General features: G+C 37.2%; 6 protein-coding genes across 40 annotated transcripts in view; 1 reads left to right on the forward strand and 5 right to left on the reverse strand.

The window, feature by feature from the left end:
• The window catches only part of tnk2b (tyrosine kinase, non-receptor, 2b), a 119,822-nt gene extending 86,842 nt beyond the window's left edge, over nt 1-32,980 (reverse strand). For 2 of the 4 annotated variants that reach the window (XM_051863590.1, XM_051863599.1), the window contains exons 1-2: nt 32,732-32,980; nt 32,507-32,586 (exon numbers count right to left, since the gene is read on the reverse strand). The gene's annotated coding sequence lies outside the window, so the exon portion shown is untranslated. The remainder of the gene's footprint in view (nt 1-32,506; nt 32,587-32,731) is intronic. The other 2 variants (XM_051863580.1, XM_051863609.1) reach the window with 1 other exon arrangement.
• A 2,224-nt stretch (nt 32,981-35,204) lies between these two features.
• On the reverse strand, nt 35,205-51,933 carry tfr1a (transferrin receptor 1a). The gene is made up of 18 exons (XM_051883681.1): nt 51,790-51,933; nt 48,107-48,154; nt 47,546-47,780; nt 47,198-47,378; nt 46,866-47,088; nt 45,946-46,068; nt 44,438-44,533; nt 44,205-44,344; nt 41,782-41,951; nt 41,558-41,677; nt 41,338-41,423; nt 40,399-40,462; nt 40,251-40,318; nt 40,090-40,160; nt 39,556-39,640; nt 39,219-39,446; nt 38,651-38,803; nt 35,205-37,482 (listed from the first exon to the last, which is right to left on the reverse strand). The coding sequence occupies exons 2-18, from the start codon at nt 48,137-48,139 to the stop codon at nt 37,240-37,242; spliced, it is 2,319 nt and encodes a 772-aa protein (XP_051739641.1). The 5' UTR covers nt 48,140-48,154; nt 51,790-51,933; the 3' UTR covers nt 35,205-37,239.
• Nucleotides 51,934-61,674: 9,741 nt separating this feature from the next.
• dlg1b (discs large MAGUK scaffold protein 1b) lies at nt 61,675-183,423 on the reverse strand. 27 transcript variants are annotated; one of them, XM_051883699.1, is made up of 27 exons: nt 182,735-183,418; nt 182,266-182,397; nt 172,994-173,157; nt 163,951-164,022; nt 128,804-128,971; nt 122,621-122,737; nt 107,137-107,235; nt 106,512-106,565; nt 100,802-100,852; nt 97,270-97,394; nt 94,382-94,551; nt 91,551-91,687; nt 91,313-91,457; nt 79,560-79,686; nt 77,427-77,583; nt 77,151-77,253; nt 75,639-75,753; nt 74,760-74,936; nt 73,433-73,499; nt 71,236-71,332; nt 68,332-68,373; nt 66,157-66,207; nt 65,948-66,049; nt 64,864-65,036; nt 64,496-64,605; nt 64,190-64,281; nt 61,675-63,364 (listed from the first exon to the last, which is right to left on the reverse strand). In XM_051883699.1, the coding sequence occupies exons 1-27, from the start codon at nt 182,751-182,753 to the stop codon at nt 63,258-63,260; spliced, it is 2,973 nt and encodes a 990-aa protein (XP_051739659.1). In that variant the 5' UTR covers nt 182,754-183,418; the 3' UTR covers nt 61,675-63,257. The 27 variants fall into 27 exon arrangements, 24 of the variants coding, with proteins under 24 accessions (XP_051739659.1, XP_051739651.1, XP_051739666.1 ...); XM_051883691.1 differs by having other exon boundaries at nt 71,236-71,335; XM_051883706.1 differs by lacking the exon at nt 71,236-71,332 and adding an exon at nt 70,947-70,980 and having other exon boundaries at nt 182,735-183,416.
• Nucleotides 183,424-207,184: 23,761 nt separating this feature from the next.
• ptmab (prothymosin alpha b) lies at nt 207,185-212,133 on the reverse strand. 2 transcript variants are annotated; one of them, XR_007926045.1, is made up of 6 exons: nt 212,119-212,133; nt 210,349-211,638; nt 208,308-208,370; nt 208,124-208,205; nt 207,942-208,030; nt 207,185-207,835 (listed from the first exon to the last, which is right to left on the reverse strand). XR_007926045.1 is itself a non-coding variant. In XM_051869208.1 (5 exons), the coding sequence occupies exons 1-5, from the start codon at nt 210,391-210,393 to the stop codon at nt 207,791-207,793; spliced, it is 324 nt and encodes a 107-aa protein (XP_051725168.1). In that variant the 5' UTR covers nt 210,394-210,605; the 3' UTR covers nt 207,185-207,790. The 2 variants fall into 2 exon arrangements, 1 of the variants encoding a protein (XP_051725168.1); XM_051869208.1 differs by lacking the exon at nt 212,119-212,133 and having other exon boundaries at nt 210,349-210,605.
• An 18,757-nt stretch (nt 212,134-230,890) lies between these two features.
• On the reverse strand, nt 230,891-242,442 carry phb2a (prohibitin 2a). Its single transcript, XM_051868198.1, has 10 exons — nt 242,287-242,442; nt 241,401-241,530; nt 241,121-241,205; nt 238,655-238,734; nt 238,271-238,455; nt 237,333-237,462; nt 236,024-236,127; nt 235,333-235,410; nt 233,186-233,262; nt 230,891-231,521 (listed from the first exon to the last, which is right to left on the reverse strand). The coding sequence occupies exons 1-10, from the start codon at nt 242,305-242,307 to the stop codon at nt 231,503-231,505; spliced, it is 909 nt and encodes a 302-aa protein (XP_051724158.1). The 5' UTR covers nt 242,308-242,442; the 3' UTR covers nt 230,891-231,502.
• An 8,788-nt stretch (nt 242,443-251,230) lies between these two features.
• Nucleotides 251,231-288,358, forward strand: part of pex5lb (peroxisomal biogenesis factor 5-like b) — a 58,285-nt gene continuing 21,157 nt past the window's right edge. Inside the window, exons 1-7 of one of the 5 annotated variants that reach the window (XM_051876167.1) lie at nt 251,232-251,628; nt 271,369-271,461; nt 275,023-275,134; nt 275,633-275,845; nt 281,356-281,485; nt 282,049-282,139; nt 284,397-284,483. In XM_051876167.1, the coding sequence (XP_051732127.1) occupies nt 251,608-251,628; nt 271,369-271,461; nt 275,023-275,134; nt 275,633-275,845; nt 281,356-281,485; nt 282,049-282,139; nt 284,397-284,483 (747 nt within the window). In that variant the 5' untranslated portion in view covers nt 251,232-251,607. Of the gene's footprint in view, nt 251,629-271,368; nt 271,462-275,022; nt 275,135-275,632; nt 275,846-281,355; nt 281,486-282,048; nt 282,140-284,396; nt 284,484-288,358 lie in introns of all 5 variants that reach the window. The other 4 variants (XM_051876156.1, XM_051876192.1, XM_051876177.1 and 1 more) reach the window with 4 other exon arrangements.

Raw genomic sequence — 288,358 nt, forward strand, 5'->3', positions numbered from 1 at the left:
GCTTTTGGCGCCCTCTGCAGGCATTTGTTATAATACATAACATTTCAGGGGAATAGACTCTTGATGTGTTTAAATATATAGTAGCTTGTTTTGGTTAATTTAGGAAAAAAAAAAAAAAAAAAAAATCTACAGATGCAAAGAGACAGGGGTAGTAGACTTAAAACAAACACCATCTAAATGTGCATTTTGGAAGTTCTTTCCATTAGAGTAAAAAGACATGGAAGCAAAAAGACCAAAATCTCAAAATTGTCAACTACATACTTGAAAATAGTAGCGTAGAAAACATGCACATTGTGCCATAGTTTCCTTTGCTGTTGCCTGCTCTTGTGATAAACCCAGTAAATACTAAAGACCACCATGGTTTCTGTGAACTGATTATTTTTCCTGAAATCTCGAGTATAAAACAACTGTGTGCATGAGGGAATTAAAATAAATTGGTAAGAAAGTCAAGAGTTATGTTAATATATTTAATGTTTTTATTTATTTTTTTAAAATAAATAATTATTAGAAGTGTCCTTTTTTTCCACTTGAGCCCCTGCCTCCCAAAATGTCTGTGCACGTCCCTGCTAACATTGCTGCATATATTTAAAATATTTATAATGCACTCCCTGTCAACCATTATGAAAAAGCCTGAGCTGATAGTATCACTCCTGCAGACTGCTGATTGTACTCTGACGCCAATCTGTATGAATACACTTACACACCCAAATACAGCTCAGGCCTGCTGGGAATGAGCACAGCATTGAATGGCTCACGGCATTTAAAGTTCATTTGAATGTGCAGTAATTATCCCACTGAGACACCATTCAGCTGTGTTTACCATAAACTGAGAAATATGTTCTCCGGCACCTGTGGAGGAAAAAAAAAAAAAAAAAAAAAAAAAAAAAAAACATATCTATCGGGCCTCATCAGAATGTAAAGTTTTGCCAAACCAAACCTTTTGCCATATTTTGTAAAAAAATAAATTAGTTAAAATAAGTTAAAAAACAGAGCTCTTAACTTTTACAACTTTGTTGTATATTGCAACTTTTTTGGCTAATCAGGGTATGAGACAAAAGAGAGAGAAAATCATCCACACATGTTTTCTTAAAAAGTCAATTCAGGAACATTTGCTGATATTATTTGAACTCTTTCAAAGACTCTTGGACTGTTCCCAATAGGCATCTGGTCTTAGATTAGGACCAGACGGAAGCCACGTACATGCAGGTTTTAGTAGGTCATTTATAGATAGATTGACTACTTTGGATGAAAAGTAAGGAGGGAATTTGCCAGCGAGACTATTATCACTGAAAATGTGTGAGAACTAGACTGGGTTACACATACCTGCAGAAACTGAAAGTGTGCATTGTACTCCATTCTCAATATCACTCTTTATCTAGCTCTGACACAAAGACCCCAAGCAGTGTCTTTCAACAAAGAACTCACATCATTACCCTACACCACTCAGCATCCATTATTTTACCTCATGTGATGCACCGAACACACAGTGCTGAAAAATAAAAATAAAAATTATTTTTAAAATGATTTGTGAGGCTAGTTGACTAAACAATGGTGCTGCTAGTCAACAATGGAAATACTAGTCTTTTTTTTTTTTTTTGCACATTTATGTTTTGCTTTATAATTTTACAAAAGGCTACATTCAAAATACTGTCATGTTAAATGTTACATTTCGAACCAATACATTATTTTGAAAAGTGTAGGGTACAACAGGGCTAAAGGAACACCTTAAGAAGAAAAATGTGCTTTTCACTACGCCCATAACGTATGATTGCAGAAAAAACATATATGTTTATATTTAACATTGACGGAGCAACAGATTTTGTGTGAAAATAAATCATAAGTGGTTTATTTTGTTTAAAAATCTTATAAATATATGAGGTGGCAAGGGTGGGCCTTTTACCCCACACATAGGGCAAAAGGCACACAGTACTGATACAAATACATTAGCTAAAATAATGTTTTTTTATAATGTCTAAGTCAATACTTGTTCAAAAGAATCACTTTAGAAAAGCTTATACTATTTTCTGTGTATTTTGATAAATAAAAGAATTCATTTTTGTTCAATAAATATACTGTCATTAAAAAGTAAATATAAAAATATATTTTAAAAATACAGAAAGTAACAAAAACAATGCTTTCAAGATTTTGAAAGCATTGAAGGAGATTCCATAACAATTTAATATTAGGCCTGGGCAATAAAACGGTATCGATATTTATCGACAGTACGTCTTAATCGATAACGATAGAAAAAACATTTGATATAACTCTCGATATAGTTTCACTTAAACGCGTTAAAATGTAAACAGACATGAAGTTCGGCTGCATGAACAACTCTCAAGTGCACTCCGTCCCTGGATCACAAACAGACGTGCTATGAGTGACACACAAACATGTTGCTGTGGAGTTCAATTGCGCAATCTCCACGTGAGATCAGAACACACAAACACATGAAAATGAGTGCTGTACCTGCCGGCGACGAGGACATTGTGAATAAAAAAGGACATTTCAGCTCGTCAGTGTGGCAGTTGCATGGTTTCCTTATTTCTTACAGTTGATCTACTTCAAAGTTCATCCTGAGAGAACAGTTGTCATGTCGGTATTAACAGCTGCACAGTGTTTTCAACCACACAGCATCTTTATTTCTGTTACAAATATTCACATTATCACAGAAATACTGAAATAAAAGTTAATAATTCAGATATAAGCACTAATGTCTATGTTATCGATCAAAAGAACAAATCAGCTTCTGAAAGAAACTTAGCGCTGATGACGCATTTATCGATTACATTGTTTCACCACCAAGTGGCGACAAGTGACTGTTAAAAAAATGTATTTGACGTCTAATCTTCATTCAACAGATTCTTTCAAATACACTGATTCATCCAGTTATATTCATCAAGTAATTGAATCCTCCAAACAGATTTTTTAAAAATAATAATTCAAATAAATGTAAAATTTTAAAATAGAGTGCAGCAATATTTTGTCAGAACCTCTAGTAAATTATTTTGTTTAGTTGTCATTCAGAATTGTGATCTTAGTTTGACAAAACAAAGAAGTTTCTCAATTTATCCAGAATTGTGCAGCTCTAAGTATCTTTAACGCTTATTTATTTAATCTTCATATAAAATAAAGATTTGTTTACATTTTATTTTGCTTTGTTTTAAAATTAATTTGCCTTAATTAAAAATGCATTGGTTAAATTCAATCTTTTTTTTTACTGGACTTTTTTTTTTAAAAGGTTATTACTTTTTCTTTTTTTTTTTCAATAATTATCGATACCGAACAATATGAAACATTATATTGTGATAAACTGTTTTTAGTTGTATCGCCCAGCCCTATTTAATATAGATTTATGCCCAATCCCAATTCTACCCCTTACCTTTCCCCTTCCCTTTCCCCTACCCCTTCGTTTTGCGCGTTCACGTGAAGGGGTAGGAGTGTCTCGATTCTCTTTTGGGTGGAGTGGTAGGGGTAAGAGGAAGGGCCAGATAGCCCTTCAAACGAAGATTTTTTCGGGACCACACTTCGAACGAAGGGGTATGAGAAGTTTCCTTGCATACACCGAATACCGTGCTGCTAGAATGCGTGTAGGTCATGGTAGTGATATTTCCACTCACTTGTGTGTTACCTGGCTGCCAGTTTCTCCATAGCTTGCTAAAAGCACTATTTGAATGATGTGAACACAATAATACAGTTAAAAGAAATATCTGTCATCCTTCATAGCACAGTCACTATTTACATATTGTATCGTCTGTAAACTCTTGCGTTACCAAGGCACCAACTGATTCGTTTGTATTACATTGCAAAGAGCTCCGTTATCGCAGCACCACAGTAGAAAACGAAACCATATCCGTACCGGCCGGCTCGGCACGGAATGAAACTTGGCCCGATGGAAGAGTGGCTCTACCAGTCTTGTACATTCTGTATCATTCTGTATTGTCTTGAGAAACTGAAGGCTCATACGTTCAAAGACCAAAATACAGCGCAAAACGTAGGGAGTGAGTAATCTGTTAAATGTGCTCACGCCTGATTTCTGTTGATATGCGCACTTCATTGCTGTTCATACTGGTTAAATGTTACAGGGCACTAATCTAGGTATGATGACGTGTGTAATGGTGTAGTAGTGGTGTCCCATTTCTTAGGGGAATATTTTCACCCCTACACCTTGCCACTCTGTTTGAAGGGGCAAGGGGAAGGGCGAAGGGGTGGGCGAAGGGGTAGGTGAAGGAGTAAAAAAGTGAATTGGGATTGGGCCTTAGGGTGTACTCACACTAGGCACGGTTGCCTTGAACCGAGCCCGAGCGCGATTGTCCCCCCTCCCCACTCCCCCGCTGGCCTGCACTCACACTTGCACTTAACGTTCCGGGCCAGAGCACGCTTACGTCATATACGATGCAACTATTTGAATGGAAGAAAACAGGAAGAAAAGCACTTTCGCTAAGATATTGCCTAATAGATTTATCATTTATGCTGCGCAGCGATTTTTACTTGCACGTATCAGAGGATTATTACGAAGGCAGCTGACGTTAATGGAGGAATTTGCAGCTTTGCTCGCAAACTACAATTCCTGTTCATCAATAAGGTGAGAACCAGACCCGTTATAAACCCAAATACACTCGATTTAATTACATTAATTGAAAAGTGTACTATCCAAGTAGTAATAAAGATGTTTGCCGTCATAATGATGACAGTAGCGCACATTAGGGCTGAAACGATTAGTCGACATTATCGACAACAAAAAATTGTCAACAAATATTTTTGTTGTCGAATAGTCTTTTGATCTCATATGACCTATTTGAAGGGCCTGCAATAATGCGGTTTGACCAGTGGGGCGCTGTAGCGCAATACTGTAACGCAGCCCTCCCGGATCCAATTCAGTAGAAGAAGACAGTGCTTCGGGGTGCATAGTGCTAACGAAGTCGAACCCGTAAATTGTGGGGAAAAAATTCTGTCATGCAGGGCCACCATCTCTCATTAAAACTCACTGTTCTCATGCCACGTCCATTTTCTCATGCAGTGAAAGATATATAGCAGAGCAAAGAGGACACAGACAACGTGCTGACAGATGAGACAGATCAGGTTACTTTTGATATAAAACCGTCTCTGCTTTTAAATTCTGTCAATTTTACTACGGGATTCAAACAATACATGTGGTTTTGGCGCTCTTTAATGTGGCATTACAGATCGCTGTAACACCTCAGGTCAAACGGCACGTTAATCACCTATTATCTCTTCCTCTTTTCTGCTATTACAGCACGAAATAAACATGAATGAACTTCAAAAAGTATGTTGAAAGATACAGTACAACTTACTGAAATTAATCCATCTCTAATGTAATCACTTAATCAGAGTTTTAACCGCAGAAAGACATCAAAACAGCTTGCAAACTAATGTCACAAAATGTTGCATTTACCTCAGGAAAGCCATTCAGTGACCATAAACCCGATAGTTAGTAAAAAAGAAGAAAGAAAAAAAGAAATCTAGAGAGGGGTATTTTTCAAAATATATGCACAATATTACATTCATATTTTTACTCTTATTAAAAAGTTATTAAAATTCCCAGACTAAATAAAAACACAGTACCAGTCATTGTAACAGTTGGACTATTGATGACTTCTGAGGAGAAAAGAAAACCTGAAGTAGATTGGTCTATTCAGTTGGCTCGAAATTAATTAAAAATACACTTTCAAAAGCTGAAGTGATTTTTATCAGTTAAAGTATAACTCAATATTTTAACTAATTGCTAAAGTGGAATAATGAAACAAAGCATACTGATTAATCAGTGTAATAATCGACGATTAGTCGATTAATCGTTCCAATAATCAGTAGATTAATTGATTATTAAAATGGTTTGTTGCAGCCCTAGCGCACATTGTTCCATGCTCCGGCACGGTTAGCGCCCACACTGCATGCGAATCGCGCTCAAGCCCAACCGAACTGTGCTCTGGCCCACCTCTTCCAAGTGGGCCAGGGACAGCTAAACAAACCGCGCTCCATATATATATATATATATATATATATATATATATATATATATATATATATATATATATATATATATATTTCTGTCTCTGAGCTCTTCAGGCAGTTCCTTTGACCTCATGATTCTCATTTGCTCTGACATGCACTGTGAGCTGTAAGGTCTTATATAGACAGGTGTGTGGCTTTCCTAATCAAGTCCAATCAGTATAATCAAACACAGCTGGACTAAAATGAAGGTGTAGAACCATCTCAAGGATGATCAGAAGAAATGGACAGCACCTGAGTTAAATATATGAGTGTCACAGCAAAGAGTCTGAATACTTAGGACCATGTGATATTTCAGTTTTTCTTTTTTAATAAATCTGCAAAAATGTCAACAATTCTGTGTTTTTCTGTCAATATGGGGTGCTGTGTGTACATTGAGGAAAAAAAATTAACTTAAATGATTTTAGCAAATGGCTGCAATATAACAAAGAGTGAAAAATTTAAGGGGGTCTGAATACTTTCCGTACCCACTGTATATATATATTTGGAGCGTGTGTGTGTATGTGTGTAATATATATATATATATATATATATATGGTTACAAAAAAATTTCTGCTGCACTTAAGGTTCCTAAGAGCACAGTGGCCTCCATAATCCTTAAATGGAAGACGTTTGGGACGACCAGAACCCTTCCTAGAGCTGGCCGTCCGGCCAAACTGAGCTATCGGGGGAGAAGAGCCTTGGTGAGAGAGGCAAAGAAGAACCCAAAGATCACTGTGGCTGAGCTCCAGAGATGCAGTCGGGAGATGGGAGAAAGTTGTAGAAAGTCAACCATCACTGCAGCCCTCCACCAGTCAGGGCTTTATGGCAGAGTGGCCCGACGGAAGCCTCTCCTCAGTGCAAGACACATGAAAGCCCGCATGGAAGGACTCCAAGATGGTGAGAAATAAGATTCTCTGGTCTGATGAGACCAAGATAGAACTTTTTGGCCTTAATTCTTAGCGGTATGTGTGGAGAAAACCAGGCACTGCTTATCACCTGTCCAACACAGTCCCAACAGTGAAGCATGGTGGTGGCAGCATCATGCTGTGGGGGTGTTTTTCAGCTGCAGGGACAGGACGACTGGTTGCAATCGAGGGAAAGATGAATGCGGCCAAGTACAGGGATATCCTGGACGAAAACCTTCTCCAGAGTGCTCAGGACCTCAGACTGGGCCGAAGGTTTACCTTCCAACAAGACAATGACCCTAAGCACACAGCTAAAATAACGAAGGAGTGGCTTCACAACAACTCCGTGACTGTTCTTGAATGGCCCAGCCAGAGCCCTGACTTAAACCCAATTGAGCATCTCTGGAGAGACCTAAAAATGGATGTCCACCAACGTTTACCATCCAACCTGACAGAACTGGAGAGGATCTGCAAGGAGGAATGGCAGAGGATCCCCAAATCCAGGTGTGAAAAACTTGTTGCATCTTTCCCAAAAAGACTCATGGCTGTATTAGATCAAAAGGGTGCTTCTACTAAATACTGAGCAAAGGGTCTGAATACTTAGGACCATGTGATATTTTTAATAAATCTGCAAAAATGTCAACAATTCTGTGTTTTTCAGTCAATATGGGGTGCTGTGTGTACATTAATGAGGAAAAAAAAATGAACTTAAATGATTTTAGCAAATGGCTGCAATATAACAAAGAGTGAAAAATTTAAGGGGGTCTGAATACTTTACATACCCACTGTATGTATGATTACCATCATATGTTTTTAAAATAGGCTACTTAAATAAAATAGTAAAATAGTTCCAACAGATTTTCCTGTGGTACCGAAATTGGTACCGAGAACCATAAAATTTTAAATGGTATCGGTACCGACTACTGGAATTTTGTTACTGTGACAACACTAGCTCGGAGCAATCACACTTGTCAAACGAACCAGGCTATGAGGGTCAAATGCGCTCGGGCACGGTTGAAAGAGCCTAGTGCGAGTACACCCTTACAATAGTAAAGATAAATGATATTTTATTATATGATATGATTAATATATTTTTTAAAATGATGGTTTCAATATAAATATGGTGATTATCTCTAAGGTGGACACCCAACTTAATATATGATATTTACCATTTCAATCTAACCATGTCATGTCAACAAATGTAAAAGCCAGCCAGCCAGCTTTTTATTATCATTTTAATTATTGTGCCTTTAGCCCCAACAGCAGGTGCACTTTTCACCCCAAATACCACACTTTTACATATTCTCCCGTTACTGAAAAACTGTTGCTTTAATTACCTTGAACAAAACTGAAAATCATTAAATTACCTTGAACAAAACTGAAAATCATTAAAGACCTTTGTCTCAAAATATATTCAATTTTAGCAATTCTCATTTGCTACTTAAATTTACAACATTAAAAAAAAAAAAAAATAAATAAAAAAAATAAAAAAAACATCAAATATTAGATCAAATTAGCACAGAATCAACTTTGCACTGCTGCAAGGATCAGACAAATTTCCACATGCATTTTGAAAAGCGGATGTTTTGGAAAGTGCTACGGTACGTTTTTGTGCAAAGGCGCTTTTTACCCCGTGGTGCCTTTAACCTCGTTGTACCCAATACCTGTAGCAGAAAACCATTTCATTTCACCGACCTCAGATTGCATGCATTTTCTCTGTCACTTGCAGTGGGATCAGAGTAATATCCACTCTGAAGACGAGCAAGGTGAAGGAGTATTTTGAGTTCAGATATAAACACTGATGACTACGGTAAAGATCAAAATAGAGGAAAATCACCTTTTGACAGTAACTTGGCCCTTCAACTAATGGTTGTATCATTACATCATTACTCCACTAGGTGGCAACAAGTAACTTAAAATGTATTTGTCATTGAATCATTCATTCAAAGAGATTCGTTCAAAAAAGCTGATTCATCCAGTATTGAAACAAGAAGTATATGAGCGAGTCTTTGAATCAGTCATTAAAAACCAAAAACAATTAAAAATAATTCATTCAAATTAAACATTTTTAAATTGACTGCAGCAATTAATAATACAAAAAAAGTGATTCTCAATTTATCCATAATCGTGCAGCTCTAGCTTAAACTTCAATGAAACGAGTCATGGTGCACATTAGAGGTCTGCACAGGCTTTAAACTTAAGCTCGAACTCGACCCGTGCCTGAAATCGCTTGACCTGACCCGAACCCGAGCAGTACTGATAAAATTTAAGCCTGAACCTGACCTGAACCCGAAATCCATCACTGTAGAGATGTACCTGCATTATTGCTATCATAAGCCAAGACAGCTTTGTAAGACCTACACTGCACATTACCGCTGAGCTATTTATTGGTTAAAATGACAAGATCATATCGCACAATGTTTAAATAGACATCAAGTCGTAGCCTCAAAAAAAAAAAAAAAAAAAAAAAGACGCACAGACAGGGCAACACAGCTATTTGAGTCGCACTTCATTTAGTATAGTTTGCACTCAATCATGTATCATATCATTCGATGTTTAAATACACATATCAAATAATACAAAATGTGTATGATGTAGGTAGTGTTTTAGATGATAGTAGCCTGCTCGACAAAGCTGATTTCTGAGAGACACGAGAGAAAAGTGTATTTGATTTACGAATACGCCGTGCTCATTTCATTCATAGAGTTTACGCTCGTGTATCATATTATACAAGGTTTTAAACATTTAAATATATCAAATAGTAGAAAATTTGTATGATGTAGTACTTTAGTTGATAGTAGGCTACTCTTGATAAAGCTCTGATTTCTGAGAGACTGCAGCATGACTATTTGATTTGCGTTGTGCTCAGTTTACACTAGGGATGCACCGATACCAAACCCAATGGTCCTTTACTCGTACTCGTAAAAATACCCCGATACCAAAGACCGATACCTCACATGACGTAACTGACAGAATTTTCTGTGCACAGAGCCACCGGCGGCATCAGCAGAAACAATGCTAGCCTCAAGGGAGTGGAAATACTTCAAATTAATGATGACAACACACACATTGCAAACTGCATGCTTTCAATCACAATTCATTATCGATTAGTGAAGGCGGGATAGGCGGAATCGCGCTGAATGACAGACCAGAAGCGCTCCCTCTCAGGCGCTCTCTCTCTCTCTTTCTTGCGCGTGATCCCAGTTCTCTCAGACAGCGCGCGATCAGTTCTCCTTGCGCCTGAATGGTCAAATGCACACATAGTTGTCAAAATGTCCATCGTGTGGAGTATCTCACATAAATACAGTCGGTTATGGCTTAAGTGGACATAAACATTTCGGTGACAGGATGTGTGTCAGTATCCATGGATTCGGTCTTAAAGGGACCGTATCTAAAAAACAGGTTTATTTAATTTGTATCTCTATAGTATTTGTTGTATTGTTTGTAATTTGTTTGTAAATTTCTTTTTATATAACAACAAATATATATATTGATAATTATGCCCTTTGAAGGTTATTGGACAGTGTGAAATGTTTGTTCTTTAAGTTTGTGACAAGCACATAAAAATTATTACTTTTTTCATTAGAGTAATAATAAAGAAGCTGTCCTACATTCATTAGTCTCACTGTGTTGTGCTTGGAAAACTGCAACTTCACCAAAAAAAAAAAAAAAAGGAGAGAGAGAGAGAGAGAGAGAGAGAGAGAGAGAGAGAGAGAGAGAGAGAGAGAGAGAGAGAGAGAGAGAGAGAGAGAGAGAGAGAGAGAGAGAGAGAGAGAGAGAGAAATAAATGTATAGGCATCGGTATCGGCGAGTATCGGTACTCGTACTCGGTCCTTAAAAAAAAAATGGTATTGGTGCATCCCTAGTTTACACTCATTCACTTCACACACACACACTATTGCATTGTAATTTTAGAGGTTTGTGTTAAATTTTATGCTATACCCTGGCTCACCTGTCATGCACCCAACACGAGGAGTGACTGTGTCCGACAAATTTTTTTTCTCTATTATTCGAACCCGTAGCAGATCTCTAGCGCACATCCCTATTTGTAATATCTAACAATTTATTACACATGTGATTAAACTTCTTCCTCAAACTGACTTAGTTATCACATCTAGACTCCTTTGAAACAAATATAGCCATCTACGACCTGTGACAGAGGAATGTAGTATTTATAACACATGTATTAAAGGGAGGCACTCCAAGATATCACTGTGTAGGCTGTCATAATGTACGTGTATGTGTTTCAATGATGTCAGACATGACACAGCAGGCGGGCAGTGGAATGGTTGGGAGGGATAGTGGTCGATGGGCGGAGTCTGTGCCCAGTCACCAGTCAGTGGGAAGCTTAGGAATGCCACCAGGCGCCATGTCCTGAATCAGTCTGATTCACATGGCCACCAAACCTCCACCTACAGCAAGGAACAGGCAGTTTAGAGTCAGACACACCAGCCCATTCTACTCTCCTGTTCACAAAGAATACTTTTGTCCACACACAAACATACACAGTGGTACATTTCCTCTGCAGTCCTGGGTGTCTTCTTGTGGGGACTGACGGCAGATGACTGATTTTTTCAGCCGAAAGACAAACATTATGTAATTAGAGTTCAGGGAAAGGGCTGTGTTTGGGGAGTTGTGGGAGGAAACTGCTTTACCAAACTATCACTAATCATCTCATCACTGTAGGCGATTACTGTTGGTTCCAATTTGTGACAAAGCACAACTTCCAGACAAAATGACAACACACAGAGATCGCATGCCTGTGCACATTTCAAAGCACTGAGTGCCACTGACATCATGGCACCACGGTGAGGGCACAGTGCCATGGCGCTCTGTGACCTGCATTCACTGTGCCACAATAACAGCAGTCATTCACTGTACCATAGAGTTTTAAGCATTCTCTAACAGTAGATAGCCACATCACCTCACCTTTTCTGCATATTAACCTGAGTATTCATGCAAATAGCGCTTCTCAATTTTTTGCCATCCCTTTGAATCTAGAAACACTTTTCTCACCAAAATTTGTTCATCTGTCAGAATTGCGTAAAAAAATATATTTAGGTCAATGGCAACGGTTTGGATCTATCTTTGTACAAAAGCTTTCAAAATAGGAGTTTTAAACTAGATTATTAAAAGGTTTTTACTCTTCTTTATGGTGGGCACTCTTACATGTGATTGACCCATTTAATGAATCTCACATTCACTTTTTTGCTTCATGTCACACTGCCTGAACTGCCAAACTGTGCTGAACTGTAGTACAGATCCTGTACCGAAATTATATTATACCAGTGTACTGTGCTGGTACAGTATGCCGTATAACACGTGGACCTCTAAATTAACACTTTCTAAACCACAGCATTTAAATTTTGTGACTGAACAGAAAATCAGAACCAGACTGAACAAAGGATTATAGCAAGTCACTGTTGATTGAATTTGGTCCATGATGTCACAATTGACAAGCATGAACCGTATGAATCATATAAGGAAGTCAGCATGAACAACAGCTTCACTCATAAGTTAGACGCAGTGCTTGAAACTATTGATAGGCAGTGCAGACAAATTAAGAAGAAACAGAGCCACAGGCAGGGAGTTGGTTGACAGGGTGCTCATGTATCTGAAAAATGAACTTCAGGCTCTTAAATAAACACAGAGTGAATGCAAGATTCTGTAACTGTATAATGAACAATGGAGGGTAAAGCAACAGCCTGACTACTCTGAGACTGTGTGAGACAGCAAGAAATTCATCATCTTCTTTTGAATGATGATATTCAAACATTACACGCCTACTATGAATGCTGAATCATAGGGAGCTGTGCTGAGTAATTCTTTTCTTCATTACATCTGTGATGAGCTGCATAACGTCATCTTTACAAGGGAGGAGGACAACTCTTGGCTCCTCTTTCATATGTCAGTTGATGGAAAACTACTGTAACAGACTAATAAATCTATACTTGCGGCAACTTTGACCTTTTAGGTGCTATTATTATGTATATATATATATATATATATATATATATATATATATATATATATATATATATATATATATATATAAAAAAGCAATCACGGTTCTCTGTACTAATTTTGGTACCATAGCAAAAACTGTTGGAACTATTTTACTATTTATTTATTTATTTAATTTATTTAACTATTTTAAAAATAAATAAATAAATAAATATATATACATATATATTTTTTAAGTTAAATGAGTTTATTTATGATTATAATAATTATAAGTAAATAATACATTTAAACAGCATGTCATCAAAAAACTGTCTACACTACATTATGAAGCTACATTGGGTTTAAACTTTGTTGGTAATAATGAAAGGATTTGTGAGCACGCAGAACTCTAAAGCACGCGATGAATGAAAGCTCCAGTGTTTTGAGTGGTGTTCAGCAGATTCTGACTAATTTAAATATATCTGAATGGCCATTGCGTTCAAGCGCTCAACTGATATGTCTATGATTGGCTACAATGATCAACCCTTCAAAAACATGTTGTAAATAGAAACCTTTAATGCTCTTCACAGAGCGCTTACACAGATACACACAGAAGTGTTTGAAAGCAGCCATCTATCAGTGGGTACCGAATATACCTGGTACTTTGTACAACCGGTACTGCAGAAATGCTGGTATTGTCACATTTTTAATATTTCAGTGCCGACTTGGTTTATGAAAAGCATAAAATGGTATAATCTGTTAACATACTCCATGAGGCGGAGCAGGAGGATTTCAATGCAAATGCGTCATTGTTTAGTGTAATTGTCCAGTGTCTGCCACCCACTAACAAGTGAAGATGTAAATTGGTGTCATAAAGTGACTCACATTTTAAGAATGGTCTTAAAATCTAAGAGACAGAGCACAATGTTCTGCTGCAGAGTAACACCTACATTTTTTTTTTCTTCAATTTAAGGACTAAACTCTAGCTATGTAAAGATACATTTCAGACATTTCATTTCAGTCGTATTTTGGTCTGATGGTAAAAGAGGTTATGTTTGTCTGGCTTGCCTTTATGGTTTTGCTTGGCATTTTGTTAAAATATGAGATGATAACGCATTGAACTTGTAGTAGATTTATATGACATATTGGTGCTGCACACCTTGCACTTAACTGTACTTCTTACAGGGTTCTTGCAGGTTTCAGTATGTCAAATTTAAGACCTTTTTAAGACATTTTAAGACCATAAAGATTGAAATTTAAGACCTACATGACGCATTACCAAAAAAATATTCAAATCAAAGAAATTCTGAAAAAATCATTTTATTTCAATGAATTCAGTCATTGAAAAAACAATAATTTAATTTACAGATAAAGCAATCACATTAGTAACCTTCCACACCCAACAACGTGCCAAATGCCCAAAACCTTAGGCCCAAAATGAAAATAGGCTAAAACAAACTTGCCCTCAAATAAATATGAGATGAAATCTATTCTATTTACATTACAAAACAGCATATTAATAGCCTAATAGAGATTGAACAGGCTACTCCAACCCATGTAGCACACACACACACACACACACACACACACACACACACCAGATCATCCAGATCCATCCTCGGGATAATTAGAATATCTATCTAACAAGGATGATCTGATGTGTGTGTGTGTGTGTGTGTGTGTGTGTGTGTGTGTGTGTGTGTGTGTGTGTGTGAGAGAGTGAGAGTGAGAGTGAGAGTGAGTGAGTGAGTGAGTGAGTGAGTGAGTGAGTGAGTGAGAGAGAGAGAGAGAGAGAGAGAGAGAGAGAGAGAGAGAGAGAGAGAGATCGCTAATCTCACTGTTGCTATTAAATGAGTGGTGTTTAGTCACCGTGTGTAACGTTAGTATCCAAAGCACCTCGGCTTTCGACGTGTCAGTCGATCCAAAAGTACCCCGAAGGTCGTTCGACGGAGCTGCGATGATATTGCGCTGGAGACCGGAGGGACCAGGCATTGAGGAGGATGACGGCAGGGGTGAGGCACAAAACTGGCTAATTGGCCGAGTCCGCTGAAGGCATTTTGCGGCTAGCTTGTGTTTCTCTGCACTGGCATGTGACTCCAGTACCTTCACACCCTAATTGAATATTTTTTTGCAAATTTTGCAGCGAGCCTCATACCTGGAGCTGGGTACCGCTTGTAACCAACAGCGGAAATCGCTGTGACCTAGCAATGTCTCGTTGAAAGTACGCTTTTCCATTTTTCACACGTAGCCGAACTTTAACAAACTGAGGAGACGCAGACATATTTCGCAGGCATTTATTGCATTTATTACGGGATTTGTAGTTTTATCACCGCGTACGTACCAACACCAATATCCCCCAGAAAGAACTACAACACACCGAACCAACGTTCTGAGGGCAGCGTTCTGCTGGTTTTGTTACAATTGTAGCAAAGACTCCAGAGCTCTGCTTTGTAGGCTACGACTCGATACTTTTTTGCTACTGCGTAATAACTTTCAGAGGCCAGCGTTTCTGGAAATTAATGAGGGTAAAACCTTTTTTAGACCTGACTAAATGAAATTTGAGATCTCGGATGAAAATTTGGCCGTTTTTAAGACGTTTTAAGGCCTTAAATTTAAAGTTCAGAATTTTAGACTTTTTAAGACTTTAAGACCCCGTGGGAACCCTGTTCCTAGAATACACTCCACACTTGGCTCTTACCTGAGCAGGTAGACCAACTCATCTTTTTAAATAAAAATATGAAGGCTATATATGTTTAGGTTTTATCAGTCATGGTTAAAAATATACAGGATGTTTTTGCTTTGGGTTTAAGCAGTCATTGTCAAATTATCCCAGCTCTATTTTACTTACCTTTACAAGTCATTTGATCGAACCTGTCAAACTTGTTTTTTTTTTTTACTGAAAACTTTTTACATTAAAAAAAAAAAAAAAAAAAACTTCACTATTCGTTTTTGTTGTTGATGTTGCAAATGCACCATTGAAATATGATATGATAGCTAAAGTAACAGTGAATACAGTGTTTTGTTAAACATTAGTTGAATAAAGCAGCCAAAAAGCATATATCCTGTTTTCACATTTTATAATCAAAACAAGTTTAAAAGTGCATCAACAACAAGCACTTTTCTAAAGTGTTAAATAGGTGTTAAAAGTGTTAAAAATCAACAATTATTTGACTAATCACACGTGCATAATAATGAGCCTTTAATTGCCTATATTATATTATATTATATTATATATATATATATATATATATATATATATATATACACACACATTTTCCACAGCGCACGGGCAAAAGTAATGATTATGAATGTGTCGTGAAAAAACAGCAAGGAGACTGTCTAAACATTTTAATAATTTATTGATAATGTTTTCTGTGTTTTTAGCTGCAGAGATTAAGTCAACGATGCCGACTAGTATATGCCCTATATGCAAGTTTCATATGGATTACATAATCGGAGAATATTTGAGTTCCACGTGAATTGGTTAACAATCATTTGACATTTCAAGCTTTCTATCCATGGGTTTCATGTGACGTCACTGTGCTTTATCGCCGCCATTTTTATGTCCGGTCACAGCTCCGCAACCTGTTTCAGTCTTTGGTCGCAGCAGCTACAGCTACCAGAGGAAGATCAACAAAACACTCTCAGAAGATTCACAACAAGGTTACAATATGTCTGGGATATGTGGTGCTGTTAGCTGTTTTAACAGTCGTCAGAGAAACCCCGAACTACAATTTTATTCGATTCCTAAGCAGTTAGATCGGCGGAAGAAATGGATGGATTCATTCAGAAGGGACCACACCACTGGCAGCCAAACAGCAATGCACAACATTAATAACTGCTGGGACTGTCATTTTCATAACATTATAATGAGAACACTATTGTAATAAAACGTTGTGAATTCTCTGTGTTGCTGTTTCAGCGTGCTGTGGGAAGTGCGCGTCTGGAGTTAAACATTCTGATTAGCACATAACAGTTCAAGTTTCACTTGTGCATTCGCGTCATTTTGCGCAGATAAAACTCGTAATATTAAATTTATGTAGTATAAACATCTGATTAATCTCATAAAGGATGTTTCGTTGAGGTAAATAACCCACAGAGCTTTGTACTGATGATCATAACTTCAGCACGAGCGCTCAAACAGCAACGCAAAACATTAATAACTATTGGGACTGTCTTCTTATACATGACATTATAATCGTATATACCATTGTAATTTAACGTTGTGAATTCTTTGGGCTTAGTCGCAGTGTTTCGGAGTTACAGGAAGAACGCATCCACAACAGGAGCTACATTATTGACTACGTTACTTAGTTCAAGTTCATCTGTGTGTGATTTTGTGCAAATACTAGTTGTAATGTTATTTTTATTTTGTATAAATATCTGAATTATCTTATATAGGATGTGTTCCGTTGAGTTAATTAACCTTCAGTTTACGAGTTTTGATTCTCTTCAGCGTGCACAGCTCAAACAGCAATGATTAACAGTCAATGATTAACAGTCATTAAAAATGTTTACTACTACAATATTAAAACTGTTTCATATTTTTTTCAAAAACATTAATGCATTATTTTTAATAACTAGCAAATATATTGTTCTCGTATTATTTTCATCAACACATTGTTTGATTAAAATCATTTCCTTATTGTCCGTTCGGAGGCTATTTAATTTTATTTATCCATGGCACATGCATTTTGTTTCTTTATAGTCTAAATAATGTTGTCAAATGACTTGTTTGCATTTAGGTATTTTGCTATTTATTTATTTTTGTTAATAACATCATATTAACATATTTTTTGGTAACACTTTCTCCGGTGTATGGCGATGGACGATGTTTCTCGTGGCATACTGTAGAAATGTCTTTAAGAGACAAAACACAGTTGAAGGAAATAACATAAGGATCACAAACAATAACAGAGTTTTTTTCTCAAATCATCTCATTTTGATAACAACATTACTGTTTGAGCTACGCGCGCTGAATGAACACCCATAAACTGAAGCGCTTTGCTAGAAGGTTAATTAACTCAATGGAACACATCCTATATAGGCTAATTCATATATATTATACAAGATAAACATAATATTACAACTTATATTTGCACAAAATCATGCACGCATGAACTTGAACTAGTAACGTAGTCAGAATAGCTCCTGTTGTGGATGCGTTGTTCCTGTAACAACACGCCGAAACACAGCAACTAGAATTCACAACATTTTGACACAATAGTGTATACAATTAAAATGTTATTAATATGACAGCCACAATCGTAGATAATGTTTTGTGTTGCTGTTTGAGCACTCGCACTTAAGCTAAAGATGATCATCAGTACAATAAATCGCTGCTGTGTCAGTTGCCATCTCGGACACAAATATGGCGGCGGGCATAGCGAAGTGACGTCTTTGAAACCCATGGATAGATATACTTATGTCTTTTGTTATTTTTTTTTTTCTTACCGCGGTGATGAAGCAACAAATCCCACGGTTTGGCGGTTAACCGCAGTCTGTGGATATAAACACACTCGTCCAAATGCAACTTGTTGAAACTTTGAATAATTCCATCCTCATATAGTTTTTTTTCCTCATTAAAACCCAAAAGGTGTTCATCAGTGATTGTATATCAAGAGCAAGGACATGTTTGTGTGCATTTTGTTTTGTGCTTTTACCAGAATGAAGCTCTCGATCGTCTGTGTAAAGATTGCGCATTGTGCACGAGCGCCAAGATAACTGATAACAGCGGCAACGAGCAAAAACAACACATTCCAGCGAGAGATTGCCTCTTATTTAACACAGACCAACAAATTTATCGAATTGAGATGTTTCTTTCTTTTACATCCATGCGTGCCGCGAGATCGAGACACGTCCCACCTGCAAATTGCGCATATACAATAAGTAGCCTAGCTTACTTTAAGGAAACTATTAAAATATTCCACAGATTTAATAGTCTTGTTTTTTTTATGTCATATCTACGACTTTTCAAAAGATTGGAAAAATATTGAAAGATTACTTACGTTGATCAGAAGAGAGAAATGTGTCAAATTTGCCATCACTCCCTCAGCCGTTGTATTAGAAACACCCTCACAGCATTAACATTCGCAACATGAGTCAGGAGAAATTGTGCATCTCTTTAGTTTCATACAGATTACATTGCAGGAGAATATTTGTTTTAAATGTGAATTGTTTTATTTAAAAGACGTTTCAAGCTTTCTTTAGACGTATGTTTAATGTTTGTGTGATAATTAATCGCAGAGTTTAAGTTCATTTTTTAGACGTTTCAGAAAGATTCAAACACAGACGAAAGTGCATTGTTTTTTTTTTATTATTTTAGAAAAGCAGAAGGTTTTGTTTTTATTCTGAGTGTACACAAATAAAAGTAGACCATTTGTAGTATGTAATGTCTTGCATTAATCTGTATCGCCAAAAATGACGGAGAAGGCATATTTTAAGTTGTTTCAGCTGTCATGAGGAAAAATTACGTATGTAACGAGACACTGCGTTCGGAAACACATTGGGGAACACCATCACGTGAACCGGAGTCTGAAAGCAATTGTCAAATCCAACCAATCCTATTGGCCGGCGACAGCCTATGACATCATCATAGGGCAACCCGGAAGTATATAAGGAGCGCCTAGAGAACGAGTCAGTACCTTATCGTCTGAAGGGACTGTTCAGCAGGCAGCCCCGATGCATGGCTGGGAAACGCAGTGTCTCGTTCCCTGTTCTCAGGGAACCATGTTTACATACGTAACCTGAGATGTTCCCTTTCGAAAGGGAACTCTACACTGCGTTCAGAAACGCACTGGGGAACGATATACCCACGCCGCCATGCTGAGGGGAGTGCATGCCAAACGTCAGAACTAGCAGCTTCAACTGAAGTGCCAGAACCACTCCCCCTACGGGTCACACATAGGCTGTCAGTGACAGCGTTCCCTATGGCCAACAGCCCAAGCTATAAGCCTCAAAGAGGCCTTCCGCAGAAGGCCTACCAAGGCCGCTCAAAGGCTTCTGGAACCAGCTTGTTTTAGGAAAAGAGGGTACCTTTAAGGGAATGTGGCCAGGGGGCCCGAGGGAACCCTAGCCAGTCACTTGTCAGGGGAACATACTCGACCCTGATTGCCACCAGGGAGGCCTGACCTGGTCTACTTTACAGAAACCTAGTCTTGGCCAACAACCTGTCTGATCACAGAGTCTCCAATCACATTTCTTTAGAGAAGATATCCAGTAAGAGTGACTGCAAAAGAGGCAGAAACTAACTCAGACCAGAGCGTAGAGACGGGCATCCCGAAGAGCAAGACTCAGCTTAGCGCTTTTTTTACCCTTACTAATGAGGGGAGTAATGCTCTGCTTAAACCTAGGATCTACTCAGCGCATGATTATTTACACTGAGGAGGCTGTGCACTCCAAAGGAACCCAACAAGGGGAGTACATTTAACAGCCTGGGGGCTGATCCTCAATAGGGAAGCCTCAGAGAGGCCTTCAACCACTGACCAGCTTAGGGAGCTAAGTACTATGCAGGACACCCCTCAAACGAGGGAAGTACAGAGCTCGACCTAACAGATAAACCGTACCGTAGGCACAAAATCATGGAGGCCCAAGAGGGGGCCTGCCACATGACACAAATTCTACACGTGTAGAAATACATTACAGCAGCCTTGCTAAAGGCCAGCATGCACTCAATCTGCTTAGAGAACACCCAGAAATGGGAGGAGGAAGCTTAAAGGGAGGCTTGTGAAGGCCACACACCTGAACAGCTTGCTTGCTGATAAGCAAATCCAGCAGATTAGACTGAGGGTGCCCACATAACAGTCTACCTAACACAATCTGACGAACAGTGCACTCAGTAAAAACACTTTTTACTCTTTAAAGCAAGAGGAGTACAGCATATGCCAACACGCCCTGCAGGAGGCCCAAAAAAGGGCCTACAACTTCCAGACACGTGGCATCAGCTCACGGCAGTGTTCTAAGCTCTAAGGGAGCCAAGTAGAATAACCAAACTTCTCAAATGAGGTTAACTAGCTTAATTCAACCTGAGCCATCATACCACCAGGTCATGTACTCGGTAAAAACAGCTTTTTACTCTTAAAGCAAGAGGAGTACAAACCTACGCCATCATGCTCTGAAGGAGGCCCAAACGGGGCCTACAACTCAGAATGACACGTGGCGTCACTTCTAGTGGCAATTACTAAGCTCTCAGGGAGCCACATACAGAACCAAACTATTCAGTGAGGTTAACTATAAGCTCAGCCTGAGCTTAATATCAAACAACACATTCCAACAGGCAATGTACTCAGTAAAGCACTTAACACTCTTAAAGCAAGAGGAGTACAAAAAAACTCCGCCAACATGTTCCGAAAAGAGGCCCAGACTGGGCCTACTACTCCAGGACACACGGGCGTCAGCCAGTGGCAGTGTCAACACCCACAACAAGCCTGCGCCATCATGTTCTTAGAGGAGGCCCAAACCGGGGCCTGCGACTCCAGAAGACACGTGGCGTCAGCTAGTGGCATCTGTCTAAGCTGTAAGGGAGCCTAATCCGAGAACCAAACAGCAAAGTGAGGTTACCTAGCTTAACTCAACCTGAGCTTAAATCTACATATTCCAACAGGCAATTTACTCAGTAACAACACTGAAAACCCTGAAGTAGGGGAGTACAAAGAAAAGTGTATTGTGCTCTGAAGGAGGCCCAAAAATGGCCTACCACCTCAAACAGACACGGACATAGAACTTAGACACTGCCACAGGTTTAAGTGAGCGAAACTCTGACCAAAAACATCCACCAACAAGAGCTTGTGACACAACAAGCTACAGTGCTTAGAAGGAGGCTTATCTGACGAAAGCCTTCAACTCCAATAACGCAACAGAATTCTTGTGGCAGTGTTTAAACTCTAAGGGAGCTAACAAAGGAACCAAACTGACTAGTGAGGTTCCCAAAGCAAACTCAACCTGAGCTATGCATTCCAGCAGGCCATGTACTCAGTAAACACCTTTACTCTTAATGCAAGGGAAGTACAAATTAATCACCATGCTCTGAAAGAGGCCATAAACAAGCCTACTACTACTACTACTACTACTACTACTACTACTACTACTACTACTACTACTACTACTACTACTACTACTACTACTACTACTACTACTACTACTACAGAAACAGGTGCTAACCTGTGGCAGCAATAGAGTATAGCTCACATTGTGTAGGGCAAAAACTAGAACTTAAAGCATAAAAGTGATGCTTCATTTTTTCCATTCACGTCATCCTGAACACAAGGATGGATTTCTTATACCAACCAGAAGTTTACACACCTGTACTGAACCCTAGGGAACGGGAGCTAGATAAAGCTGACACCGTTACACTCAAACTTGAATGTTAATTCAAGGGGTTCAAGGGAAAGGCAAACACAATATGAATGAAAATTGGGGCCTACGCAACACTAGCATTCTCTTATCCACCTAAGATAATGGGCCTACCACCTGAGACAACGGCACCAGGGAGGCTAATGATAGCCTGCTACCTTAGCTGCTATCTATCTTGCACCTACACTAAAGGGGTAAAGGGCTTTTTGGCCTGACGACTCAGAAAGAGGAGGCCAGAACTAGGAAACTATACAACCTAACAAGGGAAGTAAAGATACAAGGGGGAATCCAAAGCAAACACCTAACCCTAGTTCTTAGCCTAGGCCAGCTAAGCTGTGGGCCCATAGGGCCACACATAAGCATAGATCTGCCTGGGGGCTAAAACTCAGCCTACAAACTCATGAGTGAAGAGGCTACTCTAAAACTCTAAAATAAGAGCTCAAAGGAGCAAAGCTCAACCCAAGCCAACAATGTCAGGCAGCCCAGGAGGCCAACGCTAAACATAGATCTATCTGAAGTAAAGAGTGCTAATCTCAAAACAACTCTAGCTATAACCAGAGGAGAAGCTACTCTACCAATGGTGGCTGTAAAGGTGGCCATTTTGTTAGCCAAACCAAAAACAATCGTTCAAGCCAACCTAATGGTTTTTAAACTTCAGAGCCCTTAAAAACCCCTTATTCTATTTTTCATCCCTACACGCCCAGGAAAAACCATACAGGAAAACTTAAGGTCAGATATACTATAATGTAAATATAGACCCAGCTTACCTTCCTGCGGCTCGAAGACCGAAGACTCCTATCGTGTAAGGGATGGAATCTAGGGTCCTATTAAGCCTAAAGGAGCCTTTTTACTATCAAGCCAGAAGGTGGGCCATCAGAATCTTATTCATCATGGGCCCTGTCCTCAGCCTGACTGTAAGAAAGCTTGAGCGTGTTACATTTTAAAATTCCATAACCAGGAGGTGGAAGAAGAGAGGAGAGGGTAGAAGTGAACTACCCTCGCAGAGAGGAAACCAATCACTGATGCTGCTGGCGTCTGTGGTTGATTACCTCCCTGAGATCCTACTTCTTCCTAGAGTCCCGCCTTCTCTGGGACTTACTCCGAGGAGGAGGAGGTACCCGAGAGGCAACACTGGACCTCTGACCCTGTCTCTGATCCTCGAAACGGGACGGGCCAGGACCTCCTGTCTGTCTGGGCCCAGGATCAGATCTGAGCGGTATGCAGTTCTTAAACACCGCCGAGCGCACCTTCGCCTCTCTGAACTTCCCTACAACCGCCTCGACAGAGGTACCGAAAAGTTCAGAGGGCGAAACCGGTGCATCGAGGAGAAAGCCCTTTTCTTTCTTCCCGATGTCAGCCAGGTTCAACCACAGGTGTTTCTCCGTGGCCACCATCGCTGCCATCGATCTTCCAACTGAAGCAGCGGTTTGCCTAGTGGCCCGAACAGCCAGATCCGTGGTGCGGCGCAGTTCTTCTGCCACCTCAGGGGACAGACCCTGCCCCTGATCCAGATCCCTCAGCAAGTCAGCTTGGTAGGCCTGTAACACCGCCATGGTGTGTAAGGCCGCACCAGCCCGACCCGCTGCTGCGTATGCCCTGCCATTCAAGCAAGAAGTTACTTTCAGGGGCTTAGAAGGCAGGACAGGAGCTTTCAGTGTCGGGGCCTGCCCAGTGATGAGATCAATAGGGGGCATCGACACATACCCATGCTGGCTCAATCCCTCCACATCAGTGAAATTCGCCCGCTGATGCAGATGAATACGAGCCGAATATGGGTTCTTCCATGCCTTCTCGATCTCCACATGAAGATCAGGAAGGAATGGAAGGCTCAGGGGGGCTGCTTTGTTATGGCCAGAAAGGAACCGCTCGTCAAGCCGTCTGCGTGCGGCCCCTCTCTTAATGCGTTCCCACAGCAGCTGCAGTCTGCCAGAAGCGCGTTCCATAACTTCAAGCAGCTCCGCATACGCAGGGCAGGGAGGCTTTGAAGTTTCAGCAGGCTCACCTGCTTCCTCTTCAACAGCCATCTCCTGCTCTCTTGGGCTTGCAGCCAGAAGAGCACTCACTGCTGGATCTGACGATGTCAAAGACAAGACATCATCAGCATCCAACAGCTCACCTTCGTCAGCTACAGAGGGTTGAGAGAGATTTACACCTCTCTCAAATTCCTCCGCAAGCTCCATCTGCGAGCCCCATGATTTCAGCCACCGCTCTGAGAAGAGGGCCAGACGAGAGCGGAGTGTTTTCATTGATAGACGCTCACAATTCGCACAGACAGCACCCTCAAGCACTGACCATGTGTGCTCTTCCCCCAGACAGAAAACGCACAGATTGTGTGCGTCACCTGGAGTCAAAAACCTGTGACAGGGATCAGCACACTTTCTGAAACGTTTGTCAGACATAGTAAATACTCTTACCGGATTCAATGTAATCGCCAAACAGACAAAACAGTCCCTGAAGACGAAAAGATACTGACTGGTTTTCTAGGCGCTCATTATATACTTCCGGGTCGCGCTATGATGACGTCATAGGCTGTCGCCGGCCAATAGGATTGGTAGGATTTGACAATCGCTTTCAGACACCGGTTCACATGATGGTGTTCCCCAATGCGTTTCCGAACGCAGTGTAGAGTTCCCTTTCAAAAGGGAACCATCAAAACGCGCCAGCGCATTCGTCAGCCAGAGGGTCAAAGAAAACGTAGCCTATTTAGTTTCATATTTATGTTTAAATATTAGACTATAGCCTAATATTAGTTTTTAAATTTAATTTATGTTGATTATGAAAAGTGAACAGCATGACTAAGATAGGCTAATAAGATGCGCAATATGTTGGGAGACATGTAGTGGGTCAGACATGATTTTGACCACTTCATTAAGTTTTTTTTTGTAGTAAGCCTTTCTTTAAAATGAATTTCATTTTGTATAAATTGTATCTTAATTTTAATCAATGTTTTATCAACCAATTGCCTGGATTTAATAAATAGGAAGAAAACCAAGAACTTCGCGTGTGAACGTCAATTATTTGATAAGATATTGTTGGTCTAACAATATATTTTAGTTGAACATTATCTGTAGAAATCACAAGTACTGGAACCTAGCAGTTAATTAATAATAATCAGACACACGCACAAAATAAATCCCCCATATGTTTGGACTGTCGCTGCCCCTTGCGCAAAGCTGTTTTTTTCTCCAGAAGCACTTGAACATAGGACAGAAGACAGTGAATTATGATAAACAATGATTATTGTGTTTATAGTTCATATCACACACACCATATGCACTCCTGTAACTTTCACCAGCAAAAATAAATATATAAATAAATAAAATACAAACAAAAAAAACAAAAAAACACAAATAATCGGATTTGGATTGACGTAGCCTTAGACAGCAACAGTTTATGAGACTGCTGTCCCTTTGTTTCATTAATATTAAAGCTGCTGTCCATAACTTTTTTGGTTAAAAATCTCCTTACCTTAGCCCGACTCACAACGGTAAGCTTGTAATAATGTTTTCTAAATCGGGTGGTACTGGTTGATTTCTGGTGGAAAATCGAGCATGCTGCCGTTCATCTTTGCTTCATTACATCACGACATGTGACGGCATCTCAAAACATGTCTCCATTATATTGTCATTTGCACTTTGCAATCACATCAAAAAAATAAACAAAACTCAGTGTATACTTGCCTCACAGACATGAGAAGTATATCTATCAGGGCTCCAGACTGCACCTAAAACGGTCGCATTTTCGACTAAAAATATTAATTTGTGAGTGATATTTTTGCTGAGACATGTCACATGTTATGACTGTAAAATTTGCATGTTATTTGCTTGTTCCGTGACCAGTAGCCTATCACATCATTTGGTGTGTGGACTTAATTAAATGAGATGCTGCGTGTGAGTCAAAATATGAACAGGTAAGGAAAAATTTCACACACCAAACAGACGCCAAAGAACTAGAGCTGATGAAAGCTGATGACTGTTGTCACCTCGCGTCACCTGCTTCGGTGCAAAAAAAAAAAAAAGCTGCATTTGAACACACCGTTCTGCTCCTGCGTAAAAGGAGAAACTGCCTATTTCTTCATATATATTTGTCTATATTCATCATTCAAAAGGGGAAACCGGCTCTACAGACTGCAGATACACACACAATGCAGCGCGTGCTTACCGTCTGAATATCAATCATGCTGATCACTTTCACTTTCCACTCAGCTCATGCTCATCAGATAAATTTAAGGTCATTAAAAGTCTTCAAGTGCCTTAAACAGTATAACAAGAGTATAAATTTTAAGGCATTTTACCCAGGTGAAAAAAAAAGTACATTTCAATGTACTTAAAGTGCTCTATTTTCACACACTAATTTTGTACTTACTATACTAAAAATTCTTCTTTAGTACTTCTTAAGATAATCTTAAGAACATCTAAGTGTGCTCAACTGTACTATTTTGAGACACCATGAAATATGAACTAAAATGTGCTTTTAATATACTATCTCTGTATTTAAAAAAATATATTTAGTTACCACTTGTACACTATGGGTTCAAATGTACTATAAGTAGTATCTAAATACATTTTTTAAATACAGAGATAGTATATTAAAAGCACATTTTAGTTCATATTTCATGGCATCTCAAAATAGTACAGTTGAGTACACTTAGATGTTCTTTAGATTATCTTAAGAAGTACTAAAGAAGAATTTTTAGTATATTAAGGACAAAATTAGTGCACGAAAATAGAGCACTTTAAGTACATTATAGAAATGTACTTTTTTTTTTTTTTTTCCCCTTCACCTGGGTATATTTTGTGGATGGAAAAACAAATTGCAATACTCCCTAATGTTATTATTATTAATTTCATTAATTAAATCTGAGCGTTGCATGTTTTAAAGTCAAAAGAAGGCGCTGTTGCGCGTTCTTCAGAGCAGCTCGCATTCAATGATTAGCGCACATTTGTCAACAATTATCACAAAGTTTACTTTATATTATTTATATTATATTGTGTTGTAAACGGTTGTAGCAACGTAATTTTTTTAATCCTCATCTGAACTTAAATGAGCAGCAAAAGTAAAGCACAGACATTTCAAAATAAGAGTCCCACTGTATTTCAAAGTAATCAAAGTCAAGCAGTATGTATATCAATTGCCCCTGTTTGTTATTTGGTTACACAAACCAAATTTAATATATTTATATATTTATTTCCATATATTTATATTTATTTTAATTTGATTCAAAGTAAACTGTTGTAGCTTCAGGACGGAAGGACTAAGAACATTATTTGACATTATTCAATATAAAGATTTTATAGCATCAGGGTTATTATAGTTAACTAAAACCATTAAAAACATTTTTTATTGCTTGAAATAAATGTTAATACTAAAATAAAAATCTATACAAACTAAACAGACATGTTTAAAATTATATATATATATATATATATATATATATATATATATATATATATATATAAAAATAAAAATCTAATCGGATTCAAAATATTAACAAAAACTATAATAGTATTAAGTGAAAATAGTGACATTCATTTCCCAGAAAAGTCACAAGATGAAAAAGCTGAAACTGTAAAGGGGAGATATATAAACAACAGGATGACTAAAAGTAAGTGATTTAAAATTTTAAGTTCATTGTTGTGTGGCTCTTAAAATTATTTGGCACCTGTTTTTTCCTTAATGAATTTTTTTTGTCTTTTTTTTTTGTCTGGAGCCCTGTCTGTAGAAAGCTTGAAATGTCAAGTGATTGTCAACCAATTCACGTGGAAAACAAATATTCCACGGATGAGAATTTATGAACCGCATTATCAGACGGTTTTCTAAGGCTGCATGGTATATTAAAACCATTTAAAAATCAAAATATAGCATAGTGCTATTGTGAAATCACAAAGCCTGTGATTCAGTTAAATAAATATATGCGCTGCGGGTTTCAGTGTAAAGCGCAACACTTTATTTACATGCATGCAGGTTACGTTTCTCAGAGCGGCTCCGTTCACAGATTTGTAACGTAACTCACTTATTATAAACCTATGGCAACACAGGAGAATACATGAATGAGTTTCTAAATATGCAAATAAATTAAAGTGGCTACAGCATTTCTATCGTAAAGAAGTATCTATATAGCCCTAGATAACATATTGCGATATATTGTGATTTATTATTATTAACTGCAAATGTCCACTAAGGAAAACCTTGTCCATATATATTTTATGCTTTATAAGTGCGAAGCTTATGATAAAATTATGCATAATACTCGTAATCGTGAGCAGAAATTAAAGGGTTAGTTCACCCAAAAATTTAAATTCTGTCATTAATTACTCACCCTCATGTCGTTCCAAAACTGTAAGACTTTTGATCATCTTCGGAACACAAATGAAGATATTTTTGATGAAGAGATCTGAGAGCTTTCGGTCCCTCCATAGACAGCCTACGCAACTGAAACATTGACGCTTCAAAAAGTTCATAAAGAGATCATAAAACTAATCCATATGAATTGAGCGGTTTAGTCCAAATTTTCTGAAGAGACTCGATCGTTTTATATGATGAACAGATCATAAACAAAAGCTCAAACCTCTTGCGGAAGCTCAAACATGCTGCGTAACAAGAATGTACCTCATTGGTTCTTGCACACATCAAGCAAACATGCTTGAGCTTCCGTTTACCACAACTTATGTGACTTTTTAAGGACCCGCGGGAACCCTGGTTATGGTGATGCTTGACTAGCCAGTCAACAGACTGAAAGTGTGTCTCCTGAACCTATTCACCTGATCATAGCAACTGGAGACTAATCTGAAAAAATAAGAAAAAGCATCCTGGTTACACTGCTAATGATACAAAGAGGTATTATACTGAATGCTTGGAGAGAAAAAAAAAAAATCACTTCCAACCACAATACATATGTGTTCCCATGGTCAGTCATTAAAAAAAAAAAATGACATGACAACCCATTCAAGTGTAAAACGAAAGAAATCAATGTGTTGCCTCATAGTGCAACTGGATATTCATCTCTATTTGGTGACAACACAACATTTTCTAAAGGCTAAACTCACCCCATAGTTTTGGTTAGTAATACATACCAAGGTTAACAAACTAATGGACAAATAATTACAAAGAGCAAATTGTCAGAGGTTAATAATGCAGTCAGCAAATGTTCTTCTTGTTATTAAACAAATACTGCACAAATTGCAATTAGAGGTTTTGTTCAACTAATTACACCTTTAAGACATAATTTCAACTTGGTTGTAATAAACATTTACAACATAAGATAATAATCTCTATGTGAATTAGTCTAAACTATGTAAAACAAGTAAACGCAACTTAGTGCTGCCCAGCTCTGACAATAACTGAATATCCCAACCAGCCCCCCAAAACACAAACTTTTGTAAAGTAACCTTTCAAATTAAAATGGAATGTGGGAGAAAATTGCCCTGATGTGAAATCTGGATATCTCTCATGTCCTGCCATTAACGGCCAGTAGCGCACAGCATCTGTCATGCCCAGCAGCAGTGTTCGGCACCCACGGTTGCGTATGAGCTATGATAGTGAAGATTACGTCAATGCAGGACTAGAAATGTTTTTGGCAGAGGTATTACTCTGCACAAGAGAACAACATTAATGAAAGCACTCTATTAACGCTCAAGCAGACGACTGACGTAAAGCGCACCACCATGAGTAAACATTGGGGGTTGAGAGCTGGAAGTGGGCACTGTTAAACATTAACACACCACAATTACATCATGGGCAAAGCCTCAAATTAAACATGATATATGAAACAGGTTATGAATAAGTCACCACCGCAGACGCAGAGGGAGAAAAACAGGCACACATCACAACGAGCTAATAAATCCAGTAGGGCATTGATCTGTTCTGGACTTTGTGCACAAGTCAATGAGCAGTTAATAGTCCGAACTGCTGTGAAATTGACTGGTCTAAATGCTTCACTTATAATAACACACTGAACACACGCATACAAAAATTGGCTGAAGGGCTCAATGTGGCTTTCAACAGAGCCAACAACTCATGCAAGCCGTTTATTCTGTGATCTCTCATCAGAAACTGTTACCAGTTTGGACTCGGCCTGCCATAGAGAAGACTGGCATGTGGCCGCATTTCTAAGTGGTGAAGGGATGCTGCTATTAACTTTGGGCACACAGCCAGTGGAGGTAAGCCAGGGATCACTGAGCCTGTCAAAATGAAAGCCGTCACCTGAGTCAGCAGTCTGCTGACTACACAAGCATGGTGTTGGTTATCAGCTTGCTTCCTGAATTTCTGTGAATTTCAATCTACTTTTAACCCTCTTGTCCTCTTCGGTCAAAAATGACCAAAAAATTTTACGTTTTGAAATTTAACATTTTTTTGCTTCATTGGAATAGGATGACACTTGGTGACTTTTGTCACATTAGCTAAAAAAATCATGGACATGATTCAGATATGTTAAAGGGTTGTAAAAAAAAAAAAAAAAAGTCACACTTGGCTCCAGGAAGGAAATGAATGGGAAATATGAAAACTCCGAATCTTTTGGTGGTACAAACTACAAATCAGTCACTATGCAGAAAAACAGTGCACAAATGAAGGGGTGACACTCTAAAACATCGAGAGTACAAGAGACACACCCATTTAAACACACACTCACTCACACACATGCAGAGACACACACACATGCTATTATACACACAAATGAACTGGTGTGGCTGTAACAATATGGTAAAATTGAGCCAAAACACTCAAATAAGAGGTTGAAATCAGATCAGACCCAGATTTATTAAGCTGTGATAAAGAATAAATATATTTATTTTTGTTACATTTTTATTGAATTTTGATTTTATGTGTAACAAAATGTCCTCTGTGTTCAGGTTTGACTGTAGTAAAAATAAATAATGCAAAAACTGACACTTCAAATCAACATTTAAAATAATAATAATAATAATAATAATAATAATAATAATAATAATAAAAGAATCTAAACTTTGACAAGTAGTCTTTGAGAAAGTCTAAGTATAAATCCAAATCCACAACTTAATAAAAATAAGTATTTGTCTAAAAACAACTATATTAGGAAAAAAAAAAAAAATGTGTATTATTTTCAATGGGGAAAAATAGCTAATAAAAATTGTATAAATATTGCATAGTATCATAAAATACCCTCAAAATTTTAAACAATCAAAAAAAATATTATTGAACAAAAATATATTACATTGGTTTTCCTGAAAAAGTTACATTTCAAGGCTTCTGTCATTTTTGACCATGAAGGAGCCAAGTGTGACCCCTAAACGAAGAGGACCAGAGGGTTAAAGGCTTATGTCCATGTGATTTTCTTTTTTAAATTATGATGCAGTCACTGTGAAACTGATTGATACTTTAACATCTGGTGCTACTCAGTGAGGTCAAGGGTACAACATAGTTTGTCAAAAGTATAAGACACAATAATAATGACACTGAGGGAACAGTGTAGTTCCAGAGAAATGTAGATGTCAAATCATACCATTGATCCCCAGCTATAATAGAACAAAATCTTCCTTGGGGCGAGAGGATCTGTGCCTGTCTTCAGTCAACTCTTTTCTCCACGAGCATAAAAGAAGAGCTGTGCGGCAGCGGGTTTTGCAGCCTGGCTTGCCTTTACATGTAGGTATACTTATCACAACTAGGCTGAGATACACGGCCTAGGGGCAGCGTTTATTGAACAAAAGTGCTTATCTCCTATGCACTGAGCACTAGTAGGAAAGACAGAACATTAGAGAGCCTTACACTACAAACACAAAAGCAAGAAACTACTGCATAACTGCATAGGCGGCCTCAAACCATTCATAACCTCGTAAACACACTGAAGGTCTGCAGCAGGCATCTTCCTCTCTCAGAAACACACACCCCTTACCTGCAGGCCTGGATGAGTCACGCTGTGCTGCCATAATACAAATAATGACACTTTTTATGCCAGTCATTACGCAACTTGCTCACACTTTTACATGCTGCTACAATGTAGGTTAAGAGCAACAATTGCAGTTATACGTGTGACCCTGAGCTCTAAAGCAGCCATACATTCTCCATCTGAATCAACCTTTTGTCCTGCATGACTGTAATTCAGCATTGATCACAAAGTAAGTCTTTCTTTGTTCACAGAAAAGAGTCAGTAACGCAAAAAACAATGCAGCTTTTAGATAAAAAGAGATGGGAATTTTTCTTAAACTCCACAAGAACTGTTAAGTTACATGATGAGTTTCATTGTTATGGTAAACCGAACACCTCTTGCCATTAGACGCGCTTTTTGTCAAATCTCAATCATATGAATGCACATAAATACTTACTCCTAGACTGAGGATGAATCTTTAAGTCAAATTCCCGCCACTCACTTTCCTCAGGTGAAATCTTGAGATCGGCGCGAGGACTGAGATATGAGGAAACGTTAAAACAATTTCCTCTTAATTTGTTTTATCCGGTAAAACCCAAGCTCTTGTGAAACTGACTTTTACAAAAGTGGTAGGAAAAATGTTTCGATAATCTGTGATATACACGCTGTCTTTGAGTCCTACCTGTCAGACTCGTGTTCACTCGATAACGCCAGGTGTCTGGTGACTGAACAAAACTTCACTCGAAGTTGGTCCTGTGTGTATACTCGAAGTTCAACGGAATTCCTACGTTTTATGAATTTATTTCAGTGTGTAACATATCGTGCTCTATAACCGCTGTCGCATTCTCACTCATTTCTGTCGCTAAACTGCAGCAGCGCTCGAGCTTGATTACTCAATCTCACTCGCGCTCGAGCTGTACATATGCATCTATTGACAACCCACTCTTAAAGGGACAGGACACTTTTATTATGACAGCACTCTACAAGGCAATGAACGACACTGAACTTAATTTTAAACTCTAGTTCAGTTTTACCGCTAAAAACTGGTAAGAATTGGAAAGTCTATTTATTACGGCATATTTGTAAATTGTTAGGGGAAGATGTATTGCTTTTTGAAAAGCACCTTCAAAAATAGAAGGTGCTTTAAAGACCATAATCACGAGGCTGCGTTAATAAGAAACAGTACTCATTTTATGGCTGTTAAGCTGTGTTAAATTGAAAAAACCTCGGTTTAATAAATTATAGCAGTCATAAGAGCTTCAAAGAGAATTCTTCAAAGTACTCTAGTTCTACCATGTGGTCATTTGAAGAATTGCAGACAGGTCCATAGTACACACAAACAGGCCTACTGAAGATTTTATAATACAATGAAAGATAAATTGTGTACACAAATTCAACAAATTTAGTCATTAATAGGTAACTATGCAGAAAGTAATGCAGGACAAATGAGTAGTACTACATTAACACTTGAGCTGCTACTACTATCATAGGCGTAATTTGCGGGTGGGGCATGTCCCCAGCACTTTTTGCCAGGTTCGATATTGTCCCCACCACTTTTTGAAATATCTTGCAGCACGGATGTATACTAATACAAAAGAAACATCTCTAGATGATTAGCAATTTATTCGTTTGTGTTAAATAATAGGCGATCTGTCGCTGGGATGTGTTGTTTTTGAAATCATGTTGAGTGCTTGTTGCCGCTGTTATCAGTGGCGCAACAGCGTGCTCTTGGCACTCGTGCACACTGTGCGCAGTCCTCACACGGACGAGCGCTTCAATCTATCGCTAACGCTGTTGCAGCCGGAGACTCTATTCTTTCCAGTGAAATCACAAAACAAAATACACATAAACATGTCCCTGCTCTTGATATACAATCACTGATGAACTTCTTTGGTTTTAATGAGAAAAAAAAAATAAAACATTACACGAGGGCAGATTAGAACCCAGAACCTCTGACATGCTGAACAAAAATTCTATCTCTCGTCCATCTGATCAGTCTAACAATAATTGTGGATCCACGTATTTATTGACTAATGTAAATGTTCCCAGGACTAACAAAAAATGTAAGGATGAAACTATCATATTAAACATGAGGTCTATGTCGATCAATTTTGTGCATTTACTATTGTAATGATACAATTACAACACCCCCCACAACATTATCGTGCATCTGAGACATAAAAAATCATCTTTTTTGTTCTGAATATAGTAATACAATGCATCACTAATTACTCAAGTGTTACCTAGTTATTCTGCAGGAACTACTAGTGATCTGGACCATTTATTTTAAAGTGAAAACATTTTTTGCTCTTGAAGATTACCTTTTTTTTTTACTTAGAAAATAGTCAGAAAATGCATCATAATTAATTAAAATGTTAATTTGTCACTCTGTAGGAACTACCAGTGATCTGGAGTCTGGACCATTATTTTAAAGCGAAAAAGATGTTTTTCACTTTAAAATAATGGTCCAGATTACTAGTAGCTCTTGAAGAGTGACTAGGTGCACTTGAGAAATTAGTGATGCATTTTACGACCATTTAATGCATTTGATGCATTTAAACACATTGAGTTTAAAAAAAATAAATAAAAATTGCTTGCATCTAAGAGTAATTAATTAGTAATTGTTTATAATTTGTCAGTTAGTTAAAGCTTCTTAGTGAGGCTAATCTCATTCAGTAATTACTGATTACCTAATAAGGAACTATCTCAGTCCTAAATTTGATTATTTATCTGATTAGTTAATCTTGTTTCCATATTAGTTAATAGTAGTAGCTGAAGTGTTGATGTACTTTGGTACTAGACATTTGTCCTGCATTACTCCCTGCATAGTTAGCTTAATGACAGACCATTATTCTAAAGAGTTACCCCTACGTCTTTTACTGGTTTCACTGCCTACTATTTGTAAATTTGGTTAAAATGTAGCCAATTTCTCTAATGGAAATTGCATTATCAGATTACTTTTATTATTGTATAACATTTATATAATATTTCTTTTATAAAATGACTAATTGAGCCATAGACATCTTGGTTAAAATGTAAAGTTAAACAAGTGATGAAAGAACTTAATTTTAGTGTCAATTTAGTCAGAAATTTTGAGCTGCTGTACTCCACAGTTAACTTAACACATGGATCCAAAAGAGTCTTCACAGTTTAAATGAGTTGTTCAGACTTTTTATTAATCACTTGCAGACTTATCATAAAACTGAGAATCAGTGCATGTGTGATGTTATAAACCAATTATGTCCACAACAATACTACTGACGTTACATAGCATTCTTCAGAAACTTTTTAAAAGATATGGACATACACACAATCATGAAACTGCAAGACATTGTTAGAATAATCTTTAATCTCCATTTTCTTCTCTTTCACATTGTTTTCTGTTCAAACAGGACGTATTTCAAAGTTACACATGAGTGTCTTTCTCAGAGCATAAACATTATTTTCCACTTGCAACTCGATTCATATTGATGTCTTCTGATGGCCATATGATATGATAAACAGATGACGCTGGTATCAAAAGGTAACCAATAAAAACAATTAGCTTAATAGTTTCAATTTAATACCAGTTTGATGTTGAATACAATTTGAGTGAAGTTAAATACACACAAAAAAAAAAAAAAGTATTTCAATCTTTAAAGCTTCATAATTCTACAAGGCACATACAAGTAAATGATACACCAGAAACAAAAGAAATATGAAAACCGAGTAAGAGAACAGAACAGAATCTTATAGAAGGCCATGGCAGGATCTTACAGAGAAGGTTTCTCTAGTTTTCAATCTCTACTGTGATCCTCACCCACTCCACATTTTATTAATCCAAGGCAGAAGAAGGTAACAGCACTTGATTATTCATGAGAAACTGACAATAGATTACATGACTCACAACAGATAACTAGTATGGTAAGAGTGTGTGAATATAGACGATTTGTACATCATCATGGGAAACACTGTTCCCGATAATTACATCCACACCACAGTGAAATATGAGGGGCACTGCCCTCGATATCAACACATCGGTAGGCAAAAACTACCATCATCTTCTTCGCATTATGGAAGGCACTGCTCCCGATAATTATTCTGGATCAGGTATAACATTGATTCAAAAGGAGGATGCCAGAGACTAATGGACAACAGTAATTTTCTGAAAATTGTTTATTATTATTATCATCATTATATTATTTAAATGCACTGTGGTAGTTTCTGGTCATAGCTTTTGAAAACAAGGTTATCTCCATAGCAGATGCTGCTTTCACATTTCGACAGTATAACTGTCATAATTATGGAAGGCACTGCTTCCGATAATTATACATTTGTTTAAAAAGGCGTTACAAAATGCTATTTATAGTGATCCCTGTCACTGATAAATATTTATAAAAAAAAAAACAAAAAAAAAACAACTAATAAATAGATATTTCAGAGCCACATAGGAAAGCCTCTTTCTACCATTTGACAGAACTGATCTGAAATGCCCCTGAAAAAGCGTATTCAACCGAAAAATTGGAAAAATACTGTGCTTTAGGAGGTGTGTCATCACTACAGGTAAGTCAAAAATAACAATGGCTAGTTGTCTAACTGTAGCCTGTATAAGAAAAACATCAACCTCAAAATCCAGACTGTTTAGGTTATTGTGAAAGTAGTTCCTAAAAGGTGTCTGAAAATGATGAAAGTAACAAACCAATAACATTCCAAATTTGTGTAATCTAAACTAGATCTTAAAGGAACAGTTCACCCAAGAATAACAATTCTGGGTTATTTACCATGATGTCATTCTAACCCCTTATGAATTTTGTTCTGTTCTTAACACATAGATACTGGATTGATTCAAAGGACGAATTATAGCACATGAGTGATATGAGCTATTTTTTTAATATTTTATGGTGCTCTTGTGTCCTGTATTGAAGTTTGAAATCGCCAGTAATTTTAATGGAAAAGAGCAACCAGTACGTTTTTCAAAATATCTTATGTTGTGTTTCACAGAAGAGGTTTAGAAGGACATAAGGGTGAGTAAAGGATGACAGAATTGTTATTCTTGGGTCAACTACGGTTTTAAATATTGAGGTAAACCTCTAATCATGAATTCACGTTAATAGAGCACCAATATCATTTTCTACTTTAATTTTCCTTTTTTGTCTTGAGTGATGGTTCAAAGTTATCAAATTGTTAAAGAGGTAAGCTGAATCTGCTTGTCTAAATTTCATTATCCATATCCCATACTTCCCCTGCCAATGCATTGGCACAGCCCTGGATGGTCCAGGTAGCAAGAGCAAACTGATTCTTGAATTGGTCGACGTCAGCAGATTCAAGACCTACTTTAATAGCTTCAAGGTGATTCACCAGAGCTGTCAGTGTGTGCGAGCCAGAGCCCAGCACAATGTGCCGGAACAGACTCTCCCGTGGAGAAACGTAGGGAGAGAGGAGACTTCCTTCCACCTTCCAACAGACACATCATGTTAACATCCACATTATAACATAAAAAAAACATGTCACAACTGCTGCTCTGCGATGTTTCTAAAATTGTATATCCCTAGTATGCAAGCTGAGAAATATTTAAAAGAGTTTTGAGGCTGGTACTTTGTTGCTTTTAGCTTTTGTTGTCAATTAGCTTTGAGGTACTCCATATGCTAGCGTAGAAGCTGACAAAATTAATGCTTAGCAATTATTCCCATTTAATCTGGATCTGAAATGTATCAAAATTAGAGTAGGGTATTCCTGCAATACCAGAGGCTGCAGTTTCAGCATTTCTATGACCCACAATTTATTTATTTTTTTTGTATGTATGTATGTATGTACTAACAGTTTATACTATTTCAGAGCACTTACTATTCAATTCTGTATTTGTATTATTTTCAGGAATGCTTTAGTTGTTTAGTTATTTAAATTTAATTGACATATTAGTCCTAACCAATCCCTAACACTAAACACAACCGTTGGTAAAACTCTTGAAATATTTAACCTAATTTGTTTTAATATATGAAGTGGAATAAACCTATGTTCTGGTTTATTCTATATTCTGGCTTCTCGTCTGGTGTGTGACTGACTTAAAGTGCAGTAAACAGTAAAACTGTTTGCACTACAAACTAGTGTGTTTACTAGTAAGTTAATAAATTAAAACAATATAAAAACAAATACTGGTTTACAATGTCAGTAACCATAAATTAACTTTTGCACGGCTAAAATAACTGGAGATGCCTGACACGAAAGCCTTGAACATTCAAATTTTAAATTAAAACATTAAAAATAAGGTGGAAGGATAATAAAAGTGTAATAATTTCTGTGGGTCTAGTCTTTGCATCTGTTTGTTTTAGGTTTAATTCAGGTCTCCTCTGATGGAGAAGAATCCAGTATTGTAAGAAAATTGCTAAATTAATTTAAAATTTATCTTTGTCTTCTGAGAAAGCGTAACAGAAATACTAATGACTTATATCTGCTAAACTATGTCCAACAAAATTATTGTGAGAATGACCCTTCTTCCATTACCACTATAAATAGCAGCAAAGCAGCAGCCTTTTGATACGTTCCATCCCAACCAACTTTTTTAATAGGAAATATGTCAACACAGGAAAGAATGAAATGGCTTGATGAGTGCCATGTTATTTACCCTCATAATGCGATTGTTGATGATGCGACACTGCTCCATGTCTTCAAGATCACTGTTCCGGATGGCAGAAACAAGTGCGCTTGCAGCACGATCGTACGACCCCTGAGCTGACAGAAGCCACTGCATCGTCACAGTGGAAGGAAGGCGGCCCGACTTAAAGTAAAATGTAAAAAAATGATATTAAGCTCCTTTGTGTACTTTACAGATATTTACGGAGCCCCTAAAAGCATGTGGTGAAGGAGAAAAAAAATGAGATGGAAGTAAAAAAACATGTCAATGCTTTTATTTCGCAAATGTTTGCCGTTACCCCGAGAAACTTTGCATTCGCTTGCAAAGAACACAAAATGTTTTGCACGTGAACACAAAGTTTCTTGGAGGAACGCAAAACTTTTGCGAGCAAATGCAAAAGCACTGACATATATATTTTCCTCCAAATCTCATATTTTTTCCTCCAATCTCATATTTTTTCCATCGCCATGTCCCTTTAGGGGCTCTGTAGATATTCAACAAAACACCAAGCCTAAGTTCTTTTGGAGTTACAAAATCACATGTAACCTCGTAGACTCACCATTTGCCGTGATTCAACTTTAGACCTGATCTGGGACACATAGTTGCGGATGACACTGGTATACTTTTCCACATTCAGCTTGAGCAAGTGGTCGTGTACCAGCCGAAGAGTAACCAGCCCAGCCACCTCGCCTGCTGTCTTGGCCAGTTTCAGAGTGTTGAAGGAAGTGTACCGTTCCAGATTTTGATCAGTATCCTCAAAAGTGCCAAACGGGTATGACTTTGAACTCTGAAACACATCAGGCAGATGTTTACTTCCTATCATCCATCATGAAACAACCTGTACCTTAATATATTTTACTTTATTTTGACATCTTCAGTTTAACCTGAATACTTACGGAAGTAAATCGAAAGGAAAGTGATGGGATACCCGAAAAGCTCTGGAATGGATAAACAGAGTGAGACAAACCCATAGGCTCCATTCTGCAAAGAAAGAAAAAGTTAGAAAGAGTTTAACAGTGTTGCTCTAGTCAATCAGAATCAGAAATTAATTGAAATAAAGCTGAAATAAAATAAAATGTAAAAATTAGATGAAAAGAAATTTAAATCAAAAGTAGAAATGTTGTCTTGGCAACTAACTGAAATAAATAGTCTAATCCTGGCTTAATATAAACCCTGTCTGTGAAACCAGGCCTAAATGTTTTAAAGGTGAAGTACTAAAATTACAAAACTAAAATAAAAATTAATTAAAGCTAATTAAATATAAATAAATAAACAAATAAAAATGACAAGAGCACATTACAAAATTGCTACAACTTAATTAAAATATAAAGACGAAAATATAAAGATAAAAGCTAATTTAAAATATTAATAAATACTATAAGTACACAAATGATAGTCAAATTGTCGAGAGCAGTCTGAGACAAACATACACAGACTTCTCCCAGCTGGATCCAGCAAACTGTTCATGCAAGGATTTGGTTGCATCAACTGGAGATGAGACCTGTATGCAGGAAAAAAAAAGTTATTTTTCTTTAGAAGACAGATAAAACGGAAGAATAATGGCAAAGATTCAGCATTTGTGATACATCACCTGTTTCATAGTGCTCTCTAGTAACCCATACAGCAATGGACTGGCAGTTGCTTTGAAAGAGTCAAAACCTAAAGAGAATGTCAGATGATCAGCTCCAACTCAAGACAAAGTCCGTCTTCAACTCTTCAAGAATTGACTCTTTACAAACCTGAAATAACTTCATCAAGGCTGATGTAAGAAAACGTTTTCAAATTCAAGGAGGTCAGGTAGCCCTATGGGAACAAAAAAAAACAAAATATATTAATTGTGTTACACTCTGAATTCAAAGGCTATGTTTGGAATTGCTTATTAACATACACAAGGACAGTCTGTTTCACAGTCACATTTTGACAGATTCAACAGTTGACAGTCACTGAAGATTTAGCGCAGAATTTAGGCAGTGAAATATAAAGAAAAATAGGCAGTGTATACTTTTCAGTAGGGATGCACCGAAATGAAAATTCTGGGCTGAGGCCGAAAATTCAAGATGCACTTGGCCGAAAAACAAAATCAAAAATAAATAATAAAATTAATAATCAATTAATTAATTAATTAATCTTAACTTATTTAATAATTAGCACTCAAACAGCTAAAACTGAGTTGTACAAACATTTAAATTGCATATAAGGCAATTTTTATACCAACTTTTTAAAAACAAAATTTTTCAAAATTGTTTCATTGTTGCAGAGCATTTTTATTGGTAAGGCATAAGAGGTTTGCTCTGCCGAGGGCTACCGCCAATTTTTTAAAAAAATTAACCTTCGAAAACAGTCAAACAGACGTACGTGGAGTTTGCTAGAGAGATAAGGACACTTTATGAGAAGTGGTGTCTTTCCAAGAGGATTGAATCTTTTGAGCAACTTCAAGAGTTTCTCTAGTTGGAAAAAAATATTGCGCACCAGAAACAGTTGTTTAAACAATTTAAACAAACAGAAAGTCACTTCGCTTGTAGATGCGGCAGTTTTGTCCGATAAGTTTGTGCTGATGCACCAAAAATGTTTTCGCTTTCAATCTTCGAACTCCTGTTTCTACCCCCTGTTGGCACTGTGACGGAAATATTATTGTTATTAATGCTTACTTTTATCTGTGTTAGTATATGCATTCATACCTCCAACCACTCTGTGGCCCCAACACTACCAAATTCACCAGCACTCCAGCTAGCAAACACTATGCTCCTCTTTGGTTTGAATCCATCTTGGAAGAAAAGAAAGTTGCACTTAAAATCAACAAGTTTATTCTTAATTAATAATTATCATATATACTTCATTATATAATGATGTGAAATAAATGTATGTAAAAAAAAAAAAAAAAATCACTATGCAATATACCGTTCTTGATCATATCTGTAATAGTTCTGGCCAACTCCACCAGTAAACTAGTGCCAACTGTGCTTCTGGCAAATCCAGGGCCCCATGCATCTCGCTGGGCTCCGATCACCATATAACGATCTAAAACAAAGGATGAAGACAAAAATCAAGTGATCAGGGACTGGGACCAATTACTTATTTGATGTGCACAGCTGTTTAATGCCCAGTGTAACACAATACAGTACCTGCATCCGTATAACCTTTAATGACTCCAAACACATTGTGGATTTTTTTCTCAACTAGGGAATTGCTCACTACCACGGTGATATTGTCGCTATCATCGCCGAGCTTGTACATGGTATCCCGGAGCATCCCATCACTCCAGCCATCAGGTGAAGCCCGACCTCCCAACTTACTGTTAGAGGACAGGAGCAAACAAATGAGACAAATACGTAAATAAAGGGAATAATAACAAACCACATTGACAAAGCTAAATGTTTTGCATTTTCTGATGAAAATGTGAATGGTTCTTGCCGCCTGGATGCTAGAGTAACCTGAGTGGCTTCCAAGACATTGCTATGCTGTTGCTAAGATGTTCTGCGTGTTTTTGGTGCATTATTATGGGGTTTATAAATGGTTTCTAGGGTGGTCTGTGTGGTTGCTACAGTAGGTTGTTGCTGGCGCAAGTCAAAAGAGCCCAACTCTAAGCCTATATAATATTCTGGGGCCGGATTCACAAAACATTCTTAAAAATGAAACCCTTATTAACTTTCATTTTATTCTTACTTTCTAACTAAAAAAAAAGTTAAATCAAGTTAATCAAGAATATTATTTCCAAAAAGCATTTCTTAAGAACATTTTTTCTAAACATTAGAAAAATATTCTTAAGAAATGTTCTCAAAGACTGAACAGTCTGAACAAAGACAAAACTTAAGAATTTAAATTCCTGAAAAGAATGTTATTAAAATCATCATAATCTTAAAGTTAAAAACTGTCATACAGTTAGATAGCACCTTAAACCTGTAATTTTCTTCTTAAGAATAAAATAAGAAAATATGTATACTTTCCATTGCACTTTGAACATTCTTCCGAACTTTTTAGAAGTTATTGTAAGAAATGTATCATAAAGAGAACCCATTATGCCCTTTTACCAAGTCTTGATTTTGTTTTTGAGATCTACTAAAATAGGTTTTCATAAAGTAAATAAAAAAAATTTAAAAAAACGCTCTGTTTAGTTCTGGCCTCTATGAAGCCCCTCCTTGCAAAAAGCACAATGTGCTCTAGTGGTCGGCTGTATCGGTGTGTTGTGATTGGTCAACCGCTTCTAGCATGTTTTTTTTTAAATGTCACACCACTTACAATAACCTGGGTGGAAAAACCAGCATCTCTTGGACATGGCGACAACACACCAAACGCAATTCAACCAGACTTCACCTCTTTATTTGTGTATGCCTTGGAAAACTTTAAGACTACAATCAAGGCATATCATGGAGTTCAGAAATGGTGATTACTGACATACTAAATAACTCCCTTTGGAGTGACTTAGTGCTTTGTAACCAGTGGTGTAAAGTATTTGAGTAAATGTAATTAGTTACTGTACTTAAGTATCTTTTTGGCTACTTTGTAGTTGTACTGAGTATCAAAAATATTAGCAACTTTTTACACATTACATTTTACATGGCACCTAACTTTTTCTGCAGCAGTTTATTTCTGCTATAAAGAAGCAATAGAGGGCTTTAAAGGTACTATATCTTGTGCGTTTTGCCTTTACTTGTCAACAAGGCTACTTTACGTGAATGTGAGTGCATTAGCTGGTAGTTGCTGAATTGTAGGTATTTGTTCAAATACCTACACTTCACCAACTACCTGCTAATGCACTCACATTCACATAAAGTAAATGCAGGAGATGACTGCAGCCAGTGATGAGGCTGAAATCAGCACATCCAGTGCATGGAGACTTTGACTATTTAATTTTACTTAACATTATTTTATTTATCCGCTATATTGACGAGACCTTTTTTGAAGGATATTGGTTTACATATGGCCTTTTTGTGCACCTGAGCTTAACTGAGACTTGAGAGTTTGTAGACGTTTAAGAGGCTGTTATCGACCGTGATTTATTGCAATATTGAGGTGTTAATAAACATGATTTCTCATCTTACAAATCAACTGTTTCTTATTTTCACTGGCATGTCTCTCAGGTGTTGAGTACTAGTGGAGGACTTTGAGCCTATATTCAGTAGAAGTAAAATACTCAAGTACTGTTAAAATTAGTTACTCTAAGACTTTTACTCAAGTCGTATTGGAATTGGTGACTTGTAACTTGTAATGGAGTCATTTTCACTGTAAGGTATCTGTACTTTTACTCAAGTATGGTTTTTAGGTACTTTTTACACCTCTGTAACATTGTAGACCCTTTGCACAAACAGCAAGATTACACACTAAAGAAAATTTAAAATGAAAAAAAAAGCATAATAGGTCCTCTAAGTTTATGGAATTTTTTAACCTGTTTTTTTATCCAACAGGCAAAAATGATATGACAACTCCTCAACAAGCCACACAATTTCATTTCAAACACCTAACTATTACTGACAGTAATGAGTATTTTAGTAACAGCAACAGTGATATTAAATAGCAAGAGAAATGTCACTTTGGATCTCAACTGCACCTCATGATCTCAATAGCCTGCTTTATGGTGATAGTTTGGGCCGGAATGCTGGGCAAGCCAGAAGACTTAGCCCGGGGAAACTGGGTATGATTAAAGGAAGGGAATCCTGGAGTATAGGGATCACCAGTGCCAAGATGGACCTATAAAAAGAGTGTTTTAAAAGATTATGAATCAACTGTACATAAACTTTAAAAAGCACAAATATCTGATAAGAGAAAGGTTCCACGACTTACATGGCCAAAAAGAGCAGTGTCTTCATTAATTTCGTAATTAACAGGATCTGGATAAATTAGCACAGCACTAGCATTCAAGTTAGCAGCATTAGCAACCTGTAATAAGCAAATGAAAACCATAAGATAATTAAGTAAATATTAATATGAAAGGGTTAGTTTGCCCAAAAATGAAAATCTGAGAGCTTTCTGATCCCCCATAGAAAGCAACGAAATTACCAGTTCCAAGGCCCAGAAAGGTAGCAAAAAAAAATCTTTAAAAAATAGTCCATGTGACTACAATGGTTCAACCTTAATTTTATGAAGTGACGAGAATACTTTTTGTGCGCAAAATGAAAAAACAAAAATAACTTTATTTAAAAATGTCTGTCTCCGACACTTTTCGGGATTTTTTTGCACACAACTAGTGTAGTCACACAGACTATTTTAATGATGTCTTCACCTTTCTAGGCCTTAAAAGTGGTAATTGCTTTGCTGTCTATGGGGGACCAGAAAGCTCTCTGATTTCATCAAAAATATATTAATTTGTGTTCCGAAGATGAAGGAAGGTCTTAGGGGTTTGGAACAAAATGAGGGAGAGTAATTTATGACAGAATTTTCATTTTTGGGTGAACTAACCCTTTAACAGTCTTAAAGGGATAGTTCACCCAAAAATAAAAATTATCCCATGATTTACTTACCCTCAAGCCATCCTAGGTGTATATGACTATCTTCTTTCAGACGAACACAATCCGAGATATATTTAAAAATATCCTTAGTCCTCCAAGGTTTATAATGGTTGTGAATGGTAGGCCAAATTCTGAAGACAGGAAAAATGCATCCATCCATTAAAAAAAAAAAAAAAAAAAAAAAAAAGCAATCCGAGCTTCAGGCGGACGACCGTACGCATAGTGCGCACATCAATTTGGGCGGAAGAGCAACCTTTGACCTGACGCGATGACGCATGCGGAGGCGCAGAGGAGAGAGCAAAACAAAACACTGGTCACAAATTAGAAGTTTAAAATGAGAAATTTTAAAGAGAAATGTCAGAGGATTTCAATATAAGAGAAGAGGAGCTTGAGTTTTTTGCCCAGCCGTATTTGTTTGAACCGTGAGAGGTGTCTAAGCTTATGATACTCCTACATCATGCATCATACATCGCGTCAGAGGATTACTCATTTGGTGCAAGTCGACTTGTGCATTCTGCGTGCTGTCTTTCGCCGGAAGCTAGTTGTTTGAATAAATTTTAAATATGAAAATTTTTCTTACAAAAATGCATCCCTTCGCTTCAAAAGGCCTTTATTATGGATGGATGCATTTTATCTGTCTTCAGAATTTGGCCTACCATTCGCAACCATTATAAACCTTGGAGGACTAAGGATATTTTTAAATACATCTCGGATTGTGTTCGTCTGAAAGAAGATAGTCATATACACCTAGGATGGCTTGAGGGTGAGTAAATCATGGAATAATTTTCATTTTTGGGTGAACTATCCCTTTAACATACAGTATGACTGAGTGAGAGCACCAACCTTTTCAGCGAAACTTAGTAGTCCAGCTCTGACCAAGACAACCTTTCCATTCACATCAACATTCAGCTCTTTTAGGCGTCTGAAGTCCTCTGCCCGTCCATAATGGGCATACAGAGCTGCTCCCTATACAACAGAATCAGTGTAACTTAAGAATATGAAATAATCTAAGACGCATGTTGTTATTTACTACAAATCTTCCCTTCGACTGGAGCTCTCATATCGCATTTATATTTGCATTTTAAATATGTGTTAACATACATCATACAAGAAGTAGGAGAGCATTAGCACTCCAACTGACCTGAGAAACTCTTTCCCTGCGAATATTTCACCAGTTATTATGTGCATTCTGTAATTCTGTTGTGATGCCAACCAAAATAGGTTTGCAAAACGGTCTGAATCGATTCACATTTGTTCAGACCACTTTCTCACTGAAATATCTGAAGCAGTTTCTCAGTCAGTAAAACAGACAGTAGGCCTTTTGAGATACTTAAGAACACAGAACAAACAGCACTGGATGAAGTGGATATTCACCTAAAAACATTTGAAAAGGCTACTGAGTGTTTTTGTGTCTGCACGCATTGTATTCCTATGTGAATATGCGCTAGATGGATGTGTTTGATCATTTTGTTGCTTTTGCCATTTTCGTGTTTTAAAACATGTTTTAAGGGTTTCAAGTCTTATATTATGAGTATGTGAGGCATACTCAAGAAAATTAACACTTCTCTCAGAACTGAATTTTTAAAATGAGCATATATTGAATTTAACTTTTTAGTGTTGTTTTTGCAAAAACAATTTGCATACCCACAGATGAAATCCAGCACAGCTTCAAAAGACTTATTGCATAAGTCATACTTGTATGATACTTTTATGGGGCTCTTTTGTCAGTTGGTTGTCAACATACATGCTTATTCAAAACTAACCTGCACTGTAGTAACTGCACTGTATGCCAAATATCCCTCGGTTGTTCCCACAACGTTACCACGAAACAGCACTCTGTTTTTTGAGTCAGCAGGTTCATGGACTTTCACATAGTGCTCGTCGGTCCAGGGGTTCATTCCAAAAGTTTTGAATTTTCCCATGATTTTATTAGCAAGCGCCTCATCACCTGAGCTTCCCGCCTGGTGACTGGCACTAGAGAATTCCCTGAAAGGAGGAGAAAGAGAAGCAGAAAGACAAAACAAAACATGTTTAATTTGAGTACCTGCTCAACTTATCATATGGAAAAAGCAAAAGGGCAGCTGTGTGTATTCACTTGAGGTTGCTGTTAATGTTGTCAGTTGTCAGTTTCTTTTTCAGCAATGCCCTGAGATCGCTCCAGTCCAATGAATAAACTGCTTCTGCTCTCACTGGAGCAATCTCACTAAAAACCGGACAATCTGAACTGATTTCAGTTTTGTCTGTGCTTCTATTAGACAGGTAACCAATGAGGTATCCTGAAAGACAAAAATATTATTATTATTTTTATGCTCAGAAATGGTTACAGTTTAGCGGTCATTACACGAAAACATCTGACCACAGAATTCTATGACTGACCAATCAGAATGAAGTATTCCAGAGGGCCATGAAATAAGCTTTGAAATATACCGGCACATCAGCTTACCAATAATGAAGAGGAACAGAATGGCAATGACAAATCCGCAGACTGTTTTGGGAGAATGCTGGTTCAGCTTGCTGGGGTAATATGGACGATTATGTTGGTTCACGTTTTCCCCAACACCGTTAGCCTCCATTTCATCATCCATGTCAGATGAGAGCTTCATCTCCACATGGCTATTGTCACCCTCCATGTTCTGGGTCAGGTTAAAGCGAGTATAGGAGCGCGGCTCCCCATTGAACTGGAAAAATACAGTTACAAAACACCAAAATAAAACACTGTCCTGGGTTCTTGTCACTCTGAAAACACGTAAGGCCAAGTCATGAAGTTTGAGCTATTCTCTTTAATATAGAAGATTTTCAGCACAAGAAGTAAAAAGTAATATCAGGAACATTGAGGAGGTTTCAGTTGAAGTGCTTAAAATCTGCTTGATTAAAGACAGACATTTAAATCTCATTATAAAGATACTCTTTTTTCTTTGTTATCTCTCAAATGGTAAATGATTGGCTTAGATAATTCTGTTATAATACCATGGCAAAATAAATTTGTATGGGAAGAATGTCTTACGATTTTTGAAATTGTTGTCCTGGCTTGATCCATCGTGTTCTCAAATAACTGCAGCAAGAGAATGAGAAATGTTTAGTGGAACACAGAAATCTAAGATCACTCTGTAGGAGATAAATTTATCATAAAACAAAGATAGATTCCTTATGTCAACAAAAAGGGCTGTATAATGATCTGCAATAACAGATATTATATTGTAATGTTGGTGAAGGTGCACTACACAATGTTTTGTTTATGTTTCTCTGGTTGATATAACAGTAGTCTTGAACTTTGACCTTAACTTGACACCTCTGTGTGTGTGTGTGTGTGTTTGTGTGTGTGTTTGTGTGTGTGTGTGTGTGTGTGTGTGTGTGTGTGTGTGTGTGTGACATCACATTTTTCTGTTACATCGTCAGTGTGAAAATACTCACCAGGGAAGATTATCAGTGAATACATCAGTTTGTTATCTGACTGTTTTAGTCTGAGCTACTGTATACAAGACTTGAGTTTTTAAAAAAAGCTTGAGTTGATTTTATTTATAGAGTGTGCAACAGTCAGGTTCCGGAAGTAAAAACTTCTAAACCTTTAAAGACAGCCTTAACGTGAGCTCCGAGATTAATCAATGGTATTGGTTAGCACGCATTATTTCAGCTTATTTTTAAAATAATCGTGTTCAACAGCGGAATTCATGGTGAAAAACTACTTTACCTTACCCATGATGCTCACCCACCCACTCACCCTCATGTCATTCCAAACCCGTAAGACTTGTTCATCTTTGGAACACAAATGAAGATATTTTTAATGAAATATGAGCGATTTCTGTCCCTCCATTTACAGTTATGCAACTACCACTTTGATGCTTCAAAAAGTTTTTAAAGAGATCGTAAAACTAATCCATATGAATTGAGCAGTTTGGTCCAAATTTTCTGAAGAGACACAGTCGCTTTATATGATTAACAGATTGAATTTAGGCATTTATTCACACATAAACAATGTTCAGCAGAAGCTCAACCGAACCTTCTTGACGCGCAAGAACAAACCTCTTGCGGAAGCTCAAAAGTGTTGCGTAACACAAGAATGAACCTCATTGGTTCCTGCACGTCAAGCGAACATGCTTGAGCTTCCGTTTACCGTGATGTGTGCATTGATTAATGTTTATATATGAATTAAGGCCTAAATTTAATCTGTGCAGCATATATAAAGCTGATTCTGACTCTTCTGAAAATTTGGACTAAACCACTCAATTATTATGGATTGGTTTTACGCTACGCTCTTTTTATGAACTTTTTGAAGCGTTAAAGTGCTAGTTGTAAAGCTGTCAATTGAAGGACAGAAATCACTCAGATTTCATTAAAAATATCTTCATTTGTGTTCTGAAGATGAACGAAAGTCTTACGGGTTTGGAACAACATGGGTGAGTAAATGATGACAGAATCTTCATTTTTGGGTGAACTAACCCTTTAACAAAGACTTTTTTGAAATCCCTATGGAAAAAAAAAAAGAAAAAAAAAAAGAAACCTTTCGGAATCAGCGTCGCTGAAAAAGGGGGCGGGCACTGTTGCACTATCGCTTTTTCTCTATTTCTTGTACATGATTCATAAATTTCATTTAACAATAAAATTCAAATAATTAAATTATGTGTGTGTCAGTAGTGATATATTTTGCTTATTTTATTTAATAACTACAAAGTATTTTCATGGTCATTATTGTTATAAAGATAAAGTTGTGATAAAGTTGTGATAAAATTTTTTTTTTTTTACAGGAAAGTTTCATTGATTTTAAAAACTCAATGACAGAATTTTTATTTATGATTTTTGATCGAACTATCTCTTTAAAATAGGTCTGGTGATAAATTCTTTTTTAAATTACAAATATCCCATATAGTCAATAGTATACAAGAATTAGAAAAGAGTTGTTTAAAACAGCTTTAGATTAAATCTAAAAAGTCCCACTGAAGCAGTGTGCCAAATGTACTTCACTGTGCGAGCTTGCTTAGACACATGCATGCTAGAGATAGGAAAAAGTATTTGGGCTACACCCTACCAGGAAAGAACGTGTCATGCACACAATCAGATCAAACCAATCCTTACGTCCGTTGGGGCCTGCCTGACATTTAACCTCCTACTGTCCTTTCCTCATAAACTACACAGAAGTCTGAGGAGCTCTTTCAAGACGGTCCACTAATCCTCATACCTTGTCTGAGTGTATAGGTGTGTAAGCCCTCGTGCTTGACTATACGATTTACTGTTGGAATAAAGAGAGCCCAATAAACCTCTAGACATAGGAAACTTTTATCAATCAATGATAAAACAACTGAAAAAACAATAACAATCAGACTAGGAGAGGAAGTACTGTAAACTAAAGTTCAGAGACGGTCTGTTACAGCCAGTCATATTCAAGGACAAGCAAGTGAAATTTTCTTTAATGAAAAGAAGAAGACGAAAAAAAGAAAAGAAAAAAAAACTCTCCATGAGCAGCTTCACTAGCCAAAATTCTCAATGATTTTGTAAAGTGTGCTGCTGGTTTAATCCATCCATGCAATACACTAAGCTACTTTATCATGTGACTCTGTGCCACCCCACCACTTGAATCACATTTTCTGAGAAGAAAATGGATGAATTAGTCTAAACTTGTGTCATTTACTCACATTTTAAAATAACCTCTCTAGACGCATATGTTAATAATGCATAACTGTATTTTTCTGGCCCTACAGATTAACGTCAAACTAACTTGTATCACAATCTAAGTTTCCAAGAATGCGCAGACATTGTTGATTAATCTTTACAGAACTGGCAGAGAGGATTAAAATTCACTGTAGCAAATCATGTGATGGTCACACTGGGTAAAAACACTGTACACTCTAATGTGCTTCATGTGGTAATATCTAAATTAACTGGTTTTATTCAAGTAAAAAAAAAAATATATATATATATATTATTTAATATTTGTGCCTCAACTCAAAGTCATTTTTAGGTTCAGATTAGCTAGAATTAGCTCCGTAAAGTAATAACTGCATATTTTCACCAAACTATATTTGCAAGCCTGACTCTCCTGCAATGCAAATAATGAGCCTTTCAAACTAGTAGAGATAATTTAGGTGTATGAGTGTGGTAGCAGGTGACACGCACAAACTAAAAGGACTCGGTTGACTGGGAAGGACAAGTGTTCTGAGCTGACCCTGAAGAAAATGTCACATATATCTGCCACCAAATTACAATGGAAAAATATAAATTAGTTACTTAAAAATGTTTGGAAATTGCAAACACTACAACACTAGTAAAATTATTAATATTAAAACTAAATAAATTTATGAGGCCATTAAAATTATCACCAAAAAGTCACTTTTGTCAAATTATTTTAAAAGTGAAACGAGCACTGTCTCATTTCAGTTTGACACAATCTGTGTGAAGGTCAGTAGACAAGGGTTTGCAGAGCACGTGCATGAACTATGTAGTATAAGTTTAGTCCGCACCTGCTCTAGACACGCATTTAAAGTAGCTGCTACACGAATTAAAAGCGATTATAGTTAGATATAATTCTAATCATTTTACTTATAATTCAATACTGTGAGGAATAATCCTAACTTCACTGCTTCAGAAAGCCATGCACCCCTATTTCTACAATACTACAGTAGAAATGTCCGGTAGTTAACATCCTGCAGACAACGCATTTATATTAGAAGACCATAAATCTGTCATAAATCTTACCAATGCTCTCGAGCTCCCGTCACAACCGCAGCACCCTAGACACGACCACCGCGAGCACCTCACATGCACATAATAACCTTGGGGACCCTGCAGAACTATGAAGCGTTCATATTGGGAAGGCGGGCGCTTTGGTGTCACTTCCGGGTTTCTATTTTAGAGAATTATTTATTCAGTAGACTATGTATCTTGGTTCAAGAGCAGACGAAGATTTATGTTATATTAAATATATTTTAAAATTCAGCCTAATCTCCAATTGTCGTCTACATTTTGAGAGTATTTAGTATAAAATATGGTCATTTGCTACTGAATAATTAGCTACATAGAGCTTATTAATACTAACTAGCATATAATTAATATTAATTCTGTTGAGATGCTTATTATATAAATGTATCATTTTTAATTATAAATAATAATTAAAAAAAAAAAAAAAATAGCATTTTATAATTAATTATAATAACATGTACAATGTGTAACAGATAAATGTAACCATTTTATTTATCTTCTCCCCCAATAAGGAAGGTCTTGAATGTTTATTCTATTTTTTTTTTTTTTAAGTAATGAAAAGATTGCTTTATTTTCAAAGTGCCAGCTCAGCAGATTCACACGCCAACATCTGTACAGAGCAGGCAGAACAAGAACATTTGGGCCAAAGTAATCTAAAACATTTTCCAGGAGGAGCTCAGGAAAGTAAAGGACACAACCAATGTGGGTTTTCATCAAAATTCAACAGCACCTGTGAAAATACTGTTAATAATACTGTAACTCAGAATTAGTTTTAACTGTGCATGCGTGCAAATGTTGGAGACACCTCATTCTCTGAACGCTGAAGCACATTTAAGCAACAACTGTATGTTTCTTACAGTTGTGATTACATGTACTGTGTGTTGTCATGTTTATCAGTTGAAATCAGTTCAGTTCGTCCAAACCTGTATGAATTTCTTTCTTCTGCTGAACACAAAAGAAGATATTTTGAAGAATATGGGTAACCAACAGTTGATGGGCCCCATTGACTTCCATAAGCATCAGCTCCATCAGCTGTTTGGTTACCGACATTCTTCAAAATATCTTCTTTTGTGGAAACGAAGCTCAGTCTGGCCAAACGAACGAACATGAACATGAACGAACATGAACGTGATTATAATTCCAGGCTGCATCACAAGTCATACTGTGGAGTGATATCATACATATTTCATACAGTTCCTTCTGTTTATATAATATTGGGATACATTACACCAGAATTTGGTGTGAGGGGAGTTAAAGCTGGCCATAAGGTCAGTGCGCAGAACCTGATTTCACCAAGTACAACATGTTGCTGGATCAACATCTTTGTTGATCCTGGAACAACATTCCAATCAACCAATCAGATTTGAGGGACAGGTTTACAGTTTACGCCATGTTTAGGCTTACAACCAGGGTTAAGTGCTTCTGCAACAGTGGTATTCATCATTTTCCCTCTGATTTCAGGGATAACATATGGGTAGGGTTAGGTTTAGGGGTAGTTATGTGGTTAGGACTAAATTTTCAAACAGGAATGTTGTTCCAGGATCAACAAAATATGTTGACCTAGGAACGCATCTAACTCTGAAAAATCAGGACATGCAGGTCTATGCGGAGGACTCTGGTTCTTGTGCATAGTCTTCACTGTGGATCTGTGCCGATGGCTGTCTAGTCGACGAAGTCTTCACAGGCAATCTGTCTCAAGGGCTTGTCTAGTTGTCATGGTCTCCGCTTACATTTAGGGCTGTTGTAGTTGTCTCTAAGTGCAGGTCCACCATCTGATCTGGATATGGACCAGAGCTGGCTGACTACAGTAACCTCGGGATAAGAATGAGACAGACTGACTAACATTAGAGTTGATAAGTATGTGTTTAAGTATCTGCTTAGAATAGAAAAGTAAAATATATGATTTAAAATGGATTATATTAATATATTCACTGCTCACATCTTTCCAAGTTCATACTGCTCATGAAAACAATTCGCTTTTTAGCCGAAACAACTTATGACAGGGACACTCACCATGATGTTATTAGGTCTTGCTCAAGGGCACAATGATAATATGAGAGCTGCAACTCTTTGTGTGTGTGTGTGTGTGTGTGGATAGCAATAATTATATTATTTCTTGATTACTGTTTAGAGTGGCTTATGTTTCATAAGCATCTTTTACCCACTATTATGTTGCTAGTATTAAGGAAACCCCATTTTTGCAATACACCACAACAGTTTTCTTTACAATCTCTGACAGAATGGGTGGTCTCTGATTTATCCCATTATAATTAACTATACTGTGGTTCAGAGTGAATCCTCCACCTCTGCTGCTAGGCTCAGCCATTTCTTACAGCCTTTATAAATAACCCAGGTATGATAACTTTAGATTTTTCTTCATGATGATTATCACTGTAAATAAATTTTGTAATGTACTTTTTCAGTGCAAGGGAGTAACAAATGTTCTGTGAGTAGATGTCTTTTCTTTCAGAGTGCGTTATTTCAATGCATCAAGTCTCCACAGAAAAAGAAGACAATTAAACGTTATTTATGTCTACAATAAAGCTTTATTAACACAGTCTTTTTCTTTTACCCAGACTCTGAATTAGTTTCAGTAAATCACTGAGACTGCATGACTGCTGTTTAACTGCAAGCTGGTTTGCTTTTCTCATTTCTTTACCTTTTCCCATGAAATAAATTCATGTCCACACAAGTACTTCTGACATTCTCATGGTTCCACTGTAATTCTTCATTCTAGTGACAACAATTCCATGTCTGCTGTTAGACATGCAGATCAATAGATAAATAATTATAAACAAATACAACCTCCACTGCAGCCATCTCTGTTTGATAGTAAATATTGCTGCGTAGTATGTGCAAGTCCTGAGACAGGATACAAGTGGATGAACCTGCCAGAGAAATTCATAACAAGTCTCATTCTCATCCACCTGTGCAACGTTCACACACTGATCACATAAACATCTGCCCACAAATCCTGGAGCTGCAGAGCAACACAAACAGTTTTCTTTCTCACTCTGAGAACATCTGCGTGTCCTGACAAAAAACAATGATTATGAGGAAGTATTTATTTTCAATGATTTGCTATTTAAACCCAGCATTTGAACGAATTTCCTGTCAGATTATAGGGGAAAATCAATATAATAAAATAAAATAAAATAATGTCTTTTTATTTATATTTTTCTTTCACTGGTAATCATTTTCTAGATGATTTTAAATATTTATGTCTCCTTTTCTCCTTATTAAAAGGATAGTTGACCCAAAAATGAAAATCATTTACTCACCCTCATGTCATTCCAAACCTGTATGATTTTTTTTTACTTTGTTGAAAGAGAGAAAGAAGATATTTTGAAGAATGCTGGTAACCAAACAGTGTGGGGTTCCACTGACCAACACTATACTATAGTGTCTAAACATTCTTTAAAATATCTTCAAAAAATCTTCTTTGTTATGTTCCACAGAAGAAGAAAAAAATGTAGGTTATGTAAATGTAAATACAGGTTTGTAACAACATGAGGGTGAAAAATTGATGAGAAATTTTTTCTTTCTTCTTCTTCTGTTTTTTTTTTTTTTTTTTGACTGTCCCTTATTACCGTGTGCTTTGGTAGCTGACTATTATTAGTAATATTTTACTTTTTTGCATAAGACTCAAATTAGAGGGAAATGATGGTGCAGGTAATATATACATAACATATTATATAGCATAATAATTGTTATTTTTCATGTGTGATAGCTGGCTACACTTGGTTTACTTTTATTATGAAATGTCATCTTTTGGTTTTTGACATTTGATGTATTGAGAAACCAATCTTTCTTAAAGGGTTAGTTCACCCAAAAATGAAAATTCTGTCATTAATAACTCACCCTCATGTCGTTCCACACCCGTAAGACCTCCGTTCATCTTCAGAACACAAATTAAGATATTTTTGATCAAATTCGATGAGCGATTTCAAAACACTGCTTCATGAAGCTTCGAAGGTTTACAAATCGTTTGTTTCGAATCAGTGGTTCGGAGCGTGTATCAAACTGCCAAAGTCATGTGACTTCAGTAAACGAGGCTTCGTTACATCATAAGTGTTTAGAAAATTCAATGGTTCACCACTGGGGGGCGTGACTTTGGCAGTTTGATACACGCTCCGAACCACTGATTCGAAACAAAAGATTCGTAAAGCTTTGAAGCTTCATGAAGCAGTGTTTTGAAATCGCCCATCTCTAGATATTGTTGAATAAAGTCGTTATTTTGTTTTTTTGGCACACAAAAAGTATTCTCGTCACTTTATAATATTAAGGTTGAACCACTGTAGTCACATGAACTGTTTTAAATATGTCTTTAGTAGCTTTCTGGGCATCTGAAAGTGTTAATTGTCTTGCTGGCAATGGAGGCCTCACTGAGCCATCGGATTTTATAAAAAATATGTTAATTTGTGTTCCGAAGATGAACGAAGGTCTTACAAGTGTGAAACGACATGAGGGTGAGTAATTAATGACAGAATTTTCATTTTTGGGTGAACTAACCCTTTAACAAAACAATGAATAACACTACTTGTGTCTTACTGTATGACTAGTTTAAGACTAACAGTCAGACTGTTGTCTCCTGTGCTGCATGTGATGCACAGCTGCAGCAGACTCTTTTCAAGGTCTTTGTGTACTGGATATGGGCACCAGACTCTGCTGACATGGTGCAGAACACGACCTTCAACGAGCAGTTCAGATACTTGCCATGGCCGCACACCTCAAGTATGAACCTTTCCTACAGCTGCTGCGCACACAGTTTCTGCACACAATCCTTTGGCGCATCTTTCTTTCTGGTGAGGCACACACCCAAGGCCTGAAAGGACTTCCTCACTTTCTCAGAAGATCCTGTTATCAGGGTCCCACACGCAGGGGGAGAGGTCTGGCACTCAACCAGAGTGAGATCAGAGAGGGAGAATAATGGAAGATATGCAGGTTTGGCCTTCTCTGACCCCTCAGTTCCACCTTAACTGCAGTTTTCTCTGATTACAATCTAATCTATTATTTAAACAGCATTAACAGGAGCTACAGCAATATAAAGCATGAAACAATGCACTGACTATCCTTATACATAGCTTAAAGGGACAGTTCATGCAAAAAAAGAAAAAGGAAATTCTGTCATCATTTACTCGCCCTAATATCATCCAAACCTGTGTGACTATATAGCACACGAGTTTTATGGACTACTTTTATGATATTTTATTTGTGCTTTTATTGCGTCCTTTTTGAAGTTTAAAAGCTCCAGTATTTTCATGAAAAATAGTGATTAGCAGTGTTGGGGGTAACGTATTACGTTACGTAATCAGATTACTTTTTCAAGTAACTAGTAGAGTAACACATTACTTTTTCAATTTACAACAAAATATCTAAGTTACTTTTTCACATTTATTGACTGACAGCTCTCCTGCCCCCATGTTGAGAGAAAAAGAACCATTTTCTCTTCGTGTGAAGAACATTTTAACAATCTAAATAACCTTTTTCCACTATAAAGATCCTTGAAAGGTTCCATGGATGGCGATATTGTTTGAGAATATTGTAACCTAAACGTTTCATTCTGCAAAAATGAAGATCATGCTTGAAGGAAGAAACAGCCAGTGTGTTATATGAGTTGCTCAGTCAGTGTGTTATATGAGAAGAGTGATTACATTAAGTGATATTGTGTTCAGAACATTTCAATTTCTTTATGTTTGGTTTGGTCAAAGGTGAATCCGTGAGAGTGTTTTACTCACAGCAGAAAGTGTTGTTGTTACAGTAAATGTGAGACCACAATGACATGCTGAAACTTCACATGGAGTTCGTGGAGTTTAATGGAAAGTGCATGTGAATTCAGACGTTCAGTGGTAAAATTATTCTTATTTAAAGGTTTTCCTGTTTGGCTGTGGCAGCTGAAGTAGGCAAAAAATCCACCTTAAGCATTCACTCACACTCTGTCTTTCTCTTCCTAACACACACACACACACACTCTTTTTCACTCTTCATCTAGCCACGCCATCTGTTCATTAAATTATTGTGCTCTTATTTGTGTTAGCGAATGTATCACTATTACTGTTGCTCATACTTAAAGGGATAGTTCACCCAAAAAATGAAAATTCTGTCATCATTTACTCAACCTCAAGTTGTTCCAAACCTGTATGAATTTCTTTCTTCTGCTGAACACAAAATAAGATATTTTGAAGAATATGGTTAACCAAACAGTTGATGGGCCCCATTGACTTCCATGCTTTTTTCCATACTATTAAAGTAGTAAGAAGGAGGATCGGGACCTGAGTTGTGTGATTTCCTGTCTGGTGCAGCTGATGTGTGATCCTCACTGCAGGAGTCTGCATGGCTTCCAGGGTCTGATTCACAAAGAATGGGTGATGGCTGGGCATCGGTTCCTGGACCGCTGCAACCATCTGAAGAAGAGTGATAAAGAGGAATCTCCTGTTTGGGATCAACTGTTTGGGATATGAACAAACCCTTAATGCTTTAGCACATAACCCATGCTGCACAATGGTACCTCAAACCACACAAGATGTTGAGGAGAGGTGTGATGTTACTTTTCTAAGTGATCAGGCTTAAAGGGACAGTTCACTCAAAAATGAATATTCTGTAATCATTTACTCACACTAATGCAGCCCCTTGTGAAAAAGAAGTGTGCTTAATTGTATTGAATGTACACTTGTAGTGTGCTTTAAATCTTAAATTTGAAATGTTTTAATCATATTTTGCCATGCTTTAAAGAAGTACACTTAGGTTATTTTGATGTGCAGACTAAAGCACATGTAAAGTACTGGATTATAATTTTATAATACATTTTGATTTACTTAAAAATTACATACAATTAAATTGTATTATTACTGTAATAAAAGTATGTTAAAGTATTGAGTATAAAGCTATGTAGGCCTACTTCTTTTTCATTTAGTCTATCTATTTTTAGATAGGCTAACAACACTATGCCCCATTGACTTTCATTGTACAGACAAAGAAATATCTTAGTTTGTGTTCCACAAAATAGTCATAAGATTTTAATCTGGCGATGGATTTTCATGAAATGGGTGAAAAAAGGCCAAAGGCGTTGTAATACTGCAAGGCATGAAGAGCACTGGGCATGAAGAAAACAGTGAGGGGAATGACTTTTACATAAACAGGTTACTCTTATGTTATGAGGGAAAAACTAAAATTAAGAATGGAAGATAAACTTAATTTCCGCCAATGCTGAAGACCAAGTACGTTGATTAATTCGGCCCACCTCAACGTAAAAAGACGCCCCCAAAGATGATGCAATCCCCATTGAAAGTGAAGCATACTTGGACGTGTGTGCGTCGCGCTGAGAAGTGTTTCCAAGAGATACGCTATCTGCTCTTTACAGACCGACCTCACAAAGACAGCTTTTTATCAATTAAAGTGTGGTACTCCAATGTAAAATGAATAGCTCGGTGTTCACAATAATTGCATTATATTGGTAATAAAAATAATAATAAAAAAATCTATACATATTATTTGTCCTTTAGTAGTTATTACTGTTTTTTCCGTTGCCTTTAGATAAAAGCTCTAATCATGATACAGTTAAAGTAGTCGTGAGGTTCAGGGAAACTATTAAAAATATGGTAAATATTTATTATAACACAATAACCTGCATGGACACGTTTATAAACACTTGTTAAATTGAACTTTAGCTAATGACATGATTGTCTGTTTAAAATCTATTACTCCCCACGCCTGTAGAGGGCACTGTGACGTGTAAACCCTTACTGCACCACATCGCGTTGATAAGACCTGCTCGATACAGTGCAGAGTAGTCGATTGGGGACCTTTGAAGGTAAGTTACTGTTTACATAACGAAATATCAGTTGAACTATACATATATATTTAATATGAACGTGGTTAAGATCATTAAAATCTAATATAGATATTTGTAACAGGTTCAAAATGGTGCTGCGGCGGATCTTTCATGCCTTGATAAACAACGCTCAAGTGGTGGAGAAGCTCGCGGAGTCGCGACCCATCAGACGGGCGGCGCAAATCACAGCCTTCGCCATCACTAAAGCACAGATAGCCGGGAAAGACGCCTCGACCAAGCTGCTCAGATCCGACACTTTTCGCCAGATACGCGAGGAGACGTCAAAGATGCCCAGGGATGTGCAAGAATTGGGTCGGAGAGCTACAAGACTGCGGGATACGTTTGTGAAGGAGGTGAAAGAGGGAATGAGGGACGCCAACCGACAGATAAAAGACAGAAAGTGACGACTGAAGCGTTGAATGAGTGAACAGATACCTCATATTCATGGCGCTATTGTTATGCCACTTGTGAATACTTGGACAGCGTCATTAAAGACTCAGAATATTCTACTGTCAGACGGGAGTTTTATGCCCTTCATAGACTTATTTAAATACCACTGTAAAGATGGCTTGTATGACCGGAAGTGCCATGTTGTTTGAGAAATAAATGAAGGTTGAAATGGGTATTTGGGTATATATGTCACGTAATTGAAACAAAAGTTGTAGCCAGATTATTAAATAAAGACATTTCAAATCTACAATGATTTATTGAGGTCCAATGCAAGCGCATGAACTCCATTTCAAAAGGTAAAATCAAGATAGGTTATTATGTAATTCATTTATGTCTCTATAACACTTCTTCGTCACAAGATTATTCATTGATCTGTATTTCCGCTTTAGAGTAAAAAAAGCTATTGCGACTTTATGTCTCACAGTGTGGCTCTTTTAATTGAAACTTTCTCACATTTTCCGTTTTTACTTTTACTCCGAGGCGGCAGTGGATTTCCTTAATACATAAAGCAGTCATCAAGCGCTGAAAGAATACTTATTAGACGTTCCTTCAAGTGCGTGTACTATCAATCAAATATATAAGTGAGGTGAAACCAGGTGTTTGTTTTGACAATGACATCTCAGAACACTTTTTTTTTTTTTTTTTTTTTTTAGAAACTAATGTCTGGAAAAAAACAAAACGTGTGCTTCACAAATTTAACCGGACAGGCAGCTTTCCAATAGTGCAGATATTTTGTTAAAAGAAGCATTGGAAAGTTTCACTGTTCTTCACAATCTGTGTTCTACATTAATCACAATTCCATGGTTCACAACAATGTAACCAAATTATTTTTGTTAGTGGAACGAAACAAAAAGACAGCTATATGAATAAATGCACCAGAATCGTGCTGTTGTACTGAATTTCAGCAATTATCAGTTCCTGTGACATTGCTTCAACACTTAAAGGGATAGTTAACTCAAAATAAAAATTCCAACCCAATCTCATGAGAAAACGTAACTTTTATGAGGTGATGATTTGATATGAACGAAAACATGATTTCAAGAATGTCCACCCCTAACCTAATCGTCAGTGGGGAGTAAGCAGATCATATGAAAACCTACAAATGAGATTGTATTAATTCATACGAATTAACCACCAATTCGTCAAAATGTAAAATAGTTAAGAATTGCCAGTGTTGGAAAATTGTCATGATTTACTAACCCATTACAAACCTGTATGACTTAATTTCTTCTATGGAACACAAAAGATGATATTTTGAAGAATGTTGGCAACCATTTCCACAGACTTCCAGTGTATGGAAAAAAAAAAAAAAAAACTCCTCAAAATATCTTCTACTGTATGTTTCACAGAGGAAATAAAACAATACAGGTTTGGAACAACATGAGGGTGACTAAACTATGACAGAAACTTAATTTTTGGGTGAACTATCCCTTTAATATGCCATAAATGGCCTTGTGTAATAATAGCTGTACCATAATCACTAACGTGACAACTTTCAGAAGTGTATTGATGTTCTACACAGAATAATGTGCTGCAGATGGCACATCTTATAAACACACTCCAGCCCTCCATCTGAAGGAAGACTCACACCAGCACTGTGCTGTATGAGAAACATTTTGTTTTATTTTTCTTGAATTAACCATTCTCTTGTTCGTTTTGATCAATGGAATGAATCAGATCAGTAGGTTATTTACATGTTTCTTTTTTTCCAGTCCCAAAATGTCCCTAAAAAGCAGAGGTGTTGAGGTGGTAGAACAAGCAGTCTTAGTATAGAAAACAATCATGTCGTAGGAAGAGCAGGCAGGACCCCCTCTCCAGGATGGGTTTAGAAAAAAAGGAGTCTCTGTGGAGCTTCCTGCTGACCAGTGTCAGCCCTGTGAAGCTCTTCTTCTAGCTGAGACGGTTTGTGTCTGAGAGGGGGGACGGACAGAGCGTTCTTCTCCACACATTATGACTCTGATGCAGCACACTTGGAGCAGATGATGTTGAAATGGTGGGCAGAGAGGAGGAAGAGACAGAACTAGCTTCAAATATTGTGTTAATCAGCTTGGCTCTGTTTTCTCTGCGCTCTCCCTGCTGTCCTGCGTTTGTTTCAGTTTGGGAAAATAAAGGGTGGTAACAGAAAAAGGAAAAATATATTCATACTATTTCTTTTGTTAAATCTCTTGCTCTAATATACATTTTACAATGTCAAGAAAATAACTCCCATCATAATAGTGCTTAAGTAAAGCTCAATATAGACTTTTATTATAACAAAATAGGCAGTTTATGGAGGGTTAAATATCTGTTAAGATCTCATTGTACAATAAATTTCTTCCACATATGCAGTGGCATTTTATTGCCTCTTAAAAATATCAGTTCCTTACAAATGGCAGACTTTCCTAAATGTAAATCAATGAGTTGAAAACATGTACTCTGTGTAAGACACTGATTGTAGACTCCGACATTCTAACGGTGGCGGCACACGTCTCACACCTGTGCAGCGGGACATCATCTAAACACAATGGCTCTGTAACGCAGACGATTAGAATGAGGAGAACAATAAGCATGCCAATACAACAGTCAAGAGAGAAAAAGAAGTAAATCAATGATGATGAATGTGCGGAACATACAGGACTACGGTGAAAATGAACAACGAGAAAGAAGGGCCGAAGAACACCTGGTCTTAAAAGCTACAACGTGCAAAGTTTTGCCTTTTTGTGTGTTTCTCACCATTTTAATGAATCCGATGCCTGAGACTCTAGCTCCGTGTTACCATTTACACAAAAACAACACAGAAAAAAACAGGTAAAACGAAAAGAGACTTGTGTTGGAAAATCCAGATCGCTGTCTTTGTCCTTACAAAGTAACCTCCCTTAAACATTAAGGAACTGTACCGTTTCCAAACCCCTGGTAAACAGATGCTGGTCTGGCATAGCTTTGCTTTCTGTAAGCGTGGAAGCAGTGGAGATCTGAGGAGAACAGATCATCTTCTCTTCAAATAGCTACTGAAGAGCTAAAAGTCAGGAGGTGAAGATGTAGGACTGAACAGAGATCGAAGTATGTTGGATTAAGGAATTAATCTGTTGAGTTAATGCTGTCAGTTGGAGAAGCCCAACTGAGATTATCGAAAAGAAAAACAAAAATGACAGAATCAATAAATAAATCAGGCAGAGAAAAGGGGACGATAAACTCCTGAAGGCTCTCATAGTTTCTCCTTGGACTGTACCCATATGTATGGCCCAGACTGTTCCTCGATGATTTGCTTGACTTGATCGTAGATCTCTTCCAAAGTGTCCCCCAGAACAATCGCTGCAATGCAGAGATCATCACAGTGAGGTGAAAAACAGCCAATAAATTCATGCATACAATATAAACTGCCAACATTCATACAGACAAGCCAAGATTCTTACAGTTGCAATAGTGGAACAGTCATCCAATAAGAAACTAGTCAATTAGTGAGGTCTATTAGTGAGTTTTTGTAATCTTTTTTTAGTTTTAATATTTTAGCAGAGGTGCTTTAAAAGGGATGATTTCAGAGAGAGCAGAAAACTCACATTGCCCACTAGATTTTTGAAACAAGCGCATTTTAAATACAACTTCTGCAAAAACAAAAACAAAATTTCTAAACTTTTTTTGGTAGATTAATTTGTCAATATAAAACCACACAGTTTTATATTTAATAGTTTTAATTTAATAAGATTTATTACATGGCTCTGTGGAATACTTGATTCTGATTGGTCAATGGCGCCATCCAGCGGTATGTTATTCCCTGATAACAACCACTAAAAACAGACAACACAGGCTCATCCGGGTATCTTAATTTGTGTTCTGAAGATGAACAAAGGTTTTACGGGTGTGGAACGACATGAGGGTGAGTAATTAATGACAGAATTTTTATTTTTGGGTGAACTAACCCTTTAATGGTAATTTCAAATAAGCCTTCTGTTCAGATTGATTATACTTGATTTTGTTTTCGTTCCTTGAGCCGGTTCAGAGCCCTGGTTCCCTGGGAATCAAACCAATGACCTTGCCATTGCTACATATATAATGTATTATAATATCAGAAATGTGAGTTGTGGTAGGCTGTAGTCTTGATGCCTGTATGAGAAACACACACAGAATGAGCAGACAGACCTGTGAAGTGCTCCATGAACTCCTGTTCCAGCTTCATGGCTCTGTCGTATGTCTTCCTGCCTTGTTCCTCCGTCAGTCTTTTATTCATCTCCCTGAGGAGAGAGCAAACCGCATTGCCCTCTAATTACACACTGTGTAGTATTACATTGCTTGCAGAGGACAGAAAAACCATTATAGATTAGCCCCAACGCTTTGACTGGGTACAGTTTACAACAAACTGTACAACACAATGGCAATTAAAGTAAACATCCCACCTATTCCATCAGCACCATAGTAATGTATTTTGATTCCTTGTCTTTTACTCACATGATGTTCTCTACTGATTTTGGTTTGATGAAAATAGCGATGGGGTAAAGCACAGCCACTTGCAGCCTCTTGATGGCGTTGCCCGATACATCTAGAATGCAGTGTTTGCCCTGAAGAGAGTATCACAGACAGTTTTTTCATCTGGTTAGCAATAAGGATGCATGATATGCATTATACTCCTATGTTGTCAGCAATTGTGCAGGTGTAGCATGCATATTATGCTTATTCCTCCAGAAATAATGCTAAGCTCCAATTCCTAAACAACATCTTTTGTAAACATTGAGTAATGACATTCAAATAATTTTTTGTTGCCTGGTAAATCTTATGTATGTAGACTTAGTATTGGTAATAACCTTTAATAACCTCACCTTTTCCGCCACCTCTCTGACAGACTGCACACTGGTTCCATACAGGTGGTTATTGTACTGGCCTGCCTCGATGAACTTATGCTCCTGTATATCTCTCTCCATCTGCTCTCTGGACACAACAAAGTGGTAGTCTCTCCCGTCCACCTCATAATCCCGTTTCGGCCTCGTTGTATCTGAGACAGAGAGGAGCACACGCTACATTATTATTATTATTATTGTGGGTCTTAGTACACCAAGTCTTTGCCAACCAGTTTATGCTGTGCAACAATATTCAAAGGCTAATGAGTTTTATAAGATTTATTCTATAAAAGGATCTGTAAAATTATTTTTTAGTCACAATTTCTATCAATAAATTTATTTCAAATCATTTTAAGTTGTCTGAATATACATGAAAAATATTTGGAACTGTCAAAGTAAGTGAGCATAGGGTATTTAAATTTAAATCAAACTGCACCATGAATTGTCTGAGTCCACTGCATTTTGAAAGAAAAAGCTCATCCATACTAAGGGATAGTTCACCCGAAAATTTTATCATCACTTAAGTTGTTCCAAACCTGTATGAGTTTCTTTCTTCTGTTGAACGAAAAATAAAATATTATTAAGAATGCTGGTAACCAGACAGTTGACGGTAGGGATAGTAGAAAAAAATATGCTATGGAAGTCAATGGCTACCATCAACTTTCTGGATACCAACATTCTTTTAAATATCTTCTCTTGTGTTCAACAGAAGAAAGAAACTAATACAGGTTTGGAACAACTTGAGGGTGAGGAAATGATGACAAAAGTGAACTATGCCTTTAATTAAATCACAGACATTCATAGTTCAATAACCCCACTTGACCATACGGTCAGATTCATTGTGCAACCAAAGAGACCTCTGTGAAACTTACTTACTAGTAGAACTTATCTATTAAAATCTCTAAAAATTAAAAAACATATTCAACCATGTCAATGCAGTCTGAACCGCTTTTCTAATCTGGTAAGCTTGCAAACTATACTGTAATATCCATTGCAGACACTGTAACTCATGTGTCCCTCATCATATTATCTCATCAGATCATACACACGGTGTACAGATACTTACGGGGAACACAGGAACCAAATTTGTCAGGGAACTCCGATATCAGGTCATCGTTTACTCTGTCTTTCATCGGACCCAAGATAATCACTGGTCGTGAGTAGTTCACTATGGAAAGGTCATTCATGAAATCAATTAAATTTTCCTAATGATAACTGTCCATGTTAAATCTCATGGGTTAATACTGCTGTTACAGAGAATCATTAGCATTTTACCTTCCTGCTGACAGACTGGCTCATAAGACAGCACATATTCCTCTTGACCACCTGAGATATGAACACACACACACGCACACACACACAACAATGTAAAATTGTACAATTCAGCATGTTATCATTTTAGACAAACACATCCAGCCAAGCATATTAAGACACTAAAATCAATGCAATGTTTTCTGCTCATGCATTATTATTGAATGTGTGGAATGGCAACTATGTGAGATCCACTTGTGGCCACTAGAGGTCATCTATACCACACAAATGAATAGTGTTAAGGCAATGGAGTCCTCCGTCATGGTTGGTATGAGACTGTCATAATGATTAAAGTGGAGCTCTTTCTGTGGATCTCAGCAGGCCAGACTGCCTAAGGCTGACTGCCCGCCTGTGCACTATGAGTTAGAGGTAGATACGTGCTGTAAATGAACATTGTTCTTTAAAGTTTTTTGTAAGGGCCTGTGACATGCTTGTTCTGTAAACTGCATCATAATGTAGTGTACTGTGTACTTAAAATATGAAATATTATGCATTTATTCCCTCCTCACAAGAAAGCATTGTGAAATAAGCTAGTGCAGATTTAACTGGCTATTTTTGTTAGTTATTCACATGTATGAAAGATCACAAAGAATACAACTAAGGAAATCACACTACAACTTTAATGTAGACTTGATTCACAGAACAAGCCTTTGTACTGTAGGGCTGTGCTGATTCAATCAAATACTGATTATACTCAATCTTTACGAATCTTTTGTTTTGAATCAGTGGTTCGGATCGCGTATCAAACTGCCAAAGTCACGTGAACTATTGAAATTTCAAAACACTTATGACGTAATGAAGCCTCGTTTACTGAAATCACATTGACTTTGGCGCTCCGAACCACTGATTCGAAACAAAAGATTTGTAAAGCTTCAAAGCAGTGTTTTGAAATCGGCCATCACTAGATATTGTTGAAAAGTCGTTATTTTGTTTTTTTTTGGCACACAAAAAGTATTCTCGTCACTTTATAATATTAAGGTTGAACCACTGCACTCACATGAACTGTTTTAAATATGTTTTATTGGCATTGAAAGTGTTAATTATCTTGCTGGCAATACAGGCCTCAGTGAGCCATAGGATTTTATCAAAAATATCTTAATTTGTGTTCTGAAGATGAACGAAGGTCTTACGGGTGTGGAACGACATGAGGGTGAGTAATTAATGACAGAATTTTCATTTTTGGGTGTACTAACCCTTTTTATCAATAGAAAGATCAAAAGAACAGCATTTATTTGAAATAGATATCTTTTTTAGCATTATAAATGCCTTTGCTGTCACGTTTCAATGTAATTAACTTATACATAATGTAACACATCCTTGCTGAATAAGGGAATTATTTCTTAAAAAAAAAAAAAAAAAACCCAAGTTTTTGAACGGTGTTATGAACCTGGCTCAGAAAAGTTTATATTGTGCCCTGCTTGTATCAGTTTTTAATTGTTTATGTTTGTATTCATATTCATACTTGCAAATTCTGTGATCAAAGCCATTTTTATGAGATTCAGTATCTCTTGCACCTTTGCCACAGCAGTTTCATTTGCGATCGCTTTATGATGCAGCGACGTATAGAATCGTGACTCAAAGTATCTCGTATCATGCAGTATCTGGTAATGCCCTGCTCTAATGCACAGTCTGTAGTGCTGATCACAGCGGTGTGTAATATCTGGCCCCCATGAGACAGCATAGTAATATCTTTAGAGTGGCTTTGATATAGCACCACCGTGACTCTGACTGTCTCTGACAGAGAGAGGGCAAGGGCTGGGAAGTGATGGGGGTGAACTGTTGCTATGGAGACTGAGTCAGGGGCTGGCGGAGGGCTCACTGATTGATTTTGGTATTGTATCTGTGTGGCTTCTGGAACATTACCCAGCCTGTCTCACTGCAGTGCTGCTCTGTTGAAGGGGGTGGGCGATGTAAACTCTTGAGAAGTCCAGAATAACATTGTTTGGTAATTTATTTATTTTTATATTTTATTATTAAATGGATCTCCCATACATGTTAATAGCAGAGAGGAAGAGAGAGAGAGAGAGAGAGAGAGAGAGAGAGAGAGAGAGAAAGAGATAGAGAGAAGAACAGTGTTAAATGTGAAAGAAAAGCAGACGAGACCGGCGGATGAAAGACATAATGGAAAGAAGAACTTACGGTAACTACTCTCACTATCACTGGCATTAGAGGTGACATGCTCTGAAATCATAACAGAGGGGGAATGGATGATGAAAACCAAGAACAGGAGCACATGATGATGCATGAGGTGACATCAAATAAGAAAGGTATAGCAATCCTGAGTCTTAGCAAAGTGGAGGAGTACAGACACGCACCACTGAGGGACACAGTACACCTTCTGAGAATCTTCAATGTGCTACTATACTCTTAAAAGTTGACAAAGTTAACTAGATTTTCAAACTGTTGTCGGGGACCCCCAGGGGAATGCAAGCTTGTGCTTCATATAAAAAAAATATGCATCAAATAAAACAATAGTTAAAAGTATAGAATTTGACATTCTTACTGTTTCATTGTGCTTTCTAAACACTGATCAGAAATCATAAGATTAATGACAATTATTTTTTCTATTACCAGCCACATTTTCATGTTTCTTATCAGGTTTATAAATCTAAAATTACTGTTAACATAAAATAACCTATGAATTAGAATTAAAAAAAAAAAAAAAATGAATCCTTCCTAGCAGCAAATATTGATCTAAACAACAGAAACAGGGTATTAAGCACACGCTCACGCACTACCGCAGTCTTTACCAAATAATACGGATTTAAAATATTTACTACACCTTGCATTTGCAGGCACTTTCAAAGTTTGGTCCAATAAAATGCTCTCTAGTCTGAGAATGAATTTCCTTTCCCAAACATCATTTGGCTACAAAGAAAGTGGAACTAATTCTGAAGGTGTCTTCGTCCATATTAGTGTGGTTTTACTGAGTTGCGATGTAAACTAAAAGCTACTGGATGACACCCAGTATACTTTGACTGTCCTGATTCAAAACAAAATCATTCTTCAAAAGTCATTCTTCAATTGCAGTGGCAAGTGGTGTTCCCCTAATTTGCAACAGTTAAAATAAACTTTAAAAACAAATAAATCATAAAATGTTAGCATTTTTATATTCTGTAGGGTGAAAACAATGTGTACACTTTTTTTTAATGCATATTTATTTTTGAGTTTGAGATTTCATGTGTAACAAAATCTGCATGTTCCTGCATTACCTCAAAGAGGGATTTATATATTGTGATTTAGATTTAATTTAACAAGTACAATTTAATTAAATCATTTAAAAAAATAAACTGTGGTGTTACAGTAATGGATGTTGCCCATTTAAGAAAAGGGGGAATTTTAACTAGACAACTTCCTGTGTGTAAAGGTAATTGCAGATGGTGGTTGACCTGAGGGGTGCATGGTGAGTTGATTCTCTCTTATTAATTTTCATAAATGTTGCTAAATTTCTAACAATTTCATGTGTCGCACTTTATCAGAGTCTGTGGTGTTTCACTGATAACTTACAGATTTTTACATATTTTAGTCTAAATTTTGATAAATACAGTCTTACTGATAATTCTAAAATATCCCCAGACGTTGAAACCATCATGATGGCAGCCTCTATTTTGGAAGACTAGATTTGTGCAAATTGTCTATGTTGTTACAGTCTTTTATGGTAACCCCACATGACTCCATAGTAACTCCACAGACAATATACAACCAGAAATGTTCTATTTTTATTAAAAATATTGAATGTCCCTTTGCTTTAAGACATTCATAATCATATAATTTTATCACTCTTGTCAGGTATGAAAAGCAGCATCTTTATAGACAGTGTAGAGATGAAGACCTTGTTGTATGTCTATAGTGTTATATTACGTCTTGTGGTGTTACTTCAAAATGTATCAGAAATTTCTTTCTTTCAGAGCCATTGAATATAATTTAAAGTTTTGAGACCTTAAAGTGATTTAGAATAAACACTATAAAGGTAACCGAAGACCATTTTTCCTGTCTTTTTATATATATATATATATATATATATATATATATATAGAGAGAGAGAGAGAGAGAGATGTATGACCAAAAAGAAGAAGAAGAAGCAGCAGCAAAAATACTGGTAAAAGCACAGATATAAGTGGTTGTGGCATCAGTATTTGATTTAAATTTCTAAAAAAAATTCATTAAGTCATTAAGCTTTCATTTAACTGGATATAGCAAATTTTAAATACATAGCAATACATTTTATTATTTAAAAATAAAACGTGATTTTTACACATTTTCTGTCTTGTTTGCCATCGCAACTGAAGAATGACCCAACACATAAAAGAAAACCGCACCTGTCAAGCCATTACAAGGGCTATTTGAGGAGTTAACATTAAACACAGTAAACTGTAATTAGATAATAGCTTTACTATCTAGAGTTTATGATGGTAAATAAATATCAGATCAATAGATAATTTTTTCTCAATAGAACATCATGATAAAATAAAATTTGCAGAAACTGAACGAGGGAAGATTCCATAGAGAACAGTGAGGAAGACAGTAGAAAACAACCTTTCACCTCCAACAACAACAGAAAGAGAAAATGGTTTTGTCTTGTACTTTAAGTGTGTCTGGAGAAGTTCTTGAACTCTGGGAAAAACTAAATGTGCCCTCTAAAGAAAGATCAGTATGAATTATGAGAGTGAGGAATGAGAAATGCAACAGGAAGAGAGAGAGAATGGAGGTCTGGTCCAGAGGTGACCAAGTGGGCATCTACATGGGGAACTTACTCTGGCCTTTGGATAGCATGTCATCTGGGTTGTCCTGTGGAGCGGTCAGGAGGGGAGCAACGAGAGAGACAACAACCACAAGAGTACATGGGTTACTGAGACACTCTAAGGCCTGGTCCAGCCACTGGACACAGCAGGCACCAAGCGTTCTCTGTCCACTGGTGTTGCTGTGTCTAATGTAGGCTCTGATGCCTGCTGTGTCCAGTGGAGCAGTGCCCACCTCTGTCCTTATGACCTGCTGCCCTATTCTTGCCCAACATTGCACTGGAGTGCCGCTTTCTGTACTTACGGTCCACATCGCTTGTTTCCTGCTCACCCGCCTCCTTGTTCTTGTAGAAGGGGAACTTGCGGGAAAAGAGGTTCTTTTTACGCTTGTCATTGAGGGACTGCTGAGGAAGAGAAGGAAGGGGAGGGCAAAAGAAAAGAAGGGAAGGGGAAGAGGGCTGTCTAATGTCCATATGGAAAAATAAAAAGATGATTGTTTTGCTCTTGGCTTTGTGGACCTCTGGTGGCTTAATCAAATGCCACTGGTATTGTAAGTGATTCAAGTTACATTTGACGATCACTTTCTTATAGATAGGTGTTAACTCAATTATTGGAGGACGTCACAAAGTAAGAATTGTACATGAAATGCATGATGAACTGAAGTGGACAAATAAATGGATTTGAGTCAAAGACTCAAAAAAAAAAGCTAGCAGCAGGAAATCTCGAACACGAGGAGCATTCAGATTTGCATGCAGAGGGTAAGAAGCGTTGAGAGTGTGCCAGAAGCATGTGGAGGCCTATAACTGCTTTGGTTGTGGCCGCTTCCTTATCAGCAGCAACACGCCACAAAAGCAAGTTGAGCTTATTTCTTTTTCAAAATATAGTATAAAATCATTTGCTGTGAACAGAGCCTGTATGTGAAATTATTTAAGTAATACTAACTACGTGGCTCTGTTCTTCAGCAGTGATGACTCACCAGGACTATAGGTGCATTTCCATTCTTACGCAGTGATCAGTTATAAGCCTGGTTGTTTGCACTGCAGCACTGAGTTACTGGAGAGCATGACATGGTAGGTAGAAGGAGGAAAGTGTGAGGATGAAGGAGAGGAGAGGAGGAGGTGTGGCATACAGAGGGACGAGCAGTCCAACATCAATGGCAAGCGTATTTGTCCTTCGTTTTCCTATCATGCATGTTTTGTCGGGCTGTTAGATAACCTGGTGTTTTGACTTCTATGCCTCATAAATGAGTTATAGATGTATTACAGCATTGTTATATGTGTTATATAACATATGGCCGTTTTTGGGCCTGCAACACTTGCAGCTACGCATGCTGTTAATTTAGACCGGACCATTCATAGACTGATTAGTAAACGTCATCCAGAAAATTACATTCCACTGAATGCACTGACTGAGCATTATTAAATGTGAGTTAATATAAAATGGTCAAACTTTCACAGAGGTAGGAACATTATCAAACACTAATTTGTAAAGTAATTTAAAATGCATTTCAATGTCATTCTAGATACACAATATAAACAACAAAGTGGCTTTGTTCTAATCCCTAGTGAGTTGCCTACTTCTACAGCATTTTAGACATCATAATCCTGAGGTTGTTCCATAAGGAAGGAAACAACATTATGCTGCTTTCTAAGATACCTAGTTTTGGCCAAAATCTGAGGCAGCATCACATATACACTACCAATGTAATTAAGCAATTTTTTGGGGTCAGTAATTTTTTTTTTATAAAACTATATAAAAACTCACTTTATTTAGTGAGGATGTTACAAAAGATATTCTTTTCTTAAAAAAATTAAGTATCAATATATTATGCAGAACATCTGTTCAATATTAACTAAAAATATCAAGCAGCACATCTGTTTTCTACACCGATAATAAGAAATGTTTCTTGAGCACCAAATCAGCAAAGAATTATTTCTGAAGGATCATGTTACATTGAAGACTGGTGCTTTGTCAGTACAGGAATAAATTACATTACAAAATACAATAAATTGAAAACAGTTATTTTAATTTGTTTTTATTGTATTTTCAAAAACGGTCAAAAAATTTTACCGACCCAAACTTTCGAACAGTAGTGTCTGGTTTGCAGAGAATACAATCCCCGAACACACTGTGGGCTCAAAACTTTATTCAAGATGGCAGACAAGTTAACAGAAATGTTTGATTAACAGAAAAGTATAGAAAATCCTAACACAACTTTACCCAATAACACTGACCCAAATTTACCCAATATTTAAGTGTGCTAGGTATTTTTTTCTTTATTACATTATTGTCTAATTAACTGCTAACAACACAATTGAAGCGTGTGGTTGTGTGGTTCTTTATTCATGTGACACTGAAAAGTGTTGCAAATCAATCACTTGCAAAAGTTCAAGTTCAGTCAGAATGTGGTCTTAGAAGTCAAAGCAACTCACTAGGTTTTGGAACAGAATATTGTTCATATCTTAGTAGTATTGTATGCATATATGAAATGGTTCACTCACCCCTTTTTCTCGTGACTTGGGGTTAAATTTAACTGTCTTTAACCTGGCTCTCTCCTTCTTTTCCACTCTAGAGAGAAAACACAAGGATCTCATATAACAATAGCTGTTATCAACTTTTAATCCATGTTACATTGCCCTTATGCCCTGTTTATACCTGGTATTAAGATGCATTTTGGTTGACCGGATCACAAGTGGACGACACTAAATACAGGTGTAAACAGGGTCTATAACGTTTTGAGCTTGTCTACATTCGACCACTTTCAGTGGTAGTCAAAAATGCATTCGACCAGATTGCTTTTGTCACAAAAGACCGCCTAACCTACTCTCCGCCTACTGACCGAATGCGTAAACATTATGGTAAGCACACTAGCCAGGCGGGATTTAAACTTTGTTGGCTGTATGTTTTTCCGTCGTCTCCAGGTGTGCTCATATGTAGATTGCATGAGCTAATTTCTTCCATTAGATCACAAGATCTGAAAAAGCCCATACATTTACCCAGCCATAGACCCTTCCCTCAAAGAAATCAGGACAGAAGAGGTTGAAAGTGGACAATAGAGACGGATTAAAACACCAGTTGTAAACGGGAATGTGTCTCCCTCATCCACTTGTGATCCGATCGAACAAAACGCATCTTATTACCAGGTGGAAACAGGGCCTAAGACATGCACTTTAGGCTACAGAGGTAAGCTAAACACACAGGTCCAGTCAAAACATTCTTAAAGATTTCTTGAGGAATGATGCTGGAGGACCATAATAGTATTGTGATATTATTTGGTACAAGTTAGAGTTGTCAAAATACCGACTTTGGTACCAAGTCTGTACTGAAATTTTAAAAATGTGACGCTTTAGGTTGAGCGGATTCGTAAACATCTCTGATAGGCCACTGTGCTCACGCGCTCATCGGATATGTCTGTGATTGGCTTCCATGATCAATGCTTCAAAAACATGTTGTAAATAGTCATCAATGACACTCTTCACCGAGCGCTTACACAGACACACATGGGAGCGTTTGAAAGCAGGCGTCTATCGCGGACCAGTCTCCTTTCAAATGCTCCCGTTCCCACTTTCAAAACGCCTTCAAATTCAAACACTTCTGTGTGCTTTCAAATGCTCCCGTGTGTTGATTATTGTAGCCAATCACAAACGAGGTGTTTACGAATCTGCTCAACAGCGCTCAGAGTGTCACATTTTTAAAATTTCAGTACCAACTTGGTACCGAAGTCGGTACTTTTAACAACTTTAGTACAAGTACAAAGTTTACAATGTAAGCCTTAACATACCGGTGTGTGTTTGTCTGTTTTTAATTTTATAGGCTTCAATCTCTCACCTTCTCTTGCTGGGGATAACGCCCATTTCCTCCACCTCTCCTTGAGGAGTGACCTGTCGTGCCTGCCACCACTCATCATCTGAAGCGTTCACCACATGCAGGATGTCCCCAAATTTGAAGTTCAGGCCCTGGCTAGGCAGCCCTGAATCCTTAGTTTTATCATAATCAAACAGTGCCCTGCAGAAAACAGTCAAAATAAAACACAGACTTGATAATTGATGCATTATCTGAGTGCATGTGGTGAAGTTTGACAAGAAGCTTTAAAAATTGCTAAACCATTTAAATCAGTAGTGTCAAACTCAGTCCCTACTGAGTATACTTCTAACCCTGCTCCAACACACATACCTATAGTTTTCAAATAAGCCAGATGGATTTGATTAGCTGGATCAGGGGCATTTAATTAAGGTTGAAGCTAAACTCTGCAGGGCTGTGGCCCTCCAGGAACTGAGTTTGACATCCCTGATTTAAATGAATGTGTGTGAACTGTAAATATAAGACACCTCATTTCAAATTGATTATGAAATGCATTAAAACACTAATTTAAGGTCTGTTCACACCAAGGACGATAACTATAATAATAACAATAAAGATATAGTTCTAAAAATTGTTCTAAATATAAAGGAATAGCAGAGTTCACTGGAATCACTTTCAGAATGATTTTGTCCAGCTGATGGGTAATAAAAAAAAATTGACAGCCAATAAGAATCCATCTTGGTTTAAAGAGCTCCAGCATTATAAAGCGTCAGACAACAAAACTGCAGCGCACAGAACATTATTGTGCTTTGATTGAGATTTGATTAAGATAAGACTGATTTCATGGTGACTTTAGATGCAGGTGACCAGTTCCTTGTAGCATTTTAGTGGATATTTGTCCAATACCTGACGTATAGTGATCTCTTCTGATTGGTCCTCAGGGATCCTGAGCCTGAACTGATGCTACTGTTCATCATCTGCTCTCTTAGGTCATGGATCTTGGCTTCAAATCGGCTGTACTCTAAAACACAAGGCCACAAACATCAATAGTGCCCATCTCCCAGAATGCTGCTGATGAATGCAGTCATAATAGACTTCACAGGAGAATTTTTGTACATATATATATATATATATATATATTTATATATATGTTTTCAACAAAACACATGATCAGTATAATACCAATATACACACGGATGGTGCATTTGTAATTTGTGTGTACAAATTGTAACCTATAGTCTTCTTTTTCGCTATTTTCCAAAGAGTTCACAGGGTCTTTAGATGCTGTACAAATAAATGCAAGTAATGAAAAACAACCACTGACTCTATAAAGAAATTTAAACAATCAGAATCAATGCTTTCAAAGTAGAGCTGCACGATTATGGATAAAATGACAATCACGATTTTTTGGTTTCATGATTTCACGATTCCCCCACGATTCTGAATATACAACTAAACAAAATAACGTAATTTACTAGAGGTTCTGACAAAATATTAATTGCTGGAAAAATGTTTAATTTATTTGCATGAATTTTTTTTTTTTTTTTTTAATGGTTTTGAATGAATTCAATGACTTATTAATAAATACTTGTTTCAGTACTGGATGAATCAGTGTTTTTGAACGAATCTTTTGAATGAATGATTCAATGATATACATTTTTAACAGTCACTTGTTGCCACCCAGTGGCGTATGATGTAATTGACAACCGTTATTTGAAGTGCCAAGTTAGTTTCAAAAGGTGGTTTGCTCTATTTTGATCGCTATCGTAGACATCAGTGTTTATCCAAACTTTAAACTTTTATCCCAGTACTTCTGTGATAATTTGAATATTTGTAACAAATAACTACTGTGTAGTTCAAAACTGCTCTTTCTGGCACAGCGTGGCAGCACGAACACAGATTTGAATGTTCCGGTCTGATTTTGTCAAAGGTATAACAGACAGGGACAAATCATTGTCATTAATAAAATAAGATTGCATGGGTGTTTCGTGCAGCTCTATTTCAAAGTCCCTTTAAATGCTATGAAACTGCTAAATTTACTATAAGTGAGTCTGTTGCAGTTAAAAGCACATCTTCTCAAACATTTTTATCAAAGGGAATGCAGGAAAGAGCATTAGAAATTTACTGGCATTGTTAACAGTATAATAATGGTCTGTAGGACGAGTTGTACAGTCAGCCTTGGATAATTCAATATCCAAATCTAATTTTTATGAGTTCTATTTAAGACCCTGACCTGACTTAATGACTCAAATGAGTCAATTGATGGCTATAAAACTGGAGTATTGGTTTATTGGCTTTTTACTTCTTGCAAAAACACAGCTAAGAGACTCCTGCTGATCGTTGATTGATTTCTGGTTTATTTTTAATGTGTGGTCAAAATGATCGACGTGGTACTGTCTTACATCGAGAAAGACTCACCTTCTGGTCTGTACTGGGCAACGATGGTGACTGTTTGTCCGGCGTTTTTCAGGGCAGCTGCAGCCTGCTCATGAGTGGCACTGCGTAGGTCTATTCCATTCACCTAAGAAAGAGGCAGTCGTTTTTACATCAACAAGGCAAGCGGTATGATAGTGGTCTGCAGACTGTTCAACACTGAGCTCAGTATGTCTGGTGAATACTGTTAGAAATTCTCCTGATTAGAAGTTTATCTTCAATGTAGCAGGGTAAGGTTTGAGTGGCCACTGAAATACTCACAGACACCAGGCGGTCTCCTTTCCTCAGCTCTCCACACAGGTCTGCAGGGCCTCCGGCCAGGATGAAGGAAATAAATATGCCCTCACCATCCTCTCCACCCACTATGTTGAAGCCAAGCCCTGTAGAGCCTCGATGCAGCACCACCTTTCTGGGTTCCCTACATAACCAAAAAAACAAAAAAAAAAACATATGTCCATACAGATTGACATAACTACTAAGCTTACAGACTCATAGCATAGTACACAAACTATTCATTCATCAATCAAAATTAATAATTTCAAAGTCCCTTTAAATGCAATGAATCCACAACATCTACGATATATGAGTCTGTTGCAGTTAAAAGCACGTCTTCTCAAAAATTGTTTATCAAGGGGAATGCAGGAGTACATCCTGTAATTTTTGTATGATGCATGCAAGAATCTCATAAAAAGATGTGATATAACTATCCATAAATCACTTTTTATATGAAGCAAAATATATATGTGCTATAAATGTGCTTTAACATACTATAATAATATTCAAGCATCATATTTCAGCCTTTAAGTGAATATAAGTACCTTGAATATCTTGCTTCTGTATGTCCATAGTGCATTACTGTATATCTGATTTACAAACTGAGAGGCATTATTTTCTGAGAGCACATATCTGGTCTTATCTGAGGACATTATTTTTTGTAGTAATCGATATTATGCCACAATAAATGTTCTTTAAGAGTGCAGGATCAATTTATATAACTGGCCTCTTGGAGGCACTGCTGGTCAAGTTCTACTCTACTGCACACAGCTTTGTTCTACTTCACCATAAAAAAAAAATCCCTGTGGCTATCCTACAATACTGACACTGTAAAGTCAAACGCCTTTTTATCACATCAGGTTTTGCCTATTAAACTGAACATTTACTTTAAAAAAACAACAACAACAACAGCAGCACTGAACACAATAACATTTAGAATGGGACACATGCTCCTTTCAGGCTACTTTGTACTGTATGCTTGATTGTTGTGCTAAAATTCAAATCCTCCTGTGCACCTAAATGGTCAGATTAATAGAATCATTTGTTCTGTTGGATTACAACAATCTTGTTTATTCATTTTCTGGCAAGCTGGCTAAGAGGCTTGATGATGTGCGTTTTTTATGAGAATGAACCAACACATGACGTGGATGGGCTAAATTTGGAGCTTATCAAATCGCTAAATCGGCATTGACGTGTCATTTTAGGTTGGATTTCTCTAAAGGTCTGCTGTTGCATCTGGATAAATGTTTTAACCGCACACTTTTTTGCATCCAGTTTTTGATTACCATTTACCATTTTTGATTGAGCCTTTTTAAAATTAAAATGGATTTAACCCTATAAAATCAACACGTATCTTTGTCACCTGAGCAAAAATAAATAGCAATTCGATATTCCAGTGAACTCTATCAAAGTTCATAGAGCTTCTCATCTATTCATGACACCCTCCTGAACATCACAGGTGAGCATCAGAGCACTGACCTGCTCTGGTAGCACACTATAAAAATAATCATGAACAGCTTGAAGCTTCCCCTTTGTTGAACTCCCAAACAATAAGGTGATACTAAGTCAGTGTACCACAAAATAATGACAAGAAAACACTTCTTTTTTTATTGAGTTCTATCCTAACAGGCTGTACAAAATAACATACAGCTCCATCGGTGTAGTCTGATAAATGAATATTATGCACTGGCCCTTTTAATGAATCACTGAAAAAGACTCACAAACTACTCTTTCATGAAGCATTCACAAGTATATAATTTTAAAATAACTTTACACATTGTTATATTTTTGGTTGTGATGATTACTACTATCTGCTAAATAGTCATTGTTGCTAATTTTAAAAATTAATATTTTTCTGTAGTTTTACCAAGGTTCCTTTATAATTTAAAGCATTAACTGACTGAATTTCTCTTACATGTAAGAACTGAATGAGGAAATTTGTATTGATACCCTAGTAAGGATATGATTAGTTTTGTGTAAGAAAATGTTTATTTAAACTTTGTGTAAAACATTGATGTATACATACAGATTGCATGTTGCAATTTGTCTCGTTGCATTGTAGGAAAATAGTCTGTGCATGAGCACCATCGTAGGTTTATGTAGCCAATTTTGAGACAATACCTGGTAACATCATCTTCCCCCACCGTGGTCTTTGGGGTTGGGGAGTAGCGTCCAGAATGCACAGGGGGCAACGGCTGGCTCAGATAACTTGGGGGGCTGATATGGTTTTCCATGTGTTGGGAATAGGCTGGGAAAGAGGAAAACGGGTTCAAACATTAATACATGTCACTGAAACAAGTCTGTAACGTCTTGATCGGCATCGCCCTAGAATCTTGCACCAAATAGTTCCTGGATCTCAAAGAAGCTTACCTAATCCTCCAATATTGCACAACTATATGCTATTCAGTAGTTTGCAAATAGACACGCTTTGTCAGTAAATGATACCTTTGGCTGAGCTTTTACCACCTGGGCCTCCACTGCAGCTCCGCTTACATAGCTATCCATGTGGGTGAAAAAGACCTGGAGGTCAGGGTGAAACTGAGCCTAAACTATCCTTATGTTACCTGTCTTTGTCTCTCTGTAAATGTCTCATTTGAAGCAGAGAGTTATCTGAGCTCATGATAAAATGCTAGTTGTAATGCCACCAGTGTGGAATGCATGCTTAAACATGATAAACGTTGCAATGGTGAGAGGCAGGGTAACAAAGCTCCCATCTACCCTATAGTGTCCACTTTATGAAAGACTGCTCTCTCCCGTGATGAGGTGTGACACCACTTTAGTGGGATGAGACCAGATATGTGCTCTCAGAGTCCAAGATTCAAGACCACAATGTCCTTAGAAAGAAAGGGACTTTTTTTCCCCTTAGAAATATAATACAATTAGGGCTGTCAATTTAACACGTTAATTTAGTTAGTTACGGAAAAAAACGCATTCAAATTATTAACGCAATTAATGCACCCGCCCGCCCCAGACCTATATAGGTCATCTGATATTTCATACAGTCGATGGTGACGAACATGATACAGGGCAACAACATCACAGCGTGATGGAGCCAATAGAATGCAGTTATATGCCCCTAAAACTCCCCTGTATGAGTTTTTAATTATATCAGCAGAACTATTTCCATCTCCGAGAAACACAGCAGTGTTTCTGAATTAATTTGCTTTTTGAACGAATCGGGGGAATTCATAAAGAGAGCCATTTACTTCAATCCTGAATGAATCAGCAGTTTGAACGAATCAAATAAATGAATGACTTACTCATTTAGACATTTACTGCCACCTACTGGCAGTTTTAGTTTCCTATTTAGAGCATTATTACATAAAAAAATAAAAATATATTCCATATTAAAAAAAAAAACATTAGTCCACCCAAAAATTTGTCATCATTTAATCACAGTCATGGACTCATGGTCATTGTAGCCTAAAAGTTTATGCGTAATAAATTCTTTGTTGAATCTAACATAATATTTCTTTCTAAAGCTACTTTTTAAATATCTATTTGATGCTTTTATCATTTAACACAACAATGACTTGAAATTATCTTTTGGGAGTAATTTTTCAGCCAAATTTGATGTGTGATTAATTTGCGATTAATTATTTGACACATTGTGTAATTAAATAGATTAATATAATTATTATATTATATTATATTATATTAGATTATATTATATTATATTATTAATATAATATAATATACAATTGCTGAAATAAAATGAGCACTAATTTACATATAATTCCCTGAATTATCTGGTTATCCATTGGTAAAGATCTAGGTAATTTCCCATGTTGTAAGTAAATATCTTTCTCCTAATGCAGTGGTTCCAACCTTTTTTACGCCAAGGCCCCCCTCCTCTCTGAATCAATACTGCAATACTGCACCCCACCCCTCCTTTTTTTTAAATTCACAAAAACATTTGTATTGTAGTGTTATTACTTTTCAACCCCATGTTATTATTTCTTTAAAGAAGAAACTTAAGAACTCTTTAAACCTTCAGAGTTCTTTTTTGCAAACATACTTTGCAGACATTCTTTACAACTTAAAAGTACTTACTCTGCTCGGTAATACAGTAACTTAAACAAATAAGCACAAGTTAACCTGCCATAGCAAACAAGACAACAGGGAGATACCAAAGGTCTGAATCTAAATACTGCAGATCCATTCAAAATTGTTAAACACATATAACACCAATGGTGATCCTCTCAAACTTCTCCAAAACACACACTTGTTCGGAGAGCATCCGTTATAAAACGCTCACAGTACATTAATTTTGGCAACTACGTGAATATATTGAACTGTGTTCATGCAGAAATACGATGTTAATAGCGATACTCGAATAACGGACTCGCGAATGCGTTATGTACAACTCCTGTATGTCACTGTAATCGTCTTTACCTTATTTACAATCGTCATCCATCAAAACCTTTTTAGCGACACTGGTTTTCTTTTTCCAACTGAGAGAGTAGTTTGCATATCCTATGTTCATGAAGCACCGCTCAGTCTGTATTTCACAGCAGCACAATGAGAAACGGCCTGGGCTGATCCAAAACAAAATACGTACGAGAGAGATGGTGCCTTGTTTTAAATGTATTTTTTAATTAATTTCATTTGTCTTTGTTGTTGTTTTAATGTAACATATTAATAATAAATTTATTGAATTATATTAATATATTTAAATTAATTTTAAGTTATCTCGCGGCCCCCCTGGAGGATCACTGAGGACCCCTAGTGGATCGCGGCACACAGGTTGAAAACCACTGTCCTGATGTATTGATGAGTAATATTGATATGTGATATTTGATGAGCAATATTGAACTAAATTGAGCTGAATAATGACACAATTGTCTTCTGGTTCTGCTCTATGGCCGAAATTGAATTTGGTGCATAATTGAAGCATTTCACAATAACACTGTTATTTTCCTGTTTATTACATTAATGTGAAGTTGCTTTGAAACAATCTGTATTGTATAAAGAGCTATCTAAATAAAAAATGTGAACTGATATAATCAGCTAGTCTTAAATATGAAATGTAATTCCAATTTGTTTTTCAAAACCCACGTTAAGGCATTTTATTCATCTATGTGTCTATCACAGATCTTATTCTATTGTTTGTCCTCTGATGTGAGCTCTCTGATGGTTGTGAGATGTATATTTGGGCCCAGTTGGCTGGGAGCAGCAGTGGCAGTAGCTTTCTCTCCTACAGTACTGCACCGTGGCATATAATAGAATGAGAGGCTTAGCTGCAGAAACCTCGCTTTACCCTCAGGCGAAGCAGGGCGGAACAGAGTGGCACGATAAAAAAAAAAAAAAGCACAACAGATGGTAAAATGCATGCTTTATGGCTCTTCATGGGGACAAAAATATAATCTACTAACACGAAGGTTCCCCCCTCTGCAACACACTAACCAGAAAAAGCAGATCAGTGTGCCCTAAAAGCACACTCAAAAAAGAAACGCGCTTACACACCATCTACGAGCTTTAAACAGTGTTATTTCCATTCTGAGTCAAGCTGCTGAATGATTGTGCACACTTAACAGAATTATTTTTCATTCATTAACTCAGACTCAGATTGGCTCTCTGAGGCCGGTGTGCCATCGTTCCACATGCTGCCCTCTCTGCATTAGGATATTGCTGCTTGGATTAGCAATACAGACTTGACCATGTGATCCCAGCCATGATTGAATTTGCTATTTGTCTTTCAAGTCAAGCAGAGCAAAGCATCCTTGTCTGCTGGCTCCACTATGATGTATGGATGAGTCTCAGGGATGTAAGTGTGGGTCTGAGGGAGTGAGTCTTTCTGTAGCTATATCATCCCTAGCTATCTTCCACAACCTAATGAGCTGCCTGCTTACCAGCTAACTGGTAAGAAACCTCTTAAGTGACTCATCTGGAACGTGCTACATAGGCAGCAACTCTTTTCAACCCTCAACACTTTTTGGCACTGAATGAAACACTGAATGTTCGTAGTTCATGCTGTGGTTGCCTCTCCAAAGGATACATGTAATATTGTTGCGATGCAATGGAAGTAGAATAAATAGACAAAAACAGACAGTAGGGATGTGGTTCTAACCAATAGTTGTTGCTTGGATGGAGGCACATCTTAATGCAAGCTTGGAGTCTATTGTAAGAAAGGGGCAGGGTTTAAGTGGACGAAATGATCAGAGATATCCAGTACACATCACCAGGAAAAAAGAAAAAGAAACATATACATGGATGATGCTCCCTTTTTAGAAAAGTTTGCATATTTTAAGGATATCAATGAATTTTGTATATTTTATGTATCAAATATGATACAACAGGCTTTTAAGGAACATTTATTTGTTCATCTCCCTTGCATTGCATCATGTTTTGCCCTCCACAATAAAAATTACAGAGCTTTCATCAAAAACTAAGCATTTAAATATCTTACAAAACATATTATTGGGAGATATAGAGTGACAAATGATATTTATATGCATTTTATGCAAGTAAAAAATTTTTTTTTTTAAAAACTGACTATATTATTCAATTATTTCAGGATTTACAGGGTTGATTGGTAATATTTTAGTACTATTTAGTAAGTTAGCATTTTTATAATATAACAAAAATAATTTAAAATATTACAGTAGCCTACTTTTGAAGAATACACAAAATGTATAAAGTAAACAAATGTTTCAAACAGTGCAAAAGAAACAAGAAGCAAAACTATAAAGTTCTATCAAGTCTTTAAGTATTTGGTGTTGATTGCTAAACACCATTGCAAACACAAAAATCTAAATGGCTACTTCAAAACATTGACTTTCTTTCTTTTCCTTGACAAGCGGTGTCAAAAACGTGAAGTAGCCTGCTGTGTTAAGAGGGGAAACCCTGGAAACCACTGTATTTACTGCTGTTCCATAAGCGCCCCTATAGTCAGAGAGTGAATTTACATTTTCACTCGTTCCGTGTTGCTCCTCGTTCACTTGTTTATAGAGTGTCTTTTATGCAGCATACAGGCAGTGTTGATAAATAGAAATGACTGATGGAAACAATGTCACTCAGAGCATGCACGCTTGTGTGTGTGTGTGTGCGTGTGTGAGAGAGAGCGAGAGAGAGAGAGAGAGAGAGAGAGAGAGAGATGCATGCATGTTTACAGCGGGAGCGGGCTTACGACTGTTGACTGACAGAGTGACAGATGCATTGCCGTAGTAACGTGTGCACGTAGCCTACTTCGAAATGGGCTTTGGCTGAAAGCACGTTGCAATGACATCACATGACACGTCTAGACCCAAAATCTGCAGGAAATCTGCTGCAATTTAGAAAAATTGCAAGCTCCTCCGAATATTGCGGAGTTTGCATGAATTTCCATTCAATTCTGCGATCACAGAATCGCAAAATCCTGGAGGGACTGGTTACAGCACCTTTAGGAAATATGGGCTCCGTCCGAAAACTTAAAAATATTGCTTTCGGAGGATGCATTCCAAGGTAGAAAAGCAACAAGACATGTCCGATTCCAAAGTTAGCTGTCTCGACATACCTTCATCTGATTGATTTTTGAAGGCAGCATAGATGTATCCTCTGCTGCCTTTGATATCCCACAATCCTGTGCTTTCCATTCTGTGACAGTTGAGCTAAAAAAATTAAGATGCCATCTGAAAGTTGCAGTTAGTGGTAAGTTTGTGTGTAAATTTAAGTTTTTGACCAACGTTTTCCACTTCTGATGTCATTTCTAGCGAGAAATTACTATTGTGGTAATGAAATATTTGCTTAGTTATCACCAAACTTGCTCTCTTTTGCTGTAGATCATTCATTAAACCATATAGCTGCCTCAGAAGTCTGTCTGAAATTAGTTTTGTGAGGCACCTTTGTGCGCAAATGCTGCCTACAAAGGTCACTGCCTGATAAGGCAGCGAGGCAACAAGTCAGCTGCCTAAGTTTTTGGACACAGCCAGCAAGGCAGCTTATAAGGTTCAGCAACAAGTGCCTGTATCTCTTCTTTAGATCTGCCATCATTTCCATGTGTTATGAAGGCACCAACATACCTTGGCTGCAGTATTCTGCATGTGATCCTCCTAATTAGGGTCAGGGACCTTTTCTCTTCTAGTGGTTTTGAACTGATTTCTAGACTTCATCTGTGTCTAATAGGTCACAAATTGTGACCGATATGGGGGTGGTTTTGTCTAATTGCCCCATACACAAGGGGGATCAGCGCTATGAACAGAGTTGTGCAGGCTTTGACTTTGAGACTGGAGTCATCCATCATATTGGGGTACATGGCAGACATCCTTTTTAAGGATTAAAAACGAGTGTGTCTAAAGAGAGTTGTGTGGGGCACATCAGAAGAGGTGGAGAGATCAAGAGCTTTTTATGACAAAGGCGTGTCTGATTTGGTGGTATGGTGTTGTGTCTGGAAGTGTGTTACTGTGTGTCTGGGGTCAACAGCCATTGGAAGGCTTAGCAGTGGAGAATAAGGGTGGTTGATTATGTAAATGTGCTGTGGGCACCCATGGGGTGAGTATAATAACTTTGAGGTAACTTTCATTCAACAGACTTTGGCTTACTGGAAAATTATTCTGTCCATCTTCAAAAGTCAAGATATTGTAGGTCAAACGCTGTAGTCCCCACTGAACTAAGTGCTTTGAAGCTAAAGTACAAAGCTAAAGTTCCTTTCACATGACTTGCGTCAGGCATGCATCTCTCAAAACAAGCATCCTGTGGTGCTTTGAGATCCACATGAACAGCACTGCAGATGAGGGCCGTTCACACAAGTGGCATTCTCATGCTCCATCAACGCAATTGTTTAATTGTCTATGAACACATGCGTCAGATGGACATCCTTGACCTGTCACCACTGGCCAGAGCCATTAAGATAAAAATACTTCCAATCAGATGAATCTGGAGTAAGAATAAGCATTTTGAGCAGGGCTTAAAAATTCGATCGTTTCACTCCGAGCAGAATCGGTATTTTAACGTTTCTGTTCCAGCGTTCCTTCTGTATTATTAACGTTCCGAAACCGGTTTAATCAGAAAAAAATAACGGTTAATAACGTTATTTTTTAACTTTTTTTTGTTTGCATGTAGCCTACTTAATAATAATAATAATAATAATAATAATAATAATAATAGTAATAATACGTACAGCATTTTATTTATTAAAAAACCGTCTTAGCCAATAGGCCTACAATTATCTTTATAACAAAATTCTGTCCTAATGTAAACCTATTAAACAAAAGAAAAAACAACGGTTTATAAATAGAAGTATTTTTCAAGATATTTTAAAATGTTTGTTGCATGGTTAAAAATACTGACGCTATTCCTGAGAGGAAAAAAGATAAGTCGCATATACGTCGCATTTTATTATTCATAAATTATGTAATTTATCGGTAGCTAAACAAAGTAAAATGTTTACAAATAGCCTAGCCTATATAGCTTTGTTTATAATGTTTGTAAACATAAATTATGAACAAAACTGCCCTATTTTATTTTACCACAAAACATCTAAAGTTAACAGTTGGCCTATTCAGGCTAAATAAACGTCAAGCCAAAACGAATAAAAAAAAAAATGATCTTTTCTTTTTTAATGCCATTCCAGCTTCTATTGCTATTCAAGACAAGAAACAGGTTTATTTATTAGAAATAAAACTAAATAGGATGTAAAACTAATTAATTTAAAGTGAATCTGAAGCCTACCTTTCTCATTCGGCACAAATCCAACTGTTTCCATTTTCGAGACGAATGCTAAACTATTTATGTAAACTTTATACTTCACTCGCAGTATTGACATCATCCTTCACATAACAGCACAGTCAGGTGGTGGTCACGGGTGGTAAACGGCAGATTGTAGGCCTATTGCAGAATTGAATTGAGCAGTGTAATGTTTTATATGTTTGGTTGATTGTATTTTATTTTAATATTTAACAGCTGCAATATCAAGTAAGCAATGCAAGAATTTGTGTGTGTGCGCGTGTGAGGCACAGGCGCAACCACTGGAATTTTTTTTCCTTCTAAGACAGTAGACTGTACTGCGTAATTTATGGTCATACAGGTAAAAGCAAGACATAATTCATACATTTACAAAAGACACTCAAATAACAAAAACAAGCAGAATGTCTGTTTCCTTTACTAGATCTTTGGAGTGCGCCACAATGAACCACTTTCGTTTTGTTAATAGACCTAATTATTTAAGTGAAATATTTTGTGTAGCCTATAGGCCTATTCCCTTTTATTTTAAATGTGTTATGTAGTCCTATAGTTTTATTCTGTTTTCTCTGTTCACAGAAGCGCTGCAGATGCATGATATGGCGTTGTGTGAACTCATGTTCTACATATCCTGCAATTTTCGCTGGTTTCAAAACGCACAACAAGCTGCAATATTATTTCACGTTCATTTTCACTTAAATGTAGGCCTAATGCTTGACAGTTGGTGACATATATCATCGGAAAAACTAACGCCAGGACATTGCCATTGTGACTTACCTAACCTATGATGACTTGACAGCTGAGCATGAGCGCGGGCATTTCACTCACATTGGATGCGTCAGCGTAACATTTGCATAGGCTCTACTATTTGAATTCGTGATTGGTCAAAATATTAAACAGAATGATAAAATAACGTTATTAACCGGTTAATGGCCATTTCAAATTAGCGTTTTTGTTCAGAATGATTAAATTTGATTTAGTTTCCGTTTCTGGTTACGTTCCGGTCAAAATTTCATTCGCTTCTGGTTTTAGTTTTTGTTCCTTGAACTGGTTCAGAGCCCTGTTTTAGAGTATTGAATTTATATTTTTAAAAGATGTGTCAAACAATGTCATGTATCTAGAAGATCGGGCCACCGGCCATCAGCTACATACTGATGCATCATGATTTTCCTGGTACTTGTTGTCTGGGCTTTGAAAGGTCAACAACAAATGGAGTCAAAGTTGAAACTGTTTAACTTTGGGTATTGCATTGCAATGCTTGACCCATTCACAACGCAGTGCCGAAGGTAATACTATAGCTTGACGTATTACACCGGGGAACATTGACATGAATCATGTTTTAAAGACCTTAAGGTTCATTTGTGTTCACCTTGGCTTTTCCATCACAAGAGACAAATCATGTTGACTGTAGGGATGGGTCACTACGATCAACAAGCGAATTAAGGCTTGAATACACTAGGTGACTTTTGCCCAGATTTTCAGTCTGAACACATTAACACTAGTTGCTAAAAGTCAGAGACAGTCTACAGATTTTCAGCAGTTGGAAACTGACAGACAAACTGCATATTGTATGATGGACACGGACTCAGATTTTTCAGCTTTAGACTATGATTCTATATTGATGAATATTTTGAGCTGATTTTAGAACACACATTGTTTTCATTTGTCATGCATCTCCTAGCAATGAGGTGCTTGTTTCTGTGAGTTTGTTGTGTTCGGAACAACTTTTTCCCTCTGTTAATATTTACAAAGTCTGCAAGTGTATGATGGCTGGAGTTTTAAAAACTGTTTAGAATTTAAAAGGTGTGTTGTGTATTACAGCCATGAGTGGTCCAACAACTGACTAGTCGATAAGTGATGCGACGTGTAGCCTAGTATGGTGTCCCATACTCGGAATTTGTGCTCTGCATTTCACCCATTCAAGTGCACACACAGCAGTGAGTATTGAACACACACAAACCGTTAACACACCAGGGGCAGTGGGCAGCCATTTTTGCTGCGGCGACCTGGGGAGCGAGAGTGGAAGAGAGTGGAAAAGAGCATTGTTTTTTCACTCCCCCCACCCCTGCCAGTACTGAGACTCGAATCCGTATTCCATATTGTGCTCTAGGTGTTAGACATGTTAAAAATAGTCATACAAAAAAAAAAAAAAGCATTTTAAAAGGTTACTTTGCGTTTATCTCAATGGTTCTCAATTTTTTTTGACTCATTGTCCAACACAATATTCAAAGACTCCATATATGCCAAGATATTTCCAGTATTTCTGCTGAAATTATGACATAGCTGTTTGTTTTAAAACTTGTTTTTACTGAATTAATTAACATGGTTTATTTTAATATATTAAAATAATTGATCAAGATTCATCAAAATCATTAGTGATCATTAATCAAGATCATTAGTGATTCCGGAAGTTATTGGTGCTTTTCCACTGCATGGTACGATTCGGTACGGCTCACTTTGGTTCACTTTTTGGTGCTTTTCCACTGCATGGGATGGCTTAAATAGTACTACCTCGGTTGAGGTTCTAAGCATGCCGTACCGATACTAAATGTGATGTGTAAACACTGCACACTGATTGGTCGGAGAGAATTGTCACTACCAGCGTCATTGGATTTGAAACACGAGACACCAAACCCACTAGTCAGTAACAGCCACCGCAGTATCATTTGTTTCTCGAAACAACTTGCTTTAAACGACCGTCACACGCAACTTGAAAAAAGAAATGGCTGTATCGTGGTCAGTAGACGAGGTGCAGACTCGCTGGTAGTCTATAATCCCACCCACTTTGAAGTGGTACTAAACTGCAGTGGAAAAGCAAACCGAAAGTAAATCAAGCCGTGCCGTACGTATTCCATAACTGTGTGTTCTTCAATAAAAACAATTTATATTGAGGAAAATAAAGAAATATGTTTTTAATTTTATTTTCATATCTGATATCATTCTATGGGCCAGATTTACTAAACAAGGCAAATTAGCATGCAAACCTTAGTAAATCACCTTACATGATTCATTTCAATACTCTCCTCCCATAAATTTTTTGTCTGAAAGAGAAACTCCTACAAATGCATATGCAATAAGATTAGCCACAAAAATAACCTGTCCAGGCCTATTCAGCGCTACATTTTCACTGCTTGTCTTTAGTAAATCCTGAAAGTGGTTTTTTAACGCCAAAAGAGGGTTTGCGCTGGCACAAGATGTTATTAAATCTGGCCCTATGTGTTTTTAGTTTATTATTAGAGATTACAGATTATTTAAATATAGTAAAAAAAAATATTAATTTAAATACTTTCAAGTCATCCTGCACCCCCCTTGGAAATTTGTTGAGGCCCCCTAGTGGGCCTTAGCCCCCGGTTGAGAACCACTGGTTTAGCTATTTACAAGAATGCAAGAATACAAGAATGTGCAAATTCCCCCAGAAAAAAACAACAACAACAAAAAAAAAAAATCCACTTGGGGTGAAATCAGCCTAATTAGGGCTTCCTTAAGATCAATTGGTTGATTAGACATTCAGGCAACCAACCAACTAGTCTATTTTGAACATACTGTATGTGCTTTGCACATCCCTAGTTGTATATTTTCTTAAAAAATACTTCCAAAGGCAGATCACAGCACTCAGCATTACTCTGAGTCATTAGTCTTATATTTAAGAGCAGGAAGACAAACGGAGGGGCATTGTGCAGTGGTGCCTTCACCTCCCCTACACTTAGGCAGAACGTAGGCTTTAATGGCTGCGGGGGCGGCACGTTCAGACAAGAGCAATCGATAGTAGTTTAGTCCTCTCCTCTGTGGCCTATTAGTGCTCCTGCTGGCAGAGCTATGAACAGAGCACAGATCAATACCCTCACTGCCGGGCATGGGCCTCACACACCGCAACAGTCTGGTCTGTACAAGTATGACACTTTATCCCACCCCAACCATCACCACATTTCACAGCTTTTACAAATGTTTCCGTCGAGGCTGTACGTGCAGTGAAGAATGAGAGATGTTTTGAGGGAGATTGTGAAATGTATTAATGGATAACATAACTTTTTACCATAACTTTTTAAAAGTTACCTACCTCATTCTATTAGTAGATATTGTAGACTTTGCAACATAAGGTGCTTCAAATATTTGCCTACCTAACAACTCCTTCACTGTATTTACCACTAATTCATACGATAAGAATATAAACTGTGACTTTTTTGATTTTAGTCAGGTCATTTTATAGTGGAACTCACAGTTGGTGATGTCAGGAGGAGCAAAACTGTCATTCATGAAGACACTATTGGGTTTAGCCACTTTCAAGTAGACCACGTCTGGGGTATTTTTCAAGGCAGTCACGGCATGCTCATGGGTAACCTCCTCCAGGCAGGAGCTATTCACCTAAGACCACCAAAACACACACAAACACAGTTTGTGACTTTAGTCTATTTAACAAGCACAAGGTCAACAATAGGCAATATACTTTTTCCTTACAGCAAGAAGTTTGTCTCCTATCTGCAACCTCCCGTCTTTGTGTGCGGCTCCACCTTCAATAATCTTAGTGACGTAGATGCTATTGTCCCCTGGGATGTGCTGATTCCCAACACCCCCTGCTATACTGAAACCAAGACCTGGGATAAACAAAGATACAAAAAAAAAAAAAAAAAAAGGTTAAAGGGTTAGTTCACCCAAAAATGAAAATAATGTCATTTATTACTCACCCTCATGCTGTTCCACACCCGTAAGACCTTCGTTAATCTTCGGAACACAAATTAAGATATTTTTGTTGAAATCCGATGGCTCAGTGAGGCCTCCATAGCCAGCAACAACATTTCCTCTCTCAAGATCCATTAATGTACTAAAAACATATTTAAATCAGTTCACGTGAGTACAGTGGCTCAATATTAATATTATGAAGTGACGAGAATATTTTTGGTGCGCCAAAAAAAACCAAAATAACGACTTATATAGTGATGGCCGATTTCAAAACACTGCTTCATGAAGCTTCGGAGCATTATGAATCAGCGTATCGAATCATGATTCGGATCGCGTGTCAAACCGCCAAACTGCTGAAATCACGTGACTTTGGAGCTCCGAACCGCCGATTCAACACGCTGATTCATAATGCTCCGAAGCTTCCTGATGCAGTGTTTTGAAATCGGCCATCACTATATAAGTCGTTATTTTGTTTTTTTTTGGCGCACCAAAAATATTCTCGTCGCTTTATAATATTAATATTGAACCACTGTAATCACATGAACTGATTTAAATATGTTTTTAGTACATTAATGGATCTTTAGAGAGGAAATGTCATTGCTGGCTATGGAGGCCTCACTGAGCCATCGGATTTAATCAAAAATATCTTAATTTGTGTTCCGAAGATTAACGAAGAAACACCATGAGGGTGAGTAATAAATTACATTATTTTCATTTTTGGGTGAACTAACCCTTTAACTGATGGTGACAGCAACATTTATATTTAGCTCTAATACATTTGACACTATACCCAAAACGTGCAAAAATCATCCAGACAACATGAGAAAAGAGCTATTAATAGTAGTTAAATAATCATCAACAATATCTGTCATAATGAACATTCTCTCACTCTCTCTCTCACATACACACACACACACACACGAAACATAATCATAATGAAACATACAGTAATCTTTAAATTTGAATGCACAAAAAATATTAGTTAAATTTCTGCATAAATTATACAACAAACTGTCTAAAGCCATGGGAAGGGAATATTTCCATAGCAACAGCAGCTTAAAGTCTTTGCAGTGTTGTGGAAATGTCATGGCTGGCCTTAAAATAGCCCCATTGTGTGTGTATGTGTGTGTATATATATATATATATATATATATATATATATATATATATACACACACACACACACGCATTTTTTCCAAGAGGGGACATTGTCTATGGTTAAAATTGTCTAGTTAAAGCGTGACTTGAAAAAAGTACACTCTTAACTCTGATCGGATATTGACCCCAAGAAATTATTTAGCAGCACTCTTAAAGCACTTTAGCAGTATAAACATTGTCACTCTGTGACATTATCAGAATGCTATTTGAGCATCCAGACAAGCCAGACACAGCAACTCTGATCAACCAATGGTTGGGTGGGACTATCTTATTGAGTAAACAAAGCTGTTTAGTGCCGCTAGTAATGCAGAAATTACTAATGTTTTACACTGATTTCTTTGGACGCTGCATTACTTCTTGCTGAGGGTTGCTTTGTTAAGCTGTTTTTGAATACGAAGTCTCCAGATGTACAATGTGTTATATATATATACACACACACACATTTTTTCCAAGAGGGGACGCTGTCTCTAGTCTCTAGTTAAAGCGTGACTTGAAAAATAGTACACTCTTAACTCTGATCGGATATTGACCCCAAGAAATGATTTAGCAGCACTCTTCCTTCCTCAGTGTAATGCTGGGAAGGATTAGAGGTTTAGATGAAGAACAAAGAATAAACACCTAGAAAATGCCACATTTGGTTGGCTGAAACTGAAATTCTGTTCTGTTGTATGCTATGTATCCTTTTTAAAAGAGCAAGAGTCACAATTATACATAACAATCAACTATTAACTTATAATAAACTTTATACATTTTAGAAAACAATTTAGAAAATTAGAGCCTATTCAAGTCAATTGTGAAGTTTTAAGACTTGCAACATGGTGCACATTAATTCTGAGCAATATTTTTTCACTGTTGATTGGCAAGATGTTTTGTATGCAGTGTAAATTTCATTCCAGTATAATTACAGGTTCTTCATGCTATCCGTAACCCTGCATTAGCCTAATTTTTAACCTTGTGATGTGGTTGCTTCTAACCCTGGGTTAAGCATTGTTTCCCACATTTATAACATCTGAAACTATGTGGTGCCACAATTTTCTGAGTACAGTAGAATGAAATAATATTAATAAAAAAAACTCTTTATTCAGTTGCAGAAATGTTTATGTGATTTTTTTCCTCTGAAAGTAAACATCAAACAGTGATGGAAAACATGCTAACTAGATGGATGAAGAGACTCAAACACGAAGAGGTTGCGAGCTCCTCACGTTGCACTTGTCCAATCAATGTTATTAACCTCATACATACACAAATAAGCACTGACCTAGTTTAACAGTGTAATATAGAGAATCCCAAAGATTACCCACTGACTACCCAAGATTACCCACTTACATTCAAAACTGACCTAACATGTAAAATGGGTAAGACCTTTAATATCCCAGGTACACTGTTAAATGTCTAAACTAAGATGCACCTATCAACAAGCACTAATGAGGTGTTGGTTGGTGTTACTGTACCTTTGGGTCCTTTGATGAGCTTGATCTCCATGACTTTCTCTGATGCTGACTTTCTCCTCCTGACATACAGTCTGACCAGTGACCCTGCCTCCTTCAACGCCTCCACAGCCTTACTGTGGGTCACGTCCCTGACATCAACTTCGTTCACTCGCAGAATCACATCATTCACCCTGATTGAAATAAAGTACAGGTCAAACACATGCATAAGTAACAATGAGGTGTGTGGACATCCCCATCCCATTTAAATTCTTGCATTATTCAACTGTCAAGAATCATCAAGTGTCCTGATACTGAGGGTGTTACATTTTTTGTAACTCTGTTGACAAAAAGTTACCTTCTGTGTTGTTTCTCAAGTACAACTAACAGAACCAAAGGCAAAATTGTCCATCAACAGCAAACTCTAGAGTTGAAGTTTGTAACTTCTCCTATATGACTTTTTTTTCTCTATCATTTCAAATGTATCATTTTGCTCCAGAATACATTGATTTATCAACTGGGATCATATGTGTTCATTTTGTGTGGTTTTTGAGGCGTCAACATTTGGGTTACGATCCCATTGCATTATATGGGCTCACAGAGTTGGATTATTTTTCTAAAAATCTGTGCTCCACTAAAAATGGAAGGTCATTTAAAATTTGGCATGGCATGAGGGTGAGTAAATGACGAAAGAATTTTCATTAAACAAAGCTGTTAAGCGCCGCTAGTAATGCAGGAATTACTAATGTTTTACACTGATTTCTTGCTGAGGGTCGCTTTGTTAAGCTGTTTTTGAATACGAAGTGTCCAGGTGTACAATGTTCTATCTTTTGAATGTTGTCTGCTCGGTCAGTGCGCATGCAAATTGAACTGGTGGCATAAATGCAGAACTTCAACACAGCATCTTCACACAAGAATAGAGTATAGAAACTTTGAGCGCTGAGTACAATTCAATTCTAGGTGAGAGCTCTAACTGGGCATGAAAAATTACAAGCTATAAAAGTCAGTTATCAAGTCCATCAAAACAAACTAAAGTTATACAATTATACATCACACTGTCTGTAAGTATCTCAAAGCCTTTATGACATACAGTACATTCATTAACTCTCTCTTTCACACAATTAAATTTACAAAACAAGCAAGCAGTCAGTGGCATGGCTGGCTCTTTAAACTCTCTCTGTGTGTGTTGAGCTGTCTATGTGATGCTGTCAGGACCTCAGTAGCGCTGTTTTAATGAGCCTCTGACAGCAGGGAGACACTGGAGGGCTCTATAGCTTAGTAACACTACTCCAAACCAGGACAAATCCAGGAAGATATATATTACAATGCTCAATGGTCAATACAATACAATCTCATATCGAAATACATATCGAATTGATTTTAACAGACTTTTAAAAAAAGTTTTTTTTTTTTTCCTGAAGACTGTATTCATGTACATCCAAGTATCTAGACACTTAAGTCACATTTAGAACATTTCTATTCAAAAATATTGTTATAAGGAATGTGTGGTCACCTGTCCCTGATCAAACGCTTGTCTTAGATACCATCTACGTAAGACACAATACAACAGAATAGAACAATATGAAGAATTTAAAATTGTAACTATTTTAACTACATTTAGCACTTGTGACACATTGTTAAAAAAACTGTTGCGTCATTGACCACATGGGATTTTCAAAGTAATGTTTTGTTTAACTGTTTAGAGTATGAACTAAGTGTGTAACAATACATTGATATAGATCGATGCATCGATTAAATGTCTAACGATACAATGTATCGATGCAACATGTAAAAAATCAATACCATTTATACATTTAAGAGGTACCTTTGTTTTCACACTCTCTACATTTTTACGCAATGTCAGTATGCATTACCGCCAAGGCATGCATTCTCGTTTAAACTATCTTTTAGAACTTGTGAAAGACGCTCAGGACAATTGATCGAGACGTCACTGTCCCAATAGGACCAGTGCCGAATCTTCACTAAAGTTTATCAGTTGCTCGTGTTTAAAGCTTTGCAGAAATAACACAAAAGAGCAGCGTGCACACACAGAATGCCCCATCGCAGCGCACAAATACACCACTGAATTGAGTCTTCTTTTACTTATGTTTGTGCTTCAATAGATAAAAGGTCTATGGTTTTGCATAAAAGGACTTCATCTTGCTAGAGTTTATTGCTGTTTCTAAATCATGTTACTTTCTACTGGGTGTCTGTTAGATCACAACACTGGAGCAGAGAGCGCTATGAATTGTTCTTCACATGCTCAGTAAGTGAATTTTAAAACTTAAAAGAAAAGAAAAGGCTCAATAAACTGTTGCATAGATCTGTTGCATAATTTATAATATATATACTTTTATAATATAATACTTTTGCGCAATGAAAGAATATTAATAGCCTATCTTGTTCTGTCATATCTATCATATGTTGTTGCCTCATTAAAAAGCTGTGATATACATTTAACAGAAATGTATTTTAATTTTATAGTATCTTTGTATAGATATATTTACTTGTTTTTCAGTAGATTTTTGACACTGCACATTTTTAGCACAGAAGTCTTAAATGCTTTCTTAACTGTTGTCATGTTATAAGCTGTCATCAGATTACTGAATTTTTTATTTATGGATGTCCCAATCAGGGTGCAGGATATTAAATTTTCAAATAAATGTTTGTGTTATATATTTTGGTTGCATTTGTGAGTTAATAAAAATGTAACTGGTTGTGTAAAATTGGCACATAATATCATAATATCGTTATATTGATTGATATACCCCTGAATCGTATCGCAAAATTTTTTGAGGTATCAGAAAATATCGTATTGCTGGCTATATCATATCATATCATATGAACAGCAACAGGAAGAGACCAGAAAACATGTGAGAACCATAGTGTTTTTTTGAGAACCGTAGCCTTACCGCAATCTCCCGTCCTGAGCGGCAGCGCCCCCTGGGATGACTTTGGTGATGAAAATGCTGGGATCTTCACCAATGTGAGGGTTATCCGTGCCACCAGCGATACTGAAGCCCAGGCCTGAATTCCCCTATACAGCAGAGAAGAAACAAAGTTAGATTCTGGAGGAACATCAATTAAAACATCAATCTATGCTTTGGTCAGCGACTATAGGAACATAATGCCGGCTAAATTCAACTGGCAATGTAATATGCAAAATGTTTTTGAAATTACATTTAATGTGCAAAATTTAGGCCAAAATGGAAATTCAAACATATGAATTCAATGCATTGGACAATGTGTCATTTGATTTATTTAGGCTATTATTATCTTCATTCCATAACTTGATAAAAGCAATCAAGGAATCAAAAATAATGCACCATATTTTTGGGGGATATTTTTAATCTACACTAAATGTGTATTAGTAGGGTTTGCTTAAAACCTTGCTTGAAGACGCTGGCACACTGAAGAGATTGATTAGTTGTTGCAGCCCTAGACAGGGAAATAGCTCTTACCACAGTTAAAGTCAACCCACAACAATGCACGAACCAGCATTTGTTATAGTACTAATACAACAGTAATTATTTCTTTGCCTTTTACAGTGATACTCACAACATGTTTAGATGAAGGCTCTAATAATGTGGAATTTTAGGCAACACACTAACAACTATAAGCCAACATGCAAGACAAAGAGCAAGAAGAAACGATGCCCAGACAAAAAAAAAAAAAAAAAAAAACACCTCCAGAGCTCAGTTGTGGATTGCAACGACAAGTTATTCCGTTATTGCGATTAAGAAGCAGGCTTTAAGTTGAGCTGACAACAGCTTGTGGAGGAGCATTGTTTATTTATGCAGAGTTAATAAATGTGCACTACAGAGCAGTGCTGAATTGGGTCACAAAAAAGCTCACGAGAAGGGGGGGAGGTGGGCCTTAGGCAGAGTCGGGGATTAAGTCTTAACTGTGAAAGGCAAGATGGTGTTCTTTTTTCCTCCCTGGTAACTCTGCAGAGAGTGAGTTGGTTAGTTGGGAGTGTTTCTTATGCTTTTTCAAGCGCTGATGGCTCTGACTGCATTATAATTGACGGACTTTGAGCTGTTAAATGGAGTCACTGCAGAGGAGTATTTAAAGCTTTGGCTGTGTATCCGCTTGTACTTTAGGAATGGCTGCGGGAGAAGGACACAGTAACCTGAGTCAGTGCTACACAAGCTGTTCAGGGGGGAAATAACGGAGCGAGATCTGTGATACAATTCTAAAAGGATTCATCTGGACACTGCTCAGCTCTAATCTACAGTTTGTTGTGCAAATTGTTATCCGTCAATGCTAAATCAAAACCAACCACATTTACTTTACAGGATTACTGTGAATTACTTTTTGGTGCATGTTATTTCAAAGAAAAAAAAATCTGTCTGTCTTTGTTATATTTATGAATCACTTTGTTATATTTATGAATCACTTTTCATGATTCAATCAATTTCCAATGGATAAATTAAATAATGGATAAAAAGTCCTGGCCTTTATTTACTCATTGAATATCCTGTTCCACTTGGAGAAACATCAAATTATGACAGTAAAATGGATAGTGAGTTCTGTTCCCAAACATACCTGCAGATTATTTTATACAAAGTACTATGTCTTCACACTGGGCAAGTACTCTGGTTGTACTTACTCTGCACTGCAGGGTCACTCTTACTTGTATCCAAGGTAAATCATCACCATTAACCAAGTTTCCATCCGGTTTTTGCAATGTTTTGTTATCAACCAAGCAAATATATGCAAAAAAATATTTGCAAAATTTGCCATCTCGAGGCTGTTTCCATCCAGTTGGCCTTTTACAAATAAAATGGTGTGCGTGATGATGTCATCCCTAAAAAACTGAATTTTTTCAAAAATTCAAAAATTGCAAGTTTTCTTTTCTCTAAAAAAATCTGCCCTTGAGACGCTTCTGCGTATATCGCAAATTCGTAGCTATCTTTTGCATCCCAAATATTTGTAAAATGTACAGAGTGATGAGACAATTAAAATCCGCCAGTACTGCTTATGTTCACTTATAGGATTAATGTTATTAAATAGTAAATATAAGACGGTGGTGCAGTGGAGCAGCTCATCTGACTTTATTTGACGAAGCACAGGTTTGGACACAGAGCAGCTCATTTTCCCTGTATGCAAAAATGTTTAGGGTCCTTAAAAAGACAGGTACACTAAAATATTCAGTCTTTGAGTCTATTCAGCCTAAAATTGTAATAATCTTTAACACCTTGAACAGTCGAACCAGTCACGGTTTGACGTGGCCGGGAACGCATTCAAAGCATAAGAGTTATTCGTTCTGATTTCAGCGTTCAATAACATCAAACCGATCAAAAACATAGAATCGCTGTTAATTTTTCTTTTCAGAGACAGATGCAGTTATGACCTAAAACATTTTATTTATGTATGTATAACCTATTTTTTTTTTTTTTTTTTAATCGTCTGCATTAGCTAAACTGAGGCTTATTGCCACATAACATTTCTAAAATTGTATTAGAGCTTTTGGAGTCAACTACTTTATGTTCCTTATTTCCTTAATTTATCTAAGATACAATTCTATAGGGCTATTAATAAATTGCACTTATAAAATTATTTAATTTACAAGTGTCATGTTTGTGATTTTCATTTGTCATGTAGCATAGAACAGCTTCTAATCAATAAATCGAAACAGACTCACAATTTTATGACAGTAGGCCTACTTTTATTTATTAAGATACAGAAGTAACATTTCTGTATTTTATTTTACCTTTTTTGTCAGTGTTGAAAACTCCAACAGTCTTCCTTAATTTGACAGACTTATTTTTGTCAAGCTGCAGAGACACTATTTTCCTCAACCTTATGATGCACCTTTGAACTATAGGGAAGCGGTGCTTTAATAGGAGCAACACCACGAACACGGACACTGTGTATAGGCTAATAATGTCATTTATTTGCGTTAAAGCCCTTTTTCTCGACAAAAAGTGTTTCCAAACCAATTTTTGCGACATTTGAAGTATCGACAGAATTTATGTGCTAAAGATAAATGGAAAAAGATTGTGTCAATATTTGAGAAATGGCATTTCCATCAGCTATATCGCTAAACATCTTGAAGCGATAAACCTTTTTTCCAGCAAAAAAAATCCTTGGATGGAAACCTGGCTATTGTCAGCCCTAATGATGTCATCATCAGCTAAAACGCATATGCAGGTTACTTTATTTCCTGAACAAGTGTGGAACCAAGTCCAAGTTGCTTTCCCATTCATGTGAATCGTGCCACAGTTCCACCTCAGACCACCTCCTACAGGTAGTCTGGGGTTCTGTACCCCAGTGCACTCCTGCCATGACAGCTTTCACATTACCAATTTTTCATGCAAACCATGCTCTGTTTTGAACTAAACTGCCAGTGTGAAAGCCCCCTTGGTGGCCTGTAGTAACTACTGTATGGTGACACCAGAGAACAAAAGCAAGAAAAGCAGTATTAGTCAGTCCACTCACCCTTTCCAGTGTAATCTCCTCATACTCAAAGTCAGCCTCGGTACCGTTAACCTGTAAACAAAACATGTCAGAGACTCTTAATATATTTCAATACTCAACAATTCATTATCTTTTACAGGAGAACAGCATTCATTTCATGGATTGTTTAGTAGACTGATGCATGTTGGGTATATAGAGAAGCATTCAGGAAAATAAAACAAATGCAAACAGACCAAGTAAACCTTCTTTCTTTCTTTCTTTCTTTCTTTCTTTCCTTCCTTTCTTTCTTTCATCAGTTTTGGTTATGGAGACAGCCTGGTGATGAACACTTTTTGGAAAATACATTTGTAACTAGGAATTCAATATAAATTTCCTTGTTATGGCCGAAAACTGATAAACAAGCAGATAATAAAATTCTATACTATTTTGTCTAAATGGATTAAAAATAAATCTAATAACTATAATCAGTCATTTTAAATAAAGTGAATTTAAGCATTACAACAATATAATGCACAGCAAGAAAAAAATAACTAAGATTATAAAAGCATTAATGGCATAGATATAAACTAAATGTTAAAATAAAGGGAAATGAACATGCACAATTATATATCTAGTATCTGCCAATACATATGCAGTATTTTTTTTTATGTATATACAGTCACACAAAATTTTAATGATGGTTACGGGAGGAACCCTTGTGTGTCACCAGAGATGGACAGTATTTTAATGTATTTAAAATACATATTTAATTACTTTTGAGTATTTTGTCATTTGTATTTTCCTTAACAAAGAAAAAATCAAATGTAATTTGTAATTAAATACTTTGAGAGAAAGTATTTTGTATTTAAAATACTAAAAATACATTCAAATATCTTATTTATTCTCGCATACAATAACTTTCATCACCAAGCTTAAAGGTAGGGTAGGTCATTTTCGGAGAGGCTAGCAATAGCGATCTAGCTTTGAAAGCATAAGATCCCACCCTCCCTTCAAAGCGCCTCCAAAGCCACGCCTCCTTCAGAACAAATGAACGCGCACAGCACAGAGCAAAAGCATCACGAGAGACGGCGTTAAATTACCTCATGTCTCAAAGCACATAATATTACAATAATAATGAACATAAACAACTTAAAGAGCTCTGACCTGTATCACCTGACTGCTGCAGATTCATTTTGGCATTGGTAGTGTTGCCACTGAAATGCATAAATTCGAGTCACGGACTGCTCCTAGTATAACGTCACGGGTTGCCATCTCTTAATTATGGTAGTTATAGCGTGAGCACAGCATAAGATCATTGTTTTAGTTCAGGAGGAACTGTAACGGTGCACTCACATGGGGAGTTGGCGTCAACGCTTGATGGAGGGCATCTGAAACTTGGTGCTGACGCAGCCATCATAGTGACAACAGCGAATCACATTACTTTCCGGTGTAGCATGAGTGCAATTGGCTAGCGTCTGCACTAGGGTATTTGCATAAGGTGATCTGATTGGCTGATGTTTGCGTTGGCGCTTGAAAAGCTACGAAATTTTTAACTTCTGCCACAAGCAACGCGAGTGAAGCGACCCACAATTCAGTTCGGCAAAGTATGACCAAGGTCCAATGAGCATCGCCATTGAACCTTGGAGCAGTGGTTGAAGGTTACATTGTCTGATAAGTCCCGTTTTCTTCTACATCACGTCGACGGCCATGTACGAGCGCACCGTTTACATGGGGAAGAAATGGCACCAGGATGCACTGTGGGATGACGGCAAACCAGTGGAGGAGTGTGATGCTCTGGGCAATGTTCTGCAGGGAATCCCTGGGTCCGGCCATTCATGTGGACATATATTTGACACGTGCCAACTACCTAAATACTGTTGCAGACCAGGTACACCCCTTCATGATGACAATGGTGATCCCTGGTGGAAGTGGCCTTTTAGTATAATAATGCACCATGCCACACTGCACACATTGTGTACAGGAATGGTTTAAGGAACATGATGAAGAGTTCAATGTGCTCTGGCCTCCAAATTCCCCAGAGATCAATCCAATTGAGCATCTGTGGGATGTGCTGGAACAACAAGTTTGATCCACTGTGCTCCACCTCGCAACCTACAGTACTTGAAGGATCTGCTGCTAACGTCTTGGTGCCAGATACCACAGGACACCTTCAGGGGTCTTGTAGAGTCCATGCCTTGGCAGATCGGCACTGTTTTGGGAGCATGCAGAGGACCAACAGCATATTAGCCAGGTGGTCCTAAAGTTTTGGCTCATCGGTGCACACTTTTTTTGTAACTTCTGTGAAATCTCATTAACCAATGAATAAAGTATTCCACAAAAACTGTCATGTTCTGCTCATGTTCTGTGCAGGAATACATGAGTAATGATACCTACAAATCACCTGTGTGCAAGTGTAAAAATTGACCAATAGGTATGTATTGATTTAACATCAGTAGGTCAGTGGCTGAACGAGTTTATGATTATGGTTGAAAATGCAAATGTGTGTATATATCTTTGTAAGTGTGTGTGACTGATAAGCCCACTGAGGCAGAGAGCCATTAAATGAAATCAGTGACATGGTCGGCTAACATCAGGCAATGAAACATAAGAATAAACCCATTACACTGCCCCTTCAAAAGCTGATTTTAAGCAGCTGAGACCCTTACACACAAGCACAAGCAAACACGGCTAAAAGTCTGCATGTGGTCCATCAGAATGCAGGAACAGCTGACGATATTAACCCTGATGAGATTTGTTTAGTGCAAATCAGTTAAGTCTGACATTACACATCACAATTTCCAGGTCCAAACGCTCCTTCAGATCCCAAAAGCAACTAACGGTGCTAATATACACTCACGTGTGCTGTAGTACTACGCGATTCATTATTTCTGAATCGTTAAAATTTTGGTGCCCAGGACACTGTGAGCTTGGAGACTGTTGTGTACACTGCAAGTTCTTAAATGCTATAAATGAATAGTGCTCATAAATGGATGTTCATGTCTGTTTTTAGAAACAAATTAGAACAAATCTTCTGAGCTCTCTGCTTTAAGATTCTCTTTTGACGTATATTTAAACCTCATGACACTTAAATGACAAAGATGACCCTTAAACCACAGTGCCTATCCAATATGTGACTGCAGTCAAAGCAATTTTCCAGAAGAACTCAGCTTTGATTATGTAATGCATAGAGGGATTGGGCCTACGTATTCATTAGCACTGAAGCCAGCTGCGTCTGGTTTGGTCTCAGCACCATAGACAGTGCCACACTGACAAAGCCCTGAACATTAAGCTAATGAGCAAGGACATAAAATTCCATTCATTGATTTCCCTTTATTTGTGATTAGCAGTTTTCTAGATTTTATATTTATATTGAGTGTATTTAGTGTTTATAATCAGGGACTAAACTGTTTGCACAATATACACCTTTTGGTTTAGCAGATGTAAACTTTACACAACTATACAGTAAAATACTGAGCACCAAATCAGCATATTTGAACGGTTTCTGAAAAACCATGTGACACTGATGACTGGAGTAATGGCTCCTGAAAATTCAGCTTTGCAATCACAGGAATAAATTAGACTTTAAAATATACTGAAATGTATTATTTTAAATTCTTATCAATTTTCACAATGATACAATTTTTACTGTATGTTTGATCAAATAAATGCAGCCATGGTGAACATTAGGGATGTGAGGGTGAGGAAATTTTCCCACCAGATAATCAACGCATGACAACACTGGTAATACCGCTATCACCGGGTTAGGTTGGGCTGGGAGTGGACGTTGGAATTATTCTCTCTATTCTATCCGAATTAGTGGCAATTAGAGGGCGGCAATTGCTTGAATGGTGGTGGTTCATTAATGAAAAACACAACACCAAAACAGTACACTGACAAACTCGCTTATATTAAACATAGAAGTTTTATTAACAAAACAAATAAGACAGATTTATTAACAAAACGAATAAGCACGGCATACACCATGCTGACCTGTACGTGTTCAGTTTTTAATTTGTGTCTGTTCTTTAACTGAACGAAATGATTTTATTAATAAAATGGAGGTGGGAGGCGGTGCCACGGTGGGCAAGTGATGTAATCGGTGTGTGGCTGAACACCGTGTAACACTGGTAACACAGATAACACAGACTATCGCAACAAGCCTACTGAACACCGTATAACACCGGTAACACAGACTATTGCAGCAAGCCTAATGAGCATAAGACCTCTTTTTTTTTTTTTTTTTAATCTTACCGACCCCAAACTTTTGAACAGTAGTGCACATATGTTACTTTGAATTTGCCATTTAATTTATGACTAGGTGTGTAGATTCCTTTTGGCAGCTAGTAAATCTTCAAGTCTTCACATTATCTGACCAAATTCAATAAATGATAGAGACATTAGCCTGATTTAATTCTCATTTCACCTGAGCCACAGCAACACCACCTACATAATGTAGTTTCCTCTAAACAAGCCTACCTGAAAACATTATTCTAACCCCACTTGCCTTCACAACATAATTTCCACATGGTGTCAATTATGGTCCCTGATCACATAAGACAAAACGGCAGCGAGTCCCGTGAGGTTATTTACACTACCCAGATCCTGCGGCACTGCTGATACAGCAGAAAGCCTGAAGTGGAGGTTGAATGTGTGGTGCTTGATGAGAAAAACAGACGTAGTGGCCCTGAGTGGCACAATCAAGACTACTGACCTCACTACTCCACAGGAAGACTCAAGGGAAATAAAGCGGAAAGCAAACCCAAGAGATGTCAGTGCTGAATGAACACCACACTTGACTAATGGGCTTCAGAAATAATATTCCAAACTCTATGCTAACATGACATCGAAGGTCCAGAGCCACCCTGGTACTTGACTCAAAGTCAGTGACTTAAAACAGAAACCAGTAATAGCACATAGTCCGATAAATAAAGCATGACTGTAGAAAATAATATATCTTGTCAACGTGAGTTTAAGATATTGACTCCCTTAATGCACATTTACAGTAATTTCCACACTTATAGTACATCAGACATTATTGTTTTCATAATTTTTCATCAAAATAACTTGCTCCGACTCTGAAGTGTCTTTCTGCTGATGTCACCTAGGCTGCATGAGCTATTGGATAATGTAATGCAATAGCCAAATTGCTATGCTGTCAGAAATAGTGTATATTTTTGCAGAAAAATATGCTAAATTTATACCTTTAGGGGCACAACAGGTTGTCACTGGGGCACTACCTTTAAAGGAGCACCTTTGTACCTTATTTATGCCTAAAGGGGTATATTAGTACCTTGGAGTAGTAATATGAGGTACTACTATAAAGTTAGCTACTACTATAAGTTGTTTTTAATTCTAATAATGAACATTTTAGGTGTAAATGAGGTACAAAGATGCCCACTTGAGGGTACTGAGCCAATGACAAGCTATTGCATCCCTACAGGTAGAATTTTTGCAAATTTTTTTTAAGAGTATATTTAGGCATTACATTCCAGTTTTAATATTGGTGCAGAATGCCCATTCAATCCAATCAAATACATAAAAATACATGACATTACATAAGCAAAATGGAATGCCATTTCATGTTGACTTTAAAGTTTTACACCTTTTTCTGTTAAAAGTAACTTAAGTAACTTGGCAATAACAGCTTGATTACAAAAAGGAAACCGATATGTGGCATGCTGGTCTGAGGGAATTCTGCATTTCAAAATATAAAAAGTTAAGAAAGTGTAAATAAGTGAAAAAAATCACTTACATATGGAGCTGAATCCAAGCTCTCTGTATTTACCACGACAGGTGGTGGATTTGCCTGTAAGAGAAAACAGTCCAGTTAAGGCATTGATTCCAGCACATTTCCTGTTCCATCCAAACTGGACCTGGAACGTGATGCGTTTAGTAGATGCAGTAACTAGGAAAAGCTGTGTTAAGCTTGCAGCATTCTACACAGCAAAGGTATATTCACTTACTCTCCACATGACGCTACATATACCATCACTGGCATTCACACCATATTAACACATCGCTGCCAGCATACGTACGTACATGGCATTTTATACTGCAGAACATGCAATGCTGAAGCATGAATGCTATTACGAGCCAAAAGTAGCCTAAAATTAAATCCACTCTCTCTCTCACTCGCTCGCTCAAACTCTCTGTCTGTCTTTCAGTGGGGCTTTCCACTTCTTCCAGCTGGTTGACACGCAGATGCTATTAGTCAAGGGGAGCCGTGGTACTTTACCCGACTCTAGGGCCGATAATCCTTCAGCCCCATCAACGAGCAGTGGAATGGCAGGGATCAAGAAAAAATGACCAACAGGAAGAGAGCAAAAAAAAGAGGGGGGGGGGAGTGGGAAAATAGAGAAAGAAAGAAAAAAAAAGACCTGTGACGTTGATGGAGAGATGACAGCGGGCTCCGCAGGGACAGTGGAGATTGGGATCACAGGGATTATGAGAGTGGAGGGTGGGACAGCATCTGTCTGCTGAACAATAGCATGGAAGGGGAGAGGTCAGGTCACATATACATACACAACAACACAACATTGCACAACATTGCACAGGAACCAACCATGGGGGATGGATGCAAGTAGGTGTGAGCATGTGTGCAAGATTGAAGCAAATCCAAATGTGTGTTTGGGGGGGGAGCTGCGAGACACTCCGTTTGTGATTAATGAAGTATTCAGATGAGGGGAGAATGGAAATGAGTATGTGAATGAGAACACGGCCATAATCCACACAGTTGCACATGGTACAGATACTCCTGACCTAATCAACAAGCCACTGCAGATGCAGTCACTCTAGAGTTCTATTGCGTACTTATAATTTCCAGCTTGTTACAAATTTGTAAACAAAAAAAAAAAGTTTGCGAAGAAAAAAAAACTGTAAAGAAGACAAATTTAAAGTGATAGTTCACCCAAATATCTATCCATTTCACCAAAGCTTTCACGCTTCAAAAAGTTCATAAAGACATTGTAAAAGAAATCCATATGGAATGAGCGGTTTAATAATAGTCTTCCGATAAGACACGATCACTTTATATGATGAACAGATTTAATTTGGGCTTCTATTCTCATATAATCATATAAAACATAGATCAAAATATGCCCACACATAATGTACATAGAGCACACCAAGTAAGCCAAAACTTGCTTGCTTTACACACAAGAACCATGAGGTTTGTTCTCGTGCGTCATGCAGGGACGTTAGAGCTTCTGCAAGTAAGTGAGGTTTGTTCGCGCTTCAAGCAAGTACAGTTGAGCTGTCGTTGACCATATTTGATGTGCGTTGATCAATGTTGATTTGTGAATAAAAGCAAAAAATTGATCTGTTATATAAAGTGATATTGTCTCTTCAGAAGACTTGGATTAAACCGCTCGATTCAAATGGGTTACTTTTAAAAAGTCTTTATGTAACTTTTGAAGTATCAAAGCTTTGGTGGAATGGACTTTCAGTGGAGGTGCAGAAATCCCTCAGGTTCCATTAAAAATACCTCAATTTTAAAGATGAATGAAAGTCTTATGGGTTTAGAATGACATAGGGGTGAGTAATTAATGACAGAATTTACATTTAAATTCTAGTCCTACAGATGAAGTCCTGGTAACCTACTCTATACAACCACAGACACTTCTAGCTTCATAAGCAAACCCCAAGTCATAACACAATGCAAACATGCAATGCATTCACAGAGTTGCCACAAGGAGTGCCTTAGCAGGAATTAAATGCCTTCTTGGTGTTTAAAGAGACCACACACTCTGAGATTGCCTGTCGCTGAAAATATAGAACATTAAGTAAACAGCTGATAGTGAAAAAAAGGTTGGCAATTCTTTATAAACCCTGTTTGATCAGGGAAAACAATAGTAGGGAGGACGTCCTCAAGCCTTGAGTTGAAAAATTTTTCTTGAAACTTTAACATCACAGTTGAGTAGAAAAAAATCCAGGGGGTCTTTATTCTTTTTTGAGTAGAAAAGAAATGCAAGCTTTTATTTAAGTCTGATGAAAAACCGTCAGGTCCTGGGGATTTCCCTGACTGTAAGAAACAGATGGCAGCTGCCACCTTCCACCTCCATCAGAAGACAGCGTACAGTAGGTACATTTAACTAGCCAAGAAATTCTTTAATGGAATCTCATATAGAAGTGGTGTCAATTTGATCCCAATTTTATGATGTAAAACATGTGATGTCAAACTTTAGCGCCACAGTCACCTGTCAGGTTCTAAAAAAATATCACATGGAGGAACACTGGCTAAAGGATTTAATCGCTGCCTCTGTCATCTGCTCTTGGTGTCTGAGGCAGGGCTCCACACTCACACACACAGAGCAGACAGCGACAGGGAAATTGAGCATGTGTGATTACCCGCGTCTATCCTTCTTCAGGTCAAGTCATATAATCGTGAAAAATCAGTTTGCCATCAGTTGTCAGAATATGAAATCGATATCTTTGTTGTAGTATCCTTTCAACGTTTAAGGGAATTTGACATGAAAGATGAAGCATACAATTAATAAAATTAGAAAGCCATTTATAAAGGAAAAAAAATGCCCTCAGTGTAAATATCACAAATATGCACATTTTAATGTCAAAGCTGATATTACTGATATTGCTTCAGAATAAATTATATTTATACCACAAAACATCCTATTTTTTCTGGACAAGCAATTTTTTTACTCGGACAAGTGAATGATCAATTTACATGACAAGGTTTAATGTCGAGCCCTGCTGTAAATATAACTAAGGCAATATCTGTGGTATTACTTAAAAGTTAACAATGACAGTCAACAGAGAGCTTACATATCACTTATATAAAGCTTGAATGATCGAGATCAGCCGATTATGATGACAAGACATTGGTAGTCGGTACTGACTGCAAAAATTTTGATCGGAGCATCCCTACAAAATAGAATAAAAGTCTCTAAACTTATCATAAATTATGCTTTGTTCAGTTGTGACCTCCCCATTATCCAAACAAAGGATACTGATCATTTGTTTTGCTTGGATCCCTCGTAGCTAATTAGCCAGTAGTTTTCCGGATTTCTCCCCACTTTCATAACAAACATTTCTAGTTCTTTTCAAAAGGCTCTCTATTTCATTTATAGAAAGCAAATCATACTCTGATTTCAGTTGAAAGGTGACCTATTATGCCCCTTTTTACAAGATGTAATATAAGACTCAGCTGTTCCCAGAATATGTCTGTGAAGTTTCAGTTCAAAATACCCCATAGATTTTTTATTATACCATGTTTTAACTGCCTATTTTTGGGTGGGAGAAAAAACGCGCTGATTTGGTGTGTTTACCTTTAAATGCAAATAAGCTCGTGCTCCCCGTCCCCAAGCTCATGATTCCAATACATTGAGGCATAAATAATATAGGAAAAGCTCACCCAGCAAATATAATGGCACTTTTTCCACTAAATGGTACGGCACAGTACGTCTCGGTACGGCTTGTTTTTTGTGCTTTTTCACTGCATGGTATGGCTTACTTAAATAGTACCACCTTGGTTAAGGTTCCAAGTGTGCCGTACCGATAAAAACCGAGCCAAGCGAGCCGAGCAGAGTCGTACCACACAGTGGAAAAGCGAAGTGAGCCGAGCTGAGCTGAGCAGAGTAGTACCATGCAGTTAAGAAAGCGCCATAACTCTCAAAATTGGTCATTACAAATGTTCGTGATGCAGCATATCAGATCACATAGGTATGGCATGTATTTTGTGGATGTTTGCTAACATTCGATTCTAAATGAGTTTGATAGCGTGCTGCATGGCTAAAGCTACACACTGTTGGAGAGACTCAATAAGAATGAAGATGCGTTTATGAATTATACAGTCTGCAAGCGTTTTTGCGTTAAAAATGAAAATAACGACGTGGCTCTGGCCTCCGTGAATACAGTAAGAAACAATGGTAACTTTAGCCACATTTAACAGTAAATTAGCAACGTGCTAAAGAAACACATTCAGAAAGACAATTTGCAAACATCACAAAATATATATGAAATTGGATCATGAACAGTTGATGTCGATCCATCTTTGAGAATTAACTTCTGTGTGCAACCCTTGTGTGCAAAGCAGTCTGGTGTAAAATGACTTGCATATACTGGTATATGAATTTATCTGGACACATTCCCTTCATAAATAAAATTACACCACTGCGTCCTTAGTGGCTCAGATGCCAGGAGTTTATGGAGAATCATGTGTTTACTATTATAGTCGTTAACAGGTCAGTAGTAATTTTTACATAGCTGAGACATATCACAAGCTCAGGGACAGTCGTTCTTGAGTGCTGCTGTCCTGCAGAGTTTTGTGCCAACCCAACTCACCTTCCTTCACATAGCTTTAGTAATCCTGAAGACATTAAAGTGTGTTTGATCAGGGTTGTAGCTAAACTGTGCAGGAAAGCTTCACTCCAGGACCAGTGTTACAGATACACTGTTGTCGCTTGCGAAAACAAAATGGCAGCACCGTGGGTGGAAACATACAGATTAAGGGGTGGTAATATTATAATTAGATCCACTTCCTACGTCACAAGGGGAGCGAAATCTGAACGGCTTGTTTTTTCACATGCTTGCAGAGAATGGCTTAACAAAACAAAGTCACCGAGTTGTCCTTTTTCATGTTTTCTGGGTTGGTAGATGCACTGGGGACCTGATTATAGCACTTAAACATGGAAAAGTCAGATTTTCATGATATGTCCCCTTTAAGACACTTCTTCTACTGGTCGGCCATAGGAGACCTGGTATATTGTTCATCCAACCTAGAAATCTCATTTGAAAGAAAGATTTGCTTTTCTTTAGAGTGTATTCTTTTGTTAGTTGCAGTGGGGGCAGTTGTGGCCTAATGGTTAGAGAGTCGGACATGTAACCCGAAGGTTGCGGGTTTGAGTCTCTGTAAGGTGGCTGCCCACTGCTCCGGGTGTGTTTGTGCGCTTGGATCATTGAAATGCAGATTACAAATTCCGAGTATTGGACACCATACTTGGCTACACGTCACGTCACTTTCACTTTCACTTTCAAGAAATAATCTGGCCTTTTACATATTAAGAGCCTCCCACACTGTTGAATCTGAGACGTCTACTGATTTACTGATGCTTAAAAAGAAAGAAATTTGATCAGCTATAAAAGGAGACAATTCTCGTCTGCCAAAAGTGAAATATTAAAAATTTCTCCTAGGAGAAGGCAAGCTCAAAAAAGTCAAGTCAAGAGTTAAAGGAGCATGATCCGATATGAGAACACTTTGGTATGCGCAAGACTCTGGACAAAACTCTAGGAATCAAACCATTATCCAGAAAAAAAGTAATAAATCTTGGAATAAGTGTGATGAACACTTGAAAAAAAATTAGTATTCTCCATTTTTAGGGTGCAAAAACCACTACACCTCTGATATACCATATTCAGAAATAAAAACCTTTAAGATAGATGGAGGATTTACTCGCAATACATTGCTTAGTCACTGGGTTTATGCCGTGGCTCAAGTGGAAACACAACTGGAACCTTTCCTTACCATTCTTTGGGCCATTCTTTGGTAAGGTAAAGAACGGCCCAACGGTGGAAAAGCGGCTTATGTGGTGTTTGAGTTGGGAGAGGTGCAGTGCATGAAAGGGGCATTTGCAAGGTTGTTTGAAAATGTTTTTTTTTTTTTTTATTCCACTAAGTGCCACTAGTGTCACATAAACTACATACTTCACCTTTAAATATGTTAAAACAGGTATTTACTGGCCACATGTCTGCAGTTGTGCACTTGCATTTGTTTGTGGTCATAGAGTGTTATTGAGACTCTTGCTACTTGTTTAATGAGTTGTGTGACGACAAGCAGAACGATGAGCTACAAATTCACGGGCATGACTCTAACACTATGATGGCAGATGTCCACGTATTTATTTGACATCCAGCCTGGGGAATGGCTTGGAGTTTGACTTTCTCTAGCATAACACTCACAAGAATAGCAATGTAAAGTGAGACATTTAAGATTATTTAACATGTTAACATGTTGAAGTAATTCAAGTAATAAGAAAAAGTATAGCTACAATTTATTGAGCAGCAGTTTAATAATAAATGTAATGTGCACATTTATTTTAGATTTGGTACAGGTCTGTCTGAAATCTGAGACATCCCAGTTAGTCAACCAATGTAACCATTTACATAATTATAACTTTTTACACACACTATCGTTCAAAGGTTTGGGGGTCTTTTTTCTAAAAAATTATTAGTTTTATTCAGCTAGGAAGCATCAAAATGATCAAAAGCGACTGCTAACACTAATTATCAAGGAATCCTGAAAAAAAAAAAAAAAATTCAATCCAAACTTTTGAATTTCAGTGTATAAAATAAGATGATATATATTGGGTTTGCTTGATTTTAAACAATACTGATGGCACTTTAATTGTGGTGCCTAAACCCCAAACACGCGGTCTGCACAGAAACTAAAAGCTTGTCAATAGCATCGACTGGAGTTCCACTTTAGTGTCCCACTATAGACCTTCAATTGTAGGATTAATTGCTCTAAATGAATTTAACATGGAAAAACAACACATTAGCATACAAGAAGCTTGGCGTCAACCTGATGACGAACTAACATTTGAAATGGAAAAAAGATGCATATATAATATGCAACAACCCACAAATTTGCTAAGAGAGTAAAGCAAATGTGGAGCATTTCTACAAAGAAATGCAGTAACAAAACAGAGGTCCTAAGGGAAAATAAGGAAACACTAAGGGGGGGGAAAAAACCACATCCAGTTTTGTAGATTAAAGAGAAACGCTAGTGAATAAGACACATCTGTGTCATCAAGATCAACAAAAATGTGAGCACACAAGCCACAAATGTAAAGAAGGAACCAAATTTAATAACACCAAGAAGCAGAAAAGCATCCCGAGTCAGTTATCAAAGAAGGTCCAAGCACGGAACTGCTCATCCCTCTGCTCTAACTTACCTTATCAAATGACACAGAGGCCCAAAAGGAAAACCTCTCCCCTGGCCCACTCACTTTGGCCGTGCTCTTGGTGGGGCTTTTCTTCACACTGTCACGCAGATTGAGGAACTTGGTCCTGGTCTTTCCTATGTTTAAGGGCAGGGTGCAAGAGTTATAGCAGACGGGGTGGATTGAACCCTCCTGGCTCACCATCTGCTGAAATTGCGGTTGCTTGAGGATGGAGGTGGATGGCGGGTTTTGCCTGAGGTTGACTCGTGCATGGGAGTCGTTCCTCTTCTCACAGCTGTCTGCTCTCCGGCAGCCGTACTCATGGCCGGAGTAGAAGGTCGTCATGGTCGGCACGTGGACAAACCGTTAGGAGTCAAATTTTAGAAGAACAAGGTCGACGTTGAGAAGGCTGCTGTGTTTTGGTGCAGTGCCTTGGCAACAAATGATTGGAGGGAAATTCAGCCCAGTCTCTCACGCGTTGGTGTGCGAGACGATCCTCTTGCGCTCTCTGTATCTCTCTCTTTCACCCTTCCTCTCATCTCTTTGCATTCTCATGCCAATTAGAGAGCTCCAATGGGCAAAGGCATCAGGCGTGGAGGGGCTTTTTCCTGGCATGAATAATCAATGCTGAGCTCCGATTCACATACAAAACCAGCCTGCTGAAACAGTGCCAACACACACAGAGCGACTGTAACCTGGCATGAGGGGGATCCATACAGCAAACAGCTCCTGACCTGCATAATTAAGAATATCTGACCTCCTTGCGTTCCTTGAGTCAGCATGGCGTTTGTGGGGAGCTTTTCTCTGATGTTCTGTGTGATCACAGTCAGGATGAATAAGACATTATCTATAGAAATTCTCTTTAAGTCGACTGTACATTCGATTTTGATGCCTGAAATGCGCAAATTTTTCATTTTTTTCAAGAATTTCATTTTCATTCAATCAGTCACTTAAGAAAAGAATACATACAAAAGAACACACAAAATAATGTATATTACATATGACCACTTTTGTGACAGATGGCTTACCATAAGTGTATAGATGCAAAGGATCTATCCTTTGGGGATATTATGAATAGATAAATGGCCTAGAATAGCTGCGTTGACATGACAACTCAGGCGATTGGATTGGAGGCTGATTTTATAAGTGGATTTGAATTGATGAGTCTGAGTGTGCCAAGCTGTTAACAACCACTGCTTCCGCATTTAGAGTAGTATGTATGTCAGCTAGGATGAACAAAGAGCAGGTTAAAGTGCGGTTTAATGATGTAATGTTACAGTGCCAAGCACACAGCATTAGCTTTACGAATGAAGAAATGAGAATCAGTCTATCTATTTGTAATTTGAAAAGTGCTGATTTAACCCTTTTAATGCTTCAAAAAATATGATAATAATAATAATAATAATAATAATAATAATAATAATTGTATTAGCAGTATAATGGTATTATTAATAATAATACCGAGGCTCCTGTAAATTACGGTTTAAGCTTCTTAAACTTTGCTCATTTCAGGTGCGAGAGATTTAAATCCAAAATTTCAAGGATGTGGTCAGGATTCAGATCAAGTTTACAGCAAGCCATTTCACCTTAGGAAACAATGCAATTCCAGTGCCACCTACTGGCCACACAACCAATAAAATGTTCTCTACTAACACACAATACCAACAACTGTAAATTGTAAATGTAAAATACAATTTAGTATGAAAATTATTTTGAAAGGATATTTAAATTCCAATTTAAAACAACACATACAGTGTTTTTCTACACACAAAAAACATGACTATTGGGAATCACTTCAGGTGATGTAGCACTAGGATGAACATCACCAAGATATGCCCGGGTCATATTTCATTTTATATATATATATATATATATATATATATATATAAAAAAATGAAATTCAATTTAAGACAAATCAAACTATATTTTAGAAAGAAATTGAGATTTGTTTTAAAGCATCGTTTTATGTAAGTGTATAGTATGTATGCAGATAAAGTTAGATATACTTGTCAGTAAACGGTGAAGCGCCAGTGCATTCAAGAATCCACTCCTTCTGTAGGTTATAAGTTATAAGTAGGCAGTTATTCATTTTTTATGAGGTGATATGTTGGATTATGAAATCTGAGGTTTTGCTCAATTTATAGCAATTTACTGTACTGGCAATCCTAATTATTATTTGGTGATGTGTATCACTGCCATAGGTAATAATATGCATGTAAATGGTGTTTAAGATTGGGGTCATATCGCCCACCCCTAAAGCAGTTTAAATGAAAAGTTAATTGAAAGTAATGCCATAATACTTACATATTCATGCATATTCAGAAACTTATCCGTGTTTCTTTTACACTGTATGAGGAGGGATTCAACTGTTCAATTATCTCTCTGACCTTCAGATAAACTGCTGTTATTTGTCAAATCATTTTCAGCTGACTACAATTACAAAGAAACAAGAGATTTTGGGCAAGAAATTCTGCTACCGCATATACTGTAGTGGCATTATCTGTGCATTATTAGTATATGTGCTGATCACACAGTGTAAGGTAAAGCTCAATGATTAAAGACAATTGATAAGATAACTAATCACATGGCCTGTCAACTGACAACAAACAAACTCCTCTTCATTATCTTTCATAATAATCTGTCATTATAATCATAGGTCTTGAGACAAACAGCCAAAACAATTTCAAACATCTGAGTAAACATTAAATATTTTATAACTTGAAAAAATTATACAAAACACTGTCACTGTCAATAGTATTAAAAAAAAAAAAAACTTGACACTGCAGAGTGGAAGTAAACACTGAAACATATGCGCAGCACGTTTATTTGATAGAGAGAACTTGTCATTGCCAACCAAGAGTTGAAAGCCTACATTATCTCTTGATGTCTGTGTCCCAGTGGCACTTCTGCATGAGCTTGCAGAACTTACCTGACTTGTCCTTGATATGATGCAGTCAGTGAAGGTATTGAGGCGGGTGAGGGTAGCAAGAACTCGGCGCCAGCGGGACGGGGTCTGTTTTGCAGTCTCCTCAGAGGAACTACGTATGGACCACTGTCTGAGCTTGGGTCCAGATGAGCCACCATGGGCCGAACTGGTGCTGCTGCCTCGACTTCCCCTGGAGTACAGGGTGTTTCCACCGAAAATGTAGTTCATCACTGCAAATGTACTATGGAGGCAAGCCAGTCACTTCTCAGGAGCGTGTCGATGACAAAGACAGGAAAACAAAACTAGCCAAAGTCTAAGAGCTTTTCCAAACAACTTCCTTAATTATGAGTGTGGCTTCCTGTGCTGGCCATATCAAGAGTTTTCATCAGGATAAAGCCTCAAGTGTACTCTGTACTCATGACCCTAGATATTCCATTCCGTTCAAGACTTGCTCAGCGAAACAGCAACAACCATCCAACACACTGCTTCGCTTCAGATGCACCACAGAAAATAAATTCGGATTAGAAAGAAAAGAAGAAAGTAAGTATTTTACACAAAGCTATCTGCTCTTTTATCAGCCACAAGCTGGGGAAGCAAACTCAAAGATGCTGATCAGTAGCGGGACAAATTACAAGTTGGCAATACTTTGTTCCAATGAAACCATCTGTGCAATTCGATGTGCTTCCAAGATACCAAATTTAAAGCCCATCGAATGATTAACAGCTGCCTGTCCAAGTCCAATTGGGAATGCCACTCAACCCAACCAACAATGTTTCCAAGTGTTAGAAACTGAAGGTATAAAGTGAAAATCGGACCCAAACATGCTTCATTCCAAAATAAAGTTCAATCTTCATTCCTCCGAGAAGGCTTTCCCATACCATCAAAAGTGTAGTAGTTGGCAGTAATTAGACCAAAAAGGGAGATTTTTGTTTTTGAAAAAGCACAGAAAGATAATGAAGTATTCTCCAGGTCCAGATCAATTGGATTACCATTTGCTGTGGATGTAGTGCCCAATCTTTAACAGCGGCACTCAGAAGGAACCTCTTCCATTCAACAGTTCCGTAGATGTGCCACAGGTGCCGGATGAGTTGGCTGATTTTGTCACCAGGCTCTGCCTCCACTCTCTTGGGAGCTTAAAGCCATGGCAACTGCTCGCACATCTAAGAGAGCCAGCAGGATTTCCCGTGCAGGCTCCGGTCCCCTGTCTCGCACCAGAAGCCACAGTAAACATGCTCTTCGGCTTCATTTGTTGACATATTCATTAGTGCACTAGAGCCTACAGCAGGGACTGAATGGTACGAAAACATTATCATTCGCATGTCAACACCATGCTGGTTCTAGCGCTGTGATAGTGTTGCATCCCCTCATGTAATCAGATAAAGCCTTTTACACATAAACACCACTGAATTATACTGAAGAATTGGCTTGTCTGGATTTAGCTTTAACTATTGATTTGGAGGGTAAGATGGCATCCCAAACAACAATGCTAAAGCGCCACCTCCCTCTGAAAAGATTGCCAATAGATATGGCAGGACATCAATAATACATCCCAAATTATCCCTGAATACACTCTGTGCATGTATAATGAGATGCCAGCAAAACCCATTTAGAGCCGCCTCTCAGAACCGAGCCATCCTGACACCTTGCTAATTGACAATTAAACCACCACCCTGCAGCACTGAGCAGCACGGAAAATCCACACCAATAATAGTAACTGATGGATCTAACCATCTTAACATGTTAAGAGTAAAAGAATGAGATAACAAAAAGCAAGTGTTAGTGCAACTGAAACAGCTACTGCATGAAAGTAGCATCTGACTCTTTCTACAGCTAGAATGGGCACCTAATGCTGGATATCCGTTTTCAAATCTTCCATAGGCCACACAATGGCAGACAAATTAGGCCAGCTATTGACAGGGTCAGACTACTGGTCAGCTTCTCAATAGATGTTGATAGCAGAGTCAGAATCCACAAATGATGTCTTGGATATTCCTGTCACCACCTTTTCTCTGTATTCAGTCTCTGATGAAAGCCTGTTGTGTTCAGGAAGCATGAAAGAACTGCTGCTGATGACAATCTTGACCAAAACTATAACCCATGAATTTACTTTTATTAAAAGTGATACTCAATACATTAATGCACTGAGATGCACCAGATTAACTATTGAAGCGCAAAAATGATTTACAGGTTCCCATCTCAAATGTCTGTTAGTGTTTGGTCTAATGTAGGTTCTAAAGAGCTGAAATATTGGAATATGGAAATCACGATGCTGTGATAATAGAATTTTATTTGCTAAGCTTTCTAATTGACAAAACTTTTTACAGGGCTCTAGACTAACATTAGAGAGTTCTACAGATAGTGGCACCAGCACCTTCTTTGGTAGCACCTCACATATAATATTAATAATATTACTGCACATGTTTTGTCTCTTACAAACGCACATTTGACAGTACTTTGAGTTGACAGTAGCTTGAGCTGGGATGTGGATATAAATTTATTTTCAATAACAAAAACAGTAACATCTTTAAAAATTGTAACAATCTAATTTTAAAATAAAATAACTAAAATAGCTCATTTTAAAATTTTACACTTCTGACTGTAAGTGCTAGGACTCTACTCGTATTAAAATTAACTATTGGTTTTCCATAGTATCATACATTTGAAGATCACAATATCCACAGGTAAAACCACACATATCACCTCATTACCAAGGTAAAAAGTAACTATTTCTGTGGTATTTGTTATGAACAACAGTAGCCTAAAGACATTTAGTATAAATACAAATGCACAAAAACTGCTATAGCATAACAACAAAAAAACTCTAATTGTATTCCATTATTCATTTAATTAACCTTAATTATAAAATTCAACATGAATATCACACATTTCTGCCACAATACCATGGTTACAGTTAGTGTTGTACAATAAATCCATGGTAAATGTTGGTGATTTGTGGATTGAAAGACCCTCAAACTGGATCGTGTTGGCACAATGTTTCTCTCATTTTCAACGTCAGTGTTGCTGAGAATGTCAGTGCTGTTTCATCTGGTTTTAAATGCGTTAAACAGAGATAAGATAACTGAACTCGCCCGTAATGCGGTATTGAACATGACTCTGACAAGACTGATCTTTTAACGATGACAAGATATGCCTGTATATAAGATATATATGTCGGAGCACTGCCAACAAGGCTATGGCTTAAAAAAAAATAAAAAAAAATTGAATGATAATTTATAAATGAAGTCACCATTTACTGGAAACAGTCTGCTACAGAATCGAATTGGGAAATCTGTATTGATTACCAGCCCTGAAAACATCACATCCCAATTCTGTGGATATCTGTTGAGTTTTCAAAGGAGTTCTGTTTGCAGATTCCACATAGGCCTACTGCTAATGGAACATCCGTGGACATCCAAACACTTGGATTTTATATCTACCTTATTTGGAATGCCATTTATTTACTCACTTCTTCAACATGAACAATGACTGGTTATCTGTTGGGTTTTAATGTCCAGTATACATTATTTAAATGATTCAAATGTAGAAGCCAATAGCAAAGCAATTGTGTTTTCATAGGGACTGAAAGTATATACACACAAACAAGCAAACCAAGAAATAGGTACAACCAAAGCTACCATGGGTATTTAAACATGTAACATGCATTTGATAACAAATTACATGCATCATTTAGCGACTAGGGACCATAACAGTAAATCTGACGAGTTAAATTTCCAGCGTGTTCGACAACCATGATTGGATCAGTGGCAAAGCACCGCTGCCATTCGCATCTGTAACATACACGCTTTGTGCAGTGCACACCGTGTGTGTGTGTGTGTGTGTGTGTGTGTGTGTGTGTGTGTAAAACACAGCGAGCACTGCTGCATGACAGAGGCACGCAGGTTGCCAGGCAGCAGAGGGAAGAGATATGTGCCTTCACATTTTCTCATTGAAACACACTGACGTGCCGGACATCACACATTCACGCTGGTGACTGCCACAATGTAAATGCAGATCAATGCTCATATTTCACACAACAAAACAAAGGAATTGACTTTGGCCTTACGAGACAGTCTGTCAATCAGTGCCTTTCAGACTTCATGACGTACTAACAAAAAAAATGACGCTGCTCTGCTTTGTAAATACACCTAGCTCACGATCTAAGGCGTGATTATATGGTCAATTCAGTCTTTTGGGTGAAAACACATATTACTTCCCACAAATCAGATTAATGCAGTTGCAAATGATGTAGAATAAATTGTTGTATACAAGGCAAATCATGTAACTTCTGTCAACATCCGAAACTAAGTTTAAGCATTTATCTTCTGCTTTACCAAAAGTATTCACTGGCGTGACTGACACGCAGCATTTTCTCGTCGCAGAGTTCCAGACCTACCAACAAGTGCAGACGCCGCCTCTTGGTTCTCCTGAGGGTACCCATGATCCGGCGACCCATCTTTTTTGCATACCACACCGAGTTGAGCATTGTGGGCTGAGGCTGGAGTGTGTGTGTGTGTGGGGTTCAGGCTCCGGTAAAATAGAACTGGTTTCCCGACTCTGACCTGCCCCCCTCCACCTCTTCTTACGCAGGCATTTCAAAGCCAGTTTCTGCACATAGTGAGTGCCGGCGACAAAAACATACGTTGCAGGTACCTACGAAGAGCTGCATGCAGGGAAAGAGAAAAACACAGGCTGCCTGACGCACGTAAACTGCAGCAGAAATAAAGCACTTTACAATCTGTGTAGCCCCCAGTAACGCTACTCGTTTCACCTTCTCTCTCTCTCACTGCTGTGGCTGATGCAGTTCCTGGCACGCTGATGCGATCGCGGCTGTGCAGTGGTGGGATGCAAGCTCAGTGCAGACGGATGCAGGTGCCTGCGTTCGTTTCTTCCAGCTCAAAATGAGTCAGCAGGAAGCTGAGAGAGTGAGACTGGGTGCTTGATTTGGCTAGCACTGACTGCACTCCTCTCTGACTGCCTGAAAGAAATTAGTCCAGAGGTTTGCGATGCAGACAGTACTCCAAAGCTATGCCTCTCTGATAAACGGCTGCAGTGTCTCTATGCTGCGTTGTGATGAAAGAGAGGACGATGCTTTCCCCTTCTTTCTCACATTGCCTTGGAAATGAGGCAGGGTAATATCCTTTCCTGTGCCTGTGGAAATTCCTGGGTTGTGGGGGATGGCACTTTGGCACCTTGACCTCTTCGCATTTGTCGTGCTCTCCTAATGCTTTCTTGAATGTGCGATAAAGCCATTCAACTTTGCCTCATGGGGAGATTTATCAGGACTGACGTCACTGACGAAAAATGGGAGGCAGCTCAAGGCTCATGATTTGTATGAGAAAAGTGACTGAAGGACACAGCCTCACCTCAAACCTATACCAACATTGCCACATGCTTCTAAGAATGAGGCAAAGAAATTACAAACTGTTTCTAGACCTGAATTTACACCTTCACCTCATATATCCCAAGTCCTTGTTTATGTGCAGTCAGAAAAGGAGTATACAAGAAATTCGCCATCATCATATAAAATTACCATTCCATGCAGTAATGCAGGATTTAATCGGAATCTAGAGCACAAAAAAACACCGGCCATGCGCTGTGGAAGCAAAGGTGCTTCCATGCATGACAGCATGCACCAACAGATAACGAATGCAACAGCAAAGCTATCGCTTCCACATACGTAGCCAAACAACTGTTGCATTTAAAAACACAAGCTGATCATTTCACTAGAACCCAAATATGTAGATTACAGGCTCATGCACCGATCAAAATAACATACTGCATAAATACAAACAGGAAGAACAAACGAGAGGTACTGTAATGTACCCCTAGTATCAGCATCAAGCCTGTCCGATAAAATGTATGTGACTCATCATGAAATGATGAAAAGCTGCATCGACCAGCCACGCTCATTACATGGAGATGACCGACACCAGACCACACATGACTGACAGCCATTTGACAAACACAGAATCGGCAAGCCACAGATACTACATCAGAAGCACATAAAGATGCTTGCCCACAGGTTGGAGGGGTGACTGTTACCTGGACGGTCACAGGACTTTGAGGGTACGGGTTGGAGAGGGGAGTAGTAGGAGGCGGAGGACTCTCCTCATTCACTACAGTGGATGGCCCATCGAAGATGCATTCCAGCGATTCAACCTACAGAGGGGCATTGAACTCATTGTATTACAATACAAGTTTGACTGCAAATTGCCGTTGACTTTCAAATTTATAATTGCATCATAATGAGAAGAGGATAAAGAGAAGACAGACAATAGGACAAAATGAGGAGTAAGGAGTTAGAGCTAGTGAACTGCTCATATAGTCATCAGTTTGGAGCATCGCATGCATGTTTGAACGTTCTATGATACCCAAAAATGCAGTCCCTCGGCTAGACAAGCACACTAGGTTTTGAGACAAAGCCTAAGAGTCAGCAAACAGAGTGGTATCATAAGGACGTTTATGTTGATGGAACACAGACTGTATATAATCACCAGGATGGAAACCTTTATCCCAAATGGCAACTATGAGGATCATGCAGACTGTTTTAATATACAAAGACACAAATGTATGCTATAAAACTCAATGTAAAACAAATTAATATATGAAACACTCTTGGGATAGAATGTCAGTGTCTAACCTAAGTAGACCAGGCCAAAAAGTATGTATATCATTGATACATCATGACCAGTTGCAGCAGTTTGAGACATGTTCAGCTGCAATGACTTCTATGTAACACAAGGTGGCAATACATCCCACCACTGCGGTGGACTGAAATATATCAGCAGATTAATTTATTTCCAAAAGTTACCCTCACAAAGTATCCCTGTCAAATTATGACAACAAATTACCGGGTCAATATCATATAAATGTGTCCACAACAGAGAAACAGAATAAAAAAAAAGTTCACAACAAATTCTTATAAATGTACTCTTTGCATTAATATTCTTTTCATATGGTTTATACAAGTTTTAAGAAAAGTTTACATTTAATGACTTCTAAAATGTTGTGTGGTGTAACCATTAAGAATATGTTGGTGTACATTAGTAAAGTAAAAAAAAAAAAAAAAAAAAAAATAAATATATATATATATATATATATATATATATATATATATATAAAATATAATATAAATTTTACTACTATAAAAGTTTAAGCATTCTGCATATTCCTCCATTTTGGTTGCATCCCATTACTTTTTATTTTGTGGACAAAAGTTTAAATATTAATAAAGAGAAAATCAGTTTTGATTATTTTTTTCTAATAATAAAGATTATACCAAACTATGTAATAAGGTTCAAAGAATGTATTTATTTTTTCTTAATTATTATATTGTAATACATCATAAGAGAGTTATTTTCAAGTCATATTATGGAGAATAATTATGGAGAATGGATTTTTAAAATGTCTGTTCAAATAACTTAATAGATATCACAAAAAAGCAGAAAAGAGCATTGTGTCATGGACCCTACAACAGATGGTGATTGACAGATGAGATCAAATGTCATCAGCTAGTCTATAGCTCAGCTTCATGAACATACTCTTAAAGACACAATTGTACCTCAAACATTTCATCAATATAGAAAACAAAACTCAGCTACAGGGATGGAATATGTAATCATCTATACAGAAAATACTGTGATTGACAGTAATGGTGTAATCAAATGTTCAAAATTACCAAAGGTAAATGATTATGAATTGGTAATTGAAACATCTTAGTCAATCTGAAAAGGAAAGGAGACACATCCACCTCAATGTCTGTAGTGGTTATGACCATAACTGACAGTACAGCAAGCATCAGGATAGGAGTGCCGTTTAGAACAGTGGTTCTCAACCACCAGGCAAAGGGCCAGCTTGGGAGCCTAAAGGCCCAGGTATACTTTCAGCGTTCTGCTCCGTGTCGCACACAGTTGTGTTCGCACAGCTTTCAAAGAGTACTCAATTGCGATGGTTGCGTTTGACACGAGCGTAATACAATTTTTTTTTATACTCTACCAGAAATCAGAGGGCAGCACTGCGTTGTGTCATTTATAGGACATTCGCTCAGAAAGAAAAAAGTAGAAAAAGTAGTGGAAGTTTAATGCAAGAACCAAAACAAAAACGATGGAGCAGGATATGCTGCTTTGTTTACTGAGCGAAAATTACATCACACAGACATTGTGCAGACCAAAGTGGAACACGGATGGCCTAAGTATACTTTGGGCTTAAACATATTTCCAAGGGGGCCACAAAATGACTTAAAAGTATGCAAATTATTATTAATTTATTGAAAATCTAAATAAGTAACATTCTCGCTAATATTATATTTCTATAATATATAGTATTTCTTTATATTTTCCCTCAAGGGTAGCATGATGGCTTGATGGGCAAGCACTGTTGCCTCACAGCAAATAGATCCCAGAGTCCCAGCTGAGCCAGGAGGCCCTTCTGTGTGGGGTTTGCATGTTTTCCCTGTGTCTGAGTGGGTTTCCTCCGGGGACTCCGGTTTCCCCCACAATCCAAAAAACAGGTGTGAATGACAGTGCAAATGTGTGTGTATCTGTGAACCCTGTGATGGACAGGCCATCTGTCCAGGGTATCACCCACCTGTGGCCCGAGATGCTGGGATATGCTCCAGCATCCCTGCAACCCTGCAGAGGATAAAGCAGTTTGGAGAATGGATAGATGGATTTTACCTCAATAACTATTGTTTTTATTAAAGAGCAGATTTCTGGAATACAGAATATAACTGTATGAATTACAAAACGAATCATGGTCAATTTAATATATTAAATTAATTAACCACTTTAATTCAATATATCAATAAAAAAGTTTTAAAACAAGCAGTTTTGTCATAATTACAGCAGAAATACAGGAAATATCTTAGCGTATACGGAGGGGCCTTCAAATATTGTGTTGGATAATGGGGGGCCTTAAAAAAGTAAAAAATAAAAAAAAAGTCAAAAAGGCTGTTTAGAGAGTCTCTGAGGAGATGCCGAGGTGACTCTCAGATCAGCCTGGGCAATAACTGTATTGTGAGGGTGTGTCTGAGATGGATGGCATGTTGTGAGGCGGGCTGGGGGAATGAAAAGGTGCCGGTTTAAGTGTGAGCAGTGAAGGTTATGAGAAGTGGCAGGTGTTATTTCTCATGTGTGGTTTGTTGTGTGCATGCTTCTGGCTTAGGCTCTGATCAGGATTGAGGAGGAGCCATGGGGTCATAAATCTAAAGGCAGAAGGGAGCACTGGAGCACAACAGGAGCAGGATGAGTCCTCGTAAATGTTCACACATACATATCACTTCCTGCCTCTCAGTATTTTCACCTTCTCTGGACACAGTCACTTTACTGCCTTCCACTTAGCACACAGAGATAGTGCTTCACCTTGAGAAAATAAAATTTCACATATATATTCAAAGAAGTCAACAGTAAATGCACTGTGGCTCTAAATCAAGTATAATATATAAAATCAAATATAAAAACTCCTCCTCCCACCAAATGCTGGCATGATGTATCCCCATCTTCAAGCAGAAAGAGTTAGATGAAACATTTTGAATGATATAAATCCACAATCTGACTTGTGATGCAGCCTGGAATGAAACCACACCATAGCCACTTTTCCACTGTTGGGCCGAACAGTTCTTAGAATGATAAAGAACAGTTCCAGTTGTGTTTCCACTTGAGCCTGGTACGGCACGGCACGATTACAAACCTTTCTCACCACGGTTGTCTAACCGTGAAGTGACGTCACCACTCAGGATTGGTCACACTTGTCTGTTGCCTGGCTACCAGTTTCCCTGTTGCTGGCTAAGCACTATATTTGAGCGACGTAAACACAAATTAATAATAAAATTAAAAGAAATATCTAATCATCCTTCATTACGCGGTCATTATTTACATCTCATATCATCAGTAAATCATTGCATTACCAAGGCAACAACTGACGCTATTAGATTACATTCCGAAGAGCGGCCATTTTCCACAGTGTAAAATGAAACCATAAGCGTACCAGCTGGCCTGGATCGACACGGAATGGAACGGTTACGCAATGAGAACCACTCAGCCCGACGGTGAAAAAGCGGCTCATGTTTGCTCATTTGGCCAGAGGGGAACCGGACATCTGAATGAGCCTGGTTTCTCCCAAGGTTTTCGTCTCCATTTCTGTCACCTAATGGAGTTTGGGTTCCTTGCCACTGGCGTTGCTTAGTTGGGAAAACTTAATATTCAGTAATATTATGGACTTAACTGCACTGACACTATTGGATGACAACAAAACTTGAACAGAACTGAGCTGGATAATGACACCACTGTTTTCTGCAGAGCTGCTTTATAGCTGTTTCAACTTAGTTTCATAATTAACGATTTTGCAACATCAGCACTGTTATCAAATTGAATTGACTCAACATTTAAATGACTCAAAGTGAATAGCAATACTAATAAGGCTGGTTTAAAAATATTGATTTCTCGATTTTAATTGATTCTCATTTTGATAAACCACTATCGATTCTTAAATCCCAAGAATCAATCATTTAGTCTATGGTGTCTTCAGTTGTTGAATGCTTTGTGCTTTGTTACTTTTGATATGAAACAAAGTCTCAGCTTTTAAATTCTGTCAACTTTATTACGAAACTCATACAATAAATAGCATTTTGGCACTCTTTAATGTGGCTTGACAAATCGCTATAGCGCCTCACTTCAAGTGAAGTGGCAGCACGAAGCGCTTGAGAACTGATCATCTCTTCAGCTTTACTACTAGTTACAGGACAAAGTAAACATGAATGAACATCAGAAGGTATATTGAAAGATACAGTACAACTTACCAAAATCCATATGATGCCTTATGTAATCATTCAATCAGTGTTTCAACCGCTGACAGATGTCAATAAAACAGCTAGTAAACAATGTCACGTAATGTTACATTTACCTCAGAAAAGCCTTTTACATGTCCATAAACTTGTTAGTCAGCCAGAAAAATGAACTCTGGAGTATATGCACTATGTTGCATACTGATTGTATTTTTACTTAACCTGTTATTCAATATTTAATGTATATTTGAATAAATCCATTGTTTTTATGACCGCCACTATTTAAATCTGAAAAGAGGAGCCATCATTTTTGGCCATTATTGCCAAACTAACAGTAAGTATTTATTTTTCACACATTATATGAATTCTATTCTACACTATTAAATTAACATTTACTCACCCTTATATTGTTCAAAAATTTAAATGAGTAACAAAATAAATCTGTCTCTGGCATCACAGGATTTGGAATATAGCACTCAAGTAATATGGACCACTTTTATCATGCTTTTTTCCCCCGTTATTTCATTATTTACAAAAAGTGACCAGGATTTTCTAAATAAAAACCACATTAGGGTGTGCAAATGATGAATTCTTATGATCTAATATTTAATAATTTTTATTTATATGCTCATTTTAACAATACATTAAACATACTAAGCTAATATAGATTTATTTTAGAACTGCACCAAAATGTTAGCCACCAAAAAAAAAAAAACTTGTGATATATATATGGGAACCTGCCAACTTTCCTTTAGAAACTGAAAACATACTAAACTATTATATCAAAATATTTTTAGAACTAACATTTCAAACTCATGCAAAACGGCACATCTGTGAACTTATCTGAGTAATAATGCAAAAAAAAGGTTGAATCATGAATTTTGAATTATGAATTTTTAATCACTTCTTTGAACGAAAGAACAGTTTCTCAGAAATTAACTAAACTTCCCACCTTGTGTCCACTATGTGTCCACTATGCCAGTCTTTCATGCTTTAGAGGTGTGGTTTGGATCAATGTCCATTCAGCAATCAGAACCATTCAGGCTCTGCAAACCCCTCTGTACAGTAATAATGAGAATCCCATTGAACCAAGTGCATGGGTGGATTAAGAGCCAATCTAGCAAAATCATTCCATTTGCCCAACATTTCTTCATTCTGACCTCATTGTATGCTTTTGTCAAATGTATTCATTTTGATCGCTTGTGAAAAAAAATAAAAGCAGTAGCAGTACTATGGTTGTCTGGCTTTTTTCTTGTAATAATGCAAGAAGAGAAAGCCATTCTAAAACCTAAAACGTGTTTGTGTCTTGTGTATGTAAAGAGTGAGGCACACACAGTTATAACAGACTGCATGGCAGAATTTGGACAATGAGGTGATCAACAACATGGCACATGTTAAAACAGTTGAACTGATCATGAAGTCTAGATTCCAAGACAGAGGCCTACCTTCATTGGGGAGATATGTGCATGTGCCACATAGCCATGCACGTTCTCAATCTGGGAAAGGTTCTTCTCGGCCACTTGGACCAGCTCTGGCCCAGGAGCCTCATCCGTGAACTGGGGCGAGCTTTGCTCCTGTGGAGATCCTGTGTCTTCATCATGTTGTCTATATTTCTGCAAAGAACAACAGTGACCAGTCAGAAAAGATGAATACTTGAGAAGAGATTTGAGAACTTTTAGGATCTTGTTTTCCCTTTGAAAACTTCTTGGTTTGCATTGATATTGTAGACACAAAAATACAATTTCAAAACCCAGTGAGCTTCCTAGAGGCAGAATTTCAAGTCATCATAAGCACGCTTCTGATATTAAGGTTGTTCTAAAAGGTAGATAACTTAAAGGGTTAGTTCACCCCAAAATGAAAATTCTGTCAAATTCATTCATTAATTACTCACCCTTATGTCATTCCAAACTCGTAAGACTTTCATTCATCTTCAGAACACAAATGAAGATCTTTTTTATGAATTCTGAGAGATGTCTGACTCTCCATTGACTGCCTTTACAAAGACCACTTTGACGCTTCAAAAGATCATAACGAGATCGGAAAACTAATCCATATGAATCATGCGGTTTAGTCCAAATTTTCTGAAGAGACTCAATCGAACCAAACATGAAAAACGCACACAAACAATCCTCTTCCGGAAGCTCAAACGTGCTGCATAGCACACAAGAATGAACCCAATTGATTACGCAGCACGTTTGAGCTTCCGGAAGAGGTTTGTTCTTGTGCGTTATTCATGCTCGGCTGAGCTTCTGCTTATGTTCGCTGATCAATGTTTACATGCGAGTAAAAGCCTAAATTAAATCTATTCATGGTCGTTGCAAAGGCAGTCAATGGAGAGACAGATTTCATCAAAAAAATGTTCGTTTGTGTTCCGAAGATGAACGAAAGTCTTACGAGTTTGGAACGACATGATGGTGAGTAATTAATGACAATTTTCATTTTATGGTGAACTAACCCTTTAATTATGCTGCCTCTGAAGACCATTTAGGCCTTGTCAGAGAAGGCAATCCCAAAATGTATTATGGCCAAAAATAATTCTAAAATGCCAGACAAGAAAAATACTATTAGCTTATTTATTTCAATACTGAGATGTAATATTGAAAAAAATAGTTCAGTTTAATTAAAATAAAAAAAATATTATTTTACCCAATGTCTGTGTGTACTCTATATAATTGTATCCTTAAAGTATTATGTTAGCTTAGCAACATTCTAATGCCAAACTGTACTGAATGAAATACAGTCAAGTCTCCTTTGAGGAGAGTTGTGTGTGGAGTTTCTGCAGGGTCATTCCGTGTAACTCAATAGGTAATATTTAACAATTTAAACATGGAGCTGCTTTGAGATCCCCATATGTATGGGACTGAACTATATAGGGCCTTGAAAATGAAGATTTCAAAAGGAAAGTTTAAGAATGAGAATCCAGAAGGATATTAAGATATCTTGAATACTTTTAGAGTTACAGGCATGTAAACTCTGGAAAAGGAATATTTATGGCACTCAGACAGGTATATTCTATGCAATTGTGATGACAGAAAAACACAAGATACATTTCTAGTTGCAACATTATTTGTTCTTCAGATATTCCTCTATAAAAAAATAAATAAATAATGTATCAGCTATATGCAAAGTGACCCACATTTGGTTTTTGACCCCTGAAAATGTGTACAATTTACCAATTTACTCATGGAGCCGCATTAAGATCTCCATATCTCTGCGATTAAAACATTGAGAGCCTTTCAAATGAAGATACCAAAAAGAAAGTTTGTTCAGAACCAGAATCTAAAAGAATATTAAGATAAGTTACAGGTATGCAAACTTGAGGCACACAAAGTGTGTTTTGCCATTTCTGAACTGTCATCGTTGGCATATAATGCAACAAATATTGCTTAAGTCAACAGATTTTACTAACAGACCTACCAATCTCTGTGTAAAAATAAAATAATGATGCTGCCATCTTTCTAAAGTCATTTTTACAACACTGTAAACTGGCTCCAAATCTCAGGTGTAAATTGTCATTTCGACCCCCCTCTACAAAATAGTGGATTATTCAGTAAATATACATCTGTGACATTTAATATTTTGGCTTTCATCACTATTTATGTTTGTCTTTGTACAGAAAAAAAATATTAACAAAATAAAAAATTTGAGCCAGAGAAGTTTGGTTTATCTAACACAGAATGGCCCTGCTGATATAAAACATTCAAAATCAGTCAGTTATGAAGTTCTATGATTGTTAGGATGTTGCCTTACAATAGCTGTCTATGTAGGCAGTAGACAACAAGACATCTGTCCAGATTTTGTAACAGAGCTAAGCTATCTGAGACATATCCATATACCTTCATATATTTGAAATTAGGAGGATGATAAAAAAAAAAGACTGTAGGTTTGTTTTAGTTGATTTTAGTAATCATGTAGTTGGTGCAAAAGGCATGAAAAAAAGAATATGGTTGCAGATACTTTAATCCTGAAATCCTGGTTATTACATGAACGGGAATGTACTAAAAACACATTTAAGATTAGAGAGCTGCAGGGGAGGGGGAATTAAAAGGGAATAACAACTTAAAATTACTGTATGGATTCAGAAGTCTGAGGATACATAAGATGACTTAGACTTAATATAGAGCCAAATATAGAGTAAGAGTTTGTATAGATTTTTTCATTGTGCATTTTGTCCTTTTTAGAGCTTGAAAATTCCTAGTGCTGTACTGATTTACTGAGCAGCATCAGCATTCTTCAAAACTTTGTCCTTTTGTGTTTTAAAAAGGTGTTTCTAAAAAGGTGCCACTAAATATTGTGCAGTATCACTGCATATGACTAGAACCGTTTGGTGGAAAAACAAAATCTTACAGTTTTAATGTAAAACGATTAAGTAAATGATTTGTATTCCCTCATTTTGTAATTGAGCATTACACAATATACTTTTTAAGCGAGAGCCTAAGTATCAAGAGTTTTTGGAGATTTCAGGATTCCCCTATTCAGAAAGATAGGACTTGGTCTTGGATGACAGAAATAGCTGCACGGAGGCGTTGCAAATATGGCCGCCGATTGAACAGACTTTTCTTGAGAGGGACTCTGCTATCAACCCATTCCCTTGCACTACAGTAGTGCTTTCACATGATGATGAATGGGTTCCCCTCCCTCTAAAATACATACAGTGGAACATGCTTTCACAGAAAAGTAACTGATGAGCTGTTTCCACACAGACGGAGGATGGACACAGTTGCTATGGCAACAGGTTTATCAGATACTGACTACTTCTCACTATGGGTAAGCCTGTGATTCAAGCAGCCTTATTTAAAGCCGACATAAGCCTCATTGGACTGGTTCACCCACTTAGCTTTATAATTTTGCATGGTGTATAATCAGTAGCTAGATTACAGGAAAGAGCAATGGGAAATTCACACTGTAAAGTGTTTTGCTTTACTTCCACTTTAGCAAGTGAAGGGAAATTATGTACATCATCCACAATGTTTCAGAAAATATATTTAATGATGGACGTTGAGGTCAACCTAGATAACCATCTTACATGTCATTCTACATCTTAATCATTGCATTTGGTTATTAAAAATCATCTGTCCATCAGACAGTTGTCATCATATTCTTTTAAACACAATCATCGAAACAGTGTATTCTGATATCACTTATTGGTTCAAAATGTGCTCATACATCACTTTCTACCTCAGGTACAGGTATGGTTAAATGCTCAATACCAAGTAAAGACTTTTTGTCAAGAAAGAATTAAATATGTGTTGTCCATTTATTGCAGTTACATATTCAACATAGACCTGAGAGAGTATCCAGACATATAATAAGCTGTTATAGAATAAAACAGGTTTTCAAACTGGAGTTCAAGGACCCCCATGGGGCCACAAGAGGGCAAAAAGGGTTTAGCAGAAAGATATTTTACAGTCTCTATGAAATCAAAATTGTAGCTTTTAGTATAAATTTAGACTTAAGGTTATCTAGTGTTAAGCTAGTGTGCTTTAAAACAATGGGGGGAAAAAAAAATAAAAAAATAAAAAATTCGCATTTAGAAGCATTTAAAATTTAAAATCATTCTACACTTCTAATTAGATTTTCTGTCCAATCAAATGCTCTCTAGAATCTGAAGTCTCCCGCCCCTACACTGAAAAAATGCAAAGGCTGCATCTAAAATCGGTCACTTGTTTTACACATTAACTATTTTCTATATGGTGAATAGTGAACGACTCAGACTGTGTAAATATGCTTTCAAGCAGGGTAAATGAAGTCACACTAACCTCCACAGTGCACACTCGATGTGCTTCAGTCAAAAGACAGGATAGCACAGAGTGGATCATGCACAAGTTGGCAAAGAATACAAAACGTATCCACCCCAATCGAATTACAGACAGAATGCTGAATTTTAAAGCGCTATGGAGGAGATAAAACATATCAAATGGTTAAACAGTTTCTAAACAGCACTGATGAGTAGAAAAGATAACGTCAGCACCATACACCAACATAAATTACATTTACAAGCTTTTCAAACTGTTTTTTCTATAGTAACAGTTTTATATTAAATCTAAAAGGAGGAATTTATTAGATTTTAATTTTTAATACAACTGTGGCCTACTCTGACTTGTTTCAGTCAGAAATGCATCAAACCATCAATAAAAACTTATATATTAAATATTTAATGAAATATACTATATGTAAATACTGCAACACATTTATTGAATTTCAATATTTTAACTGTTTTGTTCTGATTTCTAAAGACTGGTCATAAATGATGACATTAATTTTAATTTATTGAAATCAATATTATACTACCGACAGCCCTAACGTTTAACAGTAAGAAATAAAAACCAAATGTGCTTATAGAAATAAATTTAAACTGAGTGAACATGTTTCTCTTTATACATTTTGTTTTAAAATATTTAAACCATGTGCTTTGGCTTCAGTACATTGTAACAATAAAAAAGTCAATTATTTAATTTTAGAACATTATTTCACATCTTTATAGAACATTATTTAACATCTCTACGTTTTCATGCTTTGCACTTTTTTCTCATACAGTACGAATGAATTTGTATGCATTCAAATATACAGCTGTCTCATATTTTAGGAAGGGTGTCTTTGGCATCAAAGTTAGAAAGGACTTTATTGTGCTTGTTCAGTAAACAGTACTTTTAAGATTAGAGTAGTATGTGCATAAAATCCAAAAAAAAAATTGAGTTTAACTGTAAATTACCAATATAACTATAAATTGGCAGCAACATATTGAGTTGTTTTGGATGGAAACGGTCCCTCTAAACAGTACTAAACTACCTATAACTGTTATGTTTTGTTGAACTGACAGCAACAATACACTGAGACTAAGCCTTTTTCATTAGGTTTTCGTCTTTCCCTAACAATACTGCCATGTTGTGCAATTCTCTCTAAACAACCATAAATGGAAATATCAACGAGACGGGCATAAAGAATTGCTATCATTAAGATTGATTTGTAGGTGTTCGGTGTGTAGAGCATGTGGGAGGAAGCACATTATAGAAGAGGAGAGCTCACAGTCTTCCCTGATGAGCACATGAGGAGGAGGATCTCCTGGCAACCACAACCACTCACTATTGAGTCATGGTCCTCTGTGACTGAGGTAGGCAGCTCACTATTCAATCTGGAGCTTTCCTGGGATACACCTGATACTTCACCACTAAAGACTGGAATCCAAACTGACTCCAGTTTTTGATTCCAGTTTCCACCTCTGCACACTGTGCCAACATTCACCGCTTCAAATGAGAACACACACTGCAATAACCTGCTTTATATTGCAATTTGTCAGTAAGAAGAAATGTTTTACACACAAGTTTAAATCTGATGAGAAGAAACATTAAAAAAAAAACATTTTTTGAATTACCATTTATTAACATGGCACTAACACTAACATAAGTTTTGTGCCTATTTTTAATACTTAGTATTGTGCAATCAATAACCTTGAGCAAACGTACTGATGCTTGCCTTAGCAAACACTACTAAAAACAACTAAATTAATTACAGCTGAATTAAAGAACAATCATGTTATTCTGTTCTAGTAAAAAACAAAAAAAGTCTAGCAGGAAAAGAAGTTTAAAACAAAAAGAAAACAGGAAATATTCTATTTGGATGAGACTCAATGTCCTTAAAGAGGTTAGGTAAATTTGAGTTCCTTAGACGTATTTTGCAATTTGACACAATAATTCAGGTATCCCATCTGAGCTTTAAATAATAAATAAATCAATAAATCAATATAAAAAAAAAGTTTGTTAATGGACTGCTCACAGGGTCATAATATATTATGTACATTTTTTATATGTATAAATTGTCCGTATATATACATTTCAAATGGTTTATATTTCAATATTCTTATTATAATGTGTGTTGTTTTTTCCAGAACGCAACAAACAGCGCAAGCTGTGATGTATGATTCAAGGATAAATGATTTTTTAACCATTTTAAGGTTCTTCAAAATCTGTGAGAAGAATTTATATAGAAATATATAGACAAATAACTTTGTTTCTTTTTCCTTGCATCATTTATAAGCTTGCAATCTCTAAAGAAAGTGAAGTTAGCAGTTAGTGTAAGAACTAGTTCACATGTGCCTCAGAGGTCTTGTCAAAATTACACTGTCAACATTCCACTCACTAGAACATAAGCTTATCCTTAAGGATAAGCATGAAAAAAATTCTAGTAAACAGACTCTTATTTTCCCCTTAATAATATAGGGAAGCACCCAGTACCGATAAGGGGAATAAATACCACTATAAACGCACATAACCAGGAGCTACAACTAAATATACATGTTTGAATGTATAATTTCTTGTAACAATTTCATAATGAGCCTCAGCTCTACATCTGTCTAAACGCATAAACCAGCAAGATAAGTGCTGTCCTACTGTTATTAAAGGGTGACCGAATGGTAATGCTTTAAAGCGATGCTTTACATTGCCTGTAACTAAATCCGCACACAAGCCATCGGCTCCAGTCCTAAAGGACAATCATTGGAAACGGTTCTAACAACAAAATCTGGGGTGACATGACATGGCATTTGGGCAATTATCTCATCTGTGAGATCAGATGCTAAAATTGTGCTGTCAATCTGGCAATCTAGTGAGCAGCATGAGCTCCTCCACTACTCTTTCATATGCTGCCCTTCCTATCATCAAGAAAATGACATTTAAGTGCAAGAGAAACGGCTAGTTTGGATCATTCTAGTTCAATCTGAGATGTGCTGAATGTGCCAGCCTGTATCAAGCAAGGCTTTTTAAAGGCAAAGATTGCAAGGAGAATTTTGTGAGCAGTAGACCGAAGAAACTGGACTCTACAGCACACAGAGATGGAGCTGGTGAAAAGTGTACGTGTACCTCTGGGTTAACTGTGTTAACGTGATGAGGTGTTGCGCTGCTGACAAATCGGAATATATAACCCGACTTGTCATTATTAAAATCAATGGATCCTGCAGAAACAGAGAGCAAAAGAGAAAGGAAGCCTACCAAAGCCATCATAACCTCCCATGTTAAGAAACTAAAAATAGAAGCTGTATATTCAGCCAGCTTGTTCTGGAACAAAGGACGATTGACTAAGAAATTAGTATTTACACAAGCAGCAGTCCAACAGCCAGCATAGGCTCCCTCATACATCACTGTCACAGTGCCGTTTTCCCCTCTAGTTTAATCAGATAAATTCTTTAAGTTGTTCTAAACAGTCATTGCTTACAGATGACTTAAAAACATCCTTTCCATGTTTGAACCAACAGAATATTTACAAGTACTTAAATTCTCCAAGTGGGAATGTAAAATTTTCCTTCATCCAAAAAAAGTGTAAGAACTTCTGATTGTCTGTAGAAAGGACTAATCATATATGCTGACATGTTATATTAATCTCATATGTATGTTTTCTAAATGTAATTTTTATATTACATTTAGAAATTTCAGGAATGGCTGAGATTGAAACAATTTTGGCATGGTCAGTTTAATTATGGAGAGGTTCTTATAATAAAAGTTTAAAATAATCTTGTAGTATGTTGAGGTTTGCACCTCAAGAATTGTTTAACAATTGACAAAGGAATTCCAACTGAATGTCAATCACGAGCAGAGCAGATGGAACATAATCCTATGGGCTGTGCATCAAGGATTTGAGAAGTTAATGCCATGGTTCGAGGTGGCATGAGACACCATACGGCACCATACACAGGCAGTAATCATGCCAGAGGCCAAAGGGTTCTAGTTAAACACTGCCTAGCCAATGACTTCTAACAGTTTACTGAGTGATAACATCAGCATTTAAAATAACTGTTTCTTAACAATCAAAAATTGATGCACCTTCTTGATGGAAATAAATGTTCTGATGTTATTTCCATCAAGAGGTGCATCAATTTTTGATTGGTCAAGATCTTGTATTGACGCAAGAGTCGAGAGCTCTGTACTCCAGCACATCCCCAAAGACTTTCAATGAATTTAAGGTCTGGACTCAGAAGTGTAGTTACCAACAAATTTCACAATCACGCTGTACTGAATAATTCAGTACAGCGTGAGGTACTTGTAAGAGGTACTTGTGCTCTGGTAATGCTAGAGCTAACGCATTACTGTGACGCTCTCATTAAGCACAAGCAGGCTTTACCCTGAGCTAATACAATGAAATGTGTGCAAAATCTCCATCGGTGTAGAGAGAGTGATTACTGGAGAGCAGAGTGTTAACTCCAGTCAGAGCAGAGATAAGCCAATGACTGATTAAAAGAGAAAAGCTGTGAATAGAGGAAAGACACCCCTGACTTATGCACTGACAGTCTTCATACCAGCAGTCAAGCACTTCTAAACATGCTAGTAGTTAACATAAAATACATTCCGAAAGTCATTTTGTGTTACATGGTACATCTAAAACTATTTTAAATAAAATTTGATCATAGTTTTATTTGTTTATTTTTTCATTCTTATGCATGCTCATGTTAATATAAACTAGTGAAGACAAAAAGGTATATACATGTATGTTGGCTCACAGGGACCCAGGTCCGACTTTGGTCATGCCCTGATCCCACTTCTCCTACCTACACTTCTATATTACTATCCTACTTCTAACACATTACTAATATATTTATAGGATATAAATAAATAAAAAAATAAAAACAATTAAATAAATAATAATAATAATAACCAAAATAAAATCTAAAAGAGAGAACCTAATGTTTGTACATTCCCTGTTCATATAAATTTCTACCTAAATCTTGGGAAAGAAAGAAGTCCGTGGACATGTTTCGTGTCAGCTCCCCATGGGAATATCTCTACTTTGGTGTATGCTGGATCTTTAAGGCAACTCTTATCTCACCAAGTTGACTGTATGTGCCTTAGAGTTCAGACTTCCTCTCCTTTGATCTTTCTGGCAGCTGTACAGAAGAAAATTTTGGCAGCAACACTTGGCTACACCTGGATGCACATGCTGGACAGATTCTCACAGTCTGTCCTCTATCTCTGACATAAAGCAAACCTGAGAAACAGAGCAGAGAGCTCCGCCACCCACCTTGCATCCAAACATGAGCGAAATGGTGCTATTCGTACAGGCCACTTTGCAGTGGCACAGCATGGGCGAGAAACAGTCCAACTTCTTGATGCTGGGTGACATTTTCTCGCTGCTATGGCAGCTGAGCCGCTCGGCCAGCGAAGAGCCAGAAACTCGCCTCCGCGAGCGATACTTGCTCCTGCCTCTCCGGCCACCTCCTGCTCCACCACCTCCCCCCGCACCTCCTCCTCCTCCTGCCCCTCCACTGCTGCTGCTGCTGCCCGCTCTCACCATCCACCCTCATTCCTCGTCTCACTCCATCACGCCAGGGAAGGGACAGCCAGTCTGCTTCCTTCATCCAGCGAGTTTTCCACACGCCCCCCTCTCCGTCACCACTGTTCCAGTCTTTCTTCTTCTGCTTCACTTGCTTGCAATGAAGAATCCGTCTCTCCACCTTCCTACCGGTCTTCCACGGTCCTTCCTTCTCCTTTTGGCCAACGACCTCACGGCTGTCAGTCACAGAGTAGATGTTTACACAGAGGCCTCGCCGGAGCCATGCCGTGTGCGAGAGAGTGCGTTCATGCGTGAAGTACAGCTTTCGGCTCTTCTGGTTAAATCTTCTCCATCACACAAGACACCAGACAACTACCTCTTTCCCAAAAGAAAGGTGAAGAACGCCACAGTGAACACAACGCAGTGAGTTGTGAAGAGAATGAGGGAAGAGGAGGAGAGATGTGAGGGGAGGGAGGGAGGGAACGGTAAAGCTGTTGCAGAGCGTGGGGTTTGTCACATGGGCTCCGTCAGACAGGAGTTGGGTTGAGTCTCTCTCTGTCTCATCCTCAGCGTGGGTGCTCTACGTCACCCGATACATTGAGGGGAAGGAAAAAAGCTAAAGCGGTTATCAGTGAGATAGAGGAACAGCAAATGAACATCCTCAGGGAGCACAGCCTCGCATGGAGGAGGAGGAGCAATAATGGAGTGACTTCCTGCACGTTTACACGGAGGAGAGAAAAGGGGCAGGGGGAGGGGGAGCTCGGAGCCTGGCCAATAAGACGACAGAATGTCATTGGCAGCTGACTGGACAGTCTGGCTGTGACCTTCTGAGAATGGTGCCATTTCTTGAAGGAATCCATACGAAGCAGAAAGTGGTCCATGACAGGGTCATACAGAGAACTTCTTATGCTTTACTCTAGTCTGTTTTTCCATTGTATAAGGTTTGATTATGATGTCCGTGGAACGGTCACACAGGACAAACCCCTCGGGTCATTGGCCAAAAAGGGGCAGTAATGTGGGGGAGGGTCTGCAATGACAAAGATCAGGCTTTGACTTTGCTTCAGGAACATTTTAAATCAGCAGTCAAGCTAAGAGGGATGTAGCAAAATACTGCCATACACACTAATCTAATCCTTACAGCTAATGAGATCATGTTCGTAAGCAACGTGCGCATACATGTGCAATAATCTGTCAGGGCAGAAATCCTAGAATAAATTCAAAGCAAAATAATATTGTAATAAACAACAGCACATTTTGTTGTGCAATTTTATTGGTTTCGCTAAGATATTGAGTTTCTTCTCTCATGTGTATTTACATTTTGTGCAAATGTCAAAGGGCTCCAAGCCAATAGCAACACTCTTATGATATGTTACTTCGGCTGTCGGTGTGCCTCACTGTCCACGTGTGACTCAGATTCTGCCGTTCTCTTTATATGTATGTGTCACTCAGCGTGCAACACAACTAATGCTGGCAAACTCCATTCAGGGCTACCGATCACCGGAATGCTTGCATGCTGCGTCATGGAGAGACACTTATGACCGACAGCACAAAAATATGAAAATAATTAAGACTTATTATTAGTCACTTATTTTAGAATGCTATTTCTGTGGCAACATACAGAATTTCTCGATAATTGTCATTACTCAAGGCGCTGGGCAGTCACGAGTATGAGGGGGGAAAGAGAAGATTGGAGTGTTGTGTTGTTTTTCCCCAATTATTAATGACATATTCCAAACTTCAGTTTAATTTAGTACTGGCTGCTCTGGAAGATCTCAATCTCTGACTCTGAGAGCTGATTTAGTTGATTTACATGAATCAGAGCATTTCTGATGGGTGGATGTGTGTGGTCAGAGGTTTCTGACAGAACAGAGGGAACAATTGTGAAGAAATTAAAATTACTAGAGCTCCACAACTGCTAATAAGCAGATAGCAGAGAGTTTGATCTGAGAAAGTTTGAAAATGTAATGTTCTCGTCTGTGGCACTCTGCGGTTTATCTGATTTCTTTAAGTATATTTTGACGGAAAAAGCTCCACCTAAACCCCTGAAATAAGAGCTTGTATTTTGAACTGACCCTAACAATTGATATTATTTTATTTGGGTAAGCTGTGGTGGCTAACAAGCTACTCATAATTTTAGCTATGAATCAAAGTAAAGCTGGGTATTCTGGCACGTACAGTTATTTTTCTTAAAAGAACATTTGGGCTGTGGTCAAGATTGTTCAGACTGTTCCAGGGGGGTCTGCTTCATTACAAACAATTACACTAAATCATTTCATGGTTTCAGCCTCTAATGAGCATGTAAGCACTTCCCGCGAAACTTAATTTAGCACAATTCTCACCACTAGCCCAACAATGTGACACAACAGGCTTAATAATTAAACTTTTATTCAAAGCAATTTATTTTTAATCAGGTTCTTTTTTTTTTTTTCTTTTTTTTATAAAGGTGAGTAAGACATATCACCAACCTAATCAATGATTTGTCAATTGCAAACCTCCACCTGAAACTGTTGCAGTAGTGGGCAGAAAGTGTGTTTTCTGAAATAAATGCACACAGCTCCACCCTGTGGACTAAATCTATAGCTCATGAATCTAATGCTGTGAGTTAGTCTGCATACACTCTACTATTATCTCTGCTTCACAGAGGTGAGCATGTTTTATCAGATGATACAAGAGATTCTAACTAAGAAGAAAAAGTAGTTGATCTGCTCTCCTTTGATTGCTGTTAGAAACATGCATGTGCATTACGTACAATCACACAAACGCACCTTCATGAGATGTAGGACACGCCTTTCTTTTCCTTTAACGTCAATTAATTTTATACATTGATTTGGGCTTTTCAGTACTATGTTATGCCATTTAAAACCAGGAGAGAGAAGCAAATGAATACTGATAACACACTGATAAAACGGTCACTGTAACTTGGGGTACAAGATTTCTCGGTCTTCTCATTATATGGTGTCCAGCATGCTGCGCTTACATTTACAAGCAGACAATCTCGACAGATTCTAAATGTTTTGAGTGAAGCAATCAAAAGAGTTCAGAAGAAGTGGACTACTGTTGTACTGTTGCTTGTGTGACATTGCTTAACTATTTTACATGTATTAAAGTCAAACACAACTGTTTTCAGTTTATTTACCAGAAAACAAACAGCAGCAGCTCATGTTAACCTGTTTCACAAACATAATTACAATCTCTGAAGTGTTGTCCATCACACATAACTTTTTTATTTCTTGCTCTGTTGACTGACGGCATGAAAACCAGGTGATCAAAGTGCTAAATTACTGTTGTGCAGTGTAGATGCATTTTGGGAGATGTTGATTTAATTCCAATTGTATTATAATACTATTCATGAGCTTCAAACAGATCACTCGCATCAGTGCGCCTAAATATTTTTTCACAGTCGCACGCAGTAATTTTCAGTCACAAATGCGACTGAAATGGTTGCAATGCAGAGCCCTGACTTAAAAGCGCTTTTCCAAGTACTCTTAGCACAATGGGTAACAGTTCCAGTTGCATTCCCATCTGAGCATGGTTCAGTACAGTTCAATTTCAAATCGGTGCCAGCCCAGATGACAAGATCATCCTCCACAGTGCAACTTGCCAGCTCGTGTGTCACTGAGGTAATGCACATTCTAATCCTGATTTTGTATCACCACAGTGGAAAAAGAAACATAAACATGCCAACTGGCCCAGAACAGAATGATTCTGCAAATACAAGATGGTGAAAAAAAGTCTTATGTCACAAATGAATGGTTTAGAGTGAATAAACAATTGACTCTTTCTAAATTTGAACTGGTAAAACATACACACAAACCAATGAAAAATAATAACCCTATGATCCCTATTGCTGCTGACTGTGGGGCACGTCCGATATGGAGCAACAGATCCCATGACTGTTCTCACAATGAATCTGTTTGTAAGCAGATCTAAGAGCAGTAAAGACATTGAAGTAGTCTCTGTGGAGGTGCCAGCATCTGCACTGAACAGGTCACATGAGAGGAGTCCTGGCTCCTTCCCATTCAAACTCCCATGATACAAACAACAGTCCTCTGGCAAACAAAGCAAAGGAAAGCTTCCTTATCCCCATCCCCTTAGTCCCATCAGGCTGATATTGTATTTTGAATTGCTGAAATATTATATGAACAAACCAAAAATGACATCATGACATCAAGGAGAAATGGTCCGGGGCCTCATGTATAAAACTTTATGTAGATTTCATGCTAACAGTGTGCGTACTCACAAAAGCTAGATTTTGCGTACGCACAAAAAGAAAAGTTCCCTTTCAAGGAAACTCGCGCTGTGGGAACGCCTATGCATGATTGTCTCATGAAGCACATGTGAAATCAGTCCAATGGCGTGACAGAACGTCATAGGCGGGTGACGTCATGACCAGGAAACTATAAAGCACACCCAAACCAAACAGCGCTAGCTTCTGTGTCTTCAGCAAGCACTATGTGTGAAATTGTCTCTGTATATTTATTGTTGTTTGTCACAAGCATATATTAATTATCAGACAGGAGTTTAATGGCGAGCAAACAGCCTTTTGAATCGTGTCCCTTCCTGCCCTCGCTACATTATGAGCGGGATACACGCGATTAAAGTGTCGTTTGTTTGGGAGCGGGACATTCATGTCAGCTCTCGTGTGGGCTGACACTGTTCATTCATAAAATTTTCCAACGTGTAAGAATGCACTATCGGGAGTTTTTAGCCCCGCTCCTGTTGGCTTTCCTCTCGAGGGAAGAAAGCCTTGCATTGGCTTGGATCTCGCATATGCCGAGGCAGCGCGTAGATTACGGGTCTGCAATAAAGAATCTAGTGGCTCGGATCTCACGTTTGCCGAGGCAACGTGTAGATTATGGATCTGCAATAAGAATCTATGGCTCGGATCTTGCGTTTGCTGAGGCAATGCGTAGATTATGGGCCCGTAATTTATTTTTAATGCAGAGGCAAACCAATTATGTGTTTGAAAGCCATGATTTTATGATTCTTTTTGTATTTTAGACGCTAATATGAATATTCAGCCTGTCATTATTCAGACAGTGTATACTTGTCTGATTGTTTATTGGTTGCATTTAATTTTGAGAAATTAAATCAAATAATCATTCTGACTTGAGAAGTTACAAATATTGAAAGTAAAATCCATTCTTATGGTGAGAGCACATGCTGAGTGCTTCATGCACTTTTCTAAAAATCCATGTTTATGGTAGTGCATGTGCCGAGTGCTTCGTGCCTTTTCTTAAAATCCATGTTTATGGTAGTGCATGTGCCGAGTGCTTCGTGCCTTTTCTTAAAATCCATGTTTATGGTAGTGCATGTGCCGAGTGATTCGTGCCTTTTCTAAAATCCATGTTTACGGTAAGGGCATGTGCCGAGTGCTTCGTGCCCTTTCCTTGTGTGCTTCAGGGCGCGGTGGTCATCAGCGAGCATATATCTCAGTGTCCACCTGGAAACGTAGCGGCGCTGGGATGTTTGCTCCCTCTGAGGAGGGTCTCAGAAGGGTCAGTTTGGTCATTCCCTGCTGGTTCGCTGCTACAGGGCACCGAGTTGGCCACTCGTGCTACACCAGAGGTCAATCTCAAGAGACTGGTTCCCTTAGTAGATTTTTTTGGCAGCGTGGAAACTTCTGCCGAATATCTCTCAATGGGTCCTGCAGACAGTAAAAAAAAAAAAAGAAAAAAAGATACAGAATTCAGGGGTCTCGTCCACCCCGATTCAACAAGGTCTTATCCACAGTGGTAAGCCCCGAGCAGGCTCTAGTTATGGAACAGGAAGTAAAGGCTCTTCTGCAAAAGGAGGCTATAGAACAGGTTCCTCCTCCCAGCAGGAAGTCTGGGTTTAACAGCTGGTACTTCATTGTTCTAAAGCAATTCTCATAGCCGTAAACAAGTTAAAGCTAGGCCAGTCATTCACTGTCAAACAATTTCAGAGACTGTTGGGTCTGATGGCAGCTGCGTCCAACGTGATACCTTTTGGCCTGCTGTACATAAGACCCCGGCAGTGGTGTCTCAAAACCAAGGGGTTCTCCCCAAGGGAAAACCTGTTTCACATGATCAAGGTCACACAGCGATGCCTTGTCATGTGGAAAAAAACGTGCTTTTTTTTCCAAAAGGGCCAGTGTTGGGAGCTCTTCGTTGTCACGTAATGCTTCCCTCACCGGCTGGTGGGCGATCATGAGTGGTCTCTCAACTCAGAGTCTGTGGCGGGGCCTCTTCTTTCCTGGCACATAAACAACTTGGAGATGATGGCTGTGTACTCAAATACTTCCTCCCAGACCTGAGGGGCCACCATGTGTGGACAACAAATCGGTGGTCTCATATATATAAATCATCAAGGGGGTCTGCACTCACGCCATTATTCAAATTGGCACAACAGATCCTCTTGTGGGCCCTAGGGCCCTTGCTCTGCTCCCAGGAGATCTGTAGAGAGTACACCGGGACAGGGTCTGTCTTCTGCTAGTAGCCCCGTTCTGGCCAGGCCGAGTGTGGTTCTCGGACCTAGTGGCTCTCCTCGACGGCTCTCCTTGGGAGATTCCAGTCAGGAGGGACCTTCTCTCTCAGGAGGGGGGCTCATTTCTTCACCCCCAGCCGAAGTTATGGAAACCTGTGAGCTTGGCCTCTGAGGGGGCCTAGCTCATAGATTCGGGTCTCTCTACCAAGGTCGTTGAGACCATATTCCATTTCAAAGCTCCCTCCATGAGGAAACTGTCCTGAAGTGGAGAGTTTTCAGGTTAAAGTGGAGAGTTAAAGGTGTATGTGGCAGACATAGCTTCTTACCACACTCCTTTGGGTGGTATGTCTGTTGGGAGACACCCGTGGGTAACTCGTTTCCTTCGTGGCACTTTAAGGCTTTGCCCTCCACCTTTTAATAATGCAGACCAGGAGAAATTGATTATGCTTTGCCCAGTCAGGGCATTAGATGCATATGTCCACAGTACTGCCCTGTGGCGTAAGACTGAAAACCAGTTATTTGTGTGTTTAGGGTCTCCCAAGAAAGAGTACCCTGCATCTAAGCAGACGATAAGCAAATCGATAGTCGAGGCTATAACACTTGTTTACGAGTCGGCCGGCCAGCCTTCACCTTTGGTGGTCCGGGCCCACTCAACCAGGAGTATGGCTGCTTCTAAAGCCTTCTTGTACGGAGTTTCCCTCCAAGAAGTTTGTGATGCGGCAGGTTGGTCCTCACTGCACACGTTTGTGAGGGATGGTGGCACAGTGATTAACTAAGAAACTTTTTAAACAACTTTACAGTCTAAATAATTTTTGACAAAATAAAGTTGAAAAATATATACAGTACCTGTCAAGTTTGGAAACATTACAAATTTTAATGTTTTTGAAAAAAGTATTTTATGCCCAATTTAATGCATCCGTTATGAATAAAACTATTAATTTCTTTCTTTTTAAATCTTACTTCAAAATGAATAATAATAATAATATAAATGATTCTTGAACAGCAAATCAACATAGAATGATTTCTGAAGGATCAAGTGACACTGAAGACCGTAGTAATGATGCTGAAAATTGAGCTTTGCATCACTGGAATAAATTACATTTTCAAATTTATTAAAATAGAATTAAATTAAAAAAATATATAAATTGTAATAATATTTCACAGTATTACTGTTTTTACTTGACACCACTCAGCAATTGGTTCTATTACATAGAAGACGAGAATTATTCCGCCAAATTGCGAGTTGCAGTTTATCCCATTCATAAGTATATACTGTATATATACACAGGTGCTGGTCATTTAATTAGAATATCATCAAAAAGTTTATTTATTTCACTAATTCCATTCAAAAAGTGAAACTTGTATATTATATTCATTCATTACACACAGACTGATATATTTCAAATGTTTATTTCTTTTAATTTTGATGATTATAACTGACAACTAAGGAAAATCCCAAATTCAGCATCTCAGAAAATTAGAATATTGTGAAAAGGTTCAATATTGAAGACACCTAGTGCCACACTCTAATCAGCTAATTAACTCAAAACACCTGCAAAGGCCTTTAAATGGTCTCTCAGTCTAGTTCTGTAGGCTACACAATCATGGGGAAGACTGCTGACTTGACAGTTGCCCAAAAGATGACCATTGACACCTTGCACAAGGAGGGCAAGACACAAAAGGTCATTGCAAAAGAGGCTGGCTGTTCACAGAGCACTGTGTCCAAGCACATTAATAGAGAGGTGAAGGGAAGGAAAAGATGTGGTAGAAAAAAAGTATATAAGCAATAGGGATAACCGCACCCTGGAGAGGATTGTGAAACAAAACCGATTCAAAAATGTGGGGGAGATTCACAAAGAGTGGACTGCAGCTGGATTCAGTGCTTCAAGAACCACTACGCACAGACGTATGCAAGACATGGGTTTCAGCTGTCGCATTCCTTGTGTCAAGCCACTCTTGAACAACAGACAGCGTCAGAAGCGTCTCGCCTGGGCTAAAGACAAAAAGGACTGGACTGCTGCTGAGTGGTCCAAAGTTATGTTCTCTGATGAAAGTAAATTTTGCATTTCCTTTGGAAATCAGGGTCCCAGAGTCTGGAGGAAGAGAGGAGAGGCACACAATCCACGTTGCTTGAGGTCCAGTGTAAAGTTTCCACAGTCAGTGATTGTTTGGGGTGCCATGTCATCTGCTGGTGTTGGTCCACTGTGTTTTCTGAGGTCCAAGGTCAACACAGCCGTATACCAGAAAGTTTTAGAGCACTTCATGCTTCCTGCTGCTGACCAACTTTATGGAGATGCAGATTTCATTTTCCAACAGGACTTGGCACCTACACACAGTGCCAAAGCTACCAGTACCTGGTTTAAGGACTATGGTATCCCTGTTCTTAATTGGCCAGCAAACCCGCCTGACCTTAACCCCATAGAAAATCTATGGGGTATTGTGAAGAGGAAGATGCGATATGCCAGACCCAACAATGCAGAAGAGCTGAAGGCCACTATCAGAGCAACCTGGGCTCTTATAACACCTGAGCAGTGCCACAGACTGATCGACTCCATGCCACGCCGCATTGCTGCAGTAATTCAGGCAAAAGGAGCCCCAACTAAGTATTGAGTGCTGTACATGCTCATACTTTTCATGTTCATACTTTTCAGTTGGCCAAGATTTCTAAAAATCCTTTCTTTGTATTGGTCTTAAGTAATATTCAAATTTTCTGAGATACTGAATTTGGGATTTTCCTTAGTTGTCAGTTATAATCATCAAAATTAAAAGAAATAAACATTTCAAATATATCAGTCTGTGTGTAATGAATGAATATAATATATATTTTTATATATATATAAAAGTTTCACTTTTTGAATGGAATTAGTGAAATAAATCAACTTTTTGATGATATTCTAATTAAATGACCAGCACCTGTAAGTATTTATAAAAGTCTAACTTTCAGCCTTATTATTATTCTATATTTTTTGAAAGCACATCAACTTCTTAACATTCTACAAAACTGCATGTAAGCTGTGTAAAAAAAAAAAAAAAAAATATGGGTCGATTTTCACATTGGACTGAAGACAGCAGACACGCTCAATAAAATTGCAATTTTAATATCTCACAGTAGATGGTGCTTATGGAACAGCTGAAATATATTGTTTTACACAGTTACCTCTGTAAAAAGTGCTGCGGTTATAAGGACTACTTTATTACTGCATTATTCATTGGAACTTCATTTGTATGCAGCTCAATACTGAGCCAAGCATAATTTTAATGATGAATTAGCACTTCCCTTGCACCAAGCTAGTTAAATAGCTCTATGCTCATGCGTTCATCATGCAGGGCTGTCTGCACGTGATAACGATCTGTGTTTACGCCACATGGACAGTGAACACATATTTTTTACGCTAAGTTTATTTTTTTATAAAACCCAATATGTGCATGGAAAACGTCAATGTTTGCTTACGCATTGCGTACGCAATGTTTATACATCAGGCCCCAGATCTGGAAGAAACATACAAAGGGTAGATATGATTATTTGCATGTAGTTTAAAAAAGTTATTAATTTCAGTCACAATTTGGCAATTTTGAAATTAAGCAAATATTCTGCACATGAGGTTCATGAAACCTAAGCACTATCATTACTAAATGGGTTGTTCAAAATGTAGTTAAAGATACACAGATTTTGTTTTTTTATAATATTTGAGTCTGCAAAAAGTTTTTTGTCAACTTTGAGGAGTTGACATTTACTCATATAAATGTTCTCAAAGATAATGGACATGGTCTAAAAGCCAAACAAGTTCAAATTTAATTTGACTGTGTTACTGTGATTCACTTTTTATTTAGTGGGACACAGCATTTGTAGAATTACTTTATGCACTACTGTATTCATTTCATAGATGCAGACAAAACCTTGGTGGAAAATCTTGTAAAACGGAAAAGCGGAAAATATTAAAAGCAAAAAGAGATCTTAGGAGACAATGAATAGGGATCAACGTCTAAAAAAATACATTAATGAGAGGTATTACCATCATGGCTCAACAATAAGAACAGCCCAATGGCCCGGGGTCAGCGTGAAAGATGCTCGATTGCATCACAAAAGTTTATCATTTGCACAAGTCTTGTCAATTTAAACATTCAAGCACAAGAGACGTGAAAGAGAACTTAATTTGGTACTAACATTCAGTCTGAGAGTGTTTTCTGTGGGCATACACCCAAGTGTACGCACAGAAAGCAAACTCTCAAACACCATGCAAATTGAGTACTTTTTCTACGTCAATGCACTTGTACAGTCACATTTAGTAACATATTTGGCTAATATCCTCTGTTGGTTATGTCTTAAGTGAACGTAAACAGACTGAGCATGTTGAGTCGGCGCCGTCGGTGAGAGAGAGAACACTGATCAGTGAAAGTAAAGAAAGTGATCAAAGAAGTCAAGACGACACAGACAGAAGACTGTTCTATTTACTTCATCTTACCTAAGCATTCCAATGCGCAATTTTTTTCATAACAACATGAGCCACCTGGAAAGAAGAAAGTGACCAGCATGATTGATATTCAAAATGGTAAAAAAAGCGCTGCTTTGTTCACAGTCTGTATCTGTAGTCCTAGTTTTGGTTTTCGTTTCTGAATGACGAATATAGAAAGCTGCTGATATAGAGAGTTATTTCATTACAAGCAGGAGCAAGACGCACATACTATCTGATAGTCGCCTGTAGTCTTTGTTGTGGTCAAGCACAGCTTTTTGGCCAAGATGCAGCTGACACAAGGTGACAACACAGTCAGCTTTTGTCACCGCTAGTTCTTTACGTCAGCTTGGTGTGTCACGGCCTTAAGAGAACCACATGAGGGATTTTCTTTCTTTCAGCAGTAGCCACACCTCTCATCATGCCACGCCGCATCTCCGCTGAGAACTGTGGGTCCATATGGACTAACAGCTGATATGAAGAAAATGTTGTGGCTTCAAATCAGTCCAGAATGGAATCTAACAACATTTGAACATTTTACAAGCATTACAGCCTGTTCAAACCAAGAATTATAACTATGAAAAGATAACTAGTGCACACTGAGGTTATGTCAAGCTCAGACCTGCCAACCTCATAAGTTTTTTCACATTTTTGAGAATGCAATACACACACACACACACACACAAACTTCTTCATAAATCTAATTTTTTTTTTTTTTTTAAATTTGACCCAATTCAAAAATTTTACTACACCTGCTCAAAAGAACCTACTTTTTAATTTATGATTAATACTGCATTGCATAATCTGTGCTTATACAAACTGACAACCACAAGTGAATCGCATTCAATTATTTAATATGAACTAAAATATTTTTTTTTGTGTGCATTTTCAAGTAGGCTATATTTACATACTACGACTAACCTGACAGTCGTTTAGACAGGTTCTGTAATGACAACTAGTCTAAAATTAAGATACCCTTAGAAAACAGTAAAAACATTGAGTTTACATGTAATTCATTTAAAATACTTAATTTATTATTCTAATATCCAAATATGATACTAAATCCCACAGAAAAAAGGGTTTCTATTTGTAACGTGCTGTCTTTGCATTTGATCATTGCACATTATAAACAAGACAAACATTCGTTGAATAAACATTAGCCGATACAAACATATTTATAGAAAACAGATGACAACGAATAAACAGGACCCATAAGAGCAAAACGAATCGCTTATTCAAGAATATCAAGTAGCCTATATGTTAGCTGAGTCCAACATATAACAAGGGGTTGTGTTAACTGTAGCGTCCGTCATTTAACGAATCTTAAAAACACGGGTGGATAATTCAAAATGCTTTCTGATAGAGAAAAAAAAAAACACACACACAAGCAAGAACAAATTTTAAACCTAGCACATCAATTTTCATTTTACAATGATCTTCCCTCTCTCTGTGCGCGTGCGTTTGTGTATATGAGAGAGCTTGCGCAGCACTGAGACAACGGTACTTTTAAATGCATAAGTAACTAACGTGCTAGTTTTCATACAAAATAAGAAGGCTATGTAACATAATTAGGCATTTTAGTTATTATTAACACGATAACGCAACACATGTAACTTTAGGCTACGTTTCTCAACACTGAGAATAAATAAATAAATAAATGCCTTTAAAAAAAATAAAAAAATAAAAAAATAAATTTCCCCAGACTCATCCACAAATCACTTTCATAAACACAAAGCCATATAGCGATTTCAATTATATTAAGATTTGTTGTTCAGCATTACTTGAGCATTTTACACCCTGTTTACCTTAAGGAGTTAAAAATGCGTAAATGACTAGTGTACTGTCCTCGCTTGAGAATTCAGTCACTGCCAGGCGGCGGGAGTGGAAGGAGGGAGATCGAGCGGGATTTTGTGTTGCTGTCGATTTGCAGTCTCTTTTTAATTATATGCCTTACACATTTGTCAATCATCCCCTCTTGCTATTTGGGGAAATGAACCCAACGCTACGTTTGGTCGAACTCTTTTTCTTTTGCTTGATTTGAGTACTACGCATGCACAGAGCTAGGTTTTTGCATAGTTTAGAGTGACAAATCGTACCAGCGTACTTTGAGGTCAAAATGCGTACCCGCTACGCAAAATGCGTACATGTTGGAAGGTCTGCAAGCTGGATAAAATTCTGGAAGCGATTCCAATGACCGTTTCTCTGTGCTGTTATTGTTATAGTTGTGATGTGGACTCTGCTTTTTGGATAAAAGTGTCTGCTAAATGATTAAATGTAATGTAAATATCTTTATCATTTTATAGTCATCATCCTTGTTGTGAACGGTCCTTTACTCCATCAGAGCTGACCAGTAGGTTCTTGGACCCAAAAACAACAGAGTATTTTTAGGCTACGTCCACACTAAGCCAGAGCTTACGCTATCCGATCTTTTTTTTTTTCTTGTCTCAAGAAATATCTGCGTACACACGAAACCACTGAAACGACTCAAAATGATGTAGTATACATGCCAGATCAGTATGTGGCGCTGTAATTCTGCAATAGAGATACACTAAAAACAAAGAATAAGACTTGGAGTATGTGCATAAACCTTGCGCGCTGTATACAAACTTTAGTAAAGCTTTATTTTAATAAAGTTTTAGACGCGGTAGCTTCTGCAGCACGAACACAAGCATGTAGTACGCTGTTATTGTTGTTGTTGCTGTTTTGTGCTGTTAGCGGTGACTGACTAGGGTTGACACGTGGGGTGATGACATCATCGTTTCACAAAATATACGGATTGGCTGTACACACGAAAACACAAAGGCAGCGTTTTCAGATTTATCCACTCTGGGACCCGGTTTAAAAAAAATAGCGGTTTCACCTTCCGAAAACGCCGGATCCGTGCAAACGAAACGCCTATCCGATACAAAATTTTTGCGTATACACAGAAACACGTCTCAGTGTGGACGGGGACTTAGATGAGGCGATGCCGTGTTCCGGCTTCATATCTCAGAGCCACTAAATGCATAATTCAGCATAACAGCACAAGGATAATGAGAAAGCTTGGCATCTTCACCACCATGCATAAAAATGACAAGGGTAACAGGGACCTGAGAGACATCAGCTATGTGGTAGAGTATGACGCTTCACGTTTAGATGACAATGATGCATCCTTCATTTATTTGAATCTATTAATGCAGTGAGACCTCTCAAGACATCATCAAGAACTAGTTATGGTAGACTGACAAAGATGATGAATATTTAAAAGAAGTGATTAGCGCAGACTGTAATGCCCAGAGGAGAATGGTCCATATCAGAACCAATGAGTCATTCATTTGCGTGAATTGAGATAATATGTAGCATGACATTTGATGCAGGCTACGCTACAATGACTCCCACACAGCCCCACTAAATCAGATTTGAGTCGTGCACACACACACACACAAGCCCAAATGAGCTGAATTACTTGTGTCTGTTTAATTCTTCAGGCCAGTCTATAGCTATTTTTTATTACAGAGCTCTTTGCCACTGCTGAATTTAACAGGCCTGTAGACTTAATGAAAGCTGTACTTTAAACTCTGACCCTGATTAAAACGTTTAAGAGTGCATAATGTTGACAAGCAAATAAAATGTGGATGGTAGGGTGTCAGTAACTTCATCAGCAGGCAAAGAAAATGTTTAAGATTAAAGTTTATGGAGTAAAAACCTCTGAATCACATACTAAATTGTGATAATTTATAAGGTGTAAATAAATGTGTAAATAAAATTATTTTGTGAGGAAAGTGTGAAAGCCAGGGATGTATACAAAAAGAGTTTTTTTCCCTGACTTTGCCTCCTGGTACTGGGTGAAGTCAATGCAAAGCCCACATGGAAATCTATGTGCTTTTAACTGCAAGTCTGATATGCCCTGAGGCTGGCACCAACCAGAGGAGACATGAGCATTAGCAGTCATGCATGCAAAAAACATGCAGTCACTCCACACAACTGGAGACCATCCTCTGTGAAGCCTCACAACCAGGGGTGGGGGTGTCAGGGGTTAGGGAGAGAGGGGAAGAGACAGAAAGGGAGAACTTCTTGAGAATTCCCACACAGGGACACAAATGCTGCTCTCTTGAGCAGAAATAGCCTCATCTGCAACATTTCTGACAACAGAAGCTCATAGGTTATTCATCTGTTTACTTCGAAATGTCATTTGTGTAGTCTATTTTTAGAGATCATAAATGTAAGTGTACACTGTAGCTAAAAAAAATGATCACAGTAAACTGTTCAGAAACGAAGTAATCATTCAGCGATTTGTGTGTACAGCTCCATGCAAAACACTACTTCAGGCTGAGCCAAAATTCGCTTGCACTGCAGTGCAATCTAACTTTATTTACATAGTCATCAAAGGTCAACCTTACAGTCAAGACAGCTGTGCTTCATACATCACTACACTGCTTACAATTTTGTCAAAATGTTGCTAATGTGACAGTGTATTAATAATGAAAAAATAATTAAAGGGGTCATGAACTGTGTTGTTTTATTGTTTCATAATGTTTCATGGGGTGCACTTATAATGTTAGTATGCTTTTTACATCAAAAATCATTTTTCCTACCCTGATTTTAGCCCTCTTATTTGAATGCTCTGTTTTAAGGGGCGTGTCTGCTGTGAGACTTCAGTGTAAACGCCCACTGCTGTGATTGGCTAACATCTTTTCATTTGAAATAGCTAAGTATTACTCTCTAGAAAACTTTTAGCACGTTTTTACTATTACAGCTCTCAAGGTTAACTAATCGTGAAAAGTGTTGCATTACATTTATATCTATGGCATTAGAACATTGTAGCCTATCACAGACATGTTGTTGATCGCATGAAAGCAGTGATCTCTTCATTGCAACTCAATTTCTGCACACCAACGAATGCTTTCATCATAACTAATAGTGAAAAGCATTGTAACTAAGAGATTCGGGAATAGTCCAGAACTCAGTCACTGATAGACTTGCGCTGTTTGACAGCTCCAGCGATTGGAGCGTTCTTTGATCGCTTCTTCATATAATTTAATCACCGTTTAAATAACATTATTTTCTTCCTACTAAGAGAAACAACGTGAAGTTGACACTGGGTTGATTTACTCTGACACAGACAAAGAACATCAGACTGCACATGAATCATTACATATCAGATCAGGCATTTGAATGAACAGTTACTTACATGTTGTTGTGTTACTGTCGAGTCCATATCATAAAAGTCTGTTTGCAAAGCCTGCGCCGAAATGCGATTGATTTACCAAAGAATCAACAGTGAAATCACGAATACAAATAAATAAAGCTCATCTAAGACATTCACATTTTTGAAAATAAATAACCATATTCCTAGCATTAGGATCCTTTGAAAGGTAATGCTAATCTTGTCCTGTATCACTATTCTCTCATCTCACTAACAAACCAGTGGGCGTGGCTAACGTTGCAATGATGAAGTAGGCGTTGATTTCTTCTGCGGAGGCAGGGTTTCACCTACAGTATAAGCACATTCCAGGATCAGTTGTGCGATGGGCCTGATATCAATAAAAGCTTTTATTGGACTAACAAGGAAGTTTTCCATTCTGAAACTTACAGGATATTCTTATAGTACGATGACCTCTTATATATCCAAAGCTCAAGGAAAAGTTGACTTCTCAATTCATGACCCCTTTAAAATGTATTCTTCTCACACCATGGATGATAATATAACAGAAAATAAGAACATATACACATCAGCCGCTGTTTTGGCCCAGTCACAATCATGACCGCATTCAGCATTGCGTGTTCAGTCATCTAAGAACAGATATAATGGCATAACAGTACTGTAATAAAGGAACTGAACTACAGCCCAGTGATAAAACAACAGAGGGATGAAGAAAGTGCAGTAGAAGTGTCACGACATCACAACAGTGATATAATCAGCAATTTGTACACCACGTCCCTTAAGCTTTTGGTACTGGTTATATCTGTTAGTACATGGGGACACTAGGAAAGAAGACTCTGATGTATCATGGCTTGTAGACAGGCTGCTTCTGGATCATATGGGCTCAGCAGCTCTGCTTGGCAGAAAGGAAAACACTCTAGCAGCTCACTGAGGCTCAAAATATGGGGATGCTATAAATCATACATAATATCTGGATGGAATGCACTTAAAGAAAACAGCACATTGTCTTAAACTTGACTAGATAAACTAAAACCATAAAGATAACCAAACAGTTGATGCTGAGAAAAGGTTAAACACAGGTCAATGACAGGGACACTGAATAATGGTCAATCAATGTGTTTTCAATGGCAGACTTACTTTTTTGTTCCCCCAATCTTGAATATTTGGTTATATTGTTGGTTAATCAAATATATTGTCCAAAGAATGAGGGTTTTTTTTTTAGTATTAAGCAGAAAATAATAAAAACAGTAACAACAATTATTTATTATTATCATTATTATTAAAGTGATTAAATTGACTTCCCAGAAGTAGTTTAACTACTATAAACTTCCATTAGCCTATTCTTCTAAACTTATTATATTCATGAGCACATTCACGTTCAGCTCAGAGAGCTGGTAGGCTAACAAATGTCTCAAAATTTAAAGAACTGCTCAAACAGGACAAGATGATAATACTGCCATAACTATGTAATTAGTAAAGTACGGCTATAGTATGTGCACAGCAATAAACAGAACTATAATAATAAAATGCGGTAAATGCCATCACTTAGATGGTCGCAGTAAGTCATCGTAAATCTGTGCGCTTACCTTGGTCGTAACAATACAAATGCAGTCCATTCTCTCCTATCGGACAGAGACCTCGCGCCTTTCAGCATCTCATTTCGTAACTCTTCTTTAACGAGAATCACGCTGAATCCGTTCATAAATGCGGAGCTCACCGCTACTCCTCAAGGACCGAGGGAAAAAATAAGATAAGAACGACCCACGTGTTTGTATTTGCTATCCATGTTGGCCATGTCGATGAAGTTCACGAGAGAGAGAGAGAGAGAGAGAGAGAGAGAGAGAGAGAGAGAGAGAGAGAGATGCGCACACGTCTCCAAATAAACCCGAAGGCGCCTCAGCGAGAGCGCGCTGCATCATATCACACGAGTTTACATAGAGCGACAAGCGCAATTACGCTCGCGCTACTTCATCAAGCATCCAACTAATTGAACTCTGCAGAGCAAATACCTTTACTTCATTTCGACTATCAACCTGTTTTTAAAAACCTCTGTAGACAACGTCTGTTTTCTTGAAATCCGTGCCCGCATTCATGGATTCTGCGCAAAAAACTAAACCTCAACAGGAGAACTTGTATATTACGAAAGGACCAGTGTCTAGCTTTTTTTCCTTCATGCCAGAATGGCACGATGTCTAATATAGAGATAACAATACTACTCAGCAGTCCGAGACATCTATATGTCAATCAGCATCAGATAACATCAAAAAAGTCATCGCGACATGTTTGAATGTCCATGGAAAATTGCGACCCATGAAACAACGTTAATCCATTGTTAAAGACCACATTAGCAAGCTAAACAACGTTATTGTTGCTACATGGTACATGATCTCAAAAGATAATAACTCATTTCAGAGCATTTTATATATATATATATATATATATATATATATATATATATATATATATATATATATATATATATATATATATAAAAAACTACAACTATATATATATATATATATATATATATATATACACACACACACACAACTATATGTGCCACATCCTGTAAAGACTGACAACAAAGTACAGATTTGAAAGTGACAACTGATACAGGACAGAGAAATCCTGACACCCCGCAGAGAAAGTGTTTTGGCAGAACTCAAGCATGTTCCCAGCAGATGCAGCCCCACCATCAGTCACCTCACACACATTTTAACACTGAGCCGACGGTGTAAAAGCAGACTTTATATAGCTCATACTGTAGATTGCCCTGAAATGCAGTGCAAGAATAAATATTTGATGTGCACAGTGATTAGCCCTTCCCTTCAGAAGCAGCCTCTGTGCTAGTGCATGCTGCAGTTGCATAAAGGTTTTTGGACCAAAGAAAACAAAAAGAACACTGGGTGATAAGCATCTCTTACCCAGTTTCCTAAAGAAAGAAACTGCTAGTGGTGGTGCTCATAAAATCAGAACTCGGCCAGGGGAAATCCAGAGCACTTAGAAAACAGCTGACGATTCCTCTGACTTGCAAGCTAAACGTTGATTTACAAATACGCATGCTTCACAAACATTTCTTTAAAATACATCTTAACATTCTAAGTAATTAATTGCAATGTGTAACACTTTTGTGTTACTTTTTCTTACTTGCACAAGGCTTGCTTGTTTGTTTGTTTGTTTTTTAATAACAAAACAAAAAGTTCTATTTCTGGCAAAAGTAAAGACCTTTTCACACCAAAAGTGAAATGAATAATCCTCAGGCTGAAGGAATTGCAAATTCACGCCTGTACAGTATGCACACGCGCACAGAAAGCTGGCTGTCAGATGGCACGTTCTGAGTATTAAACTGATTTTTCTAACACATCGTATTGCACTTAACTGTGGTAGCTTTAATAAGAATACATTTCTTACTTGAATGCTGCTGTTAAATGCTCTGGCAAGGAGATAAACATGGCGAAACTGTGTACAGCTCACTCAAGGGAAGGAGCTATGGTAATAGGGCATATTCCGTCGGCAGACATGGGTGGGGCTTTTACGCAAGATTAGGAGGAAATCTGGAACCGCACGTTTGGAGAGACTGTTTATGATTTATGCACTCAAAAAAATTAACTTTCACAGTTGTTAGTTTCACACAAACCATCCTTGTTCACATTACTTAAAAATCTCATGTAACTACCAGAACGTAATTTATCTGCATTGTTTCTACTAAAAATGAGTATTGTCAGCTTTACTTAAGTATTTGTTTAGTCAACTTAACATTGCTGAGTGAAACACACAAATTAATGTTGACATCTGTAGAGATCCATAGTTCCCAGCATGCTTTGCAAGGGACTGCATTAAGAGAGAAAATTAAGGGATTAAAGTGTTATTTAATGTGTTTTTCAGTAAAGGGAAAGATGTTGTTAGTTTATGTTAATGTTTAATGTGCAGTTATGTTGGACATTTAGAGGAGTTTCTGTAATGTTTTTGAATTTTGTGGTTACCATTATGCAGAAGAGTGTTGCCTGTGTTTAGGCTGTGAGCCTCATATATGGGTGTTTAGGATGGAATTCCTGCTCTCAATTCAATTGAGTTTGTTCAATGAATTATTTTTTGAGTGCATTTTGTAGAGAAAAGAGATCATTTATTAAGGTAAATTAATTCAATAAATGTGTTCACCTTACATAATAAACATAACATTAAGTAAACTGCACATATAAATATTATGTAACAGTGACATTCAAATGATTTGTATTCAAAGAAATTTTGTCAGCTTTACTTGAATTTCTTTTGTTCATACAACTAAATTGTTATGTGTACAGATTACTCAATACAGTTGCGTGGAACCACTTCTTTTTTAAGTAAATCCAACAATTCATTTTTTTTAGTGTGGCAGGGGTCGGCAACCTATGGCACGCATGCCGGAAGGGTAATTGCTGGCACGTAAGCAAAAGCGAGAGAGGTGTATGTAATTCATTCTGATAAAGTACCTCCACCCTGTATACTGATCTACATTTCGAGGTAACCATTCTTCATAGTAACACAATTTGTTTTATTAAGTTAGGAATACTATTAAAGTGTGAGAATTAAACTGCGCAGGGCAATGAAAGCACGCAACTCTGACAAACCATTAGCGCTACCACTGCACATCACGCGCACACATTACTGACTGACAGCTTACAGCTTGTTCTGTGTACATAGTTAATGCTATAAATTTCAACCAAGTATATAAAGTCCTTATTAAACATTCCACACACATCAAAATGTCTGACGTATGTGGAATCTCCGTTCTTGTGTACCTGGTCACTTCATGTGTTTTCTCTGATTGGATAGCTTATCCAATCGTGCAAAGGAGAGGGCATTGTTTCGCATTCCAGATGAAACTGGACAAAATGCATCTGGTTGTTGAAGCCGCATATGTAAATTTTTACTACTCCTAAAATGGTAAGAAATAAACTTGCGAGAGTGTGTTATAATGGCTCCCAGTACCCTGATATAACAGCGCTACAGCAGCATGCATTACCACAGATATGGCCCGCCGCAGAGGAGTAGTTGAGCATCTATTCAGCAAGCCGATGTGCAAACTGCCACAAATGAAACTGAAAGTTCAGCATCACATCCTGAAGCTCAACACAGTCGTCTTCACTAAAAGTAGTGACACTAAATTATCTTACCAATGCTGATGCCGCTCTCTCTCTCTCTCTCTCCAATTGTAGTCTTCAATCTTGAAATAAGCTGATGATAAGTAAAATGAAGCTCATATCTTGCTTTCATTGACGTGAACCATTGAATTTGCATATAGCGCGGGAACTGAAGATTGAGGAACAGATCAATCAAAAGAACAGATTGTAATAAAACGGATAGCTATCCGATCAGTAAAAACGCATGAATGACCAAGTGTAATAGGCCCATGGTCAATAGACAAAATTTTATGAAAAATTGCTTCAGAAATATTTAAGGTTCTGTATTATTTCTATGTTAGCCATTATGAATGTTTAAAATAAGTTTATGTGTATTTATACTAAAGAGGGGGTTGGGGGAATGTGGGTTGTGGCACAGTGATTAACTCGGGAACTTAAAAATGGCACTTCATGACAAAAAAGTTGCCGACCCCTGATTTATGGGGCTTATAAAAATGTTTTTTAAAAAAGGAGTGGGTGGATTTTTACCATTATAGGCTTGTTGTTTACACACACTCTGGACACACATCTGTGTTCAAACACTTTATAAAAGTGAATTTTGCATAATAGTTCCCCTTTAACATTTAATTATTGCAGGTTTGCATAATATTCTGAATTTCACTGTTTTTATTTATTTTGAAGAATACTGAATCTGTTGAATCTTTGTCCAAGTGAGATGAGTAATGGCAAATGTTTACACAGCACACACAATGCCTCTGCACTTAATCACGATTTCTCTCAACGTGGGGACAGGAGAGGTGTCAGTCAATAAATGGGAAAACAAAGTAACTTGCTTTACTTGTTTGGAAAAGTAACTAAGATATTTTGTTGTAAACTTAAAAGTAACTTTCAGGGCTTAACAATAAGGACTGCCTAATGGCCCCGGGTCAGTGTAAACAACGCTTGGGACAGCAGACAGAACTGTTACTTGCTCGATCGGGCCAGTGCTGCATTGTCACGAAAGTTTAACATTTGCATACGTTTATCATTGGCCAATTTAAATATTCAAGTGCAAGAACATATGAAAGAGAAGTCAATTCGGTACTCACTGTTTGAGAAGTTTTGTGTGCACAACACACATCCGAATTGTGTGCCCAGAAAGTCACGCCTTTGACAGTATGCAAATACTTAATTGAGTCACATGCTCTTTCACATGCTCTTGCACTTGAACGGACACATTCACACAAAATTATGTTAAAATGCCCATATTGGCAAGTATTCTCCTAAACGTAGTCTATGTCTTAAGTGAATGTAAACAGTTGAGAAAAAATGCATGTGTAAGGGCTGGTTCACACAAAGAACGTGTTTTTGCTGTTAAAAGCACAAAAAGGCCAGTGGAACTAAAAAAGGTCTAGATGTGTTTTTTTTTTTTTTTTACAAGTTGAACTTCTTTTACATTGAAAAACAATGGAATGGAAAAACAGTATATTGGATCCATGCATTAGGTCTTAAAATGACAACAGCCTAATATTCCTGCTGTTGCCTGTGTTTTTAATGTTAATCAAATAAGACCAACAAGAAAAAAAAAAAAAGAAAATCGCTCACTGCTCTTGTCTGAATAGATTAATCTATATTTTATTTATACAGTGAAGACCATGCAGTGTTATTTTACATCTGATTACTTTATTCAATTTCTGTTCCTGAAAACTACTGTTAGACCAACCTGGAAAACCTGAAAAGCATCGTTAATTTAATTTATATTTTCGTTCTTTTCTATTTATTTGCTCGTAATTTTATTATTTGCTCTTTTTTTACTACTGACTGTTTACTTGTCTTTAACAATATTTTAAATACACTATATTGCCAAAAGTTTTGGGATGCCTGCCTTTACGTGCACATGAACTTTAATGACATCCCATTCTTAATCCGTAGGGTTTAATATGGAGTTGGCCCACCCTTTGCAGCTATAACAGCCTCAACTCTTCTGGGAAGGTTCTCCAAAAGGTTTAGGAGTGTGTTTATGGGAATTTTTGACCATTCTTCTAGAAGCGCATTTGTGAGATCAGGCAGTGATGTTGGCGAGAAGGCCTGGCTCGCAGTCTCCGCTCCAATTCATCCCAAAGGTGTTCTATCGGGTTGAGGTCAGGACTCTGTGCAGGCCAGTCAAGTTCCTCCACACCAAACTTACTTATCCATGTCTTTATGGACCTTGCTTTGTGCACTGGTGCGCAGTCATGTTGGAACAGGAAGGGGCCATCCCCAAACTATTTATACAAAGTTGGGAGCATGAAATTGTCCAAAATGTCTTGGTATGCTGAAGCATTAAGAGTTCCTTTCACTGGAACTAAGGGGCGAAGCCCAACCTCTAAAAAACAACCCCAGACCATAATCCTCCCTCCACCAAACTTTACATTTGGCACAATGCAGTCAGGCAAGTACCGTTCTCCTCGTCCATTGGATTGCCAGACAGAGAAGTGTGATTCATCACTCCAGAGAACACGTCTCCACTGCTCTAGAGTCCAGTGGCGGTGTGCTTTACATCACTGCATCCAACGCTTTGCATTGCACTTGGTGATGTAAGGCTTGAATGCAGCTGCTTGGCCATGGAAACTCATTCCATGAAGCTCTCTATGCACTGTTCTTGAGCTAATCTGAAGGCCACACAAAGTTTGGAGGTCTGTAGCTATTGACTCTGCAGAAAGTTGGCGACTTCTGCGCACTGTGCGCCTCAGCATGCGCTGACCCCGCTCTGTGATTTTACATGGCCTACCACTTCGTGGCTGAGTTGCTGTTGTTCCCAATTGCTTCTACTTTGTTATGATACCACTAACAGTTGACCGTGGAATATTTAGTAGTGAGGATATTTCACGAATGGATTTATTGCACAGGTGGCAACCTATCACAGTACCACGCTTGAATTCACTGAGCTCCTGAGAGCGACCCATTCTTTCACAAATGTTTGTAGAAGCAGTCTGCATGCCTAGGTGCTTGATTTTATACACCTGTGGCCATGGAAGTGATTGGAACACCTGAATTCAATGATTTGGAGGGGTGTCCCAATACTTTTGGCAATATAGTGCATATATGAGTTAGGCAGGTTTTTGTCACCTTATTTATTAAGGTTATGCATTACTGTCTAAAAAAAACCAAATAACAATTTACACAATCCCCAAAAACGGAGTTCTTCAATAATGGATCCTTTTCACATTACCACGTATGGAACGTAGAAGTAAACTATACATAATATTTCTATAGAGGTACGTGGGATACCATACCAAATATTATTTTTGTGTTTCCATTTTTCCAGCAGTAAAAGAGAAATGTACCATTGCATTTATATGAATTTGGAAATATGGATTGTGGCAGTAAAAAGAGATAAAGATTTCGTAACTAGCTCTACAGCTGTACTAGAAATACCCTCGCAAGTATCGTGGAATATAACACAAAGTACAGTGTTATAAATGTACATTTAAAAAGAATGAAAAAATTTACAATTTTGCTATATTTGCTATGTTAAATATTGCAATAGAAATTTGTCATCAAAGTCTGCATAATGGGTCCATAGTGAAATTTTGTTTGAGAATAGGCATCAGGTACAATTATATTCTACACTAAGGCATAAGGCGAAAGTCAACAACATAAAACACATTTTGCTGGTATATGAAAAAACATTAATAATACAGACCTTGGATTAGAGATTTAAATAGGTATTTTAAAACTTACAACACCAAATTGACATTTTCACAAGCTTAAACAGACTTATTTTATGAAATTACTATATTAAACAGCAAAATTTAATAATCATGCATTTTGACAACTGAATTTAATTAAAAATCCAATTCCACAAATCATTACCAGCTATATCAGGCTGATCACATTCAGAGATAAATGGTGTCACATTTTGGATGTTATGAATTTAATGCTGCTAACACATTTAGAATAAAATTTCAGCATTGTGAAAATGCCACCCGCAGCTTGGCCACCAAAATTTGGTATCCCAACGATAATGCTGTGACCTGAGCAGACCCATGAGGCGAGCCTAAATGAATGGAGCGCAATGACACATGAGTCCCTCTATTCTTGGAGCAAACCCCATCGACGAGACTTGGGAAACAGGGTAGGAGGAAATGAACGGCCCAGACATGCGGCCATGGGGGATGCCCAACCCACCAGACCCGTGCCGGTATGATACTCACTTGGTCCAGCTCACTGTGGGAGGATTTCGCTTTAGCGAGCACATGAAGAATTTCATTTAGGAGGGGAGAGTCCTGAGAGTGGCCATTTTATTAACACAGAAAGAAACAAGAAGGAAAAGAGAAAGGACATTGAAATACACAGCAGAGGTGCGAGTTAGATAAGTTTATTTAAAATGACCTACATTCCACTAGTATGAATTTTAAAAGCTTGAAAATGAGCAACAATTAATATTTTGTTTGTATAAATCAAAATATTAGAAAGCACTGTAAGTTAGAGTTGAAGACAAATGAGAAGAATTATTCAGATAAGTGATTATTGCATTAATGGTATAAAAGATCATCCCAAGCAGCCTAAAATTTTCAGGACCTGGCAGCTCAGGCTCAGATTTCCAGGTTTTCTGTAGTAATATATACAGTAGGTGAACCAGTTTAGAGAATCAGATCAGCTTATTGACTAACTCACCTATAGAAATATAAACACCATTTCGTCTTGAGACACTGGTCAGTCTGAAAATGTTGTTACTGAGATATTAGTCAATCGGTGGAGTTCCTTTTCCCAACTAAGCTAATGTCTGGATCCAATGCTGCTTCACTAAAAACAGACATAATCATTTGTTCTTTTATAAATATACTCAAAAGTGGCTCCTCATGTTGTACACGTCTACACACTGCAGGCAGGTGGTGGTGTTGTGACAACTGTCCTCCAAAACAGACTGGTCCAGCTACAAACATGCATACTACATCAACACTGTTTATACATGTCCAACTGCTGTTTAAACTTTGAATGTTTTCATGGTAACCCTAAGAATGTGGTCTGACAAGTCACTAACTATCGGGGTATTTTTGTTCCATTATTCTAAATAAATAGATTATGACCCACAAATAAATATAAGGGTCAATGACGAGACGCCTAAATTTTCTGTCCGGTTGCATTTTTTTCAGTTAAAATTTGGTTTAAATGCATAAAAAGATACCATATATATGTAGTACCTCTCCCGTGCATGTACTCACTTTAACTTTTCAAAAAACATTAGTTATTTGTAATTTTCTGTTATTTAAAGTGTCAAAATATCATGTGGTGCGACCATCCGGCCATAACTTCTGTTTTGGAAATGTCTTTGAAATTACTCTAAATTTATTCAAATTCATTTCCTGCACTTATTGGCATGATTTCCAACATGTTTTGTAATCCTGTAAAAAATTGCAAAGCATTCCTATTTATATTTCCATCATAATATACAAACAAACTTTGTCCGATGATGTCCATTTTATGAAATATCATGTGGTGCGACCATCAAAAAACAACCACTTTGGTACTTTCATGTTGAAATCCATTCAAAGACAGGAAGTTGCATCATATACCAATTTGCGAAGGACCCATGGAAGCAGTGAACAGGTTTGTAACTCTGTCTTAAATTTGGAAAAAAATAACCTTTTTAACAGCTTGTATGTAGTTCCCACATTTGGATATCATGTGGTATGACCTCAAAAAAACAATAAATATTTAGTTATTACTTTTATTACAAATTTCATAGTGACCTTTTGTGGGAAGCTAGCTTGTTTTGTTTAGGTGGCCAATTCTGTGCCTGTAAATTTTGACTGAATTTGAAAATATCATGTGGTGCGACCACTGCAGAGTGTTTTCCATGATAGATATATGTCCTAGATTGGCAGTTTGTGCTTTTATATTCAAGTGATGATTTATATAAAGTACTTTATTTTAGTATCATTTGGAATAGATTTGTATGCAATTTGGGTCATTTTATAAAAATATTTCAAACAGTTTATGTTTAAATTGTACAATATGAGAAAAATGTAAAACAAAATTGTTCAGAGCATGTAATTTCAGTTTGGTAATTATGCATTTATTAGTCATTTATTGTTTGTTTATTTATAACTATTTCAATCTATTTTACCAGATGCCACTGCCAAGCAAAAACCGCTGGCCATAAAACCGCTGGCGTGTTAATTCTGACCCTGCAGCAAGAATGGAGTTACACCTTGCCAGAAGAAGAGTGAAATGTTATTACAATTTAAAATATCTGTTTTCTATGTGAATAATAGTAAACTGAAATTTATTCCTGTGATCAAAGATGAATTTTCAGCATCATTACTCCAGTCTTCAGTGTCACATGATACTTCAGAAGTCATTCTTATATGCTGATATGCTGCTCAAGAAACATTTCTGATTATTATCAATGTTCATATTTTTGTAGAAACTGTGATATATTTTATTTGCCAGGATTCTTTGATGAATAGAAAGTTCAAAACAACAGCATTTATTTGAAATAGAATCTTTTGTAAAATTATAAAAGGTCTTTACTGTCACTTTCGATCAATTTAAATGTGTCCTTGATGAATTAATTAATTAAATGAATGAATGAATTAATTAAAGAATTAATTTCAACTTAAATGAAAGTCAACTTAAATGAAATGGGGCACTGTTTGCGATGTGATTTTTTTAATATAAAAAAAAAAAATGTTTATAAAATTTGTGTTCATGAAAATTCTGTGAAATTTTAATAAAATCTGGTTTAAATCTATTTTTTTTTGTATAAAATTGATTGTTTATTGATCTCTTTAAATAGATTTTTAATGAAATTTAAGGTCTCCGTGTCATTTGGAGCGACCACACATCATGTGGTGCAACCAAAAATAACAATAACTGTATTAAATTAAAAAATAAAATATATGAATCACTGATACAGCATGCTTAAGTGAATGGTATTTTTAAAACATTTTTATCAGTTTTATGTGATTTACAGGAAAAATAAGTGTAAAACTACATTTAAGAAGGCAACTCTGAGGTTATAGAGCAAAAATATGGTCATTCTTCACAGAATCTCAAAAGAACTGCAAATACTTTGTTTCCAAACACTTTATTTACTGAGAACTTGTATAAAAAATAAATAAATAAATAAATAAATAAATAAATAAAAGTTAAGCATGTTAAGGAAATGAATTAATTTTAAGATAAATTACAGTCGCACTATATGACATTTTTTAAGGCTATGGCCAATTCATCTAGTTAAAAAAAAAAAAAAAAAAAACAACACTAAAATCACTTAATTTAAAATTTAAATATGAATTTATGTGTACACAACATTCTTAATGTTTGAACAATTGCAATAGGTATTATTTTTTTGTATTTTAAAATTGGCCTGTCGAAAATCCTTATACGTCATTGACCCATAAAGAGATTTACAAAAAATAATCATATGCGCAAATAATTAGAAAGTGATCCACAAAAATATTTTCACAGAAATGAATTAAATTCACAAATAAATAAAATGAGATTTGCTAATAAAAAAAAAAAACATTCACAAATATATTTTTTATGTCACAAGTACAACTCTGCCTGGCAATCATTTGTGAATCGCTTTCTGTACATTTGTGAATTGCAGCACGCATTTGTGGATCTCTTCCTCTCCATTTGTGGATTTTGAAACAATTCTAGCGCCAAGACTGCGGACAAATCCACAAATAGGTCGACTCCACCCACTGACTAGGCTACTCAAGCCAATCAGATAATGACCACATTGCGCTGACCAATCGCAGCACGTTCTTGCTACAACCAATCATGTTTTGCTTTACAATCGGGGCGAGAACAGATTTACACCCCTGAAAGGAGCTCTGTACTATTCTTTGGGCACTTTGTTCGAATGAAGTGCTGTTTGAGTGATTAAAACACCCCATTTATAATAATGTTATAATGTATAATGTTATAGAGTTATATATAGAGTATAATATTTCTTTATATTTCCATCAGGATCAGTGAATCAGGATAAAGGACTATGCATGAATTATGATCATTCACAGATCCCGTACTATAACACCTTCTCTACCTGACGTGCGTGGCACGGCACGATGCAGCAAATAGAAGGCATTATAATCATTATAAACAAACGGATCACATTATTACAGTCCATGTAAATACAGCTAGTGATATTGTCTACAAGCGGCGTGGTGCAACACGTCACCAGCAATAACCCGTTCAACTCCAGAAGTACAGTATTCCACACTTGCATAATACCATGTATAATACCAAATATGAGCCCGAATGACCATCGGTGACGTAAAAGTACTAGCCTCGGCAGCACTGCGGCATGTACAATGGTTTTTATGACTAGATAATAAAAAAAAATGCAAAATGTTGCAATGCTGAAAAATACACTTTTGTATTTATTTTGGATGCTGTAAATAACTTTTACAATCAAAAACTATCTGTCTGATTCATTTGAAATATATGTGTGATCAAGTGTTTCACTGCTGGACATTACTTTTAAAATGAAATGCACATGCTATTTAGAATTTAACAACCTGTCACACGTTTAAAAAGAACTCAGGTAGGCTACATCTTCTCTACAAATAATGGTAATGTTAAAACATTTAATTAATGTTTAAAATATTACTTATAGACCTAAAGTTTAATAGCTGGTTTGCTGCTCATATCCGTCATTAAAATGTTTGACTGTTGGCTATTGTGCGACGACAGTTTCATCTAATTCACAAACTCACATGTTTATCACAAGGTTGAATCCAGTTAGTTAAGTTAATAGCTTATTGACACTTTCTGTTCTATCTTGATTAACGTAGCACTTCCATAACGCATCTGTATCCATAGTGTTGTCCCCATAACAGAGAACAGTGTTTCTCTGTTTCTCTGGCAATTTCAAATGCCGCATAAAATATAATAGTTTGGCTTGGCTTGACACACAGTCTAATGGTCTAACGAAATCGAAATTTTAAACATCTTTTTTTACTGTACCAATATTTAAGAACCCTATACTTCCTACAGGTGTACAGGTGGTGATTCATAAATGAATGCCAGGCAGAATTGTGCTTGTGACATAAAAACATATTTGTGAATATATTTTTTATTAGCAAATCTCATTTTATTTATTTGTGAATTAAATTCATTTTTGTGAAACTCCTGACATGTATTTGTGGATCTCATTCTATTTATTTGTGCATATAATTATTTTTTGTGAATCTCTTTAAATTTATTTGTAGATCATAATCTGTTTATCTGGAATAATGGAACAATTCTATCTCCATACTAACTAACCTCACTATCGTTACTACAAGCAAATTCATTTAATTTTCTAGAAATCTGAGAAGTTGGGCACAAAGCATGTTTATTTATTTATGAACCATTTAGTTTGTTCACAATTATGTCAGATGTTACAGTGGGGCAAAACATGTTTAGTAAACTTTAGTAAAACAAACTGTATCCACCTTTTTCCTAATGAGCCTACTGCGTTTTAATAATGGAAGGCACTTCCAGTTTGGGGAAGTTCCACTAAAAAGACTGAAACAAATCATTTCAAATAATAAGGCTGTGCTACAAATAATCGTTATCCGACAGTTTGACTGAATAAGATGTAAAATTTCTTTCATGTTTCTATTTTCAGGAGAATAATCTAACACTTGGTAATAATGTGACATGGTATAACAAGAATATATATGGCAGTCGCTGAATTCTTTTCCTCCTGATTATTTTCTTTTTTTTCTTTGTATTCCACATTAACAGTATGAAAATAAAAACAACATATACTGCACATTCGTGGTCTGCTATCCCAATTTAATTTATGATATATCTCAAGAATCTCTCATTTTCTACCCAAATCCTCATGTCTCTTTCCAGGTTTGTTTAAATACAATATTTATTGTCTTTCATATAAATGAAATCACTTTAAATACTGAAATCACTTTGAAATATTATCACTCAACTTTCCAGATAATGAACATTTTTGATTTGATATGCAACACATCTGTGTATTGCTGCAGAAATAATCTTTTAGGGATATTCATGATCTGTTATAGTAATTTGTTACTACTTTCACACTTTTAAATGTGCAAGCAGAATAATGTCATGTCATTATACCCAGTTTTTGAAAATGCTTACTGCATTCCCAGAGCGAGCGTTTCGGTGATTGTTTACAGTTTAACGGAAGTTACTCCCATAATTGAAGCAAAGCGTCATGGGTCGTAGGAAAAAGGTGGATAACTTCTGGAGTTACCTTAGACTTCCAAAGCTTATCTGCACAGCAAGTAAACTAAAAATAGGGGTATATAGGAGGGTTTTTTTTTTTAACTATGGACACTTTTGGCCCAGTGGATTTCACACTCTCAATATTTTAATTTGTCTACTATCAATGCACAACAATGGACATATATTAGAGGAGAATTATTTCATTACAGTGTTTCATATCATTCTGTGGTCAAATGACACTTGAAACATTTTGAAATAAAGTGTCTGAATCCTTTGTTTTGCTATAAAGCTAGTTTCATGGATAGCATGAAATCCATTAAACAAGCTTTATACATTTTATATTTTCACACTATACACTTTATATTTTCACACTATATGTATAATTTGACAAAATTGTAGCTTGATTATAAATGATGCACAAAAAAAAAAAAAAAAAACTTTTCATAAGTGATATTTACCATGCTATTTACCATTAAATTATACACATAATATTACTTCTTGTGTAATGATATGTAATGTAGCTTACAAACCGTGTAATGGTGTGTAATTAAGCATACAAAACCATGTATAATATCTTTGTTCATTTTTTTGCATGTAATATGCATTGTGAACCTTTGATATTTTTAACTGGAAGAGAAATAAAACTGACTGGAAGAGACAATTGTTGTGTTCTCTTTTCCTCTCCACAGCTTACCATGTCCAATTTTTTCACATTTTTCAAAAGTGTGGTGAGAAATAACCAATGCTGTATTAATTTCAGCAAACATCTAGCAGCGAAAGTCTGAAGGTATCTGCATATCTACTCCTACACTCAAAAAAAATATGATTTTTTTTTTTACTGCTTGTTCAATTTAGTTATTAAAAATGAGCTAATGAAACAAATCTGTGATAACTAATCTATCTTGTGGTGCTTTTAGGAGGTCATTTAGTGTTTGAACTTTCTGTTCATCTGTTCAGGGAAAGAGAACATCTGCTACTAAAGTATTCAAGCTCACAAACAGCATGCAGAGAGACTGCAGTTAGAGCCATGGAGCGTAAAGACTCCTCTGTCATATTTGTTTTAAGCAGCATCACGCACAGCTACTGAGACCGAAATACTTCCCCTGAATCCAGAAGGATAGAGTGTCTTTTCCGACAGTTTCTGTGAGTGTGAGGAGTCATTCTACAAACGATTTTCAGTAGACACTTTAAGATGGATTAAAGCAAATTCCACCAACAATGACAATTGTGATAACATGCAAAGCAGGATGTCAGATTCTCAGAATACCTGACTGATGATTACATACAGAGTGTGTAATAGCTAGTGTTGTCAAAAGTAGCAGTACTTCGGTACCAAGTCGGTACTGAAATTTTGAAAATGTGACGATACCAGCATTTCTGTAGTACCGGGAGTACTGAGTATCTGGGTATATTCAGTACCCACTGATAGGGCTGTGCCAGTATTTTACGTGAATATGACACAAGTGAAGCACAAAGCTTTGTTTATAGAAGAAATAGGCTAATAGGTTAGCAATTAAATGTGACATCGCAGCCATGGAAACATTTTGGTACATGCCGAATGAGAGAGGTACGTCATAAGTTTAAGCTTTGTCGGCTTTGTATTCTGTTTTGCCAATCACGATCTGGTCACCCGATTAGCAGAGAATATTCCATTAGTTATTCTACTGAACATGGAATCTCTGTTTCTTTTCCCAAATCTTCAATCACGCAGGGGATTATAAACGTTTCTTCCTTTGGTTCGCTTTTAATTAGGCCTATTATATTCGCATTCTTTACTGTGGTAAAGTAGAAAAAACACCATAGGACAGAAACCTTTTTGTTTGCACGTCAATTTCTATTTAAACACAGTTTGTGCTTGTTATTAGACTTTATAAGGCACGTCAAGTTTATTTGTATAGCGCGTTTCACACACTCAAGTGATTTTCAGTTTCGCTTTCTCTGGAAGCGCAAAATCAAACATAGCCTGAATGTCTGAAGATAAAACTCGCTCTTCAGACCTTTTACAGCAAGTGTCAGTTGCTTGAAACATCAGGAGATAACGTGAAGATATTATTAAAGAGAAATGGTCTCTTTCCTGCTCGTGTCTCTTATCCCTCTCAAAGCGCAGAGCGGCTATATGACGCATCTTTGTGTGGAAATAAAAAACAAATGTTTTTTTAGAATAATACTTCACTTTCTTATTATTTAGGTTACCATTATTTACTGATATTTATTTAATAGTTTTACAGGCTGTAGTGTGTCGTTTCACTGAAGGAATAGCTAAAATAAACATGCACGTCTGTTTCAATATGGATGTTTGAGCATTTGTTTAGGCCTAGGCTATTTATTTTTTTTATATTTCAAAATTTATTTCATTGAGGTATATACACACACAAACATACACACACACGCTCCAAATATTTATATGTATGATTACCATCATATTTAATATGTTTTTAAAAATAGGCTAGTTAAATAAAATAGTAAAATAGTTCCAACAGATTTTCCTGTGGTACTGAAATTGGTACAGAGAACCGTAAATTTTTACTGGTATTGGTACCGACTACTGGAATTTTGGTACCGTGACAACACTAGTAACAAAATTAAACCGCTTCCCATAGCTGCTTTTGGGAAACGCACCTCCGAACAGTTAAAAATGAAGTTTAAATGCAAAATGGCCCCAATTACAGCACTGCTAAAAAAAAAAAAAAAAAAAAAAAAAAAGTTCTTTCATTTAATATTTAAGACTGCCATCCATTTCCAATAGACATGTCAATCAACCATGTCATGTTTGGTTGGTGCTTTGTAATCTGAATGCGGTCTAATTAAAGGACCATATTATGGTCTTGTTTAATAAAAATAAACAGTATGCCATTTTCTGACAACATCAATCTTTTTAAACTGTGAGATATTTGTGAGATGCTTAGCAGTAATTGAATGATATAAAAAGTTTTAAACAGCATCAAATTGACCTAAAAAAAAAATTAAAAATCAGACCAGACATTTCAGATATTTCTAAGCTCTATTCGGTAATCTAATTCAGAAAATTAAAAATTGGAGCACTCTTACCTCTATGCTGGTGCTAAGGCTGGGCAGGGTGTCGGAAGTCACCGTTGTGCTTTGAATGCTGGAGAAATCCCACAGGTTCACTGGGGGCATTGCATCGGGCACTTTCACTGATTCCCCACATCTCTGATTATCCAATAAGGTCACTTCGTAAAATTCCTGGATATCTGATAAAAGAGAAACTATACATTTTCAAGAGGAAATTTCTTTCTGTAATATCATACCTGAGAGAGCTTACTAAAAAGGAAAAGCAAGATACAGAGGCCCCACAAAGTATTTAGAAACACATAAGTCACACATAAATTTATCAATTTCATTGCATAGACTATTTCATATCAAAAAAGACATTTCTGCAATTATTTTCTAACCAACCGGTCCCACTGCAATTTTTTTTTAGTGAATTTATGATTTCAGTTCCCCTCAAGTTCACACAGGGCGTAGCTCATCACATTAACTATATGTTCCTCTAATGCTTGACAACCAAAAAGTGCCTAAATGTGTTTACATTTTAATTGTGAAAACATTCCTACATTTTAATTGTGACTTAAGTATACAAATGTCTTTTTACGGGGCACTGTATATGTGAGCTCAATAAGCGTTTTGAAGGTCATTCAAAGACATTAATTGTGCAGCTTTAAAACCTTGTTCATAACTGATCAAGGTCTCTGATGTGATTTGGTTGCTAATGGCATGTATCTATAAATACACATCCTAGTGAACAGCAATTTAAAGATTACAAACAAGAGTGTGGACTGAAGCTGGAGGTCATGGGAGATTTAAAGGTCGTTAACAGCTGTTACAACATTCTTCAGGTTACAATCGTAATGACACAAGGGTCAGATGGACCCCACAGGAACTTCTTGTTATGAACATTTATTCCACTTATTTGAAAGCCTCCACCCAGTCATAAGAAAACAGTGAATGTTTATGTATGAATGTGGCAGATAAGACAGAAGTTCAAACACTTTAACAATCAAACAAACCGAAACCATTTACACATGCAAAAGGCACATGTGCAGTTTAAAATAAATTAGGGAACTAGTCCCTTCCACAAGCAGAGGGGAAATGACTGTTTGAGAGAATGCAGTTCTGCGCTGTGGTTGGCTATGCTGTTCGACGCTCAGCCGAGAGAGAAAATAGCAGAGGTTTACAGTTCTTCTATGCATGGCAGAGATTGGGTAACAGGGCTGAAAATACATGCTGGATCACATGGAGCTTCACAGAAATGAGAATAAATATTTTTATAATGCACGCAGCTGGTGGGGGTGATTCCCTCATCTCTGGTTTCCCTGTAGAAATACTGAGTCCAGTGACTTCACAGCCCCTCTGAAAAATGACTGGCTTGTAATTGAGCTCCCACTAATGTAGAATGAGCATTTGTCCTATGACCATTAACAATTTAGATCTAGTATTTTTTAATATCTAGGTCTGAAATGTGATTTTGGTTCCTGTATTAAGGCTCCTCAAAAATAAAAGTTTTGTGCCACAGAAATGAAAGTGCTGGATGGGTAAACTAATCCAGGATTTATATTGAGATTAATCGCTGTTCGTTCACTTGTCAATGCCCCTGTAAGTCTTTGAGAAGCTGGAGGGTGTCACAGAATCCTACCATTTAACATCTGACTGACCTCTCAGTCATGCAACTACTCTTAAAATAAAACAAAGACAGAAAAAAATAATAATACTGAATATATTTACTGAAAACCAAAGGCTAAGGTTATTCTGCTGAAATGCTATCTGAGGCGCAAGTCATATATGATGTAGTAAAACGAGACACAGTGGCTTCCCAGATTGCAACAACTTCCACTTTTATTACAGATATTTTGTGCCAGTTTCCCAGGAAGTGATGATTTTGTTCTCTTAAAAGACATGGGATGGAAACAATGCTTTTTATTCACAAATGTTTTATGTGATATTCCAATTCTGCGCAGTTAAATTCGCAACTTTGGATGGAAAATTCTGACTGACATTATTCCAAAGCATGTCTTGTTTATAACATGTAGTGACATCTGACAGCAGGTCATATGACAACTCTTTAAAGTGTTAAGAAATAATCAGAGAATTGTAGGACACAAAATGTCAAGAGCAGCTTCAGATTGGCAATCGACCTGTTCAAAAGTTAGGATGGAATGGGATGAGAGCAAATTATGCTATCTTACTGAAAACAATCTGGGACACATAAATCAAAGGTCCTAATGATTTTTCAAGTGCTGAATCATAATGCATCAAACAAATTAAAAATGCATTATATAAGAGTGTGCATTTACACAGCACTCTAGCTGAGTCAGCTGCAATATCTGAGCAAAATATGTCATAACTTCATCTGTAAATCTCATTGAAGCACATCAGGAAGCAGATGGCGAAAAACCCTCTATCTGCAAGCAAATCATTCACGTACGGTTTGTGTTGAACAAGTATATTTGAAGCATACTTTTTGTATTTTTAAATTAGTCAATTAGTGTTTGAGAGTTTTGTGTTTGCTCCATCCATGGCTGCTTCCTTACATATTGATTGTGGGGCTCCCAAATTTAAGTATGCCAATATCGGAGAAGTAATGTTTCCGTATGTAGCTTGAACAACCAGATGCGTTCACACTTTGCCAAGTTTCGCCTTGTATTTGTCATAAATCAGCTCCTAACAGTAATTACAGAAGTGAAGCTATGAACGAATAACCAAAAATTATATTTGGATAAAACTAGTTTTCCCTGAGGCGGTCTGGTAAATTTGTATTTCACAAATGTGCTTTGCAATTTTAACCCTGAATCTAACATGTCTGCATTTTCTTCACACAATCTCGGTAAAAACTACAGAGCAAATTACCAAAGACTTTTTAACTAACGTCCGAGAAAAATTTGTGAGAAATCTAATCCAGATAATAGCGTCTGAGATTGTGTTGTATGAGTTTTACAATGCTTTGCTCATTCATTTTTACATTCATCGAACACCGTAATTATAGTTCAATTTCTCATTACGCTGCTTAGCGATCTTTATTATGGGTTTTGATCTTTTTGCCAACTTTCTAAGTAAATAGAAGACAGTTAGTGTCTTGCGTACTTCAGGAATCCTATCTGATGACAAGAGAGTACGATCACAAACTGCTCAAAAAGGCTACTGGAGCAGCAATGTGCAGCAGCAATCTGGAAAACTTGTCTTCCCGGTTTCACAGACAAGGCTTCAGCCTAGTCCCAGACTAAAATGCATGTTTGAGCTGTTTTAACTGAAACGAACTTTACATACCTTAAAATATGTCAGTGCCATTGTTTTGTCTCAAGATGTACACCAGTAATGTTTTTGTTTTTTGTTTTTTTTAAAGGCACTTTTATAAAAGCATCTTAAATGTCCTAATTTAACTAAGGCCTAATCCTGGCATAGTCTAAGCCCTGTCTGTGAAACCAGGCCACCATGTTCAAATTGTGCTAAAAAAGCATCTTTCTAACGCCAGGTCTTTGACTCCAAAATGATACATCTGTTTGTTCTAGCAGATTTATACAGTATGGACAACAACATGGCTGCCCTCAAGCTTTTGGTCAGCCAGGATAAAACATGCATACGATGAAGGAAAGTAATAACCAGTAGGGTTATGAGTAAGATCTTTAATCCGGTCTCTGTGGCAAATCAGTCTGGCATGTGATGAAGTTATGATTGAAGCAAATTACTAATGAGCACGAATTTTTGAGTGAGGTACACAGAGATTTAATCATTGTTTCAGAATCAGTATTAGGAGGTTAATACTGAACAACACACTCTTTTGCCCTTAGTATAATACCAATGACATTTTGAGGCGTTCTGTTTATTCATATCAGTTCAGTGACCCCATCCATGCTCTGAGAGTATGCAATGTGCATGATAAAAATGTAGCTCTAACACTTTTAATCACTGCCTATTTTAGTAGTACTACCACGACACATCAAAACCATTGTTAGTAAATGGTCATGCTTTGCATGATCTTTATAATATCAGCCCGAACGTGTCCGATATAAAATTTCTAAACAGGTGAATAGTTCACAACCATTAGAAAACACAAACTGCATCAGACACTATGGTAATTCAAACTGATTTATAATTACGTCCCCAATAATCTATGGAACATCACAAATAAACCTAATAGAGATGTTGTATATTTGTGAACTAGACACTTGAACTCTTTATGATCTTTTCACAACTAAGTTTAACAAGACTAAAGAAAAAACAGCTAATGTACAGTGGGTACGGAAAGTATTCAGACCCCCTTAAATTTTTCACTCTTTGTTATATTGCAGCCATTTGCTAAAATCATTTAAGTTAATTTTTTTTCCTCATTAATGTACACACAGCACCCCATATTGACAGAAAAACACAGAATTGTTGACATTTTTGCAGATTTATTAAAAAAGAAAAACTGAAATATCACATGGTCCTAAGTATTCAGACCCTTTGCTCAGTATTTAGTAGAAGCACCCTTTTGATCTAATACAGCCATGAGTCTTTTTGGGAAAGATGCAACAAGTTTTTCACACCTGGATTTGGGGATCCTCTGCCATTGCTCCTTGCAGATCCTCTCCAGTTCTGTCAGGTTGGATGGTAAACATTGGTGGACAGCCATTTTTAGGTCTCTCCAGAGATGCTCAATTGGGTTTAAGTCAGGGCTCTGGCTGGGCCATTCAAGAACAGTCACGGAGTTGTTGTGAAGCCACTCCTTCCTTATTTTAGCTGTGCTTAGGGTCATTGTCTTGTTGGATGGTAAACCTTCGGCCCAGTCTGAGGTCCTGAGCACTCTGGAGAAGGTTTTCGTCCAGGATATCCCTGTACTTGGCCGCATTCATCTTTCCCTCGATTGCAACCAGTCGTCCTGTCCCTGCAGCTGAAAAACACCCCCACAGCATGATGCTGCCACCACCATGCTTCACTGTTGGGACTGTATTGGACAGGTGATGAGCAGTGCCTGGTTTTCTCCACACATACTGCTTAGAATTAAGGCCAAAAAGTTCTATCTTGGTCTCATCTTATTTCTCACCATCTTGGAGTCCTCCATGCGGGCTTTCATGTGTCTTGCACTGAGGAGAGGCTTCCGTCGGGCCACTCTGCCATAAAGCCCCGACTGGTGGAGTGCTGCAGTGATGGTTGACTTTCTACAACTTTCTCCCATCTCCTGACTGCATCTCTGGAGCTCAGCCACAGTGATCTTTGGGTTCTTCTTTACCTCTCTCACAAGGCTCTTCTCCCCCGATAGCTCAGTTTGGCCGGACGGCCAGCTCTAGGAAAGGTTCTGGTCATCCCAAATGTCTTCCATTTAAGGATTATGGAGGCCACTGTGCTCTTAGGAACCTTAAGTGCAGCAGAAATTTTTTTGTAACCTTGGCCAGATCTGTGCCTTGCCACAATTCTGTCTCTGAGCTCTTCAGGCAGTTCCTTTGACCTCATGATTCTCATTTGCTCTGACATGCACTGTGAGCTGTAAGGTCTTATATAGACAGGTGTGTGGCTTTCCTAATCAAGTCCAATCAGTATAATCAAACACAGCTGGACTCAAATGAAGGTGTAGAACCATCTCAAGGATGATCAGAAGAAATGGACAGCACCTGAGTTAAATATATGAGTGTCACAGCAAAGAGTCCGAATACTTAGGACCATGTGATATTTCAGTTTTTCTTTTTTAATAAATCTGCAAAAATGTCAACAATTCTGTGTTTTTCTGCCAATATGGGGTGCTGTGTGTACATTAATGAGGGAAAAAAATGAACTTAAATGATTTTAGCAAATGGCTGCAATATAAAGAGTGAAAAATCTAAGGGGGTCTGAATACTTTCCGTACCCACTGTAAAATGTAAATGACAGTGGATTCATAACAGAATGTAAAAGCAAAAGAGCTGTTAATCTCCTTAAATTTGTTATATTTCATAGTGTAGATGACAAGATTTAATTGGAGATGAGACCTCCCCACTGAGCCGGTCAAAACAGAGGCGTAACTCTTAGCCGATTCCCAGGTTTCTCTGAGTCTCATGTTCACTTTTCTCCCTCCGGAATGAGATCTGTGGTAAGGCAGCCCTTAAACAGAGTGCTGTATTGACGTCCGATTAACAGACCTCTGCAGCCACAGGATAGAATTTCCACAGTTCACAGAGCCTGCCGGGTCTCTTTACCTCTGACACATGTCTTCATTATCTTATGGCTCATTTACAGACTATGGAATGCAAATGCTTTCTGTAGGCAATTAATAATATGATTGAAATTATCAACTTTGGATATTACAATAATTTACAATCAGCCACATAAAGGGGATCATTTTAAAATATATGATAGCTTTTTTTGGCTGGCTTGACGCTTGCCCAAGTGATTACCATGTGCTTTAGGAGATGCTTTCTATCTACTTGAGGAAGTGATTTTTATCCATTACATATTCTGTTTCAGGCAGGACCTCTGAATAAAGATTAGGAAAAGATATCGGCCTGCCTGTGTGATATCAGATTCACCACTCCAGCTCTTTATGAAGCACTAAGAGCTTTTTTTAAAAAAGGTTCTTCTGTGTCTGAATAGAAAACCTTGCCATTATCTACTTTAGATAATGTGATTTAATCTTACCCTTACTCAGAGTCTCATTTTCAAAACAATTAACTAGGAACTCGTGAGGCGGGTGGGTTCTGTCAAGGGTAAACCTGGTCTGTCTTGTGACCCACATTTTGCATGCAGGAGGAGACCTGCCCTGCTCTGGTTAACTCTTCTTCTTTGGCATCCTGGGAGGGATCTTAAGGCTCTAATCATTGAGAAACATGCACCATGAGTCTGCATGTGCTGCTCTCTCAGAGAAACCATCATAAATCATCAGCCTACGGATTAGGACTGGGGTAATCATGTCAACAGACGGATTACATTTTGTTTGTCCTTTAGAATACATATCTGAGGAAAAGTCAAATTGGAAACCGTCACTCCAATGCATTTTTCATTAGCAGCACTCTTAAGAAGAACACGTGTGCATGCAGGACATATATGAGTAGAGGGATTTCTGTGCGTGTTTGTGTGAACGTGAACGAGGCTACGCATGAGGGTGATTACACATGTATGATGTATGAACTTATCCAGCAATGTTGAGCACGACGATTCATCACGGCAGCTTAGAGTAAGACTGTTTGCTGAGATACAGAACAGTGGTGAGGCACACATAGTGCTCCAGCTTGGACAACAGAAGCAGATATTTACAACTCTTGTGTTGTGATACGCAATTTAACTGTGCCCACCATCTCTAAATGCTTTTTACAAAACTAGTTTGCTTTTCAAACTGAAGCAAGATACATGAGTGAAATACATTTACAAAGAGGAAGCTGACCGGTCTTTGTCCTAAAACACGTGACTATTTCAGTAGACAAACATAAAACAAGTAACTAAGCACGCCTTATGTAGAACTCTTTCAATTCAACAACTCAAGCAACTAAACTTTCATGTTTTTTCTAAAGAATGAGAAGCAGAGGATGAAGTTATTACAGGAAGCCTCCACACCTTGAGGGTCAAACAAAGGAAGTCACTGGCATGCGGCCAGTTAAACCCTAGAGAAACAGCCTCAAACAGGCTGTTCAGTGTTCAGCATTCCTCGTGGTTGCTTTCTTTGCCTAGTTTCAAACGGCTGGCCTAAGACAGTGGTTCCCAAACTGGGGTACATGAGGTGACAGAGGGGGTACGCAAACAAAATGCTGAGTTTTGCCGTTCATTTAATTCTGCCCTAACTAAAATAACATTAAAACCGAACATGCATTTATAAAATGCCGCCTCTAACATAAAAACAGCAAAAAGGTCAAATACATGACATCCAGTCAAATTAAATCATCTTTTGCTGTCAAAACTGACTGCATCCACACAAGCAGCATGCATATGATAGGTTGTCTGCAGAGTATGCTACCTTGGTAAATCATGCTACATTACATTGTGTCAATGAGCAAATCTGTGGCTTTGAACGAATCAGGAGAGTCAAGGATTCAATGACCTATTCATAAATAAAGCCACTTGCTTCGTTACTGAATAAATGAATGAATGACTCGATGACTCACTCATTAAGTGAGCCGCCACTTACTGTTGGTTTTAGTTTAATATTTTGAAGGATCAACTTTTGTTTTTACCATAATTTCATATTTCTCTATTGAACATTTTTTTTATCTAAAACATTATCTCATAACATTATTTATGGCACTGTAATTGAATTCATGCCACTGAGCAGGATTAAACTGTGTAAATACATCTAGATGCAGCTTGTGCCACTGCAGTGCAAAGATGGCTTTTGTTGGTATTGATTTCATTTGATTTAAATTATTGATTTAGTTTAATTTATTGCTTTATTCATTATATTAATAATTGCATTAATGGGATTTTAAGAATTTGACAAAACATGGCACTTTAATAGGTTTAGAAAATCTTTATAAAGGTAAAAAATAGAAATGGAAAAGGTGTGACTGCAGTCTAAGTGGAAGTGAGGGGGTAAACAGAAGGATGTTAAATGCCTCAGGGGGGTACGCCACTAAAAAGTTTGAGAACAACTTGGTTTTATTGTATTGGCACACATTTTATTATCTGTGGATAATTTTTATTTGTGATAATTTACCATGTTTTTTTTTTTATTTTAGGTTGGCACTTCAAAATCTGGCAAGGGACAACAGATGAAAATTAGAATTCTGGCTTATTTACAGTGTCTGTAAACTGTCCCTATCAAATAAATAAATAAACCAGAGAACTAAGAAACACTATATTGCAGCACCTCAAAACAAACTGCAAGATAACTCAATGCAGAGCAGATGTCTTTATACAAGAACATGCTCAGATAATACTTTAAACAATAGTTTACACTGCTTCGAAGAATTAATTCCAATTGTTTTTTACCATTCACAGTATAGTATTAGGTACTCTTTAGTATAGTCACCTACATGTCAGTAAGTTCTCACCCCTCTGAAAACGGAGGCAATGACTTGAGTAACACAGGGCCCCGATTGGCTTTTACTACTCAACACCCCTGTGCAATGACAAGCTCTCACAAACTTTTGGAGGGAAAGCGTCGCAACCTCCACACACTGAATATGAACCCTTCATGAATGAAAAACAGATACTGAAAATTTCCAACAGGGCTCACAACAAAGTTCAGTCACTTGTCTTGTGTCCCCTTATTTGTTAAATAAAATTGTAAGTAACATTAAAATTAGATAGATAGATAGACAGATAGATAGATTTCATGCAACTCATTCCGATAAACAATAGCTCTCACAGCATGACACAGTACTTTCATTATTACTAAGGAAGTGCTGAATGACACATTGTAGTACCTATAAGCGCCTGGAAGAGGTTACTCTGGAAGATGTCAATGACTCTCTGGATGGAGTTTCTCAGCTGTCTGTCTTCAGTGTTACTGAGTTTTGACCGGTATTCCTCCAGCAGTAACAGAGCCCTCTGTGCATCTATACAGGGCAGACAGAAAGTTTAATGAATTACAAAATTACACGATACTGCAGCAGACAGCATAAAGCAAGAAATATTTAAAAAAAATATCTACGTTTACATCTCTGCCTTCCTTCTTATGGAGTGAATAAAGCCTAAATAAGTAGTAAAATACTTTGGTATAAGTTTTAAAATCTATGTGGTGATGACGGGACAAACAAAAAATGTATGACAGTTCTCACGTCCAAAGAATTTTACAGATTACATTAAGTCTGAAATGTTCTGTTAAGCCTCCAAGAAGTGACTTACCAGCTCCAATGTCTTATTGCGTAAAAGTATATCCGAAGTTTATCTCACCTTTTTTTCTGACTGGCATGTTTAGGTTGGGCTCGTGCACGATAACCAATCCAGCAGAGCTCGCGACAAAAATTAACAATACACGCGATAATAAAACGCTCCTCTCCCAACACGAGTTCGTCCAGAGTGTCAAGGAGGGGTAAGTTAGACGCAGTTGGCATGAAACTCAAATGTTTATCCGGTAAACATGAGGACGGTTCAGGCTGATATGAAATGATTTTAGAGTCGAGCGCGAGCTGCACTTCTTTAACCTGACAGTCGAGCGACAACACAGAATTGAGCTTTACTCCACTGACAGCCCTGCGCTTCCATTCAAAAGACACACAGACGCTACGATTCAGTCTCCACCGCCAATCTGCTCCGCGGCTGCGGAGGAAAACTGAACATATGTCGCCGCCAGTTGCAGTAGGGCTTCCAAAAAAACTCCCCAAACTGCAAATATACACCTCCCTGCCGTGCGCTTGCAAGGGCTCAGTGTGAACACAAGCGATTCAAATCCTCACGTCTGCAGTTTCCCTCATTCTTCTTCACCTTCGGAAGAATGAGGATTGTTTTCCTAAACGTCAAACTTCTTTCGTTATCTCCTCCTCCTTTTTTCTTCCTATGTGTCAGAAATTCCAAACTTTCCTCCAAAATGGCGTCCCAGGGTTGGAAGAAAGTCACGTGATTCTAGACCCTACCCTTGACCGCCCAATCATGGGACTGAGCTACCTTTCAGCACAGGGTTGGGAAGGTGAGACTTCACACTTTCTTAAAGGAGACTCACTGACTCAAGCAGGCAAGTGGTATAAACAAGGGTCCATATGAGGATATAGGCTCTCACAAGTTTATGCGGGACTTTGATGTTCATATTATGATTGAACATTGCTATGCCTAGACTGTGTTTTTAATCCAAATGAAATATTCACGGCTTTGACTACACCGGCTTTGACTTGCCTAGAAGTTGTAGTAGCTGTTCACGTGGAAGCTCAACTGAGGGGGCATTATGTAAAGCCACACAGAACCTGATCTTGAGATGTGTTAATCCAGTAGTGTAATGGGTAGAACTATTTTAATGCGGGTATTGCAAAACACACACACACAAACATATATATATATATATGTATGTATGTATGTGTGTGTGTGTGTGTGTGTGTGTGTGTATTAATATATATATGTATAAATATAAATAAAGTGCCATGAAATATTGTCAATTTTATTTAATAATATTTTATAAAATTATAATATAATATTAATTTTATATTAATTATAAAATAACAATATTTTATAAAATATTGTCGTTTTTTTTAATTAATCATTTTTTGCGCATCTTGTTGAAAAATGTTGCATGCATAAAAGAAAATCAACCATGAAATAACCCAAACCAGGTTTAAGCAAAAACATTCTCTTTGCACTCTTCATTTATTAATGTTTTCCAATCCCAGAACGCACAATTAAAGGGTTAGTTCAGCCAAAAATAAAATTTCTGTCATTAAGTACTCACCCTCTTGTCGTCCCAAACCCGTAAAACATTTGTTCATCTTCGGAACACAAATTAAGATATTTTTAATGAAGTCTGAGGGTATTTGAACCACACATAGGGAGCAACGTCATTTTGGTTGAACTAACCCTTTAAGGTTGTCTGACACTACAAACACTCAATGGATCATCAGATACAGATGTGCCTTTCAGATCTAACATATATTGACACAAACAACCAAAGCAGAGGCCCAGATTAGAAAGTAGACATGGTAAAAGAGGACTTTATTTTTAGATGGTCATGTTTTATGAATGATCCTCTCTGATCTTGAAGAGGCTACCTCCATCTTGCCACAGTGTACAAGAGCAGTCAGGTTTGCATTGTATCTCACGAACATTGGATTTGCATTGAGTGTTTAGTTAGATTTTGGCCTTTAATCCAGCGTATTATTCTTGGTGACAGACATGCATGCTTTGCATAAGGCTTCGTTTTTGGGAGTCTGGCACCTTTGTGGAATATTTCATACTTTGATTCAAATTTGTTGTTTTTGTATAAACTGTGTCAATGTAATAATCATGTATTACCATTTGAGACTGGGCATATTCTCTGTAACAGAATGTGGATCTGTAAACAATATGACATAGGCGCTTTCCAACACATGTCCATCCCGTCTGGCTCTCTCATACTGAACAGTGATTATAGCAGCTGTTTTTGCTGTCATCTCTGGACAAATTGCTCACAATTAATCTTAGCATAAATCAGGATTTTGGCAGCAGTGTTGGTGAGTGTAGTGAGAGTAGTGAGATGAAATTTTGTCAACAACAAGAAAAATACAACTAAAATGATGCAGGAATTTCTCCAGGCAGTAAAGTGTACAGAAACAGTTGTTTTGTTTAGATGTTTTTGCTTTGTCACCACTAATGATAATGTGATGCTGTTGCGGTTGCTGCATTGAAATCATTATTTCCATTTTTATTCATTTTATTATAATCAATCTTTTTGGTATTATAATAATAATACAGTGGCATGGCATGTAATTTGATCTTATTCTCTTAATGTGTTGATGGCCTATTAAACAAATCCCAGCCTGTAAACATGATAATTCTCTGGCATCATTTCAGTGGGTTGTCAGGATGCCAAGACATGATCGATCCAGAGTAACAGCTTATCTTCCATTTGTGCTGCATCTCAGTATATCAAAGGCACTCTCTCTATGAGAAATGCCATTCGTAATGGCAATTCCAATGAAGATTATATTGTAATTCCCCGAGAAGTCAAATTCAGTGATTTTGCATGCACATTTAAATGGATTAATTTTGAAACATCCTTATTTAATGCCATGCAGAGTATTCTTCCAGGATCCATAAAAGTCCTGCCACGGGCCATGAATGAATAAATAAAACGTAAAAAATACATCCACCCATCTTCCAAACTTCTCGTCGGGTTGCGGGAATGCTGAAGCCTATCCTAGCTTCTCAGGCCATAAGCAAGGAGACATCCTGGATGGATTGAAACACATTTACACTCTCTGGAAATGTATTTATCAAATATAAGATAGGCTAAAACCCAACGTAATGGACTTATGGATATGGATCCACTGTAATGGATTCATGGCGTTTCCCTGCCTATTGCCTGATATGCTGAGCATTAACTTCAACATCCCCACAACCCTGGTTTGCAGAATCGATAGATGGACTTTTTTACACAATCACAAAAACCTACATTTATCATATTCATAATATCACATTCATAACTCATAATAATTAAGTCCCTGAACATTCATTCTGTCTGTGATTAAGTTCAGGACTGACTGATACACAGAGGAGTGCTTCGGTGGTATTTAAATCGTGGGATTCCAATTTGACGGTAACAATGTATATTCACTATGCAGGACATGATTAGGATAAGTAATAATGTTGTTTGCCAGCATTAATAAATTATGATGATAAGTTGATTCATAAAGCATCTCAAGGAGCTATCTTTAAACTTCTGATGAAATAACTTTGACTTTAAGGTGGTAGATAAACATGTGTTCCATGTAAAGTATTGCAAAACACTCATAATAAAAAAAAAAAAAATTGCCCATATACTTGCTCGAAAAGGTCTGAGATGGTAAAGAAAATATATTTTTTGCTTTGTCCTAACAAACATTTTCAATATGATATTTCCAAGATAAATGATGCACACCCAAGTATTTATAAATCAACCTGCATAATTCCTTCATCATGAATAACAACTGGAACTTTATGAATGTTCAATGGTGAACCAAATACAATCTCTTTGTTACGTGTTGGTGTGGTAGAGATGAGACGTATTCGGAAATCCACAAATAAGGGTATTTAATAACAATGAAGGAGAGAAACAACCATACACGCTTTACACAACATTAAGAACAGACAAGGAGTGCAGGGAGTGAGTCCATTATAAAGGGTATGTGGATTATCAGGTCCAGGTGCAGGTGATGAGTGCTGATGGGGAGATGACGAGGAAGTGAGTGCAGGTGAGGAAACAGGAAGGATCATGGGAAATGGAGTCCGGGAACGAAGGGAACTGTGACACTCTTCAGTTTTATTTGCATTAATCTCAAGAGCATTTTTACCACACCATTCAACCACTTTGTCCACATTGTGTTTGGGGCTCAGATTGAGTATTCAGAGTGTCATCTGAATATTTTAATGGCACAGTATGTAAATTTTGCCGCTAGAGGTTGCTTATTTAAAACAATAACAAAGGCGTAGCTTGATGATGCTGTGAATGAACGTGGAATCATGAGAGGTGTCTTCTTCACCTCCACAGCCAATGGAAAGCAATCCAACAGAAATCATGTTCATGGATGAGCTAATGTATTAAAGTTTTATTAGCATTACTGTTGTATGAAACAGGGCGAGGCCAAGAGCCGTGGGAGCAGATCGAGTTAGGAGCTTTTATTATTGCTTATATGCTGCATTTGGCCACTGCCGCTCCTTTCATTTTGTTGTTTATGTTTACTTTATGATTAAAGTTACGTTTAATGTTTGCTTTTATTTCATTCTAATGAAATAGCCACAACTGCTAAATAACTACTCCTACAGGTCACTTTATTTGACGAATTAAAACTGGGGGGTAACACAGCGCTGTTTTACTTGGTCAAAACATTTATACTAAAATACATTTGATTTGAGTGTGTTGAAAGGTATGTTATAACGTTACTCTGCGTTAGTTTAGTGGCTGGTATGAGACACTTTTTGCAAATAGCAGTAAGCTAGATTGATATTAGCTGGATGACTTATGTTGCTAAATGCATGCAATTAATTTTAAAATATATTGTATGGCAGAGAAAATGCTGTATTACTGTTACTACAAATAAAGCTTGTTCTGATTATGCTATGTTAGCCACTTGTCTCTGAGGCATGGTACAAATATGTTACTCACGGTAAATAAAAAAAAAAAAAAAAACAAGAGATTCAAACAATAAGACTAACCGTGTTGAGCTATAACAATGATTAGTTTTCTGTCGATAAAGGTATCCAAACAGTTGCTCACCTGTCTAATAAAACACATAATATATTAAAGCATCTATTGATGTTTCCATGGTATGGAAGTAAAACTGGAAATCGAGGGTAACGCGGATATGGCATCAGTGAAAGGTGACGCAATGACACGGGTCATAATGGCAGAAGACAGACTATTGTTCACCTTTACTATCTGAACTCTATTAATACGAGAAGAGGCATATCAGTTTAACAATTCTAGATACTTTAGTTTTACTGAAGGCTTTTGTCTACCACACATCAAATAAACGATTATTTGTAAAGGACTGATGATCATACCTTTTTGCTAGCATTTAGTTAGGTAGTAGTTTGACTTCATATCCGTGTGAGGGGATATTTCCTTGTAATCTATTCCAGCCCCTTGGTCATGTCATGATTAGATGATAGGGGAAGGGGCTTAGAGTGTTTGTGAATGGCCAGATGGCACCGTACAAATCCCACCTTACATCATAAAATAAGTCTGTTAATGTAATCTCCCACAGTAGTATTAATACACAAGACAGGAAGTCTTATCTACATCCCAGCAAGCCCAAAAGAGCACTGTAGGGAGACAGTAGCACACATTTTGTATTACTGTCTGCAAAAACAAAGCACAGTGATTGAAGTGAATGGGCTGTTGTGCCAAGTGGCACCATTCTGCACTGTGCACCTATAGTACATGGGCAATGATGATAATGTACTTATAGTGTGCAAAAAATGTCAATGAGGAAAATCCATGGTTTCACATATGGATAAAGAATTTTTTTTTTTTTTTTTTTTTTTTTAGAAATGTGTGTTTGTCTTGTTAATCAATAAGTACATACATTTTTGGATCAGTGCTCATACATACCTAATATGCATAAAAGGAAAATTAAGGGGAGGAAAATTAAGACATAAATAAATAAATACAGCCTAATTGAAAAAAAAAAAGATTTTTGCTGCTTGTTTAAATTACTTAATTAAAATGAGCTAAAGCAACACAATTCCTTCACATGTTGTTCTAAATTAATTTCATTGTGTTCAATCCACTTAAATATATCTGAAATTGAAGTTTACTTAATCTATTTTTGTTGGGATTACATAAATGAATTTTGTTCCATTAACTGAAATTTGTTAGTTCCCAGGATGCACTGCATATGACTGGATCAAAAGAGAAAATGTTTAAAAATTTGGTGTTATTTTATGTGTTTTGCAGTAAGATGAAAATGGGGGATGCTTGATAGTGTTTAATAGTGTTCAGTGTTCACTTATATTGGAATTATTAGAATGTTTTAAATTTCACTGGGTTACCATGTGGAGAAGAGTGGAGCATTTGCTGTGGACTGGTGCTTCACATTCAACTTCTGCTTTGTGCTGAAAGCTAACATTTAACATGCTAGTGTGTGCTCTATTGTTAGCTAATAGGCTGTTGACTACTTAGTACAGTCTAATGATTCAGTCACAAAACACATATATGAAGCTGAATTGATTGAAAGAGCATATTGGATGGATAGATGAATGGATGTTTTTGATGAATGAATCATGAATCAATGAACCTCACAAAATTCACTTTGAAACTACTTAATTGGGTCACTTAAAAATTACTTAATTTCATGTTTCAAATTCATGTTGAAGTTACATAAACAAATTATATTTGTGTAACCTAACTGATTAATGTGGGACCGATGTACACTATTAAATCATGTAAATTCAACACACTTTTTTTTCAGTGTTTTAAACTCTATACACTAAAAAAATGATGTAGGATTTACTTTTAAACTATTTTCATTCATGAATTTCGAGTAAATTTCACAAATAATTACAGAAACAGCAAGTAACACATTGAATTAAACTTTAAAGTATAGAAAATACTTTCTAATAAAGTAATACAGAAAATAAAGTCTCTTGTAGAAAATAATCTGTTTCATTTACAACTTCGGGAAAAAAAATCCGTTTTACAGTACAGTGATTAATATGGGTCTAATTAGGGTAAAATAAGAGTGACACTATTTATTAGCATTGATAAAGCATTATCATTAGCTGATTTCAGATGGCATGGCAGATTATATCTTGAATCAACTTCAATATCTTGAATGTCTTGTTTTCAGTATAAAGCTGAAAAATAAAGCTGTCAAGTGCAATTCCAAACACTGCTTCATGAAGCTTTACGAATCTTTTGTTTCGAATCAGTGGTTCGGAGCGTGTATCAAACTGCCAAAGTCACGTGATTTCAGTAAACGAGGCTTTGTACGTCATAAGTGTTTCGAAATTTCAGTGATTCACGTAACTTTGGCAGTTTGATACAAGCTCCGAACCACTGATTCGAAACAAAAGATTCATAAAGCTTCGAATCTTCATGAAGCAGTGTTTTGAAATCGCCCATCACTATTGTTGAATAAAGTCGTTATTTTGTTTTTTTGGTGGACAAAAAGTATTCTCGTCGCTTCATAACATTAAGGTTGAACCACTGTAGTCACATGAACTGTTTTTTATACCTTTCTGGGCATTTGAAAGTGTAAATTAACTTGCTGTCAATGGAGGCCTCACTGAGACATCGGATTTTGTCAAAAATATCTACAATTGTGTTCCGAAGATGAAATAAGGTCTTACGGATGTGGAATGACATGAGGGTGAGTAATTAGTGACAAAATTTTCATTTTTGGGTGAACTAACCCTTTAATTGAAAACATGAACACATTAAATTATTAATAGTATAAGCCTGTTAATTAAAATTAATAGGCTTGATTTTAGATTACTGTAATTCAGTATTCAGTATAATATAACTGTTTTAGAGTCTAACTAATGCAAACAAAATTACATTAACAAAATAAATAGGTTAAAACAGAAATACATTTACAAGTATCCACGAACACACAATGCAAATATATATTTTTCATGTATTATTCACTGCTTAAATGTTGCTTTAAAGCTAACCAATATCCTTGAAAATCTTAAGTCATCATAAGGCATGTCAAATTCTGACAGATTTGACAATATCTGTTGTCTGGTCTTATGTAACACTGATCAACTTACTCTCATCAACAGACATTATGTTCATTACTCAACAGTGTAACAACTGCACTCATTTTAAAAAGCAGTTTTTGTGAGTATTCTACTTGTCAAAAGACATGTATAAGTCCTAAATATAAAGCCGTTACTAGAGAAATATATGAAACAATAGATAGTCTGAACTGAATTTGTAGTTACTGTGAAGTAGCACAATCCAATGTCATTTTTTTTTTTTTCAGTGGGGGTCAGCCATGTTGCTATATAAATGGTGTGACTTAATTCAGTCAACAGTAAAAGCATGCCATATCGCTGATTGTTTCGTGTGGACATATGCCAGTTGGCATCTTTAGAAGTTTAGAAATGATGAGACAGTCATATTAAATTTTCCTAAAATGTTTGTCTTAATGGGAAGCAATTTATTATTGTGAGTGACAAGCCTGCTTTTTTTTTTCATTGCAGTGTAATCTGAGTACACTCGATTCCGCTCATGATTTGAACAAATCCCAGAGGCGGACAGATAATGGTTTGAATTAGCTTCTTTGACCTCAGGGATTAATCCCAGAATAACAGAGAACACAACAATAGGTCAAATGCGTGTGAAAATTGAAGATAAACTAATACCATAAAACAGACCTTTGTGGATTAAATTGGGGATTAAATATGCATGGAGCGCTATACATGTCTAACCATGTGAGCACACAGTTTTGAAGAGGAAAACAGTATTTGTCACATTTTATCAGACATTTTGCTCTAAAGACTGCTCTAGAAAAGTAAACTGGGTCTATTACACTGAGTGACTGCATTAAAAAGCTATTGTAAGAGATTAGATCCATTTCTGGCACAGTACGTTAACTCACTCTCGTTTCATTGTCCATCACGTTTATGGGTCAGTGCTGTCTAACAGCTTCTCTTCTTTTACAGAAGGGGTTGGCCATGTTTTACTGACAGGAAATGCATCACTGTGGCCTATCAACACAGCATGTATTGTTTATAATGCATGTACTTGTCTGAGAGGATTTATATGTTCTCTCCTATAATTCTCAGTTATTACATGTTTTCTACATATTCTTATCTCAGAGAAGTCATTTCGCAGGGACTTATCTATTCTATTATATAATATATAGCATTGAATGCTATAATACGACGCAAGACATTTCCATTCAAAGTGTATAGCGAAATCTCTTACAAGGGCCATGTCATCAGATATTCATTAGCAATATGGCCTCCACATCACTATGATTTTCAGTGGCCTGCTGATTCAGTATGTTCAGATGTTTGAGCCTGGCGGACATCATGTTGCCAGCTTGTATGGAACAGTTATGCATATGGCAGATGGATCAATGACATGGCACTCATATTTTTTTTATTAAAAATACATTAAAAATTCAATTCACACAGTAAATTGAAAAAAACCTCTACAAAGAGTTTTTATTTTTCATTTCTTTGTTCTTTTTTTTTTTTTTTTTTTTTGAGGAATAAAGTTATGAAAACATGAATGAAATTCATGAATGAAATTTTTACAAGAATGAAATTCTTGTAAAAAAAAAAAAAAGCACTTTAGAAACTTTTATTATTATTTCTTAGGGAAAAAAAATAATTTAAAGGCACAATATGTAATATTTTTGCAGTAAAATATCCAAAAACCACTAGGCCAGTTTTATATATTTTGTTCAGTTGAATACTTACAATATCCCAAATGTTTACAACTATTTGTAAATCGTGAGAATAACACAATTTTAACCAAGCATACGGGACGTGTCTGGGAGTCGCCTGTCAATGACGTCATATCTGCCTTACCCTCGGTTTCCGGTTTTATTTTGTAGAAACCATGGAAACACCAAAGACGCTGTAATATATTACATGTTTGATTAGACAAGGGAACAACTGTTTGGATAAATTTATAGATTATTGTTATTGTTATATAGCTCAACACGTTTAGTCTTATTCTTAAAATGTATTTTTCTTGATTTTCCGAGAGTACCATGCTTTTACCATCCCTCAGAGAAAAACACTATTTAGTAAGTAATGCAGCATTTTCTCCATCATACAATACGTTTTAAAATTAATTGCATGCCATTTATCAACACAAGCCACCCAGCATTTATTAATGATATTCTAAAACCAATCTAGCTTACTGCATTGTGCAACAGGTGTCTCACAGCAGCCGCCGAGCAAACGCACAGACGTTATAACATAATTTTCAACACAGTCAAATGTATCTAATATGATAACCAGCGCTGTGTTACCTCATACGCTTGATCGGAAGAAGCGAAAGCGGCGACTGCGGCATAATAAAAGTTCGGCGAGGCGTGTGTCGCGTTTGTCTCTCATTAGCAATCCCTCCAGCGGCCTCGTTCCGCTCCAACATCACTCGCCCTGCTCTACTTCATACTACAGTAACGTTAATAATCTCATCCATGAACATGATTTCTGCCCGAGTCCTGTCCCGATTCTTTTCCACTGACTGTGAGGTAAAAACGACATCTCCCAAGATTCCGTGCTCAAACTCTGCGACCTATCTTGAATAGGCGACCTCTAGCGGCGAAAAATCTACATATTGTAGCTTTAACAATGCTTATTATTATTATTATTATTATTATTATTTGAAAAAGTCATGTGGTGCAACCAACATGCAGGAAAAAACAAACAAACATAAAACCATAAGTTATAGCATGGAGAGGACATCTGACCTCATGACTGTGTCAAGGTCAGTAATTCTTTAAGAATTTCAGATAATTTAAAATTTTAATGACAAAGCAGGGTTAGTTCAGGTTGTAAAATGTCACATAGTGGGACACACCAAAATGATATTTAAAAAAAACAAAACAAAAAAAAAAACATTTTCTTTAAAAGGATATTTTAAAACTTTTTTTTGAAAATGATGATTATGTATATTCAAGGTATAAGGAAATGTTATTTTTATTATATATGTTATATATTATTACTTTTTAATTGATGCTTATACCACATGACATGAAAAAAAGATGACCAATGTAAATAAAAAAAACACATTTCAAAGAACTTGGCACATCAAAAGTTCAAAAGATGTTCCCTTTTCTCTAACGTAGACACTCTTATTGACCCTTTTATCCAAAGTTCCCTGGGGATCAAACCCATGATTTTGGCGTTATTAGTACCATGCTATAACCCAGTATTTATTAATATAATTATTTTTGGCATTTAGAGCAAGTAATTTAGAAAGTAGTACAGAGTCTCAAGGACTTTTAAATTACCTCTTAAAAATAAAGACATTATTTATTTAAAATAAAATATTTGCTTAGAGTATTAAAAAGCACCAAATACCAGTGGCAAGTCTTTTCTTCATCTTAGACTATATTTCCACTGAGCTCAACGAATATAATCGAACCACAATACACTAATCCAATCAAAAAAGCAAAGCAAATTCTAGTGTGAGTCTCCATTTTAGAGATATGTGTGTGGTGCAAAAGTGTGCTTTGGGCGTTGACCTGGTCTGCCCAGCTATGACCACATCCCACATGAGGAAAAAGAGGCCTTGTGCCAGTGAAGCCAGTGAATGAGCGCTGGTCAGAAGGCTGTTTTCCCTAATGGAAGGCACAGAGAGCCCTGGTGTCTGGTTGCTGTTGAGAAAGAGTGAATGGAAGGGGTAAAGAAAGGAGAGGGAACAGCACCACAGAGCCTCCTTGGCAGTCTCGACTCAGCAACCATGTACCAGGCTGTACAATAGCTTCCTCTGTTCAAGAAAAGAGAGTGCTAAGGGATGGGCTCATTGTATGAATGTGAGTGTGTGTTAATGTGTGAGAGCTTGTGTTGCACATATTTGTTTAAGCATGCGCACTGACCCCCGAACACAATATACACCAATACACCCTTTAGCGGCTCTCACAAGAGCCTCATAAAACCCTTAAGCCAGCCAGGTTGAAACTCTATATACTGTCAGAATCCTTGGCACACTACACCAATGCATCCTTTGCATATTTTGCATACATGAAACTCTGTTTTCTACTAAATGTGACCCATGTGTTCCCACCTAGCTTTCCTGGCAACAGCAGCACAGTATGGTGGGAGAAACATCAGGCTTGTTTTTCAAACAGCCGTTGTGAGTGACTTCATTAATGCAATCTAATGGAAAGAAGTTGGAGTGGCCCTCTGAGAGAGTAAACACTTTTAGTTGGACATTTGCTGCCACTTTTGTCCTAAAGTGTTAGTTGCCTCCCACCCCAAAAAAGAAAATTTTCATTCATCTTTGAAACTGAAATGAAGATATTTTAATGAAACTTGAGTGATTTCTGTCCATCCATTGAAAGTCCATTCCACCAAAATGTTGATGTTTGTTCATGAAGTTCATGAAGTGAAGAGATTGTAAAAGATATCCATATTTAATCCAAGTCTTATTTTAAACCACTCAATTTAGGTGGAATGGACTTCAAATGAAGAGACAGAAATCTCTCAGGTTTCATTAAAAATACCTTCATTTGTGTTTTAAAAGTTAACGAAAGTCTAATGGATTTGGAAAGAAATGAAGGTGAGTAAATGAGAATTTTCATTTTTTGGTGAACTATCCCTTTAATCTTGATTAGGTAATGTTTTTCTGCATTCAAGGAAAGTTCAGTTAGAATGCTAGTTGGCCAAACTTGGGGCACTTAAACGACATTTATTTTAAAGAAACATTTGAAGCAAAACGTAAACAAGCATAAATAAAATACATTGAGATAAATATTTGTTCACTTTCTGGTTGTCAAAAGTTAGTGGAACAAGCTCATCGTTGATGTGATGAACTATACTAGTAATTTTTCTAGTTCTGAGAAAAGGTCTAGCATTATTGTTTTGCAGATGCCACTTGGTTTGAAATCTTAACGTCACTGTAAATTCACCATATCATGTTTACTCATTAAAAAGCACTCTAATTCAGTACGCTACGCCATTGCTTAAACTACAACAAATAGTAGACCCCTCAAACACAGATTTTGCTCTCATCTGACCTGCCTGTTTGAGTAACCAGTCGTTTGATGTAGCCTTTGGTTATGCTAATCACAAATTGCCTCCGTCTCCTTTTCTCCTACGGTGGAAATGAGCCATTCATTGTGTGTGTTCACTTACATGCACTTCTCCTCCATCCTATTGAAGTATACCTTTGAAGTCTTGCAATTGATGAAGAAATAAACCGGAGCAGAAACAACTTCTACTGCACTTGTTCTCTTAAAGAACAGGAAACCAGAAATGTGATTTGTTTTAGTACTTAGAAACAGTGAATATTGACCGCTCAGTCTTGTTACACAAGGTTTTAACAGAGCTGCAACAAATCAATAGGTTTTAAGCAAGATCATACATATATTGGTCATGCTGTATATTCAAGCTTACCTTAGCATCCACAGGGGGGTGTAGTTTATCATGGCTCTCAATCTAAAAACAAACAAACTAAAAAATAATTATAGACCTTTTTACCTAGCCATTTTATACTAGCATCCATTGGCAATCCATTATGCTTTGGACGGTCAGGTACAGTGGCATATTCATATAAATGCAATACTTCGTAATGATATCACCATCAAGTAACATTTGCTTATCATGAACTATTTGTAGTTGACAAAATATATGGCCTGCAACATTGCTATATTAAACATTACTAAAATAAACATGATCATCACTGTCTTTTACACCTGGTGTATTGTAAATCTTAAATCAATAATAGGCAGATAGTTGCTACTAAATATAGAAGACATGTTATCAATGGCCTGACAGTGTAAGCATGATGTTCTAAACCACCTTCTCAGGTCTACAGAGTTCAGGTGGTCTTCAGTTCGAGGGACTTCTGATCAAAGCAGCAAAGCTGCTTATGATGACATGGACAGTTCAAAATCCTCACTAGGCTTGAGATAAGCTGTTCTCACCAGACTTTAGACTCACAGGACAAGGAAGATGAATTTGTGCTTATTTGTGTTTTGCAGAAGTGTGGATGGCATTTAAAGAGACTGCAGTACCTCGTTATTTACTAATGCACCTTGGTAAAGTCAAGTTGTTGATTAAAGTGGCGTGGGCTTGGATAAGATGAGGCTTGGCTTAGATTGGATAAGATGATTGGGAGAAACACATGGATCATCTTACAGAGTATCAGTAAGTGATGTTCCCCTCAAGACATCAAAGAACTTGCAAATGATAAAAAAAAAAAAAAGACTACAGGGCAGTGACTGCAAAAACACTCCTAATTTTGTCCTATCAAATAACAGATTTTATTAAATGGCTCTCTAGAATACTTGATTGGTCTATTGGAATTCTGATTGGTCAGTTAGGACGTTCAGTGGTCAGATATTTCTGAACAATAACTGTTGCACACTGTAAAACTGTCTGGGTTTATTTTGTGGTAATGGCTGTAAATTATCTCTTATATTTTGGAAATTCTTTGGTCAGTCTGTTTTTCACCCACAGTATAGATTTACTGATTGTTTTAAGTTTTTAAGTTGACATGACGTAATCAAGGCCATTTTTTAAACTCTTAATGTCTAGGGCTAGATTTTTAATTTTATCAATGCTAGAGCAAGGCATGACATGAATTATGATACAAGAAACGTGAAAGAAACTTGCTCAATACCACTCAGTCAAAACACAAGAGGTCTGCCATTTTAGGGTTGAAAAGCCAGTCTAGCCACAATTAAAGCGCCAGCACAGTATTTGAAATCTAATTTAAATAATAGGTAATGATATGATTTAAGAACTAAAACCACCGGAGACTGCAGCACTAATGGCAGATTTTTAAATCTCTCACGACAAACGTCACTGCCTACAAAGCTGCCAACAAAACCCTTCAAAGCAATTGGCTGCCACCCAGAAATTTTTACCTCTCATTTGCATAAAGTATGTCTGATATTTTTGACATTCTCACCTCTTGCTGTACTGTCAGTCCCACAATTCACTGGTGTTGGCAATGCCAGTTCAGTTCCACTCACTCCGCACCGATGGAGCTGTGGGGGTACTAAGGCAAAAACACGGCTATAGCACACTCATAAAAACATACTGAACAATGACAATAAAAGGACAAGATTAGTCTGAACAAATCAGTACATGGCATAGGGCCATGTTTTACCCATAACGCAGCTCTCAGGTCTTACCGGTTGCCTGTCTGCATTGATGTGTCAGGCTGGGACATGCCACACTACTACAATAACATGATCTACAAGATCAATGACTTGCCAGGCCCGTGTGGAAACATTGATTGTGTTTCCATGGGCTGTGCTGACCTCTGCTGACCCCTTCATGAATTAGTTAATCTCACAGCAGAGTGAAAGCAAAGCCATTTATAGTTCAGTTGTACAGCTGTTATTTTGCTTTTTAATTTAGTATCAAATGGATTGCAATCTGTTTGAGCACCCCAGACTGGGATGGACATAATAGCACTGGCTTGACCAATGCCATGGGTTTGGGCGGAACTACCTGTTTGTTCAACCAATTGCAGATGGGGAGTGTGTTTGAAGCTTTTTGAAAACAGGCACTATAATTGGAATTGACTTTGGTGACACTAGTGGTTCAAATTACACACTTCACCTTTAAGTTTATGTAATTCTGTTATGATAGATAGATAGATAGATAGATAGATAGATAGATAGATTGATTGATTATGCTGCGTTCACGCCATGTCATAACCGTAATTACAAGATGGTAACCTGTGACATTCTACCCGGGGCTGTTCACGTCCTGAGACTATAGGGGTGCTTTCACACCTGCCTCATTTAGTTCGGCTGAATCGCACTAGAGTTCGATGTCCCCCTTGGTGCGGTTTGTTTGGGCAGGTGTGAATGCAGAAATCGCACTCGGGTGCGCACCAAAAGGTGTGCAAGAATGCTGTCCCAATGAAGCCTTAAATCCTGCTCTAGCTGAATTATAACATTCATATAGTGTTTGCGAGTGTATCGACACAGTTAGCCTACTAGACAGCGCTGGGAGATCCAGAGAGAGCAAATTTGCTGCAGTATTAATACGAATGTAATATATAATTTAACAGCGAGAATGACGGCTACACTCGTATAGTGTTTGTGTGTGTCTCGACAGTTACAAATAAATCTGCAATGAGCTCATGAAGCGAACTTGTTCAATAATTTCGATGGATGACGCTGAAAAAACTCTGACCAATAAGAGGACAGTTGTACTCACATGTGACTTACATAAACACATTTTGGTACGCTTTGAAATGTTGCCTTGTTGAAAGCAAACCAAACCAAGAAGAAAATGCAACATTGTAACAAATTTAATCCCTGTAAATGCCCTAGGATTTATGCTGTGTCAGCATTATCAATGCCGAAAAGAATCTGCAGCAGTCAGGTGGTACAATTAAGACCTCTGTAAGTTGTTTACGGTAATTATTATTGTATTATTATGTGCTTTGAGACATGAGGTAATTTAACGCTGTCTCGCGTGATGCTTTGCAGAATCCAGCGAGGCTTTGGAAAGCGCTCTGAAGGGAGGGTGGGATCTCATGCTTTCAACGCTAAATTGCTATTGCTAGCCTATACCTTTAATTTAATAAAGAGAAATCTGGGCACTGTAATTAAGGAATCCTTATCCCTTCACCTAATCTATTTCTTTCTATAATGAAATATGGATGTGAATCTGTGGCTGTATTCACAAAACATCTTAAGGCTAAAAGTAGCTCCTAAATCGATGATTGAGGAGAAACTCTTAAAAATAATGGGCGTGTCAGTACAAATTTTAGGAGTCCAAAATTTTTGCTCTAAGAGTATTTCACAAAGCATTTTAGCGCTAAAACTAGCTCCTAAATCTGTGAAACGTTAGGAGCCTAGTCAAAGGGACTCCTAAGTCACTAAGACCAAATCACAAACAGTCCTAATCCACCCAAAGACACTGTACACCATTGAGGCAATAGCGATAGAGCCTTAGGTGCTGAACTTTTTCTTCATAAATGCAATACTTTTTGATTAATAGATTTGAATCTACGATGAGGCACCAAAAATAAATCTTTAACAAATAAATAAATATTGTCCGATTACCTGTGGCAGTGGTTTTCATGAGTTCACACTTACAAATGATTGAATAGAGTAATAAAATATATAATAAGCGCATTTGGTGTACTGTCCAAGGGGATCGAGGGCTCCGAGCTTGGAATTTAGCCCAAACCCAAAGTTCTAACCATATCCCCAGCTGAGAGTGAGGGACGAGGTGGCGGAGGGATGCAGAAAACTGTCAAAGTAACTATAGGCGAGTCGGCTCTCGTCTGTGTATTTATTCCTCTTCTCGTGCTGATTAGAAAGACTGTTTGAATGTGTTCCTCCTAAACTTTGTTTATAAAATATAATTTGTCGCTTGAATTCTGCATTCTCTTGAGATGCAGACATCCAAGAGGCGGACAATTAACTGTATATACTAGTTTAATTAGTGACACTTAGCCTACATTTTAAAACATTTATTTGAATATGGCAACATTTGTATTTGAAAAACCTTTATTTTAATATGGAAACATGACACCTCATTTTACAATATTTCTATGATTAAATCGCTGACTCATCCCTCATCAGCCAATCACTGTGTGCATACTCCATAGCAACGAGGTCAACCGCGCCCTTACCCTTAGCTTAAGACTTCAGTCTATTCCTTAGTAAAAGTTTGTCTCAGCAGCTTTGTGAATAGGTTTTAAGAGAAAACTCTTAGCTAAGAACTTTTACTGCTATTTAGCGGTACTCTTAGCGGTAAGATAAAATGTTTTGTGAATACGGCCCCTGATCTGTAATCTCAGTATCTCAGATCATCATATTTTGTGGGGAAAGGTGATAATTCATTTGTGTTGCAGGAGTGTGACTCCTTTAAAGAATGACCGAGGAATATCAGTTTGCCCTTCTCGAAGTGAATTACTGCATTTCACAGGCTGTTTCATTGAGCTAAAGAGAATATGAAGGACTGTTAGCTACACGCTGAATGTGCCTGCATCAGAAGATTTGGTTTTCGAAAAGAAGAGGTGTTGTTGCTCATACATTGGGTTTTTTTGTTTGTTTTTCAACTCATGCAACACTAAGCATGAATGATACCTCAAATCTTGAAGCGTGTTGAGGAAAGATATGCTATTACTTGAAACAGGGACCTAAGGAATATATAGGAACCAAAATTTATTAGAGACTGGGGTGAGCTCTCTGACCTGGGGCCAGTTGAACCAGCTGTGTTTAAGTTAGAATATATACTAGTTTTGACGTAAATGAGCACTAAGTTACTAAAAATGTTTGCGTTGCACCATTTAACTTAGTTGAAGTGTAACTCTACGTATAGACTAAATATTTATGGAAGCCTCTGACGACCTACTAGCTATGTTCCGCCTTAAGAACAAATGGTACAACCGAATAAAGTACAGAGTTAGTTACAAACTAGCTAGTAGTTACTAAGCCTCTAGTGTGGACTTTATGTTCCAAATTAAGAAAGAACTGGCTACGAACGGCTGGTGCAACCCTACCCAGAACACCAAAGCAACTGCATAGCAACGCCCTGGCAACCACCCACAACATGCTAGCATTGTGGTGCCACACTTATCATGAGCAAGCACCAAAATAGGTAAAAAAAAATCTGGTTACAAAATAAAACTTTTCAATTTCAATTTCAAATTTGCCACAGCTAGATAATAAGTCCCCAATGACATGATAGGAAGGTGAGAGATGGGAGGTTTTGTCTATTTATTACTCAAATTACATAATCATTTTGAATAGTGTTAATCGTGTAGCCACAGAAACGCATAATTTCAAGTCCTAGAACGTGAACACTTCCGAAAAGAATGTCTGGATTGTTATCCAGACATAGCGTGAATGCACCATTACTTTGTCTATTTTTGCTCGACCAACAAAAATAGTTCATAATAACAAAGTTAAATGGTGCAATCACATCATGTCAGAATTACTATAACAAGATAACAAACTGGAGCTCTGAGAAAATTGCGCATGTAATTGTGAGTTAACGAAGTGAATGCTTTTTACAAGTCCGAATTCTCATAATTACGGCAATTTCAATATGTCATGAACGCAAAGAAGCAGGAACAACCGTGGCATCTCCAAACGACAAGCAGTAGTGGTACTCCTGAATTAAAGAATGGCTGCATCCGCATACTTACCTAGTAGGCGAAAAACAGTATGTGACAAAAGAAGTATGTCTGAATTCACAGTACTCATAAAAGAGGAGGCAAAAAGTAGATTTTGAAGTGCCCATTCGATGGACATTTACTATCCCATGAGGCCACTGGAGAGGATTTATGAATGGCAGTGAAGCGATGCAACTGATACTGGTAGGTCACATTATAATGACAACATGGCGAATGTAGTATATCCAAAAAATAAGTACCTACTCAAGTGAGTATGCGATTTCTACGGAGTCCCGCACATGACATGCAGAAAAAAAAGTAAATCGAGCGCACGCTTTTACTAAGTAGTTCCCTCAATTTACTAAATCGTGTGCATGATTTACTATTTCATTCCCTCGATTTGCTAAATCGTTTGCACTATTTACTTTTTTCCTGCATGTCATGTGCGTGGCTCCATAGATTTTAGACGCAGCCCAAGTTTTTAAAATTGTAATGAAATGGAAGTAGCGACAGATCTTTTCCTCCGTAATGACTGGAGATAAGTTCTGCATACATCTGAGTCTTTCGCATTTACCGGAAGGTCCAGTTATGACTTTTTGATAAAACATTAGGCCAAAAAAAAAAAAGAAAAAAAAAAAAAAAAAGAAACATATACAAATTATTTGTCGCCACCTACTGGTATACCGATTTAACCTGCTGAAAAGAGCCAATGAAAAATCCCATCACTAATGCACACTGACAGTCCGCCTGGTACACACTAACACAAACAAGTGGAGTGATACAAAAACTCCTAGCGCTCCTGGACTAAATATCAGCACTCAAATTTGGTGACCAGAACTTAATTTTGAACAATATTTATTAACTTTTAACAGCTTTGACAAAAGAGACTGTTCCTGGATTAAAGGCTTGCAGCATATCGTGCTGCTTGCCCTGTGATCTGACAGCACGATATGACAAAAGTGCTGAGATGGAAGACAGAAGACACAGACACAGACACAGACACACAAGGATATCAAGTAAGCCGATTAACAGCCAAGCTCAGAATAGGATCAGTGCGGGTGTCACACGCACAGACAACACAGACACTCAGAGAGACACAATCTTGTCCATGAGCTCATGTACACATACTCACAGGCTCACACAAAGACTCAAATGCCGGCACCTGGAATCCTACCAAAATCTAATATTAGAAAGCAAGAGTCATTCCCTATGGTTCAGAGGTGGGAGGAGATGACGTCATCTGCTGTTATCCACCCAGATCGCTTCATGCATGAATATAAGAGTAAGAAATAGCTGCAGCGTGGAGGGTCCTGGGCAATTCCAGGCCAGGGTTACCAATGTGGGGCCCCTGTACTGAATACCATCTCCAAATGCCCTGAACTTTCATTATTGTTTCATTTCATATTAATAATCAGAGACACAACCTTTCAAAAACAAAACAAAACACAACAGAGGACCCCATACTTTCATTACTACCTATGAAGGGACCTATCCTCCAGCACAGGGGCCCTTTAAAGGGTTAGTTCACCCAAAAATGAAAATTCTGTCATCATTTACTCACCCTCAAGTTGTTCCAGACCTGTATAAATTTCTTTGGAGTGAATGAAAATGAGTGAGTGAATTCGGACACTGAGTGCACCGGAAGGGCTGCCGCTATTGCATATGTGCTTGCTGTTTAATAATCATTTGAAACTAAGCAAACTGGCAGCTCCAGTTGTAATGAAAAGATTTATCTTGAAATCTGTCATGGAAACTAGCATGTATAAACCTTAATTAAATAATAAACTCGTTATTGTGGTGCATTGTGGGAATTAATGAGTGCACTCGATAATGTCCACTATGGTTTCGGACACCATTATGAATGCCTGTCACCTCAAATAGTGCCCTACTTAAGGGTATAGGGGGTCATTTCGGACACAGCCATTTCTTGAACATGACAATGAGTTCACTATACTCAAATAGCCTCCACAATCACCAGATCTCAATCCAATACAGCACTTTTGGGATGTGGTGGAACATGAGATTCGCATCATGGATGTGCAGCTGACAAATCTGCAGCAACTGCGTGATGCTATCATGTCAATATGGACCAGAATCTTTGAGGAATGTTTTCAGCACCTTGTTGAATCTATGCCATGAAGATTTAAGGCAGTTCTGAGGGCAAAAGGGTGTCCAACCCGGTACTAGCAAGGTGTACTGGCCGCTATCGCCTCACACACGATGACGCTGTGAGAACCGTGCAAGTATGCCACCTAGTGGGCAGAGAATTATATGTCCACAAGACACACAACCTGCAGAAATAGCAGAAGGAGAGCATCTCTGACTTCCTTACATGGTTGAAATAAATCATATATGTATATGCATGCAAATTTAAACTCAAACCAGCATTCTTTTTTATCATAAACTTCTGAGAAACATTATACATAAGAAGAATCTGGGTGACTGTTTCAGCCCATGAAATGAGATGGTTGCTGTGTTCATCATTTCACCTGAACACTAATACAAAGGGACCACTTGCATCTCACCTTTATCTCAAAGCTATTGTGTTTCACAAGGACACTCATTACACTTAATCTCATTGGGCTGGACAAGCAGCCACAGCTTTGCCTTCAGGGACAATTAACAGCGTCCTTTGCCATTTGCTCTCAGTGGCACTTGTCGTATCCAACACAAGATGTCCCTTGACTATACGTTACCAAGCAAAGGCTGCTTTGGTTCAAAAAAGGTGGGGTAACAAAAGACCAGTTAGTGTGCATGTGTGATGGGGGTGGAGGCAACAGAGATGGTGGGGGAGGAAAGTAATGATAGTAGTCGTGGTGGGGGTGGGGGGTCCCCCCCCCCAATTGAATGCATCAACGGGTACAGCTGGTCATATCTCTGTTTTTAAAGAGCAACTGGCCACCTGCATTTGTATAGGGTTCAGAAACAAAGACTTTGGAACTTACCGTAGCTAGAATGTAAAGTTTGACTAACAATTGCTGGATAAAGGCTGGAAGGAGAGGGGACACTAACAAAAAAGTTATGTTTTTTTACAACATTCTTTGAAGTATCATATAAATACCATGAAATGAATATGGCACTCTTTCAGTACCATAGTATATACCTAGTAAAGTACCATGGTGTCAGTATTTTTAGTCATACAAAGATTATTTGACAATAACAACATAGTTTGAAAATGAAACTTTAAATCTTTTTAAATAACAATTCTCATTAAAGTTAGGCCATCTAGTTTAACCCATATTTTTAAACATGATAAAACTGTTATATGTTCTGTTATAAATATGTATTTTTATTTTATTTTATTTTAGGCTATTCTTTGTGTTATGAAACGTAACCTACTCATTGATTCAGTTCGCACGAACGCGTTTCAAGTTAAAGTAAGTGTTTTTTAAAACGCATATCGGTCCTCTAGCAGTTAAAATAGCCTAATGAACGCGTTCTGTGTGAACGGACCTTTTCTCTCCATTCCTTGTATAGATTATTTTCTGTGACGTAGCTGGTGTGCGATACCTTTGGTTGCCAGTAGGAGGCAGAAGAGGACGGTGAATTTTCCAACGGTTAACGATTTATTTGTATGGGATGCGCTTCACTTTGTCATATCCACCGAGAACTCGTGCAGTCTTAAAGTCTGTGCAACCCCGCTGCTGGAATTGTCAATGAGGACATTTACCATTTTACATGAACCTCAGCATGACGTGGACTGTGTTTTACCAGTGGTCTGTCAGTTTGAAATACCTGTAAGGCGTTTTAGTTTCTCATTTGTCAGTCAAAATATATAAAAAAAAGAAATATTGATTATGGAGAGATTTTAAACGGGATATCCATCGATACGGTCTGTTTTATTACGTCTGCGCCTCTGGTAAGATAATTATTTAACAAATCTTGGAAAATGTAACTTATCAACTTTAATTTGAACTTCTATATGATACTGAGATCTTTCTAACTTTAACTGTCTACAAGCTGTTTAAATAGAGCTGGAGAAGCGTTGCAGTTGCAATTTTACTTATTTCATAATTTGTTAACCAACTTTTGCTGCTATGTTTCAATTAGTGTATGTTTTTAAATACTCACTTCCTCATTTCCACTTAATCCCTGATTGTAACCGAGGTGTCTATCCAAGTATAAGCATTATCACAACCTATGTAGCCGATTTGTAGCCGATGTGCTGTTTGTCAGACTACATGATATAACACTGAATTTCAGGAGCCTACATTTTGACGTGCATTAACATGTGTTTAATAGATCGGCCTCATGCTGTTGTCACATATCAGCAGTGTTACTGAAGCCTCAAACACTCAAGCTGATGCCTGCATATTGAGATGCACTTCAGTGAAGGCTGGTAGACAGCTGCCATCCGGTCTAGACTGAGTAGCTCCACTCTTATCAAGATCAAAGCACATGCTTGCACTGAACGCTGGGAAATGTATGTGAGAGAGATGCAAGGGATGGAGTGGTAAGCCAAAATGTGAGGTGAAATATGAAACTAAACATGTCGCCTACCATGTGGATTATTTAGCTTTTACAAAGTTGCTGTTTTCTGAGGTGAATTCTGTATTTTTTGACGATTTCTGTCCTATTACACCCTATTTTTTTCTGTAGAGAAAAATGGCATAATGTTGCTGATTTGTCTCATACATCCACACTCATTCCACAAGCATTCAGCCTCCTCAAACATGACCCTGACATATAAGCCTGAAATAGACGCCTACTTAGACATGACATCAGCCAGTGTTTTAGCCAAACACACACACGCACATTCAGTACACGTCTGCTGAGCCAAATGACCTGCGTTTATAAGTCTAGTGGGGAAATCTCCGGCAGCTGTGCGAAGGCAGCGAGTATGCAGATGTAAGAGTGTGTGTGTGTGTGTGTGTGTGTGTGTTAAAAGCTTGTTTCTGGCAGGATCCCTTCTATAAGTGTGTGTAAAATCAACCTTTAGGATAGCACACCTGACAGAAACCTGCATGTTGAAGGTGTTAGATCTGCTGAAGGAGATGCAGAGGAGAGGATGGCTTTTACTAAAAGGCTTTTATATGGTTAAGGACTAGAAACCCATTAATAGCACTTGTCTTTTTTTAGCTTTTCCATAATGCAGCAAATAAAGAACACCTTTTGTGGAATCATGCCGTTTTTAACATCCACCTGATGTGCTTGAGTATAACTTTATACATCATGTTGTCTTACTGCTGTTTGGATGGTCTCATAATCAAAGATGCTTTTACTGAACCACATTTTCTTTATACATATGGGTTTAGAAAGGTTTTGGAAAATAGTGCTCTAAATCTTAAATGCATCAAAGTTGAGTGTAGTGTCTCATGAACTGAATTAATGGGTGAATGTTAATTTGAGTCAGTGAATATAGGACTGGCATTTCCAATTCTTTAAGCATGCTTTGGTCTGACACAATGAATGGCAAATGTATGTGCTTTTGAAACTTAAGAAAAAAAAAGGTATAACTCACAAAATAAAAGTTAAGTTTATTGTTGAACAACAAACTCCACACATACAACAAACAGGCCAAGGTAAAACAAATAATGCAGACAAAACAAAGTCAAAAGAAACCAAAACTCCTTTTTTCTTTGGCCTAGCCCTCCCATACAAAAACTAGTTTATGGTACAACTAGTTATGGTACAACTAAAGTTCATACATAAAATTTACTGGAATGCTCTGAGTTCAATGGCTGTTGATTTTATACATGTTGTCTTAAATGTTGAAATATTGAGACATGGTCAAACAAGTAAAATTTCATAAAGAAGCACCGTTTTGGTCACAGGAGATCACGATAAAGTGGCTGACCTCTTCACAATATGTACAAAAATATAAAATGTAAATAAAAATACAAACAAATCCTTGTCTTGCTTATTTCATTGTGAATGCTGGAAATCGGAAGTTGTGGTCGGTCCTCTAGAAAATTTTGAATTGGGGGTCAGTTGGTTGACATGGGTGACGAACTTGAAAATGACCATGTTTTATGTATTTGAGTCCTTTATGCCACTGGCTCCAACAGTTGGGTTAAAGCAGAGGCGTCTACACCTGCTCAGCAATATGAAACGATCCTTTAATCATCATCATCCGTCTTCTGCTTCTTGGGGTCGACGTCATCCTGATAGAAAAGTGGGATTAAAAATTAATTACTTGAACTGTGACAAAAAGTGGAAACCACCACCACTCGGTTCCAGTATTCTTTAGGTAGCGATTCATGATTGTACCTCATCATCTTCATCGTCCTCTTCAGCAGCTCGTTTTGTTCCTCCACCTAGCTCGTCGTCATCTTCATCCTCGTCCTCATCCTCATCACCTGCAGAAAAGAACCATTAGCCACATGATTAAAACGTCTTTAAATTAGTTTGTCGCCATGTCAGAAAATTGTGAACATTAATGTTGCACCAACCCTCTCCTTCCTCTTCATCTTCCTCATCTACCTCATCATCTTCTTCATCATCAATTTCAGGCTCTCCGTTTTCTTCATTCTCCTGTTTACACATTTCAAAAAAGATCAGTGCATGTTCTCCATTAAATACCAAAGTAGTGGAATAGTAGAGAAGTCAAGAACACTGGCCAGGCAATTTAATTACCTTTCCATTAGTGGCATCTTTTCCATTTTCCTTCTCCTCAAGGAGCTTCTTCTCTTTCAGGTCCTACATAAAAAAAAAAAAAAAAAAAATTAAAAAAAAAAATTAAGTATTTCTCTTAACTGATATTTTAAAACATTTAACTTTGTCAGATTGGAGCCATGTGTGTCCAATAGGCAGAGTGAATGCAGATTACGATTGACGTGAACAAAACGCCCCCTATGCGCACAAATTTAAATTGCATCTCTAATGACGCCCCTCTGACATTGACGCCTCATTGGCTGCAGCAGAGAATTTTGCTGTCCATCAACGACCCCTGCTCCCGCCTCTTATCGAGCGAGCTCGTTTGTAATCTGACACTTTAGTGAGACTCGGCGGCTGTGGGCATTGTAAAATGTAAATCCATTAAGCAACAATATTTTGGCGTGTACGCACTTGCTTACATTGCAGCTCCAGAAAACACAAGCTTAAAACTCGAAACAAGCTGGATGATTCAGAACCACGGAATTGTGTTTCAGCGAGCTGATACCGAACTCTAATGAAAGACAAAGAAGCGCACGCATGGCTTTCACAATCTATCCATCCCGAACACAACAGAGTTCGGCATGCACGCCACCACCGCCGTCACGTTAACCTGGATTTAGTTCGCGCAGTCGCAGAATTGACAAGAAACCGTAGGCAAAAAAACACAACCTGTCAAAAAAAATGTCAGAATATCATTGCTCCTTGAATTTGCTTTGACGGGTCTCGTTTCAATTAAAGCCTTGCCAAAAGCAGTTAAATGAGCCTTACACATGCAAATATTTTCATTAATTCGTTTATATAATCTTTAGCCCTTAAGCCGTTTATCAACCACATCAACTTGGACCGCCCCCTTAAATTCACGACGTCCCTGGCTTCAAACTAGTAAACCAACAAGCCCACGTTGTCGTCACACACGGAAAAATATAAACTCGTTGGAAATGCATAACATACAGCATTAGACCGATTATTCGATCTTTGGGCTTGCATATTAGCTGCCTCTGTGAGTTTAAAGGGCTTTCGAGTACGAGACAACGGCACCACCACCACAATTTACAGGCTTGAACGTCAAAACAGTTCGGGTCACACATAGCACAGTTTCTTCACTTGTTTATTATCAATAAACTTCAAAAAAAAAGAAAAGAAAAAAAAATGGTTATTTGCCTTTGAAATCCGATGCACTGCAGCGTTAATCCAAGTTCCGCGTATTGGCTGCATCAGAACCATTCGTTATCGGACTTGATAAACCCGAACAGCGGTAATTCGAAATAACTTGCAATATGCTTCGTTAATCCCGTCAAATGTGCGACAAATTCGTTTTTTATTATATGTGAGATTCCCTATCGTTTAGCCGCCAAGACAAACCGGCAAACTTTCAGCCCCGAAGCCATCGACCGATCAACGCGTTCTCAAACCCGCCGTAATGCCTGTTAGCCACAAACTAACCGGTAATGAATGAACAGATTTAGGAATAAATAAGTGCTCAAAACATTGTTGTGCGGAAATTTACACAAGCCATAAAACCATAGGCTACCTACAAACAAAACATGAGTAAATTGTGTAACATATTAGGCTATTTATACATGTTTAAGATCTGGAAAACGAAATACAAAGAATTACAGGTTTAAGGATTTATCGTGGTAAGGCAGTTGACGTCCCCAGCTCACATCGCCGCTGTTCAAAGGGGAACCGACACGCTTGTATAAACAAAGAACCCGCGCGCGCAGACTGTTACATTCCGGACAATGAGAAATTGCGTTTGAATGTGCTCTCATTCCGAGCGCGCGATAGAACTCGTTACAATGTATCCATTTAAATTTCTCATTACAGTATCAATTTAAATCACTTACGGAACAGTTATCGCATACTTTTTCTTTATTCGTAATAAATTAATCAACGGTTCTTTCCGGCTACAGCCCAAAATAGCCTACGCGTTCGTGTTAAATCTTAACTAGGAGACAAATGAAAAGAGAAAATGCTTTTTAAATGAGAATTTCGTTTATCTAGAGGCACCCGTTCTTACCTTTGCGGAGATTTCTGTCGCGGAGTCAACCTTCGTATCGGCCATAATTAATATTGTGTATCAATAAAATTCGGAACGAAGGAAAATGCGAAAATAATCCGCCTCTATCCTCCAATAATCACTATTGTAATGAAGCTTTCTTATGCCGACGGCATGTGATGAAGGAGGCTTTAATATAGATTTGCGGGCGGAGCATGAGAGGCGGTCGGCTGTATTTAATTGGTTAGTGGACTCCGAGGAGGTGTGTTTTCAAGGCAATAGAGTGGAACAATGGAAAGTATTTCTAAACGTAAAAGGACACACCCCCAGCCGGTATTTCAACAGGGAAGACACACCTCCTACCTCCGCTTTTCTCGTTACAGACATTTCTGTGCAATGCAATTCCACATTTCGTAAACAAATTCGTAGATACGACCATACTACCTCTCACAAATGAAGTCGTGCAATCAGTAGTTAACAAATGTTGTCTGTCCATCAGCTGCTTAGACTTATTGACCCCTAAATCACCCCCAAACACGGCACCTATACTATTATAGGATAGACAGGTAGTCAAAGCACACTGAGGAAATGTTGTTTTTAAAGCACGTACGGTGATAGGGTGGCATTTGGGAAACGGTGTTTTCATGCCAGATGCAGCCCCTCCCCTTTCCGTGAATTTCGCACTAAACTTAGCACTGCGAGCAAAAACAGCTCTTTTCACCACTGCCTTTTCATCTGACAAACGAAATGAGTAAAGGCACACAAACCAGCTAAAATTTCACCAGGCAGGCCGTTTTAGTTGCATAACCTCTTTCAGAACAAGAAACCCATATTTAGTTCATATCTGATTTTTTTATTACCGAAAAAAAAAAACTAACCACACGATGTAAGGAGCTGCAACTACTAGCGTTTATTTAAATGGAAACGCGTCTTCTGCAAGTTGGTCGCTGTAAATTATACTGTTAGAAAACGTATTTTAAAATCATTAACAACACACTTGTGTTTTATTATTCGGGATGTGACTTGTGCTTTATTATTCGGGATGAGTAGCATTTAAACAAAGCAGAAGCCATAACCTCGCCGGCGAACACAGAGGGGAGGGGAATTTCGGATACTTCATCATAACCTACATTCAAATTCAACTTTGATGACGAGGCTTCTTGCAGTCGGGCGCATCTGATTGGATGCCCAGACGATCAGAACCCACAGTTGACGCTTTGCGCGAAACGATTGGATGCCAGAGATGTCAATCAAAGAAATGACCCACAGTGTGCGAGAAAGCCTGGAAATGGATTCGAACAGATTCTTGGCCTGGGGATTGTTTATTAGAGAAGTGTATCAAATTGTAAAAAAGAAAAGAAAAGAAAAAATCACTTTTGACCTGACAATAAAGAAGAGGGCCTTGTTTTTGAACAAAATAAACAAATATTTAAACATGAATGATATGGAAGCAAAAATAGATCAGTATATTATATAAATAATATTATTAGATCAATAATAACTTGCAAAAACCTGTTCCCAAACAGCATAGCCTAGGCCATCTTGCCAAAGTAAACAAAAATAGGAAAAGTAAGTTTACCTGTTTGAACAAAGACAACAATATTACAGATTATCATCACCAAAAAGAATTAACCAGTCTTGACTAACATTTATTGATCACTATGCATCTATCATTTTATGATGGATTGCTTTCACAGTCATTCAATTACATCTTCTTTACACGTTATAATATGAATAAATATCTGATTTGTTAATAATATAATCAATGAAAACATTATAACATACTCTTACCTTAAAGAGACGCCTAATTATTAATCAGAATCTGAACACATTCTTCACACCAATAATGCCCCACTTTAATTCTAGCATCAGGCCAAATTTCCTGCTTCTCAAGCTGATCTCCCCTGAGGCAGAGTATATATTGCTGTACAGGATAAGAGACACAGAGAAACACTTCCTCATGAGTAGGCAGTGAAAACTGTGCATGCGTGAACCTGCCAGGGAGATGTGGAGGAGGAAAGCACTGCTGTGAAAGAAGTAACTCAGACTAATGCTTCTCGCTCTCTGAGGTTCAGACAGGTGTATTCTTCTAACAAGGACACATATTTGCCTGTGCGAGACAACCAGGTACACACCGGCCATAAGCAGTGTCCAGTACCTTAGAAAACAACCCAGCTATCAATGTGCATTCCTTCACCATGAGGTTCTTATTCTAAACAAAACAAGGCATGGTCCTCATCAAATAAGGCTGTTAATTTCCATCCATTTTTTTCTTCTCATAAAAAAAGTGTCTCACTCAGAGACAGGAATGTGTTCCCTCTAGTGGGAAGCACATATTATAGCAGCTACTGACATGTTCTCATCCGCACAGTGATTACAATATTAATACCTGGTCTAATTTTTTTTATTGTAAGTCTCCTTTGTTTAAACTCTGCCCTCAATCGATGTTTGAAAGTAATTTAATCTTTGCTTTCCTAGAAGACTCAGAGAACTGTATTGAACTTCCTCTTAAGGAATGTCTTGGAACTGAAATGCCGTTTCCACAAGGAGAAAGTGGTAATTTGAAAGTAGTAACACTGACCTGGTGTATTTCAAGCATAATGAGAGCAAGTGCATTCTAGTGATCCCTTGCAGACAATTACTACAGCAACCATTCTGTTAGAGGCTCAAAAACTTCTTGAGAGGACATAAAAAAAGTTTGTTTAGAGTGTGTAGTATACAGTGATATTAATATTACAATAATAATATTGTTACCATTTTAATAATGTTTTTTTAATTCGCATGCTCTCAAATATTCAGAGTGTGTAGTAAGGGAAAATGTCCATTCAAAAGCTAATGCTGTCCAATGAACACCAGATGCATACAAACAAACAATGCACAGTACAACAAATGTACACATCCAGAGAAAATCTTGACTTGAATGGTTCGGACTGAGTGGGGTGAAACCCAATTCTTCCTGTCCTTCCCACAAGAGTGTGAAGTCATAAATTAGGCATGGTGCCCTTGGTGAAATGATCGATAACAAGAGGAGGAATAAGATAGGATGAGAGAGAGACCTCTACTGCATGTCAGTTATTTTTAAATAAAATAATATAGATGGTGAACAGGTAAGCCTAAACTGTTAACAAAGCATGTCAAATATTTTTGTAAGTAGTCACTCATTGCTAATAATAGTTTAGTTGCTTTGATGAAAATACTTCAGGTGCATCCCAATTTGCGTACTTATGCATTTTTCTATAACGTTTTGTAGTATAAATAGTGCGCACTAGTGTAGTGTGCACTGAGAATTCCAAATAAAAAAAGTACACTTTAAATACCCGGATGATGCATTTAACTTAATTGTTGGACACTTCATGCACTCAACTGTTGCAGCTTTAATTACGTTAGTGGAGGGGGAGGGGCTGTCAGACTCTGATGTTAAATGACAAAATAACCTTATAAAATTCATACATTGAGTACATAGTGTATAAGTGCATAATGTATAGTGCGTCATTTGGGACACAACTTTGGTTGAGTCAGTACTGTCTGGATCTATCTAATGCAAATTAGGTATGATTGAGCTGTTCTGGATGCCGTAATGATTTACAAACTACTAGTGCATTTAGATGGAAGTAAAATTCAGAGATTTCTGAATTCACATGGTGGTCAACATTTCATTTAGGGAAGATAAAATATAATACACAAAAGGTTCAGGAAGCTTTCCTGTCATTTTTTTAAAAGCACCTTTGTGCCTTTTGACATTGAAATTCACTTGAAAATGGAGTTGAGGGAATGATGTAATGGTAGCAATTGATATGTCTCAAATTTAGGACTTCAGGCAGATCTTTTTGTACAGTAAGGCCAACTCAATGTATTTATCCCAGGTTGTTTTCATGTCACCTCAGTACTATCATCTAAATTTACACTGCTCTGTTTTCCCATTCTTCTATACTTTTGAAGCAAAGGGAGCCATTCACACAGTGTTCAAGCGCAGCGGAATGGGAAAGAATGCATGAGACGTGTCTTTACAAGTTGAACTTCATTAATTTGACACGCCGTTTTAAAAACGCAGCTCTTGTGGGATGCTGAAAAGAACAGCAAAACAGGGTGCAACGGTCAAAAGAGTCAGACATATGCTTATATAGAAAAACAATTCAAAAGCAACGCACTGGAACTGATAAAAGTGTGCTGTGTGAATTGGCCCTAAGGCCCACATAGCCTCTACAACTACGTTAGATAGGCCTATTCAATCATGGGCTACTTATTACTGGATCATTTTATTGAATTGTGTAAAAACATAAGCCTAGTTCATAATAAAAAAAAAAACACATGGTAAAAGTGAAAGTAAAAATATATTTGGCCTATATATACACAGGCCTAGTATGAAGAATACAAACACGTCTATGATTTGTGGGAAAATGCTCCACATTTCGCTTTCAGTATGGGGGCTACCTTTTTCATTTCTTTGAAGTGGTTGAGCTTAAATTACTTTATGGTCTAACATACATTTAAAAAGTGCACTAAAGGATTTGTAGCATACAACAGAAAGTGCCTGAAGCTATAGAGATTTTACGGCTGATCAGTGAAGTGCACCAATCTACAGTATATGTTCAAAGTGTTACAATTATCTCTATTAAAAAAAAAAAAAAAGTATTTAGTTACCACTTGTAGTACACAAACCCATGGTAACTAAACTTTTTTTTTTTTTAATACAGAGATGTTAAAAGCCCATTTTAGTTCATATTCATGGTGTCTCAAAATAGCACAGTTGAGTACACTTAGATGTTCTTAAGATTATCTAAAAAAGTACTAAAAAAGAATTTTTAGTATATCAAGTACAAAATTAGTGTGTGAAAATAGAGCACTTTAAGTATAGGCCTATACATTATGGAAGTGTACTTTTTTTTTCCCACCTGGGGTGTCTGGAAACATGAGCAGGAAAACAGTGAGCAACATAAATAAAAGTGATGGGAATTTGATGTTTGAACATAAGAAGTTTGCAGTGAAAAGTGGAACCAAAAGGATAAATTTGAATGTCCCAAGAAAAGCTAAACATTTTATTGACCTAGGGGTGTCCAAACTCAGTCCTGGTGGACTTGTCTCAACACACCTGTTAGTTTCTAGTATGCTTAACCAGACCTTGATTGATTCAGGTGTGTTTAATTGGGGTTTAACAGGGGTTGGGTTAAACACCCCTGACTGAGGGGCCTTTTACACGACACTGTTTTCAACTAAAAACGGAAAACTTTTTTTGCGTTTTGGCCGTTCATTTACATGACAACGGCGTTTTGGTGGCCTGAAAACGCAAACTTTTGAAAACAAGTTTCAAAGTGCAAGTTTTTGAAAACGATCTCCGTGTAGCTAAACAACAAAAACGCAAATCTGTGTAAACGATTATGTCATGCACATGCGCATTACATGTTCAGTCTACAGTGTTTCATCGCCACCTAATGGCCTGCCAGCAGAATACAGCGTTTTTAGTCATTTTCACGGATTCGCATGAATGGGGATCGTTTTGACAATGGTGTCGTCTGTACGCGGAAAACTCAAAGGAAAACTTCTCCATTTTTGCCATATTGTTGTTGTGTAAACGTACCCCTAGTCAAAGTTTGAAGCTTGTTAAAAACTACTTAAATAGTTAAACATGAAACTAAGGGTCCGTTTACACGACACCATTTTCAACTAAAACGGAAAACTTTTTATGCGTTTTGGCCTTTCATTTACACGACAACGGCGTTTTGGTGGCCTGAAAATGCAAACCTTTGAAAACAGGTTTCAAAGTGCACTACCGTTGTCATCTCTGTGTAAACTGCAAAGACGCGAAACTGTGAAAACAGTGACGTCATGCACATGCGTATTACATGTTTAGTCTATCCACCTTATTTTTCAACGTGTTTTCTGTGAATGTGCGAGACTTCCGATTTATTAGCCGCTATAGGGAAAAAACGAGAAGAATATCAAAGTGCCAACTACTTGTCTGGCATGCATACAGCGTTTTTAGTAATTTTTGCAGATCCGTGTGAACTGGGATAGTTTTGATAACGTTGTCATCTGTACAAAGAAAAAACTTTTCTGTTTTTAGTACATTGTTGTCGTTAACGTACCCTAAGAATTCATCTTTTTTTTTTCTTAAAGTGTTTTTTTGAAGTTTATGACTATAGCAGTATCCTCTTTCTTTCAAATGCAGAGAAATCCTGGTTCACCTACATTTATTTGCCCACTTCCCTCAATTTACCCACAGCATTTGCAAATACTGCCCTCCTTTGTTCATCTGCTGCATGTTATCTTATAAAGTCAGACCGTTGCAGACTGGGATTATTCTAATATTGAAAATAGTTCACAAAAGGGTTGCTGAAATCTGCCTAACTAAGACACAACAAATAGTATCAAAATATGAATCATTTTCCTCCAATGGACAAGGTTATTTTCATTCACATGTTGTTGAAGAAGTCCTCTATTCAGCTGCAACACACATTGTGTGATGAAACTATAGGAATGTCTCAGGCATAATGGCTGCATTGTGTATTTATTCATTAGCTTTAATAAGAAGCATTCACAGTCACATAGAAAACAAAAATAATAGATAGAAACAGCGACTGGGCATCAGGGACAAGAACTGAGCGTATTATACAAGTCCTTAGAGCAGCCATTGTGACTGCATCATCCAGTTTGTCCACAAACTACATTTTTGACAGAGTGGGTGTCAATAAAAACTGAAACTCAGAGACACGTTCAACCCGTCCAGCACATCAGAGAGTTAACTGGTGCTTAATGTACAGTTATGATGAACTGTGGGTGGGATATCTGAAAGGTTTCGGCCTTTCATATTCAAGAATCACGTCATGAAAACAAAGCATATAAGAGCACATGGAATTCATAAAGTATTAGATCAAAGGTATTCCTTTAGTTAATATTATTCTAACATAGACACTGACACTATTTTTTCCCACAGAACTGAGGTTAGAGGACAAGGAAGAGGAGCAAAAGACTTTCCCATGGACCCAATTACAGCAGTCTTTCCTTTCAGATTAAAAATTAATGTTATCTCAGCTTTTCTCCAAGCTCTCTCATGTAGGGGAAATTATACAGCTTTTCTTTTTATTGTCATTCAATATATAAACTAAATATAAAAATATTAAAAGAATTGTATTGTTTGATGAACCTCATAGCCACCATACTAGATTTTTACCAAGTGTTAAATATAGTAGTCAACATTTGAAGTGGATCAAAAAAGTTCATCAAAGTTGTCCTAAGAAGAAGGTTTTAGGACAATTTTGATGAAAGGTTTTGATCCACTTCAAATGTTGACTACGGTATATGGTAGACACTGTTGCACACTTGGGTAAGAAAAGGACTTTATCCAACATACCTTGATCAAACTGGAGCAATCAGACCACATTTGGAGCTCATTCAAGTGGGCAGGACTGGACTTTGTTCTTAGTAGTTTATTCACTGTCATTATATGCAAAAAGTCACCACTTTAGGCTTAAATGTTGCTGTTTCTTGATAGCTTCTGTAATTGAATTCCTTAAAAAAACTATCCAATATCTGACCAGATGCTTTGACTTTTACACAATGATTAAACCCAAGAACAAATTACCAGTGACTGGCCAATTAAACTGCTATTCCCTCCCACAAACTCCCACACTTAAGTCTGAGCCCATAAAACAAGCTGACACAGGAAGAGCTGTAAAGACTTCAAAAGATTTTATTTTTTTTTCTTTACTTAATGTAATCTAAAAGGCCCAAAAGTCATTTGAACCATGTGTCTGTGATCTCGGTACTCTAGCCTCCTCTTGTGGCCAGACACAGCAACACATAAAGGAACAAACCAAACCCCTCACTTGTACCATGAACTGAAACTGACCATGATAAAACCTCAAAAACAAATAGTATGACATTGTGAGCCAGGTGGAATATGCACTATATTTGAACTTTGGCAATGAAGACATCAAGGGAAAAAAAAAAAAAAAAAGCATACTTCCAATGACCTGGAGTCTAATATAATGCATTTTGGTTTCTTCTTTTCATGAATGCATTACAGATGAAGGTATATCAAATATCTACAGACTATGGCAATCAAGTAAATCATGACGGATTGTTCATTTTCATACTTTGTATTAACAAGTATTAAAATTCTATACATAAGTAAAGCAACATATTCTCAGAACATAGTAGCCCGATACCCTTTATATATATATATATATATATATATATATATATATATATATTTACATGGTGTATTCACAAAGAAAATGTTTGAATACCTTTTTGTTAGGAAAAATGGAAATACAATTTATATCAAATTCAATCATGAAGGCCCAAACCTTGACTATTCACATGGTCAAATAAATTACATTTAATTTATATAAGTAGTATAGGAATGTTGGCTATTATTAAAATGAAAGCTGGCATTAAATTGGCTTGGTTTATTATTCATTTGTCTGTCCAGTCTTTTATCCTAAATGACATTCATACCAATTTGTCCTATGTCTGTAGCCTAAAAGTGACAATTTAGACAATTTAGTACCATCTAGTGTCATCTCTGTGACACTACAAGAAAGGAAATGACTTTACGCTGAAAGAATTACAGAAGGCTAAATAGAAACTTGGCAAGATAAATTCCAGTCTATTAATGTTTGAAGACATTTGTAAGGTAGTAACAAACTGATGTAGGAATGAGTAAGTAAATAAATAAATAAGTTGAGAGCAGGAATATCTCTGCAAGGAGCCAACCAGTTTCACCTTATGCATGTAAGGCAGCAGAAAATGTCTGATGGTTAACAGCGTGAACTGTGGATTTCTGAAGAATATCAAAGTACTGGTGTTCAAACATAATTTTTCAAATCACAGACAAAAATATTAAGAAAGTGGAGGATTACAAGCGCCAACAAAGACTTGATATGCTCTAATGACAACTGAGATTTAAAAAAAGAAAAATCTTTTTGTGCAAAAAGTCTCTTATCTCTCTGAATATTCATTCTATTCAATGTGCTTTTCTCAAAAGACCAAGACCACTAAAGCAATTACCTTAGAATGTGGCCTGGCTGTCTATCTTTCCATTTAAATACATCCATGTGAAATGCAAAACACAAGTAGAAAGACAACCCTTTCCTTGCTTTTGTAATGTATTAGGGTTAGGGCTTAAGACACAAAGAAGGTTTTAACAATCTGACTAAATGATTGTTGCCCCACCCAAATGTCATTCTCAAGTGCTTCAAGATACTGCAAATGCACAGAGCTTAATAACTAGCAAAAATCAATCAATAAAAGTGTTTATTTACATAATGGTACACTGGAAATGTGAGTCATAGGCCACCTGATAACAGTGTAGCATCCAAACGTAGGCCTATGGACAAAGTAAGATTTTCACATTTCTTTACAAATTGGAATGACCTTATAGACTAAATGCCAGATATCACAAGAAGACCCTTGTGTTTATTCAAACAGCTCAACATTGTTCAGCAACGTTTAACAATAAAGCTCATAAGCTTACAAACTTTTCAAAAACGCAGATCAAATACGGTATTACGGTAGGCTACTGCTCATTTGATTGTATCTTGTACAATACACTGTTTTTTTAAGCATCCAAAAGAATATGTAAATCAAAAACGACAAAAATGGCTTGCTCTGTCCATTTCCGGTACTTGCTACAATCTCAAATGGGGAATATGCAGAATCAAATGAAACAGAATAAAATGAGAAACCACTGTTATCATTCTTATTTTTTATCGACATGCGGCGTGTAACGGGCATGTGTTTTCTTTGTGTTCATTATATCGTGCACTGCCTCTTCAGCGTTTCCACTCGTCAGCTGCAGTGAAACAAAGACGCTTTATTGTTCTTCCATGACGCGACTTGCGAGGAGCCCTGCGGAACAACGCGAAATGGCGGACAGAAGCGAGCAAGAGGACGGTGAAATCCGACCCAACATTTGCAGGCAAGCGCAAATACACGGACCAGAGCACGATCTGGATCTGGATCTGCTTCATTACTGACTTTTCCAACACGCAGCCACAGCTGAAGTGACAGACAATGATTAGAATAGCTTCGATACTTTAGAAATTCTTTCGAAAAGTTGTTTCACCTTAATTTATTTAAAAAACATGCCTGCTTGTTGAGGTTGTATGGATGTTTTTTTAAACACTTTACACTAACAATTAAATCAGCTTTGCACCACCCAGCAGAAAAATCAGTTCACCTGTGGGGTGAAAGGAATGTTACAGGTGCAGTTGGTCATGTTCTTACATGCTGTATGTTTCTTGAACAATCCTGTGCAGTTTAACTGATTTTCCATCTTTTCCCATATTTTTGTGCTTTAACGTCTAGGCTAATATAGGGTATTAAAAACATTTGGTGTTTGTTATGTGCCTTGCAGGTAGCCTACTTCATCTTACACATTTGTTCCCTTCCCCCTTTACTAACAAAAGCAAATTCTATTCAAGAAGCCAGTCCAACGTATAGATAATAATGGTCTCTGAGTGAGGAGAAGGTTGGGTCCTTAGAGAAGTTTTTAAGACTTCAAAGATGTTGTGCTAATTTAAAATGTGGCATATAGAGAGACACCAGGGAGCTGCATTATCGTTAGTATTATAAATCATTTAGCTTTAACTAGACAATTTTGGAACCCAATCTGTAGACAAAGAAAAGTCATTAGGGACCAAATGTAATGATCTCATTTCACTTGAGAAGAAAACAAATATGTAACAATTATTATTTTAAAATTTGTAAAAATAAATTTGGCAAACAATGCATGATACCTAGGCTTACTTGAGTTGGTATAGAAAAAAGGAGGGAAAATTTGCTCTCCTTCTGTGGCCCCACCCAGTCTTATTGTAACTTGAAACCTCTTGAAACCCTTGGGGGCCAGCAACAGAAGCATGGGAGTGTCCTGCTGATCTGCTCATTAAATATTCATAAGTGAGAGTTGAGGTGATAGGTCATTATCACAGCATGGCTAAAATTATAGTAGCATAATATTTATTGGCGGAATGATCATTGTGTTTATCACAGTCAAGATTATGAGCAAACTGAGAGCTGATTTTCAGGCTCAAATGCTGCGTACATATTAATTTAGGTAAAACATATCCCTTAAGAGATGTAGATCTACATTGCAGTTATGGTTGGTATACAATTATTCACCTAATTAGAGCAATGGATTTTAATGACAACTAAATGTGTCCAGTTTAATTGTAAAGTAAGTCATCATAAGGAAAGTCCATATTGGCTTTGGGTCATGTAATCACAGAGGGGAAGAGCCTGAGAGACTCCCTTAATCAGCCCTGACTCAGTGTGTCAAAGCCTGGAGACCCTTAGTGCTCACCATCTGTGCCAAACACAGAATCATTAGTGGGAGTAGACCTGATAAACACACAGGGGTCTGTTTAACTCGAGCAGGAGGGAGGTAAGATGCCAGATCCTGTGGCACGTAATAGAGGCCTGTACCTTCCCACTGAAAGAAACATAAGACTGAGACATGTAATGTGACTGTACATATGTGCAGAGTCAAGAGATATGATATGCTGCCAATATAAAAATCAACTGGAAAAATCATAACAAAAAATATGGCATTTAGGAACTGCCTTAAAGGGTTAGTTCACCCAAAAATGAAATTTCTGTCATTACTTACTTTACTGTCTTTAATTACTTTATTTTATTTATTTTTTTATCTTCCATAGAAAGCAATGAAGTTATCACATTCAAAGTCCAGAGAAGTAGTAAAGACATCGTTAAAATAGTCAATGTGACTACAGTGGTTCAACCTTAATGTTATGAAGCGATGAGAATAGTTTTTGTGCGCAAAAACAAAACAAAATAACTTTATTCAACAATTTCTTCTCTACCTTGTGAGTCTCCTACGCAGTTGACGCAGTGTAGTGCTTCCGTGTTTACGTCCGAACGCTGGCTCAGTATTGGCCGACGCTGTTCATGTGAGCAGCATGACGCATGCGTGTGATGCTGACGCAGGAGCCAGCCAATACAGAGTCGGCGTTCTGATGTAGAACACTGAAGCTCTGCAATGTGTCTTCAACGTAAACTGTGCAGGAGAATGACAGGGTAGAGAGGAAATTGTTGAATAAAGTCGTTATTTTTTTGTTTTTGCGCACAAAAAGTATTCTCGTCGCTTCATAACTAAGTTTGAACCACTGTAGTCACGTTGACTATTTTAACGATGTCTTTACTACTTTTCTGGACCTTGAATGTGGTAATTTCATTGCTTTCTATGGGAGATAAAAAAAACAACCTTTTTAATTTGTGTTCTGAAGATGAGCAAAGGTCTTACGGGTGTGGAACGACATGAGAGTGAGTAATTAATGACAGAAATTTCATTTTTGGGTGAACTAACCCTTTAAGGTATGAATTTTGGAGAATTTTGGAGAAATATTTTTCAAGCGTAGCGTAAAAGTCACTTTAAACCAAGTTTTCTGTTGTTGAATTTGAATTAAAACCTGATCCCGATGCAAGATCTGCATTGGGGAAATTCCAGATTGGATTCCTATTAAAATTATTCTATTTCAGCAGTGAAAAGCCCAGCTTTCTCCAATCATTTTTCCGCATAAATTCTGCCCCATTCTTATAATAATCTGCAAGCTTCTGCACTGCATGTCCCACTTTTTTAATGCATCACACACATACACATCTACACATTAAACAACATTGTTGGACTAGTTTTGTAATGTTGGCTGTTAGTATATGTGTTTGTCTGTCCTGGATTTTTTTGTATTTGACATGTAAATATTGCCACATTCTAAACTTGCATTAAAAAAAAAAAAATCTGCAAGCTTGGATACGAACTGCCTCAATCCATTTAATAATCAATGAGTTGAACCATTTTAAAATAGGTGTACATCTCAGATGTACACCACAATATGGAAGAAAGGATCTGTCGCTACTTCCATTACTGCGCAACTTTAAAAGGAACATTGATTTTGTTCAACAGAAGAGTTAGTTAAATTTTCCTGAAAGGAAAACCAGACTCAAAATAGTACCATTAGTATTTAGTGACTTTGTGAGGAGTAGAACAGGAAGATATCACAAGCTGACTGACGTAGAAGGACCATTGTGCTGATCACAGTCATAACTGTAGCTTCTATCGGCCGTTCACGTGCTCCGAGGCTGATGTGCAGACGCTGCACCTGTGGGAACCGACATGGAGGGACTAAGGGCCTGTTTCCTGACATACAATGAAAGAGGAAGCTGCTGCTGCTGCTACTTTGGACAAATACGATAAAACCCACAAGCTGTGCTCCAAAGTGAAAGCAGGTCGCGAGGCAATTTAATTTGAACAAGAAAGGTTGCAGAGTTAGTCTTCAATGGCGTTTCAAATAGTCATTTCCACATATATTTGTGGCTCTCTATTTAGCTAGAAAACCAAAATTTTCTTTAATAAGCATGTGGATGAAGTACTAAAAATAAAGTATTGTATCCAGTTTTAACCGGTTTAGCACAGACCACCCGAACATTTTTTACACTGACACAGCGCTGAGTAGGGTTGTGAGGGTATTCATCATTTATATTGACAGTAAAAATGACCAAGCAACAGCGAAACAGAAAAACTACCCAGCAGCTGGGTATATTATTTAAATGACCTAACAGGCTGAACCCAACATTTGGGTAAAAAAAAAAAAAAAAAAACTTTTTTTTTTTTTAAAGGAGTGTAGCACCACTTCCTCCTCTCCCTTACTACTACCTTTCTAAAAATAGAAAAAAAAAATCACATGAACTATACAGCCGTTGTTACATAACACCTCTATTCATGATGTGTGACACCTCACTCCTCACACAAAGAGGCACAATTCAAATTTTGTACCTACTTGTGAACCAGAGGCTAAGGTTAACACGCTTCCAATATTCCACTTAGCATTCCTGTTCTTCTAGAAGAAACAAAGGCACAAGTGTTTCCTCAGGTAGCAGGAAGCAAAAGAAAAGGAGAAAAAAAGAAAAACAGGCACCCATTTCTGAACTTGCATTTCAGAGTGCATATGGATGTGCAATTACAGCATACTTTTAAAGGGTTAGTTCACCCAAAAATGAAAATAATGTCATTTATTACTCATCCTCATGTTGTTTTACACCCTAAGACCTTCGTTCATCTTCGGAACACAAATTAAGATATTTTTTGATGAAATCCGATGGCTTAGTGAGGCCTCTATTGCCAGCAATATCACCGAACCACTCAAGATCCAGAAAGCTACTAAAGACATATTTAAATCAGTTCATGTGACTACAGTGGTTCTACCTTAATATTATAAAGCGACGAGAATACTTTTTGTGCACCAAAAAACCAAAATAACGACTTTTCAACAATATCTACTGATGGGCAATTTTAAAACACTACTTCGAAGCTTTACGAATCTTTTATTTTGAATCAGTGGTTTGGAGTGCCAGAGTCACGTGATTTCAGTAAACGAGGCTACATTTACGCGATCCGAACCACTGATTCAAAACAAAAGATTCGTAAAGTTTCGAAGCAGAGTTTTGAAATCGGCCGTCACTAGATATTGTTGAAAAGTCGTTTTTTTTTTTTTTTTTTGGCGCACAAAAAGTATTCTCGTCGCTTTGTAATATTAAGGTAGAACCACTGTACTCACATGAATTGTTTTAAATATGTTTTAGTACCTTTTAGGATCTTGAGAGGTTCAGTGACATTGCTGGCAATAGAGGCCTCCCTGAGCCATCGGATTTCATCAAAAATCTTAATTTGTGTTCTGAAGATGAACGAAGGTCTTGCGGGTGTAGAACGACATGAGGGTGAGTAATAAATGACATAATTTAATTTTTGGGTGAACTAACCCTTTAAAAGAAGATGGAATGTCTATGGAAAGGGTGCACAGAGAATTCAGACACCTCCTAACACCAAAGCCAGGCCAGATCTCTGTATAAGTTTTCCTCGAGTGTGACCTAAACGATGGCAAATGGAAGAAAAAAGGAAGACAAAAAAGGAACAATATTAACCAAACTAGGGCAAGCTTTCCAAATCCCTTTTGACACCATAATGAGGGTGCCATAAAAAAGAAACAGGTTAATTAAATCCACTCAGTAAATTAATGTGGAGGCCTTCTCTGACTACGGATGGCACCAATTCATCAATTCATCTCCAGGGGAGCGAATCCAACCTGGAAACGCGGGACCTGTAGCTTTTGTATCACCAAGCATTACTTAATTCACATTCAATCTTTAGTTGATGAAAATCACTGATGCTGATTGGTTCTACATTTTAAATAAAGGTATCCTGTTTGAATACACTGCATTTAGGACAATGCAACGCATCTTTGTTCTTTTACAATAAGATATCAGAATCAGAATTTTTTTCCCTTATTAAAACAAGCTAATCTTAACTAGGAGGCAGACTCAAAGCACTAACTGTTTAATTTCTTTAGGTTTGCAATGCTCAGTTAAACATTACATAATTTTGGTCATATGAGGTTCACATATTCATGCTGCAGTTCATGACGATAGTGTTGGCCCTTTTCTGTATGCTATTTGCATGTTGAAATTATGAAATGTTAATACAGCTCAAATGACTAAGCAAATACTTCAGTGTGCATTTCTGTAGATCAGATTCTGAGGCAAGGACACCGCAGACAAACTGCAGAGCATCATGACTTTGAAGTGGGATGTAGGTCACACATCTAGCATGAGTGCATAGTTAGCAAGCATTAACACGGTTCTTGAGCTGCAGCGTAGCAAATAATTATTTGCAGCTCTACAGTGCATGATGGGGGAAAAAACAGCATGATCTGAGAATGTTGTGCTGTTGAACTCTAGAAATAGCAGCAAAGCCGCTATTAGGTGCACCGTGCCATAGGTAAGGGAGATCAAGTCTAGTATCCTGGCGAATAGCCATGGTGACTGGCCCAGATCTCTCGTCCCAGCATGAGGTCAGCGTTTCCATGGAGATGGACCAGCTGAGTGGTAATCTGCTGTTGTTTATGCATAGGCAGGGAGGGGAGGTGCAAGAGAGAGGATTGAGGAAAGGGAGGGTGGGGGTGTGGGCACGTGACAGGCATCTCCTCTGCTCACATTTGCATACTAGAGCGTTCGCCGCAGCACGTTCAGCAGATCAAACCGGAACCAGTTTAGGATTACACATGCAAAATGAGGTCAAAAGAGCAGCGGCACTAGATCCCTCTTGTGGAAAATGTTACAATAACACAGATTCCATAGGCAAGCTATAAGACAAAATGCAGCCACTCACTCATCAAGGTTTTCCACATTCAAAAAACACCACTGAATTCTATAGGCTGAGGGAAAAAAAAAGGGGTTTGGCCTTATGCGCCACTTCACTGGCTCCACCTTTTCCATACTCTCCTCCTCCTCCTCCTCCTCCACATGAATAGAATGGGATAATGCATTAAGCCCCTTCAAACCCCTCCTGAAGAGCGCTCGCTCTAATCCAGTGAGATTTAAAGAGACACAAGAGACCCTATTTCTGAGGATCACGTTGAAACGTGCTCTCGAGCGTTCAGCAAATCTGTGGGTCAGCGCTGCGTACAACATGTACACAAGCAGAAGTCCCTTGCCACGTTTCTTTCTCTACATTAAGACTCATCTTTATCTCCATGGTTCCAGAATTCTATGTAAAGGACAAGGAACTACTGGCTTTGTATTTGGCGCCACCCACTGACTAAACATCCTCTTTACTGAAAGCAATGTCTTTTCACAGAATATTGCTGTTACTCATAATCCTATTTATAGGTTTATTTTTAAACATTACTCAGTGTTACAACCTTGAAAAGTCCCCAACTTGAGAAAATTAAAAATGAATAGTGGGAAATAAGTTTTTTTTTATAATTCAAAACTGAAAAAAAAAAAAAAAAACATCAGTCAATCAAGCATTTAAACTTAATTAGAATTTAGATTGACTGATGTTTTTTTTTTTTCTTTCAGTTTTGAATTATAAAAAAAATGTATTTCCCACTATTCATTTTTAATTGTAACCACGTATGAATGAAAACGTATGAATGCATATTTGTCATTTTAACAGAACATAGGATTGGTGTTGGTGCTTGAGACATTGTTGGTCATTCAGTGTTTCTGAAAAAAAATAAAAAAATAATAATTCTAACATAATACTACTACTAAAAATATAAACTACTAATACTACTACTAATAAAAATATAAAACGCACAAAGGTTTGCTGGGTTAATGAATATTAATCCAGTTATCTGCATCACTCAAAATGATTTGCTGAAATCAGAACAGGGACGGCAAATTTCCCCTATTGTGGGCGTGTCCTTGAGACAAATGAATGGAACTGAAAATATTAATGCATGCTTCTCAAATCCCAACATGTTTAAAGGATTATTTCGAAAAGGTAATGACGTTTCAGTGTTATGCCTTAACTGCAACCGTTCAAAATTTCATAACTGTGCATAGTTTTTGTAATATGATAGAACGTTGCTTTTGTAATATGATTTTTGTTTGTGTAATATGATAAAACGAGCTGTTTTGCCTGACTGATTACAGGCATTCAGATAAATGGATAAGGATACAGTAGGGCAAAAAATAAGTGAATAACCTATGCTAGTTACTAATACAGTTTTTTACTCTTTGATGTGTTTAGCTTTTTTATTTCATTTGTGAAGCTGTACATTTTATTAGAATAGTTTGATTAGTAGCCTACCTAGTTGTCATTCGGTGACTAGTACTGCAGTGTGTTGACATCAATGCCTGAAATAAACCTCTACAAATTTATCTGTGCCCTAATAAAATGTCTATAAGATAGCCTGCTGTGAGTATTCTGTCATCCTTAATTTCTTGTTTATTTTGTATATAGCCAGTGTTTACCTGCTTCCACAGTCCCATCAGTGAGGCTCAAGTTCCCTTTATCAACACCGTTTTCCTGTTTTCTCATATTATACTGGATATCACGTAGAATTAAAGTATCACAATAAATGAAAAAAAAAAATACGTAAGCTACATACCTATTCAGGAAAATGTTTTCTTAATCTTGAAATCATTATAATAAACATCGCAATTTTTATTTGTTTATAGAATACAGTGCACAAATCTTTGGAGCTTTGTTATGATGACACTGTTCTGCAGCAGCTACTTCAAGAATATTATTTTTTAAATTGGGATAGAAAATTATACATATGTCTTTGTTTTGCTTTTGTGATGTTTCCACATATATTCACCATTATGGAAAGTCGCTGTTTCAGACTGGACATACATGGAGGTTGTTCTCGTTGAGTGCCAAAGCCCTGTTTTAATAAATATCTCAGACACCAGACATTCACTTAATCTTGCATTGCTTTTGAGTTGATGACAAGTATGGGATCAATCAAAATAAAACACTTGCTAAAAAAGATTTTGTGTACCTGCATGTTACATGTTACCATTAACAAACATCTGAGAACTCTGAACATTTGTTACATTTTTAAAATTTTATCTCTTATTAACTCTTAAATGACAACTTAATCTCAGGAGGACTGCAAGTAAATGTTTTAGTTCAACAGAGTTTGGCTGACAAAAATGTTTGGGGTGCCCAACAATGTTTAAGATCAGAAATGGTATCATTGTATGTATACTTGTAAAATGAGAAAAACACTTGAATAGGATTTTCACATATTAAACTTGATTAACACAACACTATGGATCATGGAATTTTGGATGCTTTCACACAGCATTATAATACAAAACACGACATGAAAGTAGGTTGTTTTCAGTGCGACAGACTTTTAAATGATGTATTTAAGTTTTATTATATATATATATATATATATATATATATATATATACACACACACAATATTTATTAATATAATATTTAGTAGTAGTAATTAATATAATAGTAGTAGTAGTAGTAGTAGGATGCTCTGTATTCGACTGTTAACTAAATACAATAAAGAAAATATGATGTATACTTTTTTGGGTCCATTTTAAAAAGATAATTTTTGAAATTCGGTCACCCTCATGTTGTTTCAGAGTTATGACTATATATTTTTAAAATACATATAATGGAAGTCACTGGGCACCAATATTGGTTCTTATGATTCCCAACATTCTTCAGAATATCCTTTGCTCCATGGAAGAAAAAATTGAGTGATACTGGTTTTGAGCAGGTGAGCAAATGACAATGTTTTCATTTTTGGGTGGACTATACTTTTAATCTATTATAATCTATTAGTACATGACAGATATGACAGACACAAGTAAATGTGCATTTTCACTTGTGTGACTTTAATGATCATTCTACATGAATTCCAGTATAATATGAGAAAACAGGAAAACGCATATAGCTTGGTGTTAATAAAGGGAACCTGAGCCTTACTGATGGGACTGTGGAAGCAGGTAAACACTGGCTATCTACAAAATAAACAAGAAACTAAGGATGACAATACTCTCACCAGGCTAGCTTACAGACATTTTATTAGGGCACAGATACATTTGTAGAGTATTATTTCAGGCATTGTTGTCAACATACTGCAGTACTAGACACCGAATGACAACAAGGTAGACTATTAATCAAACTATTCAAATTAAATTTAAAGCCTCACAAATGAAATAAAAAAGCTAAACACAAGAATAATAATTTAAAAAAAAAAAAAAAAAAAAAAAAAAAAAACCTATTAGCCTAGACTAGCATAGGTTACTCGCTCATTGTTTGAACTGATGAGTCCTTTTTATCTGAATGCCTGTAACCAATCAGGCAAAGCGATGTAGTTTGGAAAATGTGAAAGGTTGCAGTCGATGCGTAACATCGAAACTTCATTACCTTTTCGAAATAATCCATTAAACAATTTACGATTTGGAGCGTGCACTAATATTTTCAGTTCCATTCGTTTGTGTGTCGTCTCAAGGACAATATGGGTAAATTCATGAACATTCATGTATAGCTACCAGGGTTGCCAGGTTTTCACAACAAAACCCACCTAATTGCTAATCAAAACTAGCCCAATCATGTTTCAGGTGGTGTCCCCCAGTAAAAATCATGTTCCGGGGGGTAAAATCCGAATTTTGGCGGGTTCCCTGGTAAAATTTGCATTCCAGGGGCTAAATATCATGTTATTTGGACATGAAAAACAACCCGCGGCAACAGTGTTAAAGTAGCCCAATTGGCAACACTGATAGCTACTCCATTCACTGGAACAGTTTTTCACGGGAACTTAATATTACACAACACCAGCAGTGTTCTTAAAGGCTGAATAATTCCAAATGAACACCTTTATTTAGACATGAAAATACATTAAAAGAACATCCTTTACATGTTGCGCGTCAATTCTATGCGCTCTCTACTCTCTCTCTTTGCGTGTGCGAGAAACACTAAGCGCTCTCAGTTAAGCGACGGCAAATCAGGCGCCTTCACACTAGAGTTTACAGTGCATTAAATACACTGCGCATCCATTGAGATTAACTGAAATAGTGTGCTTCACGGATCACTTGATGGACAACGAAAATCTCCAGTTAAGGACGAGTGAAAATATATCTGTGCTAAACTTATACTTAGCCTCTAATTTAAACACTGGCGAGTGAATGATGACATTATTTAGTTTCATATGCAAGTAATTCATTATTTTTGGAACACATACCAAATACTTATTCATTTAGGAAATTCAAAGAAATATTTCAAACACTCAAATTATGCTGATATAATTTTTAATATATAACAATTCTGTTGTAATAGTCAATATTTCCAAAGAAATAAATATCCCCCACAAATAGTCCTGAAAACACATTATTTAATCAAAATTGCTGCAAGTCTATCAGTCAACAAACGCTTTATAAAGTAAAATCCAACAGTATGAAATGTACAGATGGTAAATGGGTATAATAATAATAAACCTGGGGCAACTATTTAACTGATTGGCCCTGATCAGCAACTTATTTTTGAGTCTTCATTGTGACCTTTATGAATAAATGAATAAGTGACCATTTATTGTTTGTCATGTATATTTTTTCTAATCACCATTAGTAACTAAAACCACCTGATGTCAAAATTTCAATTCTTGAGCTTAATTTACCAGAAAACAGTCCAAAAGACCTGCTGAATGATGAACAACTGTGTATAAATGGATATTTATGTATGAGTGAATCTAAGGTTGCCAGACCCTTGTGTTATCTGAGCCCGAGCAGAACAATACAGTGAGAGAGGCTCTGCTCATAGTCATGTTTAGGAAGAGGACATAAATATAGTCGCTCAGCAAACACTGCTTACATATGGAATGCATATGTTCTTCATGGATGATGCTTCTCATTTCCCCAGTGACAGCCTGCCAGAGAAGACAAATGCATGCATTACCGCTGAGTGAACCACGCTGACATATGGGCATCAATATAAACAGAAAAGAACACTTAGTAACAGAGTTTAGGGCAAAACATTAAAATGTGTTTGGTCCACTGAGTAATGGTTTAGTAATGTTTAAGAGAAAAAAAAACAAAAACAAACAAACAAAAAAAAAACAATGTGAGACTAGTAGGGGTGAATTCAGGTTGGTTGGGACATATTTTCCCAGTCATCTCAATGGCAAAAAGTGTCCCAATCAAACTGAATTCACCCTATTAAGGGGATAGTTCCCCCAAAAATGAACATTCTGTCATCACTTACACACCCTCAAGTTGTTCCAAACCTGTATGTGTTTCTTTCTTCTGTTGAACACAAAAGATGTTATTTTAAAGAATGTTGGTAACCAGACAGTTGACGGTTGCCATTGACCTTCCATAGTATTTTTTTCCTACTATGGCTACCGTAACTGTTTGATTACACACATTTAAAATATCTTCTCCTTTGTTCAACAGAAGAAACACATACAGGTTTGAAACAACTTGAGGGTGCATAAGTGATGGCAAAATTTCATGTTTGGGTGATCTCTTTAACCCCTTAGCATTCCTGTAAAATTTGCCTAAAATGCGTAAAAAGGCATACCCAAAGTAAACTGCATACTGCTCTTAAACCATTTGGAGTATATGCATGGTTTTGGACTCTGAAAGGTATGTGTACCGCGGGCAGTACAGTTGAACGCTAACAGGTTAAGGCCCATTCACACCAAGAACATTAACTATAAAGATAACTATAATGATAACTATATTAGCATCCACACCAGCGGACAATATTGTTCTGTTTATTTTAAGCGTGCGCTGCAATTTTGTTGTCTGGCCCTTTAAATGTTCGAGCACTTAAAAACAGGATGAATTCTGATTGGCTGTCAATGTTTTTAATGTCCATCTTCTGGAAAAAATCGTTCTGAAAGTCAAGTCACCTTTATTTATATAGTGCTTTATACAATACAGATTGTTTCAAAGCAGCTTTACACCGATAAACAGGAAAATCATGAGTCAATAATGCAAACAGAATTCAATTCCGCTGTAAATCAGCTCTAAAAAGACAATAGCAAACAGTCATTATTCAGTCGAAATCAGTTCAGTGTTGATTCATTTCAGTTCAATAACTGTAAAGTACATAAATTATGAAATGAGTTCAATTCAGCTATAAAGCAGCTCTGGAGAAAACAGCGATGTCATCATCCAGCTAAGTTGAGTTCTCATCCGATAGTGTCAATGCAGTCAAATCAGCAATATTGCTGATATTTAAGTGAAAGTAATTCCAGCAATATTGTTTCTCTGTGCTATTATCGTTATAGTTGTGGTGTGAACTCTGCTATTCTTCTATATTTAGAAAGATTTTTAGAACTACATTTCTATTGTTACCATTATAGTTATCGTCCTTGGTGTGAATGGGCCTTTAGACTCTGTTAGGTCAAGTTGTTCTGCACTGCTCTCAGATCACAGAACACATTTCATTAAGGGATTTCCCCTTTTTATAACTACAGCTAGGAATGTTTCAGTTAGTTTTGATGATCATGCTTGATTGAAGAAAGGAGACAAAATGTTTATTATGTTTAGCATGTTTAGTATGTGAGGAGCACTAGGATCTTACTTGTCAAAGTAGTTGTCCTGGAGGTTCAAAACAAGGCTGTCTGCACTCAGGTACACCTTGTTCTGAGAAGTTGCCACCTGGTGATAAGATATAAGATTATGAGACAAGAGCCTACATATATGCTAACTGTCAGAGTCTGAGATGTAGCTTTTGGGTTTTTTGCAATTTCTCTGAGCATTGCACGGTCTGACCTTGGGGATAATTTGCTGGGACGTCCACTCCTGGGAAGATTGGCAACTGTCTATAACATTTTTCACTTGTGAATATCTTCCTCACTGTAGAATGATGGACTTCAAATTGTTTGGAATTGGCCTTGTACCCCTTTTTAGATCAATGCTGATATCTTTCTTCGTTGACATTGTGTTAACACAACTGAACGCTCTAGACCAGCAAACTGCCAAAACTTCTGCTTTTGTAGAGTTGGTCAAGAGTATTTCATTAGGAGCAACTGGCTGCTACTTACCCTCTTAATTTCTATGGAAGCAGTAAGGGTGTACTTAAGTTTTTCCACACACGGCTTTTCCATTTTGGCTTTATTTTTTTTAAATAAATAATGACACCGTTTAACATGCCATGTGTTGATGTTCATCTGAGGTTGTATCTACCTAATTTTAAGACCTGCTAAGGACCAGATGATTTTTTATTATGTCCTGATGATACATAAAATTACAGAATTTAAAGAGGGTGTACTTTCTTTTTGTACACACACACATATAAATCAGATTATCAAAGTCACAGCTTAGATTTAAATATATTTATTATTAAATCTGATTCTGAATCAATGCAGGACAGTTGTTCTCTAGGACCGATGTTGCCTACACCTGTCCTAGGGTGAACTCAGTACATACATATATTTGTCCGAAATCATTGTATTTTAATGGAAAACTATGTCAGTGATGCTGTGGCGGGGCATGATTTTGAACAGCTGGAGTGCCCCCTGTGTGCATACGGTCATAGAAAACAATGTGTTGGAACTTTAAAGACATGGCACTGTGCGGAGTTTCTCTCAGCATGCGACAATCTTTATGTTTTGTTTTGTTTAAGGATCCTTTTATTGGAAGGGCACTAAAACAATGCCATACAAAGTGATAGCATTTGGCAGGTGTTAATTTCAAACCCATCTATATATATGGCCTTTTTATGGCTTCATTAGATAGGACAGTGAGGAACAGGATTGGCAAAGGACCTCGAGCTGGGAATCAAACTCTGGTCACCGGAGCCACAGTTGCACTATATGTGCTGCCCACGAGGCTATCGGCTCCAACAGCTTTTTTTTATTGCATACTAACATAGTATGTAGTATGTATACTGTGCAGAGTACAGATGGAATACCAAACACCTATTATGTTGGTTTAATTTGACCTTCCATTACTAGTGAGGTGAAATTAATGCAAAGTATTTAAAATGCAGCAGTGATTTTTAATATCTCTATTTTAACTCATATGACTAGACTTCCAAAAGTGAAGACATTTTTTAAATTTATTTAAAAAAAATGTTCACTTACATGCAACAAAATGTTTATGTAGCATACTATGTTTTGAAAAATTGTTATTTAATGTCTATTGTTTTACTGTTTTTAGATGGCAGCACAGTGTATACTGTGCAAAAATAGTCATTTGGACCTAGTTTTCATGTGTTGCTCATGTAAGCTGTGGAACTGGCAGTTAAGTACTAAGCTGTTAGCATGTACCCTACAGTCCAAAAGTTTGGGTCAGTACAATGTTTTTAGAAATATATTAAAATGTAATTTTTTCCTGTGATGCAAAGCTGTTTCAGCATCATTACTCCGGTCTTCAGATCCTTCAGAATCATTCTAATATGCCAATTTGATGCTCAAGAAACATTTCTTATCACTATCCATGTTGAAAATATTTGTGCTACTTAATCTTTTTTTCAGGATTTTTCACCCTTGAGCTATAGTTCAAGAGAACAGAATTTATCTAAAATAGTAATCTATTGTTACATTTTGTTATGTCTTTACTGTCAAGTTTTTGATCATTTTAATGTGCCCTTGCTATATAAAATCATTGATTTTTTGATATTATTTCATACTGATTGCAAACTTTTGAACTGTAGTGTATCAACATCTGCTAATGTGAGTCAATGAAATTCAACCAATGATTTCTTTTGTTTGAAGTGTGTCTTACCGTTTTGGCGATATTTTGGGCTGCTCTGATGCGTCTAAGTTTTAGGTATCCAGGGTTCTTCGTAACCGCTTTACCCAACTGGAGTGCACAAACACAGAATAAAAACAAAAGCAAATTACTCTGTACCCTTGGTTGAGCCTTTGTTTACCGTCAGCAGACAGCCATTGACCTGCAGCCCCGTTTTAGAAACAGAATTGCATCATATCAGCAGGAAAGAGTGCAAAAGCAAAGTCATGAAGACACTAAGACTGCAAATGCTGGAAAATGACAAACAAATTGAAAGAACAACTGAGAAATGTCCATAATACACAAACAAAAAGAGAGAACAAATGCTTTCAAATGTGTTTTGGTTGTGGATAGCTTGTTGAGAATGAGGGGGCAACAGTTCAAAATAGCCTAGATGTATGACTGCAACAACTGACTGTGGCTTAATTAGCGCAGAAGCAGTGTTCATTAATTATATCTGATAATTACAGTCATTTACCACTCACAGATCTAGAACATAATAACAGGGAATAATAATCATATGAAATGAGGTGCTTGTGGATGCAAATAGTGCATCTGGGACGTTTGAGGGTAACCACGGAAACCACTTATAAACCTGAATAAAACAAGAGATTGTTTCAAAGATCGTCAATATGTGTGAGTGTGTGTGTGTCAAAGTGGAATAGAGAAAGCTGCAGCAGCATACCAGTTTAGCAGCCTCAGCTTCACCCTCAGCCTGGATAATTTTCTGTCTCTGGTCCTGTTTGGCCTTCTCTACATAGAACTGAGCCCTCTGGGCCTCCTGCTGGGCTACACGGTAAGAGAGAAAGGTTATTTCATAGAAAAATAGCTCACACATAGATATTCTCCTTTTTCAGACCAACCTACGTATACTTTTGTTCATTTTTAAGTGACAAAAATACAACAAACAAAACATTTCAGTGCTTACACAAACCTTTTATGCAAGTTGTGTATTGTTGTTTGGTCAATAGGGAATACTGATGAAATAACTAGACCAGAGTGCCCTCTAGTGGAGAGCATTAAGATAAGCAAATATCATTCTTTCAAAGATACACCAATATGGGCAATAACCAATGATCAATCTGTAGTTATTTTTCTACAATTGCAACTCAGAATTTCACAAAAAAGTATATAGTTTATATCTGAAAATAGACCTTTATGATAGGGTTGTCACCACAGTTATTTTAAATTATATTGGTGTATTTTAAATATTTTTTAATTAAATAAATGCATCCTTGGTGAGCATAAGAGACTTTTTTCAAAAACATTAAATATTACCTCAAATCTGTGAATGGTAGTGTATACTGCATTACTACCTTATACATAATTAAGACAATTTCTCCATATCACATAGAACACCCATTAAAAAAAAAAAAAAAAAAAAAACTTATTACAGCACAGGTGTCAAACTCAAAGCCCTAGGGCCTGCCATGTTATTATTAATATTAATTCTATGATGTGTATGATCACACAGGTGTCTTTAGTATGATGAGTGTGTCGCGTGATCTACGGGATCTCAGCTGCATCTGAGCAGAAATGGGTTTTCAACCAGTACTAGTAAAAACATTTATCGTTTGTAAAAAATTAATTACAGTGTAGGAAACAGAACTGAAATTAAATTGAAAAACTTGACCAACATTTGTTTATATGCTGATTGGTTTGGCCAACGCCTATATTCCATATCAACAAATTCTATACACATCATAAAATGTGCAATTTATTTATAAATGTTATATATACCATAAAATGCGCCAAAACATCTGGCCCCTCTTACCAAGACACAGAATGTGGCATTAATATAAGGTATTGTGTGAAACTGACTTTATTATGAAGAGGCTCGTCTCATATAGCCAATGTAAACAAATCATATTATTAGTTGACTAGGTACAATATAATTTTTGTTAGTTTAGGAAGCTTAGGCATGCTTAGTTTACGGTGCTAAATTCACTGCATTCTGTTATGGATTAGACAAGATGTATTTCAGTACTACTAACCAACTTGTTTGGCCTCCACAGCAGCGGTGTACTCTTTGCTGAAGCTGAGCTCTGTTATGGCCACGTCATCCAGGATGATGTTAAAGTCCTTAGCTCTCTCGAATAGATCTCTCCTTATGAGTAGTGACACCTGACCACCAAAATAAAACAACACAAATAACAGCTAAGCTGATTTCCTCAGTAACTGATTACCTTATTTAAACCAGCAGCAGGCATGCAGATACAATGAGGTCCAAAAGTGAAATTGCTTATACTTATGCTATAAGTTGTTCTATTTAATACGAAGTATGAATGTCCTAATATTTGCTACATCCTTCTTTTGCTTTATTGACGGTAGCATTTGAACTCCACAAGCTTGTATAAATCTCATGTTACCCAACATGATTTGATAATGTTCCAAAGAGCATATTGTGCTTCATTGAAATCTCATATTGGATTGTGGACTTTTGGACCCCACTTCACAAAAAACAAGTAGTAAAAACTAATACAATTTGGTCACAAGTCTTAATTTTTAGACTTATGACCAAACAAGTGAATACTTGTGTGTTTCAGCCGTCGTCCTGAAGCATCAGGTGAGTGTGTGTGAAATAACAGCCCGTCTTTTTAAATAACTTCAATTCAGTAATAGTACTTTAATATTATTCTCTAATACAGACCTGCAAACTCTGGACTGGCAAAAAAAATAAAAAATAAAAAAACCTCCTCGGCTTGGCATGATTTCACTGTCACTTTCGCCAAAAGCCAATGAGTAGGCAGCTCATTCACGGCGTCATCAAGCTGTGGCTTTAATAGTTGTGACAGGCCTATACAGAATGAGAAGAGCCTTCTGTGTATATGCTCTTGCTTTTTGCTTGCTTTTGTAACTTGCATTTTTCTTCTCTGCCACTGGTTCACCTGAAGGACCACTGTTGGCTTAGACTTAAGTCTTTATACTGTACCTGGGCTCTCTGTGTGATCAGTTGAGAGGCATTGAACTTGGCCACCACACTCTTGAGCACCTCGTTGACGATGGAAGGAAGCACACGCTCGTCATAGTCTTTCCCCAACTGCTGGTACATGACTGGCAAGCTGGAGGCACTGGGCCGAGAGAGCACACGAAGACCTATGTTCACCATCTGAAGATCTGTGATGAACAGAGTCACATGAATTCAGAAGGTGCAGGTCACAAGCGGCACAGCCTTAATGTGCTGGTTATTGATGAGGGCAATGGTGAGAGACAAGGTATGTTGCCCTAACAGCAGGCAACATCTTTCAAGATTTTATCATGCACATTTTTAACATTTATTGCATTTATGACAATAAAACATCTGGTTCAAGGTTACCTTTGCTTCCAGTGAGGGATGAAATCTTCCTTGGCCTGGCTCGAATATCATAAATGATGGGGTACTGGAACCACGGTATCCTAAATGTAAGACAGACTTCTTAAAGGAACAGTTTACTGCAAAAAAACTTTTTGCATCATTTTCTATACAACTAAAATAGATTTATTCTGCTAAGCTCCAAAAGAAAAAAAAAAAAAAAAGCACATTTAAAGTGTCATAAAAGTCTTCTAAAGTCATACGATAAAGCAAGTTTTAAATACTGAACCAAAATGAGATTTGTGAGATGATGGGAAGATAAAAGTTAACATTTACACTACTGTTCAAAAGTTTTGGTTCAGTAAGATTTTTTATTTAAGAATTTATTTTTTTTTTTTATTCAGGATGCATTAAATTGATCAAAAGTGACAGTAAAGACATTTATAATGTTAACTTATAAAAGATTATTATTTCAAATAAATGCTTTTTATATATATATATATATATATGCATATATATGCTCATCACAGAATCCTGAAAAAAAAAAAAAAAAAAAAAAAAAAAAAAAAAATTATCATCGTTCCCTTTCTGAAGCTTGGCAGTACATCACCCACTTTCCTTGTATGGACAACAGAAGCTTGGATATTCGGCCTAACACCTTTTGTACTTTATAAAAGGGAAAAATTTACATGGAAGTGACTAAATGTTGACCAATTCCGTTTTGAAGTGTACTCTCTCTTTTAGGGTGGGTTCACACTTGGCATGTTTGGCGATTGCTCTGTTAGTGTGGTTCATTTGAATAAGTGTGAACGTTAGCATCCAAACCCTGGTGCGCACCAAACAAATGGACCGAGACCATTGAAAAGATGGGTCTCGGTCCACTTCAATGAAGTGCAGTTCAAATGAAATATGAACGCAACAAGGACCAAAGACATGTAAATAAACCAAAAACAGGACATGATGTCACCCTAAAAAGGACAGAATGCTCAAGCATACCTATTTTTTTCTCATCATAGTCACGACATTGCCCATTACAGTACCCAATACATTGCCCATTGTCAAGTACGGCATCAGAACCGCGTCTCCTCGCAGCAGATTTTCATTTGTGTGTGACGGAGGGACTGTTGTTTTGACTCCTTTACACATTCTTCATAAGTTCTCAGCTGGTCAAAATACCATCATATGTAAGCTACGCACATACAACAAGCGCATTTAGCCCAGCAAACAGCACTGTTTTGGATGTTGGGTATGTTCCATCTCAAAATACTTAATAAAAGCCGACCAATCAGGTTATGAATGTATCCCTATGCCTTAAGATTCTTTAGGTTCGGTGTTAAAAATGTCAATATGAATGCTAAGTGGACAAGGACTAAATTTTTTTTTTGGTCCAGACCAAACGAACTGAACTACAAGTGTGAACACAGCTGTGGGGCATACTCACACTAGACACGGTTGCCTTGTACCCAGCTTGAGCATCAATAAAGTGAGAAACAAACCTGTTATAAACCTAAATATATTCAAATTAATTGAAAAGTGTACTATCCAAATAGTAATAGAAAATGTTTGTTGTTGAAATGATAACAGTGGTGCACAGACAGTAGTGCACATACAAGTAGTGTTATCAAATGTACCAGTACTACAGGTAGCAGGCGGTACTTTAAAAAAAAAAAAAAAAAAGAAGTTTTCTGCTGTACCAAGTATATTCGGTACCTGCAGATAGACACTGCTTTCAAACATACTTACTGCTAAAAACACACAAGGTTTTGTTTCGTTCAATGCTAGCTGCACACTCGCGAATCCTTTCATTATAAACAACAAAGTGTAAACATGATGTAAATAAGAGATTCACTGTACATCTAAGACAGCTTTTTTTATTATAACAGGAGATTTTGTGAGTACGCAGAATTCAGGGAGCTTGCGCTTTAGAGTTTGAAAGCCTTAATGATTATAAAGGGAGGGCTCTTTACTTGCTTTCTGTTTATTACCCATTCACATTCAGTTAATTTTTCATGCTGCTCAGTCAGTACACTGCAAAGTTTCTGGATTGACAACCGTATTTAAATGCGTGATTGAATTGGAAACTGTGACAATTGACAGTGATAACCAATGGACAAGACAAAATGCAACAACATTTTATAAAGTATTTAATTCAATAGTTTTTGCTCTGGTACCGAAATTGGTACCAAGAATCGCAACATTTTACTAATATTGATACTGACTGCTAAAATTTTGGTACCGTGACAACCCTACATAGATAGTAGTAGCCATTCCGTTCACCAGCACGGTTAGAGATCAAACTACATGCGTAGAGTGCCTGTAGATCCGTGCCTGAGCCCACCTCTTTAAGCGGGCCAGGGCATGATTATTACACAAGTCAAACGAACTACACTTTGGGGGTCACTAGGTGGTTCAGATGGCCTAGTGTGAGGAAACCCCTACTATTATAATGAAATCTCACGGCTTGAATGACAGCCGTCGTGTTTAATGTACCTGAAGTGCAATCCTTCTGCAAGCACAGTATCCATCTGCATCCCTCCAATTCTGTTGAAGATAATGGCTCTCTGGCCACCCTCCACTACACACACACACAGCAAAACACAATTAGTTATTAAACTCCCAATAAAGCATGTTTGAGTTTAGAACATGTGAGCAGGTAAAAATTGACAGAAGAATTATTATTTTGGGGTGAACTTTAATTCATTATTTAATTTTGCTCATTTAATGACCATACTATGTATGTGATCCTGGGATATTTCAGCATGTGTTTTACCTGTGTATGTGGCTTCTTTGACCCCGTAGGCAAGGGCTCCAGCTCCGATAAGCAGCTTCAAGCCCAGCCCAGCCCCTCGAGGGCCAGACCCCATCCTGCCAGCAATCTGCCTCAGCTGCTGCAAAAAATTCTGAGATAAACAGACACATAATGTCAGACTTTTCAAATACATATTCAAATGGTTATTTATATATACTAGACAGCATATCATCTCATTTTCAACATGCTTGATCCTCCTCCTACTAATGTATAGGCGTTATGTTTAAAGAGACTTGATGTAGAAGTGGGAACTGTGTAGATGTATACATCAAATACTTTAAAGCCTTAAAGCTGATCTCAAGCCAGTTTGATTCAGCTCAGATTAGAAAGACTTTTGTTGTAGCCTACAAAAAGATATTAAAATTGATCAAATCCGATAAGGACTCCTAAAAATGTTATTTGTGGTTTTGTGCAAGATACAAGTACCCTTCTGATGAGTAAGAATTCAGTGAATAAATGAATGTGGGATACGAGTACGAGTAATGCAATTCAAGTGTGCCAAATTGACCTTGTCTAGGACAAATGATGGCCAACTTTAAAATACTGTCATAATTTCACCATATCACTGAAACAAATTGTGATTTTAGAGTGAGCTATATCAAAATAATTATATTTCAGTGAAGGTCACACACATAAAGTTGTACAAGGCTGCGTCATAGTGGCATAACTGAACCCTGCAAAGCTAGCACACTACTAGCATAGCTTTCTTTAAGACATAAATAAACCTACACAATTAAATGCAAATTACTAGACGCCAGTTATTTAAAATGCAGTTATTACCTGCAAACAAAATGTTTATATACATTCCCAAAACCTTCTTTATATTTTTCAATATTAAGTAACTTACTCCGGGATCTTTACTCGCCATGCTGTCCTGATCTCGGCTGTACGTCACTTGTGACAAACCAAGCACATGATGCAGTACGTCCTGGTTTACGCCATGGCACCATGGGAGTTGTAGTCTACTGGTGGAGCTGTAGTGCAGCAGTGAAATGAACGTGATTTAACCCGCGAAGATCTTTAACAAAGCTTTCTTCAGAGACCCGCGGTAATTTAATTTAATTAATTTAATTAATTTAAATAAGCTTAAAGGCAGTGTGCAATTATTGTTTATTTCATTGTTATTTAAATCAACATAAAGGCAGTACTACCATACAGGTTATAAATAGCCTACATAGTAACATGACATCATACAGTAGTAACAAGAACCTTAATGGTCCTAAAAATATCTTATTTTTTTTTTTTTAAATATAATATTATTTCTTTAATATATTTAAAATAAAAATTATATATATATAATTATATATAATATTTTAGGCCTATATGTATTATTTCTGGGGTGAAATGTTTATGACAGACTTTGTGAAATTCACCTTTGAGAACATTTGCACAATTGCAGGATTAATTGCAGTAGAATGTTTTTCTGAATCTCAGTGTGTGTCATATTGGCCCTTACAAATGCCAGACATTTCTATCTCTCACTTCCTGTACTGGGCAACCTACCCTCAAAACTGCAGAGAGATTGTCGACTTTATACATCACACACTCTCTCAGTCAAGTCACTGCCATCATAGCTAAATAAACTATTTAATTGCTTGAAAATGCTGGAATATTAATGCAAAGAAGACTTTTTATCGCAAGCCACAGTTCACGAAAATCAATTCCATCAAACATGCAATGAGTCAGAAATAAGTATAATACATTATGATGCAAAGCTGCCCGTCTGCTTCCAACCATCCTCATCTTTCCCCCAAAGTTCTTTTGGTGTGTCCATTGATGCTAAGACAATCAATTACTGTCTTTTTACTCAAGACTTCTTTGAAAATGGCTTTTTATTTCAAAATCTTTTACACAAGTCAGTTGGACAAATTGGTTTCCCAAGCATGTGTGGTACACAGTGCATTTGTTTATGCGTCAGAGATACCTGACATGATTGACTTTCCTGCTCCAAATCCTGTACTGAATCTGTCACTTTTTATCCCTGCTTGTCACAATGGCAGATGGTGGATGTATGAATTTAACACCGTGACAATAATACTCTGAACACCCATGTGATGCTCACTGTGCTGTCATTGTGTGACCTTTGACTAGTTTGACATCAGCCCATCTGGCATCTCCTGGCTGAGGCATTCATTCATTGACATTCACTTCAATGCATCCAAGTCCTGGCCTGTTCACCAGTGTCTAGCAACCTCAGGTCAAGTGGGTCAAATAAAAAGAAGAGCCAATAAGATCTGCCGGCACTTTAAATGACATCATTTCCGTGTGGTTTTAGTTTCAGAATGGTCAGTGTAATAGTTTTTTCAGGTAGAAAAAGCACTCTAAGGCAACAACTGTGCATTTTTACTTGTTACAGTGTCCAAAATTCATTATATAATAGTTAGTTTTGGGCCTCAAATTTGAACAGCGCTGGGACATCTCTTTTTTTGTGTTCCTGTTATATGTTCCCTGTGTCATGTCTGGACTTTTGTTATATTTCCTGTTCCCGTGTGCCATCCATGTGCCCATTGTAGTTTTCCCTGTTGATTAGTCCTGATTGTTTCCAGGTGTGTCTTGTTAGCACCTGTGTTCGTGTAGTTCGTGTAGTGTTTCACTTGTACTTTGTCAGTAATTAAATGTATGTAGATGGTCTGTGTCTTTGTTCCCTGCGTTTCTTGTTTCACGGTTCTTGTTTTGCTTTTGTGTTTAATAAATTATCCTTGCATTTATATCCGTGTCTTTGGCTGCCACCTCATCTGCTCCCCCTGACCACACTAGCTATATTTCCATTCACCTATTTTTATGTGCATTTTGGGATATTGCATAAAAAATGCTGTATAGAACTGCCAAGCTGCGCATAAATTCTAAAAATGTGCATAAGAAAAACATATGCACTCAACTGAGGTGGATTCTTTTATAAGAAGACATGCACATAAACTACGATGAAAACGCATTTACCGAATAAATCCCTGGATGTGCAACAAAAAACGTGACTTTTCCTCAACAGAGGATGTGATTGGATAAATATACTAACCAGTGGACTAATTTCATTGCACAGCATCTCTCTGTTGGTTTGATCATTCTGAATTGCCTGATCCAATATCTGTCACCAGAATGATTTGGTATAATGACCTCCCAGAAGTGGCACATGATTGCATTCCCAAACACCATGGCATCTGAACGCAAGATAACATGATGACAGGGTTAATAGAGTGGTGCAGTAATGTACATTTTTACGTACATAAGTGTGCAGAACAAAATGTCAAAGTATAGTCAAATTATGTTTACCACAGACTTCATTTTACACATAAATTGAAAAAACCCATTATAAAACCCAGAAAATCTCAAAGAAACCAGTGGTGAATTAGGGATTCGCCACTGGGACGGAAATGCTGTTTTTTTCACAAATGTTTTATGCGATATTCCAAGTTATATTTGCAACTTTGGATGGAAAGAACTTTGGATGGAAGCTACTGACAGTCTATGCATTAGTGGATTTTTCAGTGACTCTTTCTGCAGGTTACATTGTAGTATGTGGTCATAAGTAACAGTCTTTATGAGTGAGTCATTGAATTATTAACTCAACAGATTTGTTCAACACTGTGACTCATTGAGAAATTAAGAACAACTACTGTGCAATGATGCTGAAAACTTTTCATTAGGGGAATAGAAATACACAAAATAACTGGCAATGTCTAAATTGTAAATTACTTAACATTAATGGGATAGTTCACCCAAAAATGAAAATTCTGTCATCATTTACTTACCCTCAAGTTGTTCCAAACCTGTATAAATTTCTTTGTTCTGTTGAACACAAAGGAAGATATTTTGAATAAAGTTTGTAACCAGTCTGCTTTGGGGCACCATTGACTTCCATAGTAGAAAAAAAAAAAATACTATGGAAGTCAATGGTGCCCCAGAACAGTTCAGTTTCCCACAATCTTCAAAATATCTTCCTTTGTGTTCAACAGAACAAAGAAATTTATACAGGTTTGGAACAACCTGAGGGTGAGTAAATGATGACAGAATTTTCATTTTTGGGTGAACTATCCTTTTAATGACTTGTTTATTGAACTGTTTTATATGACACTCTCACTTGTTCTTTAGTACTGAATGTAAGCTGTGATTACCCGCTGCCTCGTGCCTATGGCCAAATCGCAACCTATAATAATTGAAATTACAACACTCTTGCTCATATAATATTGCTTAATTACTTGGCTCAGGCTGGCTTGCCGTATGTTTTTATGACCATGTGCTCTAGAAACAAATTTACATTTCAAATTGTGAAATCTTAAGGCAAACACACTCACAGAGATGTTCATTAATTAAGGTTCTTCAGTCTGCTCTGGGACAGAGTCTTTATATTTGTAATGTTTTCATTTCCAGCTTCAGTCTTGACTCAATTTGCACACAGGAGAACACAAGGACATCTGTGCCAAGAGTGCAGAGAGTTCAAGTTTGACTTTGATGACATATTCTCTATCTTTGCTGTTCGTCACTTTAGAGTTGGTTGTGAAAAAGAGGAAGATGTTAGGGTCAGTTAGCATATGAATGTCTCCCCCCAGGACATGGTGATTTGTGGGCTAAGTTTAACTTAGCCTAAACTGTTTTTTATTTATTTATTTATTTTTATTATTATTATTATTATTATTTTTTTTTTGTATGATGGTTATAGAGAGAGAGAGTTCTGTTGAAACAAGTGACAATTACAAGCAAGTGTCTTCATTTAAAAAGCCTTGATGAAAAGATAGCTATGTCATGACATTCATTGAGGTTCACCAATTGCAGGTGTGCACATTTATTTTAAACACAATGTGGTTAAGCAGCACCCTGAACAAATCCAGACATTTGTTTAGTAAAATTAGCACCTTTTGGACTCAATGGAAAAGCAAATATATCAGGTTAAATAGTCCCAAAAAATGTTGATGTGATGTAAAGACCTGAAATCTATATTTAGAGAAAACAAATACATAAATACATAAACAATATTAAGTTTACACATCTTGCATATTATATTTAATTTTATATAATTTGCATAATATGCAGTGATCTGCAGTTTGCAATAATTTGCATATTCTTCATATTATGTGACAATATTATACGCATGTAATTTATATAATGTCATTGTCTGTGTACAATAGTGTATTAATGTATTTATATATGTTTGTATTTATATAATGTGTTAAATATAAGTTGTAGAAAGCATTGCATTAGTCTGGTATGGGTAAACTGTTGGATAAACAGTTCAAAGAGAAAATTAAGAAAATGTCCACTGCTAATATCAGGGCATCACATTAGCTACTGCGAGGTCAAATCAGCCAGCACATTTAACAGCACAGAGAGCGACTGACCTGGGTAGCGTTTCCCAAAAGCATCGTAAGCCTAAGTTGATCGTAGCTCCATTGGTGGCAATTGTTCTACAATCAACTTAGGCTTACGATGCTTTTGGGAAATGCAGCCCTGAACCACTCCAATTGACACCAGTGCAATGAGCAAATGCTTAATGTCATTTAATAATATCATAAAAATATTCTTTTCTCATGCAGAAACAGTTCTATGCCTACAATACATGACCAGAATGAATTCCTAAAGAGGGAAATCCACTCAGTAAAAAGTGTAAAAAGTAGGAAATATATTTTTAAAAGTAATGCATTATAATATTGCCTTACTCCCTAAAATAACTAATTGTGTTACTTTATGCGAAGTAATGTTACATTTTTATTACTTTTACATTACTTTTTCTCACCTGGGTCTATTTTTGGACAATGTGAAAGCCCTTTCACACCAAAAGTGAAAAGAATAAGCCTCAGGCTGAAAGAAATGCAAATTCACGCTTGTACAGTAGAGGGCGCTGATCAAACAAATCATTCAGCTGTGCTGCCATTTTGAACTGCAGAAGAATATGATGCAGGAGAAGAAATTTCAATACTAAAAATAAAAAATAAAAATGAAACACAAATGTGATGTTTATCTAAAGTCATTTTTGCTTATTGGTTGAATTGGATCATTGAATGTCAGTGACAAAGATATTGGTTAATAAAGTGAGATTCAATACATAAAGCATAAATGTGTAATTTAACATTTAATTATTGCAGGTTTGTGTAATATTCTAAGTTTGCATTTCACTGTTTTTATTCATTTCGATGAATACTGAATCTGTTTTTGTGCAAGTGAGATGAGTAAATGCTCACATTAGTCTAGAACTACAGTAACCATCATGATCACGCAGTGCACACAACGCCTCTGCACTACTCATGATGTCTCTAAACATGGGTACAAGAGAGGTGTCAGTCAATAAATGGGAAAACAAAGTAACTTGCGTTACTTATTTGAAAAAATAACTCAGATATTTTGTTGTAAATTTAAATATAATGCATTACTCGTTACTCAAAAAGTAATCTGATTACATAATTCACATTACTTGTAATGCGTTACCCCCAACACTGATAAAAACTTGTTACATTGTACCCAGTGTATTACGCTTTCTTAATTATTTATTCCTACTAGTTTGAAGACACCTTTTAGGGGCTGTTTAAAGGACACCGTTTTCAACTAAAAACGGAAAACTTTTTATGTGTTTTGGCCGTTCATTTACAAGACAACGGCGTTTTCGGTGCCTGAAAACGCAAACTTTTTTCAAAGTGCAAAGTTTTGAAAATGGTATCCGTGTAAACAACAAAAACGCAAATCTGTGAGAACGATGACGTCATGCACATGCACATTACATGTTCAGTCTGTAGTGTTTTATCGCCATCTAATGGCCTGCTGACAGAATACAGCCTTTTTAATCGTTTTCACGGATTCGTGTGAACGGGGATCGTTTTGACAATGGTGTCGTCTGTACACGGGAAAACTCAAAGGAAAAACTTCTCCGTTTTAAGCATATCGTAGTCATGTAAATTTCAGTAACTGATAACCCTTGGGACAATGTTCCTGAATGAGAGCTAGCTTCTGTCTCTACGAAATACTTGATTGTAAAGGGGAACAATTGATGGCTAATGTATTGCATATTAAACACAACAGATAGGATATTAAAGATCTTGATCAAGAAATGAGATGAAGTTGTGCAATTGTACAATGAGATGTAGTTGTATTGCATAATTTTCACTGGAAAAATAAAGCCTACATCTATAATCATATGATTTCTTTTCTTTTTTTGTCACATAATACTCTTGGATGTGGATTTACTGGAACCATTTCCAGAAATTCATGAAGAAAAAAAAAAAATCAGAGGGAAAGAAGACTGGGGGTTTGCAGTTATTGAGGATTTCTGTGCCCTGACCTTATTTGCTAGTCATGACTCAGGGAGGAGAAATATTTGATTACATGTCAGCTTATTCATTTGAAAAAGCGTTAGAGTGGATGACTGCTAGTGAATAGGTCATTGTGTGTCTCACTTTTGATTAAGCTTGGACTGCTACACTGAGCAAGAGACAATCAATCATAATGAATGCCTCCAATGAGACAGTGATGGAATGAACAGGGTACTACTGTACTAATAGGTCCAAGCAAGGAATTTATATGCTATAAATTCCTGAAGTATCTATAGAAACATCAAAGGAGAATAAATCATACGTGGTTAAATAGCAGAATTACCTCAGTAATTTAGTCTATTTGACAATTATGGGCCAATTAAGGTGTTTTGCTCTGTGATTATAAAAAAGCCATTACTGTAACGCAAAATAGGCCTAATTGAACGAATAAGTAAAATTGTAAAAATGTCTCCATCTCTCTCTCTTTCTGTCTCTCTCTATTTATAATGATAGTTCTATACATCATGGTAGTATTTGTTGTACTGTCTTTAATGTATGCTAATTGAAATTAAAAAAAAAAAAAAAAAGATAGAGAATCAGTGATAATAATGGTTAATAAAAAACAATGCATAACAACAACATCCCTAAAAATATGATGAAATGTGGCCTGAACTTGAATTTGCCTTCAGTCACAAAGCATTTTTAGAATATTTCAGTAGGCCTATGTCAAACTTTAGATTAGTGTTGTTACAGTGTGATTTACAGTATTGTAACATTTTCTTTATTAAGTATTGCATAATAAAGAAGAATAACTTTGTTAATATCTACTTAGTTTGTTGAACTAATTGTAACTACTCTTTTTAGCTTGTAATAAATAAAATTAGGCTATAGAACGTACAGTGCACAGCATAAATGAGTACACCGCCTCTGAAACGTCTGAAAGTCAGCAATTACTCAATTACTTAGAAGACATGTTAGGGTTCTTTAGAGATATAATGTTCCAGCACGTCTGCTTAATCAATTACCAAAGAAGCATGTCAAAATTATTCAGGAAAATAAGATTTTCTTATCAAGGTGATAAAATGTTGTGTAGCAAAAATGAGTACACCCTCCTAAAAGTTACTAAATAAAACGAAATAAAAATTTTCTGGTGTAAGTTAAAGGCAATGTTTGATCAACAGGTAAGTATTTTGAACCAAAAAATTTCAAAAAGAAGTAATTTATTGACATTTAAAAGTGTTATATAGCCCGCTGATTCATTCTCAGACTTAATGCTGACAACAATGGAACCACTTGGGAGAGAACTGTCAGGAGACTTATTTTTTAGCACAAAAGAGGACAGCGGTACAAGAGGATTACCAAATCATTGTTTTAAGTGTGAAAATATAGCAAAAGTAACACAGAAATTCAAAAACAATGGACTTGTGACAAGGCCCCTGAAATAATCAGGCCTTCATTTTAAGCTTTCATTTAGTGATGAGTTCTAGTTTTTTGCTAGACAAAGAGCAGGAGAAATACCAAGCGAGTGTCTCAGAGCCAGCAAAAGCTATGAAAAGAGTGACTGTTTATCTCACAGAGTAAGATGCAGCCTGCAGAAATGACATGCATGGTTGTTGTTCTCACTGCAACTATTGTAGCCAAAGCACAATAAAGTCAGTTAGCCATTTCCAAAGCCCATATTTACAAAATATAGATTCTGGGAATCAATACTCTGGTCTCATAAGACCAAATCAGTCATTTTGGATATAACAGCATCCAAAATGTTATGGTGTTGCTAGAGGAGGAGTACAGTGAGAAGTGCCTGGTTCCCACAGTAAAGTTCAGTGGTAGTAAAGCTCTTATATAGGGATGTATGAGTGCTAAAGGTGTGAAGGAGTTGTGCTTTATCAATGCTGTCATGAATTCCCACATCACTGTGTAATTTAATACACAAACTTGAAACAGAAGTTACCCTTTACTCATTCCCTGCATTGTTGGGCATTTTTTCAACATGACAATGAAGATATGCATTCTCCCAAGGTGAAAAACCTTCTGTGGACATGTATTGCACTCAATCTTAACACTCTTGAGTGCCTGTGGGGGATTCTGTAGAGGCGAGTTGAGCAACACTCCCCATTAAAGATCAGAGCATTTAAGAAGCTCATCATCCAGGATTTAAACAGGACAGATGTGACAATTTGTCATGAACTTGTACACTCCGTGCCAAGAAGGGTCAAAGCAGTATATTCAAAATTATGGAGGGCATACTAAGTGCTAGAATATTATACATTTGTTGAATTAAATCTAGGGTGTACTCATTTCTGCAATCCTTAATTTAAACAAAATTGGCTTTAGTTTTCCCATCTTTCCATGAATTGTATTAGTTATCATAAAGAAAATACATCTTTTGTATTTGTTCAGAGGGGGTGTACTCATTTATGCTGTGCACTGTACATATAGCCTATGTGGAAGACTGTGTAAAGTGTTTCCAATATCACCAGAGTAACATAGCATATCTCCTCTTATCACTCCGCAGTATAAAGAACATTAATAAAAGTGTACAGCACTGTACCGATGTCCTTCTCAAGCAGCAGCAGCACATCTTGAGTGTTGAATGTTATTCATGGGAGGTGGCATACTGCTCAATAAGGCGTTTCCGCGCTCAAGTGGGCTGGGACTCGAACATTTCCACTAAGGAGTGGAATATCCCGAGGAAAAAAAAGGAAGACCACACTGCTTTGGCCGTATCACGCAGAGAACCTTCTACCTCGAAGCTCGGATGTACGGTCTCGTGAAAGGTCCTGTAAGAGGAATCCTCACGTGGACGCAGCCGGAGCATGAAAACATCTCAGTACCCGAGACTCAGGGATAGCTCCGCTCCTCTTTCTCCTCCTCACTGACAATTTACAGTAGTGGGTACCAACACACGGCGGGTGTTTTCAGCACTCGGACTGAATATGTACCAGGGACATTCACAGGTAAGCTCGCATGCATCTTTTATCTATTATTGGCCAACGGCGCGTGAAGCATCTCATCTACCGGCACGTGCGCATGTGTAAACTAAATCTTCTTCAAATTGAGGAGTTTATGCTATTTTCACCGGTAAAATCTCACTCTTTAAGCTCTATTTTAGCATGTGAGCAATGGGCAAAACACATTTTGCGACATAAGCATTAACTGCATGTGGGGGACGTTAACTCTGAAGAAAAGAGTGTTTCAAGGCATTATTTTGTCCCGTTGAAACGTTAAACTGTCTGAACACTATGTTCTGGTTGTATTTGTCTCATGCATTGAATAAAACACTGTTGTTTTAAAGGGCCTAAAAAAAAAAAAAAAAAAAAAAAGTGTTGTTTTTATATGTCATATTATTGTAAGATAACTTTTAAAAGGCTTTACTATATGGTAAAATATAAAATATACTATATGTTAAAATATACTTCCTTTTACTACAATATTATTATTATTATAATTATACAGTGTTTCCTCAATATCCTGTTTCATTATGTAAATGCCAAGATATATTTATATAAATGTGTTGCCCATTTTTGAAGAACTTTAAGCAGTTTTAAATGCATTTATTTCCTTTTTCCTTAGAAAATAATACATTTCATCCATTAAAAATGGATTCATTAAATGACCATTGATGTCATTAACCCTACATGACTGCAGGCTCAACATCCATGTTTTGGACTTGGAAGGAATTTGACCTTCATAGAGTCAGATGAACTTAGATATTGCCTGCTGCCGTTCACATGACTGATGATGCTGTGCTTGCACTTCAGGGAACTGCCATCAAGTGTGGTTTGCTTCCGAGTCCTCAAGATAAATATGTCTTACGTCTCACCAAGCTGTAAATCTGAATAGTATGGTTTTAGACCACAGGTCTGTGTCACATTTCTCATTATTGGACAAAGGAAAATGCGTGTTTGCGATTAAAATCGAAATCGCGTTTTGTATGTTTACAACTAATTTGCTGCATCAGAATTTGTGGCTGCTTCTATTTACTCATCGGTTTCTGTCTAATATTGTAGATGGACAGAAGGAGAAACAGTGTGATGTTTTAAAACATGTTTTTAAATATCAAGTTGAGTATAAAGGCTCAAATGGTGCTATTGTAGTTTATGGATGTTACACAAGCTTCCCACTGATCTCTGCCACTCACAGCGCTGCATGCTCTAAATCTGCATATAAGACTCTGAGCATGATCAATGCTTAGTTTATTTTCAGTGCAGTTCAATCATTCAATTACTTTGGTTCTCACTGATATGAGGGAGAACTTTAAATTTTCCTAAATTCTCAGAAGAGAGAGAGTAATGTTTGAGAGGGTGCCCTTATGTCTACCTAAACCTCCTTTGATAAAGCTATTCCCATGTATGCATAGCTTAGGCTTTGCCTTGTGAACGTACATTAGTTCAGCCATGTGTGGGGTTGTGGGAGACTAAAAAAGAGAACGGTGAGAAAGCCCTTTGATGTGTTGTTCCCTTTTTATCATAAAAATTCACCTCCACTAAACCGTTACATAGAGAATTTTGTTCTTGGAATACTGCTGTTGTCCCATTTAGGTTAGCAGGCTGAGATGTGTGATTATTAAGCATTTCAGTGGAATAGAAATCAAGTGAAATAATTTCTAAAAAGATAGATATCCAAGACATTTAGCCACTCAGAGGTGTTTTTACCATACAACAATGTATCTTGCCACTTAAAGGGTTAGTTTGCCCAAAAATGAAATTTATGTTGTTAATTACTCACCCTCATGTCGTTCCAAACCCACAAGACCTTCGTTCATCTTCAGGAAAACAAATTAAGATATTTTTGATCAAATCCGAGAGTTTTTTTTTATCTCCCATAGAAAGCAACGAAATTACCACTTTCAAGGTCCAAAGAAGTAGTAAAGACATAATCAAAATAGTCAATGTGACTACGGTGGTTCAACCTTAATGTAATGAAGCAACGAGAATACTTTTTGTACACAAAAAACAAAACAAAAATAATGATTTTATTCAACAATTTTTCTTCTTCCCTGTCAGTCTCCTACGCAGTTGACACAGTGCAGATCTTCTGTGTTTACATCCAAATGCCAGCTCAGTATTGTATCGTCTCCATAAAGTATTTTAAAAGAAACCAATTATTTAGTGTTACAAAAGCCACTTAAGCACCCATGAAAGGAGCCATAGTTAATAAAAGAACATTGTAATTTAATTTAAAAGTTACTTGACTTGCACCTGATGATTTTACCCTGAGAAGGAATATAACAATAGAATAGAATAGAATACCTTTATTATCATTGTACAGCTGTACAATGAAAAATATTTGGTAGCAAGAGAAAGGGAAATGATGGAAAATTCAATTTCTTGAGTTCAACCTCTAGAAAAAAGCTTGCATGACTAACCATGACAATGGGTCAAAACATTTGATATAAACTCAAGGCTGGAAAAATGAACACATTAAATGAGTACTGTTGCCTTGGAGAAAATCATAAATGGAACAAACAAACAAAAAAATGTAGAAGCTGAAAAAACCTGATTGTAAGTGTAATTAAGTCCACTGTGTGCAAGCTTGATGAACCCAAGTAGTGATGGGACGGTTGATACCGGGGCTCTGATGCTCTGACGTGGTTTTCAAAGTACTATTGTATCACACACTGTACCGATGCTTGTATCGAAATGACAATACCACGAGATTGATGACGCTTGAAGCTTCAAATGTTATGCAGTATCAGAAAGTTGGGTTTGAAAAAATTGGTGCGTCGCGACCCCACATGATGCATAAAAGGAAAATGCATTTAATCATGTTTTATTGCTGAGGTCTCAGGGACCCCGAACAGAACAAAACAGCTCACCCAAAACTACTCACGTCAAATGCGATCACATCCTTGTATGTTTTATATTATTGATCAATATGTGAACCTGTTGACCAGGCTACACATGACACGAGTTGTGGTCTCATTGTCTCAAATTAATTTAGAGGAGATTAGATAGAAATGTATTGATCCAAGAGTGATTCCACTCTTGTCACAGACTTGCGAAGCTTTGTTTGGTCACATGCTTTTTCAAACCGTAGATCTGCTCAGTGATGATTTGTTAGATATGTTGAAGAAAACAAGTCTGACCGCTAATGCGCACTGTGTTAAAAGCTTAGAGTAATGAACCGTATTTTGGCACAATTTGATGAAATCCTCAAACGCTTCAGAAAGCCGTGGTTTCCCATCACTAATTGCACTAAGTGCAGTTTTATTGAGATAAATCCAAAATGTGATTAAAACAAACCGATAACTTAAATTAAACTTGACAAAAAAAACGTAACCATGAACTAAACTTGACTATAAACACGAAACTCACCAACAGAGGTTTACAGGAAACAAAGCTAGACGGGGAACAATGGAAACATGAAGGCTCTATATACAAGAGACTAATGACTCACAAGGAACACCTGCGCAAAATCAAACAATGAGCCAATGAGAACACAGCACACATGACTAGACCAACCAATGAGAACATGCACATGGACAAGGGAAGCACATGGCAGGATAACATAAGGCTTGTTCGACTTGAAGCAGTGCCACACAGACCTATCGGTGTATGACATCAAAGTACCGCAAGAATTATTAGAGAGCAGACGGCTCCATATGCTTTAAAATTGCTCTTGCTGTACTTTCACGTCATACACCGATTGGTCTGTGCAGTGCTGTGTCAAGTCGAACAAGCCTATAAGGAGCAAGGGAAGCACATGACAAACAGGAAGCATGAAAGTGAGAATTACAGAATAAAAGACATGAAAATATAAACATGAAATAAAACCCAAAACAATGTGACAGTAAGACAACAGGAGCATTTATTATAACAATTAAAACAGTGATGCGACACATTAATATTCTATACAAAAAAAATCCACTGGAAATGCAGAAACACTGATTGATGTTTGGATAACAGCCCGCCGGATCAGTTACATTAGAAATTAGATGACTGCATTTGAAATTCAATGAAAGCTGAACCATACCATAAAACATTGATCAACTGACATTGCTCACTCATTTAGCTCACAATGTTCCAGTAACCTGAGAGATTTTCAAACTGTCACTAATACTGAGCTCTATTGAGAGAGCACTAAATTGTGCTGAACTTACCAATTTTAATGTAAGCTAATGGATCAATCCCATTCATGAATTCAACACAGTATACTTAAATGTCATTGCATCCTGGGAGAGCTGAAGGCAGGCCACATATGCCCTGCTCACTATGGAATTCAGCCTGTCCTGCCTTCAAAAAGTAGGTCAGATGTGAACCCTAAGGCAGGTTGCTCTTCACTGCAGCTTAAACTGCTAATCACTTAAAGCATCTGGATTTGGCTGATGACACTGCAGCTGTTGTGCCACTTTTTCCTGAACCGGATCACACGCCACAGACCACATAACGCCATCTGACACAGCAGCCGCTGTGGATGGCACACATATTCCCTGGTGAAAGTAGGTGCAAAATGCAGAGGATTATTGTAAATTGAAAAAAGCACAGTGCAAACAGCACAGGCCTTTACTCCTTGACCTTTAAGCGTGGTGCACATATTTTAAACTCACATCCTGTGAGGACTTCAAGTAATGTCTACTGTCTCATAGTTTGTGTGAATGTGCTCTAGCCAAACATTTTACACTTGTCACTGTGAAGAGACAATTGCACGGATACATATAAAACTGGGGCTTTTGTCTAACTTTGAATAGGGTATGGTTGCTGAAGGTATGATTAATGCTAATAAGCCTCTGGTAGGCCGCAGTGGAGCTGACACTGACCTCGGATTTGAGCAAAGATTGATGCAGCCTTAGGTTGCTTCATTCTCCAAGGTATTGCTTGGAGGATTTTCAAGGTAACAGAATATTTTTGTTCTTACCAGAAGCTGTGATCTTTGCTTGACCTGTGTAAACTAGAAGTTTGGAATTATGTTTTTCTTCTGGCTACACCGAAATCACAAGTAGGTTTATAGCCTGTTTAATATCAAATGAGTCATAAGTTTGACAAAAGAGAAGTTGTGTGGAATGCAGAAATCTGTGATAACAATGGCCTTATAGGATGCTGTTCTGAGGTGGGCATTTGTGTATGTGAAGTGGGCAACTAGTCAGTATTAGAAGAAATATTCCCCCCCCAGGAACATTTATTTTGTCATTTTAAATGTATCACTGCTGTCACAGTGCACTTATTTCACTTGAATCACCCTGCATGGTCTCATTGTTTATGTGTAGGAATTAGTGCTTAACATTTACAGAAAGGCATACTTCTTTATGTTTGGATAGATACTGAAACGTATGGATGTATTGACAACATATTTACAGCTGTAGAAATTTAAAATATTTATGAATCTTTTATATAATAAATATATATGTATAGTTACCTTTTTACAGATATATTTTAGATCCCGTAACCCTACCTCCTAACCTTTACCACATATATACTATATAAACTGTACAATGACAATTTTAGTTTCAATATAAATAGATATTTTTGGGTCGCTAATTCCACTCCTATTTCTAAACCTAATCCTAACCATTAAAAAAATAGAGGTTGGGTTATTTTTGTAATTTTTTTCATGGTTGGGAAGTTTTTATACCCAGCCGATGAGTTAGTGGCTGGGTCAATCTCACTGACATTTGACACATACAATACAAATGGATAACAAAGAACGGTTCATTACACTTGAATAAAAATTTTACTTTTAAATTTTACATTTTTAAATCTAAATTGTTTAATGAATTTAAATGTAGGTAATATTGTATACATGAAAAACTGCATAAAACTATATAAAATATGCTGTATTTTGAACTGTATTCATCCAAAATAAAGGACTTATCATGTAAACAGTGGTTGTGAATTGTATTTTACAAACTTTTACAGGATTTAAGTTGATCTGGAAGTATTAATCCACATATGAGGTAAAAATAAGTTAGTATTCCAGTAAAAATTAAATAGCATAAATCAATCCATTATGCCAAGTTAAATGAACAACCCAACATGCTAGGTTTAAATAACAGCTGAAATGTTAAAAAGCAGTACCAAAGTCATTCAAATGATGACGTGTTGCATTTACAGTCCTCTCTGGCGGTATAGTTTTGTGCGAGGTACAGAGTAAAATTTAAGTTGTTAATCGTCATTTTTTGAGTCACATTATATTGAGGAAACCACTCTTTATCTTAAGTACCTAGGAATACTCATGAGATCATGTTGCTTGAATACATGGCCATTACTTTGTTTTCAAAAATGGTGGAGAGTTAGAAAACATTGCCGATTTATAACAGTATGTGGAAAAAATTAAACTCTATGCTTCAAACTCTAGCCAAATAACACCACTGGCAGTCACACTATATATGTCACTCATAACATACAAATGGACTGCCTGCACTCATTTGAATGGAAATGCTTTAAGCTGGCATTATAAAGCTCCTGTTAAGGAGGAAAATGTAAAAGCCAAATGTGGCGAGCAGGGTGGGGCAGAGAGCTGTGGGAACAGTGCGAGCATTAATAAATGTCACCTGCACGACATACCAGTCTCGAGTCCCATGAAGGAGTAAAAGGAGGAGTGACGGCAGTGAAGGACGAGAGAGGACCAGGCTTGGGATGTTATGGTGTTGTTTTATTATGTTTATAACTATTTGACATAACTTTTTGACTCAATAACCAATTTGTCTACTAAATGTCTACTAAAAGTTACCAGCCATTAAGAAGTTCTACTAGCCAAAACCAAAATAGAGCTCCGGAGGTTGGCGTCATGCAATCCAAACTCCGCCATTTTGGCAGGCCATCAGGAGAGTGCTAGAGCGGCTGTAGCATTGGTATCGATAGTGGTCGAACAATAATTTAAAACCAGACATGTTTAGACCTTACAAACCTTATTATTTCAACATGGTGGACAGCTGCTGTGCGCCAGGATGCTAGAACAGGCGGGGGAAAGCAAAGGGGAAATCATTTTATCATATTCCTAAGGATCCCGATAGACAACTGAAATGGTTCCCTGCAATGAAAAGTGCTAACCACACAACAAAACAACAGATGGTTGTATTTGTTTTTTTTTTTTTTTTTTTTTTTTACTTTTTTTGTCTTTTATCTCAGTATTCCTATAAGTGTTGTAAGGGTTTTTATGTTTAATAGTAACCCTAAAATGATATGACAGAGTTTAAAATGTGTTAAATAACTGGGCTGATAGGCTATATTTTCAGTATAACGTAACGTTACACATTATTCTACCGGTCACAATTGCGGCTGAACATAAAGCACAATTTTTCACCCACATTTCCATAAAAATTTAAAAAAAATATTATTGATTATTTCAAGGGGCAACTAATGACACCTCATTTGGATATTTTCATGTCTGGGAAAAATTTGGAATTAAACGGGTTAAGATATTATGACATTTATGATGTTTTCTGTACTCACAGTGATATAGCTATGCTGATAGAAAAGCGTCAGAAAAGCGTTCCGTTCCTTTATTGATACACGTTAAAAGCACTCCGGGGGCATTATAGGGATCTGTTATGTTTAATCTATTATGTTTTGCTATGTACATGACATGTCTATGTTTTTTAAATTAAAGTGTGCAGTGAACTCTGTTGCCTTGAAACTGATGCTGGCGCCATTCATTTCATATTCGCTCCCGGCTGTCCCTGCCTGCCAGCATGGTGGTGTAAACAGAATGGGTCACGTGACTGCCGGAGCTCTATATCAAAAATAAACCAGATCATCAAAACCACTGCTTATATTTATTAAATATATTTATTATTAAATCTTCTTTTTAAACATTGAATGGCTTTTAATTTTACAACAGTCATAAAAATTAAATAAAACAGAAATAAGGCCACTGACAGATGCCAATCATAGAAAACAATGTATTAGAATACATGACGCTTCTTGTCAAATGTGTGACCCTGTTTAGGCTTTGTTTTGCTAAAGTTGGAAGCTCCTTGTTGGAGGACATAATTTATGAATCATAACCGGCCAAATTGGCCAGTGAGTTGATATGCATTTCCCGCACGGTTGATTTTGGCGGGTTAGTTGGTGTTAATTCAAACCCTGCATTAGGGCTGTAAAATTGATTAATCACGATTAATCGCATCTAACATAAAAGTTTGTGTTTACATAATATATGTGTATGTGTATATATATAGATATATATAAAATATATATGTTTGTGTGTATGCATATATAATGTATACACACATATTATACATTTACACACACACACGTCTTTGTGTGCGTCTGTATATGTATACATACACACAGACATATACACACACACACACACACACACACATATTATGTAAACACAAACTTTTTATGTTAGATGCGATTAATCTATTTTATAGCCATATCCTGCATATGATTAGTCATAATATTCTATAAACCTTAACCCACTTTGTAGCTTTCTTGATTAGTTGTCTTATAACGTAATTGAAGGATTATTAGCAGATTGTCAAAACCTTCAAGGGTAATTTGGGCAGCTATAACAAAGTAGATATTTTGATATGCAAATATATAATTTGATGTTTAAATAGTTGGATAAGCTGATTAGAAGTACCAAAATCCATTTTGTGTAAATGAAGTCTTAAACATAACAGAAGCTACAAACTATGCTAATATCAAGCAGGTCTTAGGACTATAAATAAGCTGTTCTGAACTTACAATCATTTACAGCTTGTGTTAGCACTTCCTACAATTCCTCTGCTTGCAGATCCTTTCTTTGGCACGATCAACTTTCACCCAGTCAACACAACCCAAGTTCATCACCATGTGTGAGAATTGAATTTATCACCTCCCAAAGCAGTTATTATAATGACATGACACTGCACATTCTGGTCTATAGTCTGGATTTTTTTCCCTCACTGTTGCTAATAAAACTGTCATTTTCACACATGTTGTTGAATCCATCTGCACTATATTTAAACTTAATTTATGAAAAACTTAATTCTTTGATGGGTGTGCTACACCATGTGCCTCATGCATAGTGTTTTTAAGGTGTCTTGTCAGCAACTTTCACATAATTACAGGTATGTCATGTATTTAAATATATTTGTAATTACTTTTATTACATATATTTGTAATAATGAAGTTGCAATTTAGTACATTTAAAATATAATAACTTTAAATGCAATATCAAATACCACACTACAGTAAAAATTATAAGCATGTTCTTTAAATGTGCTTTAGTATGTTAGTCAACACATCAAAATAAGTGTACTTCTTTAAAGCATGACAAAAGATTATTTAATAAATTTAAAATGTACTTTTGTCATGCTGTGGCTGTTGTAGTAATTGCACGATGAAGATGAGATGGGTATCCAGTTCCCTGACAAGGGGAATGAGACACTGCATCCCCTAGAGGGCGCTATGGGGAATGCCTCTGTCATGACCAGTGTCTGAAACACGAGTCTAAACACGACAATGAACTTAACATTGACCGGTGACAGCCTATGACGTCACTACTGGTGCGACTGTGAGTATGAAAGGGCACCTGTGAAATATGTCACCCACTTTTTGTCTGAAGGAGACATGCACACGAATACCTGAAGCATGGCAAAGGGACGCAGTGTCTCATTTTCTTTCTCAGGGAAGTGTGGTTACATGTGTAACCTGAGAAGTTCTCTTTCGAATGGGAACTCGCACAGCGTCCCTTAGAGGGCGCTATTAGGGAACAAATACCCATGCTGCCATGCTGAAGGGATGAGTGCCTTATTGGCTGACATAAAGTCAAAGACTCAAAGGAGTCCCCATCCCTAAGGTACACACCAGCATTGTGACTAATTCCCTACGGCCAGAGCCTGAGCTACAAAACCCCTTACAGGCAAAGCTCAAGAGATTGGTATTCCTACAAACACCTTTGAGGGAATATTATCATAGGAGCTTCTAAAGAACAGAGGCTGTAACAGGATGACTCTAAAAGAGAGGAGGCCTAACTATGTTCTCTATTCAGGCTAGCATCCAAGGAGGCTCACAGAGAGCCTAACCGCTCGGAACTGCTATTTAGACAGAGCTCTGAAGAGCGGAGGCCTCAAGTAAGAGGCCTAGCAACACTCTAACCAAAAAAGCTCAGAAATAGCTAGCAACCTGGCACTACTGCTTATTCTGGCTTTAAGGACGGAGGCTTCAACAAACTGACCCTCAAGTGAGAGGAAGCCTAACCATGTCCAAATAGAGAACAGTAATCAAGGAGGCTCTAGAGAGCCTAACAACCTGATCTAACTGGCCCCTCAAAGCTCTGCAGAGTGGAGGCCTCAGTACAATGACTCTTATAAAGAGAGGAGGCCTAGCAACAGTCCACACTAAGGTCAGTAGCCTTGGAGGCTCACAGAGAGCCTAAACAACCTGGCATACTACCCCACTGCCTAGCTGAGCTCTAAGAATGGAAGCCTCAGCATGACGACTCTCTATAACGACAGGAGGCATAACTACGTTCCACGCTCAGGACAGCTTCCAAGGAGGCTCAAAGAGAGCCTACAACTGGGAATTGCTATCCCAGCGGAGCTCTTGGGAGAAGGGATCTCAGCAGGATAACTCCCTATAGTGAGAGGAGACCTAGCAACATTCTGGTGCAGTAGCCAAGGAGGATTACAGATAGCCTAGCAACTTAGCCCCTGTCTGAGCTCAAAGGATGGAGGCCTTGGCATAACGACTTTCTCTCTTGAGAGGAGGCCTAGCTACATCCAACACCTGTCAAGGAGGCTTCATAGAGGGCCTAGCAGCTTTAAACTAGTAAGCAGGTTGGAGCTCAGGGAGAAGACAAAAATGGTTAAAAAACACTCCAACCCAGGGGCACCAGAGGAGGCTCAGATAGGGAGCCTACAACTCAGTGCTACTACATAATTTGCTTCAGAGAACAGAGGTCTCAGAATGACGACTCTCCAAAATGAGAGGAGGCCTAACTACATTCTGTTCTCAGGGCAGCTCTGGGAACAGAGGCCCGAATGTACGATTATCTTAAGAAAGAGAAGGCCTAGCAATGCTCTATAACAAAGCAGTAGCCAAGGTGGCTCAAAGGGAGCCCAACAACTTGGCACTACTGTCTGCCATCTATGTCTCAGAACATTTCCAAGGAGGCTCACAGAGAGCCTATCCTCTGAATTACAAGCTCTACAAAGAGGAGGCCTCACAGGAGGACTCTCATATCGAGAGAAAGCTTAACAACGCTCCAGACCTAAAGCAGTGGCCAAGGAGGCTCACAAAGAGCCTTAACAACTTGGCATCACTACCTGGTCCAACTCAAAGGATGGAGACCTCATCATGACAGCTCTTTAAAGTGAGAGCCCAAAACAGCTTCCAGTGGAGGCTCAATGGAACCTAACAATTCAAACCGTTTTTCAGACAGAGCTCATAGGGAGCGGAGGCTCATAATAACTCTCTCTAGAGAGAGGACACAACACTTCCTTTCTAAAGCAGTGGCCACAGAGGCTCGCAAACAACTCAGCACCACTGCCTGGTGGAGCTCTAAGGATGGAGGACTCAGCATGATAGCATGACCTCTAAAGCGAGAGGAGGCCTAACTGTGTCCCATACTCAGAACAGCTTACCAGCGAGGCTCACAGAGAGCCTAACTACCTGCTGTTGCTATCCAAATGGAGCTCCGGGGAGCAGAGGCCTCAGCAGAATGTCTCTATAGTGAGAGGAGACCCACCAATGCTCCACTGTAAAGACAGCAATCAAGGAGGCTTACAGAGAGCCCACCTACTTGATGATGCTATCTGAGCAGAGCTCTAGAGAGCAGAGGCCTCAGCAGAATGACTAGAGAGGAGGCCTAACCATGCTCCATTAAAAAAGCAGTAACTAAGGAGGCTTACAGAGAGCCTAACTGCTTAGCAAACTGCACAGCGTCAGACATCATATTCACAACCAGCCTCCTGTGCTGAACCATCAGTAAGGCAGAAGCAAACTAAACCAAAACAGAGCATACATGTTACACATATAGGTTTGATTGCAAGACAGGCTCATTGGTTCATTCAGTGCTGTGCAAGGTAATGCATAATTTGCAGGTGGGATGGGTGGAACATGTCCCCACCACTTTTAGAAACATCTTGCGGTACAGATGTATCTAATACAAATTAAACATAGTTTACTAGCAGAGTTAAATAAAAGCCAATCTGGTGCTGGAATGTGTTGTTTTTGAAATCATAATGAGTGCTTGTTACCATTGTTTTCACAGATTAGCGCATAAATCTATTGCTATAACCATAGCGGAGACTCTATAATCGCTCTGTTGAAATCACAAAACAAAATGTCCCTGCTCTTGATATACAATCACTGATGAACATAGAAAACACAATTACGCCAATGGCAAGGAGCATGCACTCTGTGTGTCTTGGGTCATCAGCCCGGAGCTCAAGTTTCGTGATCTAGCTCGACTTGCTGCGAATCAGCTCAAAAGATGATTTGTTCAAGAATCAGGCATCACTACTTGTTACTCTATGCTCGTGGTTTAGAAGTAAATCATTTATCATGAAAGTTTCAGGTTTTCAGACAATATTAGAAGTTTAAGGTGTGTTGCTGAGGTTATATTATATTGGGATTTTTAAATGTAATGGGATGGTGTGTCCTACATGCATTCTGGTGCCTGACCTTCTAAAGGTTAAACATGAGCTTGATGGAGTAGTTGTCAGGATTGAAATGTCACTCACTGTGGGTTTTGTGGGAAGACAACGTTACTAAAGAGGTAGATGGATGATCACAGACAGGCCTGAGAGAAACTTTAGAGCCAACATAGTGTGCATAAATACCGGACATTTTCCGCCTAAATAAAGGCCATCTTTGCCATAAGGCTTATGTTATCTCCTTTAATACTTAGCTCTCTTTCAAACACTGTCTTATTAAACTACTAAATGTGAACATATTCCTTACCTCTTAAGATGAATAATGTAGAAGATGAATAATAAGAAGACCAATTTACCTGCAAAACAAAGCTAAATATTTTGACTTATAGATATTACACAAGATTCTGGATAATTCATAATTCTGGATGTCTTTAATTCAAAAAGCACACAGAGAAAGATAACACAAGCAGATAAGGACAGAACACAGCTGGCGATGAGCCTTTTTTTTGACCTTGCTAATATTGGGTATATAAAGAAAACACAATTCTTCAAAAGACTGTTACTGACTCAACATATTTTGAGTTTTTACTTAAACTCATAGAGCATACATATAATCTAATCTACACTCTCATTAAAAAAAGGTACAAAAGCTGTCACTGGGGTGGTACACTTTCAACAGGTACACCTTTGTACCTTATTTACCCCTAAAGGGTGCATATTAGTGCCTAAATGGTACTTATTAGTTGCTTTTGAAAGGGTACGGTCTGAGTGGCACTTTTGTACCTTTTTTCTGATAGCGTAATCATTATTATTGGTGCTGGGACATATTATTGCTTTATTACCACTAAAAAGTGTAAAATTTCCCACACCATTCATGCTACACACATGAATATTACCTTGAACTATACAGCTTATAGAGGACACGCTGTCCCAAATATTTACATTAAAAGAGGGAACTGAGGGACCCATGTCTGTTGTTGAACCAGCCTTACCTTAATTGGGACGCATTTTTCACAATAGGGGCTTGGTAACTACTAGTTTATAACTAACTCTGTACTTAATTTCGTTGCACCATTTTTTTTTTTACGGCAAAACCTAATAGGTCATAAACTCTCTGTAATGTATAGTCACATAATATGATGTTTATTCTAAAGGGATAGTTCATCCAAAAATGATTCTGTCATTAATTACTCAACCCTCATGTCATTCCAAACCCATAGGAATTTCGTTCATCTTTGCACAGCAAATAGAAGTATTTTTTGATGAAACCTCCATTGACAAATTCACTCCAACAAAAACTTTCGAACTTCAAAGCGTTTATAAAGACATTGTAAAAGTATGAATTGAACAAATGGAAGCATAAACGTACTGGCTTTGACACGTGAGAAGAACCAATGAAGTTTGTTCACCTGTGTCACAATTTCATGTTTGAGCTTCCTCAAGGCCCGGTAAGTCTTATGGGTCTGAATGACACAAGGATGTAAATGAGTGTACCTTTATTAGGTACACCTTGCTAGTACCAGGTTGGACCCCCTTTGGCTCTGAAAGAGAGCAGAGTTGTGGCACGGAGAGCAACACATTTTTTTAATGGTTCATAACGTTTAAAACAATGTTTAATGTAATGAACCATGTAAGAACACTCTGAAGTGTATGTAGCTACATAACCCGTTAACTTTTAAAGATCTCTAGTGGCACGAGTTGTTGTTGTTTACATTCACTATGAGATATTACGATGACAATCTTATCAAAGTCCCTTTAAGACAAGACATTTCACTCGGCGGCCATCTTTGAAACGCCTCTCGGATATGAAAGTGCAGATCCTATCTCTTTGAATGGGGAAACATCAAATACTCAAAAACTCTTCGCCAAGCTTACGATTAAATTTCATATTTGAAATCACCAATGAAATCTGACAACAACTGTCTCATAAATTTTGTTTCTAAACGCTCGAATAATGACAAAAAAAAATGCATTTTTCAGGCTGGACCAAGGTAATGCGCAGTCCTAAGCACACGTTTACGAACACTGACTGTTTCTATAGCAACGTAAGACAAATGTTTGATTTTGAGATGTGTTTGTGATATTTTGAATGCAGTGCTTCATTTTGCAAGAGATGTGAGGCATTTTGTGTGTGCAACTCGTGGATTTGTGTGTAAAGTTTTAAAAATGTGTGTAAGCAGTTGAAAAAAACTGTAATTGATTATTAAATTCTTTAATTAACGTTTATACATGCTAGTTTCCATGACAATTTAAGATAAATCTTTTCATTACTACTGGAGCTGCCAGTTTGCTAAGTTTCAAATGATTATTAAACAACAAGCACAAACTATGCAAAAGCGGCAGCCCTTTCCAGTGCATTCAGTGACTGAATTTACTCACTCGTTTTCATTCACTCCTTCAATAGTGAATGAGGGTATAGGGGACGATTTCAAACACAGCTTATAGAGAGCTGATTCACTACTGATCTGTCACTCTGATCTGATAACTCCCACCCTTCTATGGTGGAAATCCAGTACACCTCCACAAGTCTGTTGTGTTCTTCTGTGCATATTGGCCATAGAGGTCTGTGTTATGTGTATGTTGAGAATAGAAGATAAGAGAGTCAGAAGCGTTCCACCTGGTTAATTCCACCTGGTTCCACCTTGGTTAATTAAAGTAGGCTATTCTTTATTTTTGAGTGCCTCCTCATTGCTTCTTACCAAGGATATAACATAGTCCACATTCTGGCTCTGTACATAACAGACAGAAACATTTGTACAGATGAAACATTAAACTAATAAATAGATTATTACAACAATATATTGTTTTTATTTGTTTTTCATGTGATGTGGGGTACTTTTTTTTTTAATAAGAATGAAGGATGTTTTGGCTATATGAGAAATGCTGAAGGTGCAACATTATGGTCTTTTGTTTATTAGCTAATATAAAAAGCTGTAAATAAAATATGTTTGCCTCATTTCATGATAAATCATGTTATTTCAAGCTATTACAAAGACTCCTAGGTGTTTTAAAGTGAGTTTTGAGCTTTGTCATGTGTAGATTGATGCTAATTTTAGCTATAATGCATCTTTTACCAGATGCGAATATATATAACATGATGAATTTTGACAGAATAAATCACATAAAGCCATAACAAAAAAGTTTTGTTTTCTAGTAAGACATTTGATAATGTGGGTAAATGTATATTAGGATCAAAGGGACATGGCCAAGAAGGACTGTTCCAAATGGCCAGAAAGTGCAATAAACCAACTGATTATACTGTCACTTGTGTAGAGTTCACAAAAACAGGTTGGTACAGTGAAATATAATCAAACTTTGGATTTTTTTTTTGGCCATTATGGTCTGTCATGTGCCAAGCGAGAGTGACCAATAGAAACAGGTATTTCATGGAGGTGCTGAGATACCACCCACTGAAATGCAGCTTCATTTGAATACAAAACTTTTAAACCCTCAAGCAAACGTTTTAGAGTCACAAACTATGACAGCAGAACAGAGAGCAAATTTGTGCGTGCGTAATGAAAACTGTACAAAGAAAAACAAACATTTACTTGCACTGCAAAGAGTTTTGTTATCAATTACTTTATTTTTGTAATTAAAACAGCTTTAAGAAGACTTTATTTGCAATCTTTTATTTTTAAATTACAATGTTATCATTTTTGCTTTCAAATACATTATGTTTAATTGAATAAAAAAAGAAAGAAAAATTAATTCCATAGTTATCCTGCTGGAAGTAGCAGGATACAACCTCTGAATAAAACCGTTTCCATACCGGCGTGATGAATCCGATCTTCAACCAGGTGGAACTGTATTAAATATTTTGACTGTTCCAATCCCATTCTGACTATGACCCGTAACACTGCCTGAATCATAATCATGCACTGTTCGCTGTTGACGAGAGGAGAACTGGCCCCCCGACTGAGCCTGGTTTCTCCCCAAGTTTTTTTCTCCATTTTTGTCACCTGATGGAGTTTGGGTTCCTTGCTGCTGTTGCCTCTGGCTTGCTTAGTTGGGGACACTTGATATTCAACCATGTTTTTGATCTGCCTACATTGACACCATTCTATGCGAATTGAACTGAGCTGGACGATGACATCACTGTTTTCTCCAGAGCTGCTGTATAGATAAATGAACTAAATTTTTACAACGGAATGAATCAATACTGAACTTACTTAAGCTGGACAATGACACCATTTTCTTCTAGAGCTGCTGTGCAGCCAAAATTATAAGGTGCTTTGACACAATCTGCATTGTAAAAGCACTATATACTGTAAATAAAGGTGACTTGACTCGGAAGAAGCCATCAGAAGATGGGTACACTGTGGTCATAAAGGGATGGACATGGTCAGCAACAATACTCAGGTAGGCTGTGGCGTTTAAACGATGCTCAGTTGGTACTAAGGGGCCCAAAGTATGCCAAGCAAATATCCCCCACACCATTACACCACCAGCAGCCTGAGCCGTTGATACAAGGCAGGATGGATCCATGCTTTAATGCTGTTTACGCCAAACTCTGACCCTACCATCTGAATGTTGCAGCAGAAATTGAGACTCTTCAGACTAGGCAACATTTTTCCAATTTCTATTGTCCAATTTTGGTGAGCCTGTTTGAATTGTAGCCTCAGTTTCCTGTTCTTAGCTGACAGGAGTTGCACCCGGTGTGGTCCTCTGCAGCTTTAGCCCATCTGCTTCAAGGTTTGAAGACAGAGATGCTCTTCTGCATACCTCAGTTGTAACAAGCGGTTATTTGAGTTACTGTTGCCTTTCTATCAGCTCGAACCAGCCTGGTCATTCTCCTCTGACCTCTGGCATCAACAAGGCATTTTCACACACAGAATGTTACGAGTTAGACCACACACAAACAAAGATGAAACAAAAATACTTATTTATTCAAGAAAGAGTAAACTAGGAGATAGATATAGCTTGTTAACATCAACAATACCGAGCAAAGAACATAGGAAACTAAGGTCTTAAATAAACGGGAGTAATCAACAGAAAACAGAACAGGTGTAGGACTTATTAACAACCAAGGAAACTAAAAATGACAGACAACTCAGTAAAACAGGAACAGGGAAAGCACCACCAAAACACAAATAAACTAAACAGAACCAAACATAACACCTGATACAGAACTGCCGCTCACCGGATATTTTCTCTTTTTCGGACAATTCTCTGTAAACTCTAGATATAGTTGTGTGTGAAAATCCCAGTACATCAGCAGTTTCTGAAATACTCAGACCAGCCCGTCTGCAAGAAACACCCTAGAATCTATACTTATAAGCACCCAAGCAGCACTAGCAAGCACATAGCAACAACTTTGTAATCACCCTCAACAACCTACACTTTAAAACATGCTGGGTTGTTTCAACCTAAACTTGGGTCAAATATGGACAAACCCAACCATTGGGTTAAAAATGTAACCTTCAGCAGATCAAAAATTAAGTAAAAAATTTAACCCAACGGTTGTGTTTGTCCATATTTGACCCAAATTTGGGTTGAAACAACCCAGCATGTTTTAGAGTGTACCATTATAAGCTTTTTTAAATGATAAGGTTAAAAACGCAAACTTATTGATAATATCTTTTTTCAAAGTTTCCTTCGTTTCTTATGTGTCTCCAGAGTTTCTTTTAGGTGTTGTTCTGTTTGTTGGACCATGGAGTGTTAAGGCATGAAGGAACACACCAAGCCGACGGTCGTCCAACTAAGTTTTCTCAGTGTGTTCCGCACCGTTGGCTGAAGTTGGTCCTCGTCTGCTTTTTTTTCGGCCGATTCCACATGTTGAATCGACGTCGGAGCTCGCCGGTCCGTCGGGCCATCTGATCATTCTGATTGGCTGTTCAGCTACTGCCACCTGCTGGTACGGAAAGGCATTTCATCTTACGCAGGCGCAGAACGGACGTGCTACTTGGCCGTCGGCTGTCGAGCGTCGGTTTGGTGTGTCAGGGCAACTTTGAACCCAGGCGCTGCCGACGTGAACCAACCCTGCAGTCTGCTTTCGTCGCCACTAGTTTGTCGGCGTCAGCTTGGTGTGTTCCTGCCTTTACATTAGAGGTTCACTTCCTTGGTCACTATAAAACAGCACAGTTAGATTACCTTGGATTGCAATATGGGGCCAACAGTTTAGTTGTTCAAATCAACAAATACATTGGGGTTTAAATGCCAGTCTGCAGTGTTAAACATCGCCAGTGAATTGTTTCCACTCCATGTCTCAGCGTCCCAGTGGTTGCTTAAGTGCTTAGATCTGTTTGAGTGGCATGGAGGCTGTTAAAAGCACTGTTGTAAGCCCCATGTTTTTGGATGGTGTCTAGTCACTGTATCCCTGAATAGAGCAATGCTATGAAATGGTTTACTACTCCATCTACTGTAGCATGTCTTTCCTGAAGATAAGTAGTTTTTTGTTGTGGTACAGTTTTGGCAATGATAACTTATTTTTTCGTATCAAATAGAACTTACTTATAGGGATGCACTGATATTATTGATACATTGATAATTATTTTCATGTTCTTGGCTGTGTTTCCCAAAAGCATTGAGAGCCCAAATTGATTGTGAAGACCATTGCCACCAATACTCTCTACGATCAACTTAGCTCACAGTGCTTTTAGGAAATGCAGCCCTGGTTGATAACTGATAAATGGCCAATGTTAAAATACCATTTAGTCTAAATAAATTAAAAATAAAACACTAAAATCAAATCAACCATTGTAGACGCTACATGGGAATTTAGGAATCACAACATTTGTAAAGGTTACTTTTAACATTGTTATTAAAGTGTTAAATTATTGGTGTTATTAATTCAGTCTTCCTAAAGATTAACTTATTGACCAATATCGATAACTAAAAAAAACTATTTTGCCAAAAATGTTGGCTAATATGCAATATTATACTGATACATAGTGCATCCCTACTCATTTATTTTGTGCTGTAGAGCTGATAGATGATAGCATGCTAATCATGCACATTGTTTTGTGTCAGTTGGGTGAACTGTAATTTTTTCAATCAACAAAAAATGACTTAAAAAGCAAGAAAGAGGGATTTTTTTTTTGTAAGCCTGCAAATTATCATTTCATTTGAATTGGTAATGCTTTATTAGTATTTTTCAAGGAACCCACAGAATCGCTGCAAGAATTTGAACACAAACTGACACAACTCACTGTTGATTTCACTGTTGTAGGAGAAAGACTCTAGGGCGGTTGCTATGGTGCTGAAGGAGCTACCAAGTAAGGCATCTTCAGATGGAAAACCCCTGCTCACCGTGACAACCAAGGTGGGCTGAGCACATACACCCACCAACAGGGAGCACCAAGTGTTAGTGTGACTGTGTGATGAAGTGAAGTAAACCCAAGAGCTTGGTGCACCCTGTTTTGAATATCCGTTAGTGTTACGTGACACACATGAGCCATGTGTGTGGAAGTGCTAAAGTTGCTTCTTGTTGTCGAAAGCAAGCTGCTCTATGGGGTTCACACTAAATAATGTCATCAAGACCCATGGTAATGGGATGGTCCTTTGGGACCACTCAGTATTTCACGACACAAACACGAGTGGCATTTGCTTTATGTGAGTGCTACTCTCCCCATAAACAGCTGCTGAATGTTTTGTTGCTTGAATTTTATTTCTGTTGTTGTCTTGGCTTTGATTCGCATGTACGTGACCTGTTTTTACCAATACCCGAGCTGCATGTTGATGTTACTTGCTGTTTGTTCTCACATTGGGAATAATTTGTTTGTAGGAAGCAAATTAAATGTGGATTTTGTGGATGTAGGTTCTTGCTGCAATGTGAGGTGGCTTATGTTATTTATTTTACCACCTCTCTGCAAATAAATGGATGTCATTTTTGGCTGTCTATAAAAGGTTTACCCAAATGTTAAAGGATTTTGTGATTTGGAAGGCTTGGTTCTATTCCACTGAGGATGTGGCAGAGAGCCATGCATTTCTCAATACATAGTGATGAAGTGCTCAATGGGGAATTTACTGCCAGTTACTGCTGAGATTGTGTATTGTGAAAATGGGCTGAAAAACACTTGCCATCTCATCCTTTACAAAAAGACCAAGTGAAATTGAAAGTAATTGGTGAAGTCATATATTATTTTGTCAATATATATTTATCAAAATTGAGCAATCAATGGCATATTTTAATCATAAAGCAATGAGGAAGTTACTTTCAGGTATGAAACAGTTGAGTAATATGAAGTTTATCTGGATTCAGAAGGAGGACTAACTAAAAATGTAATGTGCTGTTTTCACTTATGGAATTATGAATCTTTAATCTTTAACAAATCTTTGCAGAATCCAATTGCATGCTTGGTTGTGGTGGATGCAACAGACTACCGCAGTCTGACATACTTTACTGGAACTCCACCATTGCAGTTCAGGCATCTGAATTGTTCTTTAAAATGTTGAAAGTTCTTTTGACTGTATCACACGTCTGGATTATTTATATAGAAAACACCCTTCTCAATCATTGTGTGAGTTACTTCTACTATTATCGATATAACATGCACAAAAATCCCTTTCAAATAAAATTCCATTTATTACTGGCTTTTTTTTTTCTGTGGGTGGGCATAGCACAATTGTAATATGCCAAACAAATAGCATTGGGTTTTTTTGAATAAGGCACAATATAATGAGACTAATTTGCATAGAAAAGAGGTTTGGTTTTGATTAAAAGAATGGACATAAACACCTGTATATTTAGTTAAACTGGATTGTGTGTGGTTAATAAATAAATCATTGAAATACTAATTAAGAAACACTGAATAAGCAGAAGTGGTGCAACTTTACTTTAGTGAATTCACTCTAGAGTGTTAAAAGATGGGTTTGGTTCTTGCAGGATCTCAAGATGGACCTCATATGTTCTTTACACATTACCAAGAGGTCGTTACCAAGACTGATAAATGGATTCACTTGTGTGCCCCCTACATATCGATGTTTTATGACCTCTGTTATGAAGTGAGGGACACTCTTAGTGCTGACCTGTGTCAAGGGCAATTGTTTTCTAAGCAATTTAGCAATTCTTGACAGCCATAGATTTACCATTGTATTATTTCCAAAGAAATGTGTGTCATAATTTGTGTCACAACCTGCTACACTATAGACAGATTCATTGTTATATGTATTGTATATAAATTACATGTAATGGCCTCTTTGAAATCAATATATTTATGAAAATATATTTCTTAAAAATCAATATGTTACTGTATTGCATCACTGAGATTGTACACTAGTTATGTAATTTTTGGTCTGAATCAGTGGTTACTATAAACTATTACTACTATCCACACGTATGTATAAGACAATCTCTATGTTGTGAGATTAGATGATTTACTGTAAAGGATAGAAATCTCAGTTTTAATTATTTCATTTTCTCACTGCAACAAGTATTTAATACGATGTAACATTTATGGAGATAACTAGTTTCAGCAATTATTGGATTGGAAGCATGAAGGTGTTGTGGAAACTAAAGTTAAAAACTACTTCTAATTTATGAGTCTTTTGGCATCTGTGGATGAAATTTTTCTTTACCAGTTAGCACTTTGCTAAGGCAGTAGATTAAGCTGTTAAACTTGAGAACTGAAAACCAAAAGTGCAGTTGCATTTACTGCTGTTCAGCGAATTGTCGCAGGTGAATTACAATAATTTAAAATGGAATCCATGTAATCAGGAACTCTGCTTAAAGGCGGAAGATTTCCCCACGCAGATTTCACAACAGGTTAAAGTTGGTCTCACGAATTGCCGCTTTGACCAACAGAAAACTGCTTGATTTTGTGACTTAGCTACACTATTGAAAATAGACATTTTAGCCTTAACTTGACTTGATTTGACTTGATACCTTTGTATAAAAAAACGTATACAAAGGTAACTGTTTAATTTAACCATTTTGAACTGTGAATATTGCCGTCGCCAGGGGGACAACCAGGACCAATGTCCTGGGCCCTGTGGTGACTGGGACCCACTAAGGTCTTCTGTGGCATAGCTTACTCATTGGGCCCAGGGGAGAGGGGACCCATCTTTAAAAATTTGTTTTGGTCCCTTTGAATTTTAGTGACAGCCCTGACTGTGAATTGCTAAATGTAATTAAATTAATCAAAATGTATCATTAATTACATATGTTGGTTATACTTTATTTTATGGTGTCCTTGTTACAGTGTAATTATATAAGTACTGAGTAATATTAATTAAAAACATGTCATTATTATGGAGTTAGGATTAGGCTTTTGTATAGGGTTAGTTGCATGTAATTTGTACAATTTAGTGTTAATACTATAGTAAGTACTTGTAATGTGTAACAAAGACACTGTATATAAAGTGTTATAAATATTTTCATGATTAAGAAAAAATACACAATACAATTTTTTCTAACTTTCAATCAGGCACAAATAAAGTACCTATTAAAAACTTTTAGCCACTGGAATCGCTTGGAGGTTTGCAGACGGATAGCATCTCACACAACACCGGCATCTACCAACAGGAGCTAACTGGTCCATGCTAACAGGCCAATCCTAGACCCTTCGGGCTAGTTGGGCCAGTGTTTTGAAAGCACCGCAGCATTTCCATTTTTTTTTTAAGGGAAATCAACCTACAAATTTAAGGGAAATCAACATACAACCTCAATCTGTTGAGCAGAAAAAAAGTGTTTTAGCAGTCTAGCAAACAAAAAGGACAAGAAACAAGGACATGACAAGAGCTAGAAACAAGAACTTCAAAATAAAACTGAACTTTACTAGAAACGTTAAACAGGAAGAAAAAAAAAGATCTAAATGTTACAAATAAGATGAATATGTTAAATGGGTGCGCTTAAAGTGAAATATGTTTGTTTTTTGTGTTACAGTTGTGTAGTGAGCAGCAAGAGAGCCGTCCATTACTGAGCCCTTCTATCGATGACTTCCAGAGTGAGAGCAAGAGTGATGTAGCCACACGGCCAGTCACCTCCAACACAGCAGGTTCCCTCATAATTACTGCTCTGTCATCTGTTCCTCCTCACTCATCTGTTCTTCTTCTTCTTCTCCTCTATCCTATAGCCGTTAGGCACCAAGTTTTCTGTCCCAGATTGCAGTGCTACCTTGTTTACTTAATGTAGTTTTACAGTTAATGTTCCTTGGCATTTACTCTGCTTTACATATCTTAAAATATGTTTGTGCCATTGTTTCATCTTAGGATGCACACCAGTAATGTTTTTTTTTTTTTTTTTTTTTTCTAATGCACGTTTATAAAAGCTACTTAAATGTCCTAATTAAACTAAGGCCTAATCCTGGCTTAATCTAAGCCGTGTCTGTGAAACCAGGCCTTTATGATTAATAATTGCATATTACCTAAGAATAGAAGTTTTTAAAGGAATATTTCATCTATAAATGTGTTCCTGGCTAATAAAATAAGAGCATACAGGTTTTTAATTTATTTGTGTGACTTTTGTTGGTAATGTTTTGTTCCACGTGCTCTAGTCTTGTCCACAGCACTAGACCTGGTGGACTTGAGTGAACCATGTGAGAGAAGGTGGAGCTGGGACAGACGGAGTCCACGTGGGTCTCGTAAGAATGGTTTTTGTAAAAGTAGTCTCCGCAAGAAGAAGACGGAAGAGACGGAGCTGATCCAGGTGGAGACAGAGCCAACATCCCCTAGCCGTTCTAACCCTGAAAGAGCCTCATTAGATTCAGGTATTTTGCTTGTTAAAGCTCCTGTCCGTAACTTTTTTTTTTTGTTAAAAATTATCCAAAATCATTTATTGAGCAAGTACATAACGAATCAGTGTTCAAAACTATCTCCTTACCTTAGCCCGATTCACAACGGTAAGCTTGTAATAATGTTTTCTAATTTGATTGGGTCGGGTCGGTTTCCGTGGGAAATAAGATTTTGTCTTTGCGTCATTATGTCACATCTGTATACATAAAAAAGGAGTCCTGGCTAGTAGGCTATATCACGTGTGGATGCTGCAGGCAGTGGATCTTTAAGCTGGAATGTAATTAAACTTGTAATTTTTATGGCGGCTTGTAATAAAGAAAGTTCAAAATGACAGTCAGCACTGACAACCAACATTGGGTACTGAGACGGCTATTTTTGCTGGACAGGTAAGACATTTCAATGGTTCAGTGGGTAATTAGGCAATAGTAGCCGCACACTTATTCGCTTAATCCATACAGTTATGGAGTTTCCTTTGTTGTGCTTTTTTCTCACTTTGCTATGGTCATTATGGTAAATTTCAGTTACTTTGTGCTAGCTATAAGAGACTGTCTGAATGTGAAATTGAGACTTTCATTTGTTACATACTATACTGACTGGCAGACATGTTACATACTTCTTCAGATGACATTTTCCGCTGAAACTTCTTATTTTGGACATACTTCTAAGACGTATAGCCTATCTATAATTCCAAAGTACAGTGAAGATCCATCCACACTGGTGCATTGATATGACAACCCACACATACGCCTCAAAACATTAGATTCATCTGCGCTGAGGAGCCATGCCGATGCACAACCCACGTAAAGAAGATAACTCCACAAATTACTGCAATTTACGGTTTCAAGCAGAGATGGCGACAAAGAGGTAAAAGTTACGGACTGCAGCTTTAAATAAAGATGATTTTATTATGTTGTTCAAATTCACCATAAGTCAATTTAGTTGTCAATTATTAAGAGGTTCCCAGGATCTCTTTTTGTTGTATACACGTAATGACAGAAAAATGGTCTCACTGAAGTGTGGAAATTACACACTTCACTTTTAAAGGGTTAGTAGTTCACCCAAAAATGAAAATTCTGTCATTATTTACTCACCCTCATGTCATTCCAAACCCTTAAACATTTGTTCATGTTCAAAACACAAATGAAGATATTTTTAACGAAACCTGAGGGATTTCTTTCCCTCCTTGAAAGTCCATTCCACCAAGTCTTCTGAAGAGACACTTTCGCTTTATATGATGAACAGATAATTTAGGCTTTTATTAACATATTGTTCAACGCACATACATAGAGCACATCAAATATGGTGTAATATATAACAAATATTACATAATGTTATTATGAACTTTTTGAAATATCAAAGTTTAGGTGGAATGGACTTTCAATGGAGGGACAGAAATCTCTCAGGTTTCATTTAAACACATTTGTGTTTTGGAGTTGAACAATAGTGTTTTTCGATGACCTATCCCTTTCAGGTGCAATTACATTGGTCAGAAGAATTTCTCTATTTGAAGTTTACATATTGACGTCACTCTCAATACTCAAAGTCAAAATTAAAAGTTGAATAGTTAGCAGTGTTGCGCCATTTCAAAAGGTATTTATATTGTTATCATTTCACATTGATATTTTTTCTTTTGGTGTGTGCAAACAAGATCTGTTGTAATACTCAGCCTTATCGGCAGAGCTAACACAATTAAAAGGGGAATTGTTTTAAGCACTTGTATGTTGGGTGTAAACAATGAAGACAATAAAACAGCAGATAACAGATATGTATTTTCACAAACAAATGGCACTGAACAAAAACAACCCAATATAAAGAGTCCTTAGACTGTCAAAAGCATAGAGTCTGTTGGTTCCATACCATAAAACAGTTCTGAGGAAACTGTGTGCTGATTGTCCAACATGTCCCCCCTGAGTATGTACAATTCAAAGTGCAAGTGCTAGTCCTGGAAGGGTAAGTGTCCATGAAGAGTACTTCACAATTTAGGCAGTAGAAGATCATCGGGCAGAATCCCGTTTAGATGTCAGGCCTTGATGTGTCCCAACCATTAAAGACAAACAGACCTTTCTTAAGAGAAAGGTTTAAAACTCAAAGGTTTAAAACACAAACGTACTGTTATATACAGAGCTGTAAAAACATGTCCCTTATGTGGCAGTGTATCATAATAATACCACATCGCCCAATCTTTCAGAAATTTGTTTTGCACCAGATTGTACATTCAGCACTAAGTCTCAGTAGCCTCTGTTGGGAGACTGAGAATCCAATAATCTTTTAGCACACATTAAGATTAGTATAATCTGAATAACAACATAGTATGATAATTACAGTCCACTGTAAAAAATAGTCCTGTGAATTTACAGTAAAATACTGGCAAAAAAATTGCTAATCGACTGCCTTAAATTGGCTGACTTCCATTAATATTCGTAAACTAACATTTATAACTATGAGCATATTCACTGTAAAAAGTAATATGCTCTATCTACTCAGTAAAATTGTGGCAACAGATTACAAGCAATATTATTAATTAAGTTCAACATTCAAATTGAGTTAGAGTTAATCAAATTAATTCCTTAAAAGTCAACCATTTAAAACGATTTGTGTAAAATTAGCAAACACCATTACAAAAACCACAAACTGATTTTAAAAAATGATCACCATAATGGTGACCAAACTTTTTCAGTAAAATCAACATCAACATCTAAACCTCTGTTAATTCATGTGTTTCTTTTTCCTTCAGTGATTTCCTTTACTTAAATTTTACTTGTTTTAAATGGTTGACATTTAAGGATTTAATTTGATTAATTCTAACTCAATTCTGTTTGTTGAATTTAATTAATAATATTGCTTGTAATCTGTTGCCAACATTTTATGGAGTAGATATAGTGTATTACTTTTTACAGTGTTGTTCACTTGAACTTATTTCATTTGAGTCCACCAAAAAAGAATATTACTAAAGTAAAAATAACCAAATTAAACAAAATCATTAAAACTAGAAACATCAAATCAGCTTAAATCTCTTGCAGATAACTACTAGCTAACAACAGCACATGTGCAATTAAAATTAGTTAAGAGATTGTCACTGTGTTAGCAACTACACAGTTACTGCCTTTAAATAAAGCAACATGCAGCATAACATCAGTGTTTCTCAGCTCGTCACAGACTGAAGCACAGGCTACTCTTCAGCACAATGGTAACCCACAAATCTCAGACAACAGAAACCATTTAAATCCCAACAAAACATTAAACACCAACATTTTGTGCAAAAACACATAAAATACCACTTCAATTTAACACTTACTTTACTGATCAATTATTGAGTTCTATTAAATTTCACTGACACTTCGGTGAAATTAACTTGTTTTGTTTAATAAATTTGACTTACGTTTTACAGTACGTTGCTGTTTTTTCATGATTATATGTTAATCTACTGGCAACAGAGTTGCCAGTAAATTACTGTTTTTCTACAGTTTGTTGCTGTAAAATTAATTTAGTTTATTGCTGTAGAAAAGTGTTTCACTATGCGTGTTTTTTTTTCATCTTACACCTTTAACCCTTTAAACCCCACAACAAAATCCCCAGTGTTTAATGAACACTTATATGTGTCCACACTACAGAGTGCAAAAATGTTTTTTTTTTTTTCTTTTCTTTTGAAGACATACTTGTTATGGCGTCAAGAAGCTAAGAGAAGATGTGATAATGGGTTTTCTGTTATGTTGATTATGACATGATCATTATGTAATGCTTAATTCACTAAACTTATCCAGTGTGTAATCCATTATCATATTTATTTATTTTTTTTAATAAATTTAGTTTTATATTACCAACACTGTGATACTACAGCAAATGATGAAGCAGTGCTGAGCAACCAGTTAAGGATTTTTAAACTCATCATTTACAAAAAAAAATGTTTGAACTACGGCATCATTTAGATTCACAGAGACATCAACAATCATCATATGAATCTTAACAATGGTGACAATCAACAAAAAAGATAAACAGATCAGCTCTGAACATCATAAAACACGCTACTAAAAGTCAACACAAAAACAACAGCAAAAATAAAGGCAAACAGTAAGAATTAAAGAAAATAACCAGGCAATTCAGCTGCATAATTTATTCATGCCGCAGTGCATGCTGGGAGTCATGGATGAATGTCGTACTATGCTGGTACCCAGAACGCACTGCGGCCTGAAGCTTTTGATTGTCACCATTGTTGTGATTCAAACGGCAATTCTTGATGTTTGTGTGACTGAAAGATTCAGTAGTTTAAAAATGTTTTTAGCACAAACTGTTTTCAAAATCCTTCATATTATCTGGTTGTAACAGCACAGATGGATTTCATGCATTGAATCAGGAATACCTTAATAAAAGTATAAAACATGACCTAGATAATAATAGATTACACTCTGATGAGATCCATATCAGGCCATTAAATGATGACTGTAACCATTAATAATGTCTTCACTTCAGCCTCTGAGTGTCGACTTAGAGCAACGTTAATTTACAGTATATTGCTGTAGGCTACTTTCTTGAAAACGTCAAATATTACCCAGAATGCATTGTTTCCGACAGTATATTACTGTTTTAATAGAAAACAGCATGTTACTGTTGAAATTTGGCTGTTTTTTTACAGAAATTTTTTACAGTGTGGGTTACCCCAGATGCCCTAGATATGGTATCTTCCTACCATGAACAAAACATTAATTCATGAAACTCTATAACACATTAGTAAAGTTGTCCATTATAATCTATGAAGAGGCCTGGATTTGTTAAATTGATTTAAGTGTTAAGTTCATTTAATCATTTTAAGAGGTGCTTATGATTAAACTTACAGCTGATTTAATCCAGGCTCTCAGTGTAATTAGATTTTTGCCCTTTGTTGTCTATTTTTTCATGCCATCAGCCACTTAATCAGGAAGCAGTTACTCTGCACATTAGAATCCGCATTAACATATTATTATATTTAATGTAGTGGAACTGAATTGGAGGAAAATTATTGAAATGGTTTAAACACACCAAACTGTGGCTTTCACATCATTGCTGCTCCAAGTAGAAATGTATTCATTTTTATTTTGTTTTTTATTTTGTTTTATTTTTTCTTGTTTGTCTCATGATAGAAATAGTTTAAAACGAAATGCTACACTGCTTTATCTTAATCCTCTGGAAAGCATTAAACAACTTGCACTGTTAAATTCATTTCCAGTAGATTACGCCTTAAGCTACTGTAAGCTAAACTTACATGGCATGTTTTCCCTGTTGTGCTATATTTATCATTCCACAGCCCAGCTGCTTTAATCAATTGCCAGCTGCAGACTGTAGCCTGGTCGAGATAAGCAAGCCTTGAGCTGTAAGCTGTATCCTTATCGGCTGCTGGTTAGCCTTAATCTACCTTTTGCACCGATATGTTGTTTCATTAAAAACATAGTGTTTATGACAGCCTGTCAATTTTATTTCCTGTCTCACTGCATACTAACCGTCCTGTCTCCAGTGAGCAGCTCACCCCTGGAGAAATGGGAGGAGGTAAGCCTTCACCCAGACAGTGCCTTGAATGGAGGGCGGAAGTGGAGATATGAGAGGAAGAGGTGCACATCCAACCATTCATCCTCTGAGCTTTTGTGGTACGGTCAGGTTTCCACCTTATCGTTAATGTGTTATCATGTATCCTAACCAGGCGTGATGCGATATGTTTCCATATTTAGTAATTAATGTACAGTCACATGGTTCGCATGCAAAACACATGCTCTTCTGGAGCCAGTGTTTATGCTTTATGCTGCTTTAATAGCATAAAACAAGTAGGAAGCACAGGGTTTTTTTTTTACATTTTATTCCTCAAAGCCTTTAAATGTCAGCATGTGGTCATCATGCACAAACTAGACACAGGAGTATCCAAAATCAAACAGTGTTTATTAATAATCCAACCAAGAACACGTAGGAGATCAAATGTTTTTGAATACATCATACCTGTATGAAAGATAATATTTTAGGAGTTTAGGGGGTAAATATATCCATTTGTTAAAAGATAAATCAATACAATGCATTTTTAATAGTATCATCATTTATCATGGATGTGATAATTCAATTTAGATTGTTTAATTCAGTTGATTAAATCAGTTGCCTCTGTGCATTATTGACATTATTGCAAGCAATAATATCATTATTCACTGCATTTCATTCTTTTCAGGTCTGCAGACTTTAAAACAGATTTCTCTAATAGGCATAGCGCTCTGGAGCTCAGCATTAGCACGGAGTCAGACCCCGGGCCGGCCCCTCAGGTACACACTAATGATACTTTGATCTCATGTAAAAGACTACAGAAGCATTCCGTATTGATCACCATCTCCTCTCACACTCAGAAAATGGTTTTTATGTACACTTATAATGGTACAAACCCTTCTCACCTGGGCCTTCTGGGGACAGAATTGTTCCATTAGATTAAAAAAAAAATGAAAACTGGAGGTATTAAACTCCAAATAGAGGCATCTGAGGAAAGGCACATACATCTTTGTATATGACAGGTACAGAATGATACTATTAAAGGCCTTCCATGTTTCTAAGGTGCAGTTAATCAAAAGAGACTCATTTGTTGTTTGAAGTACAGGATTTGTACCCTCATGTACCCATTTTCTGAGTGTGCATCAGAAATATGTTTTTGTCAGATTTGTCAGCAATAATTTCCTCTGTAAGACAGGCTCTGTTTATTTTTTAGATATTAGTAAGGATTCAATTATAGGAATACTATATACTAAACCTTTATGCCCACAACTTGAATTCTGCCTATTGAAGCACTATACTGAGTACAGGGATAATATACAGTGGCCCCAGAAAGTATTTAATAGCTATAATGACTAAATGTCACTGCATTAGATAGCAAAATCTTGATGAAATGCAGCACATGCATGCTTTTTAAGGAAAACATTTCACAAAATATTTGTTAGGCTCTACATGATTAAACAATAGATATGCCATTCAAAATTAAGACAAAGTATTTGGACACTATCTACTTGTCTAACATAACTCTCGTTTGACACCACAAGCGTCAGATGCCCATGTTAACAAATGAGAGTGTTCACATCAGAAGCATGACACTGAAACATATACATGCAAACGTATCTTTGTATGTAAATGTTTTGCTGCTTAATGTTCAACTCTGACCATAGCCAAAAACTTCTGACCAATAGATTATATAAACGTCACAAATTGGCTTCAAACTTCAACATTTTGCAGTGTTGCAAGACAGTTGGTTGATAGAATAACAGTGTTGAATTTGCATTTTACTTGAACCTGAGGCTTATTCATTTCATTTTTGGTGTGAAAGGGCCTTTACATTTGCCAAAAATAGAACTTTTGTTATTAAAAAAAATAAAGTAGCAAGCCCAGCCCAGGTTAAAGTGTTAGTTCACCCCAAAATGAACATTCTGACATTAATTACTCAACCTCATATTGTGACTGCCTTTGCAACTACTGCTTTGACGCTTCAAAAACTTCATTAAGAAATCTTCCGGAATCTCAAACGTGCTGGGTAACACACGAGAATGAACATCATTGGTTACGCAGCACATTTGAGCTTCCGGAAGAGGTTTGTTCTTGTGTGTTATTCACGTTTGGTTGAGCTTCTGCTTAGGTTCGCTGATCAATGTTTACATGTAAGTAAAAGCCTAAATTAAATCTTTTCATCATAACAAGCGTTCAATTCTCTTCAGAAAATTTGGACTAAGCCGCTCGATTTATATGGATTAGTTTTCCGATCTCTTTGAAGTTTTTTAAGCGTCAAAGTGTTCTTTACAAAGGCAGTCTATGGAAGGAAATCTGACAGCATTCTGTCATCAAAAATATCTTAATTTGTCTTCCAAAGAAGAACGAAAGTCTTACAGGTGTGGAACGACATGAGGGTGAGAAATTAATGAAATAATTTTTATTTTGGGGTGACCTAACCCTTTAAAAAGTAATGCAAAAGTAATGCATTACTTTCTATAAAAAGTAACTAAGTAACTTAATTAGTTACTTTTTAGGGAGTAACGCAATATTGCAACCCTGCATAGTAGTATTGGTAAATATTATAGTTGTATATGTTAGCATTTTTATTTAGCATTAATTACTGTTTAATGCTAAATAAAGAGGTGGGGGTGGGGTAAAAGTAACTACAACCCATGTGATTAGTCTGGTAGGACTCCTGTGTCAACTTAAGAGGAAGTGTCTTCATATACAGGCACTAAATATCACATTGAATCCAGATGATTAAATTTAATTCCCAAAATGCTTATTTTTTAGTTATATAGACATTAGTTCTGAGAAAAGGTCTAGCATTATTTGTTTGCAGATGCCTCTTGGTTTGATAGTTTATCGTCCCATATATTTTTTAGTGTGGCTTAAGTGTCCAAATACTTTTTGGTGCCACTGTATACTAAAAAATTAATATTGGCCATAACTTTAAGGTTGCTTATTCAGCATGATCTGAGCACAAAGACGGTGGTAGTGAGTGACTGCTGGTTGACCTTGTCTGCATGTGTGTATGACCATCTGTGTGCACAGCGGCAGAGGCCCCAGCTGGGCGGCACTTTACTGGGGAGACAACACTCATTAGAAGAGGAGTTTGTTCGAGCCAAGGCTGCTGTGGAGGTGAGACCGAGTCCCTCGAACACACACACGCGCGCTCACGCACACACACACACACACACACACACACACACACACACACACACACACACACACACACACACACACACACACATAAAAACACAGCTGTATTCATTTGAAAAGTTTGGAGAAGGTCTTCTCAGTAATCTTCATACCTCAGGGCTTATTCACAATGTATCTGGCCACCTGGGAAGTGCAGTTTCTTGCATTCTGTAAGGTCAGTCTCACCCTGTAAGTTAAGACTGCATAATTAGTGTATTTTTAGCTGAAGAGTGCAGCATCAACACAAATGACATCTCTGCTTTGTGATGATGTCAGCTCTTACCTCTCTAGTCTCCCATTCTGAGATGCTTATTGGGCAGTAATATTCATAAGACATCCATTTTAAAGTGATGTGCTCAGTAAAGAAACCAGTAAAAGGCCGCTGTAGCTATATTTAACAGTGCCACTAAGATCCAGTCAATATGATGATGCAAACTGTCTGAAGTTTTCTGTACTTCCCTTGCGTGAAACTACTGTAACTTTTGTAGCATACTCTAATGCATCAGCTATAAATTAGTAAGTTTAAATATTAGAAGCAAGGTTCTGTTGTGAAGTATATTTTATTAAAAAATTCATATTGTTATATTATAGTTGAAGTGCCTTTTTCAATGTTAAAATGTTTTAAAGAAAAAAGCCTCATTATAAAAATTAAATTCCACATTAAAAAACTTATTAAGTCATTTTAAATTCCCTATTAGGAAGAAACTTTTTAAGTAGCCTGGTATAATCATTTATTATTATTTCTTAGAAAAACTGATTTTAGCAAAACTGCTTCACTGTTTATTAATTTTAGAAAAACTTGACAGATATTTATTTAAGATATTATTGGCAACAAGTAAAAAGGCTATAACCCAGAAATGGTACAAGGAAGACCCACCTTCAAGAGAGGAGTTATTAGCTAACTGCATTCTCTAAATTGTAATGTTGACATGCATTCTCTGTAAAGCTGCTTTGAAACGATATGTATTGTGAAAAGCGCTATACAAATAAATGTGAATTTAATTGAATTGAAGAGTACTTTCAAATAGTAACAGAGAAATGGAAAATGGAAAATTCACACTTAGACTGCAAAAGCAAACCTTTGAGAAGAAATGGAGAAAATGGTCAGCTATACCCTCTGCAAATTAGATGACTGTATTTAAAAAAGTGTATGAGTGTACAGTGATGTAATGTACTTTTGAACTTTTGAAGTATAAAAAACAAAAAACAAAAACTTTCAGTTAAATTTTTTTATATTGGAGTGCTCCCACAAGTGCTTTCAAAATCAAAGTCATGTTTAAACATAAAACAGGAAATTATATCATATCGAGGATGGATGCGTGTCAAGGTCAGTAAGTCTCTTAATATATCAGATAATTTGACCTTTTTTTTGACTCCTCTAAAAATTATATTTATAAATTATTTCACATTATAAAACGGTTAGTTCCTGTCCTTGATTCAGATTGGTCAATAGCTGTGTTTTATTCACAATAAAACACGGCTATGACCGCTTCAGTCAATGGTTCTGTGTATCACTACACAACACCCTTAGCAACCACTCTTACTAACGTAAACTGTATGTTCTCAATTGATATTGTTCATTGAAGCTTACTGTATTATGTAGAAGAGTATTGTGAGAAAGAGATCGAGTGAGCGAGTTTAGTACCTGCATTCAGATTTAGCATTTTCATAATATGTTATGAATGTTCATAATAAAAAATCTGTTTAAATGTTAACAGTTAAGGGGTTTTCCCATGACTGACAGAGCTAGTCAAAGCATTTGTCAGTCACGTCTTTTTCCGTGTTCACAACAATTCAGTCTTTTCAATGTAAAAGTCTTCGCTACTGACTGACACACTCATAAAGACAGTCTTCGCCGCCGTCTAATGGCTTAATAATGTAACTTCTGTTGCTGTTCATGGTCAGGGACTATTTTTTCTGGCAGAAGAAAGGCTTTAGTGAAAGTTTACTTCATGAAAGTTGCATTGATATTTTTGCCTTTAACATTTGTATTGTGTGGTAACCGTTTTATAAAAGCAATAAGGTACTCGAGGCTTGTGCCGTAAAGCGGAGTGTCTGCAACCCCTTCAGCCATGACTTATTCACGATACAGCACAAGCCTCTCGTACCTTATTGCAGCACAGCCTCTCGTACCTTATTGCTTACATATTTTGAAAGAAATATAGAAAAATATCTTTTTTGAAAATAATAATTAAAATGTTTACATACACTCACAAGAAATTTGTAAGGAACAAAATGCTATATATAATATTTTTCCTTACACTATGCACATGACATTTTTAGAGTCACTATACTTAAAAAAAATTGTTGAAAAGTTTTTCAAGATCAAACATGAAACCAAAACTAATACAAAGAGAACATTTCTAAGAACTAGGCACATGTTTTAAATTAGATTTTCCTTATTCTTTATCAAGGAATTTATCAAGGAGTTCTTGATTAATTGCTACAAAAGCTGGTGCATATTTTAAACTGAAGCAGAGATTAAATACATTTAATTGTAAAGCTAGTTTGGAGGTTGTCTGTGCCAGTGGGTGATTATTTGAGTACGGATGAATGACTCTGGAAATCCCTTGCGGTGTTGCATCTGCATGGCGCCTCTTCGTCATGACGACAGAACTGCCTGAAAGAAAATGCAGACAATCTAGGAAGATTGATCATCCATATTCTATTAGGCCATTTATTTATATGATTTATCCCAGTGTATCAATCATGCAAAAGATGAATGGAAAAGACAAATTTGTATGTGACTATTGCAGGATGGCTTGCAGGATTTTCTGTGATTAATTGGCCCATCCAGCGGGTACCTTCATCGCAGATGCAGCACTCTCCCCTCATTTCCCCTTAATGCAAACACTCAGTGAATCAACTCTAGGAGGACAGTTGAAGCCTAAGCAATTGTTTGTGTGGTGCAAGATTAATTTGAGCTGCCAAGAAAACTAAAAACACCAAGATATTCCAGTCAGTGGTGCTTTAAGAACTGGGTTATTCAAGCTGTACTCTTAAGGGAATCAAAGCAAGCAAACAAAGATTGCTAGATGGACCACAGACTAGCAAATCCTGCACAAATGCACAGGCGAATTAATGAAAGTCCTTTAGAACAGTGTCATGTGTGCGAGTTCACGGGGTCAGTTGCTGTGTTTGCCTGATCAAATAAGTCCCAGGAAGATTTGTGTGAAGAAAGTTGATTGCACTCATTCATGGAGGTGATGCTGATTTTTGCTTCGTCATGATTAGAAGCACTTGAGGAAACATAAATGGGCTAAGACTGTGACAGTGACTGTGTATATGCACAAGAATATTCCAATATTATTCATAATGTGATCATATCCGAATATTTATGTTGTGATAACATGTCAATCTGTAAACTCTGATTAAACTTGATATTCAGGTTTCTAGAAATCTGAATAAAACAGGTGGCATATGCCAGAATTTATGTAAAAACCTTATTCTGAATTATGCATGTGAATATTCCTTTATACTGCATCCTTGCAAGTCCAAATGAAAGTAATTCTAAGTGCTATGTGATACTGACAGTCAAGGAATAGAGGAAACAATTTTTGGAGCATTTTGGAACATTGTAAGAATCTCACGAGGGCTCAACACTTTGCTCTCCAGCTTCTTCAGTACTTCCACCAGAGAAGAAGAGAGAGAGAGAGAAATAAATAAATAAATAAATGTTTAATGGTTTCCAAAAACCATAAAATGTTCAATACATCACAACTATTTAATGTTGATAATAATAAGAAAGGCCCGGTTCCAGAATCCAATCACTATTGTATATAGTCTAGAAAACACACAAAGAATGCGTTATAATG

This window comes from Ctenopharyngodon idella, chromosome 2 (assembly GCF_019924925.1).
Source record: "Ctenopharyngodon idella isolate HZGC_01 chromosome 2, HZGC01, whole genome shotgun sequence".
NCBI lineage: Eukaryota > Metazoa > Chordata > Actinopteri > Cypriniformes > Xenocyprididae > Ctenopharyngodon > Ctenopharyngodon idella.

What these genes read in the sequence shown, in the direction of transcription:
- tfr1a (XM_051883681.1), bottom strand. Translation starts at nt 48,139, where the DNA reads ATGGATCAAGCCAGGACAACAATTTCAAAAATC. An exon ending in AACATTAACAGCAACCTCAA is followed by an intron (nt 47,089 to 47,197) that starts GTGAATACACAC and finishes TCCTCCTTTCAG; the next exon opens with GGAATTCTCTAGTGCCAGTC. An exon ending in TACTAAGTTTCGCTGAAAAG is followed by an intron (nt 44,534 to 45,945) that starts GTTGGTGCTCTC and finishes TGCTTATTACAG; the next exon opens with GTTGCTAATGCTGCTAACTT.
- ptmab (XM_051869208.1), bottom strand. Translation starts at nt 210,393, where the DNA reads ATGGCCGATACGAAGGTTGACTCCGCGACAGAAATCTCCGCAAAG. An exon ending in AGATGAAGAGGAAGGAGAGG is followed by an intron (nt 208,031 to 208,123) that starts GTTGGTGCAACA and finishes TCTTTTCTGCAG; the next exon opens with GTGATGAGGATGAGGACGAG. An exon ending in AGGACGATGAAGATGATGAG is followed by an intron (nt 207,836 to 207,941) that starts GTACAATCATGA and finishes CTTTTCTATCAG; the next exon opens with GATGACGTCGACCCCAAGAA.
- phb2a (XM_051868198.1), bottom strand. Translation starts at nt 242,307, where the DNA reads ATGGCGAGTAAAGATCCCGGA. An exon ending in ATCCCTCACTGGAAGCAAAG is followed by an intron (nt 238,456 to 238,654) that starts GTAACCTTGAAC and finishes TGTTCATCACAG; the next exon opens with ATCTTCAGATGGTGAACATA. An exon ending in CCCAAAATATCGCCAAAACG is followed by an intron (nt 233,263 to 235,332) that starts GTAAGACACACT and finishes TCTTATCACCAG; the next exon opens with GTGGCAACTTCTCAGAACAA.
- dlg1b (XM_051883691.1), bottom strand. An exon ending in AAGAGATCACTATACGTCAG is followed by an intron (nt 74,937 to 75,638) that starts GTATTGGACAAA and finishes TGTTTTCTGCAG; the next exon opens with GGCACTGTTTGATTATGATA. An exon ending in GTTATCCCCAGCAAGAGAAG is followed by an intron (nt 73,500 to 74,759) that starts GTGAGAGATTGA and finishes TTTTCTCTCTAG; the next exon opens with AGTGGAAAAGAAGGAGAGAG.